This window comes from Alligator mississippiensis, chromosome 16 (assembly GCF_030867095.1).
Source record: "Alligator mississippiensis isolate rAllMis1 chromosome 16, rAllMis1, whole genome shotgun sequence".
Taxonomy (NCBI): domain Eukaryota; kingdom Metazoa; phylum Chordata; order Crocodylia; family Alligatoridae; genus Alligator; species Alligator mississippiensis.
Window position 1 is genome coordinate 5,912,098 of NC_081839.1, and position 287,758 is coordinate 6,199,855.

The following is a 287,758-nucleotide window of genomic DNA, read 5'->3' on the forward strand; positions in this document are numbered from 1 at the left end:
CACCAGTGCTGAACAGAGGAGAAAAATCACTTCCCTTGATTTTCACGCAACACTGCCGTTAACGCCACCCAGGATGCCGTTAGCTTTTTTTGCAACAAGAACCCACTGCTGACTCTTATTCAGCCGAGGGTCCATGGTTTAGCAGCCCTGAAACAGAAGAGCACCTGATCATTTCCAAGCAGACAGTATGTCTGAAGTGTCCAGGGGTATCCTGCATTTTGTTCTGCACTTTAAGGTCGTGTCACCATTTGACCTCCATGGAGAGTGGCTTCTTTTTTGTGTGGCTGCTTCAGATAAAACCTGCTGCCCTCCAGGAGAGCGTAAGATGTGTCCGCTGAAGGATCAGAGACCCAGGGCAGGTCCTTGATGTGCAAAGTCACGGTCACCTTTGGTCTCAGGACTCATCCAGCCGAGGACCTAGTGAAAACAAGTGAGGTGCCCTCAGCTGATGGTCCAGAGAGAGACCCAACTACGTTCAGCCGCCGAGAGAGAGAATTCCCTACAGAATCAGCACGACGGGGCCCCGAGCGTTTGTGTTTTGACCTCCGGGCTTTGCTTTAGCATTGATAAATGATGCTAGAGCATTGTTTTAAATTCCTCCCAGCATAGCAGCGTGTGAAAGACTCACCTGACACTCATTTCAAGGGGCCTTGCCAGGATCCTCTCAAACCACGAGCAACACTCACTCACCCAGTTTACATTCCACGCTGTGGCTAATCCTTTAAAAGACGTGTAAACAGTTTCAGTGCGCTGCCTTCCTCTTCTATTGACCAGCGTGTGATAATCCAGCTCTGGCTGAGTGCTTGCAGCTGTCCCTGGCCAGAGGCTGCCTCTGCAATCTGGTTTCAGGACGCTCTTTCCAGGCATTGGGAACAGTCGAGGAAGAGGGCCGCTGTCCTCACCGCCTTTGCGCCCCTTGTAAAACTCTCCGCCGCACAAGTCAAGATGGAGGGAATTCAACGACGCCCAAAGGGATCGCAAGAAAAGCAGAGCAACCCTACAATTCACCCACTTTTGGGACTTTTCCCACCCCCTAAACAGGTTTGTCCTTAACAAGGTGCTGGCACCGCGGATGAGAATCCCATCACGCTAGGTGCTGCACCTACACATGGCCGCAGGCACGTCTGTCCCGGAGCATTTACAAACTAAACGGAGATGAGAAACCAATACAGACCAGTGACAGGTCAGTTTGAAGAGCCAGGAATGGGAGCCAGATCTTCTCAGCCAGTGGCCTACTCTGTAAGCCAAGCTGTAATGCTTTAAGAGATGGCATCATTTAGAAACCAACCCATGATGGGAAGAGGCACAGAAAGAGAAGGGACTTGCCTAAGCCATACCAGGTCAGCGGCAGAGTGGGAAAGACTAGCTGTAATACCCCTCGGGCATAAATGGGCAGAGTCCAGTTCTGAGGACTGTATGGACGGACTGTCTAGATCCGGGATAACCGTCTCAGTGTAGCTGATGCCACTGCTGTAGCCCAAAGGGCATATATCACATGAGTATAAAGCACACTAGTATAGACAGGCCTTGAATTGAAACACTCACTGGAGCTCATGCAGAGCATGCCTAATCGGTGCCAGTCTGAATGGTGGCACATGCCCCCCCCCCCACTCCCCCGTGCACTGCATGTAGAGGAGGGGTCAAGTGAGTGAATTGTTTAGCCCCCCCAGAGCACAGCTTCAGGTCAATCCAAATTTGTGCCAAAATTTGTAAGGGGCGGGGGGAAGCTTTGAAAACAAAATAGATGAGCAGGCAAAATATTTCATGCCAACTGGGATGCCATTGGGATGTCCTGACGGTTTTGCTCTGGAGGGGCATCCTGAAGGGCGGTTTGCTTTCATGTCAACCCAAAGCCAAACTATGATTTGATCTGACATGGCAAAAAGCAGACAGATTTCCAGATTGATTAAGTAATGCTTGCCCGCTTTGCATACTGTGGCTTCATTCCCCGATCCCTTCCCTTAGGCAGCAGGATTCCCAGGGGCTTCCAGAGGATCTGGCCAAAGGAGCCCCATTCATATGGGGGGGGGGGGGGGTCTATGGTGCTACCACAACAGGAACATGAATTAGGCCACATATTGGTCTGGAATACACCTTAAGCACATCTGTGCAGAGAAAGTATTTCCTTGGGGCCTTATAACATCCATCAAAGCTGCTCCGTCTAGTGCCTCTGGGACTCCGTCGCTGCTCCACAGCCTCGGGGCGCCAGCTGAACAGCTTGTGCCTGTGCTAATGTAACACCGGGGTTGCACCAGGTCAACGTACGTTGGTGTTAATCCTGTTCGCAGTCCCTCTGGCCCCAGTAGCTATGCTACACTGCTGTCACTGCTCCGGGGGCGGTGTGGTGTAGACACAACAGAGCTAGAGTGGGTATCAGTGCCAGCAGCGAACGATCCACCCAGTGTCTAGCTTTAAATGAACTAGTTCGAGGAAAGAGCACCAAAGCATGGCTGTGCTAGCAAATCCCTTGTTCCCCCAGGCAAGATTCAAGCCAGCAACAATATTGGGAAGTGGCTTTGAGTCCTCCCCTCAACTCCCTCTGCACCAGCTGGTGGCATGGTCTGCATAGCACCTTGAGTCGCCTCCCCTCTGCCATGGGAAGAGGACCCCAATGCCAATTCCCATGGCATCTGAAGTCATGGGGAGACGGCCTTCTCTGCTGCACAACCCTCCCATTGATAAACCCTTCCCTGTATCAAGCAGAGCAAGGCTTGTTAATTAAGCAGCACAAACAACGGCAGTCCCCTCGGCAATTCTAGAAGCAGATGGGTAATTAGATGGAGTGTTAATTTAATTTCCAGAAGGGGAAAGAAAAAAGCATAAGCAAATAAGATTATGTTGGATGGAGGCAGGGGGAGGGGGCAGGAATGGGATAAAACTCACTTAATCACAGAGCAATTAAAGAAAGTTTCTTAAACTGAAGCTCATCACACCTGGGACCTGGGCAGACAGGCCCTCCAGACCCAATGCACCTGACATACCACAGTCTAAACTGCCCTCTCCTTCACCGCACAGACTTCAAGAGAAAATGGAAAATCTCAGACCCCAAATCTCTTTCTAAAGCCCCCCATTGTTACAGTGCCGGATGGCAGCTTAGCCCCATGCTTTGCCCTTACCAGGGCATCAGGAGAAGGTAACTGGCTCTCTGGCTGCATCTGATCTGGCAAGATCAGCTCCCAAAGACACTCTCCCAGACCCGGAGGAACAAGCTTCCTCCTTCAGCTTCCTCTGTGCAAAAATGAAGTTTATTTTCTACCTATGGGGACTTTTTACCATCTATAATTTCCCCCGAGCCTGAGGAAGGGTGTGTGCACCTGAAAGCTTGTAGGAAAAGATCTTTTTTTTTTTTGCAATTTCGCGGTTGGTCTAATAACAGGTATCATTTCCGAACCGAGAGAGCGAGGATTTTTCATTGCTTCTGACCTGGCAATCTATCAGCTTTCCTAGCCAAGTGCAACCAGACCGAATTTACAGCAGGAGGAGAGGCAGAGGCGCAAGCAAGGCAGCAGTGATGGTGGCTCCTTCCAACCCGTGCATTGGCCTAGCAGACAGCAAGCCCCCCAGCATGGCAGGATGGGGTGGGAACCAAGGCAAAGAGAGGGAATAAAGTAGAAAAAAACAAGGCGGGGGTTCACTGTTGGCTGTTTGCATGGTCTCATCCAAACATGGGGCTATCGATGGCATCGCCTATCCAGTAGCCTGTTGCTTTTTGAGGCCAGTAGGAGCAATAGGGATGGATGTGACCCAAGGTGAGGAATCCGCCTTCCCTGCTTGCCAGCTCCTACATAGCCAGGCAGCAGCTGCTTGTGGTTTCTTGATTGCTTTTGAACTGTCCTGAACAATAGTGTTGAACACATTTCACCCACGTCCTCCTGACAAGCAGCAGCTCGATCGCTAACACAAAGCGATGGTGACGGGCGGCTGGCAGGCCAGCCTGGAGGCTCCATCAGAGAGCTCATTATGAAGGCTAGAAGCTGAGCCAGCTCCTTAAGACAAAACCCAAGCCAAGCTGGAGCTATCGCTAATGTAACCTGAAAACAATTCCCAGCTGGACCCAACTTAAGATGTTTAGGGTCAAATTCCACTCCGTGCCGCTGCCCCGCACAGAGGTGGTCGTGTCAAGTCTCTGCCAGGAGCCAGCGCATGATGTGCTCCTGCTCTGCCCAATCCAATGAGCCTCCGGCTGACTCGGGCGGCGGAGATGTGGTTTCGCTCTGTGTCCCAAGTTTAATTTCTGGTATCAGTAAACACAGCAGCCATCATCACACAGCGGATTTGAAGTGCTGCGGGCCTCCAACGTTCAAGACAAAACTCTTCTCCCCAGAGGAAGCATGTAGCCCACTGGGTCCCGCCGAGGACAGGAGGCTTTCCAGCTCTCAGCTAGAGAGCCTGCGTCTTTAGCTCCAAGTTACAGATTCATGTGTTTAGTTTTGGCTCAAGTGCTAATGGTTGCCAAGCTGACCGCCATCACCCCATGACGCGGTAAGAGATCGCCCCATGCCATCACCCCATGACGCGGTAAGAGATCACCCCATGCCATCACCCCATGACGCGGTAAGAGATCACCCCATGCCATCACCCCATGACGCGGTAAGAGATCACCCCATGCCATCACCCCATGACGCGGTAAGAGATCACCCCATGCCATCACCCCATGACGCGGTAAGAAATCACCCCATGCAACTGGTAAGAGATCCCCGATGGCTTGATCCAAACCCTGCTCCAGAACGGCTCAGAGGGAGACAAGAGTTTAGCCCCTGAACAAATAATAGCAGTTAACAATCCCCCATAACCTCTTCCATCCAAGAGCTACTTTACAAATGGGCGCTAACTCTTTCAGCACCCTCTGGGAAAAAAGCAAGTAGGGCCTCAGCTTTACAGACGGAGAACTTGAGACCCAAGGAGATTAACTGAATTTCCTGAGGCCGACCCGCTGGCTCTGAGTGCAATTGCTGTGTTGCACAAAGGTGAAACAGGTGAATAAGGAGAAGGCTGTTAGATCTGCCGGGCCAGAAGAAACTTCCTGTAGTATCTTTGCAGCAAAAGAACCAGCTTCCCCAGCAATGAGGGAGTACAAAGGTTTAAAGCCACAATGATTTAAGGTCCCCTACTAGCCCTGGGTGTTTGCGAGTCCTAGGCATAAATGGGACCCCGTCTCTGAGTTACTTCCTTAGAGGACAGAGTAAACTGCTTCATGTGGCACAGCAGAAGACTAGCCCCCCAGTTCCTTGAAGTAGCCTCAAGATAGCTGATCGCACACTGCTGTAACAACTATAGGGATGTGGAGCAGGGATGCTCCATCAGCCCTGACAGCAGCCCAGGCCTGGCTGAGACGACATCCCATGAATCGGTGTATAATTAACAGCCTGGATGCAAGCGGCTACCCGCTTCCCTGCCTCTCCTTTAGCTAAGCACAGGGCAAGGGTGGGGGCTGGCACTGGCCAGCAAGGATGTTGCCTGGGTTTGCCGACATGCTAGGCTGGACAAGGCCTCCTTGGAGATAAAGGCAGGTTTTGTTTGATTTAATCAAATCTGGCTCTGCAGAGCTTCCAGCTGCCAGGGCATGATGGAGAGATGAATGAGTTGGCCTATCCACCACCGTCACCCTGCGTGACAGGGCCTGGATGGCCAGAGATCGGGGTCAGCAGGACGAGAGCCAGGGGGACACTGACGGGAGCAGGGGGCCAGGTGATCTCAGCAGCACCAAAGCAGGGGCGGCAGGAGCCGGGTGTAGAGCAGTGCGGGGGAAGCTTGCAGCTTTCAAGAGTGGCAGGGGTGGACATAGGCAACTCCTTTTCCAGGTAACTTTTCTTTTCCCCGGTGAGTCAGCAGAGAAAACAAAGGAAGTCAGTAGCCCGAGGCTGGGAAGGGGCTGGGCGACAAATGGGTCTGTTCACAATTAGGATTCCTGTAAAACATAATTATTGCCCTAAGCCCCTCGGGCTGGATGTGTTGTTAGAACGGCAAATTCTTGCAGCCCACGGTGGAGGAGGGCTGCTGTTTGCTGTAATAGTGGCTATCAAGGGATTGGAGCAAAGGGCCAAGTTCCTGGCGCACAAACATTAATCAAAAGCATTTTCACAGAAAGACTGGCAAGAGCTGCAGCATTTACTTCATTTGACAGACTCTCATCGTCTCTCCTTCCACCTCGGTTCTGGTTTCCTTACAAACGAGCTGCGGCAGGCCCGTTTGCTCAGGGCACACCTGCATGGCCTTACGCGATACCCGCCAGGGGACCAGGTGTGGTCTACGCATCGCATCTGCAGTGGCTCTTCCACTAGTCAAGGCCCATCTCTGCTTTTCAGTCCGTGAAGCGGTGTGATCTTTCTGAGCCTTTCCCCTTCTTGCAAGCTCAACGAGTATCATCAGCTCAAAGAACCTGCAAAAAAATCAAGGCAAGCTGCAGTTGTTTCATCAGATTCAACAGTGCTTGCTATAGACCCATTGCCCCTTCTTTTGCCATGTAAGTCTCTCCTTAACGCCCACCTCCATCATGATACCATATACTCTGGCACTGCAATATAGTGAAGCAATCGCCCTGTTGTAACTTCTTAATGTGGAGAAATGTGTCAGTACGCCCTCCTGCAGCTTCTCTATGGACATTTGTTGCCTCATTTCTTAAAGATCAACTCTTCGCAGTTTGGAGCAGGGACTGTGTTATTGGTATGGATGTAGGCGTGAATTTGGATGGGGAGGGCAGATGGAGAGGTGCATCGTCACGTATAATACAACGCATACTTTTCTCCAGCTAAAAATAAACGAGACACTTTGCTAACATGCTAGGGGCCTTATTCACTATACGATTGAACCAAAAACAAATAGGACCCCACTGGAATGAGTTCAGAACAATCTGCAGGGCTGTAAAATAGGCGCTTCGTTAGCAGGAGCAGCCAACAGACAGCAGACTTGCAGAACAAAGGATAGCTTGATGGGTGCAACATCAAGACCATAAAAAAGAGAGGGCCGTAAACACCTGTGGAATGAAGAGTTTAGGAGGGATCAGGTAGATTATAATGAACCGTGAAGTTAGTCGACTCCCTCAGCCCTGCCTGATTAGAAATGCTGCTGCCACTGCCAGGTAGTTGGTTTTAAACTTTGCCTGGAGCAGGACTCAAAGGGGTGCAACTGCACCAGTGCACCGTACCCCTGGATGTACAGCACCAGGCCCCTGAAAGAACCTCGAGGAGCTACAAATATGAGCGTTAGTAAAAATGAATAGGGCTTTCCTGAAAAAAAGATCCATTGGAAACGACCCAAGTTCTTGTCTAAGCAACTGCTGGTTGTATCGGTTGGCTGACAGTTTACCAGGCCGAGAACACCAGTGCCAATTCCAGCATCTAAAGCTCACTTTTAATTACCCTGCGGTGAGGTCTACAAAGATCCAGTAGGAAAAACTATTCCCTGACAGGCGACCAGCTGGGGAGGAATTCTCACTTCGGGATGGGAGCGTTCGCAAGACGGGGCGTGAATGAAATTATAACAGCAGCTTAGCTCATGGGGCTGGAATCCAGGGCCGTTAAATATTCCCAGCATTACAGAAATGGCATGAGCAGAGTCTAACAGATTAGCCCTGGAGTGGCTCACTGCTCTTACATAATGCTGTTTCGATGCATGTTTCTCATTACCCAGTGCTAGCCACTGGACAGACTTCCCCCCCAGCAAAGAGGAAGCCCTGCAGACGCTCCAGAAACTTTTAAAAGTGTCGCAACTTTACAAATGTATTTGAACTCTGACAATGGACTGAGAAGATGCCCTTAAATAGCAGTGCTCAAAGATAGTCTATAGTCTATACAACCTACCAGGGCAAAGAGCTGGGGTTCAAAAGACCTGCATGAAAACAAACCAGAAGGAAGCAGAAGGGCTCAAGATAAGCCACTTCTCCAGAAACACTCGAGGGCTAAGAGTCATAAAGCCCTAGGAGTCAGAACAAAAGGACTTCAGCCATTTCCAATGTGATGGGGAGGCACTATCTGAGGGATGGAGACTAAGATAGGCATCCAATGTGATGCTTGAAGCTGGATCCAGCTTAGCTTACCATTGTGGGATGCTTTCCTTGGGTAAAATGGACATAAGGGTGATTTGCTTATTGTTTTTAGATTCTTTTCCTTGAAACGTTAATCCGAAAATTAAGACTACTTCAGCTTTACGCCTGCTTGGTTACTATTCACCACCGGCCACAGGGTCCCAAAGAGAAGAATCACGGGTGTCCAAGCTCAGTCAAACCTGTTGGGTTTGACTGAGTACTGTAGCCCAACACCCGGTCTAGTAGTGTCTTTACCAGGAGAGCAAACACTGCACAGGCACACTACAGAAACAACCACAAGGAACATACAGTGTAACTTGAACAGAGAAACAACAAATGGAGGGAATAAACAGTATTTGCTACTTTAAAACTAAATGGATGTGTAATGATCCATCACAGCTTTGCCCCTTCCTCTTGCGCTGGTCACTCTGACAGAGGCACGACCGTCGGATATGGGCCACTGCATTGATCCAGCCCGGCTGCTGTTATGCTCCCATACCAGATCCCCGAATCTGGCTATATTAAACAGTTGTGCTTTCCTTTGTGGCTCGATCAATGCTGTGATAAGCACCTAGGGAAAGAAGAGGGTGATGGTCCTGAACCCATGGTTTGCTGGCAACACCCTCCAACCTTGCTCATGGCTACAGGGGATTGAAACTAGAGACGAACAGGACAGACAAAATAGGATGCTGTCTGCAGCATGTTTCTTGCCTGGAACTGTCCAGTGGTCTGGGGAGTTTGGGAAGTGCTGGAATAGTGGATTATAATAGGGATGATTGGCAACCCAGAAGGCCAATGATCTTTAACTGGCAAATATTTGAAGAGCCAGGATAATGCTTCCTCTACTTAAGGGGTATCAAACTAGCTTGGGCCCACAGACTAAATCCAGACCACAGAGCTTCCTGCCGTGGCGGCATTAACTCCCTGGGGTCCAGAGCTGTGCTGAAACAGTAGCTCTGGCAACTGTATGGGTTAAAACTGCCTCTGCAGGGGGTCATCACTGTAGCTGCTGGAGCCCCGCAAGTCAAATCTGGCCCATGGAAGCAAGTGGTCCAGCCCACAAGAAGTCCTACAGGCTGGATGACCCATCTCCATGGGCCAGGTCTGGTCCCCAGTCTGTATTTTTGACACCCCTTCTCTACTTCATGCCACCCATGTGACACCGCTTCTAACAGAGCTGCTCTTCCATGGCAGGAATCGCCTGTGGGCCAGTCTAGTCATGGCAAGGATGCATCAGATGGACAGAACAGCCCTGCTGACTATTGGCCTTTAACAGAAAGAGGTGCTTCTTTCTCTGGGATCATACATTCCTTGGCATGACTACTAAAGTCTATCAAGCAGGAAGCCTGGAGGCTTTTAAGATGGGGTTAGATAAAGTCTTGGCTGGGATGATGTAGTTGGGGCTGGTCCCGCTCTGAGCAGGGAGTTGGACTAGATGTGACCTCCTGAGGTCCCTTCCAATCCTCATTTTCTGTGGTTCTCTGAAGCAAATTAGAAGAAAGTATGGTGGTAGAAAGACATACAAAAGACTAGAACTCTTGGTTCCAAAATGATACCTTTTATTAGACCAACTGCAAAATGGCAAGAAAAGTGTCCTTTGGTAGAAAATAACCCGAGATCTACATTTCGTTTCAGACAGGTTATCCAACAGCTACCAGGCAATGATGACACATGGTCACAACCAGCCTCACAGGGTTTGAACACCCAATTAGAAACTAAGCCTTCATACCTCATTGCCAGCCCACTCATGCAGATAATTCCCCTGCTCTGAAGCAATGGGCAACTGAAGAATTTGATCACCTACAAGCTTAGAAGCAGTTTTTTTCCTTGCACGTCTAAAATAAATCCAAAGAGAAGAGTGTCTGCACCACATAAGTCGATGGCCGATATATGGGACTTCAAAAGACTAAGGAGGGCTGGAAAGGATTCAAGGAAAAAAGAATACAATAGCTGTCACACACCCTTCGGGACCTCATGCTAAGCAGAAGAACTCATTGCATAGAACATGATGAGATTCAGCTGTTACCTTTGATGTCAAACAGATGTGGAGGACGTGTTGTTCTCATGATGTCACCTCCCCGACACCTAAGAGTCTGTAAGGACAGTTGCAAAGCAATACTTTTGGGAAGTTTTGTGTTGCCCCCAATTGATGCTCTTCCAGGAAGGCAAGAAGAGGACCTGGTTAGACTGAGAAAGCATCCGGTAGAACGGTGGAGCAGGGGGTATAGTTCAGACGCTGCTACGCTCACTCCTCCAGGTGAGCCCAAACTGAAAACCCAACCCTGGATAAATACCAGGTCAGCAGCGAGGGAGTTAAATCTCACATGCCGTAGCTCAGCATGGGGGGCATAGACTCCCATGAAGCACCGGGAGTTACAGTCCTCTTTAAGAGGGAGGCAACTGCAAGCACCAGGGGCTCAACCTTCATCTGGAAAGGGGGAATGCTAAGAGACTTACCTTTGGTCTGCGCGGAGGCATGGACAGGCTGCTGATGGGGGGAACGGAGGATTCCTGCCACTGGAGAAGATGGGAGATATAGCCTGGGACCACCACCGCACAGGTTCACCCCTGACTGGTAGGGAAGTCACCCATCGTTAGAGAAGAACAAGGAAGACCAGCATCCTACACCAGTGAGTGTAGGCTGGTCCTAGAGGAAGAGAACGGGGGGAAAATAGAGCGAGCAAATCACTGAAGGGCTGATTCCCAGCCCGATTCTAGGGAAGCTAGTCATGGAAGCTAATTTAGGTCTGAAAGAAAGTCACGGGTTGGAACAGAGCCTGAATTGTGTTGAGAGGCCCTGATCTCAATTAAATAAGGGGCAAAGTGAGCAATTATTTGATCAGAGCAGAGACTGTGTTGAGAGAAGCTCTAATATTTATTGAGTGCGAGACAAAAATGAAGAAATAAATTAAAGGATCAAAGTACAGACTGCGTGTTCTGTGAACCACTGAGCACGCGTTAAAACAAAAGGGAGGAATTGCTGGAGCAGAGAGCAGACTGTGTTGCATGAGACTCAGTAACTGACTGTTCATACTAGTAACATCAGAGCATGGCAGGTGATAAATCAATGAGCAGTGGAGTGGAGAGAGCCGAAAACCACCAGTTAGTGGCTTACAAACGTCCGCTGGTACAAACAGGTCCTCAAGAGTTGTGATCACCTGGGACTATACCCAGTCAATGTCCCCCCCTCCCCTCTCTGCCCCCAAGTAAATTTGAAGCCTTTTGGGCATTTGTACACATCATGGCATTCGATCCTCGTTAATTTGCCATGCCTTCAAAATTTTAACCCAGGTTATTTTGGTACGTTGCATTTGTGTTTGCACGCCACGGGCTAGTGCCAGTGGTACTAGAGATTCACTATTGACAGTGTCCCTTCCAAAGCTGTATTGAGCCAATATCTCAGCTTCTGCTAAGGGCTGCTGCACTGGTGAGGATGCCTAGGAGAATACCAAGTGAAGGGGAGTCTCTAAGCATTACAAGAGAGTGGCCCACTTTCTAATTAACCTTCACAGCAGCCCTGTTAGGTAGGTCAGTCTCATTACCCCTTAAACACAGGGAATGACCGAAAAGGAGTAAAAGGACCTAGCTATGACTATAAAGAACAAATGTTAGAACACTGATTCTGGCTCCAAAAGGAAGAAAGGATGAGGAAATTCTGCCAATCCCATTTTTCAAAGGGGAAACTGAGGCAAGGAGGGGTTATGGGGCTTGTTCAAAATTACAGAGAAATATAGTCAGAGAGGAAGGAACTGAAACCCCAGTTCTCTAGAAGTTCAGACTAGTACCTGGACCCTAAGGTCAGCCCTCCTCCCAAAGTCTCACAGAAGCAGAGGCTTGCATTCCTGTGTCCCGGGTTTCCAACGATGACCAGTAAAATAAGCTCCCAAGTCTTGTAGGCAAGGGGGTTCCTTATTTACTTTACTTGGGTAAAGCACCTAGCAATAAATAAAAGTGGAAGTCCATTTCATGCTGTGGGAAACCAGAACGGACTCTTTTCTCAGCTATCAGACTGGCTGAACCTTGCCCAGGGGAGGGGAAAAGGTGTGCACACTTTGGGAAAGCAGTTCATGTGGCTTATCCTTCTTGTCAGATACTAGACTTTGACGTTAACAGGAGTTTTGCTACTCAACAGAGCTGGAGCAAGCCCCAGTTGTGCTCCTTTGCTCAACAAGCTACCCATTTTCATAGAAACCATCCCACTGAAACCAGAGGAGCTACTCATGTGAGCAATGGCCAGTAGTGTAACTGTGTGGGGGCAAGTGGGGCACCAGCTGTGGGCAACCATTTAGGGCATTTCACAGCAGTCCACTCTCCAGCACTTGGCACCATGCCCCCCACACTCTCCAGTGCTCAACAGTATCTCTCCCCGGGATGCCAAAATTGCTGTTTACACCTCTGTTAGAAGCCACTTAGGCTGCCTATACATGTGGTCGGGGGTGAGGGAGGTCATTTTAATTACAGCAGTTCCCAGAGAGCCACTCTAATTAAAACACCGCAACGTCATGTGTATAAGGCTCCACAGGTTTAAAAATGACCGCAGGATGCTTTAACTAAAGCATTTTTAAACCCATGGAGGCTTGTATACATGACGCTAGAGCATGCTAATTAGAACATGGAGCAGGCTTAATTAATCAATTAATCATGTTCCAATTAGAACACGTTGGAGCATGTGTATAAGCACCCTTGAGTGGTCAAGAATGAAATACTCCACTGGAGTTGGGGGGCTTGACTCCTTGCCCTGTCCCCCGAGATGCCCTTCAGACCAGTGCAGAGTGGGTGAAAACTTCTACCTGACTAGCATGGTAGAGCCTGATTGTTGTATCCACTAGGATCCCTTCTGCCACTCTGGCTGCATCAAGTGGACTTGCAACAGCTGGAAACACCAGAGCTGGGTAAACTGCATTTCACATAAATGAAGATTAGGCGCATAACATTTAACACGCGCACTGCAGCAGTGTTACTTACTCAGCTGCAGAGCACTAGGGAACATGGCCTGCAGCTTTTAGGACCATCCTCCATGTATCGTCCCGTTGGGAGTAGAACTGAACCTCAATTAGCTGCAATTGCCATTGATCGTTTCCTCATTGTGTATCAAACACATCAATGTGTCTCCACTTTCCCAGTTCTCCATTTACTTAAGCTGCTTGTGTGCCTTTCATTTTTGCCAATCAGAGGACTTGATGTAATTAAGTGTTTACTCCTACTACATTCCAAGCTCAAAGGGCTCAGAGCATAATGTATACAATCTGCCTCTCTAACAATTTTGCAAAGATTTCATAAACCCACATGCCTTTGGGATGATGTTGCCCTTCATTGTTTATTTGCATAGCGATAATTGCGGCATCTGCTCGGCTTCTGTGTCCCCTGTACTCGAGTTACTTACCAAGAACAACCTAAAGATTCTCACATAACTGTTTTGATGTTGGTTTAGGAGCAAAAATGAAACGGAACAATAGATGGGGAAATAGAAGAGATAAAAGAGAGAGGATCCTGTATGCACTGCAGCCCTGCCCCTCTGCTGACTGGTACTTCTGGCCTTAACTAAAGCACCAGCTACGAAATTTTTATGACACAAAGATGACATCTGTTTTTATCCTAAGTCTATACCAGACTTTTTTTTTTGTATTTCAAGTTAACCCAGGGAACATAACATTTTTATAATGACTACTGTGGACCTCTCACATGATCGCTGCTGATTACCAGTACAACCCATGTGTTTTTAACCTGGATCACATACGTGGGAAATGCCCAAGCTCATATTTTCAAATGTGTCCCTGAGTCAATTAGCTTCACAAATAGTCAAGAGAAGACAAGCCTATCCTCTCCATGGACCACGTTGGCTTTATTTCTTTATGCAACCTGAGAAACCAAGGTCTATACATACAAGGCTAGATTGACCAGATCTCCAAAATGGGTGTTTAAGGAAAGCCTGGACAAGTTGGGTCAGGAAATGGTCCTGCAAAAAGGCAAAGACTTTCATTTTCTCTCCAAGTTTTTCTTTCAAAGAGCTTGGAATTTTGTCGGGAAAAAAAAAAAATCAGTTTGGGAGCCTCCGGACTCTTTTTGATAAAAAGCCATAAAACTGGCTCCTGAGAACCGGTGAATAACAACAGAAGGCGGTTGATCAGTAGTATTGAATGGTTTTTATTCAGACACTTTGAGATCTACTGGTGAAAAACACCATGTGAAAAATAGATTTAATCAACACCCTTCCCAACTCCTCATTCAATTCCCGTCCTGTTTTCCTGGCACTGCTGACAAAGGATAAAGGATTTAGCTGGAAATTTCAAGCAAACCTAAAAGAGCTCGGGGTGGCCTACACAGGGAAATAGATGGGAACAGCTGTTCATAGTGGGAAATAGTCTTATTCTGGCATGAGAATGACTTTTCCTGATTTCCCTTTATCTGCTCTGATCCAGATGAAGCTAAATGGAGAAAAGGTGCTATATCGGGCATCCAACTCCCTTTAAAATTCAGTAGGATTTGGATACTGAAATCCCTACTACTCTTGTGCGGATCTCAGTCTTACACCCTAGCTACAAGGGGGCTTGGATGTGGACACCAGTCCAATGGTAACTAGAAGGACCCGCCCAAACTCATACCAGAAGGCACCTATTGCCACAGCCCTGTTCAGGGACTTAAATGGTTTCCTGACAAGTATTGGCTTAGCTCTAGTTAAAATCTCTAAGCCAAAGCATTCTAATGATGATCTCTGTACACTTTAGGTGCCTAAATATGGTTTTGGACGGCTATGGTTATTATAACCTGCAAAGCCCCGTCTGCTTCACCCAGCTTCTACATAACGTGCTGTGCAGGGCTACACCAAATCAAACTACCTCATTGCTAAATACATAGGGAAGTACTGATAGGACAAATGCAATAGAGGAACACGTGGAATCCAGCGCCCTGCTATGTAAACACATCCGCACACAATTATATCCCCGGAGCAGAGCATGCACTCACTCTGGAGGGGTCATGACTTCCAGCAGGCTCAGATGTCTCTATCTCCATCTAACAAGAAGGTCTTGACAGCTCACGTAGGCCCAGATGTCATGCCTGATGGTGATGAAACCCAGACGGGGGTGGCTGTAGGTTTTATGTTGGCCAAGGCAAACGGGGAATGATTCACCCTTCCCAGTCCATGAGCACTTGCATTGCAGAAGACTGCTGAAGATTTTGCTACTCAGAGTAGGGTTGGCAAGCCGGACAAATTGACTATATATTTTTTGACAGGTCAAAGATTATAGCAATTTTACAAAAAACCTCAAACCTACATTTTTTGTAGTTTTCTTGACAGAAATATGATTTTTTATTATTTTTTGACACACTTCTTAATGGAAAATGTATGCTTTTTCTGTGTATTATTTGGACCGATTGGCAATTTTATTACAATTTTTGACTGATATTTGACTGGTCAATTGACTGAACTTTATTTGACCAACCCTAACTCAGATTAACTGCCTTGTAAGCCTGGAGGATTGTAGCTGTCCCTGTCCCCAAAGGCTGCTAGAAAGGCAACTGAGACATATTTTGCACATCTGGTGGTGGCTTTTCTTTCTCCACGCTGGAATCCCTAGGCTCACCGAGATACACCTGGTGCCACCTGGTAAACTCTTTATGGATGTTTCTAAATGATGAACACACCAGGCCAGACAATAGGACCCACCACCCACCCACCACTGTTGTACGTGGCGGGTGGTCTCCTGGAAGCTGGGTGTAGCCACATCCACAGCACCATGTGGGCACGGTGCCATCACTTCTAGTTAAGGGCACAGCCCACATGAAGCAATAGAGGACGTGTGAGGAGACATAGTAAACTTTGCCGTGCACTGCCACTGCCCCATGCCAGAGGCATAACAAGGTGCAATTGTCTGGTTGCTGGGGCAGCTACTGTTTTTGCTTCCCCTGCTACCAAGTTGACACCCAGTTGCCTCCATTGTGTCACTGGCTCATGGCTTCTGCTTGGATTTGCATGGTCAGACCCTGCCACACCTCCTCAGTTGGGTCAAATCCCTGCCGTGCCAGATTCAAGAGTAAGGCTGACCTTTCCCGTGGCATACAGCCCAGAATCGATACCATCCGCATCCAAGGAGAAAGATACTCCACTCCTGACTCCCATCTCCAGCACCTCCTCTCCCAGAAATGGACTCTTCTTCCTCCCTTGTTGTGCAGACAGCTCTTGTTAAAGTGGATTCATCTTCATTTGTGGAGCCCCAAAACCTTCTCTTTGTAAGGACTTCCTGGCTAGAGGGTCTTGCCCCACCACTCAGGGTCAGACCAATCTCCACATTTGGGATCAGAAAGAAATTTTACCCCGTGGCCAGGTTGGTACAACTGGGGGACAAATTAGCCCCACAGCTTCCCACCTGTTTTCAGGGTAGTTCTGTGGCCAAATACCCTGGTTGGCTCTGGCATCTCCAGCCAGACTCCTTTGCCATCCACAAGGCTAAGAAGCTTGCTTATATTTGATGATGCAGTTTTGTTGCTTTTTCCAGAGATACTCCCTTGGATGCATGTTCTGAAGAAGCTTCCGAGCCCAGAGTTTCCAGTTTAGAGAAAGGGGAAAAAAAAAGGGCAGGGTTGGGGGGACCGAGTATTTCTAGAGGTAACAGAATGATCCATGTTCTGATAATCACAATCATAAATCATGATCATGATGATAACAACAGGTTTGGCACGGGTATTAGCCATTGTGCTTCATGGTTTCCATTGATCCCCAACTATTTAGAGAGACAGGAATAGGAGATCCACGTGGGGAGCAGATTATCCCCTATCTGCTTTTCCAGGACACTTAATCTTTTCCCTGAGGCGTCTCATGCTGACCATTGCCAGAGACCAGATGGAGCTTGGCTCTGACCCAATCTGGAGATAGGAAGGTTTGTACGTAGCTCCCAATAACTCCCATGTCACCATATACAGTCAGATCAGGGAGAGAGGGAGACAGACCAGCACTCTCCTTAATTCAACAGCTTGTACCTACAGGATTGTTGCACAAGACCTCAGAAGAGGTACCGAGATAACTGGCTTTGTGGCCAAGCAGATTATTGATCAGTCAGTAGATTAGCTGGGAGGGGAACTGTCATTAAATAAATTGCCTTTTCCACAAGCTGGTCGCATTTCTATAATCTTATAAATCATTCAATGGCAGTTGACGGGAGGCTACAGTTTAAACAGCCTCAAAGTGCACTTGGACTGGCTACACACAATGGCACAGAGAAGACACTGAATAGCAAAGTAGCGTGAGCAACTTGCATTTAAGTTGCATTGATTATATGTCACCATCAGGGCACCTCGGTGTTGGAAATAAAAAGAAAAATTACCTTGACTGCATTCCCGGATGCAGAGCTTGGTCCAGACATTATCAGAGCAGGGAATGCATCTTGCCTATGAAGGGATTAGACTGCAGCAGTTCCCTATCTGTGGTACGTATACCACCGGTGGTACGTATTAACAGATTTCTTATAATTCCTTTACACGACAAAAATTTGCTGGCGGTCCTTAAGGTTGAACTGAAAAATTTGCTGGTGGTTCTTAAGGTTGTATCATTTTAACTTGGTGGTGCGCAATCTGCCGGAGTTTGGGAACCGCTGGATTAGAGCATTGTAATGTTTGGAAGGAAGAGAAGTTTTGGGGAATGTGGTCCCCAAATTCCCAGACCAAGTCCCCAGTGCAGCCATCCCCTGCATTTCTCTTCTGAAAAGTGGCCATGTCCAGCTCCCCGCTACCCGAGTCTCAGGGACTCCAAGCCAAATGTGCATAGGTGACCAGGAAAATGCTCTTCCTTTCCTCAGTGCCAGTCCAACGGCTTCATTGTGAGCTACAAACAGATGCCCTGATGGGGAGAGAAGACTTAGTCACCTTGAAACCCCACTGTGTCCCTGAAGTCCAGTCCCTGCTTTGGAGAGGCCAGGGATGTGTGGGACAGCGGAGGAGTCGCTGCTTCGGGTTTGGGAGCGTGCTAGCAGTCCAGTGCTCAGCAGCATCTTGCTCTCTGCTACCACCTCCAGGCCTCTCTCTCTTTCATCTTCATTGAAATCAGTTTTTCCTCCAGGCCTGGAGCCAGCGTGAAATGCCCAAACATATCAGGTTCCTTTGTTTCCCCAGTACCTGGGGTCCCTGAGCAGCTCTGCTGTGACCTTGGGGCATCCTCCAGCTGAAAGGCATGCCCTCGACATGCCTGGGGAGATAGTCAGAGCCACACACACTGCTCCCAAGCATGCCGTTAACATGATGGGTGATGGTCCCGGTCCCAGCCAGCCCATTCACGGCAGAGCAAGTCTCCTGCTTGCTGCATCATACACAGCCCAGGGTCTGGGTCCTGATTGCTTCTGCAGCCATCACACATGAGACGTATGGGTGAGCTCCTCAGTCACAAGTTCATACCAGGCATGAGTAACAGGTGTCACAACTATGCCTGCAGGTGCAAAATACTCTCTTATTTTGCAATGACTTCTCAATCTCCCAAACCTTACTTACTTTTCTGGGCTTCCCTGCAAGCCCAGAGCCCTGCAAGGGAGAAACCAGACCATATCCATTCATAGCTCCTGCTTACCAGGCCCATCCTAATGGGGTGGCCAGTGCAATGCAATCCCTGCTGTAGACTGTCTGTTCCCTGGAAATTTTTCATGCCTTGCTTCTTGCCTGGCACAAAGGTAATGCACAAAGCACGTTCTGTCTGGCACATCCACTTGGCACTGGGGCATGCGCTGGCACACGAGTTTGATCTCAGAAGCTGTTGGCTATGGGGCTCGACAATGCAGAGGCAGAAGCCAAAGGGCTCCTTCTACGTCTGGGCTTCCCTTCTTTGGAGGGCCTGGCTCTTACAGGTTTTCAGAGGTGACACTGCCCCCAGGACTTCTAATTTTATTCAGAACTGTAACCTATATCCACCCCTGCCTCCCCTCTGCCCCCTACCCAATAACTTTAATCAAAGTGTTTCCCACAACAGGAAAAATGCATCCTCCATCCAGAAATACGAATTTTTATTTCTGCCTATGAGAACTTTTACAATCTCTGCTCTCTCCTATGCGGGATGAAGGGTGAGCATGCCCAAAAGCTTGCCAATAAATAAAACAATTTGTTTGCAAATATCTAGGTGGGCTAAGAAAAGATATCGCCTCTTCCATGAGTTTTAATTCCTCCATCCAAAGGAAGCCTGCTGGAGTGCATGCGTTTCCCTGTCCGTGACAGCTGGTTGTCAGCAGCCAGGCATCCATCTGCTCTGCAACACTCTTAAGAAACTCAAAGCAAACCAAAGACCGTCCCTTCCTGAGGTGCTGCAGCTAGCAGGGAGCTGGCATTAGTGAGTACAGCATCAGCTTGGCAGCCCGCAGCCCTGGCCAGCCTGACTCGATGAGACTAGCTGAGATACCTGACCTCTCGTGAGAGCAGCAACTGATGTGGATTTTTTGTTAAAAACTAAAATTTAATTCCAGATCAGCTCCAAATTTTGACCGAGCGCAGCTCAATCATTCAAGTCTATGTGGTGCTACCACCTGCAAGCATCCTACCTCTCAGACTCTTCAGCCTGAGGCTTCAGATCCTCCCAAATCTACGACAGGCATCCTACATGCAAGCCCCAAGCCCAGAGGGCTTGGAGTTCAGACGCCCCCTTGTCTCACTTGCCCCTAGGGTTGGACTCGATGATCTATTGAGGTCCCTTCCGACCCTAACATCTATGAATCTATGAAAAGGCTGAAGGTGTAAGCGAGGGGGGAAGCCCAAAAGCAATCCCCCATCACCAAAAACTGCGTAGTCCAGATCCTTGCAGTTAGAGGCATTTGTAGATGCTCGCAGGGGTCAGCCCGCCCGCAGCACAAGGGACAGGCCTTCACCCTCGAACTACACCGAGCCATTCAAGACTGAGAAGAAGGGGATCTCCCTCGCCAGGTAAGTAAAACCACATGGGTCAAAGCCATCATCACGGTATCTCACTGGTACCTCCCAGCTGCAATTGCTGTGTCGGTGGGGGATGCAGGGCCTGTGTTGGCTGTCCCACTCCACGCGCTGTGTTTCTGAGGCTTTCCAAAGGTTAATAAAAACCGTCTTGAGCTGTTTCGAATGCCTCAGCAGAAAACAGCACTGCTGCCAAAAGGCTTATCTGAAGCTCTCAGCGAACAAAGTGAACCCTGGAAGGTGACACGGCTCAATGACAGGACCTGGAGGATGCAGACTAAGTCTGGCTGCTGCTGGCAGGAAGAGAAATTTCCATCTTAGAGATGGGGCCGGTCCATTTAGCCAACAGCCCACTATCCCTAATGGATCGCTGCCCACCCCTCCTGCTACTGCAAGGGGCTGAGTGGTGCAGGGTAGCGTACCCAGCTCAGACAGCCTTTTCCGCTGTCAATTTGAATCCAGTCCCGGTTGTGGCCATTTGTTGGGCTGTAGAAAATGACAGTGCAAGTCACCGCAGGGGATCAAGGATAAATTGAGACATGGAAACCAAATCATCTTCATTTAAACAGTGCTCTTCTAGTAAGGGCATTAAACTTGAGGTTGAGGAGGTATGATGCAGACTGTGTGATTTTGGACAGCTCACTTGTTTCATGCGCCAAGCCCCTAGCTGTAAAGAGAGCTGTTTGCTGGGTGCTTCCACGTGAGCCCTTTTGCCTGTATGCACAGTACCCCAAGTCCAGGCCCCTGTTAAAGCCAGAAGTCATGGCGGTTTGTGAAGGTGAAATGAAGTGCACAGCTAATGAACAGAGATGAAAAGCACCACGCGGCCAGCATTTCATGGGGCCAAGCGTTCATTTTTTTTCTTCCCAATTTCTCCATACGAACAGGGCTTGGGAACGGAAAGACAACAACCCCTGCCTCGTGCTCTTTCCCTTTGCAAAGGACGTGTGGTGCAGATAAAAATCAGCTGCAACTTGAGCACAGACCAGGCTCTGATTGTATGTTTATTTTAATCGGGTGAATTTGTGGTTCAGAAAGAAGCAGGCCCGCCAATTCCTGGAAATATCATCTGCAGATCACTTCTCTCAAGCTACCGTGCAGCGGCTGTGTGAAGGGTTATGGAATCACAGCCCCTGCACAGCAGCTGGGGGTGGGGGGGGCACTGCTTTTGGACCACGATTTTACTGTGCTTTGTAACTTGGAAACTTAGCCTCAATCAAGCTCAGTGGGCAAAAAATAAGGGAAGCCCTCTGTGATTTTGTCTGGCAAAACGCAGAGAAAATCACCATGGGAATGCACGGAGCGCAGCCTGGCTCTTGCAAGGGGTGTTTGCAGAAGGAGCATGGCTGGGAGTGACACTGTTTGAGGCTGGGGTGTCCTTTTGGGGAAGTCAGGCGAGTTTGGGATCCAGGATCCAGAGCTTGGACAGGCTTGGCGTCATGGGGTTTCCAGAGATCAGACCCCAGCAGTGCTAGGAAATAGCTGGAAACTGGAGTGTGCAGCAGCAGGGGGGGGATTCTGCTCTGGTGATGGGAATCCAGAGCAACTCCCCTGTGAGATGGAGTCTAATCCTGACCTCACCTACACGGTGGCAGAAGACATGCTGCGCTGGGAAATTAGGAGCGCATCCACATTCCCAGCTCCTCCGAGGCAGCGGAGCTTTGCTTTCTGCCAGCAGACTTACCCCGCGTTTGTGGACCAGGCTAAAGCTTCTGCCGCCACCCAGCAGCCAGGAGAAGGTACCTGTAGACACGCTTATAGTTTCATAATTAGGGGCTGGAAGGGACCTTACAGATCACCGGGTCCTGCACTTGGGCAGCAAAGACCGTTGGGATCAGATGACCCCAGTAAGATGGGCGTCAAGATGTTTTTTGAAGATCACCAGGGTGGGTGACTGGACCACTTTTGGGGGAGCCTGTTCCAAACCCTTGGCATTCAACTTGTAAAGAAGTTTTTCCTTGTGTTGAGCCTGAAGCGATCTTCTTCAATCAGTTTGCGCCCATTATTTCTTGTCCTCCCCTGGGTGGCCTAGGTAAGTAGATAGCCCTGATGCGTGCCCCTGATATACTTACAGGCTGCCACCAAGTTCCCGCTGAGTCTTTTCTTTTCCAGGATGAACGGTCCCAAATCTTTCAGCTTCTCCTCATATGACCTGTTCTCTAGGCCTCTAATCATGCGCGTAGCCCTGCTTTGGGCTCTCTCGAGCTTCTCCACATCCTTCCTAAAGTGCGGTGCCCAGAACTGGACGCAGTGCTCCAGCTGCGGCCTCACCAAGGCCGAGCAGAGCGGGAGGATGACATCCTTAGCCTTGTTCGAGATGTCACGGTAGATGCATGCCAGTGTTTGATTTGCACTGCCAGCTATGGCACTGCATTGGTGGCTCATGTTCATTTTGTGGTCTATCATGACACCTGGGTCTTGTTCAGCTGCAGTGCTAGCACTGACAAGCCTGTAAGTGTATTGCGGATTATTTTTCCCCAGATGGAGCGCTTTACATTTCTCTGTATTAAATGACATCAGGTTGAGGCCCGCTCTTCTGCCAGGTGCCATCGTCTGTGCAGCTGGGGCTTTCCCAGGGTGCTCGGCCAACATAGTGGATGACATGGAGCCAATGGTGTACCATGGGGAGGTCCAGGAGTGCCTGGGTGAGCACACACGCTAGTAACTGGGTGCAAGTGGCTACTGCCTTCCACCCAAACTCCAGCTGGCAAAGATGAGGCTTGTGATCTTATATCACAAAAAGCGAACCAAGGCTGTCAAAAAGAATTAAGAGTTTTCCCATTCGTTTCATGGTGGGCACAGTCTGGCCTCAAACACTGTGACGTGCTGCTCTCTTAATGATGCTAAAAAAAATAAATAAGCCATTCATGCAAGACAACTTCCACCCAAGTCACTAGAACTACCCCAAGGGTCTTCTCTTTCCAGCTGATTAGATGGAGAAATCCACCATCCTGGGCCCTCTTCTGCCTCTGGAAGCACTCTAAGAAATTCAAACATGTATTCCTCACTGAAATGCCAGAGGCAGAACAGGCCTGCCCACTAACCCCTCCTCAAAAGAGAAGCCAATAGATAGGAGCTTGGGCAGAGAGATCCTGGTGATACTTGTCAAGCAGCACACATCAAACTTGCTTCAAACGTGTTCTCATGCACCCTCCTAAGTGCAGTCAAAGTTAGGTGGTCTGGGATCAGGTGGTATCAGGGTCTTAGTCACCATGTGTGACGGGCACAGGATGCTTTGTCTTCTGCTAGTGATGGCTGGGCCACAGACAGAGGCAGAGAAGCCTGCTCCAGGCTTGGCTACACACCAGCTCCGGGAGCAGAGGACTCACGGCTTTACATGAAGTCCCAGATTTAGTCCTCTTACTGACAGCACACCCAGGGACTGGGGTTAGTTGGATGGGAGCATACTGGTGATGCCACAGAGCCACTGCATGCCCCTGGATGCGATGAGACCGGGAGCTCTTAGAGGGGGTACAATGTGTGGAGGTTCAAGGGGCATCATCGGATACAGTGCATTTTACTTCTCTTGAGAAAATAAAAGGCCAAATCCTCTGTACATGCGGATGCCGAACTGACGTCAGTGGAACCTAGTCTGTTTGTTCCCAGCAATGATACGGCCCCAGATCATTCTCCTGAGTGGTTTGATTTTGTCCTTTCCCACTAGACAGAGCCTGAGACATCCCCCCGCATTTTGAAGCCAGAGGCAGGCAGTGCTGCTGACAGTCCAGCTGCTTAGTTGATGTGTAGCATGTGCGTGTTCATGTTCGGCCCAGCCACGGCAGCATTACACAGGTGATTAGACGTTATGTCAGGCCCCCCGGCTCAGTCAGCAAAAGCAGCACCGCACTGGCCAGGTGGGACAGCTTGAGGCCTTGTTACATGTTCATTTGGGGTGGTTCCTGAAGCTCTTGACCCCTAAATTGTCAGTTAACACCTTTAAGTGGCTTAAAACGCTCACTATGAGGCTCAAAGGTATGCCACTTCAGGGCAGGATTATCCTTTGATCCACATAACTCATATCCTGTTCCATTAAGGTGTGTCCGCCCTGCACAGAAGTGCCACCCAAATTGAAGGTGCGACTGCAAGTTTGTGCTAAACCCACACATTTGTGCTAATGTTTGCTCATTACAGTGTAACCTGTAACGAGGCCCTGGATCTTTTCCTTCAGCTGCAATTGTTTCTTCACAGTAGCTGAATGTCTCTGTGGACTCAGAGCCGATTAGGGCAGGAATGCTGGCTCCAAACTGGGAAGAGCTATGACTGCAAAAGATATCAGGCTGCTCTTGGGCCAGTATCCAAAGCTTATGCCTCCAAGCGAGTGGTGATAGGTGCCAGCTGATGCAAAAGGAAGCTGGAAGCCTTTCTGCCAACAAGGATTTCCCCTCTTTTGTCCCTGTGGTGTCAGCTGCATTTATAGGAGAGGCCCGGGAGACATCTAAGGGGAAAGGGGGAAAAATAAAGACAGACTAAGAGGAAGGGTGAGGAGCAGGGCAAGGTAAAGGGCTTGGAAGGGCTGGAGGGGGTAGGTCCTCAGAGAAGCATTTAGGCACGTGAGACCACCCCCCTCAAGCAGATCTCCCAGAGTCAGTGGGGCTGCGAATGTGCTTAGGGGTAAGAATGAGACTAAGTGTTTTGGTGAATCGAGTCTACGGGGGAATGAACTAGGAGCACCAGTTGGCCAAACAGGGCCAGGAGATGACAAAGGACAAGGGTGGGGTAGATGAAGTGGAGTCCTGTGGTGGGGGGCAGGTGCCAGAGGGCCCCTGGCAGTACAGTACATGCAGCCGGCCCAAGGCCACATGGATGGGGACAGGTCAAGGGCAGGGGGAGAGCTGTGTTAATCGCATAGTCAAAGCCCTGTGCGCAGGTTGTGCCACCCAGGGGCAAGGTGTAAAAGGAGAAGAGGAAGGGTCCCAAGGACACTGCCATTGGGGCACACTGACACAGAGGGGGAGTGGAGTCAGGAGAGCACTGGGGTGGCGTGAAGGGCATCATGAAAGGACAGACCAAGGGAGGGCACAGCCAGGTTGAAGAGGCTGATCACTGGTGTCACGGGTAGATGAAGGATCAAGTGCAATCAGGGTGAAGCAGAGGCCCAATGCCCTGTGAGGTCTTTGTAAATGCATACGTAACTCCCAGCCAGGCTCTTCTGTGCCCTCCCTGCAGATGCTAGGGGTCTGGCAAGCCCCATCTTTCACTCACGCTGCAGGGACCCTCACTCCCTCCAGACCTCAGTTCGTTGGCCCAGGCTGCAGCCATGGCTTGTCTTGAGAGAAGCAAAGAGGCTAAGGAGCACAGCTGCTTTGAGGAACCGCAACTCTGCGTTTCACAGCTTCTGGGCCAGCTTTATAAATACATCCCAATAACACTGCTTTAAACTAGCTACAGCTTAACTCTGCCTGAACTAAACTTGTATCTGGCAATCTTAACTGCTTTACTAAGAAGTGTTCTTCCTTCCTTCCTCTGCCAGCACCTCCTGCCTCCATTCCAGAAAGCTCTGCTCTCCCTCTCCTGCCCCAGGCATATACCCTGCCAGTGCCCTTCCTGAAAGCACTTCAGAGCATCAGTAGATGCCAAGCTGGGCTCACCCTGCCTGGCACCAAGCCTCCTCTGCCACTGTCTCAGACAGCAGGAGAGGCACTTGCTCCCTTCACCTACACACCATGCATTGCCTGCTTGCCTGACAACTCACCCACAAAGTCGATGAGCCATCTCTGCTGCCCGAGCTGCTTCCTCCCCGCTTTCTTCTCTCCCTGCGGTTCTGTTCCTAGTTTCCCAGTGCCTCTAACACACAGGGAGCGACGTGTGCACCTGAGTGATGGGCTCCTACCTGGCTGCTCCTGTGCTCGAAGGCCTTTGAGTCAGTCGTGTGGTGCCTATGTGCTGATTAACCCTTTTCTTGCTGGGATAGTAGCCGTGTGGAGCAGGGATCCATGGCTAAAGCAGACAGGACACAACAGGTCATTCCTTTACAGACAGTGCAGGCCATAAAATAACTCATTTACCACTCACTTGTTTTTGTCCTTGGACCTATTGACATTTGGGAGAAATCCTTCTGCTTTCTGGTAATGGACAGCTCCTTTAACAAGTCTCAGATGCTTTGCGGGTCTCCTTTGCAGCTCACAGCAGGTCCCCAAAGACAGAGGTTGCCTGGGAAGGCTCCTAGCCACATCTAGAGTTTTCTGGAGGCTGCTTATGTAATGAACAGGGCTCCAACATGAAGTACACGTGGGTTTCAGGACCACCTGGCCCATTCTCAGCTACCATTTTCATCAGGCTTTCCATCACAGCCTGCCCCTTTCACTCCTGCAGAAGTGGAAGTGAGGTGGGAAGGCAGGCAAGGAGACCACCCAGTTTTACCCCTCCATATGCCAAATAATGGTACAGATGGGGTAAATAAGCCGTGTCCCCAAATGGGTGGGCATACTTTGTTACTTCCTCACAGTGAGGGGAAGCAGGGACCAGGAGGTGACCCACAGTCACCCTTCAGTCCCTGCCTCTGTCGAGGGGCAATGCTGCCTGTCACTCAAGGCTGGCCTACAAGGTGCCAATCCAACCTTTAATTACCAGCACCTCACACTTGAAAAGCAGCCTCCGCTATGACTAACCTGCTCCCAGCTAAGCTTTGGCTGGCTGAACTCTGTGCGCAGGAAGCGCTGACAGGATAATGATGTGTTTCTGAACTTATTAACTAAATTACTCACTGCTCTTTCTGTTTTCCTGGAGCCCCAGCCAGACCCCAAGACTATTTATCTTGGCTTTGACCCCTTCCCCTCCCTGCCATTCAGCACGAACAAATGACGGGAAAGAGTCACCAGTAGAAACCCAAGCAGCGTGTCAGGCTAGAAACCACTTCCCCATGACAACTCTCCGCAAGGTCTTGAGCTCCCACGTGGACTTGGAGCTCCGCTAGCCAAGGCGGCTGTGGTTGCGATTGCGTCCATAGCAAACACTGCTGCAAAGAACCTGACTTTACTTCGAGCTGCCGCTTGGATAGATGAGGTGTCAGCCCGAAGGTCTGGTGTTCCCGCTCGGCCCTTCCGGCGCCACACCCCGCGCTGGTGTGACGCCCCGCTGGCCATCAGGGACAGGACTCCAGCAGACACCATGCGCTAACCCTGCCAGCAACGACCCAGGCAGCTGCTTAGCTGAGTCCAGGCTAAGCCTCCTGTCCAGAGGACTCCTGGGGCGGGGAGGAGACATCCAAGAGGTGTCTGGGTGTTTCCACATCGGCTGTGACTCCATCTGCATACAATGTTCCAGTGATTTCAGTGCGGGGCTGGGAACAAGAGCCTGGGCCCCTGTGAATCCCTCCTGTGGGCTGAGATCATCTGAGCTGCCTAAGGGATTTGGACGCCTGCTTCCCCTTTGAATGAATAGGAGTTGGGGAGTGAACTCCTGTTAGTGTCTTTGAAAGCTCAGGGTGGGTAGGGCTGATTCTCCGTGGGATTCAGATCAGCAGGGCTCTCTGCTCTACCAGCAGCACCCAGCTCCGAAGCCTGGTAGGGACAGGATTTTCCCACCTGAACTGGGTTGCTCCAAAAGGGGCAGGGGCATGGACCCCGCAACCCCTTTCCTAAAGGGACGTGAGCCTAAGGAAGGAGAGGAGGGATAGAAGAGAAAGAGAGGTAAATGTGGGGAGAGGAAGAAGCAGGGGCTGATGGGGAAACCCAGTTTAAGGGAACAGACGGGGCTGTTTAGCAGGCAGTTGCTTACTCAGACACCATGTGCTCTAAAGGCAAAAGGGGCCCCAGTGCATCACATCCTTGAGCAGTCTGGGAGGATTTCCCTTCCTCCCCCCAGGAAACATCTTGCTTTTCACTGCATGCAAGCTGCACCCCACATCACTGCGTCGAAGCACCCACAGGCCCTGCTGATCTGCCCTGGGTATCGCTGTTCCATGAAGGGTGTCCTGGGACCAGCCCATACTCCTGTTTAGTGCTGGGTTGACATCTCTGAATTTCCAAGACCCATACGACCAAACCCTCCCCTTGTGCCCATGCCACGCAACCCATGTTGCTCTCAGGGGTTATGTGTTATTGATATTTATGGTAGCAACCAAGATCAAAGTCCCACGGTGGGGCAAAGCCCTCCCCCAAAGAGCTTTGGATCTAATTAGACAAAGCAGACAAAGGGTCCACAAGTGGGGAAACACAGGAAAGTCACTCACCTAGACCCTGGCAGAGCTGGGAGGAGAACCCAGATCTCCTGGGTCCCAGACTATAGTGTTGGCAGCATAGCACAGTAAGGGAGATGTACCATGGCCAAGTTCATCTGCTTTCAAGGGACCTGCTCCAACTTACAGTCATGAGAAGCTTTGAGGAAACCCAGGTTAGCCACTGAGCAGCAGCCCTCCATCCTGGATCGCACTGAAGATGCGGCCGCCTCCCAGTTGTTACTGGATGACTAACCCCACCTTGCATTAGGTCATCCTTGGTCCTGGCCAGTCCAAAGCACTCCCAAACCAATTCCCCCAGTGGCTGGCGTTCTCCTAGGTTGCTGTGCTGCACCTGTGCAAACAATGCGAGACGCCCATCGGCTGGGCTCTGACCTGCGACGCACACACCTTGACCAGAAGGGAGATCCATCTAGAAAACTTCCTCCCAGGGCCAATCTGGAGAATAAATCTTGCCTCTCACACTCCATGGTTTGGGACCTGGACGGAAATGAATGAGGTCTGTTACGTACTGGATAGCTGGTGACGAGAATATTGTACAGCAATGGGCCCAAGGGGTTCTTCTTGCATATAACATCAGAAAGTTGACTCTTCCAATCATTTAAGAGCAGATCCATCAATATTACTGCAACCTTTCAGACTGTTCACTCCCTCTGGTGAACCATATAGGGCAGGCAGTCAGTATACGCCGGGCTGTCTGATCTCCTTTGCCACAGGGGCCCGATGGTGAGTTTGTAAGGCCCATTATATATTTGATTTTATTGAAGGCTACACAGCCTGATTGCAGCCAATTCAGGTTTACCCATGCCTTAAACATGGGAGTTTACACGTAGGGTAGCGGTGGGAGTGAGACACATTGTCTTCCTACTTGAAGGTCTATGCCCTACCCACTGGTATGGAAAGGAGGTCTCATAGCTTGGGCCCTGCTGTTCTCCTTGTTGAGCAGGCAGGACTTTACTTCCTCTTATGAAATACCGAGTTCTTCTGCTGATCCTTCAGCATCCGAGCGGGATGGAAACTGGTTTCTTTCATGCTGTAATTCTCACGAATGATGTCATTTTATTTCCTCAGCAAGATGGTAGCCAACACCTAGCAGCTCACAAACACCGATTTAATTAAAAATTGTATTCCAAATATCATTCACAGCTAATACCTGGCAAGAAATATTCACCAAGTGAATTTGCAGATCTCTGTCCCAAGTAAGTGAATTGGGGGCTAATTTCTTTGTCAGTATTTCTTTTCTTTGCATTTGTGAGGCTTTTTGGACTCCCCAGATGTACAAAAATTACAAACCAGCAGGCACTCACTGGGAAATTTCACTCGAATAGTTTTCAGAACCATGAAATCCTTAAAAAAAAAAGAAAAAAAGAAAAGAAAATTAAAAAAACAACAACACCCTAATCTTCTGTTGGCATAGCTGGAAGTGATGGGAGAATATATAAATCTTCCAACCCATTAGCCCTGGAAAGAATGTCTAACACAAAGTTTATGATGGAGCTCACGGTATTACAAGTTACGGATTGTTTCCTTGATAATAAATCCAACATCACGAACTGCTGTATAATAGATATTTTACTTTGCTTGGGTCATGACCAGTATGTATCTTGGTATGGCCAGGCTCTCAACAATCCAAATAGGTATCTCTGTACTGATTTGTACCCGTTGAAAATATGGTTCACAGTGGGTGCATCTACACATGTTACTGCACAGTCATTTAGTACTTGCTTAAGCAAGTAACCACTGTTCCTGTGTAGTCCTGGCACCACATGGGTCATTCCCAATGCTATCGCACAGTGGCATCAGCATCCTCGTTCATGCCTGCCAGTGCTATGGCCCCATAGCTTGTCACTACAGTGACGTAGCGTCTTGTGTAGATGTGCCCAGTCTGTATTATATTCATAATTAAGACAGTCTATATTTTGGGCCGGGCTTTCCTTATTATCCTGGAGTAAATTAGGATGGTGTAAAACCTTGAGCACAGCAGAAAAGAATCCGGCCTGTGAAGTGCATACGGTATCTAGATGGTGCAATGGAGACATACGTCTGGGATTCGGAGTTTCTCTCAAGTTTTACAGCACAGATTTCCATTGGGTTCGGTACACAGAGATGCCACTGGCCCCCAGATGGGACGGGACCGAACCCCAGGGTCAGCACACACAGCGTGAGCAGAAGATGATGTCCCACCCTCCCTTCTTCCAGGCGTGCACAACCCAACTTTTATCATGGTTCACGTGCAAGGTGCACTTTTCACTTGAAACCCTCAGCACAACTGCAAGCAGGGTATGGATCCTACAGGCACAAATTGGAAGACTGGACCAAAAGGACTCTCATGAGGTTCAATCAGGACAAGTGCAAAGTCCTGCGCTTAGGACGAAGCAATCCCATGCACCAGTACAGGCTTTTCACAGCCTTTAGCATTTAATGAAGTGGTTTAATAAAGAATAAGGGCAGGCCACTGGGATCCCCCTGTCTGGCCACATCTGGCTTGGAAGTTGCATGTTGTGCACCCCCGGGTCTCTACCTTAGGCGTTAAAAGAGACTGTCCATTAACCATCAGCTACTCAGAGGGGAGATGGTGATTTAGGCTTTCCCACTCTGTCCCCTGGAGGGCAGGTCTGAGCCTTCTCCAGCAGCCTGTTCATTAAGCATGTGGAATTTCTAATTGAAAAAAAAAAAAAGAAGAAAATGAAGCCCTTTGCTTTTAACCTCAATTAGCTTTGCTTTCTGCTTTTGCCATTCTTCCTGTAACCACCCTCAGAGATGAGATGCCAAGAAAAGGACTGTTATTCAAAACAGCTTGTTCATGGATGTTGGGCTGAATTTTTCATTGGAATCAGCAGCGAAGATTTCTATTTTTCCAAGGCCATGAGCAGCAAGTTCATGCTGATACATATCTGTCAGCGCAAACCATTAGCCGATTTAATGGACTCAAAAGAAAGAGTTGCCGTTCCCTATAGAATTAACCGCTCCCCCCGCACAATGCATTTCAATGTTTTTTCTTTTTAAATGTTTTCAGAGAATTTGCACACGTGCTGGCCTGTTAATTAAAAGAACAAAGTGCAAAGCTCAATTTTGTATAACGAGAGCTAAGCAAGTTGAGATGCCAGCGTTTTCTTTTGGCACCTTCTGCTTCTCCGAGTCCATAGGATAGCCGCTGTGCCACAGAGCGAACCAGTGACCTTCTGAATTAAAAGGCAGAAGTGGCTGCAGGCTGGAAAGCTGTGAGCTACCGATGGGGCACTGGACTAGACTCTTCCCTTCCCTCTCTGTGCTTCTTTCTGTTAGCTGGGGATGATGCTCCTGAACTTCCCCATAACGCACTTATGCTGGTGAAAAGCACTGGATGTTATGACTGAGATACTGAGCCGATCCAAGCAGCTGGGCCCATAAAAGTTCATGTGGATCAAGCATAGGGGGAGATGCAAAACCCATACTTAACTCACCAGTAGGTACTGGGTGCATTAGCATTAAGGGTGTCTGCAGGGGAATAGATGCAACCTATGGGACTAGCCCTTAACCCGGACAAAAGGCAAAACCGATATCTGTGCGTCTTAATCTGATCATTTGCCAAAGTCAACTACACTGATGTCAACTTCTTGGACCCATGAGATGTCACTAGGGGTGTTATACTGGGATGTGAGCAGGCAAAACCTGAACCAGAAGTGCTCATGGCATCTGTCTATAAACCAGGATCTATCATGGGAACATAAGAAAGCAGGGCTGAAAGGGAGCTCATGCGGTCATCTAGTCCAGCCGCCTGCTCAAGGCAGGATCATCCCCGACTAAACCAGCCCAGCCAACGGTGCATCTAACCTGCTCTTGAAAACTTCCAAGGATGGAGATTTTACAATCGCACTAAGTAGCCTCCGCTTCTTATTTTAACATCTGTTGATGCTTTGTGCTCCTCCTGAACACCTCAGCTCCTGGTGTCCTAGGACTATGTAAAAATCCAAGCCTTCATCTGAAAATAATGTTTATAGTAGTGGCAAAAACCTCAAAGACACGACTCCTAATGGTTCCAAAACCAGAAAGCAAATAAAAATAAACCCAACTTTATTACCTCTTTTAAAAATCCCTTGCTTTTTAAGATGCCTCATCAGTTTTGAGGGGAGGGGGCAGACCCGAGTCAAGGAATCATAGAAAATGAGGGTTGGAAGCAACCTCCGGAGGTCATGTCTAGTCCAAGCCCTTCCTTGCTCCTTGTCCTGTCATCTGCCATCACTAAGGACAGTCCAGCTCCATCCTCTTTGCAACCACTCTTCAGGTCGTTGAAGGCTTCTAATTCATGCTTTTAAATCATGTTTTGAAATGCAATATTGTGACAGTCCTTAGAAAGTGCCCAGTGTCATTTTGGTTGGTATCTTCTCACTGCTAAATAGTAAAGCAAAGGCTAATAGGTGTCAGTATAAGGCTATTTATATCATCCTCCTTGAACCTTTTGTCCAGGGAACTTCAGGAAACCTCTAGTGCAGATCACGCTCAAAGCCAGATCCTCCTATATGTGCGATCGGCAGCCTTCAGCAGACTTGGACTTTGTTGTTTGACTCTCATTGCCCTCCATCAAAGGCAGTTAATACGGTGCTAAGTGGAGGTATAACACTACCATTCAGATGTGTTCATATCCTGCCCTTACTTTGCACTAGCGTGCCTGCACCAAGGGCAGAGCGGCAGTGAATTAAGTCCTACAGAAGCTCACAAAGGTGGAAAAGCTGCAAAGGGAAGGACACAAGCCATGCTCTGCTGAGAACCCCCTCGTTGCCAGATCCGCTGCCTGCCAGCGTCCAAAACCACGGCTGGTGAATCAGTCCAGCTCCAGAGCACAGCGCTGAACAAGGCGAGCCAAGCAATTAAAGGAACATAATAAAACACAAAATAAACAGCTGAAATGGCCTGACTTAGGCTATAAGCAAGTCCTTGAGGATCAGGAAAGCAACGTTTCCTTGCATTTACATTGGCCTTCCAACCTGTTTCAACTCCATCGGATTTAGTGCAGATACAACAGGGATGAATACGGCCCTGTTGTGAAGAGGTATTGGGTGCTTCCATAGCTAACGCTGAATTTGGCTTTCCTCATCTTGAATCCTCACACCAGTCCAGCTCACCCAAACCATTAACTGCCACGTGCTACTTTTCACCCAAGAGAGCATTTGGAGCAAAAGTTTGAGGCAAATCACATGAGGAATTTGAGAGTTTCTTTTACCAATCTCCCTCTTCTAGCCCGTTGCATCTCGGAGACAGCTTCGAACTTTTCTCCTGCAGGAATACCTAGAAAGGATCAGGGGCTTCCATGGATTTTGTAGGACACGAGAAAGATTTAAATCTGTCAGTGTGAGCAGACAGAAACAAAGAGATCCCAGCATCTTCCATAAAGCAAAACTCCCTTTCTGAACACAGCCAGCTTGGGGTGAAGCATGACATTTCCCCCGTGATAAACCTAATGGGAATGCCTCACGGTTCCCGTCTTGTGGAAGCAATTCAGAGTGAACTCGCCAAGGTTGTATTGTCAGGCAGCTTCTGCTTCTTGTGGGTGGGATGGCAGAGAAGGTCAAAGCCGTTTTGTTTCAGTTCCAGAAGTGAGGGCTCGGTGTTTGCTCCAGAATTGTACCAACGATGCCCCTGTTGATCAACCGGTGGGTAGACAGTACCCGGTCATTTGAGCTGGGGAGTCAGAGGTACCAAGAGGTACAAAGGATACCCACGTTGCTCCCTTGAATGCTGTCAGCTCTGGAAGCTGGAGTGGTTGAACCGCACAAGCCTGATGGGTCTTCAGGCCATAAAGTGAATTCATGGTTTATTGTCACAAAACCATTCATCCATACCAGCGTCATCTATTCACTTACTTATCTGAAGGGTCTCCTGTCCAAAGGATCCCATCAGAAATTATAGCTTGTGGAGTCATGGGCCAAGGGTTTTGTTTTTTTTTTGTTTTTTTTTTTAATCAAGATCACTTGTTTTGGATGCTCACCTTGATACGATGCAAAGGGAGCCTGATTGTCACAAAGCGCCAAGTTCCTGCATGCTGGAGACTTGGCCTTTAATGCAGCTCGGCCGAGCGACCGAAATGCTAGTCGCTGCTGAAAATCTTGGCCTGGGAGACACTGGCAAATCTTCTGCAGTCTCTTTCTCTATGCAGGGTTTCGTATGTGTAGATGCATATATAAAGTCAGGGACAAGTGACTGAAAAATAGACTTTCTACCTTGGACCAGGAAATTAATGGATACAATCTGAAGCTCTAGAGCTAAGTCAACCTTGCCCGTGTCCTTCTCCCCGCAAAATCTTCTGGACTGATCTGGAACGATTCTCTCTCATTACAGGTCAGTCTCATTATTCTGAGTCCTGTGTCTCTGGTCACTAAGGAGAGCATTAGATTCCTCTCGCAGGCATGCGTCCTCACTGTATTAATGGGGGCATTGAAACTAAGCTGCAAAAAGGGAGATTTGCAGCCTAATTTAGCATGCTCCATTGACACCCGAACCAATGGAGAAAGTCATACATTGGGCTCAATCCTGCAGGGGGGGGAACTGGGTGAGAAAATTTCAGAATTAGGTTGAGCCCAAATCCTGACCCCTTTCTTCCAAGATACTGAGGGCAAGGGAAGCCAGGGGCATTGATTTTAGAGCTTCAGGGGTTTCTAAAGCCTTTGGGAGGACTCCTCCTTCTGCAGAGCTACTCTCAGTGTAATACCAGGGTGTTGGATCTGTGCAGTGGGACAACAGCTCTAAGGAGCTGGAGTGCACTCCGTCATACAGCTTTCCAATGGAAAAAGGGAGGACAGCGGTAGCTTGCTGAAGGGTGCAAAGTGTCGATGCATATCCAGGCCTCAGTGTGTTGCAGGGAGGAAGGCTGTCACTGTCCGTCGACCCCTATTTCATCACCTTCACAGAAAGTTTGCAGATGCACAGCAGGAAATCACAGTCTGCTGAGCGCCACTGGATGGATGGATGGATGAATGGATGGATGGCAACCACCGAGGATTCCCAAAGCGCAGTGCTCTGCCTGCAAAGATTCAACCACAAGATAAATGAGCAAGGAGCTCTCCACATGAGCGTGAGCCGGAGGGAAAGTTTTACAGGCACCTCTTCAACTAGGTGATCTCAACCTTTTTGAACTCGAGGCACCCCTCACAGAGAGGTACTTTGAGTCCAGTAACTTTTGCAAATTGAGTGGCACCCAATTTCAAAAACGAATTAATCCATGACAGCGCTTACCTCCTTGCAGAGGAGGTAAGGCCTGGCCAGGCAGGGACAAGCCTGAGTCTTATCTGCTCATCTTCTCACGCTTCTTGGCACCTTTAAAGACTTCATGGAGCACACTTGCTCTAGCACACACCAACTGCAGAGACTTCCTCAGCCTGACGAAGGGTTTTTAAACCCAAAAAGTTTTTTCCAGCTATTTAAGTTGGTCTAATAAAAGATATCAGATTCACCCAAAGAACCTTGTCTGCCTATGTCCGTAGGCCAACACGGTTACAACCCACACCCCTGTCTTAGACTAAGCATTTTGGGGCATCTGTCCATGCAGCATCCAGCACAAGGCGTTCTGACATGGGCTTGGCCCCTTATCCTGCTACAAGCCCCTGAGGATGACGCAGGTGATGACACATTGCAGTAGTGCCTAGGAAGGGACCAGAACCCCTCTGTGCTAGGAGCTCTACGAGCAGGACAGAAAGCTGTTCCTTGCCCCAAAAAGCTTATGACCTCAGCGGCAGGCAAGACGCAAGAGTCCACAAGGAGACAATATTTAGTGGCCAGCATGTGCAGTGTCCTCAGCACACTGATTGCAACATACCCCTGCAAATGCTTCTAACGTACAGCACTTTTCCAGGTACTATGAGGCCTCTGCTGCAGCATAGCCAGCAACGGTCTGAAGCCTGAAGCCACACTTCAAATTTTTTTTTTTTGGCAAAAATCTGGTTGGTCTAATGAAAAATATCATGTCTACTACGAGTCCTGGTTGCCTTCTCCTCTAGACCAACGCGGCTACAACCTGCATACCTGGAGCCATCCTTGGAACCTGCTCTGAGCCATAAATTCTGTGCTGCGACTGGCACAACAGCTGCATTGATGGGCTCTGGACTTCCACCTCCCCGGGAGGATTTGCAAGTTCTTGCAATTATGACACATGAGGATGGCTCCAGCCTAAGTGAAATAGGGAAAGGTCGGGGCTTTCCCAGCCACAGATTTTTATAGAGGGGATTTTCCTCGGAGGGAGTGAATTGGATCGCAGTAAGGGAATACAGCGCTAAGCCCTGCCTTCCATTTCAGAATGCAATAGAAATAGAAGTAAAAAGGCCTAGAGATTAGGGAAGGGGAATGCTTGGATGCTTATCTTGCTGGGGTGCTCTGACCCCAGCTAACTTCCTGCCCCTGGGGCACGGAGCTGGACCTGATGATTTTGCAAGGTGCCTTCCAGCCCTAATGTCTATGAAATCTATGAACAGCAAAGAGAATTCAGCTCACTCTCCATTAAGCTCTGCTGCTGTTGCTGCTGCTCTGAAGCCCATTACAGGGATCTACCCAGCACAGCCCCCGCCAGGATAAGCACGATGCCTGATAGTTGCCTGTGACCCCCACTGGGTTCGTGACTTTTAGGGTGAAACCCAAGAAGCTGATCACAGGTCTGGTGTTTGCATCAGCAATTAAACAAGAGGGACTAAATCATTCTGTCCGATTCATTGGTGAAATGTCCTTGTTTCCCCCAGGAAGAGGATGAGAGGAAGGACAAGCCTCATGTGATAGATGTTAGACATGTCACTTAGTACATCACTAGATGCTCAGACACTGAGGCGATGAGAGAGGTGCCAGAACTGCAAAGAAGGGAACGGCACAGACTAAATAAACTCCAACCTCCCTAAACCTGTTCCCTGCATAGGATGTGCACCATGAAAAGCCTTGGGGTTTCCTTGCCCTCTTTGAAACAGGAGGCTAATGCCAAAGACAAACCATCCTACGAGATAATTGTCCTTTAATGCCAGCTGCCAAAATGCTCCATTAGCAGTTTAAGCAGCCCACATGCCACGTAATATCTGCCAAAGCTCTCATACTCTGAGCTAGCCTTCTTCCTCTTGACGTCGTCCACCTGCTGAACAGGTACCATTTCCTTCCACGCTGACTCGCTCCGGTCGGTGCTTCTGTCAGCCACGAGCTTGTCCGTCATGCAGGGGCTGTTCGCTGCTCCTCCATTTGACCTCTCATCTAGTCGAGTGACGCTCCGAAGTTGCAGAAAACATTTCACTTGGCTCCATCTGCAATTAGTGCAGCCTAAGAGAGGAGACGGGTCTGCAGACCAGGACAGGATAGATAAGGAGCCTCTAGTGCCTGTTGGAAAATTCTGACAAGCGTGCTATTTAGGGACGAGTTGGCTCCTCTCTCCTGCTCCTTTCTATCCTCCCCTTCCTCCTGGATGTAACCTCATGATAAATAGGATCCTGCTTCTCAAGACTTCCATCTGCTCCTCCTGCTCATTCCTACCCCGAGGTCAGAAGCTTGTGTTCCTGGAATAAGAGGGAAGGGAGCTGCTTTGCTCAATGGGTAAGAGCCTTTCCCAGCTAGGACGCCAGCCCAGGGACCAAAGGTTAATGCAGCGGGATCTTCCACATCTTTAATAGTCCTTTTTTATCTTAAAAAACCCACAGTCTTTCAGAAGGTCTGGACTACGGATCTTGCAACCCTTGTCTGTGCGAATTGTCCTTATTTGCAGGGACGTCAATGAAGTGGGTTCTGCTCTGACTCCGGTTTCACACTGGAATAACCCCACTCCCGCCAACAGAGGTCATTCAGATTGACATGATGGGAGGAGAATGAGGCCCAGGAATCTGGTTTTGGGTCCAGTGTGGTAAATGGAGTTACACAAGACTAAATATTGCAGAGGTCTGAAATCAGTGGAGCTGCTCTAGATTTTACAGTACCCCTGGCAGCCAGGGTAGCAGGGAGAAGTGGCACACCGACATGGGAAGTAGCTTAGTCCAATGTCGGGCAGACAGATGGTGGTGAAGCCAGGAGCTTAATTCAGACTGCCAGAGTCCCACTCCAGTGCCTTAGCTATACAGACTTGACTCGCACTGGCCACATCCCAAGCAAATCCTTTAAATCTGCCCACTTTGCCATTCAGCCTGCTGTACCCTGACCTGTTGGTTGGCTTGGGCCCTCCTGGGAAGTTAATGCTAGAGCCTTTGGTTTGGAAGGAGAGTCCAGGCTTGCAGGAGAAGGGTCATTTCCAAGCCCATTCACTGCAAGCACGCTCGGCACAAGGAGCCGGGGCTTGTTCCTTATCGCATTCCTATGCAGATGGAAATAAGGGCATCTCGGGCATCTGTGCTGTTGAGCAGCACGGCCTATTTTGGGGACGGAGGGAAGGATCATAAAAGCTGATAGGGAGCACAGGATGCCAGACGAGGGAGCCGATGACACTTGCAAGGTGTCGGGATGATGGGCCCAGAAACTGGTGCAGTGGGTTGCTGGAGACTGATGCCAAACATCCCACCCCTCCGTCTGGTGTCACAGCTGTACAGTAAAGGCAGTTATCTCCCCAGGCAGGCGGAGAGACGACAGCAGCTTTAGCTCAGGGGCAAGGGTGAAGGAATATGTCCCATGCTGTAAAGCTCTCCCCTTGAGTGCTGTTATGCTGATAGGGAGCTCCCTGCTCCCGTGACCAATGCAGAGAGTTGCTCTGTTTAAATCATCTTTTAGGAAACCCAAGAAGGCAAAGTGCAGTGGATGGGAGGATGGAGAGCTCCAGCTAGTTCCAGCTGCTTGCGGCACATCATCGCCCTCCCTCTGGTGACTCGTTCAGGAACAGCTCGATTCTGATTCAATTGAGCACTGGTGAGAGACCAGTACATACATCCCAGGGATGGGCACTGGTGAGAGACCAGTACATACATCCCAGGGAAGGGCACTGGTGAGAGACCAGTACATACATCCCAGGGAAAACACCGATGTTCTGAAATGTGGTTTTGTCCCAAATTGGGGTGGAAGAGGGGAATCGGTTATATTTTTCAGAGCATTCCTAAGAAAAGGAAAGTCCATTCAAAACATTGTTTCGCCGTTCCCGGCCCAAAATAATTCCTTACACCACACCCTGAGTTGCCACAGTGCCATACAGGACCTGATGCCCCCATTCTCCTCTATGACTCGGCCCATCAGCTGGACCAAACTTCCCACCAAGTCACGCGACACCTATGACGTGCGGTGTTTTTATATCCACGCGGGAGAGCGCGCGTGCCAATGTGATGGAGCTCTCCTGACCAGCTCAACTCACTGTGGAAGATGTTACTCCATTAAGGGCTTGCGGGGATTCAAGTCTGGAATTTATTCCTCGCTGATGAAAAGAGCTGATGAATCTGAACTGCTATGCAGAAGGAAGATCCGAGTCTCATTTCTAATGCTCTTCTCTTGCTCGCTAGTTGGCCGGTTCCAAGAAGAGCTTGTGATACTGTACACACCGCTGGCACTAGTATGTGAAGTGGCGCTGCCAACACAGCAAATGCCTCTGAAGCAATGCAAGAGTTCCCCACGCCTCCTATGAGAGCACAAAGGAAAGAACAGATGAAAGACAAGCCTCTCCTTCTCTAGAAGAGACGGATGAATTTTCCAGAGACAGGTTCACGCAAACCTTGTTCTGCAAAACGATGCAATTCCCCATCCAGGGGAGGCTACAGAGCGAATTCCCACAAGGACCTCCTTTGTCCCGCCCAGGGATCCCAGCACTTCCCTGGTGTGAGCATGGTCAAGAGCAAGAGTTGGAAACATCTATTAGAGAGAGGAAGTGGGAACCTTTGTTTCTGCCCTGGGGATAGTGGCCTTTAAGGGACAAGAAACACCCCTGAGAACCCGTTTTGCCTGGATTTCTTCAATGTCTGGGAAAAGAGGTCCAGAGATGTGAGAACAATTTAGCCAACAGCTGGGGACAGGGACTGTGATTCATCCCAGATAATTCGGAAGAGGGGAAAGGACAGCAGAGGCCAAGGCAGCTAATTAGGGATATAAGGAGCCGCATAAGCAACTGGCTGAAGACTTTTCAGACTATAAACACTGGGCTGCAGGGGAGGTCTATAGTCAAAATAAGAAGTGAATTAAAAGGGAATGGAGATAGGGAGGGAAAGAGATGAGGAAGAGGAGGACTGAACAGAGGTCTGCAAACCATTTCAGGTACAAAAAAGGGAACTTCTGATGTCTTTGCAGGGGGGAGAAGGAAAATGATAGGCCTTGTGACTGCCAGCGGGGTCTGCAAGAGTGAGCAAACAAGGGTACGAGTGAGGGGCTAAAGGGCTCCACTCCTCAGCATGGCAGAAGAGCAGGATACTCCTAAGCGCTTCCTGCTAAGTGGGTACCAAGGAGCCCAGACCCAGAGGCAGTCCCTGGGGCCCTGACCTGCTGCTGGGTTCATATCCTGAGGGTTTTGCTCAACTGAAACATGGAGCCATCACCTGAAATCAATCCGCACTGAGACCAAATCAAAGCTTTCCCTGTGCTGAACCCAGCATGCTGGGGGGCAAAATTCCTCCATGTCTCCCAATGGAGAGACCTTGTCATGAGACCTAATCCAAGTGACCTCAAAAATAGGGCTACAGGCAAAGGAAACAACCACCCTGTGCTGCACTTGGCCTACAGCAAACAGGCTACTCTTTCCTTATTAGAACAGCTACATCATCATGACACGCACAGGCAGTCCTCGACCTACAACGTTTCGAGTTAACAACGGACGGCGCTTACAACGTTTATCAACTGGCATCCTGTTTCAACTTTCTGACGTCAGCTTCGACTTTATGACGCTTGATCTGATGCGACACCACGCCAGAGAACAAGTTCACTGCGTCGCCCATCTCCCTGGAGAACATCTGTGCAAACTTCCTTGGGCGCTTTCTTTAAGAAAGCGGACACGACTCCAGAAAAACCTGCCGCCAGGAGTCCTGAGAAGACTCCAGCCATAAGCAGACCATTTATTCTCGTGGCACTGTGTTGCAGGCAGGGAATCTGCTCTGACCCGATTGCTTTTTTAATAGATTTCATAGGCATTAGGGCTGGAAGGGACCTCGGAAGATCATCGAGTCCAGCCCCCAAACCTGGGCAAGCACAACTGCGCTCGACGGCTTCGAGGAGCTTCTACCCTTGGGAACCCTCCACCCAACGTCAAACCTTTCTGCCCCTTTTCTTCTGCTCCTAAACGTTCATCTCAGCAGAAATCTGTTCCCTGTTAGCAATCAGTGGGTGTGGAAAATAAACTCAAAAGGGGGAAAATTACCAATAAAATAGCCCATTTTAAATGCAGGAGGCATCGGGAGCTCTTAGCCATGCTGGGAAGCATGGGAAAGCAGAGCCTAGCCAAGACACTAATCAGACTGACGGTGAATTGTTGAGTCAGGAAAAACCAGACTGCAGAACTGATTTGTGAGAAGCCAAATGCTGAGAGGCCTTCGCCTTTGCTCCCCCAGCCATTTCTGCAGAGCACAACAGGTTCGATGACTGCGCTGGCCGCGGTCCTCTGGGAAGCTGAGCTCAACCCATGTCATTCCACTGCAGCCTTGCTCCCACGGGACTCGGTCCATTCAATTAGCCAGCCTTGTAAGCTGCCTGCAGGTCTTGATGATGGACCTGTATCGATCTGCCCTCGGCTTTTGGTTTTCTATCTCCATTTATCAGGCCTCCTTTTTTCCTTGAATCCCATGCTGGCCCTCCCCAAAGTAACGAGATAAGAGGCAGGCTGGAGAGGCCGATAAAAAGGAAACGAGCAAATCCATTAATGCTACTTCTGCGCTAGGAATTACAAACCTGCCCCTTGTTAATTATGCTTGGCTGGCAAGAGCTCCAAGGCGGGGGAGCCGGAGAGGAAAGTTTCTGCTTCTTTATATCTTGCCATGTGAATAGGAAGCAGAGTCTAGAGGTTAAACTATGACTAAGGAAGTCAGTATTCCTGGTTTCTGTTCCCAACTCTGACATTGACTTGCCATATGACCTTGGGAACATTAGATTACATTTTCCAAAGCTGGGTCCTTAAATTTAGACAGATAAAAAGCGTGGCTTCCAAGGGTGTTGTTCCACCTGCTGTTCCCAACCGCAGTCAGGCAGAGCTGTGGGGGCTCAGCCCTTCCCCAAATCAGGCCACTTTTATTTCGATGCCTGTGACTGTCATGGAGATGCTCGAGTGATTCTTAGTGCTGGATCTGGAGCCGTCACCAGCATGGTCAGTCGGTCAGCGTGTGCGAAATGGCTGAGCCACGTGATAGCATCCTTGGTGGCCACGTGCAGTTCTGCAATTCATCGCTGAGCGTAGTCCGAGGGCAGTCAGCAACACTACGCGGCATGGTGTGTTTTGCCGTAGCTACAGTCTGGGTTGTCGCAAAGACCCCGATGGTGGAGACTGGCTGCACCCAGGCCTTGCCCTGTCTGGATCCTATTCCAAAGTTCTTGCAGTTTTGGATTCATTGAAGTCAACCCTGTCCTTCAAACCATTTCTATTCCAATTAATTGATATTTGCCAACCAAAAAACCCCCTTCGACTGAAAATTCACAACCAGATCCAACAGGCCCTGATCACCTAACAGATCAGTGGAAAAACCAGGAATATAATCCAGGTCAACCAGCTCCCAGGCCAATGCACCACCCTAGTCCTATTGCCTCTGCTGGATGAACAGCATGGAAATAGTAGCAAGGAACCATGTATTTATGTGCGTGGTGTTCACTGTGATCCACAGATGAAAGGTGCTAGGGAAGTGCATGTTTTTTCCGACTTCTGCAGAGATATTTCTGCTATAATGCTTGGGGACAGAGCCAGACGTAGGGCCAACAGCAGGCGTCATGAATAAAAGGGGCTTGTAATTCTGTTCCTGGAAGATCCTCTGATAAGGAATTCTGCCTCCCTTTGCGAGCCGTTCTGAGGCATCGTTAGGAAACAGGCCTGATAATGTCTGCAGGACCTGGGGAATATGAAGCATCACTGTGCTAGGGACAGACTATTAACTATATTTCTGCCAAGAGTTAAGTTGCTATTGCTGGGATTGCACAATGGAGTGGGCCCAATTCTGCAAAATTAGAACAACTAAGAAAAGCCTCTTCTTTACTATTCCCAAAGTTTCAGATTCTGACACGTGACCTTCCCATGGGAAGAAAGTCCTCTCTCTAAATAAGCGGCCAGAGGGTGGAAAAGGGAAATTCACATGGTTTTAAATAACTACACAGAAATGATATTATTTTGTATTCTATTAGCATCTAGAGGACAACAATGAATTGATACCCTGTGCTGTACGGACACGTCTTAGCGCTCTCAAACACTAACATTTTAAATACGCCAGGCTAACAATGCATGGGAGGGGAAACTGAGGCACTGAGAGAGGAACTGGCTCAGCCAAGGTCATGTGGCAGAGCAAGGTCTCCTGACTCTCATTGCATATCCAATATCCGCTCAAATACCCCAAACAAATGAAAACAACCAGTTCTTTTAGGATCTTAACTCTGGAGATCAGCATTTTTGTTTTCACAGCTCCCGGTCTTTAATGCCCACTAAGCTGTCAGACGGACAGGAGATGGGAAGGCTGCTCTAATTACCTTTCTTCTTCATTAAATTGCTTTCAGATTCCCATCATAGCCCTTGCTGCAATATCCTCTTCTTTGGGACGGTTTGCTGTGTGAACAGTTTCACTTGCAGTGGGAAAAGAGACTTAGATCAAAGCAAATAGTAGAATAGGGTCTGAAGTTTAAGTACACCGTGCATTTTTTTCCCTGGACGAGAAAAACGCCGCCTAACAAACATGGTTTGTTTGGTTTTGCATTGTCAAATCCTTTGTTCCCAGGAGGCGGTCAGATGGCACAGAACTGAACCCCTTCGTTACTGCTGAGCAGAAATTGTGGATCTTTGAACACAGATTTGGAGGTAAAGAAGGGAGTATCTGATACCATGCATCTCTACCCTGTTCAGCCTCCAGTAGGAAGGGAGAGAAGGGCTTTCTTTACCACATCAGAGCCATAGAGAGAAGCATTTTTAAGTAGTCATCCTTTTTATTCTTATTCAATAGTCCCATTGCGCCCGTGGCAATAACCAGATCATGGTGTCGCCGCCCGTGGATGAAGCGGACTGAAACGGAAAGGGGAGCTGCTTACCCAAGATGCAAAGAAGTGGGGGGCATGGGGGCGATTGCTTACACTGGCAGTGACACAACCATCTGGCAGTTCAGCACAATCTGAACCCCCTCTCTCTGCCATGTTTGCCTCCATCTCAGCAAATTCCCTGAGGCAGGCAACTCCAGACCTGCCAAACCCACCGTCACCCATGCAGCTTAACCGTGCATCCGCACTTATCAGGCCCGAACACGCTTTAATCCGCTGTCATCCCCCTTCTCAGGGAAAAATGGGATGAAGCTTCAGCAGAGCCTGCAGAGCCAGATAAAGGTAAGACCCTTCCTCAACCATCCCTCAGCCCCGCACGGGGCGACGGCAGACTAGCCAAGAAGTGATGAAGCACAGCCCTGGAGAAGAAGCTGAGATGGGCACGAAGCCACCCACTGCCACCTTCGGCACGCAGTGGATTTGTGTTGGGAAAGCGGATGTTGGCATCAGTGCCATGTGTCAGGCCTAGCACAGTCAGGCTCCAGGAAAGACTCCCTTGCAATGCCCTGTCCACGCCGCAGACTTATGACACCCTCCGCTGCCACACTCCTTAGGACTCCACCGTGTTCGTGGCTCCTTGTCATGGCAACAATCATTCTGCCGCTCTCTCCCAGTACTTCAGTCCCCCCACAGCTCAGCTCTTTCCAAAACCAGGCTTCGGAGCCATAGATGCATCTAGATAATCTGCTGAGGAAATGCATACAGTATATGACTATATTGATGATTTGCAGAGAGGCAGGGAGTCGTGGGGAAGACAGTCGCACTGGAGCCAGACTCAGACAGCACTGCCCAGAACGTGTCCCTAAGAGAGCTCTTCTTTTAGGGAGCGATAGGTGCTTTTGAAAATTTCAGCTCAAGGAAACCAGGTGGTATGGCAACAGGGAACTGGGTACCCAAATCCCTTGGGTTGCGTTGAAACTCTCTTCCCATTTTAAAACAAAAAGGCAAATGAACAAATCTAAAACACAGCATTTTGAAAACCTGCTGATCTTTACATCTGACTCATGCCACTTGACTGCTCAGCGCTGGTGATTCTGAATGGCTTGTTGAACACAGCACGAATGGGCTCATAGAATCAGAATAGAAAATTAGGGTTGGAAGGGACCTCAGGAGGTCACATCAAGTCCAACCCCCTGCGCTCAAAGCAGGACCAGCTCCAACTACATCATCCCAGCCCAGGCTTTGTCTACTCAGCTCTTAAAAACCCCCCCAAGGGCAGAGATTCTCCCACCTCTGGGTAACCTGTCCCAGTGCTTCACCACCCTCCTAGTGAAAAAGTTTCCCTGATATCAAACCTCAACTTCCCTTGCTGCAACTTGAGCCCATTGCTCCTTGTTCTGTATCTGCCACCACTGAGAACAGCCCAGCTCCATCCTCTTTGTAACCACTCCTCAGGGAGTTGAAGGCTGCTGTTAAATTCCCCTCCCGAGTCTCAGGATCTGCTGGATTATGCCCGTGCCCCTTCCTATCCATCAGTCACTTTAGTGTAGTGCCTGAAGAGCATGACTACACTCACGGTCTCAGGGCTGCCTACACACTTCAAGTTAAGCATGTGCATAACTAGTTTGCTCAATGGAGACCTCGAGTTGGCTGAATATGAAAAAAATGATAGTGAACAGGCCCTTGCCCTGGGGCAAAGGAGGGAAATAAGTACTCACTGGCCTCCCCTTGGGAAAGGGAATTTAAGGGATAATCTGAAGATTTAATGCTTTTCCATTCCCTCGTGAGTCCAGTTAGCGTGATAGCCCTGCTCATGTTTAGACTCAGAGACCCCAGCCAAAGCCCTTTTGCTTTACATCTTGGGGTTTGCCAAGGTCTAATTGAAAAAAAGCTAATGACTGTTTCTAGCACTGCCAGATTCTCACCCTCTAACAGCAAAAGCCAAACTGGCAGCAGTTTTTGGAACAAGGAGCTAGACAGGATCGTTTGTCCCATGTAAGCACACTAGGAGCCTAAAGTTACCATATGATAATTATTAGGTCTGTTCAGCCAAAGCAGTTTCACTGATCTCCTAAGGGCTGAGTGGGAGGTCAGGTGACATCCTGCCACCTCCATACAAATAAAATTCACTGCAAAATACTAGCTTCTCATTATTCCTTTTGCCTATGCTTGTAGTTGTGTTTGCATTATATGGATTATGACCCCATTAAGCAAATGACTTAGCTTAATATGGGCCTACCTTTGAGCACTTTAGTGGAACAAAGTCAATTAAATGTGTGCTGAGGGGACAACACAAGCCATCTTTTCACTCCAGGTCCTACAAACACCTGGGATGTTGCAGATGGCACCATGCTGCATACTGGGATCATGCATAATGCCATGGCCATGCAGGGCACAGAAATGAGACTCTCCTACAACACAACCATACCAGATAAAGGGGAATCACCTTCAGCAGAGTAGGGCCCATGATACACAGCAATGGAGTTCTTATTTCAGCCAGCAGAGCTGGCTATGGTTATGGCTCCATTGGTTATGAAATAACCAGCTCATCCGACTACAAACTGTGCTCGATTTGTTTGTATAGGCATGGGACTAGGTTGCCTCCTGTGCTATTTTATCTCGTGGAACAAGACCAGGATGGAAGGATACCGTACGTCACTAACTTTGGGAACCGAGGAGACAAAAGAGAAAATCTGGGGGTACCAAACCTGACTGGTTGCCACAGGAACGACGCCGACTGTGCCGTCAGTTCAGCTGACGGCATCTGTGCCACTTCCAGGCTAATATGGAGACAGAAATAGTCAGGGTACCAATCGCTGCCTCTCGCACAATGTTGGCGAGGGTCTACACTACCTTGAGGATTTTTATTTCTTACAATCTTCCTTAAGCTTCAGATTTCTCTTGTAGATGTCTATCCCCAGGGAATGAATTTGGCCATCAGTCCAGATGTAATGTTTCAAGAGGTTACAGAAAATAAAGAAGGGGTGAGAGGCGATGCAGGAGCTGGGTCATGGCATGTAACAGAGTCCAGATAGCTTTCAAGATACTTGCACATCCTTACAGCTCCCGCAGTGGCCATGAAGACAACGTAAAACACAGCCTCCACAGCAGCTGTCCCGAGGAAGAAGGGCATGCACATGGGACTCCCCTAAAGAGATCATTAGTCCGGAGCGAATCATGGCACTGAAGGGACTGCAATTTTCGTCAGAGCTAGAAAACAGCTAGAAAATATTGATAGACTGAAAAAGAACATGCCTTGGCACTGGAAATACCATGTATCTGTTGGGGGGAGAGGCTGTTCCATGGTGTCATATTTAAGAAACTAAAGAAAACCATGTGCGACCCTAAAAATCAACAGATGTTGTTCCTGTCCGAGTCACGCAGCGAGAGTGGGACTGAGGACAAACAGAGGCTGCAGCTACAATCCAGGCGTGTTTTTCCTATTGCACGGATCCTATTGCCAGCTGATTCCCGAGTCTCCTTTCTAGTAGCAAAGGCTTACACAAACTGCTTGCAACAAATATATGGACAAGATACTTAGGTTGTAAAACAACTCGCCCTACATCCTGTAGTCACCCAGTTACTTATTAGAGGGACCCTAACACAGGACACCCACCACTGGCTGTGTTCACCACAGGAGGGACTTAGGATGCAAGGACTGGGGAAGGACCAGGTCTTAAGGTAGCTTTTAACCTCTCGAGAAAAGGACTGTAGCATCATCATTGTGAAGTATTGGGCAGTAGGTGATCTGTAGCACAGGTCAAGGAAGTGCCTAAGAGGCGTGCATGTGTGTGAGAGGCAGAGACGTGAAGATGTGTGAAGGTGGGAGTGTAGACAGGGGTACACAGAGCAAGTACATGTGCAGCAGGATGGGCCGTATGAAAATATGTCGCTGTAGACGGCAGGTGCAAGCTGTGTGTCCGTGTGAACATCGCTGTGTGTCCACGGGGATGTGGGCAAGAGAAGAGGCAAGATGTACTGTGGAGAGCTGGCCAATTTTTTTTTTCAGCGAATAGTAAATTTACTGAAAACCTGAGTTTCAAAAGGCTGAAATCAGTCATGAATTTGGGTTAGATTTGGTTCTAAGCTATAATGTCAAGAAAAAAAATCCTTGACTGGGATCAATCTCCTGGGCAGGAGGACTCAATGGATCTTGTAGTCGAGGGGACAAAAGGTAGAAAAAATACAACAGGGTCTCACATTGAAGGTCAGGTGAACAGGACACGGTCAGTCTTTTCCATGCTAACTTCTCTGCTTGCATCTAAAATCTGCGACACGCTGCCCCGCACAGCCCTCAGCGAGGGAGACTGTCAAAACTTTACACTAAGGAGTGCAATTACACTAATGTCCAAGCAAAAGTAGTGTGGCTGGGTTTCTATTATGCTATATCAAAAGCTGTACGAGTGCCCTCTCCTGGCTGATACGCATCCTGGCTTTCTTTCCATATCTGATGAGCCTGAAGTACCTGACTTGTGCAGGAATCTGTGGAACATATATTTTCATTAACGAATCCTGTTTAACTTGGTTAATTAATTGACCGCATGGTTTCTAACTCGGTTCTCCTTGTGTTTATCACACCTTCCTGTGGCTGACCTTTCACTTTTTGCCTTTCACTGCAAGTTAATTGAGTGTTGCTTTTATTTCAAGGTTATTTTAGTGCCGGTGAGTGATGCTGGGTTGGCAGCCCTGGGGCTTCCAGCTCCACATTTATTCACAGACCAGGCAGCAGGAATGCAGGCTTCATGTGCATTTGTTCTCCTTATTTCACAAAGCAAATGAGACCCAGGTAGAGCTAGAGGTGAAAAAGGAGTGAGCGCTAGACATCCCTACTGAGACCGTCCAGGAGAGGACTGAGACCCCTAGACTTCATTCATATATGTCATGAAGCCGCCACGGACAATTTTCAAGCGCTACCAACCAGCCTGGGCTTGATTTCAGTGGGTGAACCTGGACACGTCTTATTCCATTTTCTAGGACCCTAATGCAGAGACCCTCAGGACAGTCTTGAAGATCTGCTCCATAAACCATCTCAACGCTGCACTGGAAGGGATTAGACATGGAAAGCTCTGACCTTGGCCAACCGCAGACAGAGTCAAAAGCAGATTGCTTTCAGTGCGTTGCTCCACAAAAACATCAGTGAACTCATTTCATTAGTCCCCAGGGCCCCATTTCCTTCCTTCCTCCCTTTCCTCAGCCAAACTAAGCTTAAAATAGTATTCTACATTCCTCACATTTCTCTCCAGAACTAATTAATATCCAATCAGCCAAAATCGCTTCTCCCAGAGACATGCCCTAGGCACGTGATGCTGCCCACCCTCCAAGAAGGAAAGAACGTTTCTGCTACATCGAACAGTCCAGCCAAAAATGCAATCCCGATGAAACTTGGACTACCATTCAGTCCCAGAAGTCAGGAAATATGAAAGTAAAAGTTCCATGAATAACCTTAACTCTGCCCCCTTGTACGTCTACTCTGCGTGTGCAGAGGCATAACCATTTGCTCACCCTCAGTTGCAGTAGGGGGAGCCGACTTATCCTGTGCTGGAGTCAGATCAGCCCCTGCAAAATCCTTAGACAAGGGAAGCCTTCTCTCTGCTTTCCAATATAGGGATGAATCTACACTTTTGGAAGTGATTTTCTGTATTTACCGAAGTCCGAAGCTGCAATAGGGGACCCAACCTCTTTTTCTCAGCTGTATGCTGGCTGAAGAACAGGGAAGCACTGCAGCTGGAGTATTGCTCACTGTCTTCATTTGGCACCCCGTGGGCTAAAAATGTCACAAGGAAAGACTCTTTAACTGGTCCGAGCAAAGCACTGGTGATTTCCTGCCTTGCTGATCGCCGAGCTGCGTAATGTATTGGCCCCAACCCCCCAAGAATTTCTGGCAGGGTCCCATTGCTGCAGCCAACATATGTAATGGCTCGAATCACCCTGAGAAGTTAATCTAGATTCCCAGGGCCCCGGGGTTATTGTTTGGTGACATCTCCATCTATCATGTTACCCAAACAGTTTGGGAGCTGTCCCTGGGAAGAAGGCACTAAGCCTTGCAGCTCATTGAGAGACGCATGCAGAAAGCACATAACCTCTTCCCACCGGCCAGGAGGGAGGGGAATACGAAACCTTCCCATTCCTGGCTTGGGTTGTAACATGGAAAATTCGGTCAGCAGAGCAACCGGCAGCACAGCCCTGCTCATGGGAAACTCTTGGGAGTTGGATTTACTTTGCTCTTCAACATGAAATAGTTCATACCCTCAGTTTAGATCAAATGACTGGCAATTTGGAGTATGTCCTGCATATGCCACCTTAACGAGGAGGAGTTACATGCTGCAAACAAAATGTAGCTGCTTGGAAATATGGAAAATAACCTTAAAAGACAAAGTATTGTGTTATTAGGACAAGGAGGGCTAAAGGGCAGCTTCCTCACAAAATGCGTGTTTTTATTAATGGAGGAAGAGTCCAGCTTGGCCACTGACTGACTGGGAACTGAGGCAAGGTCCTCCAGCTTTAAATAGGGATAATATTTGCCTACTGTATGTGGATTGTGTGCAGCTCAATATTCATAGCTTTATAGATCATAAGGCCAGAAGGGACCTTGGAAGATCATCAGGTCCAGCCCCCAGCACCAAGCAGGAAAAGTGCTGGTGGATATATGGCTAGAAAGTGCTAGTCTTCATATTCATGAAGTGCCAGGCATATGGCTGGATAGATGGATATATGCAGCACTTCATATTCATGAAGCACTGGTGGATATATGGCTACAAGGTGCTAGTTAATTAAAAAAAAGTCATTCTTTGCTGTGGAAGTGACAACACTGGAGCCAGGGGGGCTCTCCTCTCCACTCTCCCTCTTGCATTAAAACTAGGGATGACTAATTTACTCTCCCTATTTTGCGCTCCCTAGTCTCATCATCATAAGAAAAATGAGGTCCTCGCAGGTAGCGTATGTCAAACCACCGGGCACTTGTTTAATAAGAAATCTCTTGCTCTGTATGTATCTCGCCTCCAAAGAGCAGTTCCACGCATATCTTAAAGCGGAAAGGGAATCCAGGACTCAGGAAATCAATCGCGTTGATGGGGAGCAAGAGTCTACCAGCAATGACCAACTCTAACTCCTTTCAACTCTAACTCCTTTAAAGCTCCATCTTCTCCCTTCTCCTAGGACCCAGAGTGGATGCCCAGTAGGTCTACTTAAGAAAAATTTTGCTGGAGAACAAGCACTTTCAGAAGCAAGGGAAAGATGGACAATGAAAGGGCTGCCACCCAACCAGGCCATCTCAACACTCAAAGGGTTGCACAAGTTGGCAAGCAAGCTACTTCTTTAAAGGAAACCCATAGCCACAGCTGCCTGGGCATACCCATGGGGGTGCCCCTGCCCTGGGGCCTACAAGGTGGGTGAAGCTGCAGGCAGGCAGGGCCAGGGGGGTGCTCCAAGCTTCATAGTAGTTAGGGGGTCAGAAGAGACCTGAATAGATCAAGTCTAACCCCCTGCCACTGGTTGGAGCGCACACTGGGATCACACAACCCCAGATAGGTGTTCATCCAAACTCTTTTTTAAATTTACCCAAGGTAGGAGTGGAATTACCAATTTCCCTAGGAAGTTGGTTCCAGATCCTAGCTACCCTGACAGTAAAATAATGCCTCCTAATCTCTAACCTGAACCTATTCTCCAGCACCTTCTGGTCATTGTTCCTCATCGCCCCAGGTGCTGCTGGGGGGGAATAGGGCCCTTCCTATTTGCTGCTGGTCTCCCCTAACGAGTTTGTAGGCAGCCACCAAATCCCACCTCAGCCTCTGCTTGCTGAGGCTGAACAGGTTCAGGTCCCTCAGCCTCTCCTCGTAGGGCCTGCCCTGCTGCCCTCTCACTGAGTGGGCGGCCCAAGAAATGACGCTGGCCTCGGAGCTGGTGCTGACCCTGTATTTGCTGGACTTGGACCTTAAGGGAAAAGCTGCATGAGCAGCTGAGAGACTTGGGCTCTGGCACCATGTTATTGGGGTCACTGGCTTTGGCTTCCCCAGGCTCGGGGCCATGATAGGCCAGTGGGGCCGCACCCCGTGTTTTCTGGAGGGCGATAGCCAGCCTGCCCTACGGGAGCCCTGACTCGCAGAGGCTGTGGCAGGCTCCCCTGCAGAGCCCTTTTTTTTTTTAAATGCATTCCCTGCAGAGCCTCTCTTCTTCCCTTCCCCTTGCTTCCTTTCTTCTTTAACACATCCCCTGGAGAGACCTTTTTTTCTTTTTCCTTTTTTTTTCTTTAAATGCATCCCCTGCAGAGCCCTTATTTTCCAATACATTCCCTGCAGAGCCTTTCTTCTTCCTCATTTCTTCCTTCTTCCTTTAACACATCCCCTGCAGAGCCCCTTTATTTCTTTTTTTTTATATATACATTCCCTGCAGAACTGTTCTTCTTTCTCCTTTTCTTTCTTCCTTTTTCAACACATCCACAGCAGAGCCCTTTCCCCCCTTTTTAATGCACCCCCTGTAGAGCCCTCTTTTTCCAACATTTCCCCTTCAGAGCCCTTTTCTTTTTTTTTTCCGTTTTTTTTTAAATGCACCCCCGGCAGAGCCCTATGCTTTATTTTTGTAAATACATTTCCTATAGAGCCTTTCTTCTTTTTCTTTTCTTCCTTCCTTTTTTCTTTAACACAAATCCCCGTAGAGCCCTTTTTTTCTTTTGTTATCCTTTTTTTAAATGCATCCCCTGTAGATCCCTTTTTTGGTTTGTAAATGCATGCCCCGCAGGGCTCACCACGACACACCCGCCTCCGCGGGCCCCTACAGGCAAACAGCCGGTTGCTGCCTGCGCCCGGCTATTTATACTCTCGCCCCCCAACATGGTATGGCCCAGCCGGCTCCGTCCACCTCCCCATGGTACAGCCCATGCCCCTTCCGCCCTGTCCCCGCATCCGGGCGGAAGGGCTGTGCGCATGCGCGCTGCGCTCCCCGGGGCAGCATGGAGGCGGCAGCCGGCGTGGCGCGCATCCGCGCGGGGTGAGTGCGGCGCGGGGCGGGAGGCGCTGCACGTCTGTCTGCACACGCTCGTCACGCCCCTGTTTGTCCCGCGTTAAAAATCATCCACTCTCGAAGGGATTGAGCCTTGCCAAGCTGGGGTCGTGGGCGGGCGCTGTGTCTCTCCCGGGATAAACAGCTGTTTTTTATCCCGGGAGAACAGGCAGCCAGCTCCGAGACCGCCCGGCTGCCCCTGTGCCCGGCCACCAGGAGCAGGTTGGAGGTTTGCTGGGGCAGCAAGGGGAGCCGGGCTTTGCTGTGCCCAGTCACCTGCCGCTGTAAAGCATCGTGTATCAGACGTGCAAGACACTTCCTAGTAGAGATAATATCTTTTATTACACCAAAAAAAAATTTTGGTTTTTTGCAAAAATCTTGTTGGTCTAATGAAAGATATCATCTCAATTACCAGTCCTGATTGCCTTTCCCTCTAGACTAATAGGGCTAGGTACTTCCTACTCCCTTTAGGCAGAGCCTCAATGTAGTGCAGAAGCAGGTCTCGCGCTGTAAGCCCGGCGTCTGGGAAGAAGAGGGGAAGAGCAGGCTACGAGTGACCCGACTGGGCGCGTCCGGATGAGCGCGGCCATGCAGGCCGCTGTTCTCTGCGCCGCAAGGGCACGCTGCTTGCACGTGCGCTGCTCCAGGTTTTTTCTGCGGGTCTCTTTGACCCCTGAAGGGCAGAGCTGGGCCACCCAGAGCCGTGCTGCAGCTGCCAGCCAGGCCCTGCCCCAGGATCACCGCAGCTGCATCCCCAGGACTCCAGGTAAGGCTGCTGGAGCCAGCACAGCCTCCCCTACTCCCCTGGGTAACTTGTCGCACACCAAAGTGCACATGGCACAGGTGTTCCCTAGGGACAAGCGGCTGCAGCTACTTGTCCCTGGGGAACCAAAATCTGCGCTCATCTGGATGCAGCTGTTGCATGCTTTGCACTGGTGAGACATCTGCAGCTAAAAGAGCAATAATATATTTCAGCTGCTTTGTTGGGAATTTGCTTCTTTTTGGCTCCCTGTTCAGAAGAACAATGAGGTCCTTGCAGGTAGCGTATGTCAAACCACCGGGCGCATGTTTAATGAGAACTCGTTTGCTCCGTAGGTATCTCTCCTCCAAAGAGCAGTTCCACGCATATCTTAAAGCAGAATCCAGGAGTCAGGAAATCAATCGCGCTGATGGGGAGCAAGAGTCTACCAGCAATGACCAAAATGAGCCTCCAGCCAAACGACTGAAGCTGGACAGCGGTGATCAAGTTGGGAAGGAAGAAAGCCAAGGGGAAGTTGAGGAAGGTGCAAGAGAGAAGGAGGAACCCCGGGAAAGGAAGAGAGCCCGAGGACAGAACAAGAATCGGCCATGTATGAAGCCAACTCATTATGAAAAGGACAGGCTGTGCCCATCGGTAACCCAGGTGAGTGCATGGGATAGAGGCTGTAACCCACTGACTTTTGCATCCAGAGGTTTCACAGAATTTGCTTTGACTCTGCTGAACCTTCCCTTAGGGCTTGTCTAGTTGAGGAGAAATTGCACCAGTATAGATAGCATCACAGGTGTAGCCTCCCAGTGCTAATCCTTATACAGATGAGTGCCAAATGGGGCTGGCACTGGTATGAATTACTGGGATGAGATGCACCAGTGCAAACTGTGTATTATATTCTCGGGGGAGAATGTTGCACCACTGCAAAAACCACAAAGATAAACAAGGCTTAAATACTACACAGCTTCCCCGAGGCTTTGCAGCTGAAGTATCCCCTCCAGCAGAGCATATCCACATCACAGCAAAATATATCCCTTGCTCCTGATGTATTAGGAACCCAAATTCTTGGAAGGTGGCTTACAATTAAAGAATCTGTAGCTACTGTCGGGAGCAAGCCAACTCTGGCTTCATTCTTGCTTTGAAGGGGTCCAAGTAGTTTGTCTAGAAGTGACATGTATTGTTGTTCTTGTGAACAAGTGCAACAGTTGCTTTCTGTTGCGTAGCATAAAAATTTGCTGGGGAGGGCTGGTGGAGGTCTCACATCAGTGACATGTGCTTGTCATTAAAGGAACATGCAGAGAATTGCCGCTTCGGCTCGCAGTGCCGCTTCCTACACGATGTGGGGGAGTACATGGCTGTGAAGCCTGCCGATCTCGGGGACAGCTGCGTGCTCTTCCAGACCTTTGGGAAGTGTATTTATGGAGTCACTTGCCGCTTTGCCAAGACCCACCTCGGGGAGGATTACAGGAACCTGGTTAATGAGGACCTCGTGAAGCAATGGGAAGGGAAGTCACAGGTGAGGAACAACCTCAGCAAGGAGCTCCAGCAGCAGCTGCGCAAGAAGAAGGTTTGCTTTGAAAAAGCCAACAAGTACCTTTGTCATCTGGCCAAGGCTGGCAGCAAAGGGGGAAATAAGGCCACAAGTGGCTCAGCAGGGGAGAAGGGGGTGACAAACTGCACAGCATCCAGGAGCAGCCCCGAGAGTGTGGGCTTGAAACACCATGGAGAGGAAGCACAAGATCTTCAGGTACCAACAGAGGGTGGAGATGCTCCCAAACCAGTGGCTCCACAAAGCCCTCGCCCCACGAGTGAATCAGAGAATTCTGCTGTCAAAACAATAGGTTCTGTGACTGATGAGGATATCGTAAAACTACGGCCATGTGAGAAGAAAAAGGTAAGTGCTACAGCTGGTGCAGGGGTCCCAGCCATGGGGGCAGCTCTGGTGCAGGTGGACGTGGGTTCCTGCTGGGGGCTGCTGGACAGCAGTCAAAGTGGTTTAAAACACCTCAGCTTGGGGGTGTAGGAATCTTGGCTGAGTGAGTGCATTGAGGAGCCAGAGGTGCCTTTCCCAGGAAGATGGAGGAGTCAGGCAGAAAAAAGAGCCACCTAGTCAGCATGGCTGTGTCTCTAGGAGGGGCACTAAGTGGATAGAGCCACAAATATTATCGCTGGAGGACAGGAGGAACAGCAGTTGGGGGTCTCCTGTGTGCCTGGGAAGGGGAGAAGTGTGCAAAGAGAAGTGATGGGGCAGGACTGATTTTTTTTTTCTCCCAGTGGAGGTGTGTAAAAACAGGCTGCCGTATACCTGCTGTGCATGGCCTTGGGGTGGCGCATCCTGTGTATTTTCTGCATGGACAAGCACTAGGCTTTGTTCCTTTGGCCAGTGGGTGGAGAAGTCTGTCCAAATCCATGTTGAAATGAGAGCTCAAAGGCATTTTTTTTCATCTGTGGGGTCATCTTATAATCAAGGTGGGTATCACACACCCTTAGCAAGGGGATAGGGCTGCTGCACACAACTGGATCCAATTGTTTGATGCTGTCCACCGTGATTAGACAGCTCTTGGATCTCAGGTTTGAGTCTTACCTTCAGTGTGTGCATGATTCTCCATACACAGAATAACCCCTAGGTCTCCAGGCTGTGGGTAAGAGTAGGATGTTACCAATGCACGTGCATTCCTCTCCTGCCTATCCCTATCTCTCTTCCCTCCTATCCTGTTTTGCATCTCTCACAGGCTCAGGGAGTTGACTAGTTGGATTTTTAAGAGTTGTGATGTTTCTCAGTTGGTAATAAATACTTTACAGGTCCCCTCATGCTGGTGGGACAGTGGGAGGGTTCCTTATGGGTATTTACTGGTGTAGAATTGCCCTTCTGCAAGTGCCATAAATTCTGCCTTTCTGAACATGACTGCAGATGACTATTAGGAGAGAAAATGTGTGCAGAGACACTGTTATGCTAAAGACAATAACCCTTCCTCTGGAAAGCTCTAAAAATGCTCTTCCCCTTTCTTTCTTTTCCAGCTGGATATCCAAGGCAAACTCTACCTGGCTCCCTTAACCACGGTATGTAGGCTGGCTCTGACGTAACGGGTGTGTTTGACACTGGTAAGGAATTGGGGCACGGGTGTCATACAGATGGTTCTGCCTGAAAACTGCACAGATCATTTTTCTCACTCTCTCCTCTTGGGCTGGCCCTCAGTGCGGTAACCTCCCTTTCCGGAGAATATGCAAGCGCTTTGGAGCAGACGTCACTTGTGGAGAAATGGCTGTGTGCACAAACTTGCTTCAAGGCCAATCATCTGAATGGGCTCTCTTGAAGCGGCATTGCACGGAAGACCTCTTTGGAGTGCAGGTCAGGATGGTTGCTTCACTAATGAGCGAAACTGGGTACAAATCTCATGTTTAATTTGGAGAGACATTGCCCAAGTGCCCTTGTCTTTGAGCTGAGACTCAAGCATTTCTCCTAGGGAAGTCATCTGCCTCGGCTCATTTCTGTCCTGTCTTGCCTTTGCAGCTGGAGGGTGCATTTCCCGACACCATGACGAGATGTGCAGAGCTCCTAAATCAGAATATTGAGGTGGATTTTGTAGACATCAACGTTGGCTGCCCAATTGATCTGGTGTATAAGAAGGTAATGAGTTAAGCAGAATCCACCATCTCCCTGAATGGGTGTTTGTCCACTTTACCTCCCAATATCTGATCTGTTTTCAGCATAGCATAAAGGCTGCTCCTTCCTGTTGAATCTGAGGATCATCATTCCTATACCTAGAGTTTAACCCTCCCTATTCCAGGGTCTGTCTAGTAACAAAGGAGTAAAGGGGACCTGTTGGGTGATTGAGTCCAAGGCCTCTTATCACAGGCAACTAACTAGGTCATATGATCCCTTCCATAAATGGATCTCTGTCTTAAAATAAGACTTAGTTTTTTGCTTCCTCTATTCCTATAGGAAGATACAGTGATTTCAAATCAAATCTGCTTGTTTTAACAAGTAATTAGTTTGCTTTTTGGTTAACCTGGGATCGAAAAGTCAAGCTTGGTCTCCTTCTGAAACAAGCTTCAATGATTTTGTAGCTGGATCCCATTTGAGAGGTCTTTAAGTAATGCACCTACAAGGGGGCACTGAGATCACCCAGTCTGACCTCAGTCTAACAGAGCATAGACTGTCATCCCATTAACCTTGTAAAAAGCCTAACAACTAGTTAGGCACAGCAGCCAGTCCTGTAGTGACATCCACAGACTGTGTGTCCCTGACTTTCACAGTTAGGGCAGATCTTCTGAAGGAGAAGGTGCAGTGTTTGGATCATAATGACTCTTTAAGATGGAAGCACCTCCAGTTTTCTGTTTGTTGTAAGGAAAAAGCATCTGTGTGGCAGGTTCCACCAACGCTCTTTGATTAGGTGAAAATACAAAGATTTACGATAGTGCCTATCTTATCCTGCAGGGAGGTGGTTGTGCCTTAATGACCCGTTCCAACAAGTTTGAACAGATTGTCAGAGGGATGAACTCGGTGAGTAAATGTCACGTCTAGTGGAAAGGAGCAAGTTTCTGAACAAGGCTCTTCTGTCTGGTTTTGCTTCACTACACTGTTTCCACAGGTACTGGATGTTCCTCTGACTGTGAAGATAAGGACTGGTGTGCAAGAAAAAGTCAACCTGGCTCATAAAGTAATCCCCAACCTCCGGGAGTGGGGAGCTTCCATGGTTACGGTACAGGAACCTTGCTGTGGGTGATGTCAGGGGATTGAAATTGTATCTGTGGTTCTTTGCTTATCTGTGGCCCTTGAGATACATAAAACCCAGTAACAGTCCTTTTGGTAATGCTTGAACTAGGGGCATGAACCCAGCCCTTTGAGCAAAGCTTTGTTGTTGGGGGAAGAGAACAGAGCTGGGCACATCATAGTTACCAACATCCTGATATCTGTCCACGCCAATAATCCCTGTAGTGTCCATACAGCTGAAATACTGCACTTGTCTGTAAAGTATTCATCTTCCTTCAGTTCTGATAACCAGTTCTTTGCAATTCACTGCAGCTTGGAGGTCTGGAGATTAATTATGCTCTCTGTTATTGCAGCATATCATAGAAAATGAGGGCTGGAAGGGACCTCAGGAGGTCACATCTAGTCCAACCCCCTGCTCGAGCAGGACTGTCCCCAACTACATCCCACCCAAGGCTTTGTCTAGCCGGGTCTTTCACTCCTGCGTGCCCTGAATTTGTTGCCTTTTGTACAGTCTGTTGCTTGTAGCTGCTTCTGTTTCATCTTAGATGCTTGGAGAGGTGCTAACACTGTCGTTTTTTCTTCTTTCAGCTTCATGGACGATCTAGAGAACAGCGTTACACAAAGGTTGCAGACTGGGAGTACATAGCAGAATGTGCTAAAATAGCCAGCCCAATGCCTCTATTTGGTGGGTTTCTTTGCTGATTTATTATACTTTTTTTTCTGTGAAATGTGATTTGTGGAGAGTTAAAATGTTAAGAGACCTGAACACACACAGTCAATGGGAAAGCCTAAAGTAACAAGACAAGTAATGACAAACCCATGAAGTGGTGTCCAAAGGTGGAGGACTGTCAGCTGATATGAGTAGGTTTTGAATATAATTCTGGTCTACAGAATGAGTCCCTCTTACCCAACAGGTTCATTCCCCCCACTTTTATTGCCATTCTCCGGTCAGTGAATGGACAGAGATAAATATGCTGCCCAGCCCCCTGTGTTCATGCTAGGTCCATGCTATGGACTTTGACAAAAACACTGTTGGCTTCAGAGAGGCAGGAAAGCCCATAACTTTTTTTTAAGGCATTAGCAATGTAGTTATTGTCAAACTCCAGGGTAACATGAGGTTGAACAGGTGTTAACAGAATAGAGTTTGAAGGTTGATAGTGGCAGAATATGACCAATAACATGCTTGTTTGGAGCACGCAAGTCAGAAAGAAGCTATCGGCCACATTGTGGTCAAACTTTTAGGGCTGGCGGTTAGAAAAACAACATCTCTTTACTTGAAAAGGCAAAACAAGAGCGACTATAAACAGGGAACCCTTGAGACTATTTTATGGGATCACTTGTCAGAGCATATGGCAGTTTTAAATTTTATCCTTCGCCTGGATTAACTCATTTTGACTGGTTTTTACTCTGACCTGGTTTCTCTCTCTGTCTGACACAGGAAATGGCGATATTTTATCTTACGAAGATGCTAATCAAGCCATGCAGACTGGAGTTTCGGGGATTATGATTGCAAGGCAAGTGGCTATATTTCTGATTTATTCTCATGTCTCTAAGCTGCATTGAAGCAGAAATAAGTCGAAAAAAGCACTGATAATGTGGGTTTGCTCTTGGCAGGGCTGTTTTATTTTTAAACTTGTTTCGAGTCCGATATGTTTGAAAGGACCTAAAATGGTTTCCAACTGGAGTTGCTAGCCCTTGAGAAGCTTTTAAAAGAGGTGCAGTCATGATTGAGCAATAGCTTTGCTCTGTTCAGTGTCAGCAGTATCTGAAAATGATCTAAGAGTTGGGGATAAAACTTGGATCTTCCAGTTAAACCATGTGTTTCCTTTGTGATAAAAGGCTAGTCCCTACCTCCCCTTGTAGAAAGAGATTCTACCTGGGTAGAAGTATGTTTTCACTGCCTCTGCTGCATGCAGGAGCTTGGCTACAAAGCATTTATTTGCTCGCTACCACTCGGTACGTGTTAAGCTCCCATTGCCTTTGATCTCAAGTGTACAATGTGTGCAGGTCCATTTTTTTGAAGAGATGCTGGGACCTCATAGCTGCCTCTTCTGCCTTGGTTCTAGGTAGATCCCTGAATGCAAAGAAAGGGCCAAGAAAAGCTGGCCGGAGGTAGAAGAAGGACAATAATCAGGACTAAATTATTCCCGGATGTGTAACTTCCAGTGGAATCAAGGGGAATTGTTCCTACAAGGATATAATCAAGCCCTAAAAATACAGCCAGGTGAAAACGAGACTAGCAGAATTGTTCTTGTCCTCTTTCGAAGTCTGCACTTTGTAGGAAAGCTGCTTTTACTAGAGTTTTTCTCTGTGATTCTTGTGACTCACTGTTTTGTGGTGACAGTCCTCTTTGTCACAAACATAAAAGCCTGTTTCTGAAGTTACATTTTATAGCAAGATTTGAGTGGGGTTATACCCAGGATGCTCCCAGGTCTACATTAGAACCAAGGTTTTCTTGTGTGTCTTTTATTGGACCAACTTCCATATAACAACAGCGTAGAGAATATTGAAATTTGCCACCTCGAGACAGTTGGTCCAATAAAAGATAACCAACAAAAAAACCACCCTGGTTTCTCTTCATAGCAAACCAACACGTTGTCTTTGGTTACAACCGTTTTCCTGTTTGATCTGAGCGTCTTGTCTTATCACAGAGGGGCTTTGATCAAACCCTGGATTTTCACTGAAATCAAGGAACAAAGACACTGGGACATCTCTTCCAGTGAAAGGTTCGATATTCTCAAAAACTTCACCAATTATGGCCTCGAACACTGGGGCTCAGACACCCAGGGAGTGGAGAAAACCAGGAAGTTCATGCTGGAATGGCTGTCATTCTTGTGCAGGTAATTTGCTTTCTGAGACCTTGGGTAGCAAAGAGCTTTTTTTTTGCTCGGCCTTTGCATCGTCTGTATTTTGAAGACTAATCAAATGTGGCGACATTCATTGCATCTGTTTGCATTGTAAGGTACATTCCAACTGGCTTATTGGAATATCTACCTCAGAAAATCAACGAGCGACCGCCTTACTATATGGGGAGAGACTATCTGGAGACATTAATGGCAAGCCAAAATGTGGATGACTGGGTTAAAATAAGGTAAATGTCTGACATCACTTGCCACAAAGCATGCGTGTGGTCACAGCTGTTGTCTCCCTACAGCTTAATGTTCAAATCCTGGACTCAGCTAAATCTCAGTATCTGCTCGTGCGCGCCTTCAGAACTAGAACCATCTTATTTCAGTGTGGAGGGTTCGGAGAACGTCACATTTTATAGGGTTGATCCTGTTTTTCCAACTCGGTGGCGGAAACATCTGCTTTTCCAGTTTGTAAGCTATGAAGATTATGCAGTCCCTTGCTTCTTGGTTAAACCTGGTAGTGCCATATGATCCTCCCATTGTTGGTATCTGTCCACGGATGCCTTTGTAGATCACATCTGGGTATGTCTATTGAAACCTAAGAGGAACTGGTCTTTCTGATAACACTTGGTAACCAGTTACTGTTTGAGAGGTGGACAAGAGTGGGAAAATATAATGTGATGCCTTGACATCTGAGATTCCACAGTGCTCACGATACATTTGTACAGCAGCAGCCTCCAAAAGCTCCAAGCACGGACTGGGCTCCCACGGTGCCCGGCCCTGTGCAGACCGACCAAAAAAATGGGTCCTGTCCCAAAGAGCTTCCAATCTAATGGACTTGAGGGGCTGCTTGACTTTTCCTCCCTCAACACTACATATTTCCTGAGTTAATGTTATGAAATGCAGGAAACATTTTTCATGGCATCCAAAAAGTCGTCGTTGTTCAGACAATTACTCTGCAGGTATTTAGCCGGCCTCAGCTTAGGTGGAAATTCCAGCTACTACTTCCCATCTCATGGATATAGAGGACGTTAGGAGAAATAAAGCATGACTGCAGCCTTCTCTGATTTTGCTAATCTGTGTCTGCTTTATTGGTAATGAAAACACCTGTCTTGCACCTAAATTTCAGCAATGTTTTCAAAATGGCATTTTCCAAGCAGAGATTATTTGGCTTTAGGATTCAGAAACCTCAGTTCTATGCTTTTCACTGTAGATATAGAACTTTTTAAAGTTTTTTTTTTCACGTTAAAAGAATAAAATATTTAGAGAAGCACCCATCTTTTCCCAGAAGGGCAGTTGTAGAAGTGTGCATTATTTGTTCTCTGCTCCGGTAGCTGCATATTTGTGCAACACATGTAAAATTGCTGGTGTGCCGTTGCTTGTTCTAGTGGGACTCCCTACTTATGTGTCTTGGAATGGAAAAGAGTAATGAAATCACATTGAAAAGACAGTAGCGTCCAGGAATTGTGCATAAAGAAGGCACAAAAATACAATAAGAGCAAATATTCTATCCAACCTTAAATATAATTTGAGTTCTGAAATATGAAATATATTAGGATTGATAGGCCAGATCCTTAGCTTATGGAAGCCACCATTGCCCCACTGACTTCAGTAGAGCTGTATTATTTGACAGCAGTTAGGCATGTGGCCCTTGATAGCTGAGCACGAGCAGCCTGTGGCTCTGCATAAGCAGCAGGATAGGCAGGGGAGGATATTTTTAAGAGCACAAATTGAATTTAGGCTCCTCATTCCCACTGCAGGTCTGTGGGAGTTGAATTACTAGACACCGAGTTAGAAAACTTTGACTGAAGTTCATACTCTGAAGAGGGCACAGCTTGGACTGGAGCGGGTGTTGGCAGGAGGTAGCGTGAGGATCAGGGTATGAATGAATACCAATCTCTTGCTTTGTTGCAGTGAGATGCTCTTGGGACCTGTTCCTACAAACTTCACCTTCCTACCCAAGCACAAGGCGAATTCTTACAGATAGTACTGACCAGGAAATCCTTAAACCAGCAGATCAAGAGAAGACTATAAATGCTCTGGTGAGATGCAGATGACCCTGCCGTGTTTGGGAACCAAATAAAATGTTATGGGTCTTTTTATTTATTTATTTGCAGTTTTGATGTGTTGTCTGTATGTAGCCTTGCAATTGGGGACAGATGCCAGAATACTGGTAGCTTTGGTCCTTGAGCAGCCTATTACCAACATCTCAGTTCTAGCTTATCTAAGATACTTATGCATCTTCTATCACAATAATGTTCCCTATAGCAGCGGTTCTCAACCTTTTTTATATCAGGACCCAATTATAAGCATTGATGGCCAGTCCAGTGCCCCTCACTCCTGACCCAATGCCCCTTGCCCCACAGTGTGTGGGGCAAGGGGTGCCCCAGGCAGCCCCTTGCAGGGTGGAATTCAGCCAGCCTGCAAGGGAAAAGCCACAGTTTCCCACATTTTTCTCCTTGAAAGGAGAATGCATTTTTAATGTTGGTTCATGACCCTTTCATATATTCTTGTGACCCACGGGTTGAGAAACTCTGCCCTATAGTCTTTAATGTATTGATCTCAAAATCCACCTATGAACTTGAGCAATACTATCCCCATTTCATGGGTGAGGATCTGAGGCACAGAGAAACTAAGTGACTTGAACAAGGACACACTGGGGGGTGCATAGCTTAGGAGGGAATAGAACCTGTCACTTTAGTCTTAAGATAATGCCCTAAACTTTAAGTCAGTGATTCTCAACCAGAGATGATGTCATAAGATCCTTTTTAAGGGTGCCATGGGTTGCCATGCAATATTAGGCCTATACTTTATATATAAAGGATGTGCATCAGGAATTGGGAGAACATTTGTTCACCAGGGTGTCCCACAGGAAGACAAAGTCTAACAGTCACAAACTGCTGGAAGACTGTTTTAGACTGGATGTAAGGAAACATTTCTTTACCATCCTAGTCTCCAGAGTCTGGAATAGCCTCCCCCTAGAAGTGGTCCAAGCACCTACTCTGGATACCTTTAAGAAATGGTTGGATGCTTATCTTGCTGGGGTGATCCGACCCCAGCTGACTTCCTGCCCCTTGGGCAGGACTGGACCCGATGATCTTGTGAGGGCCCTTCCTGCCCTAATGTCTATGAGTCTCTCTGACTGCTCCTGTGGAAACATCGGCACATGATTCAGATGATAAACCCAGAGATTACCAATAGGGATCCATAGTATCGACAGCGTTCTGGGCTTTGAGATCTTTGCAACAAAAGAACTGGTCTGTTATTTTTCCATAGTCAAGAAATAAGTAAGAGCTAGAGTTTTCCAAGGGCGTACTTGAGTCTAACTAGGGGTGCCTTGAATCATCTTCAAAAAAAAAAAATTGAGAACCACTGTTGTAGACTCTTTTTTCCTTCCTGCATAGCTCTTTACACTGTCTTTGAAGGCTTCTCCTGACCTTTGCTGAATAATAAAGTACCTTTTGGTTAGGAGCTTTGCTCAGTTCACAACTTGAATTTTCTGGAGCATTTCCATGTGCATCTTGTGTTAGTGCTTGTGTAGCAAGGGCTGACCATTTGCCATAGTCTTTGCCAATAGCACCAATGTATCCCTATTCCAAAAAGCCACCTTCTGCAAGAGGACAAAGATGCAGCAATCCATGGGGCCAATTTTGCAAAGTGTAGACCCCCTGAATCCAAATGAAGCCTGGCAAGCTGCACATTCATAGAATTAGACCCAGTGTTTAAGAGAGTAAGTGTATCTGAAAGCCTGTGGGGTGGCGGGGGGAGAATTAGGTCTCCCAAAATGATTTTGCATTGAAATTAGGTTCTTAAAGGAGTGATGAGGGAATTTAAAATTTTACTGCAAGAGAAAGTAGTTCCAAAAGGGCTGAAGTACTCTGAGATTGGCACGTGGAGTAACAAACCCCCTGTGACCTTCCCAGGCTAATCTCATCAGAGGTTTTCTTCCAGTTTGTCAGACTGTAATATCAGACTCGAGCGAATACACTGCACACATGACACATGTCCAGGCACAACACAACTATCACAAATGCCTCTGGCTGCAACAGGAAAGATGCTGCAGCTGAAATTTTAAACATCTATCAATGTCCGAACAGCAACCAGAAACTAGTTCATTTTCCCCCAGCTGTGTCATCAACCCTGTCTAACACTAATAACAACGAGACAGTAAGAGAAACTCATTCTGGTTCATCAGTTCCCCACACAGAGAAGATCTGCTGTTTAAGGATGTGCTATTTTTACATCCTAACAGAAACTTTACTTTTAAAAAAAGACCATTCTCCTCAGCCCAGAGCTAGGGATGAATAGAAATGGGCCTATTATAATGGCTGTCACATGCAGGATTTAATAACCTTCTCATGCCATGTTGAAGCAAAAGGCAGTTTCTTTCCCAACGCTTGCAAGTAATTTAGGTGCCTAAGTCCTGTTGGCCGTCAAGACTTGTGCATCTACGTGCTTCAGAAAATCCCACTCAAAGGATCAAACGCCACGCAGCAGTTGCACAACAGCAATCGCTCTCCACAGATCACTGCTTACCAGGCGCAAGTCAGAATTCAATGTCTACCTATCTTTTTACCATTGCCTTTCCCCCTTGGTGTGACTTGTATTGGCAAAGCCAGTGTAAAAATGCTCCAAGCATAAGCAAGTGCATGTCATTCACTTCACGCAAGTGTAAATGAGCGCACACGAAAGAACTGGAAGCCAGAGTAGTTACTGTATGTCAGTATTAAATGGTGTTGGGTGTGTATTTGAAGGATGCTGAGCCTCTGCAGTTTCCAGTGGCTTATGCCTGAACTGGGGGACTTAGCGCTTTGTGAAATGAGGTCCTAGATTCATACACAGCAGCGGGCCAAATTAACAGATTGGTCTAAGACAAGCCGCTGCCTATTTGCTTTGCAGCTCATTTCTCCCACCACTGCATGGTACCCATGTCCTGGATTCCCCCACTACTGAATGCCTCGGCTGTCCTCTGCGGGCCAGATACAATCCATCTGCAGGCCTGATCTGACCCATGGGCTGTAGATGGCCGACCCCTGTTGTACAGATTTGTCTAAATAAATTGGTTTACTGTTCTCGGGTTGCCCATAATGGCAAGTGTCCATGTTACTTTTCAGGCAAGGAAATGAAAAGTAAATCCTTGTCTGTGCCGATCGAATTGTAACTGCATTCCCCCTCTCACGAGCACGCTTTGCTTCCAGCATTTCACAGCCACGTTGTAAATCTTGCAGGAGAGTGAATTAAGCAAGAAAAGGTGACGATGCACCATGAAAACTTAATGGAATTGGTCTCAGCTGCTGATCAAGGTGTGAGACTTCATAGAGGGGTTCCCTTTCTCTTTCTTAAATGAGTTCCTTGTGTTCAATAGTAAAGTCAATTCCTTATTTGCCTCCAAGGCAACAATTTCAGTAAAAAAATTGCTAAAACTGCAAATATGTGGGGCTGGTCAGCTACCACAGAACTGCTAAGCAGTGCAGGTGCTTATGTGAAGGAGGAGAGGCCATGAGAGCTTTACACACTCTTGTAATTAAATTTGCAGGTAGATCGGGTATGTCGTACCTCTCATCCGTGCACTTGTAGGGATGCATGTACACCTATGATTAGATGTCTGTTTTACACGAGGAGCTCCTGCTTGGTGTTTAGCCACCTAAGGACATGGAAGGGTACAAAACTATACAAGCCGCTGCTGCTGTAAATCCCACTAAGTCTCTTTCTCCTTCCTTAGGTGCCTAAACACTTGTAAGGAAGGGGCAGGAGAAAGGTGGTGTCTGCTGTGATGACCAGACGTACTCACAGAAACAATCCAGCTCTCCACCCTGCGGCCACATGGGATTAGTCATGACCACATCGCTTACACTGTCCTCTCCAGGATGTCACTTATAGCTGAGGAAGAAAGACCCACAGAAAGGCATTTCCTTTCAGTTAAGAGTCAGCTGGAACCATTACGAAGACCTTGGCCCATTTCCCCCTTCTACCATGGCAGGGGGACAGATCCAGCTCCCTTCTCCCATCCCAGCTCCTGAGCGGCTGCTGCTGCTGCTCTACAAGGCACATCAGAATGACGCGCTGTGTTTTACACCTACTTCATTGCAGTTTAAATGATTGCAATGAGCAGGGAATCGGGCCCAGAGCCTTAGAGCATGTTAAGGCACTTGGTGAATGAGGCCTGGAGGCCTCTCCCGTTCCTATTTCACAGCAGATGGAAATGGGGGGGGCTTGACAGAATTCAAGGGGTTCACAGCTCTTCCTATGCTGGAGTGCACCCAGAACAACCTGGGGAAGGCCCTCAAATCTGTTCCTTCCATTTTGAAAATGCAACCACCGATTTCCCTGCAAACTCAGCTCCGTAACCCCTTTCCTCCAAGCATGCCCTCATCCATTCCCAGCAGTTTGCTTTTGCATTGCACGTGCTTCCGTTTGACACAGGGCTCAGCTGTGTGTCCGTAAGACACTCAGCGGATGAGAAGAGATAAGCCATGTCGGCGCTACCTGCAGGGATGATGCTGAGGAGTAACTTTCCTGCTCTCTGGATGGCATCAGGCCTGCTCCTTCTTCCGTAGCTGTATATTGGTCCCATCTGAAGAGGAGCTGGAGCACTCAGCCGTGCGGTGCTTTGAGATCTCTTTGAGGGTGAGCACAGTGTCTGCACCCCTAAGGGTGCTAACATGATTCACAAGGAAACCCAGAGATTTCAAACAGGAATCCAGAGTGTTAAAAACACTCGGACCCTCTGTGTCTATTATGGATCTGTTATTTTTATGTAGCCGAAGAAACACGTGAAAACTGCCAGCTGGCATTTTCCACGGGGTGTCCCAAGTCTAAATAGGTTGAGAGCTGCTGGACTAGAGGGATGCCCAGGTTTCCTGGAACATCGATACCAGTGTTGTGCAACGTGGCAGGAGTGTAAGGGATGTGCTACGCACTACCAAGAGCGTCCCTGCCTTTTGGGGAGCATCTCACAGAATAGAAGACATTAATGCAGCTACTCACAGGAGAAAAGTGGTTGCCAGACTGTCTTCAGCCACAGCCTCTTTGTCAAGAAAAAGTGGATGTGTTAGCAGCTGAACTCCAGACACTTCTACCAGGGGATCACATGGCTCAGCGGGCTTTTTATCTCAGGCAAATTGATTCAGATGTTTAGCAGATTAGCGGATTAGCAGAGACCGAAGGGCGTTATCACTCGATGGGTTCTGTGGATTGGGTTGATGAATCTCAGGCTGGCTCCCGGCGGGCTGCTGCTTTCACAGCTGTCACTAATTGGCTTCCTTCTGGGGGGGAAAGATGCTTCAAGAGCTCGCTACGTAGTCTTATAAAAAAAAACAAAACCCACCAGAAGCTAAAACATGACTCAGGAGAGTGGAAGAGGAATCAGGATCAATAATATCCAAGCTACGAGGGGCTGAAGGTGGGGGCAGTAAAGCCTAGAAAGAAAGGATGACAAAGAAAATGTAATAGTTAATTGGCAAGAGGCAAGGATTTTTTTTTGGGGGGGGTGGTATCTTTTGCTGGCCCAGTGGCATGGCTGGGATCGATTTAGAGCAGCTTAAACTACCTGCAGATGTCTCCATACTCTGGAGATGCAAGGAGCTGCGCCAGCCGGGGAAGTTATGCAGTGAGACCTCACTTTGCTATATCGAGCGCCACGCCAGCAGCAAGGCTATTTTCCCCGCCGGGGGTATGCACTAACAGACTCAAAAAGAAGAGACTTCTTTTTAGTCTAAAAATAGAGACTTAAAAATAATGCTCAGACCGAAAGAAAAATGCCGTGCATTTGAAAGCTTGTCTAGCTTTATCCCAACCATGCAGTTGGTCCAATGAAAGATCTCACCTCAAACAATCCTTACCTCTCAAAAAATAACAGGCTAATTACAATTGCAATTAAAGAAATGTTTTTGCAAACATCTTGTTGGCCTAATAAAAGATACCTCGACTGCGAGTCCTGATTGAGCTAATTACAGGCTTTTAGACTGCCGTGGCCTAGTTCAGAGGCTCTTCAAGGCATGTTTATGGGTACTTTGCACCAAGAATATGTATGGGGAAGTGGCAGGGTTTAGTGTATAGACCTAGAGAGTACGAGTTATAGTGTTTGGATCCCGCTTCAAACCTGATCCCTAGTTCAGTGAATCTCAGTGCCTAGTATTTCTGTGTCTAATCAGGAATCGCATTTACTCATCAGGAGATCCAAGGGGGGCAGCAGCTCTCGATGCAGCATGTAGCTGGCAAATGGAGTCCATAAAGGTGCATGCAGCAGGTGGCCTGCAGCCCCTCTCCTCCTCGACGTAACACTGCAGCTGGTGCGGAGCGGGTCTTGCAATGGTTTATCCCCGATTTAGCCACAGCATAGACAGATGGAGAAGCAGGCCTACCCGTCGGTCCCAGCATTCAGTGCTGCCAGCATATTTCCAGGTGGAAAGAAGCCCTGTAGTGCAGAAGAGGACCATTTATATTGGGAGCAGCCCCCAGGCTTTGGGCTGGTTCCAGTGCATCTCTTGGCCAGGTACCGTTTACATGCTCTGTCGCGGCGTGACGCAAACCTGTAGCACCGGGGGTCATACATAGATTTATAGATGTTTCATAGATTCATAGATACAGCTGCAGGTTAAAATTATAATTGTCTGACCCAGCTTCCAGGGAAAGTCTAATGTGCTCCATGGGTCAGGGAGGAAGTTTTCTTCCCTTCCTGCATTATCTCCATGTTGTTGAGTGATGGGATCCAGGAACACTACCTGCAGATGTCTCCATCCTCTAGAGATGCAAGGAGCTGAGCAAAGGGGGAAAGTTATGTAGTGAGAACTCACTTTGCAATGGCAAGAGTGCTGCGTCAGCAGCAACGAGACGCCGAAGCAGGAGGCCAGACAAGTGCCATAAGAACAGGAGCGAGAAGGAATGGTTTCCACGTGTTCAGGTGAACAATACAATCCCAAACGTAGGCCTAGAGAAACAGGAACGATGAAGAGAGACTTGGTAGCTGATGCTCGCTAAAATTACGATCACATTGGAGACCATGCTACAGAGGCATGCTGTAGCACAGCAAGCCTGGGTTGGATGCAGGAGAATGGAGCAGAGGGACCAAAACCAGCCTGAATTCTACCATGTATCAAAATCAAACGTCCAGGTGGGCAAGTGGACAGGGTGTATCCAACAAGACTTGCCCCGAGAGCCACTAGCTGCACTGCCTTGCCAACCCTGAGAGGCACCTGTCCATGCCCTCAAGCAATGATCTGATTCCCTGCTGCCCAGCAGTCGCTTGTCCAAATACAGTGCAAGTGTCTGGCAGGACGCAAAATGCAACCGGATCAGAGTGGTTGTGTATCACAGGCATTTCACGTGGATTGGGTGCACATAATCGCACAAGATGCAAGCCAGTGAAGCGGCAGGCTCTGGGCATCCTGTCCTTGATGGATCAAGAATATTGTACAAAGTTTAAAAAGAAAATAATATAGATTGGGGTGACCAACCTCTGCATGGCATGTGGCAGATTGTGGAGAGGACAGACATCTCAGGGCAGGAAGCAGAGCAGTCAATCAGGCGGGGGAACGGGAAGAAATGATATTCTGGGAGACTTCCCTTACAATGGACGGTAGAGGGCACTGGTGCCGTAGTTCAGCTGAACGCAGCAACGAGCAGGATCATTTTATCAGGTATGCAGGTTGTAGCCGTATTGGTCTAGAGGAAAAGGCAGTCAGGACTCGTAGTAGAGATGATATCTTTTATTAGACCAACACGATTTTTGCAAAATTAAAGACTTTTTTTGCAAAAATCGTGTTGGTCTAATAAAAGATATTATTTCTACTACAAGTCCTGATTGCCAGGATCATTTTAGGCTTTCCAGGTTGCTACCAAGCTGCGAAGTGTGGTCATTGGGAACTGTACGGCGAGAGCAGAGTCTAACTGATATCTCCCTCGCTCCCACCCCAGTACTAATATTGCTCTGGGAAAGGGCAGCCCTGGCAGAGAGATGTTATAATTTCAGAGTCATGTTAAGCAGCAGATAGTTTTTATGAGATTATTTTCCACAATTTTCCACAACCTTATTTCATCTGTTCCCACCCACCTGATATTTCATAGGGCATGGGATGTGGATTCTGCAGAAAACATGAATCGGCGTCCAAGCACATGTTAAATCACCATTTTTGCTTTTTTTTAAATTAAAGTGAATCTGATGCCGTTTGCCGAATATTTCAATGCCGTTTAAAACTCGAGTAATAATTTCACAAAAGCGACGCATTAGGAACATCTCATGAAACAGAAAGAAAATCCATCTTTCGGGATTTCAGACTTCATTGCGAGTGTTCGGATCCTATTGCTAATCCCAGCTGTGCCTACGCCTGACTGCCAGGATCCAGCTGTGGACTGGTTTTAGTTTTCATCCTCTTACCTATTTCCAACTTTGGTAAAGGCGGCAAATGGGGATTATAATTCCATCTTTCACTTGCCCTTGATTTGCAAAAAAAGGCATTGATAATATGTCTCATATCCAGCAGATGTATTTGCTGTGTGAGGACACACCACCACCTATCGGACTGAAGTTGGGTTTACATTTGGACACGACGGCAGTGTGGAAGTTCCCATCAGCATTTAGCATCCCTGCACCGAATCTCTGTTCAGACGTATTTGTCGGCGCAGAGAGGAAGTATCCTAGCACGCCAGGTTTGGGCGCTGCTGGGGGGTCCCTTTGCTTGGTGTGCCACCCTCGGGGGGGAAAATGTAACTCATGAAACATGTTGGCCTTGCATCTCTGGATTTGCTGCTAACCTGCTTTCTACTTGGCACGGAAAGAACGGCAGATCATCACTGACGCTCGCCTCCCCCGCTTCATGGCTTTGTCTGATTTCAGTCGCCGGATAGAAGCTTTTTAATTTTGCAAACCTTTTCCTCGCAAGTCAGAGATTTCCTTGCACTTGCCCAAGAGAAACAGCACGCCAGTCATTATTCTTAAACGTAGACTGATGTCACGTGCTGCCCCTTTCTGCACGTGCACAGAGCGATATCCATCATTCCCACTCAGTTTTCTCACTCTTTTTTTTTTTTTTTCCTAACCCATCGTTTCTCTGATCTATTCAAGATGGTTGATTTTACATTTAAGCAGTACTAGCCTCTCTCATTTTGGGTCTTCGACACCCATTACGCTTTGCATCTTGAGTAGCTGAGAGGGGAGGAGAGGGGATCAAAGTGCTATGCTCCCTTCCCATCGCCCTGCCTCAAAAAAGGATACAGCAGAAATAGAGACCGCAGAGATGCCATTAGCTCTTCACCTTGTCTGCTAGCTTGCACTCATGCAGTCTCGAAGTGACAAGTGAATCCCAGGTGACGTGTCCTCCGCCCGGAGGAGCAAATGAGCACCCCCCTACCCCGACCACCCCGACCATCCGGAAGTGGAGTGAAATATTTCTGATTACCTGCTGGTCCTTGGGCCTCCAGAAACGAGACCCCTGCTCCGTGCATCAGAAAGAATACGATGGAGGGCACTTTCCCTCTCCGAAATCCTTCTGCTCCTGGGTATGACCAGAACCCATCAGTCCCTTTGCTACCAGGGGCTCCCAGGGATTTGGATGAGCTTGGATATATAATATGGCTGAGAGAGAGGCTAGACAGATGCTCATGGGGGGCAAACCTGGCAGAGACGCTAGAGGTAGGATATGCCTGATGAACGAGTTGAGGCATTGAAAGATTAAATAAAGAAAAACTCCTTCACAGTCAGGGCGTCCACACTGTGAAATAAGCTCCCTCCAGAGGTGGTCCAGTCACCTACCCTGGAGATCTTCCAAGAGGAGACCGGACGGTCACCTCGCTGGGGTCGCTGGACCCCCAGTTACCTTTCCTGCCTGGTGCAGGGGGCTGGACCCGATGATCTTCCGAGGAGCCTTACAATCTATGAAACAACATATCTGGTTTATGCCATGCAGAATATATGACTCCGTAGTGAAGACGAAGACGACACCAGCCTTGAGCCACCCTATAAGAATCCCATAGATCCCCCCATCGCCCCTTGTTGAAACAGCTCGTGACAAACACTCGTCCCTCTACAACACCATAACCCTCAGACACAGCGATGTCAGGACCAAGCCTTTTTAAGGTCCCTACCATGAAAACTAGCCCTCGCTTTGGAGGTGACCTGTCCCAGCACCTTAAGGAACTTAGAACCTCGGTTGTTACCTGGATTTCTTCCCCCGAGTAACCATCAAAACAGAACGTCCCAGCCGCGGCAACCACGTCTGGAGCCAGTTGCCCTAGACGCAGCCAAAGAGCGGTTGTGCTAGACTGTCATTCGACCTGCCGCAGCGAGGATGCAGCAGCCCAAGCTGTTCTACCAGCACCAGGAGACCTACGGTGCCAGATCTCTCGACCAAGCAGACTGCCAAGCGAACAGGCCACTTCCAGCATTTGTCCTCCCAGAAACCCTGACCTCAGTAGGTAAGAGCATTTAATTCTCCGCTCCGCTGCCTAGCCTGTCCCCCTTTAAAACTTCTCCCCTGGGCACATGTTGTCCCTGGATGTAACCTACTGCTACTTGCTCTCTGGGGCCTTCCTCTTTTTCCCATTTTCTCTAATCCTTTGACGTTTGCATTAATTCACGCTTTCAAATGGTTCCCCGGATAAAGCCTCGGTTGCTCGTGGTGGTGACGTGAACTCCCGTGTTACTGTTTCAGGAACGTCCAACCTGTATCAGACCTCCAGTCAAGACAAAGAAGTTCTCATGTCGCCGCCTGCAGGTATGGGACACGCGGCAGAGGAATTAAGGCCGAACTTGGCGTACGAGTGAAGTTCATAACTCCCTTTGAAGGTCCTGGCTGTGCCAGCGGTGGGTAGTAAAGAGTCAGGCCCAGCAAGTTGGGCTGAACATTATAATGTGCCCTCGGAGGACACCTACTTTCCCTTACGCCCTCTTATTTTATCTCAAACACCGTACCTGGTGTCGAACCTACTCTGATTTTCCAGTCCTATGCCCAACCGAATGCCAAAGTTGGTAATGCAGACCAGAAACACCAGACTTGGACCAGGTTATACCATGGGCTTCTCTACATTATGGGGTCACAGCTGCCATAGCCATGCCAGGAAAACTATGTAGTGTAGACCAGACCTCGGTGTCTAATTTGACTCCGATATGCACCATTGCAGAACTAGATCCTTAGCTGGCATAAATTGATATAACCTCATTGAAGTCAATAGACCAGCACCAATTTACATTAGCATTTGCCCCATGCTTGGGAGGGCTGGGTTCAGTCAAGCTGAATGCTTATGTGGTCTGGATACTTAAAAAGCTGCTTTTATTTCTATTGCCCAGGTTTCCAGATGGCTCCCTGCGGATGTTTCTTCGATCCCCGGATATACCGTATAGAATGGGCAACGACCAATTTTGTGCAGCCATCTGTTTATAAGCTCCCCAGCGGCTCGAATTCGCAGACCCCGTACCTCCTGGATGCTCAGAGATACCTCAAGAGCCCTGTACAGACCGTCCCGTACCCGCATTATCAGCAAATCCCCAGCAACCCCCAATACATCATGCCTTATTTCAATCAAGAGGGCCTCACCAGCGTCACAGAACAAGTTAATTTTGTCCCCAACCCACTTCACGACTCTCAGCTCGTTGAGGTGCCTCATCTCCAGGAAGAAGGCCAAATTCAGAAGAGCGACCACAAACTACCCCAGCTCCTTATCACATTGCCTGGCCTGAACCAGAATGAGACCCCCATCCAAGTCGGCACCCTCAACCACCTGGAGGAAAGGCTAAATCAGACGACCGACCCTGACCCAAGCCACCACCTGGATTTCCAAGTGTTTGATGGTTACCAAGCTGAGGGGAGAGACCTTCAAGAAAATCATGTGATCCAGAACCTCCTAGCAAACCCTCAGACCCCGGACGTGTGCATGGAAGAGCAAAATCCCCTTCCGAGCACCGGTGCTGAAAAGGCACAGGTGGTGCCAGAGGGGACACCCTGTCCTCCGCCGGACAGCATTGCAGCTGAAGAAAGAGAAACGGCGGACGCACAAAAATCCTTCGACCTGCCCGAGAAGGTTTTGCTGGAAGATGCAATGAAACTTTTTGGTTGCTCTCCAGCTAACTCGGACTCTGAGGTCCCCAAGGACAACTTGAGCCGCCCCCCTGAGCCCAGCAAGAGGAAGAGGAAAGACTGCGACTTCCCAAGCGAAGACATGAGCTCACTGAAGCTGCCAGAGGAGCTGCTGTCCTGTGCCTACAGCGTGCCAGAGATTTTAACCACAGTGGCAAGCCTGGATTATTTCTACGACATCAAAACCAACGATGAGGAACCAAAGTGGGAGTTCGGACGGGCGCTACCAGCTCCCCAAAACCGTGCATCGCTCCAGGATGGCCTGCAGGAGCCCCAGAGGAAAAAGAAGCGAAGTAACCCGTCTGCTAAGAAAGGCAAACACAGAGCCAGCAAATGCAAAGCTTCTTCTGCACAGGATTGCTGCATGTCCCAGGGGCAGGACTGCCCCATGCCAGCTGTCTGACTGGCACCTTCCCTCTGACTGTACAGAAGCAATTCTGGGCCGGGGCAGGCCCGCTGATTGCAATGAATGACTTGATCAGAACGGACATTCCTTTTATTCCCCCATTAAAAGCGATCTGTTTGGAAATACTCTGCGTCTGCATTTGAGAGAGAATTGCAAGGGCAAAACTCAGGGTGCAGCACAGGGGAGTGTGGTGTAGAAAGGACCAAGTGGATGCAACAGCCAAGCATGTAGGGGAGTTAAATGCCGAATCCCAAACCAGCTGTTCGCAGGGATTTATAGACGGTGCAGTGGGCCAATGTGTCCCGAGTTATTCATGCTCTCCTACAACAGGCCTGTCTGTCTTCTGGGGGCCACAATTCCTCACCCCAGCTGCATGCCATGTGGCCTCCATCCCACATTGCCCTCTCCGCCTCCCCCTGCCCAATATACAGCATGGGGACCCCTGCCTATGGGCTGCTTGGCCTTGCAGGCTGCACTGTGCCACCCTTTCCCCCTGCCAAGGGTGGGGCAGGCAGCAAAGGTTAAAGGAGGGAGTCTGGAGACTGGCAGGAGCAGCAGGAGAGCATTGGAGGGAGCCTGGAAGGGCCTCAGATTAATCCCTGGGGGCTCAATATGCCCATGGACCGCTAGCTGGACAGCCCTGTCCTAGAATATAGACACACAGCTCATTCAGACCAGTCGCACAAAAGTTGTTCCCGGGCCACGTTACGGGCAGCGAGGTGCAGAAGGTCCCCGGGGAAGTGAACTGGTGCCGTGACAGTAGCCAGGGTACCGGCTTACTGCTGTAGCACTGTACATCCGCCTTACACCGGGGTCAAGGTGCAGGGCCCAGGAGAATCGGCAAGGGGGGACTCCCTCCAGCAAGCCAGGGAGCTGGGCCCGTAACAGGAGTGACAGCGGGGTCCTGGTGGTAGAGCAGCCATCAAGGTTGTGCGGTCCCAGAGCACGCGAGGATCGAGGCTCTCTGCCCAATAGTTTGAACTCTGCCCGCTAGAGGAGACGGCAGGAAAGGTCTAAACCCCACTGCCCCAAGCTGCAGGAGCCAAATTACCATCTGGAGCCTGCGACTTCCCCCCCCCAACAGCTCCTCTGTGCTTCTGCCCACGTCCCCCTCACCCACAGACCCCAGCTTGGGACAAAGCCAGGCTGAAGTTTGACGAGATCGGTCCTGGGCAGGCAACGAGGCCCCAGAGCCGTGATGCTGAGCCAGGCGCCTGCGTGCAGAGCGGGCGGCTGGGAGGAAATAGCCCTACTTCCTCTTGCTGTGCAGCATAGGGGGGGAACCGGGTGGGCAGAGGAAGCAGCTGCCCCCACCCAAAAAAAGGCTACAGGAGGCAGCAGGGGCTTTGGCAAGGCAGACCGGTCCTGCTTGCAGCCGCCTCTGCAGGTGTAAGAGGACGCAGCCTGGGGCTGGCACGAGCTGCACCGGCTAACGGCCCGGGAGGGCCGACTGATCTGCTCCTACCCACAGCCATTGGAGCCCCCGAGATTATAATTCAGCCAGGGACCCTCACGAGTTAGCTCAGTATCATGCAGCTACCATGACAACCATGGGAGTAGCTATAGTCTTCTCTGGATCCGAGCTACTTTTGGGCATAGAAAGGATGGAGGTGACATCTCACTGCAGATCCCTCCAGCTGCCGTGCGAGTTGGGGGAGCAGGGGGGCGGTTCCAGCTGGGGAGAAAGCCCCCCCTACCCACCCCACACACAATTTTTCTCTTAACGCAGCCTCAGAAGTTAAAGAAACTCGTCCCCTCCACGTTGTTCCCATTGCACTTTCCTCTGAAGCATCAAGAATTGGGTGCTGCTGGAGACGAGCCTCTGGCTCGGAGGGAGCACACAGCTGGCCCTTCCTCTGCTCTTGGAGATTGCCTTGTGCAGAGAAATCGTCACAAGACAGGTTTCCAGGCAAAATCTAAGGTCTGAGAAGCCCTGTACAACCTGGGCCCTTGCTATGCGATGAACGCAGAGTCCGCCCATCCGATGCCACCACAGTTGCAAAGTGCAAAGGGTGTGAAAGCCAACCGCAGCCAGTTTAAAGGGGCGACAAGGGGCATCTTCCATGGAGCAAGCAGCTGAGTTTGGGCCCCCCTCTTCTGCCCAGAGCAGCCAGGATTCAGAGCTCCACCCGTAGCTGAGCTGGTCATGAGTCCACAATTAAATTTTAGAGTGCTAAAATCATTTTAAGCTGGATACCAATGTTTCAAAGACTCTTATTTCTTTCTGAGAGTGGGAAGCAGCAGTTGTGAGCCCCAGCGCTGTGCCCAACCTAGTCCTCTCTTCTTCTCAGCAGAGAATTAGCATAGCCACATGCATCTGGCACACAGAGGCGAGGCTGAGTAGCCGGCCTGGACACCAGCTAAGCTAAACAGAAGTAAACAGTGGCTGCTTCCCAATGCAAAGGCAGCACAGCCACATCCCCCTGGTGTCAGGCAGATAGGTAGGAGTCTACATCTACATAGAAGCAGAAGGGTGTACATACAAGCAGAAGCATGTACATACAGCAGAAGGGTACCCAGCAGTGGTCCCAGATCAGCTTTTCAAATTTGGGATGAAAATCTTGCTTTGGGGACACTAGAAATCCAGGACTGTCCTGGAAAACCTACACTGCATTGCTATAATACAACCATGGCCTTAAGTGTTGGAGCAGAGCTGATCAAAGCAAGTATTGATTGTTCTCATTAAAAGTTTCAACTAAGCCAGGGACTGGAACGGCTGCAAAAACAGTGGTGGTGCAATAAAGTCCTGTTGATTTTTAAATAGCTGGGCATCTGACTCTCATTGGATCTTTAACGTCTTCTGTATCACACCCAGCATCTAGGCCAGTGGTGCCCAGCCTCATTTGACCCAAGGGATCCCCTCCATAATGGTAGAAACGGTGCGCCCCTCTGTTCACAAAGACGTATGCATTAGAGCGCTTGCCTCCTTGCAGAGAAGTTAGGCAACAGGGATAAGCTTGAGCTTTCATTGATCTCCTCGCCCCCCCAGGGCACCCATTAAAGGGTCTAGCAGCACCGCTGGTTGCCGCAGCACCATGGCTGAGAATCACCGGTCTAGGTATCCCCATTGCTTCGTGTCCCACGCCACCGTTTCCATCCCCTCTAGCAGTTAGGCCCAGTCTAGAGACAAGTCTGCCACCACTTCTGACTCGACAGGAGTTTGGGGCACTTAAGCAGTAGAGACCAATGGTTGGAAGGTCCTGGTCCGATTCTTGTGGATAACCTGGAGCAATGATCTGCCTGGTGGGTCCAAGGAGAAGCTAAACTTAAACCTGAAAATACTGCTTTGCACTCTGAGCCCTCCTTCTACCCGGGGCTCTGCACCGCTTTGCAAGCTCAGAGCTTCCAAGGGAGAGAAAGAGACTTATTCATCCTCAGAAAAGCAGCATCCACCCCCAACCACCATCACCCAACCCCCTTTAATTTTAAAGCTTCTCAGGTCTCCTTAGAGCAAGATGCTACCAAGACTGGTTTAGCAAACTTGGCACAAAAGCAGGATGTAAAGGGATATGGGATTCTAGGGAAGAAACTAGCACTTCCCATCAATCCAATCAAACCAATTTGAGTTGAATGCATGAGGTGTTTGGAGATGGGGAGAGGGGCTGGAGGAGAAGAAAAAAAAAAAATAAAAAAAAAAATCCCCTTCTCATCCCAAACTTGTCAGGCATTAGCTGGATGGAGTAAGAGTGATACACTAGGTGTGTCAGAGGCCTCAGGTCACTAAGGAAGAAGTTTCTCCTATATCCAAATGTGCAGGTATCGAATCACAACCAGTTTTATTGGTGCCATGAGCCAGACATGCATACCCCCCCCCCAAGGAGAATAAAACGGTCGCAGCCCCGGAGAGGGCTCTTGTGAAAGAAGTGTTCAACGAGGAAGCAACAGCTGGAGTGCTACCACACGTGCCTGGAACATTTCCACTCTCTTTATTGATCATTTTAACATTTGATCTCCATAACCTCTTTTGCCAAATTACAGACAAGTCCCACCGCCCCCCCCGCAAGAAACAACCTACTACTACAGCTCTGCAGCACCGTTACCTCCTCCTCCAGCCTGGTCGCACAAGCCGAAGATCAAGAACCAGCGGGGCAGAAACCCCCAACATGACGCATTGCTCAGAGCACCGAAGGCAACATTATTGGATCGGAAAGAGGAACGAGCCATTGAGTCTTGCTTGCAATAGGTGCAGGTTGAGATACGTCTGCAGTTACTAGCGACTACTAGTCGAGGGTTATAGTTCACTCTGGGCCCCAAGCTGTCACCAGTCTCGGCTAGAGAGCTGGGATATTTTGGAAGGTGTCTAGATACTAGACAGCACCGAGATGGAAGCAGCCATGCTGGCTCGATGCATCAGCCTCAGCATCTCACCTTGCCAGCCGACTAACTGCACGCTCCTCTTAATCCCTAAGTTGCCAAGACTTCACACTCCAGCTTCTTAAGTGGCTGCACTTACATCATTAGCAGATAATCAAAATGCTCCATGAGGGTGGGGAGGGGGGAAAAAAAAAAAAAAAAAAAAAAAAATTAGAAAGGTTACATTACTTGAGAGAAGCAGCAGCGGTAGCATTAGTGCCTCAGGACCAGCCTCCCTCTCCCGATGCTGTTGTAGAAGCCTTTGGTCCCATCCGGCCCGTGGGGCAGACGGATCACACCCGGTCGAAGGCCGAAGGAGTCGGGCACCTTCCTTGGTGCCAGAGGGCTGCAGAGCAGAGGTTTGGTTTCCAGAGGCGGGCTCTGGGCTGCCGCGCGTCGCCGCTGCACCCACGAGCTGCCGGACCCGATCCCGCTGTCCCAGCAGGAGTCAGAAAATCGTTGGTACTCGGGGCTGGTGCTCGTGCTCAGGCTGGACGAGCCTCCGCTCCCCAGCTCGGCAGCCAGGGATGAAGGGCACTGGAGGGCTTTACTGGAGAGAAGAGGGCTGGAGTACGGGGTGCTGAAGAAGCAGGGTTTGAAGCTGCAGAGGCTGCTGGCGGGCCACGCCGGAGAAGAGAGATACTGCTGCATTAGGACGGGAGGCGAAGTCGGCGTGCTGTCGGACTCCGAGGAGCTGCAGAAGAAGGAGTCTCCCGCGCTACACGGCATCTTCTCTGACGCCGGCAATGCCTGCGGCTTCCAGCCTGGCTTGCCAGCCAGCTCCACCTCCTCCGCCTCCTCTTGCTCAGCCCCGCTCTTCTTCTTGGAGCCTTTCCCCGAGAGACGGACCACCTTGATGCCCAGCGAGCCCTGGCTGTGGTTCAGCTCCTCGTAGGCCTTCCTGGCGTTCTCCAGGCTCTCGTACTCCACCAAGGCACAGCACTTGGTCAGCAGCTCGGGGTAGCGGAAGGAATACTTCTTCACATCCGACGGCAGCTTCTTGCCGGGCCGCAGGATGCGGATGGAGGTGATGGCACCGAACGGGCTGAACATCTTGGTGATGGTCTCGATGAAGCTCTTTTGGAGCGGCAGGGACAGGGCTTGCTCCTGGGGCAGGCGGTTCCAGGCCAGGAGCAGCTTGCTCGGTGGGATGCTCAAGAGAGACTCTGGGATGGCGTTTCTCCGCCTCACCTTGGTCCCTTCCTCATTCACTTCTAGGCGCTCCGAGAACTGCAGGGCATACAGAGTGAGCCGCCAGTCTCGGGTGAGGTATTTCACCTGTTGCACAAGAAGGTAAGCATCATTTTCCTTTGAGTATTACCAAGAACAAGATGGTGCCTGGATAGACACCTGCGCAGGTCAGAGGCCCTGATCAGCTCAGCCCATGGAGAGCGTGGCTTTCTCCCCTCCTCTTCTTCACACTAGCAACTCTAGTGCACATGAGCTGGCAAGTGGAGCATGCTTTGCCAAGGGGCTCATATGCCTTTAGTGACCGTGGGAGGGAAGCGGTCACCGACACCACCCAGTACAGCACCGGGCCCTAGATAAATCAGAGCCCCAAGAACAGAATGGCCAAGAATAAGCCAAGATCTCAGAGTGTTTATAGTTTTGTTTTAAGTTACAGAGACTTGGGGGTGTGGGTAGAATAGCTAGACTCCCATAAAGGGCAGGTTAAGTCTGGCCATTTAGCCTAGGGTAATGCTGTTCAAAATGCAAGAGTTAAAGCTAAGCTCCCAAGGAGGTGCCTAGTACCATCCATCCATACTTCTTTCCTAGGCTTCAAAAGAAGAGAAACAGTCTATGAAGGGGCCTTTTTTGATAACAATGTTCAAAAAGAAATTGCAATATCTGCATAGGCACCTTCATCTGGAAGTCCTGGAGTACTCAGCATTCATTCCTGCCTGTGGCAGTGGGGCAGGCTAGATAATCTGTTCAGGTCCCTCCTGACCCCAGCTACTATGAAAACTATGAATGAAACTATACTCTGCAAACCACTCACTTCCACCTACCCCCACTCCATGGTAGCAATCAGCTAATAGCAACCAGCAATTTAGGATGGTTAGTTCAATATGGGAGAGGAGCCCCATATCAGTCTGGAGGGGCAGGGTAGAGGTGATGCGACCCAGTTTAACCCCAGCCCTCTTGCAAGCTTTACTAGAGCTGGGCAGCATGCACGGTGGTGACTGCACAAGGCATCAATACATTGACTCGGTTGCTCATAACTGGCTTCGACATTTAGGCCCAGGACTACCTTCCCTTTACCTTTGGGCCTCTTCCTGTCCGTGCCAGGCTCTACCCACCTTCTTGAAAGAGGTCAGTAGTTTGATGCTCACAAAACCCATCTTGTTCTTCTGGACATGCTTCAGGAGGAAGGCATCCTTGGCGAGGTTTTCATCAGACAAGTAGAACTCCACTTGAGAAACAATCCTCTTGATCAGCTGCGGATCGGGCACGGAGCAGTCGCACTCAAACGAGTCACCCCCAAAAATATCGTTCACATCATAGAAGCTCCTAGGAACAAGGGAGCAGGGATGCCGTGCAAGGTTAGCGGCCCTCCTAGCCGGGACACACATGCAGAGCATGAACTAGCTGCACTTGCACGAGGCTTGGCAAGCCATGCCAGAACTGGAACAGTTACAGTAGGAACTACAGGGACGAGCCGGCTTACCGGCATCACTTGGGTACCAACCCAAATTCCTCCCCAGCAGCCAGAGACTTAAACAGGGATCCATCGGCATATTGTGTCAGAGTGTCTTTCACAACCCCAAAAGGAGCTTCCCCCCCGCACTGCCAAAAAGCTTGTGCTGCACACTTCCCCACTCCCTTGTGTCCTGGAAATCAGGTTGCCTCCTGCTTCTTTGGATGCAAAAGCCTTGATCTCTCTCATATTGCAGTGCTGCAGGCTGAGCAGCATGGAGGCTGCCCATTAACACTGCCCCAGATCTACCCTAGCATGCCCAGGTCCCTGCCATGTGAGCACCCTCGGGAGATGGGACACAAGGGCACCTTAGAGAGTTGGCAATACTGCACCAGTCACACCAGCTCCCTTGCAAGGACACACATACCCATCGAAGCTCTCAAAGAAGTCCTCCTGGCTGAGCGGGGGCAGAAGCGAGGTCCTGCGCGGAAGCAAGTGCAGGGCAGAGAAGGGGTTTGCTTGCACCTGGACTGGGGTGCTGCAGCTGGGCTGGGAGCCAAGCCTCAAGGCCACCATGGAGCTACGGGACAACATGGCACTTCATCTGGGAGGTTACAAGAGAGAAACAACAATCGGAGGCTGTTCAAACACTTTCCACCAAAGAGACCTGCAGTCGGGGCACCTGGGCATGTATCCCACCTTGGCAGAAGCCACTACTGTACCCAAGCAGGTGAAGGGCACCAACAAGGGATGTGTCCCAACAGAAAGAAAACCCAGCCCAAATCATCCCCATCTGCTCACCTGCTTCACAGGGCTGCCAGTGCAACAAGAGCCCACCGGCTTCTGGCACTACATCCTAGAGGCCTTGAAGAGATGGTCTCCTTCCCTCCTCGCCCAAACTGAAGCCCCTTGGAACAGAGAAAACCCCTTGTGCTTCCCGAGCCCTGGTTTATAAGAAAAGCCAGAGCCACACAGGAAAAGCTGCTACAGGGATTTGGGACTGCAGTGGGCCCTGGGAGAGGAGAGCAGGCATCCAGGTGAAATGTGTCCTCGGGCTAACCAGCTGCACCTGGCCTGTATTACTGAGCTCTCAGGCCAGAAACAGGGCAAAGCCACTTCTTGGAAGGGGGGGGATTTAGTGGTTGTTTTAGCAGGTGTGACTTGGAGGGCTGTTACAAGGCACTGAGCTGGAGGGGGATTAGCAGGAATAAGGGCTGCATGCAATAGGATGCAGTAGGTTTCCTTGGTTGGGCTGTTACGTGCCCAGAGCTACAGAGAAAGCCCAAGCTGGTGAGAGAGCTGGGAGCCCTTCCTGAGTGCTTTTGAAGGGGTCCTCGTCTGCATCCCTGATGCCACTTTAAGTGATGAATGTAGCTCAGCTGCTAGCCTCCTCCTCCCCCCGCTGTGATCATGAGGAAGGGCCTGGGGGAAGCAGAAATAGGGTAAAAGGTGGCTTTGTTTCTCCAGGCCCATTTTGAATGTGACTAGCAGCCAGGCCTTGCCACCCAGCAAGAGGGTCTGCAAACCCGGCTGCCCCAAGGAGCAAATGGCCAGGCAGCCCTTGATGCCCTTCCTTTGGGTGAAGTGCAGTGGTTCGAGTTAGGGACTGGAGTTGAAACCTGCCTGATGCTTGGGTCTAACCAGACCCATGAAGGCTGGGGTAGGGTTGCACAGGTTTGTGCTGGGGGGTCCTGGATCTGAAGCGGGCTGGGGAGGGTGTTAGCTCACGAGCAGGGAGCAAAGATGCTGGAACCAGGGTGTGCGCCGGGGGGTGTGTAGCTCCTGTAACCTCCGGTACCGAGTTTGGGAGGGAGGGAGAGAGGTGACTGGAGGGGTAGAATAACTAGGGGAGTATGGAGAAAAAAAGACATTGGGACGGATGAGTAGGCGGGGGTCACCGAGTCCTGTCCCAGTCTCTCGTGCTGCTGGTGACCAGGGAAGAGCTGGGACAAGAGGGCTGTGTTGTCCTCTAGCCAGCCCTCCTGGCTCGCAGCAATCTGTGTGAAGGGCCGTCACCTATTGCAAAGTTGGAGTCTGGCAGGAGGAGAGAGGAAGCCGTGCCGTGTGCTGCCGGTGCTGCCATCCGCTCCGTCTGGTGCAGCCGTTTGCAAAGTGCACAACGAAGCAGCAATGCCTCTTCCCCGCCCCATCACCCCTTCTTACCGGGGGCATTTCACACCGGTTGTCCATGGGTGGAAGCGAGCCAGCAGGGTGCGGGGGGACGGGCAGTCAAGACGTGGGCGCTGGGGAGCTAGCGTGGAAACTGGGTCCTGACGGGCAGTCTGATCGAGGGCGGTTGCTGCCCTGCCGCAGGCCCTGCTTCTCGGTGCCAGCGAGGGTAGCACGGCAGCTATTGAGCATCCTAAAGGGAACTGCCTTGTCCCACCTTCTCTCTTCTTGATCAGCGATGCCGAGCAGAGGCCCTGCCCTGTGGCAGCTACGACCCTTGCTTCCTCTAGCCCCACTGGTCTTGTCCTTTCCTGGTGTTGGGATGTAGGGGTGGACCAAGCAGGCCAGCCAAGCTCACTGCAGCCCTTCAGTGACTAGATGGATGGTGTGGCAGGGAGGACGTGGCTGTGCCTGGGAGCCGGTTGTCTGTCTGTGCTGCTCCTTTGCAGTGGCAGTCGTCTGCGCCCAGCCATTGCTTGCCCCCTTGCAGGCGGGGCATGGGGTTTGCCCTGAATCTCCCCTTCCCAGCTCGTGATGGTGATGCTGAAGGATGCCAGACCTGCCACTAAGGCTCCCTTTCGCTTGTGCTGTGCTCCCAAGCCCCTGGGCTCTTGAGCCCCGCAGCGGGGAGGGGCAGGTGGCTGGCACCGCTGCCTCCGGGGATCCACCCCAAGCCTGATCCGCCCTCAGGAGATGGTTGTGGCATGAGGAAGATGAAGCTGAAGAGGGTCCCATGGAGGAGACTGAGCAGCTGCTGGCAGACTTAGTGAGGAGTGAATGGAGAAAGTACCTGGCTGGGGCAGGGGGAAGAGGTGATGGGGAAAGGAAATTAGAAGCTCTGGTCCCGTGTACCCCGAGGATTACAGGAAGACCCGTTGGGGCTTATAGATGTGAGAAGTCCTTGTGGTGGGCAGAGATTAATGTGTAAGTAGCAGGAAATGACCAAACCGCATTTCCAAATGGAACCGAATGGGTGTCCCTGCGCCCGCGGGAGCTGCTGTGAACATGGACAGAGCCTGCTGGAGCATTTATGGGGTACGTTTGATTTAATTGCACTAAATAGCTCTTGGCTATACAGAATGAGTATTGGGTGCGACTCCAGGCAGCCCTGGGCAGAGGGTGGAAGAGCCTCCCCCCGGGCCCAGGAGGGAGGCAGCGACTGTCCTTCGAGTGCCCCTGGTTGTAGTTTCCAATAACGAGGGCCTGACGCCGGCCTGGAAAGCCCAGCAGCCAGAACGGGTGGGCTCTGCCAGCTCAGGGATGGCTCGTGGCTGTCTGCCCATGTGCTCCAGGACTCTTCAGCAGTGTCTGTTGGTGCAGATGAGAAATCTCCCCCCACCGACTCAAAGCAACGCTGGCGACTGTTGTGCTCAAGGTGACTGGATACCCACACGAGGGAGCTGGTGTCCTACCAAGCTTGGCCTCACTTGCCCTGGAAGTTGCTGTCACTGTCTGCATTTTACCAATGGGGAAACCAAAGCACTGAGTGGGGGAAGCAACATGGCCAAGGTGATGTAGTGGATCAGTGGCAGAGTCAGGAGCCCCCTGTCCACCAGATCCCATGGCATCCCATCACTTGGAGGGAGACAGAGTGGTTTAGAGAACACCTTGCTGGACTGGGACTGGGAGACCTGGGCTCTGTCCCCTGGATCCACCACACTCCTGCACGCTGACCTTTGGCAAACCTCTCTCTCTGGGCCTGTTTCCCCATCTATGCAATGGGGATGATGCCTGATTTCAGTGAAGCGCTTTGAGATCTACTGGTGAAAGTACAAAACCCATAGACCCATTGCCCCTATCTGTAATTAAACCACGCTTTTTGTGTTGTCCCAAAGCACTGGCACGTGCAAGGGGCTGGTTGCGGAGCCTTGCTGACACGACTAATCAGGGGATTGTAAGCAAACCTCTCTGCTTCTCCTCTTTCTCCTGTGACATCTCAGGAGGGGGGCTGCCACCTCCATCCACCTTCCCCTTCCCCCATTGCTTCTGGCCACACGCAGACCTGGAGCTCACAATGATCTGGCTGATCTTGTTTCGGTCGCAAGCAGCTCTTACCTTGGTTGCAGGTTGCCCTTGCTTTAGATGGCTGCGGGGGGGCTCAGACTCCCTCGGCTGCAGCCCAGCAGCAGTGGGTTCAGTGCTGCCTTTTCTCCCCCATCCCATTTGGGTGCTGCCTCTGGCAGCTGCTTCTCAAGTCCAGGCAGGACTGGCAATAGCACATGATGATAACCTCTTCTGCACTAAATGCTGCGCATCACATTTTGGATGGAGGTCCTGGGAGCAACTGTGGTTGGGGAACCTCCCCCCCATGCTGGACAGTAGGAGATGAAGTCCCTGTCCCAAAGAGGCTGCAGTCTAAATGGGCAGAGGCAAGGAAGGGAGGGAACTGGACCAAGGAGCCAGGCTGAGCCAGAAGAACCACGTTTCTTCCCTCCTGACCTTCCCAGCACGTGCGCTCAGAGGAGCTGGTGGTCCGTGCCTTGAAGATCTGCATTCGAGCATTTTTTTTTTGCTTTGAACTCTCACCTGCTCTTCTGGGGAGAGAAATTACACGCTCCCATATTTGTCACTTTGATATTTTAATGACTAGTGATTTACATATGTATTTCAGCAGAGGAGATGTTAAAAAAAGAATGACGACCCAGCCAGCACGACTGTGCCTTGTAGAAACAACAGCTCTGGTGTTCAGAAATGGAGGATGCGATGCAGACAATGCTAGCCACTGTCTTGCAAGCTTGTGGAGGAGGAAAGTTTCCCTGGGCAGGCCCAAACCCTCGGGGATGCACTGGCCTTCTCGGAGACTTGCGGTACAGATGCACCTCCCGCTCCCTTCCCTCTGCCAGCTTGACGGGGTATTTGGAGGAGGACACATGATGATCGTGAGCTGTCCTCAGTCTGAGCTGACTTGCATTCCTACCAAAACCAGCAGGCACAATTTCAGTGGGGACAGTCGGATCAAGTGCTTTCAAAAATCCCATCCCACGAGGAGAGTGAAAGGCAGGGTGATGGAAATGACTTAACACTATGGACAAGACCGAGGGTTAAGGTGAAGTCTTCCTCGCACTCCACTGCAGAGCGTGCCCAACAATTGGATTCTCCCCCTCGTCCCACTACCATGATCAGATTTGGAGTGTGGCACTAAGACCCAAGGCATCGGTCTGGGTTGCCAGTCCATCGGTGGGTCCTATCCTTTTTCACAGCAGAAACCCACATGCCAGGCAGGCAGATGCTGGCTGTGATGCAGCTGCTACTTCATGCTGAACTCGCACACAGGAGGCTAAGTGTGCCTTGTGAAACGGTCTGAAACATGAGGCCCAAACTGTAGGATCTGACAGCCTGCGGTGACAGCCCATGCATGTCAGCAGCAAAATACAGCTGCATCTGACTGTGCTACGGCTTGCGTAGCTCACGAAAGAGGTGGACACACACATTCACTATTCTGCAGGATGGCGTTTGATACATGCTTATTGCTGCTCACGTTTACCTGGGAATTTTGTGCCTATTGGTTTTGGGTATCTATCGAAGCAGCTTGTGCAGCGTTGTGCAACACCACTGCATTCTCACTTCCACTTTTGTGGTAAGAGATCTGACATGCTTAGTTTTTATTAGCCGCAAACAGGACCCAGCCCACCAGCTGCGATTAGCATCAAATTCTGCAGGAGCAAGGAAATGTCAGACTTGGCTGGCTCGATTGACTGCCTTAACCTATCACTGAAGGTTCAACTTCTGCACTGGGCAATGTGCGTTGTCCCTATTTACAAGTCAGCCCCAGCTTTCCCATTTCTCTCTCCTTGCCTTGATTTACAAGGCGTCCATTGACCTGTGACACCCCAGTGCCAACAAGTCTACTGTACAGTGCTGTAGGAATATGTGCGGCTGATGCATGGTTTTCCTTTCGGGTCCCATTAGCAATTATCGTAAAGTGTTGCTGCAACTGCGGTACCTTTTTTTGAATTAATATGCATTATTTTTGATAGAACATACTTTGATGTGCAAACATACAAGAAGATCGGGGCAGGGGGGAATCTCACATCAAGTTCTGGGGGGGAAAAAACCCATCAGAAGTCATAATAAAAGCTACTTATAACACCACATTTATTTACAGAGAGATTTGCACTTTTCTTGCGCAGTTTGGTTTGATGATCGAACGGTCCCTCCCTCCCTCCCCACCCCCGCCTCCCAGCCCCCCACCCCCCCATGCCCCGCACAGTAGTTCATGACATAACGTGAACCCTACAGGACACATTGGTGTCAATATACATGTTGAGACCAAACATACCCAAAGTCACGCATGTCCATTGGGTTTGGTCATAGCCATGAGACTGATCTGCAGTTGCAAGTGGCATAGCGCGTGGAGCTACCACCGTTGTGGTGACCGTGGACGCGGCCAATGCTCCCTGCTAGGCGTCCGTGACCGCGGTGCGGAAATGGGTTGCTTTGCTCATGTTCAGACCTCGTATTCCAAGTGACAGGCACTGCTGTGTGAGTTCAAACCAGAACGGCAGAGGAAAGCAGGAATGCTGATCCTCCCTAAGGCACTGCAATATCACCCTGGCATCTGTGCTCATGCCACAGGCTCGTGCGCTGTATCAGTTGCGCCCAAGGCCATACATTCAGCAAACCGACCAGACGTCTGCCCTGACCTTTAAAGCACAGTAGGTGCAGAGATTCTTGGACACGCTCCCTCTTAAGCTGGACTATCCCATGAAGATCTGCAACCTTCATCCTTTTGTCTTTCAAGGGTTAGCGTGAGGGCACAGGGGGCGACGAGCTGGCTTGGTGACCAGCTGGCCCTTCCTCGGAGTCCTTTGGTATTTCGAGTTGGATGGATAGGTTGGCCCAGGGGCCCCTGGGAGAGCGGCAGGATTCAGAACCATTTACCTGGCAGTCACAGGGTCATCTACAGACCAAAAGCAATGGTGCACGGCAGGTAACACGAGGCAGGGAGGCAAGCTGCTTCATGCTGAACCATGCACCACATTGCCACCCTGCCAGTTGGGATGTGCACGCAGCACGGAGCCCTTCTCTCTAGGTAGGTACAAGAGGATGCTGTATCGTAGTCCCACAGTGTGAATAATTTGGCAAAGGCAGGGCCAGAAAGAGCGTGTCCTGAAGGACTGTGGTAGGCACGGCAGGTGGGCTGGGTGTCTTTTGTGGGCACTGGTTAGTCCAAGTTCCATATCACAGTGATAGTCTTAAAGAATAGGGAAGAAACCCAACCCCACCCCCCTGAAACAGAAGCCCCCTTGGCCACTCACCTGACTCCCCTGTACTCCAAAGCAATCCAACCAGTTAAACATGGCTCAGCCACTCATTCCACAATGTCCTGCAGCCAGAGGCGTTCAATCTATTCCCAATGAGAGAGGTGTTGTCCTCTCCTTGGTGGCCCTTTGGACCACCCTTCACCCGTCAACTGTGCTGCTTCTACGCAAAGAAAGATAGCCAGCAGACTTCTACTCCAGCCTGCCCACAAGGATAAACAGCCACCCACTTCCCCACAGCTGCATCCTTTGCATACACTTGCACTGCCCTCCACCCTGCCTTGAATAGAAGTAAACATGAAGATAAACTAAGAGGCACTAATAGCGCAGAATACTAGGATCCTCAGGCTTGCAGCTTTCAAGCCTGGCTCCAAAAGTCTTCATCCAGCTGCAGGAAGCCCAGGTCTCTGCTCTAGATCTCCTGCAGCGAGTGGCCGGGGTCGCTGCGCTCTCGCTTCACTAGCGGCTCGCCCATGCTCCGGGCGTCTGCATCCACCTCACTTCCCAAGTCGCTGATGTCATCTGCAGAGGGCGATTCACAGATCAGCATGTTGAATCACCAGAAGATGGGGAAAAAGGTGCCTCAAGGCATGGTTCCCAGTATTTATCCTGCTGGGGCATTCTGGAAACGGATCGTGCCCTGCGAGTGCCTGAGCGTAGCATCCCCCTCCCCAACCAGTGAGCCCAAACCCTAGGCTAAGGGACCTACATTTAGGAGAGAAGATGCCAATAGCTGGAAGATACCTTTATCTAGCAGCGTTGATGACATGGAGGCCAGGTCACTGAACTGAAAAAGAAGAGATTCTGGATGAGTGAGGTTTGAAGAGCAGAGGGCAGGAGGTACCGGCATGCACCTGCCAGCTCTTTCCAAACTGCTCTGACAGGTCGTTTAAAACACTTAACAGAAACCACAAATCACAATGGCTCATTTCCAAGCACTGCATGTGTTGGGGTCACTTCAGAGACTGTTCAGAGCTGTCAGGGCTTTGATCAGTACAGGCCACATCTTGCTGTAGGTGGGTGGAGAGGGTTCCTGTCTAAAATCCAGGAGCAAGCCTTCAGCCAGCATGCACAAAATCCCCAAATCAAGGAGCAGAGCTGGCTTGCAAAGGTAAAAGGAGAAGCTTGGTGGTCCATTTTGGAAACCAGAGCAGACCACCACTGACAGAGGCTTGGTCCTGTGTTTTGTTTGAAAACTGAAGAGTCAACAGCCAACAGGGACATTACTGTGGCCGTCCTCACCAGCCGGTGAAATGCTCTGCTGAGTGAGATATACCAGTCTCTTGCAATTTTACTGTCATGCCACTTGTGCAGACTCTGAGGACAAGGACTGCATGTGACACAGGTGCGCCACGGGGCACGGCAAGATGCTAATGAAGCGGGGTCAGATGGTAAAAGGCACTACCTGGTTCTGTAGGCAGAGCAGGCAGCAGCAGCAAGAGGTCCCCTCATGCTGCCCTCACCTCTGATTGAGAGGGCCCATCTTCAGGACAGAGGGGAGGGTGTTCTCTCCATGGCCCAGTCAACCTTTGGCCACCGTTTTGAGACTCCCGTCAAGGGACTCAATTTGTGCCAGCGGAGGGGCTAGTGATGGAGACACCACTCTGGTAGGAATGGCACCATTATCCCAGCCGATCTGCTCACATAAATAAGGTATCCAGGATTTGATAGCAATGCAGTTCACAGCAAGGATGTGCTCTGTAAGGAGGGGGCTAGCTGAGCTGTGAAGCCTGGATGTCTGCTTACAGGGCTTTAAGCCCACCATGGCAAATGTCAGATCCTTTTGTAGGTGCTAAATGACCGGTGCTGAGTGACCTGCCAGCATCCAAACTCAGGTACTGGTTTCTTCTATGCTCATGGGCATGAACACTGAGAACATAGAGCTGGAAGGGCCTTTCAGAGATCACCGAGTCCATGGCTCCAAGGTACTTTGCATATATTAGGGCCCCTATCCTTTCCACTCTGCTCCTAGCAGCAGTCAATGGATGATAACAAACACTGCTCACGATGCGTCTGCCATCTTTAAATAGCAACTTTACGTCAGCTGAATTAGTCAGATCCCTTTTTTTGTATCAGCTTCCACAGCCAGGTCCCATGCAATGATAAATATTCCTCTCTTACTCTTTGACGTGCCTTATTTTATAGTAATGAGTGCACCACTATGTATCCATGAAAAGCAGAGCCAGACAATATGCAATAATAATACTGTGGGGAATTTAAATGGGAGGATGGGATTAGTTCTCTTTTGCTTTCCAGAATCATCCTTCTTTGACAGTTTATGGAATATAAAAATATTTACAAGAGTCTAATGAAGAGAAAGCAAACTGTGAAGCAGTAACAGCCCCAGTTTAGTTTTCGTTAAAAGTGGAAACAGAAGTAACCCGAGGCCATTTCGTTTCCTTAAATTTCAATGAAAACAACATTTTTGGAGTGCAGATAATGCCCTGCGGGGTTGAAAACCTGCCAAAAACAGCTGTGGGCTCCCTGGTGAGAAGCAAATTAGGAGCGACTCTAGGCAGAAGAGGGCACTGCCTGGCTGATTTTCCTTGAGTGAATGGCATGAAGAGGAAAGCATATTCTGACAGCCTGGAGTGCATAGAGAAATTGTCGTTTTCAATTAACCCATTTTAAGCTAATAGGTTATTGATACCAGCAAGAACTTGTCCTATGGAACATTTCATATTGGGACCATTACCCTTTAAATGGACACAGTCATACTGCATTTAGTCAGCTTATGGAGCAATCCGGAAACTGCTGCAGGTACGGACCCCTGTGTCCAAGGATCAGTGCCAAATCTGATGGTTTTATTTGCATGTTTTCTGATCTGTAAAAATGTATGGGTGTTTTTCTTCTCTCTTGAACCCAATGGGGAGAGAAAAAAAGAAAGCTTGAAGAGCGGCCTTGGGTAGTTGGGTGCTCACTGCCACTGAAAGCCAGTTGAAGATGGGCACTTAACTCCCCAAAGTGCCATCGGATGCACTAAACAAATCACATGAAAAGAAAACCTGACTTCCTTCCAGCCATGGGGAGCAAAAGCACCCGTTTTGAGCCAACTTTTGCCCAGCTGGCAGAGGGGTTGAGCATTGTAGCTCCCATTGAGTCAATCAAGAAGGAGATGCCATGAGTCAGGGCCACAGGTACCTCCGGTTAGGCACCAAAATATTATCAGGCCCTTCAGAAACCATGTTCTGAATTCGGTGTCGTGTTCAAGTTGGCAGTGTCCCTTTAAGCCGTGCTGGGTTTGGGTTCTGTTACTAGGGCACAGACAGTTCTCACCTCTCCCATTACAGCAATCGGCGTTTCCCCTGTTGCCTGGGCAACACGATGCTCTACCAGATAAAACATGTATTCGTCATAGAGCAGGCGAATCAGGTGAAAGGAACCAAAGCTGGCAGCGCTGCGCAAGGTGAGGTCACGGATCACCATGGAGCTGGAGAGCAATTGGGAAACAAAATATTTTGGACATGTTTTAGAACTAGATTGTGACTGGTGTGAACTCTATACCAAGGAATTGCATAAGGAATACCATGTTCTAGCAGGGCCAGTACTATACTTTCATCCTGCACATGAAGATCTCCATAATAACCCCCTGGATTAGTATCCCACTTCAGAGACTGAGGCCCTCCTTGTCTTGGTTCCTCCAATCTCCATTGTCCTGAATCTTCCACACCAGGGCAGAGTGATTTAGCAGAAGACACTTTTTATACCCCAGCCAGGGTCAGATGTGCTTCCAGGACAAGAAGGTAACGTACCTATAGAAGGACCACTTCAGCAGGAACTGCCTCGCGGCCTTGGGGAAGCTGGGGCTGCCCTCGTGGTGCTTGAGAACTTGGGTGACAACGTTATCAAGCCAGCTGGCCCACTGGTCCAAAGAGCTCTGCTGCTGTAGTGTGAGTTTGAAGTCCTGCTCCAGCTTCTGCACCGTGCCTTCTTCACACTGGCACACCCACGAGGCTTGCTCCTGGGAGGGCAGAAGGGGAGATTCTAGGAATCAAGGGTTATAAGCCCAAGCAAGGACTGCTGTTCACTTTTGGTGGGCCTGAACTCGGGAGTGTGACTGTGCTTCTAGCAAAGGAAAAGTTTCCAAGTCAGAGCCAAACCAGGTCTTTTTAAACATATCTAGAGCACAGACCTCAGCTTATGAAGTAATTGCCTCTACAATTCAGGTTTTCATGACGTGCCTTTAGCAGCTACAGCAACTACTTCCCTGGAAAAGTAATACTGTGTTTCATGTGCCTTTAACTTCTTTTAGTACTGCTTAGGCAGCTGGGAATGAGGAGAGACCAGTACAATGTGAAACACCAGCTCTCCACAGGCCAACATAGTTGGAGAATCCCTGAAGTAAGGCTTGGGACAGACATTCAAAAAGCCTGAGCCTGAATTGATTCAATTTTCGCAAGTTAGTCTAACCTGGCTAGGCTAAACTGGTTTGTAACTGCACAAACATCCCCTTTGAACTGAAGAAATACAGGCACATGCCTGCAGTGGCTCAGGTTAGAAGCTGGGGAGAACAAGAGTAGCCCTCCCTCCCTTCCCTTCTATAGTGCTGAGCCGAGGGGGGCATGGCCAGGCCCTGGCAGGATGCTCTGATTTAGGTAGGGGTTCCCCCTCCCCACCCTCACTTTTGATAACAGAGCATTGAATTACACAGCAGAGAGTTACACAGAGATTTGTTAGCATTTATCAGCCCATCAAACAAAACAACAGTCTCTCTCATTCATTCAAGCTCTTCTTAAACAACTTTTTCCAAGGAAGGAACAGAGGGGCATGACCAACTACTGGCTGATTAGCTCCAAAAAGCTGTAAGCCGGCACTGTCTTGTCTGCCTTTGTCCCATCTCCCACAGCATGGACTGTAGTCAGCATGTGGTATGCTAGCTAATGCTGAGAGGTGTCTGTGTAAGGCAGAGGGGAGGGGGGAATCCCTGTTTGAGCAGGGAGGGGTGGGGAGTGGAGCAGGGGGAAGCCAGGCAGATGCCTGCAGTCTCTGCCAGAGCTCCAGCCAGGGAGCAGGGGGGCGGAGCTAGCTCTGCTGTGGAGCAGAAAGCCCCGCCCAGAGAGCATGCCAGGATGCTGGGGGACTCTGGTTTAACTTAAACCAGGAAGGGGTCTGGGACAGACATTGCATAAACTGGTTTGACCCAAATCAGTTAAGTCTGATACTATATTCAACCAGGTTTATCTCAAACCAGTTTCAGCCATTTTCAAACTGGTTTATGTGCACTGAACATCTGTTACAGGTTTAAACCAGTTTCTGACCACTTAAACCAGTTTGTGTGTAATGTCTGTCCCTAGCCCAAGTGACTGGGCCCAAATAAAGCCTCATGAAATTGCTTACCTGCACATTGGCAAAGTCCACCCGGTTGAGGTCACTGAGCATCTGGTTGATCTGGGAAGTGTTCTGGAGCACGGCGCGAGCTGCCTGAGCCAGATGGTTCAGGGATGTGTATCTCCGTAATGTCTGAGCAAAGGCACTCACTACTGCAACCTGTAACAGAGCAAGCCCGGGCACGGGCCATAACAGTTACACATGGACCTTTCAAAATATTTGGACTGCAAGTGCTCAGACACCCCTGGATCTCAAATACATGCACAGTATTCTTCCTTTGCTGCTGCTTCCTCCAGTGTCTGCAAGCCATTGTGAGTGCAACATGCCCATTGCAAGAACCAGCTGCATCTCCCTGTAGCTGTCCATTTATTTTGTCTGGAGCAGCAGGCAGAAGACAAACCCTGCAAGCCAGGTCAGCAGGATGGGGGCATGTTGCAATCATGTGTGAGAACAAAAGGAAAACTTAAAAAGCTTGGATAAATGCATCAGATTAGACAATGTAATGCTTATGTAACAAAGACAGAACTGAGCAACAGGGAAGACGGTGAATTTGGACCGGGCCTGCCAATACTGGCTGTACTCCTGCTCTTCCTTCGAGTGGGGCAGAAGTCTATTGCAGACAGTCTGCTGCAAGATGCTTTATCTATTAATTCAGGACGTGGCAGTTGCTCATGGACATGGTGCCTAAATAATCGTTATGTGCGGGTCCTACATCTGGAGCCTGGAATTAGAAATGGCAAATCGTGGCCCCACACATCTCTCAAGAGGCAGCAGCTGTGATCATATGTCCCCTGAAGGAATCTGACAATGTTTAAGTGCCTGCAGTGATGTGAAAGGGGTTTCTCCCCATGTCTTGCTATTTCAGTCCTGGGTCGCTGTTTATTATGCTGGGTTCAGATTGATGCACACCCAGCTGGACAAGAGGTGAACAGTGCAGATGCGATGGGGTATAGCAGAGCTGCACTGTTAGAAGGGAGGCCAGTGGACCCGTTGCCATGAGCCTGAAATGCCAGTCCAGGGAACCAGTCAAGTAGATTGGGACCATAGTGCAAAACCACAACCAAAAACTCGCCCTGTTTATAACTCACTCCTTTGTCCATTTACCTTTGTCTGGACTATCTGTGGTGGGAAGTCACTCATTGCATTCATCAGCCAACCTTCCAAACTCTTTGCAAAATTGCGGATGGCCTGTGTCAAAGTGCCTACGAGAGAGAAATCAGTTAGAGGGGCTTTTCCAAAGGGCTTGAGCGATCGCTGTCAAACTAAGGCTGCTCTGGCAGTCAACGGTTATGGGATCCACAACCATATCTTGATTTAGTGCCACAGGAGACCAGCAAAGTTAAAGAGAAATCAAAAGAATGCAGCCAGCTATGGGACTGAAAGGCATATCAGGCTGTGATTTTCATACAACAAATCCAAGAGCTCCTTTTTAGTGTTCAAGGAACAGGCAAACATTTTCTGTTACTAGTGGGGTCTGTTCTCTTTGATGTACACATGCAAAGAACAGTAATTAAGTAGTGAGGACCATTTCCAGTCTACTCAGCACAATAAGGATAGTTAGGCTTCCATGCAAGAAGTACTTGCTGGGCTAATAAAAGGGTTTTAATAAAGACCGTGGCTAATATTTTCAAACCTGAACCCCTAAAGATAGGCTCCTAAGTGTGCTTTAAAGTCGACAACTAAATAAAGAGCTCCAATCTGTAGAGATGTACTGATGTGAATGGAAACTGAAGAACACTTCTAAAAAAATCAGGCCACTTATTCTGTTGTCCAGTACAGAATTAGGAGAGCCAATCCACTTACCACACTTCCTCAGATCTGGGTCTCTCTTCTCTTATAAAGCTACACTGCAAAAGCAGTCGTGGGTGTGTTATTTTGTTTTTGATTTTTAAATCAAAAGAAAATTCATCGGGTATTTTTCAAATGTCAGGTCAGAACAACAAAAGCTTTTGCAATCTTTGTGCTGGGGTTGTAGCAAACAATCGAACCCCTAGGGATAGGAATAGCAGTGAAATGAAAATAAAAGCCTTCTTTTAAAAAATTGCCGTTTGCCCACAATTTCAAATTGGTAAAAGAGGCAGAGGTACCAGGAATTCAGCAGCCGCTCTTCTCACGCATTTCCTGGACAGACCAGGCAACCTGGCAAGGGTGTCTTCCTTGTTGCTCTGCTCCCTGCAGCAGTGAGAACTTGGGGGAAATGGCTGGATGGCCAACAGAGAAGTTGAGCTTTACAATCCCAGCTTTTTTCTATTAAAATGATCCATTTAAAATACTTCTATAGCCCTGATTGCTATAGCTCTCGAGCAGCTCTCATCACTCAGGTATGGCTGGTCCTTTTTACAGGGAACTGAGACACAAAGACTAAGTGGCTTACCAGGGTCACATAGGTAGCTTATGGCAAGGCAGGAAATTGAGGCCACATCTTTTCTGACTAGCATCCTATGCTGGTGCTTAGCAGACCAACCTTTTTACCTGGCAAAAGTCAGGCAAGGCAGGCTGCTTTGGTTTTCTGCCTACTCATGGGTGTACTGACAACGGCAACTTGCCAGCGGCACCCGCTGACTAGCAGGTTTTTTTTTCCAGTATTGACTCGGGCTGAGTTTGAACTAATGAATTATGGACTCATCTGGCAAAACACCCAATGCTCAATTCTCACTGCCTTCAGTGAGGCTTAGTATATAGTCTCAGGTGGCTGGTTGAATCAGCACCTTAGACAAATGATAGTCCCCAAGGACTATGAACCAATAAAGAGAGAAGCTGCCCCAAAAAGTCCAGGATGCATCATACAGTCAGAACAATCAGACATAAAAGAAAGACACATCTCTAAGAAAATATCTAATGAGGATTAACTGTGCTTAAATGCAGTCCATGCATATTAAGCCTATGTCTTTCACCTTGGCTCCGAGCCAAAACTTGAGCCTGGGCTAATGTGATGAACTGAATTTTGCAAGGAGAGGAAAATATATCTATGTCTCCAAGAGCCATGATATGCTGCACAACTAAGAATAATTACAGATAGAGATTGCTGTTGCTCTAAGATACAAGCCCCAATTCAAAACAAAAGCCTTCTAAATTAGCCTTCGCAATGGAAATCTGGGGCAAGTGACAGCCAGCCAAGGTGACTCATTGATCTCTGTTGAGACTCAGGAGCAAGACAGCAAGAAACGTGAAGGAACAAAAATGAACAAGGGTCCGGGCTGTCAATACTGCTCTGATCATTGCACAAGATACTCACTGGGCACAGGCCGCAGCACGTCAGGGATGAGAATCTCCACCAGGGTCTGATACAGGATGTGATCGCAGCTCCTCATCCACTTCGAGATGGGTTCGTATTTACACAAAGTGATCAGCTTGTCTTTTGAGAGGATGCCGTCATGCTCCTCCTCGCTGCATGGCAGAGAGTAACACACTGTTAACAGCAGTCTCATTTGGTGTGTGAACAGTTGTTCTGTATTTCTAACGCAAGGAGTTTGTAGGGCAAGACAATTTCTCACGTTTCCCTTTGGAGGTGATGTTCCATCACCAGGAAGGCCTTTGCAGCCTCAGGGAATTCATCCCTCTGAACCTGGACTTGGACAGTTCTGGCTGAAATCTCATCTCACATCTATATCTTCTCCTCCTCAGTCAGAGTCTCCAAGTCTTGGAGATTGGTCGCAGGTCACTACCAACCCACATTTCCACAACAGTTGCCTTCTCCCTTCTGTCTCAGTGGTTCCTGTGTTCCCTTTCTAAAAAATGCAGCTCAAAACACAACCTTCCTTCAGGAATCAAAACTCGTAGAAGTGATATCTTTTATTAGACCAATTAGATATTTGCAAACAAATTATTTTATTTATTTGCAAGCTTTTGGGCGCGCACACCCTTCATCACGCATAGGAGAGAGCAGAGATTATAAAAGTTCTCCTAGGTTGAAATGCAAATTCATATTTCATAGGACAGCCCTAAGGTGTGGTAAAATCTCTTGTTTGGAATAGTTCATTTTGTCCAAGTTAGGCACAGAGAAAGGTTGAAAAAGTCTTTTTACCTCGAAGTTGTCTGGTGGTAAGCAAGACGTAGAAGCATATTACCATCAGGTTATGACATTTCATATTTCACAGAAGAGTGAAGAGATGGAAAGCTCTTCCGGGTAGGGATTTCTTTTGTGGGGAGGTATCTGTGCGTCTCTGTGAGATGCAAATTCACTCCAACAATGGCAGGAGCCTGCTGTTAGTGTTTCAGGTGGTAAAATGCTTCCTTCTTGTAAAATTATGAACTTGTCATTTTAAAAGGTGGCTAAAATAGGATAACTTCCATATAAATTTCAAATAACTTGCTTGCAAATATCTAGTGGTCTAATAAAAGGTATCACCTCTTCCACGAGTTTTGATTCCTTTCGCCTCTACACCACTATGGCTACAACCTGGATACCTAACCTTCCTTCAGTGCTTTCCTCTAGCATGATACAGCAATGCTCGACAATCCCAACCCCTTCCATGGCCCACCTATTCCATTTATACTGATGCAGTCATGTGGACTGAAAGTTTTGCATGCAAGACACACAATCAGATTAACATGCACTCTCAGGGGTGTATTGTCAATCAGTATCAAACATGCCTGAAGACCAAACACTGACATTATTTCCAGAGAGGAAAAGCCAACTCCATATTGTGCTAAGAACACGAGGCACTGCCTTCAAGCAAATAAGGTCAACTTTGCCTGCATTAATTTCACTTTATAGATGAACCAAAAGGTCTTTTGCATGACTGAGCCACTAAACATTTGGTTAAGCAGTACAAAAACAGAAGCTGACATCTTATTAATGAACATGCACAAAATCAAATTAGAACCTTTTGAATACTGCGCTGGGAATGGAGGTGCCTGCCTTATAGGATACACCAAACCCATTGGAGCCAAGGCATCACATTTGAATTGCTACTTCACTGTCTAAGACATCCCTCATTGTTGACATAATGAAAGTGCACTGGCATCCTCTTTTAGCAAAAGGATAAAAGCTGAATAACCATGCTTTGCTTTTCATAGAACTGTATTTTGCATATTGTGTCATATCTGAATTAAAGGTTTTTGCTCCACTTCCTTTTAAAGGTTTATTTATATCCAAGTTCATTATCTGTAGAACGAACTGTAAAACCAGGGTGATTTTCTTTGCTAAAAAGCTTTGCTAAGAGATACTGAATAGGGAGAGCCCCAACTTTTATGACACTGGGCAGCGTTTTGGGATGACAAGTATCTTTTAGCCAGCTACCTGTCCTCAGCCACGTGCTGAGGTTGTCAACAGCCAATGCCATCTGCCTTTGCAATTTACTCACTCGGGCCCCAACCCTGCAGATATGTACATACACAGGCTTAATTTTAGAGACTCTGGGTGTTTGTACACGCAGCAATTTTTGCCCTTTTCTGTGCTTTATGAAGAGTTTCACTAAAGACAACAGACCTACTCTCAGTGCATAAAGTTAAGCACATGTAGGGTCAATCTTATATTAAACAGAGGCTTGGGTCTTCCCAGATTGTGCATCATCCCTGCAATAAGATATATAGATATAGATAGATAGATATCTACATCTATCTATATCTCTATAAAGATATCCATCTATCTATCTCTATTTCATTAAAAACTATCTATCTATCGATCGATCGATCGATCGATCGATAGTTTTTAATGACACCTTGATGTTCTACAATTGTATCCCTATTACAATGCATGCTTATTTCTGTTTCCTACCCATGATCCACCCAAGCTAATTTATTTTACTTCTCAGAGCTAACACAACTACAATGCTTCTGGTGCCCAAGTGAGCTCCTTTCATAGCGCGGGTATCTCCACATGGCACTGCATTGTGCAGTGTGGACATGTCATTAACCAAAAATTATTCAGAATAAGAAATGGGGTTGCACTGCTTCTTTGTAGGGATGCATTCATAGAGCTCTATTTGAGGACAAGACAATAATTTTATGATAATTAGGAGAACAAAGGGATTTTTCTCCTTATTTCCCAAACTTTCACAACCCTTATTCTGAGTATACAACAGCAGCACTGACTATGCTCAGTGAAAGAGGTTACTCCACGGACTTCAACGCAATTCTAACAAGAGACCTTTTCAGTTTCATCTATTTTCGCTCACTGTTCATTTCCCTGTCTCCAGGCAGCAGGTTACCAATGCATAAAGGGGAGAATAGGGAATAAAGATGAGGCAGGCCTGAGTACAAAGAGAAAGATCAAAGTAGCATAGTTTGTCATTATCTTCCCCAGGACACAAGGCATTTTTTTAATTTTGATAGCAACATGAATGAGTATCCCAGTTGGTCTAAATGTCACAGTGATCTTTGCCTTTGAGATGTCATTCTATAACAACACTCAGTAGAGTTATAACTGTCTACTCATATTGGCTTTCTACAAAAACAGCAACCCATGCCTGTTAGTCAAACCCATGGTGTTACATCCATTGTGGATTCATTTCTGGTCATCGAGAGTGTCAGATAAATGCATTGTAAAATCTTTTCATTAACCATTAATTCTACTGCATTTCACAGAGCTCTGCTTTTGAAATTTCATTACTACAGGGGTGGGCAAATATGGCCCGCGGGCCAGATGCGACCCGCCAGGCCATTCTATCCAGCCTGCGGGGCCCCGAAAAAATTTAGAAAATTCATATTTATCTGTCCCTGGCTGCCTGTCATGTGGCCCTCGATGGCTTGCCAAAACTCAGTAAGTGGCCCTCCGCCCGAAATAATTGCCCGGCCCTGCATTACTATAATCTATTTCTTACTCTTTTCCTAGGATAGCACCTGATCCTGCCTGGTATTAAATACCTGCAACCCTTGCAGATCGGTAAGGCAAATCAAAAGGCTTACTGAAGTTATAAAGCTAAACACAGTGGTCTCCAAAAGGGAAAACAGTACTAAGAACTGGGTCACTCAGTTAGCAAAATTAGGTGTGTACGGTCTACCTGGACGGCATGGGAGTGGAGCCATCGCTAGGTGGTGTTTTAGGACTCCAGAAGGACTGCCACAGCTTCTCAATGTAGTGAAACTGAAGATTCATCACAACATCTAAAGTGGCCTAAAAAGACAGATAACCAATAAAATGCTTTGACAGCATGCTTATGACAAGGCTTTATGGGAGGACAATAGATTACACAAAGGAGAACAATCTATCCCGTGGTGTTTTAAAGAACATCAGACTATAAGCAGATCACATGACAAGGAGGTAACTTGGCCAACGATAGTTGGCCAACTGGGAACAATCTTGTCCCGAACTCAGCTTCTTACGAGAGCAGGACTGGAGTAGGAAGGGCACGGAAAGTGAGGCCCTGTATCAAAAACAGATCCTGAATGATCACCTCACAGTGTCGTCTGTAAAGAAGCTGAAGAGTCTTTATATCGTTCATGGTGACCCCTTCTTGCAAGAGGGCATTTCCAAGATCAGGTGCTGGGAACTCAGGAAAGCCATGGGTTACATCTAGGGAAAAAGTTTGGGAAAGATGGTGAATTTTAACCAGAACTCAGTGTTTTCTAGGACTGCAATTTAGGATGAGTTTTTGCAACAGCTGGTGGCTATATTTCACATTTCAAATAACTAATGGCTGATAAGTGAAGCAAGACTGTTAATGTAATACCTCCATGATTCACTCAATTGTACTTTAAAGGAAAAAAAAAACACCTCAGGCCATTTAGTCACTGGAGAAACGAGAATGTTTTTATCACAGCTACAAGGAAAGAAACATGAATGTATTGTACTTTTATAATGTGCTTCCCATTATATTTTCTCTAAAGTCTGAAGAAACATCCCTTTGGTATTTTAAGACTACAATGGGAAATTTAATTGGATGGCAGACCTCTCCACTGCATTTTAACGAACTCTTAGAGATGGCTGTCTTTGTGTTGTTGTTAAGACAGTCTGAAAAGAAGAAAAACTGAGACAACCAACCCACAAATTGGTTAAAAGGAAAGTAACTTGGTTCCCACTCTTCTTGTGCCCGATTTTATTTCTCATGGATCCCTTTAAAGAGGAAGACCAACCCCAACTACATCATCCCAGCCAAGGCTTTGTCAAGCCAGGCCTTAAAACCTCCAAGAATGGAGATTGCACCACTTCTCTAAGTAACCCATTCCAGTGCTTCACCACCCTCCTAGCAAGAAAGTTTTTCCTAATATCCAACCTTCCTTGCTGCCACTTGAGCCCATTGCTCCTTGTCATCTGCCACCACTGGGAACAGCCCAGCTCCATCCTCTTTGCAACCCCCTGCAGGGAGTTGAAGGCTGCTATCAAATCCCCTCTGTCTTCTCTTCTCCAGACTAAATGAGCCCAGTTCCCTCAGCCTCTCCTCACAAATCATGTCCCCCAGCCTCCTAACCATTTGTGTTGCCCTCCGCTGGACTCTCTCCAACTTGTCCACATCCTTTCTGTGGTGGGGGGCCCAGAACTAGACACAAAACTGTCTCAATCCTCCAATTTGTCTAGGTCACTCTGAATCCCAGCCCTGCCCTCCAGTGCATCTACTGTTCTCCCCAGCTTGCCATCTGCAGACTTGCTGAGGGTGCACTCTGTGCCATCTTCCAGGTTGCTGATGAAGACATTGAACAAAACCAGCCCCAGGACCAACCCCTGGGGCACTCCACTTGATACCAGCTGCCAACTAGACATCGAGCCATTGATTAGTACTCTCTGAGCCTGTTGCTCCAGCTAGTTTTCTGTCCACCCTACAGTCCATTCATCCAATCCATACTTCTTTAGTGTGCTTGCAAGAATGCTTGGGAGATGCTATTAGGAGCCTTGCTAAAGTCAAGGTATATAATGTCCACTGGTCTCCCCACATGCACAGAGCCAGTCATCTCATAGAAGGTAATCACATTGGTCAGGCATGACTTGCTCTTGCTGAATCCATGCTGACTGTTCTTGATCACTACCTTCTCCTCCAGGTGCTTAGAAATGGATTCCTGGAGGACCTGCACCTGGATTTTTCTGGGGACTGAGGTGAGGCCGACCAGTCTGTAGTTCCCTGGATCATCCTTCTTCCCTTTCTTAAAGATGGGCGCTATATTTGCCCTTTTCCAATTATCCAGGGCCTCCCCCAATCACCATAAGTTTTCAAAGGTAATGGCCAGCAGCTCTGCAGTCACATCAGCCAACTCCCTCAGCACCCTCGGGTGCATCCCATCCAGCCTCATGGACTTGTACACATCTAGCTTTTCTAAATAGAAAAGCTTAACCTGTTTTTTCACCACTGCTGGCTACTTGCCTTTTCCCCAAACTGCTGCCTGGTGCAGTAGTCTGGGAGCTGACCTTGCCTGTGAAGACCAAGGTAAAAAAAGACATCGAGTATTTCAGACTTTTTCTCATTGTGTCACTAGGCTGCCTCCCCCATTCAGTAATGGACCCAACACTTTCCCTGACCTTCCTCTTGTTGCTAACATACCTGTAGAAACCCGTCTTGTTACCCTTCACATCCCTTGCTAGCTGCAACTCCAGTTGTGCTTTGGCCCTCCTGACTTCATCCCTGCATGCCTGAGCAATAATCTTATACTCCTCCCTAGTCACTTGTCCAAGCTTCCACCTCTTGGAAGCTTCCTTTTTGCATTTCAGCTCACCAAAGAGCTCTCTGCCAAGCCAACTGGTCGCTTGGCACATTTGCTATTCTTCCTGCACGCTGTGATGGTTTGTATCTGTGCCCTCAGTAAGGTTTCTTTAAAATACAACCAGCTCTCCCGGTCTCCTCTCCCCCTCAGCCTGGCCTCCCAGGGGATCCTGCTCATCGGTTCCCTGAAGGAGTCAAAGTCTGCTTTTCTGAAGTCCAGGGTTCATACTCTGCTGCTCTCCTTTCTTCCTTTTGGAAGGATCCTAACTTCAATCATCTCATGGTCACTGCTGCCTAAGCTGCCATCCACTTCTACATCTCCCACCAATTCCTCCTTGTTTGTGAGCAGCAGGTCAAGAAGAGCATGGCCCCTAGTTGGCCTCTTCATCACTTGCACCAGGATCTTGTCCCTAATGTTTTCCAAAAATTTGCCTGTACACTGCTGTGTTGCCCCCCCAGCAGATGTCAGGATGGTTGATGCCCCCACGAGAACCAAGGCCTGGGATCGGGAAACTTCTGCTAGTTGTCTGAAGAAAGCCTCACCTACATAACTTGGTCTATGTAATGAGTAGTTCTCAACCTTTTTAGACATAAGCCACTTGCCTATAACTTTTGTGAATTGAGCAGCATCCCATTTCAAAGACTAAACGTATTTATTACAGTGCTTCCTTCCTTGCAGAGAAGCCAGGCAGTGAGGGTATGGGAATGGCCAGGGAGGGAAAGCCTGAGCCTGCCCCTATCTCTGCATCTCCTCACACATCACTTATCCCTTCATACTTGCTGCAACACCCTTCAAAGGGTCTCATGTCACTGTGGTTGAAAATCACTGGTCTAATATAAGTCACCGTCTTATCTCACAAACTTTGCTTCCCTAAATATTAAGAACAGGAGAAAGATTTCCAATAAACTGAAAACTAAGACGAACCTTTGCTGCAATCTCTAATCAAGTCTGGAACTTTTGGAGGCTCAGCAATTTTCAGCAAATGGGTGTTATATTTCTGTTATTTGCCCCAACTAATTTTTCATTACATCTGTGCTAAAATGAACTTGTGGTACAAATGCCTGTGCTGCCCAGCTACAACGGTAGGTGCAAATGGAAGGTAAATCATGATTCCATTTTTCAAATACTTCAGGCTGTTATTTTTTTCCCTATGTTTGAAAGCTCAACCAAGCTGCATGGAGGATTTCAAAGAAAAGATGGCTGTTTCACAATAAGAGATGTGTAAATACATGCTATTTTTAAGAACTGAAACAAGTTACCCATGAGATCTCTGCAACATGACGAGGAAAATCTGTGCAGATTGTGAGTTTAAGAGAGAGGCCCCTGTTGCCCATGACATATATTACACGATTCATTTGTTAAATCATGCAGTAAATTTAGACAGGTCACACATGCAAAGTAAAACCAGCCATAAGTGCAAAGTAACTTTCACACAGTTAACTGGTTAATTGTACAATAAATTTAGATCAGCCACAGGTGCAAAGTAATTATTACACAATAAAAATGACTATCTAGCTATAAAAAGAACCAAACAGCTTGTAAAGTTAGTACTTGAATATGTGTAACAACTCGATAGCTGGTTTCTATCCAGCTTTAATTTGAACGTGTAGCAGGGTGTTTAGGAAGAGAAACAGCAAATGAAACAAAGATTGTAGCACCAGAAGTACTTATTAGAGTAAAACAGGAAAATGATAAAAAAAAAGAAGACACCCAGAAGAGTAATAGATTGGGCCAGCTGAGAGAGAGGAGGAGACTTTTCAAGTTAGAAGTTAGCGATGCCTCCTAGAAATTCGGGCATGTCAGGGGAATGGTCTCACCTATAAACTGTTGATGATGCTGACTTTGAGCTGCAACCGACTGCTCTGGAGTACTGTGCAAACCGCTGTTGGAGCTGCTCTCTGCCACGCCGTCCATTTTCTGCGTCGGTCTATACCTAGGAATTCAAAGCCTGGCTTTGCATTATGTAGCACTTAAATGTACAAATACATGGGATGCGTGTGTGTGCACACACTCTAACACACCAAAAAAAAAAAAAAATCAATCACATACCAGTGGAACAGTTTTGCACTGGGAAAAAAAAAAGCATTGGTCATTTGATATGCGAGGATACATTAATCCTTTTATAAATTATAAATTATAAACAGATTTAATAAATGGCTGATCAATCATCAGAACGCACAGCAGGTCCACAGATTGTTTGCAAGCATGGTTTGTAATCTGTTTATGGAAGCCTATAAAGCCTTTTGTGAATGTGGTTGCAGCCATATCACATTATCCCTATATTGGCTTTATGCTACACATTCATCGTTTATACAAAAGACAAGGATTTCTTAATGTCATGGCTATTATTGGATCAACTGTGTAGTGGGGCTAGAGTTAGACAAGCTTTCAAATGCCAGACATTCAGATGAAGAATGTCTTGCATTCAAAAGCTTGTCTAACTCTAGCCCAACTACACAGTTGGTCCAAAAAAGCTATCACTCTAAAACAGCCTCGTCTCTCATAATTTCCCGACCATCACAGCTACAACATCACTCTTACGCTGCCATTCAGCATTCTGTAAGTTTAAAATGGACACGTAAATACATGTTCAAATGCTGTTTTACATCTCAAGAAGAGATTGCTGGGGGTGTTTTCCAGAGACGAGACAGGAACTCCTAACACGGGAAATGAAGGGCCAAGCGCACACCACTATTTCATGAATTTTTGCCACGGAGAACAGCCAAGTGTGGCCAGTATTTTTAATGCTAATATATTGGCTGGACCTACACAATCTGCAGCACTGAATGAGTGGGTCAGCAGGAAACTAGACCTAAAGGTAATTTTAACCCATTCTTCACACACGACTTTCATAAGAGCCTATGTGAAGGGGATTATTATAATCTATCATCCATGTTGTGCATCTCCTAGGGATAACCCTGCTTCTTTCAAGAAACAAGAAGGCAACTTCTTTTGCAACATAAGCCTAACAGCCTTGTGGCACACTATAGTGGGGTTCACAAGAGGATGGAGCTGGGCTGTTCTCAGTGGTGGCAGGTGACAAAACAAGGAGCAATGGGCTCAAGTTGCAGCAAGGGAAGTTTAGGTTGGATATTAGGATGAATTTTCTCACTAGGAGGGTAGTAAAACACTGGAATAGGTTACCCAGAGAGGTTGTGGACTCTCCATCCTTTTCAAAACCCAGCTAGACAAAGCCCTGGTTGGGATGATGTAGTTGGGGCTGGTCCTGCTTTGAGCAGGGGGTTGGACTAGATGTGACCTCCTGAGGTGCCCTCATTTTCTATGATTTACCCACTTGACTAGAAACTTAATTGTACCAAGATCAAATCCGCTTATGTTGTCTCATGGGAGGAGGCAAAAAGCAGAATAAATGACCTAACTATTATCGATGTCCAAAATAGACCATTTTAAAAAACTCTGAAGCTGGCTTAGTCATCCCTTTGCTTTTGGGGAGCTACGGGAGTAGTAGCAAGAAGTCAGAGTGCCCAAGCTGCCAAAAGGAAATGCCAAAGTTGCTGTGTCACATGCCTTTTAAATAAAAAAAATTCCCTGGAGTGACCAGATGGGAGACTAACAGCAACCCATTTGAATTTCTCGCACTAGATGTTCTATAAAAAAAATAATCAGGACTCCTTCTAATGGTTAAGCACAGATAATAATATGTAGCTGAGATCCTAAAAACACTGAGGATATAGTGTAGCGTTCACCATAGCAACAGGCAAGCTGAGTTCAAACCCCTGGCACAGAGCAGGCAAAAGGCAAGAAGAGCCAGTGGAGTCAGAACTTCTGCTGAAGCGTCTTTATTCTGGCTCCATCTCATGTGTAGGATGGGTACTTTTACCAAACAGCCGTAATTTATCACTTAAATTATACAGATGTTTTAATTTACTGACCTGCCCCATCCTAGCTCGTGGCTTCCCTGCCTGTGCTGTGAAAGATGGAGCCCAAGCATTTGCTTTTTTGGGGGGAGACCATTCTTCATGCCTGCAGCTAGATGGGGTGAGCAGCGCCGGGCACATACCTTTGTTTCTGGTGTACGGGCTGTTGCCTCATTGCCATGTACTGGGTGTCTTCCTGCAAGCGATTGAGCGGAGAGTCTGGCTTTAGACGGATCCCATAATAATGATATTTTGAGTTTCCTCTGAAAGTATAACATTAAAACCTTGATGTCAGATACTCAATGGAGATGACATGTTACCCCCGCAATTTACTTTTAGGCCTTGGTGAATGATTTGACAGTACAAATGATTTGTTGCAACACGCATCTGTTTTCTGCTACATGTTGGAACCACTTCTGTCTGAACCTAGACGCCAACTGTGAACAGATTTACTTTGTTCTAGAAGCATGTCAGGACCCTAATTTAGTGGTACACACATTTTCAAATGTTGCCATATATAAGATCCAGGAGTTGATGCTGTAAGACCCTGTGTTTTGATTGTGATCAGGGATCCCTTTATAAGATTTCTTTGAACAGAGCACCCAGCTCTGCTTAAATGTGGTATCATGTTGCAAAACAGGATGCAGTGATGTCTACCTAGCAGTGGGAGCATCTACACGTGCATTAATGCGCCTTTTCCAAGGCGCATTCAATTTAGTACCTCCAATGCAAGGTGTTGAACTAATGTGCATTAGGCTGCAGTAGCACATTTACACTTTTTTAGTGATGCTTAACGTGCAGGAGACCATTTTACTGTGCATTAGTGTAATGTCACGGTTTATGTGACACTTTAATGGGCAGTAAAATAATTTATTGCTTCTTAAAATGCACCGGAACATGCGCCCAGTGTGTCTACTATTTTGTAGCCTAGACCCAGTCTAACCTTTTTTTCAATCTACTTCATAAGGACTTTATTCAAGGACAGATAGCAGATTACTCAGTCAAAATACTTTGGGCCAGATCAATTTAATACTCGAAATCAATGGAGGCTTAATCGCTGACTGCAATGAGAAGCCAGACCGGTCCTTAAAATGGAGCAAGGGTCTTTAGGTTGGGGTGGGCAAAACGCAGCCTGCGGGCTGGATGCGACCCACCAGGCCATTCTATCCCTAAAAAATTTAGAAAATGTATATTTATCTGCCCTTGACTGCCTGTCATGCGGCACTCGATAGCTTGCCAAAACTCAGTAAGCGGCCCTCCACCAGAAATAATTGCCCGCCCCTGTTTTAGGTATTTTGGCCATATTTGTGGCTGTGGCATCATCCGGACACACACACAAACACATAAATACTGTGTTTTGAAAGCACCAAAAGCTGATCCTGGCTGCGCTGCATTCAACGCCCATTGGCACCAACAGAGCTGACTCATTCCAGCGACTGAAGAGTGTAGTTGGAAATGCTCTTGGCCGGTCCCCGCCCGCCCACTTCTCAGTCCTTCCAGCATCTTTTTTCCTTCTGCTGCAGTCAGAGGGGGAGACATCTGCCCCTTCATTGAGCTCCCAGCACCAGCCTCAGACTTGGGAAGAGTTGCTTTTGACATCAGTGTAACTGGGTTTGTTTGGGTTTTTTTAATAGTGCAGCTGAGATTTTAGTTCCCAGATGATTTCACTGTAATTTCTGAAGGGTTTTATGCAAGACATTCTCAAGAGACCCAAACCATTTAGACTATAAGAAACAAGTGTTAGAATTATTATTCAAAAGAATGCTGCAAAGATCTGGGATGCGTTTTCCCCTGTGAGCTAAACTGAACAGGATTGGGTTTACACTGCTAAATAATATTCCTTTAAAGGGTCAGATTTCTGTATCTGAAATTAGATAAGCCCTTCACCCAGGAAAAGAAAAATCCGTGGAAGTTTCCAGCCCCAGGTTTCCTGCTGTCTATGCATTTTGTGCTTGGGGTGGTTCGGGTTTATGGATGAAATAAACCCATATGAGATTTTGAAAGGCTGAGACTTATTGTGGTCTGTTTGGTCAGTGAAGCAAGCTCTCAAGGGTGATGAAAAGACACTCCGCTAAGATTTCAGCATTGCACATGGCTATGTCAATTCGAGTATTCCCGTGAACCGGAGTTCCTTGTAGAGGTACAGTAACCGACAAAGAAAAAACGTTAAACGAACGAGATGGATAAACAACACGGCCACGGGCGAGAGAGGACTCATTCTCATTTAGATTCCAGCAAATGGTGCCAATTTGTAACTAAGGAGCCTCCCAGAGAGGTGCTCCCTCACTGCCGATGATTAGAAAAAGTTACAATTTGCTATCTCTGTCTCTTTGGCACTACTACTGGTTGAAAAGCCTGAACATTTCTTAAATCTAATGATGCTTTCACCCGCCAGCCTCAGTCATTCAGAGAAAGGACCGTTTGCGCCTGGAACCCCTTCTGTCCCTGGGGCAGGAATGATTTCTTTCCAGGTTACTGAAGGGGAGATTTTTTTTTTTTATTATTATTATTTTTATTTTTAGCTTTGTGTTGCTGCAATGAGTCATTTCGCCAACCGTATATTAAACGCTCAGTTCTCATAATGTAAGTCAAATAGCTAATGCTTAAACCAATTAAAATACGCTCAAGTCATGTCCGTGAACCTAAACAAACGACTTTAAGTTAAATAACTATTACATGTATTTATCTAGCTAGCTATCTCTGTAGGTGGTCATGAGAGTTTAATATTTCTGTTTCTGCTTGGCTCTACTCTACTCTTTACAGTCCACCCACCCTCCACTTCAATTGTTTTTAAAGATCAAATTTTCAAAAGCACCCAGAGCCTGCAAACATGGGCCAAATTATTAATAGCATCCCACTCCTATTTAGACACCTATATCAAGGCTAGATCTGCAGAACAGCTCAGTATCTAGCTTGCACCTGACTTTCATATTTTAGGGGACCTATTGTACTTTCATTATTAATGAAAGGCTCTGTTATTGAAGGCACATGGCTGATATTAATAAGGGAACGTAGGAGCCATTAATCATTCCTTACTCCTTCAAAGAATGCCAAAGCGTGGGATCAAAATGAAACCTTTTTTTTTTTTGAATTTCCATTCCATGGAAAGTTCTGCAGTTTCATTTTTCTGTTCCAATTTGGAAGGACAGCAAATTCTGAAATGCTGGAATTTCCTTGCAGAAATCAAATCCTATTTTCTGGCTGGCTCTGACCATTTTTAAACTTAGACAAGGATTGCAGGGAATCACAGGATGTTTTGTTTTACTGTAAATAGAATATCTTTGCCTTCTCATGGTTAAATAACCATCCTCCTCTAAAGAACTTTTCCGGAAGCATTTAAATTCTAACTAAATTACTGGAAGGAGTCAAAATCTCCCCCTTTGTATGCCTGGTGCTTTCACAGCTGGCCTGGTGCTTTCACATCTGTTTTGGTCCTTGTCTATATACCTGAATATCCATCTTATTTTTGCAATAAAGATGTTATTCCATTAAAAAAGAAAAAATCAAGGTTCCTTTCTCCGTTCTGGCTACTAGTTTTATGGATGCCACATATTCCCTCAGATCAGATGCATCTGTAACACTGGTCAGACACTTTGGATATATATTGGAAACATCCAGTTGGCATTTTAACAGATTTGTTTGCTTTAAATGCCATTTTACCCGTTACCATCACACGCCGAATGCTCTTACTCTATTCAGCTTTAGATAGGGTCCTCGCACTTCTTAAAAGGACCAGCCTGCTAATGAAATGCAGCCTGGTGTGCTCCAAGTCTGAAAGGCTAGAGCCCTGCCTCCACCTTAGGGAACTCTGAATCACTTGCCTGAGTCTAAAGATTTGGGGCCAGATGTTGTTCTCATCTGGAACAGAGTAACCGGACTGAAGAAGTCAGAGCTACTCTGTTTTAACTGAGATCAAAATCAAGCTGTTTTAACTGCAACTGAGTTGCTAGAGTCTGGAGCATTAGTGACGGACCTCGCCGAAAAATGCCTTCGCTCCACTGCAGCGCTGTTGGGACAGGTAGGGGCAAGAGTTCCAGATTGGAAAGCAGCCTCTCCATCTGCTACAACTCTGGCTTTGTGAATCAAAGTGAAACTTGGGTGTTTAATTTCTAAGACAATGGTGTTTATTACTATGAAGCCAACTTTCAAATAGAATAAAGATGCCTTTGGAAACCGTCTGTCCACCCACATGCTCCAGCACTCCAAGTGAAGTCTCTTCAGCAAGAATCTGGCCCTAGCACCACACCTGCAATTCATTTTGTTACCAAAAAAACATGACCCAGCTGATTCATGCCGACAGGGGAGCCTTGCCTCATGACACGTTAAAACTGTCATGACATTTAACGTAGCGCAGAATGGCAGTTTTCCCTTTGATATACAACTTGGCCGTTTCCCTGGGTCTAACAGAGCTTTGACTGCTGAGTAACAGTCACTAAAACTTTCTGCCCCAGGAACAGAAGGTGAGAAATATTTGCTAGCATTGGCTGTGAAAGAAGAAGGCAATGGTTTTCCTTCCTGAAAAATGCAAAGGTCAGGAGCCGCTGTGCTTGAGAACATTTTGCAGCCACTGAAAACAGTTCAATTATATATGATACTTGTTTTTTTATAAACTGCCTTTTAGAGCAGGCTCTCCACGCCTTTACCAACAGCACTTACACCTTGTGCAATTCTCTGAAAGGGTCATCCTACTGAGGTTTTCCAGAGGGACAAAGTGACAGCAATGGCCCACTGGAGTTTTTACCACCATAGCAGGTGTTGGATTCATGCCACCTAACATCAAGGGCACTGAACGGAGCCTCTCAAACAATCTGCACCAAGTTAAAACGGTGATGCCATAAAAAAAAAAAGAAGAAAAAAAGACGGTGCATCACCACCAGTCCATCCAGTGCACTGAATGAGCTTGCAGTGAGGGAGACGTGTCTTGTGCCATGGGATCCTGTCTTTAATTTGATGAAGTGGCAGTTCAGAAACTTGCTCCTGCCATGATCTTCCAGGAATAGCAGAAAAATGGACAGGGAAAGACCAAAAGAAAACCAAAATGTACCACTTTTCCAGCCCAGCCCTTACTACGAGCCCCCTGCATACCAACCTTGTTCCCAGGCGTCGAGTTCTCAGCCCCATGAACACGGAGCGGATCAGTTTTCCAAAGGAAGCGGCGTTCACTGGATCTAGTTTGTGCTCCTGACAGTGCCGCAGGTAATGGTTATACAGAGAGCTCCTGGGGAGGCTCACTCCTTCAGCCGTCTCATAATTGTCCAACAGCCACTGGAGCTTCATGCATAAAAATATAACATTTAAAATCCACAATGCAAAAGACAAAGGATGTTTTGAATATCCCTCCTAAAACCATGACAGCTGCTAATTGCAGCTAATTATCGCTTTATGAAATAAGTGAGCAAAAAGCTATGCAATACCACACCAAAGTAATGTGCACGCTGCTGCTCATGCTTGTCCTTCATTCAGTGACATCGCTGTAGGGGGGATTTGAATCGTGGAAAACATCGTCTCAGAGGAGCTCATGGGTTCCAGTGAAAAAGTCAATGATACCTAACGCTACTTACAAAGCTGGAAAAACCTCTGAGGAACCAAAATACATGGCTACTCTGTCCGCTAGCACCAAACCCAAGTTTAAACGGGGCCAAAGAAACGTGCTTCAGTCAATGAATCATTGCTCATTTGAAAAACAGAGATGTTTGCAGTTGCTCCCTTTACAACAAAATAAACGGTTACCAAACCGACCTTAAAACTGCGATGAGGTACCAGCTATTTTTCAAAATGTATTGCCTGAACTGTACTCCTCTTGACATTTATGTTGAGTAAAGTTTGCAATTAGATATAAATTATTTATATCCAGCCAGTCTGAAAGGGCAGGTCAGTCGCACAACTACAGCTCATGAATTAGAATATAAAGGGACCAAAACACACGCCCCTCTAATGGGCTAAATGCAGTTTTCAAGGAAATAAAACAAAAGCCGCATTTAAGTGACTATGAAAACATATATTAATAAAACGGCAAAAGAAAAGCTAACTGCAGAAGCAGAAGAGAATGCGGATAAGCTATTTCCTTTATCGAGGGCAAGGAAAATCTTAGGGTGTAAACTCACAACAAGGTGGTATCAAGGGGCAAGGAGGAAGTAGCAGACAGACGATACAGGCCCCATCAAAATCAAAACTTCAGCTTGCAATGGCAAACCTGGCCTGCTCATTTCAATTGAGTTATTTCTGCATATGTTTGCGTGAGCGCAGAATCCGAGCTGAGGCCGCACAGCCCTTTTTTGCCCAGAATGAGATAATTGCGTTTATGGACATATGTTTTGCAGCTGTAGGTATCAGAGTCGCAAACTTCATCTGCTTCAGGCTAGCTGCGTACCAATAAACCCAAGCTGCATTTTCCGCTTTATTTCTTTATAATAATATGGATTTGGGGGGCTTGCTCAAAGCCCCATTGAAGTTCACTTAACTGTTTCTATTGACTTCACTTGGCTTTGGATCAGGCCAATTGTCACAGCCACAAGACAAGACTCCTTGGGCCGTATGTTCTGAATCCCGCGGTGCACGGGCCTGCCTTCCTACCTCTTTGCATTCACTTGTTCTCCAAGCCATTTCTGTGCATTTCCCAGATAACGAATTTCTAAGCCCACAAGTCCCATAGCCTATTTTAAAAGCACACTGACATGCTAGCAATCTACATCCATTCAAACCCTTATTTGCAGAGGAGAATGGCCAGCCTGCAGCCCTGAAGTTATTGATTAAGCCATCTATAACAAAAGACAGACCCCATGTATTTCTGGCACAATAGACCAGCAGGGGTTCTGTTTCAAATTAGTCCACATCCATGTTAATTTTAGCCCGTCCAATACATGTAGAAGATTCACTGGCCAAGAATTACCCTTGTTCTCTGCTAATTCTGTTTGTCCTGTGGACTGTATTCAGTCACAACAAATCCTTCCCATCTGAACACGTTCTTGTTGCAAGCCAAAAAAACACAGCCATACACTAGAGTACAAAGGGCTTAGGATAAAGGAAAAATAAGCCTCACGTTCCATTTGATCTTGCATATTTCCTGACCCAGATTTTTCTGTGACATTTGCCTTCTAAATTCATTTTCTAAGAGCACCATATTTTTTCACTTCTCGTTAATCCATACATATAACTCCATATAGTTCCAAGCTTTACAATACGGTCTCCCGCCATTGAATTAGCATCACGATGAAGAGAAACATCTGAGCTTAAATAGGAAATTTGTCGGGATATAAACATTTTTTAATTAACTTTTCCTTTCCTACATTATTAGCATTGCTTTAGATCAGTGATTCTCAACCAGGGTGCCAGGGCACCCTAGGGTGCTTCCAAATCCTTTGAAGGATGCCAGAAGGCATTAGGAGATAAGCAAAGTGCGAGAAAATAAGCAGAAAAGTGTGGATCATGCTTATCCCTGCCTGGACAATCAATCCCCTACCCCCATGGCCTACCCCCTCTGCAAGGAGGTAAGTACTGTCATATGTAAATTAGTTCTTGAAATTGGGTGCCACTCAATTCCCAAAAGTTATGGAGGGGTGCCTTGAGTCCACCGCTTTAGAAACTTCAAATGCTAATACTCTTCAAAAGAAATTAAATTTATTTTCACTTGCTATTGCGTTTACAAGGGCTGAACAACAAGGAGAAATTCTTCAGCGTCATGTTCCCATATACAGTGATCAAATCCTAGTCATTTTTGCTTTGGGGCTTTATGCCGCCAGGACCACATTATGAAATCCTGCAGGGGAATTTTTCCATCGCATCTTTATTTTATTCAGTGGCAACCGTTTCTTTGGTTTTTTGCAAAAATAGTTATTTATTTTACCAAATTCTGAGCCAAATTTGACTCACAAGAATGGCGAGAAAAGATCTTATAGGACTAGCTCCAAAGCAAGAAGTTCATTTTTTAAAAATGGTTTCAAGAATCTGAAATTTGTTTTCATTCGGCATTTGAATAAAATCTAGATTAAAAAAATGACAAACAAAGTAAACACTTGCCCTGAATAGCCAAGAGCCTGGTGGCCAGGGCACTCTGCTGGGGTGGGGGGGATTTCAGGCTAAGATCCTGCTCTGTGTTATTCTGAGCAAGGCTTGAACCCAGGTCTTCACATCCCAGACTCTTGACTATACTGGGATTAGGCCTGTTTCCCAGTCTCACCAAAAATTTCACCCGGAAGCTGAGAAATCTTTCCAATGAAGATTTTTTTTTCAAATCAAAACCATAGAAAGTATCATTTCTGATGTGCGGGCATTTTCAACCAAATGCGTTTCATTAAAAGTTTCTCAACCACCTCTAGTAATCCATTCTTAGATCCTGATTTAACTTAAACACATGGGCCTAGCTTTAAGCACGTGCTTTAATTCCATAGACTTCAGTACATGGGCAGGTGCTTTAATCACATTTAAAAATTGTTTCTTTAAGTAAGATCTACAAGCACCCATAGCTAGATCAGGGGGTGCTTATTCATTTTTTTAAAAATCCACTGAATTCTGCAAAGAAAGGAAGGAATGGGGTAGGGGATTAAACAAAACTGAATCCAAAATAATTCATTTTACATCAAACACTAAAGATCCTCAATCTCAGACTCCAGTTGAGCAAGGGAAAAGTCTGGCCATTAGTCAGAGATTTAAATAGTCTTTCAGGCAGCCACTGCTTCAACAAACAGGGGTAGTTAGGCTACAAACAGATGTGGCATTTGACCCAGCACAAAGTGCAATCATTCAGACATCTATAATTGTTGTCCTAAGATAAACCCTGAAAAGGTACATGGGATAAGAAGTGTTAGGCTTGTCTTTGAACATTGCAACGTGCATTTGAATGGCTGTCCAGGGACTGCATCATTGAATCAATGGCAGGAAAGCAGCAGTGCATTAAGCCGCTCGCTACACCCTGGCTGGAAAGGGGATGTACAATACATGTCAAGCCCAGGATTTTTCTGTTCTGGGACCAATACAGGTGCACAACTTGTCCCAAGACAAATGCAACATCTGTTCCTAGCCTTAGGTCATCCCAGGAAATGTAGGCTCAGGTTACTCTGGGCTTTAGGGAACAAGAGCTTAAATTATATCTGGAAAGGAAAAAGACAGAACTGCATAGACTTGGCATTGATGCCAGATGCCTGCGGTACCTCAGCTCTCTCAGGGGTGGGTAGCCAAGAATTTCCTATGGAAAATCCTTAGACTGGGCATTGTGAATTTTTTGTGCATTTCTCTCCATCCTCTGTAAAGGCATAGTATACTAGAATTAAATCAAATGAAAGGGTGTCAGCCTTTGACTACATAACTGCTCTAGGAACCATTGTCTAAAGTTCTTGGTCAACTGACTTTTTTCATAGAAATAACATCTCACTCTTTAGCTCACTGCGTTTCCTCCCACTCTGTCAATGGAAAATTATTCTCTGCAGTAGTTTCACTAGTGATTGCTCCGGTCGAATGTTAAACATCCCCAAAGGACGAATTTGGGGTGAAGTCCTGACCCCACTAAAGTCAATGGCAAAATTCTATACGTTTCCACCACTTCCCATATGAAAGTCATCCACTGCCAGGGGAAAAAAAAAGTTTCCTGATGTTCAGCGTGTGTTTTCCATTGCTCACCATTATCCCCATCTTTTTATGCCCACTTACAACAACATCTAAAGCCATTGCTCTGCCTCCTCAATGTCATTTAAAGTTTCAAGGGAAATTTTCAAATGTGGTTGGACAAAGGTGGGCAGACAAATTCGCATCTAGGCACTTAGGGAAAAGGTCTGATTTTTCGGAGAACTAGCAGCTCCTGCTGGCTTTCAGGACTTCCATACATGTCTGGAAGCGCTGCAAACCCTTGAAAATCAAGACACTGCCTTAGGTGTCTCAGGTTGGATTGAAGTCCCCAACATCAGGTACTCACCTTTGAAAACTGTGACGCACTTTGCAAAGCCTCTTCACGTGATCTTAAAATACACATATTAACATCCATAGAGTCCAACCTCTTCCCTGCTTGCCTTGGCTTTACATGTCCGAGTGCTCTCCCAGGCATACTTACAGCAAGTCGGTATCATTCCTAACAATGTCACATGGCACTGGCGGTTTAACCTTGGCCTCAGTTTCTAACTCTTCGGACATATCAAGTGCACTTAAGCATCCGCACCAAGAACTTTTTAAAATAACGTGATCTAATTCATCAAAACCATACTACCAAAAATAGCTCTTAGTCACGTGAGCAAAGTCCTTCACTTCAGCAACACTACTTGTGTGACTCGGTTTTTTTTACAGATATGGCCCAAAGAGGTAGCCTAAACGATCTCCTTATAACGAAACCCTTCTAGGTTTTGAAATCCTGATGTGCAAACAGCTGCTGTTGGCAGTACGGGAATCTCCACTCCAGGAATTTAAAGAGCTGTTATAACCTGAGAACACAAAACACCAGGAGACTTTCCCTGTGCTTGATGAAGGGTGTCTGTGCCCAAAAACTGGCAAAGAACAATTTTTCCAAGTATTGAGTTGGTCTCATCAAAGATATTACATTTACCCAATGAACCTTGCATAACATGAAGGATGACATGAAATAAAAAGAATGCAGCTTAGCACATAAAACTTTGAGCAGAAACAAAAAAAGAACAACGAAGCCCTAACTAATACTATAATTAAACACTGGCAAACAACTTTCCTGGGGAAATAACCTCTTCACTAGAGGGACCAAGCCAGGGGAGGAAAAAGATCAAATTTTACTATCCTTCCTTGTGATCCTAACACCATACAACATTGAAACTTGAAAGGTTTAAATATCTATTAGCTTTCTCTTTTCCATTCCACATCAGTGCGGACAGGCCCGTTTGGCCTTTAACTGTATGATTCTCAAGCAGTAACACAAAAGTCATGATGGATTCATATTTTCATGAAACCGGTTATTCGTTGCAGGTTTTGCAAAGTCCTCGTTGGAAGAGAACTTAAATTTGAAGCATCGGAATTCTGCACGACGCTTGGGAGAGATCGTGATCCGTGTTCTTTAAACTGTAAAGCAATTTAATTTAACGTAGCAATTCTGTCTTGTACTCATGGAAGAAATGGCGACGGTGCTCATGAGAAGCAAAATGAAATGAACCAGCCAGTTGTTTCATTCAGTCAACAAGGCACTGCAGAAAGGCATGCACAGAGCAGGGCACAAGCTTGCAAGGCAGCAATCAGTGGATTCGTGATTCAGATTTTTTTTTTTTTTTTTAATAACGTTTAATGTCAGGAGCCTTTTTGCCTTTACGTAAAAAGAAAAACATGACTGTTGACATTTAAATGGTCACCAGTCACAGCCAAGTAAGCCGAAGGTCCCGTCCTATCAACCTTTTGCACAACTGTAGACAGCCAGTCAAATTATGATACAGAATATTCTAGGAGAATTTCAATGTTTCCAGCTCTCCCCATCCCATACAGTGTTTCATAATATTTCGTGTTTATCTCAGTGTTCCAGATCCTGGAGTCCCATGATTAAATTAAAAGCTTGATTAAAAATAATAATAATAACTTTATGCATTTAAATGAAAACAACATTTGTTTTCAGCCTCTGTTGATGCAGAGAATACGTTTGAAATGAGATTCCTACAGGCTCCAACTTAGGAAGTGCCACAAAGTTTTAAAACCAGACTGCATGATTTTTGAGTCAAGATCTTGTGATGTTTTTTTGAATGCTTAAGGAAGGTCATACCAGAGAAATCAAATTAAATCAAGTTATTTGTGACTTTATATAATTAAAACGTACTCAGAAAAAAAAAATCTGGTAAACTTCCTTCCTTAGTCAGTTTTGGGGAAGTTCACCGCGGTGCAGGAAACCCCTTTCTGATCTCATGGGCTATTTTGAGTGCTGTTCTACTCCAAGAGACTGCTTTAAAATGGGTCAGTGTGGGATCCCATGTGTATTGCCATAATTTTCTACATGAAATACGTTCAGTTTATGAACATTTTTTTCCTCTCCGACAGCTCAAGAAACCTACCCTGGGCTCTGAGAGCCATGCTGGCTTATTTCCAGCTTGTGCACTGGCCACAAGTAAAAACGCTTTGCAGCGGCTGTAGCTGTGCTGCCTTGCAGGTCTGAACGAGAGCGCAATCATCTTAAGGCAGCGGGAATGCAGAAGTGGTTTGGGAACTGGAATTTCAGGACTACTTCTGCAGCTTGCTGACTATTTTACGCGCGTGGTAGAAACAAAGCTTTGCTTGGTGAGGTCCGTAAGCCATCACGCAGAAGACTTCACGCAAAGAAAAGAAATGGTCGGTCTTATCAAGAACAGAAGATGTCCAGCAAATAGGTCTCGAGTAACACTACAACAGGGATGGCTTTTCCTAGCTACCAGGAGAGAAAATAAATATGTACCAAGATATGCACATAGCATTTGCCTTTGCTTTACAATGTTTGGAAATCTCTAGTGAAATCACTCTAGATAAGGGGTGTAGGGACCAACAGTTTTCTGGCAAAGCATACTTAAAACTCCAGCAGCTGGAAACAAATTTTTCTAACAGTTTATATTGCAGGCAGATTAAATCAACAAGTATGGGGCAGAGGCAGTTAACAGAGTCCAGAGCATCTTGGCAAGCAAATGTTTTGCCTGCTCTTGGTTTTACAGTCCGGGCTGCCACGGGGAGAGCCGCCAACCAAGTCTTAGGCTGTTTGGCTTTGCCCAGATTGCTGGTATACAAAACTTCTATAAATAACACTCTTCCCAAAGCAGGAAAAAGATTGTAAAGTCCAGTAATAACTTACATGGCTGTTGAGCAAACTGCTTTTGTGTGATGTAATCCCTTCATTTTTTTGTAGGTTTTCAATCGCCATTTCAAGCTAAAGAAAACGTGCACATAAAAAAAAAAGAAAAAGAAAAGAAAGGAAATCAGATAGTTAGCAATAAGCCAAAGATCTGTCTTTTATATCTGAGTAATGATTAATGCTTTCTATCCACAGGCTTGTGACAAAGAGGCGAGTAGATGAGATACAGACCTCAATGGATGAAGCCACAGCAAAGAAATGTTATTGTACCACATGCAAACTAATTGTACAGCAAGAACATATGAGGGGTGAAAGAGTGAAACTAGGATAATTTCAGAGCTTCCATGGAATACGCCCTGTTCTTAAAGTAGATATCTTTTGCCTTTCCTTTGCCCCCTATATAGCAAGTCATTCATACAAAACTGCTCCTTGTAGAAACATGGCTAAGTGGAGATTCACTACATAAAATTAGTGTGTCACCATCATCTGACCGGGAAACCCACATTAATAACTTTAGTTATTAGCACTTCCTAAGAAGTGAGAGCTGCTGAATGAGATGCCAAATTCTGCAAATATACTGATTGGCATGAGTTTTCCGGTCTAAAATCCTACAGACATGGGGACAGGAGGTATCAGATCTTTGTGGCTTAAGCAGAACTGGGCCTTGTCTGTGGCTGGATAGATCTCCAACCAAAACCTACATCTTTCCTTAGGAGACACTGTTCCCTCCCAGCCAGGACTGTGTTGGTCTTGTGTACCGATCTATGCTGTTCAGCGGAGTCTGTCATGTAAGACCTCCTCTCAAACCTGGGGGAGGTTTACTCTGAGAGAAGAGAAGGGAAATAATCCATTCTCCCAATACTAACATGCAGACAAGGGGCTCTTGGAGCTACTGATCTGACTCCTACGGGAATACAGATCCCTGGACAGTGAGTGTCAGAGAACACCGGCTGTTTGCAAGTGAAGAAAACTAACCAAAAAGTCCAAGCTTAGGGCTTGGGCACGTACCGAGCCCTGCTATTCATCTCCAGTAAATACACACATCAGAGAAAAGGCCAAGGCAAATCATGGCCCAAACCAAGCGACAGGACAAAAAGGCACATAGCATCTTGGTAACTAATGACTCATAATGCAAGTAAGCAGAGACATTAATTATTCTTCTTCCTGAATGTGACTTGGTCCAGATGGCTCACAAGCTGCAGCCGTATGGAAGAGAAACAGTTCAGCAGAAGCACACACATGGAGCATCAACAGCATAGATCGGCAGGTGTGAACGTTACCACATTAGCCAACAGCCAGCAGCCAGGGGGCAAGGTGCTGTTTGGGGTTTGCACTTTGCTAGCCAAAAAGAGGGCAGCCTTCCTCTGGTCTCCTTCGTATGTTAGCCAACTCTTTGCAGTCCAGTTTGCAATGTGACTCTCAGGAAGGTAGTCATAAGATAAAGGGAGAATCAAAGCAACTAGTTTCAAAGTCAGCATCTGCCACACACCAAAGGGAGTGGATGGATTGAGAGCTTTTGAAGTTGCATTCAGTAATCAAGGATGTGGCTTGCACAGTATCTGAATAAAGATAAGTACCCAGCCTCCTACACAAATCTCTCCAGCATTAATTCCTTGGTTTCTGCTCATTAAATCATAAGACATGACATACAGAACAGATCATGCAGGTTGTAGCACCCGTTGGTTTAGCATTACACTATCCAGCTCAAAATAAGGACTAGTCTCAGGGACTAAGTCTGCTTCACTGGTTTCTAAGGAACCTCCTGTGAAATAACCATGAGGAACCAAAACTCATCAACCGTTTGTTGACGCAGCCTTGAAGAAATGAGTAAAAGTATCAGAGAGTAACACCACTTTCTTCTCCTGATCAGGACAGAGAGAAATAATGAAAGTATCTTCATGGTGTGCACACTCCCATAACACAGTGACAAGGAAAATGAAAGCTGAAAACACCAACAACACACATACACACATTTCTACAGTCTGGGTTTTTATGTTGTACATCTGCCAACATCCTAAAGTTGCAAAAATAGTCATCAGAGAATTACACTTCTGATGATCCCAGCAATAGCACACCCTGCAGGAAGATGCACCAAGTCTCTGGTACTTGGGGATTTCAGTGCTTTTGGCCGGCATAAAACTCATGAGGCTGGATGTGGTGTAGTTCAGCAGAGCTTGTTAAAGTTGCTATATCTTTCACACCATCTCTATTCCAGGTTTAGTCTGAGTAAAGAGAAGTACTGGATCTCTTGAATATGCTCCAGGGCACATGGCAAGCCAGAGACATGCATCACTTAAGGGTTTGCCAGGTCATTTCATGGTCACGGATGTACAAGGTGATGACAAGTCTCTATTAACTGCTAGTCACTAGCTGCTAAAGAGGGTGACAGTGTGGGGATTATACCAAAAGAGCTACCATCACATTGATTAACTGGGTTTGGAGTGGATGGCAAGATGACAGAGGTTCTGAATAGCTATTCAGATGAAGTCATAAGCCGGACTTTGCATTTCTGAGCTTGAAGTTGAGATTTATTGATACAGATACATACACGCCTCTAGCTACAAGCATGATGGCTGGGTACAGCCATTGCACCTATTGCACTTTAAGTGCACAGAAAGCACCCTAAAACCATAACTGAACAGACATTCGCAGCTCTTATAGCACTTCAAAAATGGCAGATCGTGCTCTAAATTAATCCTCGGTGACTGAGGTACGAGACTAAAGTGCATTCTGTTAGAGCGCTTTATCGAATGTCTGTGCCAGATCTTATTGAGGGTTAACAGAGCATTATTGCCACCATCCCAGGGGATGTAGCGCAGGGCTGCACTGTAGCCTCAGGCAGAGCTTGTTTGCTCTGCTCAAGTGCCGGACCAGCCCCGTCCCCTCTGCTCCCAGCTCCACCTTCTCCCTCTAGCCAGCTGTGAGCTGCAGCTGGGGGGAGGAGGGGGAAAGAGGTTCTTTCTCCCCACAGATGCCCTGGCCCTGTGGCATGCAGCTGCCTGGCCAGGAAGGCTGCAGGGGAAGGCCTGGGGTGGGGAAAAGAGTGGCACATCAGTGCCACCCGTGGCCAATGTAGGCAGGCTCCAAGATCCCACCCCGCCAACCCTGCTCCAACAAACAGCCAACAACTGTTCGGTTTGCTCACGCTCTAACTTATAGTGCTTTAAGTAAAGCGCAATAGAGCGCTTCTCCCAGAGGCTTTGTGAGTGTCTGTATTTAGCCGATACGACTTACGGTTTAAGCAGTCTGGTAGAGGTGCTACCTATAAACCAAGAGCAGCCCCTATTCCAGCCATAACTGCAGCCCTGCAGAGATGTTGGGAGCAAGTTTAAACACGTGCTTGTTCCTCAGTTCAAACAAATCGCTACCAAGTCTTTACATCCTGCGCCAGACTTTTTCTTTACAGGCCAAACTTCCCGTGATAAAACTCTGCAGCATTTCTTATGCTGCTGCTAGTTTTTGAATACCAGCTTTTGACCGCAGATCTCTTGTCTGAGGATAGTCCTACCTCTCCCCACGCATGTCTTAGTGTCAGCTTCCCTCCCCAGCCCTCTCCACTGCCACGTTCCCTGTCGCTGCCAGTAATATGACCACCTTTCCTGCTGGTTGAGGCTGCAATATGGGAAACATTTGAGGCGCAGGCAGAAGTGACAATTTTCACCTGATCTGGCCCCTGCAAGCTCTCTACCGCCATAACTAAACACAAGTGCATAGCTGCAGAGTGCTTTAAAAGAGCCCAATCCTGTGAAAATCTGAAGGGTTCAGATGAAGGTGCTCCAAAGTGACCCTCAGTAACTTCTGTCTGCATGCTTGGACTCTTGCCATCTTTGCACCGCACACCCAAGCTGTATCCAAATCCCCCCTTGCCTGGATATTTGTATGAGCTACGCTTTGCTTTCCAGCTCCCTAGCCAAACCTCTGAAGTCCCCATTATATCCAGCTTCCATTATAGCAACTTCACCTACTCTGGCCTTTTCACCACCCTGCTGTCTTCCCTTCAGTCTGTACAAAATGTTGCAAACCATCATTATTTTTTCACCCGTCAATGTGACCAGGGCACTCCCTTTTTGAATCCCTCTCCTATTTCAACTTGTCACAGCCTTCAAACCTCTGCAGAGCTCTCCGCTCCCAGCTGCAGCCTACTCTTACGCTTCCAAAAATACATTCTCCCCCACAAACTAACCTTCCTCAAAGAAACTTTTTCTTCCGTCTCTGAAAGCAAGACACATTTTTCCCACACGCGTGCAAAAAGTTACCCCTGCCAAAATCCTCAATCAAGCAAAATTCAATCCTGGATTAGTGACAGCTCTTTTCAGTATGAAAATGCAAGGTCTTCGAAGTCTCATTTCATACATTTGCAGGGCTAGAAATGAGAATTGTGTTGGGCAGATTTTCAGAAATAGTCAGGAATCAGCAGCTCCCACTCTTTTCCCCCCAGCTGCTGTCCACATTGGGAAGTCTGGCCATGTATGGCTGTGATTATGCCTCCATATTTCAACACACATCCACTTGGACAGAGAAGGTGACCCCCGTCCCAGCAGAACACCAGCTCCAATGAACTTCTGATAGCATGTATTTCTAGGCCTGGAAGGTCCTTACATAACAGCCCTGACACACATAGCCACAGGTAAGCTATTTTAGCTCATTTATAAATATTTATCCCTGTAGAGTTGTGTTCCTGGTAACCAAGTATTTGAATTTACAGGCAGAAGAACAAAAAAAATAATGCCAAAAATATTTTAAAGTTCTAAAATAAATGTTATGCAACATGTGGCATATAAAAAAAAATACACAGTGCCACAGGGAACCACGAATGCTTTTCAGTGAGCATTCAGAACAAGCTAATTAACACACTCCTAAGTAGAGGGGTGTGAATAGTCTTTTTTTGAGGCTACCTGGGTGAATTGAAAAAAGAAAATTCATTTAGGATGAACTGAAACATTTCAGTTTCTGGTATAATCCCTTTTTATTACATTAAGTCAAATTTAAAAAAAAAGAAGATATTTTGAAATAAAAGATTCCATTTTAAAACGGCAAGACAAAATTGACTTTTTGTATTTTTTAGGCAAGACTGTTTTTTGCCAAACCCCCACACTTCGCCCAGCTGTGCTCATAAGTGATGAGACATCCCAAACTCCTACTGATAACATGCTTATCCAGTACCGCACCACCGTGTCTTCCATCACTCTCCTTTACATTACATTTCTCAATAGACACAAACACAGAGCTAGTGATCTGACGTCTTATTTTTCTGAAGTCTTTTCTGTTCCCTTAGAATAATTCCTGGCTCTGTAGCGGCAACACCTGCAGGGCTACATACCGTTGCTGGAGAGGAACGTGAAGTATGTGACAGAGAATGTCTAGTGTTTTCCATCCCCCCATGAATGAGATAGGCTCCTGAGCTGGAGAGGATCTGACTTCCCCCAATGTCCATGGTGATGCCCACCATGCTGTGAGAGGGAATGGCTGTAGGAGAGGATGCCGCTGTAGTCACCTGAGCTCCACCTCCCTGTGGCTCGAAATAGGAAGCTGCACTGCTGGGGGCGTAAATCTGAGCTTCGGTGTTGTAGGAGTAGGCAGCTCGTCTGTCAAAGAAACAATAGGGTTAGGATGTGAAGCACACGCAGGCGAGGGGGGCTTAGTTGCCTAATCTCACTTACAATAGGTTCTGCAATCTGTACTAAATTTTAAAAGAGCCTTGGCTGTACTGTGGCTGGGATTTGCTGCATTGAAATGTAGCTTCAATGTAAAAGTCAACTTTGACAACACTAATCTCACCCGTGGCAACCCTGAAGTAGGCCCCAAGCCACAGACCAGAGCATTTGGCCTTAGACGTGCAATGTTGGGACATGCACTGTAATAATGCACGGGGTCTGGGAAGGGCCATCTCAGCCTGGCCTGTACCATAAACCTAAAGGCACCTATGTCCCATTTATACTTTTAATTGCGCTGAAATTTTGTTTGTACTAGATAAAGTCTATTTAACTACAGGGAAATACCCTCCTTCTGTAAATCCTGCTCGTTTGCCCATTTTAGTTTATAGCAGCACCTTGAATGAAATAAGCTATACCAGTTAAAGCACTTCCTTACTGGTACAACTGTCTCCACAAAATGTTTTGCTGCTAGAGAAGTCTCATTACAAAAGCCACAGCCTGGCTGGCAAAAGTTTCTAATTGTAGACCAGGCTTGAGGCTTGGAAGTGCCCATTGAAAACACAGCTTAAAAGCATAAGTCATTTGAACTTTTGCCAAAACTTAGGAAGTACAAGCCTTAAGTACAAGAAGGACTTAAGAAGTACACGGTAAACAGAGCTGGTTAATTTTTTTTACATCGAAACATTTCCCTGCTCTCCCCTCTCCACCTCCCACTAAATAAAATGGACTTTAAATCAACAGAACTCTTTACATTTTTTGACATTTAGTTAAAGAACCAGAAATTAAGTCTCATAGGAAAGAGAAGTGTTTTATAAATTTCTTGTGATATATTGGGAATTTTTAGACCACTCATAATGAAGAGTGTCAGCCATTGGTCAAGTATTTAGTGGCCAGACCAGAGGATCCAGCCTTCGGAGAGTCAACTAGAGAAGGAACCTCCTTCTTGCAGCAACTTAAGGAAATTCTGAAGTTTGGTTCAATTCTGCACTGGGCAAATTTTCATCCCAGAACATTTCAAACCAAGCAAGTCATGGACTTGAACCTGAGTATTTCACATCCCAGACAATGCCCTTGTCCTGCTATCCCCCCCTCTCCTCCACCTGGCTTTTATGGGCCCCCATTTCCAAGAGCAGCATTGGACAAAATAGTATATTTACAATGGAAAATACAACGACTGACAGCATACACAGCCCCACATGAGTACGTGAAATGGTGAGTAAGACTTTGTGTGCATCTCCCCAACTGTGCGGGCTTTGATTCTCTCTCAAAGAAAGCAAAATGGACTTTCACTTCTACCAGAGGGGCTTTCTGTAGTGAATGAGAGGAGGTTCTTACATGGTCCCATTGGTGTAGACAGCCTCTCCTCCCTCCACATACTGGACTTGAGCTGGGTACACGTGCTGCACAGCTTGCACCTGAAACAAATAGCAAAATGCCGGGTTTATAGAGGAATTATTTTTAAAAAGCAATGGCAAAGCTACACACACACACTCTCTCTCTCTATATATATATATATAAATATAGTGTGTGTGTGTGTATACACACACACACACACACACACACACACACACACACACACACACACACACAGAGCGATAGCACTTAACGTGGTGGCCAAAACGGTTCAAGAATCAACAACTTTACCTTGACATTTGGATTATTTTTGGAAACCCCAAAATTCTGGGGCATGTGTTTATGTTCAAATCAAAAGGAGGCATGAAAATACACAAAGTAGGCAATGGCCATCATCGTGCCTGGTTCTCCACTTGCAGCCCCATGTACCCACTGCATTCACACAATTTAGCACCTTTTCCATAAAATAAGTTTAGCCCTGAAAATAAATCTTGACAGAAGAGCAATTTTTTTTTAGAAATAGTCCAGCAATTTTAAAAAATAAACATGCCTCCCAAATCTTTAATGTTAGACAGGCATGGGAGAGGGGTGCTAAAGAGAGGTTTCATTTTAATCCTTAACTGTGGGAGTCTCTTCTGTTACCAGTCCAAAGCAAGGAACAATCAGATGCAGGGATCAAGGAAATTGCTCTCCTTGCCATCTCAAGTGTCCCAATCATACACAACTAATTAAATATATAGATTTTAGCAAATAGATGCTGTATATGGTTTCAAGAGACACCCAGGGGACATGGAGGTTAGGAAGGGGCGGTAGATCCTATTTACTCACTGATTATTCCATGGCAATAGCCATTACTTCTCCACTGCATTGACCTTACCTGCTGTGGCACCTGCTGAACTCTGGGAACGGAGATTTGCTGCATCTGAGCTCCTTTGGGAGCAGAGCCCGTCGCTTGAACCAAAACCCTCTGAAAGAATAAAATATAGAAACGTCCAGTTAGGTTCAGTCTTACCCTTAAACCCAGAGCACGTTATTCCAGCTAGCCCACCTCCGGCCACACTTCCTAGGGAACTGGCTCCAAATCCTAAAGAGGCAACAGTCCCACACTAGGTTTTATATTGACCCATGTCCATTCCCTGTCCTAATGCTTCCCTCACTAGCCCATCTAATCTAAAATTACGGTAAAGTTGGGACATAGCCCCAAACCCCACACTAAACAAAGCAAAACCTGCAATCTGGATCCAAGCTTTATGACATGGGCCCCTCTTCAATCAGTCATCCAAGGAATAATAGAAATGAGCTGGTTTTCAGAGACAGGTGTTAAAAAAAAAAAAAAAGGTCAAATCACAAGTCAACTGGAATAGTCTGTCCTCCCACCTCTACATGTTCTCCTGCCAGGGAAATGTTTTCCAGTGCTGCTATAACAGGTCACTAACCTTTCTGCAAAAGCCACTTCTGTCATGATCACTACCAGTAATACAGCCAAGACATTCTTGTGCCTCCATTCAGCTGTGTAATCTCACTCCTGGAAGCCCTGCCTGTCCCTATCGTTTTGCTACTCATCCACCTCTTTGCGCTATGTCTGACATTGTTTTAAGCTTGAGGCAGAGGCCCATGTCTTATTTGACCCATGAGGTGTCTTGTACACTTTTGCATGCTCCAAAGTATGTGAATGGGGAGAACACCAAGGATAGAATGGAATTATTTAGAGTGGCACGTGGGAGCGTAACGATGTATAGTGAAACGAATGTGCAAAATGCAGTTAGGCCAAGTATCAGGAAAAAATTAATTACAGCTTTTAGGCAGTGCAAAAGTCTCTAAAAGGGAGTTGCTGATGCTTTGAAGACTACCAGTGTACTGGATATGTTAGAAAAACTGCTGTGAGAAAGAATCCTGGAACAGAAACAAGACAAGTCTACTAGAAAGTAACCATTTCTACTAGCCATAACCAATTGTATGGCTTTATAGTATTACCTATCACCTTGGTATCTGTGCACCCCTGTGTAATATCCATAGTAAAAGCCCATGGGTTGTAAATGCTATTAAATGCACTAGAGTCTTTAACTAAAGCTTGAACGAGCTTTGGTTAAAGTAACCCCACTGCCATTTTTCAGTGTGGGGATGCTGATACACATGATGTTGGAGTCTGATGGCCCGTGGCAATTCCCACTCTCCAGCAGACTCAATTAATTGATCACTCGAGTTGGCTCTGTAATTACAGCGTGTCAAAGCAGCCTCAATGTATGTGTATAGATGCCCTTATGATAACAAAACCCTGATGCACTTATATTTAAGTAGGTCCATTGAAATCAATGAGAGTAGGACCGTGTTGAAGAACTTTGCTGAATCAGGATCTAACCTATGCTTATTCACACAAATTACTGGACTTCAAAAGCATTGCTCACTTGAGGCCCCAGCTTGCAAAAGTTTAACATAATAAAGTATGTTCTCCATGTTCAAGGAAAAAGGTTAGCATGGTTAATGGTCAGCAAGGCTAATTTAGAAAGCAGATAAACTCACACTGGATTATACCTTGGGAACTTTTATAGTTTTTCCTGAACCTTTATGGTGTGCATTCTTTTTTAAGGTCATACACAGGATATTGTATTTATTTTTATAGTCGGCAAACCAGCCAACCGCCCGCAAATTCCCAAGTTTGAGTGCAGCTCAGGGAGACTCCCAGGAGTGCTAAAGGTACCTGAACAATTCAAGTCTGCCAAATTGGCATGCAGAAATCTCCTACAGGATTTTCTCATCAAGATTCAGGTTCCCATTTCTGCTTCCACTGGAAGTGGGAGGTGCAGAGATGAGTAAGAGTGAAAAGAAACTCCTGGGATTAATCCAGCTTTTCCAAACATCAAACAAGTAGTCCAGCCCTTTCAAATCAAACTGAGTGAAGGAAGACCCCATAACACTTCTAGGATTTTTTCATCTTTTTTAATAAGACCACTGTGTATAACCACGTCTTTGTCATTAGTTAAATCAAGCCAAGCTGCCACAGAGACTCCAATCACGTTCATCTGTGCTACACAGATTCCAATTTCGGTATCATCAACCTGCAATGTATGCAGGCCCTCTGAAGCCTTCCTCAATGGTTTAGCACTAAAGTTACTTTGCAGAATTCATCATTTGTCCAATGTATGAGTTTATTGGATTTAAAGGCCAGGAAAGACTGTTATGAGCATCTGCACTGCTCACTTCCATAACACAAACCAGCATTGATTTGTAGAAGCTTGGAAACAATTTGGATTAAGGCAGATACCAGGGCAAATTCACCTTCAACGATAGTCCCCTGACACCAAGCCAATGTGCCTAAGCATTAGGGGATACAAATTCTCATTCAGCCTCTTCTGGGTGGCCTTAGTCATGTCACTTCATTCTGCCTCAGTTTACTAACCCATCTCTAAACTGGGGGTAATGGTCTTTATCTAACTTTAGAAAACACTTTGAGAGCTTTCAATAGGAAAGACATCTGAGATTCATCCATCTGCACTGCCTGGGACTTACCCACCATCTCCCAACAGGACTGCGTTATAACTTCTCTTCGAGTACAAGTTGTGAGAACATACAGTAATTTGCCTGGGAGGCTTCCTATTACTGTGAGTGAGTCAATGGGAGTTTTTCTGTTGACTTCAAAGGTGGGATTTTTCCTTCCGTCTGAAGCAAGCATCACAGAAAAGGCAGAAGAAGCTATCATTTTTCAAACGACTGATAAGGTTTATGGGATTGTTGCTAAACTCCCACGGTGCCCTTTAGGATCTCATTAGGTCTGACTTCTTCGTAAATAAGATTCACTCATCTGCCAGAAGTTAAGGATGACTGACTGCACCTTTCCATTATGTTTTCATCATCTGAGCAAATAAAACAAATCTTTTTGTCACACTTTTCTTTCCTTTCTGCACCCTCGGTGCAATATTTTGAGGTTCTTTTTCAGCAAGGGAGCCAATAAAATCAAGCTGAACTGCATTTTTGATGTGGGTGCAGGAACATCATTAACAACAACTTCCTATGTTGGAACAATATCAAAGTGGATTATTCTACTCCTCCTTTAATTATTTTTCTTTAATTCTTCACATGCAGAATCTTATAGTGGGACTGTAGTGTGCTTGCAGGATTGAAGTCAGACTAGAGGAAAAGGCCAAGGGCAACTTGCTTCAATAATTTCTTGAAATTGGTTTATGTACTACATTAAAAGTGATGTTAGCACAAAAGAACTTGATAAGAAAGTTAAGAACAACTGAAAGGCATAAGACTCCTAAGTTTCAAAGGCATACATTACAGGCTGGCCTTCAACGTACTTTGTGGGTTGACAGTGAATACAGATCGTTTCTAAATTAGTCTGATCTGAAGAGTCCTGAACGGGAATTAAAATCCCCAGAGGTATCTTGTCATGATTTGGAGACATCACGAGATGGGGAATCTGCCACTTCCCTTCATGGTTCATCCTGGTTTTCCACCTTCACTCTTAAAATTTAGTGGCTTATTTCTAATTTGATTTGACTTTAAGTCACGGTTTCTTGGTACATCTTTCCCTGTTATTTTAAAGTGCCCTATAGGATCTAGTATTTTCTCCTTCTCTAGGTACTTATATACTAGAATATTATCACCGTCATAATTGTTATTATTGCTACTACTGTTATAGTTATTGTTATTATATGATTTGCATAATATAGTATAATAATTAATAACGGTTATCACCTCTCAAATCTTTTGATAAGCTAAGCAAAAGGAACTTCTTTGTCTTTCTCTACAAAATAGTGTTTGGGGCCCTCAATTTAATTTTGTGGATCTTTCCAAATCCTCTACAATTTTTTTCAAATACCATTTTTTAAAACACAGGGGCATAAACATTGTATGCAGCTCTCTGGTCTCCACTGACATTTACCTTCCTGCTCCAACATATGTGCATATATTAAAGGATTGGATTAGTTCTTCATTTCAATTTGAAGGTTGTGTTAAACCATCTCTCCGTATCAAACCTCAAATTCTGTTCAGAGGCAGTGCTTTCCAGGATACTCCCCATCACCTTACCACTCACTCTGTACTCTGACTTTGCAAATCTAGGGATTAGGAATATAGCTTTGCATTTGGCTGCATTTAAAGCATATTTCACTTGAGAGGTCCCAGCTTGTCAAATGATCCAGATCACTCTGTCTGACTCATTTCTCTGCTTAATTTTGTGCAAAGTTTATTGGCAGCAATTTTACATTTACTCTCAGATCATTGATGAAAAAGTTGTTTAGCACTGGGTCTTGCATCAAATACCTATTAATAATACCCTCACTTAATGAATCCACACTGACAGTATTGAAATCTCTCCGACCTACAGCTGAAATTCATTTAACCTGAATTTTACAGATACTATATATTGCCAATTTTTAATCTGAATGCTATGTGGGCCTGTGTCAAATGCTGTACGCAGATAAAGCAGACTCTTCTAATTATGTCCATCAACCATATATACCCATTTCAGTTCTCTGGGACTGATGTCCAATTAATTGACTTATAGTTACTAGAGTCATCCACTTTTTCATTTCAAGTATTAGCGCAACATTGGCACTCTTTCCAGTTTCTGAACGGGTCTTGGACTGCCAGGAAACTTTAACAACAGGCCAGAGATCTCCACAGCCATTTCTTTTAGGATTCTTGGGGACAAATTATCCAAGTCAGGAGATTTAAAAGTGTTTTTCCTCAGCAGATGTAATTTAAAATCTTCCTTATATGTACTGAATGGGAAGTATCCTACTGCTCTTCCTCATCCCTTATCAATTTTCTATGCTCCATAAATTCTACATTGTACTCATTGTTCTCCGTTTCCCCTTTTTGTATTTGTTTTACATCGTGGAGTCTGTCTGTTTTTTAATTGCGGCCATTGCTCTGCCATTGAATCAGGATGGACTTTCATTCAAAGTCATCCTGTTTTTTGATTGTGGCATTATGGCTGTTTGGCCACCGAATAAGTACTCTTTGAAAAGAGCTCCTACTTCTCAGTTGCACTTTGCTGTCTGGATTTTATCTCCCTATCCATCTTGCTGATCATTCTTCTCTGCCTTGGAAAATTAGACCTTTTGAAGCATTAAATTGTATATATTATTGGTTGGGCTGTCCTTTGTCTGCCTTTACTGAATATAATCAGGTCACGATTACTGGTCCCTAGGCAACCACCAACTGTTAACCCTGCGATTAATTCATCTTTATCAGTCAGAATGAGGTTCCAAATAAAATTACCAGGTGTCGGGTACAATACTGTTTCTGTTAGAAAATCATGAGCAGCAACTTATAATATTCAGAAATTCTAATGATATTTTACGGCTGACTACACAAGACCTGTGCTGTGAGTCTCCCAAATTGGAGTTCCCAACTATATACATATATTTTTTTTCTTTCCACATATTACAGATAAGTGTTTACAGAGTAACTCATCCTCGTTTTGTTCTGTGATCTATAGTGGCCTCTACCACATCCCCATGCTGGCCTTTGTTAGTTGGTCTACCGATGCATGGGTAGTCAAGAACCTGTGGTTCTAGAGTTACTAATAACAGATAATGATATATTACACACATAGAGTACCTCACACTCATTTTTCCCCTTCTTTTCTTCCTAAACAGATTGCAGTTACCAATCTGAACATCCCAACTATGCAAATTGGCCAGCCAGGTCTCAGCAATGGCTGGTATATTGATTATCTAACTAATGAGAATTTCCATTTCCCCCTACTCATTATGCAGACTCTCAACACTGGTATACAACTAATTGAAACATTTCTTGCCTTCACATTTTTTGCCACAATGGAGCTTGGGTTCAGGGCCGGACACAGGCATGGCCAAACCAGACGGCCACCCAGGGCCCGGACAGAAAGGGGGACCAAAAATGGTAATTTTTTTTCCCATTGTCTGATTATTATTATCATCTCTGGTGAAGGGGGGCCTGATACTAAAAGTTTACCCAGGGCTGCCAGGAGTCTAGGTATGGTGCTGCTTGGCTTCATAATTCATTGTTTTCTGGGATGTTCAAACTAGCCTCCAAAGATGAAAATACATCTCCCCCAAGCCTGGAAGATGTTGGCCATCCTGATTGTACTGTCCCATCTCCCACCAATCTACAAAATGAGAATGTTCAACTTCAAAATGAATCATGCAACCAGCTGTCGACTTGTAGCATTTTCTGTTTGCAGATTTGTAGCACCAAAGAAACTCTGGATGTCCCTTTTCTGCATCTCCATTCCGAGACCCACAATCTGCTATCATCTACACAGTTTTAGTTGGCTATTTGTTCCAATGTGCATCGCTTCCCCAGCCAATCTTTGATTGTTACGGTCAAAAATATTAATCTTAACAACGAAATCGTGGAAACATTTTGCAGTATTGATCAGCAAGTTGCACACACAGAATGAAAAACCATGCAATGAAACTAAGAGCATGGAAACTGGAAAAATATGACAAAGTTGACAGCTATACAAAGAATCTCATTACCTGGGCTGCCTACCTTCCAGAAATGATACTATTCTAGGAAAGAAATTGCCCATAGCAATTCCCTTCTCCAACCTCAAATGGCATCTGACTCCCACTAACTACGTTGTCCTCTCTAGTCAAAGATGCTACCCAACCCCCAGCTTCTTCAGAGGTTACAAAACTTTTCTGATGTTCCTGTAAATGGCATAAAATGAACCTCAATTCTCATTTCACTTTAATTGTTTGAATTAAAACTATCTATTCTAAAAAATAAAATGACAGCCTCACTTCTCTACCGTCGAAAAGGTTTTAAATATGTTTTATTTATCTCAGTGTGTTAGCATGGAAAGATTTAAAAAAAAGAAAAGGAAAAAGAAAACCACCAGAAACTTCTCCCTTAAAAAACCCCAAAACTGCTAAGCATTTTGTCCCTCTTCTCCCCTGAATGTTTCCCAGTTTCACTGATTTTGCCATCATTCACCTTTAAGAGATGCACTGTTAAGGATGTGGTGCCATTTGATTTGTCATTGCTTTTATTGACACATCCACTAATGACATCATGATACTACAATAAATCAAACACCAAACTCTTGTAAAAAGGTTTTGTTGGCAACAAGGATAAGTTAAAATCCATATCGCATGTTCAAGTTGTTGGGGGGGGGGGTTTAACTGCAAACATTTCTATGGTAATTATCCGTGCAACATCCATAGAGACTTTATCACGGCTATCTCAATGCGAATAAATGCCTCAAACCGATTTTAAAAGAAAACCCTTCCGAGCTATAGATTAAAGCAAATCTAGCATTAAAAATAGGTTGCTTGTCCATGGAGACAGCCCCAACAGCTGTGCAAGCTGTGGTTACATTACCTGCTGAGATGCTGGCACTGGTTGCACTACTGGAGCTTGGGCCGAGGCAGAAGTACGCAGAGCCACAGAAGTCGCTGAATCTGATCCACCCTCTGAGCTCTGCATGCTCACTGCTAGAGAGAGCACAGGACAGATGAGACGGAGAAAACAGCTTCACTCATTTATAGTTCAAAAAGCACGGGAGTCTGTGGCATCAAGGCCCAAGGAATAAAATCCCTGCGGAGGGTCTATGGGCAGTTATAGGAAGGAAGGTAGCTACCTTCCTACTTGGAGGCTTCTTTTTAATCTTGGCTCCAATTTTATTGCAGTATTATATTAAGAGAAAAAAAGTTGCACAATTGTTCCACAGAAAGAGGGAAGGAACAGAAAATATGCTTCTAAATATAACAAAATGGCATAGGAAATTATTGTGTCACAGCCAATCTGTAGTTGCTCCTCGCAAAAGGGCTAAGAGAACATATGACCAAGAACCACGGTTTCTTGCCTATGAGCTTCAGCACGTATAACCATCTCAGGGTGTTTGCACAAAAAGCCAAGAGCCGGACTTGACCGTGTGCCCAGCTAAAATGCATCTGAAACAGCTTTGCTACGCTGCAAAATGCAGGCACAGAATGATGAAGCCGTGTACCCTCCGATAGAAGCTGAGGTTCACAGTGGAGACACCTTGAAGACAGTCAAATCTGCAGAGTTTTTGTTTCTAAACTGAAACTATGGACAAAAAGCTATTTTCCTTGGAAACCGAAAATTTAGAAATTTTGAAACATCAAGGTTCCCTCTCGTTAAATGTAATAAAATGTACAATTTCTGGGGACACCACCAGTATTTCCATTTTTCTTTCTCCCCCTCCTCCCCCCGTTTCTTTTTTGCAACTAACTTTTTGAACTTCCACAAATTTGCAAGAACAGAAATAAAAGGGGGGGGAAAAGAAAATGTGAGAAAAATCTGGATGTTGTTTTTCCATACGCTGTCATAAAAGGAAAAGGAGTGGTGCAAAAGATTAAGTGAACAAAAAAAGAGCGCTGCAAAACGGAAACGACATCTATGTTCTTATGTTTTCCCCCTACTTCTCAACTAGCTCTGACCTGGGACAATTATAGCAAATAAAACGACATGGGTTTCTCTACCCTCTCAGCTCTAACCGCTCGTGAACATGTTCCTCTTTTATGATTCTCCTCGACGTCGAAGGAAGAGTGGGAATCACAATTCAGCTGAAGGATCGAGAGTAAACAATCCCGAAATAAGTCACATTGCTTGTCGTAGCATTGTTCGTTGCTCCAGCCCTCAAGGCATAAAAAAAAAGCTTTCATTTTTCTTGAGACGCTGCATAGAATAGGATTGCATACAATCCACTATATAAAGAGAGCATCTGTTTCTTTAAATCACTGTCTGACCGTATTTTTGACGGGGTATCTAAAAATTCCTCTTTATCCAAGATTCCAGCTGCTTCGACCCAACGTGACTAATAATAATAACAATAATTCTCTCTGCAAAGTTAGGAAATAGCCTCACACCTGTTCCAGTTTGGCCCACCCCAGTTATTTGCCAGTAAACAGCTGGGCCAGCACAAGGTCTTTGGTGAAGGAGATAAGCTGAAAAGTCTCATATAAACATAACTCCCAGCAAAAAAAGGACACTTTTTGGATGCATAGTCTCATAACTTTCTGCAAGCATGGGCGATTGTTTGTTACTTATGCCTGCCGCACTCTAGATCCCAATTTAGTGTGATTTTATACCTCTCCACTCAAATGATTGGGTTTAGGTTATATAACAAGAAAGCTGGGTAAGTTCCCATTAGAGATTTAAACATGCTTTGGAAATGTCGTATGAATGCAAGCAAGATCAGCCACCTGTGGAAACAGGTTCACTGAAAAAATTTGATTTAGATTAGAGCTCAGTTTAGGATATTTAAAGCTCATCGAAGAGCACCTTGAACTTTTGGTGCCCTAAATATGCCCGGGCCCAGAGTGTTAGGTTCTTTGCTGCACTGGGGCTCAAGTCCCACTGCGGTCAATGTGATTTCTGCATGTGCTTTTCTCAATAGGAATTTTCTCAATAGGAATTGCCAACAAAAGGGGTCTTTGTAAAAGATCACAGAATATGGATTACTTGACTTCACCATCCCACCATGGGTTACTTGACATCACCATACCAACAAATTGCCAAGCAGGGTTGGCACACTGGTGTGCCTTCCAACTTTGTGTCCTTCAGAAGTAAAACTGATGGTGCTAATCAAAATCCCGCATCGGTTTGAAATTTAAGATTTAGATCCAAATACCCTTGAAGTGGAATATTAAAATAAGCCATACAGAAAATGACAACGTTTATTTTAAATGCACTAGGATCATACGGGACGATGATCCTTCCATACCCACTCATCATTTCTCAGACAGATGATACTCAAAAGACATGTTCAGACCTTTGGCGGGGCCATAAACTGAAGCAGCAAGTCTAATAGGAAAAAATATTGTTTTGCAAATGTGGTTTTAACACAGTGCCACTCTAGTTAGAAGAGGAACTCTCTCAAGTCGCATCTGCTCGCTTTTGTCAACCAATGTGTACTTCCCATTGGACCTCAGTGCCCAAGAAGAGCTAAAAAAAAGATGCATGCACCATGAGCATTATATACAGATCTCTTACAAATACAGACTCTGTTACTGATGATGATACCGTAGATGGAAAAAGCAACCCTGCATTCTCAAATCCCAAGACAAGTTCACAACAATGAGGAAAACCTTGACTTGCAAACCAAGCAGATGCAATCTGGCACTGCAGAGAGAGAAAGGCAACGCGTGAGCATGGAGCCCCAGAACAGTCTTTGAAAGAATCTGTATTAATGTCTGTTTTCCAAGGATGCTTTGGTCTTAGAAATATCTTGAATCGTCTATTAAAGCTGTTTTGTGCCTCTTGCAAATATAAGAGGCAAATCTGTTAAGGCTTTCTGCTCAAAGTGACTTGTGCTGCTGACAAGTTCAGCACACAAACAGGACTCCCACTTGGTAGAAGTACGGCTCCTGCTATCTGTCTAAATATTGCAAGGGACAAATGAGGTGTGCAGCTAACAAGGAGATTTTTCAGGAGTTAGGCAGCCAATTTCCACTGGGAGAAAATAGAAGCCAGATGCGAAACTCACACCTGTGCCATTGAAAACCTCCTGCACTCTGCTGCTTACGTCTAAACCAGGGGTGTGCAATTATTTTGGGTGGAGGGCCGCTTACTGAGTTTTGGCAAACCATCGAGGGCCACATGCCAGGCAGCCAGGGGCAGATAAATGTTAATTTTCTAAATTTTTTAGGGGCCCTGCTGGCTGGATAGAATGGCTTGGCGGGCTGGATCCGGCCCCCGGGCTGCATTTTGCCCACCCCTGGCTAAACGCCGAAGCGTGTTGATTGTGATGCACCATCTATTGTAATATAATATCAGTAGGAGCCTGCAGCGAACTTCTCATACAGCCATTTAGGGAATCTGCTGTCATTCCCTGACCTGGTTTTTGACATCCCTCAGGAGCCCCAGTTCCACAGCACGCTGACCCTGAGGGTGCTGACAGAAGTGACATTTGTTGGGCGATCGGCCCCCTGAAAGCGCTCTGCTGCCGTGCTGCGAGACACATGCATGGCTGCAGAGCACATTAAAAGTGGCCGATCGCATGACAAATGAACCCTCATCTGATGAAGGGTCACATGAAGGTGTTCCAAAGCAGAGCATCTTCATTAACTTCCGTCAGTCCCTGCATGCGATCAGGGCTGGGCTGATACAGCCCAACCCTGCCCCTGGCTCAGTCTGCAGGAAGGGAGGAAGGATAAAGGAGGGAGAGGGAGATGCAGGTTGGGGTTTGCCCAGTCTGAGCTGGACCTGGGGGTGGGTGATTGGAGCCCTCCCCCGCGCCACACACATCTCATAGCCCACCCAGCCCTCTCCCCCTTCAGCTCAGGCTGGGCAAATCCCAGCCCACAGTTCCCACCCCATTCCCCCTCCCTTCCTGCAGACAGCACCAGAGCTGGGGGGCAGAGGGCTAGGGGAGAGAAGCTGAAGGCAGGCAGCTCCTCTGCTGGATTGGCCCCAAAGTGGAGCTTGATTCCTCCCCGCCACACCCGAGCAACAGGCTTTCTGTGAAGCGCCACGAGTTAGAGCTGGGAACTGCACGTCAGTGACTCTCAAAACTGACTGGCTCAGAAGCCATAGAGCAACTGGTGTTCAAAGAGCTGCAAAGTGTATACTCCTAGGAGAACTAAGGCAAACACTCTCCAGTTCACAAAGAAAAAAAGAAACTACGATTCATTAATTCCTACTCCTGACTTCCTGCCCCTTGGGCAGGGGGCTGGACCCAATGATCTCGCGAGGGCCCTTCCAGCCCTAATGTCTATGAAGTTCACATTTGCACAGTCCACCAGATAAATGTACTTTAAAGGTGCTAAGCCTCTTTGGTGCTTGCTAATTCTAAAGTACTGGGTTATTTTAAGCAATGCCAAAAGTAATTCTGCGGTGAGCTAGCTGCAGGTAGCAAGAGGAAGAGCCACTTGTGTGCCTCAGTCTGGGTATCACCAATCTAAATCAACTGCTCCGAATGTCGACTCAGTTGGTCAAATGCAAGCTCTACTGTTTTTAACTGGGATGAGTTTTGGTGTTTGAGTTGGCAGAAAGAACAGAAAAAAAATCACACAGTGCAGCCACATTTCCAAGTGTTGCTGATTTACAGATACCAAAGTGAGCTATTTGCAAAAAAGGAACAGAACTATTAAAAGGCGTTGCCTGGAGCCCTGCAGCCAATTAACAAAATGACACCTCTGCAATTCTGTCCAAATCAATGGCTTTGTATAAGCAAAAGTGTATGGAATTGGTAGGCTAGGTCTCTAGGTAGATGTGATATCTTTTATTAGACCAACTGACTAGCTGGAAAAAAGTTCTTTGCAAGCTTTCGGGCACCATCACCCATCTGCAGGCATAGGGAGTGTCTGCCTATATAGGGTGATGGAGCTCAAAAGCTTGCAAAAAACTTTTCCCCAGTTACTCAGTTGGTCTAATACAGGGGCAGGCGATTATTTTGGGCGGAGGGCAACTTACTGAGTTTTGGCAAACCATCGAGGGCTGCATGGCAGGCAGCCAGGGCAGATAATATTAATTTTCTAAATTTTTTAGGGGCCCTGTGGGCCGGGTAGTATAGCCTGGTGGGCCACATCTGGCCTGTGGACCGCATTTTGCCCACCCTGGTCTAATAAAAGATCTACCCAAAGAACCTCGCCTGCCTATGTCCTTAAACCAACACGGCTACAACCAAAAACCCAGCAACACGGAGTTGGTAGGAAACAATTAGGCAGATGACGCACAACCAGGAACAGAATCCAGAGCCGATTTGCCCAGCATTGTGGGCTCTTGCTTCAGTGAGGTTTGACAGACACTGGGCTAGGTACAGACATTCAAAAAGTCCAAGGCACGATCGATCTAAGTTATGTGGTTTTCTAGAAGCAGCAGAGTTTTGATGGGTAGCAAGCAGAATACACACTTGCCCTTTGATGGGAGGGGGAAGGACAATAGGGAGCAAATCTTTAAACCATTTTTAGACCAGTCTGTGTGGGCCAAACTTCTCTTGTGTTATGAGCATAGGTCGGTTTCTGATCACTTATACCGGTGAAAGTGTAATGTCTGTACCTGGCCTAGGGGGCAGAGCTGCATGCGGAGACAGGCTCTATTTAAACCCCGACGCTCTTCTTGCCAACGCAGCTGCTGACCTCACATGCTAGCACTTGTAGCATCACAGTTCGGGGTGGAAGGAATTGCAGAAGTCTAACTTCTAGGTTGCATCACCACCGAATGAATCAGCCTGATGAGTAAGGCTGCTGCCCTCTGGAAACCTCCTGTTTACAGACAGCTTTCTTGGTATCCAAGCAAACAGCCATGACAGGAACGGAAATACAGAAAAAGCTAATAACTTCTGGCTTCTATTTCTAGTTCTGCCACCAGCTTGCTTTGCGACCTTGAGCAGAACACTTCCCTTTCCCCATGGCTCAATTTTCCCATTTCCCAAAAAAACCAAGCAATAATACTTCTCTATTTGAGGCACCAACCTCAGAGCACCGTTCACATTGAACGGCACTGGAGGAGGCAAGTGTAGATATTACAGATGCCGACAGCTTTGATCGTTCCCAATTTTCATCCTTTCGTTCGTAAGCCGCGCAGCCTTGGTAAGATTGGCTTTGCCCATTTTAATCCAGCCGATCTGGACTAGTCCTCAAAAGGCTGGGAAAACAAAGATCAGAGAAAAATAGTTCACAATATTTTTCCACCTTCAGCTTTGCAGTGAGGCTAAAAACCTCAGGCTGTTTTAGGGTAAAAAAAAAAAAAAAAAAATCACGCAGCTTTCCCTATCTTTTACTTTGAATCAAGAGAAACCTCACCTTCTCGCCACTACCAGTTTCCACGCTTTAAAAAAGAAAAAGCCTAGATCCTGCAGCAGATGCAGCAGGGACACCTTAGCACCCACACAGAGCCCCTAGGAAGCCATAAGGGCTCTTTGTAAATGAATTGCAACATTGGAGACTTAAAAAAAAGAGGAACTGCAAGTATTTTTCCATAGAATGGATTAATATAAACCATCGGCTCCTGAATGCCCAAACACAATCTTCAAAGCGGCACATTGAGCCCTCAAAATGTCTATTGCCACAGCTGATCGGAGCCAGGGCAGGGAGCCTGCCCAAAAGAAAATATTTAGTTAAAGTTCCTCTGGCATCCCGATCCTCATTCAGCCAAGCTCATCAGCACACGGGTAAATTCATGGACGGGAGCAGTCCCATCAGGCTGCTTGCTTGAGAGGTGTGGCATGAGATTAGGGCATAAAGGGATCATTGTGGCACTTTTATTTAGTCTGCTCAAATTATTTCCATACCAAGAAAGTGCATGCAAAGAGCTGTCACGTTGCCACTTGCGGTAAACACAGCGAGATGAGAAGGGAGCATGGGTTTTTATAAAAATCAGGAAGCCTGCCTCTGGGTGGTACTAGCACCGATTCCTATGGTAACCAGAACATCAACAAGAGATTTGATACACACCATAGCTATCGTATTTCTTTATTCTCTCATTTTAACTGCAAGTAAAAATGAGGCAAGGAGGGGAAAAAAATCCTCTAAACCAAACAACAATGATCTCCTTTTTTCCAGACTAAACCAATCAGTGTAGATGTCACATTATCCAACGGTACAATTGTTATTATTTTCCAGTAAATCAGGGGTTCCCAAACTGTGGTATGCCTACCCCTGGGGGTAAGCAAGACATCTCTGGTGGGGTACGTGGGAGAACTTGTGTAACGGTGGATTTAATTTTCATTTTAATTATCATGGGCGACTGGTGCCTCCCGAGTCTGGGGGTGCACCAGATCCCTGACCGGGGGGGATCCCCCAGCAAATCACTGACCAGGGGAATCCCCCAGTGGCCAAGCCAGCAGCAAAACCGGAAGTGCACTTCTGGTTTTGTGGCTGGCACCTCCAAGGGGTGCACGGCCGATCTCAGGGGGTGCACGTGCACCCGCATGCACCCCCTATGCGTCGCCAATGATAATCATAATTGGCATTTAGGGGGCTAAAATATAAAACCTATGCTGGTAGGGGTATACAGGCCACTGGTAAATCGGAAAGGGGGTACGCAATAAGAAAAAGTTTGGGAACCTCTGCAGTAAATTGTGTGTGCCTTTGGAAACAAAATGTATGTTAAATTCCTTTTGTAAAAAAAAGAAAAAGTGCTTTCTGTTCCCCTTTATGAGATGAATGGACTAGGAATTTTTTTAAAGGGGTTAAAAATAAGCAACAGATTTGAACGTTTGGTAAATATTTTACAACGTTGAAAAGAGGAACATAAGGACAATTTAGCAGCGAGGAAATATGTTTTGGAGGAGATTTTTAAAGAACGGTAGAGCATGCATCTGCGTTCCATGACTTTCCTCTAAAATTCTAATATAATAAAGGGCTTAGTCTGTCTGTCCGTAACACTTTGGTAAAATGTGCATGCGCTGCTGAGAGGGCGGGTGGCGATTGGCTGCATGGGCCCAGAAACAGGGGAGATGGAGGCAGACACGTGCACACCCAACAGCTGGCAGGGGGGCAGGAAGGGGGAAGCCCTGCTGCTTAGTGGAGGTGGGGGGCAGAGGCGGGCACACACGCACCCAACAGCCAGCAGGGGAGGGGGAGGTGGCAGGGATGGAGGGGAGTGGGGAGGGGGAGGCAGGGAGGCCACGCTGCTCAGGGGAGAAGGTGGAGGGAGCCCCCAAGGGGAGAGGAGGAGGTGGCGGTGGCGCAGGGAGTGTTCACATGGCTGGCCCCAAAAGGTGAGTGGGGGGTGGCCATGTAAGCACTCCTTCATTATTTTAAATCTGTCGTTCACGATGGACAATTGGTTAGTGCTTCATAACTGTCTAATTACACAAGCTTCATAATATCCCTTTGAGGGATATTGAACCTATTATTAAACCCACTAGATAAGCATTTAACCAAGTGCTTGTATGCCTCAGTTTGCCATCTATCTGCAAACAGGTATAATAAATGAAGTAGGTGTACTGGCCCGGATTTTCAGCTGTGCAGTTTATGTTGTAAGGTGTCTTTCTGCTTTGCTGATCCTGGATCTGTCTAGGACTGAAATTAAACTTCCAGTCCATTATCTATTTTGTATGCCAGCTTGCAATAAAACTGGAAAACTCTTCATATGGATGTCATGATATGTGGCGTTTTACTTGAAATCTCTCGATAATAGGTTTTTAATACAGTTGTAGCTAAATTAATTGCAAATGAAACCCAACTGTATCCTATAAACTAAACAAATGAGAAGGCAACTAGAAGACCCCAAAATTATGAAAATAAGCTCATGATTTTATGGCCCATTCCATGATTCTGAATGCTTGTGGTTCACAATACTTAGTCCATATTATCTGACAAATATCATAAAAGAAATTAAAAGGCCGTTTTAAACCCATGTGCACGCTGGGATAAAATTATGGTTCAGACTTAACTTTTAGAGTCACTGAACTGGAATAATTTCTCATTCTTAACACTGGCTGCTAGCATCAAAAGTAGATGCCAGCTTTAATTTTTTTTAATTCCTCCTGCTTCCAAACTATTTTAAAAGGGAAGGTTAGAAAGGGATTTAAAAACAATCTGAGTTAATCAGCTTCTGGACTTTCCATCTTGTTTTGGTTTACTTATAAATAAGGGGGGAAAAGGAATTATAGTAGCTGAAATCAGAAGAAATATCATCAAGGATTTCCAGTCATCCTGTTCTCTGCAGGCTCTAAAAAGGTGTTTTCTCTTCAACATGTCTTCTGTACTCAGACACATATTAAGGCAGTTTTAATATATGCTACTGCAACTTTTGCATTCCTATACTCATTTGCATCAGCTCTATCCAACACAGTCTATGCCACATTTATTTAAGATGCCAAGATATTTCCCACTTGATTTACCGCTTGTGCCCCATCCTTTAACAAACTTGCTTGAAAAAGAATTACATGTTTTAGCATACAACTCGACATGTAAGAGAGAAACATTTAAAAATTATTTCTGCAACGAATGAGACCATAATCATGTTCATTGATGAAGCAAGCTTAAGGCAAAACTATGTAAGTTAACATCTGCTTCAAAAAACAGAACGTTCCCTGAATTCACCCATTTTTTCTCCGTCATATCCCCAGGTCAGATGGTCTCTAGGAATTGCTAGAAATTTCCTTGCAATTCCAACTGAGGAAAATGGAGTGTTACTTTCTTTATGCATAACCCATAACATTTAAAAGCAGGAGGAAACCACCAGCAAATTCTGAACCAAACAGAAGGGCCAGATGCCCTCCAGGACTGTGGGAAAACTTGGTTGCAGATCACCCATCTCTAATGTACCTAAAGAAACTTATGACTTCCTTATAGCTGAACTAAGCTAGACCTGTTCTAGGCTGGACCCAAGAAGAGGAGCCATCAATGTGGTTTCTCTCCAGTCCAAGACAGCATGAAGGAAGTCCGTAAGAGGCCAGGCTCCAAAAATGGATGTTAGTAACAGGCACACCTCAAAATGTTTGCAAGTCTGGCAACAAAGTATCTAAGCTGAACCCTCACCCAAAATGCAATATCTGGAAATCTCCGTATCAGGTTGACTCATGAAATCTGCTGTTTCCGGATTTATTAACAGCCCTGAAACATCCTGAAAAAAAATAAAAGAAATCAAAGCATCTCTTCTACTATTTTTGCTTTTACATGACACCAGGAAATGCACAAGCAGGTTAAGACGGTAATGGGTCTTGGCCCGTCAAAATCCTGGCATCCATTCCAAAACCTGCTACCGCACCCCAGAGCCATAGCAGCAGAGTTCCCCACCCGGCACAGTCACGCAGCACCCGGGGCAGCATCAGTTTCTGCCGTACGGATTACGGTGATTGATCCATTGTTGCGGCAACGGCTGCGTTTGTGCCTCCCCTCTCTGCCAGCCCACAAGGGTGGCACCTGGGGCTCCTGCCCTAATCACTCCCACCCTCAGTGACACTACTGCCACATCCTCAGGACAGTCTGCTACATCTGCAGTACGCGTTGCCCAAGTCAGACTCATGTGACACTACTTCCCCACAGGACTTGGAGGTAGTGCAAGAGGGCACCCAGGTTCTTCCACTAGCAGCAATAGGGGTGTAGGTTGTAGCCGTGTTGGTCTAAGGCAGGGGTGGGCAAAATGCGGCCCGGGGGCCGGATGCGGCCCGCCAGGCCGTTCTATCTGGTCCTTGGGGCCCCTAAAAAAATATTAATCTGCCTTGGGATGCCTGTCATGCAGCTCTCGATGGCTTGCCAAAACTCAGTAAGCGGCCCTCTGCCCAAAATAATTGCCCACCCCTGGTTTAAGGACATAGGCACTATGTCCTTAGACCACAGTCCTTCCACTAGCAGCAATAAGCACTTCTCCCACCAGTTATTTACGGACTGACGGCTATATCTGACCTGGTCGTTGAGCCAAGATCCCAAGGACCTTTCTATATCCCTCACCCTGATCCACTGCAAGACCTGGGTGAAGGTTCAAAGAAGTCCTATGGATCTTGAGGGCTTTAATGTGCCCTTCACCCAGCTATCTGCATGCATGGCTATTTGGCTCGAACTCGTTTGCTTGTTGTTAATTGTGGCGAGTCTTTCTCTCTCAAACTCAGGTATGAGAAGGAATTAGCCTAGCATCCTAAACAGGCTCCTTCAATTGCTCTTGTGAATTGTATGTTATAACCTTTACCCTTTTAATAGGTTGGGGTAAATGAAGGAGGAAAATGGCAAGGAACCTGATAATAAGCTGATTCTGGAGTGGCTGCTTATTAAAATTGATTAAATTGCTTTAGAATGTTATAAACAGAAAAGGCATCAGAGCCTTCCACTGATTAAGTTAAATTAATTTAAAACAGAGACAAACACCACTTGTCTGAGAGCTCTAGTTACCTGGAAACACAGATAAATCCAAAACATGGGTTTCAAGAACAGCAAGCTGAATATCTTTTTCAGTGACCTGGTCCTCATGGAAAAATACAGAATTGGAAGGGGCTTTTAATAGCAATAGTTAATAATATACCTAGTGTATAAATACACACAGGGTCTTAAATTGGATTTCAGGGAACCAAATCATGTAATATAGACACTATATTATCATGGGGCCAAGAAAGTTTAATAATCTTCATTGTTTAAGTTTCCTCTTTCACAGATGCAGGAGAAGTCTCAGAACTTATCTGTGCAGATCATTTAACCAGAGTTTCCTTAACAGCCACTTGAGTGGGTGGCAGAAGCAGCGATAGCTAAATGCCGCCCCGCAGTAGGATGCCGATGAGTCTCACGTGGGTATCTCAAACCTGAATGCCAGGGAAAGTGACTGCACAGGTCACAGTCAAACCACAAGGGAGTTCCCATGGACAAAGGGAACCATTCTGCAAGATTTTAAATGTTTCAGCATTGTGACGGCTATACGAACGTCAGAAACAGAACTGAATTATTTCAGACAAATTCTACTAACCAGACCCAAAATGCACTTTTCCAGTGGCTCCCAGAAGCACGGGGGCTGGTGTGTACACGGTACTACAATGCCACATTCTGACTTCAGAGATATAGCTGATGGCAACTCATGCAGCCCAAGAAACAGAGTTCCTTGAGCTTCTTGGGGGGTCGGAGGGATGTAAGGCTGGTCAGTAGGGGAAACCAGTACCTTCTGCTCAGGTTCACTGCATATCTTAGCCTTTCAGTTCACCTTTGCAATGTAGTCAGAAAGAGCTGTGAGCTCAATCCATTTTTTTTTTGTAATTTCCCATAAATCTGTGTTTGGGATGCAGCTTCTTTTAAGTTTGAGTTCTTTATCCTGTAGCTTATGGCAATTGTAGAATTAATCAAGGGTTGCATCTAGGCCAGTATATCATGCCCTTTACGTACACTTCCATTCACTTTCGAAAGACAAAATGATCAGGTAAAAGCACATCTGTAGCTCTAAAAAATGACTTACCCAAGGACCTTTAAGATTTGTATCTGCATACCGATATAAGTCGATTGGTGGTGGTGGTGTGTAAGAGAGAGAGAGAGAGAGAGAGAGAGAGAGAGAGTGTGTGTGTGTATGTGTGTGTGTGTGTGTGTAGGGGAGGGTTATCTGTCTTGCACTATTACAGGACTCAGCATTCAAGTTTTCTCAATTTTCTATACAACCATGGGGTGAAAATTTCTTTTTTAAAAATCAAAAGCCAAGTCTCACCTAAAATCACATGGTTCCAGAGCCTGGTGCTTTCAGAGAGGCACCAAAAATCATGAGACTTGTAATAAAAAGAGTTGGCAACAAAGACTGCTCTATAAGGTGAGAGAGAAGTTCCTTCCTGAGCCATGATACAGTCATCTTATCTTCTTTAAATATCAGATTTGTTTCCGCACCCCAGACTCTCAAATGCATAGTTAAAAGTAAAACTGTCAAGAGAACTGAGGCCGAGACTCGAGCCTAGCTTTTGCAGGTTCTTCTATAACAGGAAATACCATGGGATGATGTCACTCAGCATGAAGCAGTATTTCATTTTATTTATTTTAAATTTACTCCAATAAGACAGCTTAATCTAAACTGATACGGTCATCAACTCTTGGTTTTTACCTGATTAGGCCAGGCAATCCTTTTATAAAGAAGTGGAAAGGTGGCCGGCCCCCTGTACAAGCGTGGAAGTGGGAGGCTCACTGCTGTATTTCAATTTAGGTATGGGGTAGTGGCAAGAGTTGTTTTCATCCTGCCTATCAGATGAACAGCAAACGCAGAAGTATCTCCTGCCAACACAGGCCTGTACATTGTTGTTATTTATTTAGACAGCACCCTTCATAAGTATTATGGGACTTAAAGTTAAGGAGAAAAAACCACTAACGTAAACTGCAGCCATTCGGAAAAAAGAAGTCTCTTCAGTTACATTTGCAGAGAGCAATTGAGCCAACAATCTGGAGCTCTCTGGGCACAGACGGTGCTACAGGGGCAGCAAATGGATTGAAAAATAGGGCACTTTCCATGAGCAAATGGTAGCTGTGTTATTGCTGTTCTATAAATTGCCAGACCTGTGCTGGACAGCTTCAGAAGTCAGCCAGGACAGACGACATAACAATAAATTCAGTAAAAGAACTGGTCATTTATAAGAAAAGTTCCTTTTTCCATAAAAGTTGGAGCCAAAAGAAGAGGGAGGCTTGTTTACTTTCTCCTGACACTAGGAGAAGGCTTCTTCCCTTCCATGCCACTTCAGTGCCCTCCCTCCTCTCTGTTTCGACTTCCCCGCTTGCACAGAAGATGGTGTTCAAGATTGTACCAAGCTTGCAATGCTCTTGCTAGGCATGGCCCAGAGGCAGCTGCATTATGGTTCTGGGCCTGGGTGGAATCAATGCGCTGCGAAGAAGCACATCCAAAGATGAAAGGAGTTTGAATGCACAGTAAAGCCCACCCAGGGAATAGGGACTGCCCCAAGCCAAGCTCTACAGGATGCTAAGGAGATGAAACTTTTTCTCTGCGAGGATTTTATATAAATCTGTTACAGATTAAGCTGAGGAAACTACCAATTCTTTTTTTTAAATCACTTGAAAGCGCACTCATCGCAGAAACACAGGTTGCGCATAGGCTCTTAAAGTGCGAACAAACACACAGTTGCAGCACATAAAAGGGCAAAAATTGTGGCGTGTACATCAGCCCTGTGGCCCCAACAGCACTGGACACACCTGGTTGCTAATTATTGCATGCGTTTCATTGCTGAGAGGGGATCTGGTGGCCGTCTATAAACTCACCAGGGTGGACCAGCGGAGAACAGGAAAGTCCCTGTTCTCCCGAGCACTACCTGGAGTAACTAGGAATAACGGTCACAAGCTGGCAGAGGGTAGGTTCAGGCTAGACATCAGGAAACACTACTTCACAGTCAGGGCAGGTAGGATCTGGAACCAACTTCCAAGGGAAGTGGTGCTGGCTCCTACCCTGGGGGTCTTCAAAAGGAGACTAGATAATCACCTAGCCAAGGTCATTTGACCCCAGCATCCTTTCCTGCCCGTGGCAGGGGGTCGGACTTGATGATCTGTTCAGGTCCCTTCTGACGCTAGAAACTACGAGCCATGTTGGAAGCGTGTTTCTGCAAGTACTGCAACAAGGGAAATGACTTGTGAGACTGCTGCTCCGCTATCAGTAAAATAAATAAATAAGTTAGTTTCTTCCCATCCTCAGAGCCTGAATGTTCCCTCTGCTATCAGTAACCATGCATGTGCTGCAACACCCAAGGCTAAGCAAAACCCACCCAACTAAAAGGAAAAACACAAGGCTCTTTTATTGTATCAGCCATCCAGAAAGATAGCAATTCTTCCTGAAAAGGCTGCAGAACTGAAGGACTGCTTTACATACCCTAGAGATGCGGTTCTGTGGGGTATGTTCTAATACTCTTCACTTAAAAACAGGCATTTTAGCTTTTTTCAGTTAGGACAGCAGTAAGAAAAACTGCATTCTACATGAATAGGAAAAGATAAAAAGCCCATGACAAATGTGCATTAGTCTAATAGTTCTCACTTTACAGCTATGTGGGCCACATAAAAGGATGAGCTTTGTCACTGAATTTGAATTAAATCAGGTGTTGTGTCATTTACCCTGGCAACAAATTCTTGTAGATATTTCTGGGTGGATCACAACCGGCATCTCAAACCACTCAGCTCTCTGCCCCAAATCTGTGGCAGGGTGAGGCGAATCTCTTCCCAACTTTCTCCATTAACTAAAAGGCAACATAAACCTGGGCTTCAGAAAGAAATGCTGTGCATTTTGCAAAGCAGATTTATAAAGATCCTGTTATCTATCCTCTGGTTGGGAGGATTTATTTCTGAACTATGCAATACAATAGCAGCCAGAGGAAGACCGATAGTTCTTGTCAGAGATACTGCTTGCTAGAGGCAGATAATGGTTATTTTGAGAACTTTTTTTTATATAAGAAAGAAGGGGGGAACCCTCCCTAAACTTCACCTAAGTACAAAAAGTAGTAATTTAGACAAACTAATCCTGCCCCTTGGTGTAAATAACCACACAAAACTGACCCAGGCCTATCTGTCAGAAACAAATCAAACTCAAACACCATTTAATCAGAGAAAAACACATGCAGATGTTCAATTAAGAACTGGAGCCCACAGTCTTGGCTCTGTTTGCACTGGCCCACATTGTTTGTCAAGTAACAACGGTTGCTACGGGCAACGCAGTCCACTCCCGTTTCCAGGGGCTGGTTGCTCAGCAACAGAGAGAATACTTCCCAAACTAAACAATGCCATCCCCCAGCCAATCCCCCCTATCGCACATTAACCAGATCGAAAACACACTAAATATGTCAGCGATTATTTTCAGAAGCCCTGGGAGGACTGACAAATAATTTCTTCTCTATAGTAACTGAGGAAGGCGGGCGGGGGGGAGAAGGAGGGCAGTTTATTCTATTTATTCTGAAATAATTTAAAAAAAATAAAGAGCAGACAGACTTAGAAGCAAACATCCAGGAATGGAGCCCTTTTAAATCCCTCTTATTTTAAATACATCAACAAATTAACCTCTCTTTGGGAAGACGGCAACTTGCTTTCATACAAACTGGTGTCGTCTCGGCATCTAGCTTCTACAGGAAGTATGCAGTGAAGCGACATGGAGCAACAGCACTGCGAGAACAAAATTACCGTGCAGACAGGCATTACTGGCACAAGTTTTAAGTTATTTTAAGAAAACCCCTTGTCTTCTAAACATAATGCTTAGACACACACAGAAATATTTTTACATTCTGTGAACAAATTAATTTCCTTTGGATGGAAAGCTTTGCAAGATTTCAGGCTACTAATTGTAAGCAATGAATTCCAAAGTCTTACGGAGCGTTTTAGGCAACAGCTAAGATGCCTGGTATAAAAATACAAAGCTTTACGTGCATTTATTTTTGTTAGGGTGGTAGAAGGTGAATACAGTCCTGGGTACAAGTGGCATGAAGTGAAACATAAAAGTACTGCTGTGCTTGCTAATCAGAAGGTCACATGCTGCCCTCAGATGCTCCTAAAGTTAATGGGAATTGTGTCTGTACAAAATCTGTCCCTTAGACTTTGAAATCAAAAGCAAGAACAAACTCATTTGCAAGGTCACCATCACAGCTCATTTCCCAAGGAAGACGTGAAGTTTATTCGAAGACTTGCTAATGCTAAATACTTGAGGTTTCGAGGCTTTTAGCTAATTTGCTGTGAACACGCACTTATTTTTAACATTTTTTTCCAATGATAGCAGAGCTTTCCAAGATTTCATGCCAGAGTTATGTGACTTTGCCTCAATGGATTTCTGCTGCTTATGACCATCACAGAAGAGACAGGACCAACTCCCCCCCAAACAAAACAAAAACAGTATTAGACTCTCTATGAAAAAAAATGATTAAATGTTTTGAACAAAGATTTTATGCTTGATCTGACTGTGCTTTTTGGTTGTTTGGGGGTTTTTAAAATGATCATTGCAGCAAACAAATACGCTCAGGGATTTTTCTGCCCTCTAGTTGTGTTCAGTTCTGTGCGAGGGGGAAGGTCAGTTCATTCTCCTGCTCTCATGGGGATGGCCGGGTCCAGCCGTGGTGCAGAAGAACCACGTCACAGCCCCCTAGCAGGTGCTCTGAGTGGCGTTAACAGAAACTGGAGTGAGCTGCATCCCATTTCTACCAGCCAGACAGGAATGCAGCACAGCTTGGGACCACAGAGATGGCAGATGAGAAGTAAAAGTTGTGCCCCCTGCAAACACGATACCCAGCAGTGGGGCAAGATACATGTAGGGGGAGAGGGGCAATTACCTATCTGATTAGGGAACATGGACACTCCTTGTGCAAAGGTGTAAATGGAAGCACAAACCTGATCTATTTATCATCCTAGTGAATTGCTCATTTTCACCTTACTGCTAAATTCTGGTACTGAAATACCCATAGTCTATACAGAGTTGAAGATCTCAGCATCACTGGTGACCGCGAGAGCTGTGAGCATCACAATACTCAGCCATGCAAAGGAAGCTGTAAGCTCCCTCAGCCAATTCACTTGGGCATTTAAACTTTAAAAAAAGATCCGCCTGAGCACTGCAACTTCCCCACTGAACTCTTCAGCCTTCAAAGCTGATAGTGCTGGAGGGGAAGAAGCCACTGCGATTGCTGGGCAAAGCTCACCAACGATAAAGGTGATTGCAGAGCTCAAGACTATAGTATTAATAGTATTTGTTCCTATAGCCCAAGACTTGGGCTATAGGAACAAAAAAGAACAGGAACAAGGATGCAGGTCGGCTGAGCACAGACCCTGCCACTTGCACGCAGGGAGCCAGAGCTACATGACGGAAGACCTCTGTTTAAGGCTGAAGGAGGATGCTAAATGGCAGATGCAACCTTATTTTCTCCCCTGCCGGCCTTTATGAACATGACACATGTCATGCTGCCTGGCGTTTCTTAGAGCCCCAGCATCTGGAATCATGTTATCACCCACAGCATCGGAGCTTCCAGATGCTGTGGTAGCCCTTATGGCCGTGGAGGAAAAGCTTAAATATGTGACCAGTAAGTGCGCCAGATGTCAGAAACCCAAAAAACAGAACCAAAAAAGTATCAAGTTTTAAAGCCCAATACAATTTTTTATCCAGTCTCATCCTTTTGGGGATCCAAATCATGATTATTAAAACACCTGGAAGTCAGCACCGCTGAAATACATAAATACCGTGTCCGTCCAACATCTGTACTCGTGTTAGATAAAAAGAGAAAATCCTATTATTTTTTAAAGCAAAAAAAAAAAAAAAAGTCTGATTTTTCTATTTACAACTGAGGATGGTTTAGGGAGACTACAGCCATCACTTCCCAGCACACACCACACTTGCCACAACGGCTGACTTGAATATTGAAAAAAAACATGAAATGCTCCTGAAGGATGCAGGAGAAAGAGAGTGCCCTGGGTGTCTGCTTACAGAGCCTGGGAGATTTTACCTATTCCATTTCTAGAAACAGCACAAAACTTGAAAGCCTGAGCCAAAGGGAGGTGTTCAAGTTGCAAGCAAAAAACTGAAATGGAAAAAAAAAACAACCAAGAGGGGAGGGGAACCCTCATGATCCCACTAGGACTAAAATATCCATTAGTGGTAAATTCCACCCACCTCCTCCTCCTCCAAATCTGATCTCCATGGGTCAGGTTCCACCAGCAAAGCTAAAAGCCAGCTCCAACCACACCGCTCCGTTAGACAGACCAGTTTTACTCTCCAGCTTGTCTAGCTGGCTGCTAGGCAACCAGAACAGCATTGTTACTCATATGTATTAAGTATTAACTATTATTTCATTCCACTTATTTAAATAAGGATGATAACCATGATTTGCAGCAGCATATGGTCCCTGCTGAAAGTGAGTAGAATCTAGACTAGTTTAGTAAGGCCGGAGTGAAAGGACACTCAGAGTTGGCTGTAGGGCATGCCTGTGACTGTTGTCCTACCCGTTCAGGCTCGAGTAATGCCCTTGGTGTGGGCATAATGCTCCTACTGATGGATCTCGCAGGCAAGCTAAGGAAGTACAGGCTGGATGAATGGACTGTAAGGTGGATAGAAAACTGGCTGGAGCAACAGGCTCAAGGGTAGTAATCAATGGCTTGACATCTAGTTGGCAGCCGGTATCTAGTGGAGTGCCTCAGGAGTTGGTTTTGTTTAAAGTCTTCATCAACAACCTGGAAGATGGGATGGAGCGCACCCTCAGCAAGTTTGCAGATGACGCCAAGCTGGGGGGAGTAGTAGATATGCTGGAGGGCAGGGCTAGGATTCAGAGTGGCCTAGATGAATTGGACGATTGGGCCAAAAGAAATCTCATGAGGTTCAACAAGGACAAGTGCCAATTCCTGCACTTAGGACGGAGCGATCCCATGCACCGGGACAGGCTGGGGGCTGACTGGCTGGGCAGCAGCTCCGCAGACAAGGACCTGAGGTGACAGTGGATAATAAGCTGAATATGAGCCAACAGTGTGCCCTTGTTGCCCAGAAAATTAATGGCATACTGGGCTGCATCGGTAAAAGTGCTGCCAGCAGGTCAAGAGAAGTGATTATTCCCTGCTATTCAGCCCTGGTGAGGCCACATCTGGAGTACTGTGTCCAGTTTTGAGGCCCCCCTTCCAAAAAGGATGTGGACAAATTGGAGAGAGTCCAGTGGAAGGCAACAAAAATGATGAGGGGGCTGGGGGACATGGCTTATGAGGAAAGACTGAAGGAGCTGGGCTTATTAAAAGTCTAGAGAAGAGGAGACTGAGAAGGGATATAATAGCAGCCTTCAACTACCTGAAGAGGGGTTCGAAAGAGGATGGAGCTGGACTGTTCTTACTGGTGACAGATGACAGAACAAGGAGCACCAGTTTCAAGTTGCAGCAAAAGAAGTTTAGGTTAGATATTAAGAAGAATTTTCTCACTAGGAGGATAGTAAAACACTGGAACAGGTTACCTAGTGAGGTGGTAGAAGCTCCATCCTTGGAGGTTTTCAAAACCCGGCTAGACAAAGCCTGGGCTGGGATGATGTAGCTGGGGCTGGTCCTGCTTTGAGCAGGGGTTGGACTAGATGTGACCTCCTGAGGTCCCTTCCAACTCTAATTTTCTATGATTCTACAATTCTTGAGTCTTACACACAAGGGCCTCCTTGCCAAGGACCACAATACAACTGCCCTTGCATGGAGATATTCTTTAAGGATTTGCTTGTTCTATGTTTACATGCTTTTATTGCCCCATTCTTGGAATTAGGTGTCAAGCCATGACCAAGCAGAAGAGCCCCAACCACCAATTCCAAGTGGGTGGTTCTCAATCTCAGCCTTTTTGGACTCAAGGCTCCCCTCCATAACTTGTGAATTGAATGGCACTCAATTTCAAGTGCTAATTTATATATTACAATGCTTATCTCTTTGTAGAGGTGCTAGGTAGTGGGGGTAGAGGATTGTCCAGGCAGGGACAAGCCTGAGCCTGGCTTATCCACTTAGTTTATCTGCTTATCTCCTCACACCTTGCAGCACCCTCCAAAGGATCTGGTGGCACCCCAAGGTGCTCTGGCACCCCGGTTGAGAATCACAGTGCAAGACCATTCATTATGGCAATAAGCTCACATGGAGATGAATTGGCAACAACTTTTCCTGCACAGAAGCACTGCAAAGTGACCAGAAAGAGTTGAATAAATACTACCGCTTTGGAAAGAAAGGATGTTGACAAGCCAGAGCCTACCACTGCACGGGCCCCATGTCATTTTTGAGTAATGACAAAACCGTAAGGGCCATTGTAATGTTAATTTGCTGGCTAGTTGTTGTGAAGAAATGTAATTAGATGTTGTGTAGCTATGATACAAACTGGAAGGAATGCTAGGAATGCCCTTGCTTACAAGCAGAGGAACAACAGTAAGACCACAAGTTGGAGCATGTGTTCCAGGAGGTGTAAGGAATGTACAAACACACACCTCTACAGAGATTTAAAAGGGATCAGATTTGCAATCAGTTATTTCTAAACTCTTGCCCTCTCCTTCACCACACCAGCACAGATGCCTGAAACCTCACTATATTCAAATCACAAGCCAAGATAACCAAAGGCTAGCTTAAAGGTCTATCTTAACAGATTCCATCATGCTGCAGAAGTCAGACACCTGTGGGTGCCATTACCTACTATCAGATTATATACTATATTTCCTTGGTACAAAAAGGAACAATTGCTTTCATTTAAAAGGCCTATGTTCAGTTGGCTTGTTTCACAATCTGAGTGCAAGTTTGCAGGTAACATATTTCCTTTAAAAAGGCAACCCAAAAAAGTTTCTTTCACAGATTAAGATTCATAGATTGTAAGGCCAGAAGGGACCTTGGAAGATGATCAGGTCCAGCTCCCTGCACCAAGCAGGGAAGATAACTGGGGGTCAGGTGACCACAGTGAGGTGACCATCCAGTCTCCTCTTGAAGATTTCCAGGGTAGGTGATTGCACCAGCTCTGGAGGGAGCTTATTCCACAGTCTCGACACCCTGACCATGAAGAAGTTTTTCCTAATGTTGAGCCTGAATTGATCTTCCGGGAGTCTGTGGCTGTTACTCCTGGTTTTCCCCTCGGGTGCCCTGGTGAAGTTGCTCACCGATCCCTTGATGTACTCCCCTGGTGTAGTGGTAAGCTGCTACCAGGTCCCCTCTCAGCCTTCTCTTCTTCAGGCTGAAGAGTCCCAGATCCCTCAGCTTTTCCTCGTGTGGCTTGCCTTTTAAGACTCTGATCATATGGGTGGCTCTTCTTTGGACTCAAGTTTGTCCACGTCCTTGTTGAAGTGTGGTGCCCAGAACTGGATGCAGTACTCCAGCTCTGGTCTCACCAGAGTACAGTAGAAGAATCACCTCCCTGGTTTTGCTGGAGATGCATCAATTGATGCATGCCAGAATATTATTTGCCCTACTGGCTACAGCATCGCACTCCCAGCCCATGTTCATACTGTGGTCTATAATTACCCCCAGGTCCCTTTCATTCTTGGTGCTAGTCAGTTTGGTGCCACCAAGTCTGTAGGTGTTCATCCCCAGATGGAGCACTTTACATTTCTCAACATTGAACTTCATCAGATTCCGACTTGCCAGCCTGTCTAGGTCCGCCTGTATCGGTAGCCTATCTTCAAGCACGACCATGCTCTCCCATAACTTGGTGTTGTCTGCGAACTTGGCCAGTTTGCTGTCTGCCCGCACATCCAAATTGTTCGTACAAACGTTGAAAAGTACTGGACCAAGCACCGACCCCTGCAGGACACCGCTGCCCACTTCTCACCAGGATGACACAGATCCGTTCACTACGATTCTCTGGGTCCTATCCTGCAGCCAGTTTCTCACCCACCTGTCTTGGAGTTAAGCCCACAATCCTCCAATTTTAATATTAGATTAAAGGCCTTTTGGAAGTCAAGGTATACAATGCCAACCCTGCTCTCTCATGTCCAGGTGGCGAGTTACCTGGTCATAGAAGGAGATGAGGCTGGTAAGGCAAGAGCTGCCCACGATGAAGCCATGCTGGCTGTCATTCAGAATCTTACCTTCTGCAAGCTTATCGCAGATAGACTCCTTGATTAACTTTTCTAGGATTTTTCCTGGGATGGAAGTTAGGCTAATTGGTCTAGTTACCCAGGTCCTCCCTCTTGCCCTTTTCGTGGATGGGCACAACATTGGCTCTCTTCCAGTCCTCAGGGACTTCTCCAGAGTACCACAAGTTGTAGAAGAGTTTCTCCAGGGATTCCACAATGACTTCGTCCAGCTCTTTCAGCTCACTTAGATGAAGATCAGCTGGTGCCACTGACTTGTATATGTCTAATTTTTTTAACTGGTCATACACCAATTCTACAGCAACAGATATTTCCTGAGTTGTGTCAGAGTTCATGGTGAGTACCATTAGAAAGTAAATTTGAAACGGCAGTCTTAGGCATCCCCCGGGACCGTATGGAGTGCCATCCACTTGGTTCCTTTTGTTGCACAAGCACAGGCTAGGAATACCTGGATTATCTTCAACCGTGAAGAAGGTCTTTGCAGGCAAGACAATAAGAACCAAGGTCCTGTCTCTTTGGTGCACTTTTGATTTTTAAAAAGTTTGCCCTGGTGATCTGGGTAAATCTCTTCTGCCGTGCACTAGCTACTGCTCCTCCTCCTACCAGGCACTACACAATTTGAAAAACCCTTTAAGCGGAAAAGGCCTCCCAACCTTCAAGCCTGTCATTGTGAAGACTGTTACCATCAAAATGTGTTTTACAAGCTAAATGTGGACTACCTGTGCCATGCTTCAAGTCGCAATAGGGTTGTTCAGTTTCATAGCTGGAACAAATTATTACAACGAATTATTACAACAGGTTATTATTATTTGCGTGTGAATTAAAGAAGACAGTGCTTAAAAAGAAAGCTGGAAAAAGGAATTCCATTATGTGGTTCTATTAAATGCCAGATATGTTGCCAACAAGATTCAAACAGCAGATCTTGCCCAGGAAGGCAAAGAAGAAAAGAGTAAAGGGATTAGGGGAAGGGAAAGGAGTGTTTAATTAAGAGTGTCTTTTTGCCACTGCAAATGATACATTAATTCAGTCCATTACTCAAAATATTAGACTTTTTTTTTTCTTATCAGTGCCTCTTATGGTCCCAGTGACACACAGCTCTAATGGATAGGAATTCGATTCAATGGAATTGGCAAATGCTTGAGGTACTGTTGGAGGCCATCCTCTGGAGACCCTCACCCCATTAGTTTAGCTCAGTTATTAGCAGGCTGTGTCTGTGTCACAATCACTTTTAAAACAAAGTTGGTAGCTACCTGTTGTACATTAACCTCTTTCCTCACTGCACACTACCCTGGAGGAAGAACTTTGCCGCAGCCAGTAGGACTCTCAACCCTGAGACAGCTTAAACAAGTGAGCAGGAGGGAAAATGTCAAAATACAATTCCCACCAATGTAAAAGGAAAGACAACCAGTTTATCATATTGTACGTTGTCATTGTCTCACAATGGCCATCAAACCCCATGCCAATAAGAACGAGTTTATAACCGTAGCTCGTGCAAGCTAGTGATAGCAACAAAACTCAACGTCAACGTTTTCTGTTCGTTTCACCTGCTACTTGATTTCAGACGTTAGTAAGAGATGTGTCAAATAATGCCACCTGCCTCTCGTTCCTGCTAGACAAAATCGTATTTTCCAGCTCAGTCTTCCAAACCTGAAGGGCCAGATTCAGTTTATTCTTCCTGGTGTCAATTCAGGAGGAACTTCACTGAAGTCTGCTACTGAAGGCTGGAAAGCAATGTCTTTTTGGCTGCGGTAATAATACTTTGTCCTTACTCAGAACTTTGCATCAAGATAGCTGAAATTGGCTTAAAGGTCCTCCAACTGAACAGGGATGTGCTGTGCAGAAGCTGAGCCGCTAGATCATCACAAGTGAGCAACCATGACAAAATAAATGTTTGCATGCCTGGGATAGAAACAGCTTGAGTTCCATGAATGAGATCAAGAAGTGAGGCCATGCTATAGTATCAAATCCAATCACAGCATGTTCTTTTTATTTTCTTGTTGGTGAAGGGAGGAGGGGAAAAGAGAAAAAGACCTTCTTCACCTTGCACCTTCACTGAAATTGCTCATGAGACAGACACTCCGGGGAATATAAACAAATGGTTGGGGGAAATATTAAAAATGCCTATTTTCCTATGTTCATTGTGCGTCTCAAAGCCAGCCAGCCTCAACCCATGACATGTCTCTCCCTTGCTTCTTGAAGACATTTCAAAAAGTACCAAGTAAGAAAGAGGGATGCGAAGAAACATTGTAAATGTCTTATGATAAGTTTCTAAAAAAAGATAGTTTTGGCTCCCAAAGAATATTATTGCAATGATGCTTGAAGCAGTTTGTGAAGGACAAAAAAAATCTGGCCTGCAGCCTTGATCGCTAGCTCTAAGTCTCTGTGTGTGTGCGCACATATTGTTTCCACAGACGGAAGGAAAAAAAAAAATCAATAAAGTGGTCTTATAAACTCATAAAATAGGATTAATACAGGGAATTCTTTACCTTCCAAAATGTGTTTTCAACTTGCTGTGGCTTAAAATAATAATACATTGAACCTGTTATAACCAACTGGAGTAAGATTCCTGGAAAAAGAACATCTAATGAAGATATGCTGTTTATTGAGTTAGTTGATCCTATTATTCTCTTAGATGTCTCTTAGCGGGTCACAGGCTTTCCAATATCAGCTTGTCTCAGTGTCGACCGGGGAGGCGGGGGACTATCTTTCCAGGCAAAAGATTAGTTCAAGCTCTGCATCCACTCGGTTTCTCTGCAGGTACTAAAAGATGCTACATCTATCCTGGGTTTGTGATGCGAGTCCTCGGCTCTTGGAAATACCAAAGAAAAATCAACTCATTTCACACGGGGCGCACAATATTAGAAAGTGATACTTTTCATTCACTACTTCATTTACTATACTTTTCATTCAAGAGTCTATGGTGAATGTAAAGCAGAGAGTTAAGACGGAAATGGGTCCGCATGCCATGACCTTTGAGATATATAGTTCCTTTGGGTTTCTAGCCACATTTTGGCTACTTATTAAAACATTCAATTTTGGGGGGGGTTGTTGTTTTGTTTTAGGGTTTTTTTTTCTGTTTTGTTTTTAATATAAGAGAGGAAAGAAGAGAATTTGGAGCTGAAGAGAGATTCACAGGAAGCATAGCAAAAATGTTTTGCGTGTCTGAGATCAAACTTTAAATTCAACTAACCAGATGCCACAATGAAAGTCATTATAAAAAATTCCATAACAATAGCCTAATAGGAGACTCATCAAAAGCAAGGCATTAGGTAATTCCTCAGGGAATAGGAATGAGGATTATTACAATGTGTGGAGTATCTGAATGCTGTTATTTGGGGCATTTAGAAAAGAAAGAATATTTTAGGGCAGGAATGTAAAGCTCTTTCTAAATTGAAAATACTCTCTAAATTGCTTTCCAAACCTCTTTTTTAACCTTTTAGAAAACTTGGTAGTTCAATATGATGCACTTCTATAAATGTTGCTCGGGCATATATTTTATTCACACTTACTAAAGGTTGCATGTATTTTATATCTAGAAAATTTTAGCCCAAAACATAGCGTGTCACAGTATTCACAGATGTGCAAAAACGGACTGGCCACTGAAATCCTTTGAGGCTTTGCTGTCAGGTGCTAAAAGGCTCTACAGCCCTGTACATGATATAGCAAAGCATTATCGCTGCTATAGTTAAAGATGCAAACCACGTTCTATTCAACGATGGATTTCTGTAGGTGTTCTTGGAGTCCACGTGTCTATTTGGATTGCTTGGTCCGGAGTCGGAGTAAAGGTACAAATCTGGGGCTATCTGAGCAAGGGCCTCCTAAAACGCAGCCACCCCAAACACATTCATACTGGGAACGTCTACACAAGATGTTTACTGCAGAGCTGACTAACTAGCTCCGCAGTAAAACATCAGCATCTACATGTGTGTCCCTATTAGGTCACAGTAAACTAATAAACACCTCTGTAGGATAGTACTGGTCAACACAAGTACTGTCCCACAGCGGAGTGATTTAGTGCGCTGCAACACACATGAGGGTGCTTCAGTGTGGGAGCCGCCTGCCAGCTTGCCCCACACTGGAGCACACTTGTGCCCCAGCCAGCCCCTTTGCAGCATATTGAGATGGGCTGGAGTAGCTCCAGGTTGGGAGGTTGACCTCTGGGGCCCCCTGCCAGTCGAGTCGGCTTCACCCCGGCTCAACGTGCTGCCGTCCTGGGCGCATGTGTAAATGCAGTGCCCGGGAGCCATAAAGTCTGGATCAAACTGCGCCAGAGTTTATTCAGCCACATTCATTTCACATGTAGACGCACCCACTGTGGTCAAAGTTGTCACCATATATCCAACCTCTTTACTCTCTGGTTTTCAGAGGCGCAAGTTCTTCAAAGGTATAAGACACCATGGGGCAACCTTAACTCTGCCTTCACGTTTGGTCTGGTCAGCAAGTAAGCTAATCACCCAAGGATCTCAAGGTGCTTTACAAATAGCAATCCTAATAAACCTACCCCCTCTTCTTTCCATCACCCACTTTCTGGAGGTAGATATCTCTTACTATGCATGAAGGAAACGAAGGCAAAGAATGGTTAAAGACCAGTTGGTGCCTTTAAGGCACAGTCCTTAGCAGAGCTCAGTGAGGAGTCCCACTACCCCAGGGGGTATTCTAGGAAAGGAATCTAGTCTTTCCTAGACCGTGACTCACAGTCTAGACCAACTTCTTTGGTACACGGACTAGGAATGTTACACATACCGCATCTCCTTTAAGGAAGGCGAGTCCACTCTCCTCCGCGCAGCACATGTGAATCCATATAAATCTCTGTATTGGGTTACCTAAAACATTGATATGAGTATCTGACAGTTTGCACTTATTAAAAAAGATCTTTACAATGCACCTGGGAGGCAGGGACCTATGATTAACCACACTGTACGGGCAGCATATCAAGGCACGTAGAACCAGAGGCATAACTGGCCAATTCTGCAACCCCCACCTGCACACCTGCCAACACCCTCCCCTCCCCCCCCGAATAGCTACTTAGCACAGCTCACAAAGACACTCTCATGGGTCGAGAGGGAGAGCTTTCCATCTCCAGCTCCCTCTGTGCAAAAATGAAGTTTATTTCCTACCTATGGGGACTTTCTACCATCTTTTAGCATCTATACTTTTCCCAAACCCTAATGCACGACCTATCAGCCTGAAAGCTTGCAGAAAAGGACAATTTTCTTGCCATTTCCCAGCTGGTCTAATAAAAGGTATCATTTTGGAACCAAGAATTCTAGTTTTTTTGTATGTACACATGCACATACACACAGCCCCCAAAAGTTTGCTGCTGCTAGAGAGGTCACCTTGATTTTTTTTGCTCCTAATATCCAAATTGAACATCCAAAAGAAATCACTGGTTTCTGCGGCAAAGAAAAGGTGACATCTACTCCAGCAGCAGCATCTACTCCTGCACCATGTGCCACCACCACTTCTCTGCCCTCCCTACTTCCAGGCTGGAGCTGCTACAGGTAAGGCACATGATATGGGGAGTGGAGAAGAGGGAAGGAGGAACAGGGGATGTCCTCTGCTTCCCCCCACCACCCATTTCCCCCCACTTAGGCAGCACCCAGGGCTTGTACCCTGCTCACTCACATATTTTTTATGCTACTGTATCGAATGCAGCAGCAGCATCCCCAGAACCGAGGGTCAAAATCCCGTTCCTCATAAGGCTTCGGTAACAATCTAATAAAAACGAGCATTACAATAAGGCAGGCCATGGTTTTAGGAGAAAGTTATTGCCTAGAATACAGGCAGGGAAGTATTGAGTTTCTTCCTCCATCCATATTTAAAGAGACTGTTAACCAGCAATCTATTGCTCAGCCCAGCTGCAATCCACAGTGACAATAAATATAGATGAATAAGCAGACAGGCATGTGCCTGGCTATCACTCCAGCATGTTGCAGACTAACAAAAGATTACGACTCTTGGATATCAAAATAAACTAGCAAATTATAATGTCCAATTTGCAGATTGCCAAGGGAAAAAGTAGCTCACTTTCCATATACTTCCCACAGGGACATGGGGGGAGCGGGGGTGTTATTTGTTTTCACTGAAGACGTTTATTGGCATTACCCACTCTAAGAAAGATTTTATCTTCGCTAGCTTTAAAAGACTTTTTTTTCCCCTTTCTATAGGACAGCACTTTGTCACACAACACACTTTTCCCTTTAGTAACCAAAATAGGCTATGTCTATAGCTGTTACCCTAACAATAAGCAAGATTAGGCAGCAGTAAATTTAGAGTCTGAACCCTGGGATTCTTGGATGGGGAAATGACATAAGGATGTGCCTGCGATTGCCAAAAACGCTACTGCTGGCACAAGGGGATTAACCCTTGCTTAATAAAAAGGAACTTCTTTAGTCCGTCTTGTCCTTTTAAATTGTAACAACAGTACCTTGGGGCAGGGACTTATTTCCGCGTAGCACTCAGCCCAATGTGGCTTCACTTTAGATTTGAGGTTGCTAGTGTTAACGGAACTCAAATGATTAACTTTAATATTTTAAAATAATTCATACCAGGGGATTAGCTCCTGAGAAATGATTCCTGCTTGTTTCAGTCCTTTAATACTGAGGCACCAAACGTGCTTTCAGGGTCGAAGCAAACCCCATACACTATAACAGCTAAATAATATCCAGCAATGGCCAGAAGAAAATTCTCCCTCTCTGCACCCCCACCGGTCCCTCTTCACTAGAGAATATTTGAACAGACAAATTTTTGCTTTCATTGTTTTACGAAAATTGTTCCAAGGGCAGCTGTTCTGATTGTGTAACAACTTGCTCCGCTTTATTAAAACTGTCTTAGAAATAAGTCAATATTCCCCCCAAAAGTACCCTGGGCGTCTGATGAGTCAAGGAATTTCCACGGGAATTTTGAAGACTACTTGTTTATCCAGGAAAAACAGTTTCTCTTTCCGCCACAGACATGAGCAGCACCTAGAAAAGGCTAAAAGTAACGGAAGTGGGGGAAAATATTAAGGTCCAAGAAGCATATGATAATTCTATGCAATGATGCACTTTTAACACTTGTCAGTTGGCCGGAAATTTGGTAACTTATATAAACATCTCTCGGGTCTATGATGCACAAGACAAAATCCTGGACTGCAGATAAAGGGAACTTAATAGAATAATGAGCAAAACCTCAAGCCATTTCCTTTCTCTGGGTTTGCCAGCAGCTCCTGTCCTGTAAACACTGTCTGAGTTTAGTGCCGGGAGTAATCTTGCTGAAAATAATGCAGATGCGGTACGCTAAACATTATGCCTAGTAGCAAGCGTTTGCAGGATCGCTTACCTAAATTAAGTTCTGATAAGGGGGCTCTCTTTCCTTTCACAGTGCCCAGCGCGTTGTCAGTGCTTAATGACTGCGCATCGATTCCAGAGAGAAAGTATGGCAGAGACTGTGCTTGAAATAGGAAAAGGGATTAATTTGTATTCGATGAGGAAAGAATAACATTTAGGAAAATCTGCTTTTTAAGTGCAAATGCTTTTGGAAATTAGGCAGTCAGCTGGCAAGCTACTCATCCGATAAATGTTTTAGACCTGGGCGAAAGCAAAAAGGCTTAATATCCCTGGTCAGTGCCAATATTCACAACAATGCAGCCTGTCCATCATCTTACAAAGAATAAATATTTGTTAGGTAGAAAGCAGCGTTGCAGATTAACCTTGTGACCAGGAGCTGTTATTTCTCTTATCTCTGCTTGTAAAGAAATACCTCCCTCCATGGTTGCTCATCTAATGCCATGAATATTTGATAAGATCTGCATTTCACATGTTAGGCGGGATTTGGAACAAATTATTGTATTAAATACAGTGAAAGACAGACCCCAGGGGGAAAAAAAAAAAAATCAGTCTGTACACCAACGTGCCCACACCCCTTTTCGGTCACAGGGAGGATGCCAAGTTCTGCTAATCGATTGTCTCTGCATCCAAAGCAGAGCCGGACACAGACATGGGAGAACCGGGCAGCTGCCTGCAGCCAGAAAATGGTTATTTTTTTATCCATCGTCCAATTATTATCATCATTATCTCTGGTGAAGTGGGGCCTGATACTAAAAGTTGGTTGGGGGCCACCAGGAATCTAGGTACGGTGCTGATCCAAAGACAGGCCAGGGTGGAGGAGCTGGAAAGAGAAGGGCATCCTTGCAGAGAACCACCAGCGTTGCATTGCCCAAGCACAGTGTGGCTCAGATAAGGACGTAGGTCTGTCTCATCTCATCACTTGCTTTGAATTTTTCTTACCAGCCGCTTGTGCAAGGTCCATTTTCTAGCCATACACAAGTATAAACCAAATAAATCAAATTCATCATTGTTTTTCTACCTGACTGCCAGACAAGCAGTACTAAGCCTGGGTGAATTCCTTGATGGATAGGTTGAGTGAAATTAGATCTGATCGGCTGACTCCGTTTCCTGGCATATACCGCTGCATAGCAGAAAAAAGGGCTGATCTGCCCACCTGACAGTTGCTTTTGCAACATATTTCCTCTGGTTTCTCCAGGTGTAGCCCAGATTGCATGTGGCGAAGACCTTCAGCTGCACAGCGGAGAAGCAAACTCAGAAATTCAGGTATACCTGACCTTCTTACCAAAGGGACTCGTGTAACTTCTCCCATTGCTCTTGGTGCTTTCTTCATCTTAGCAGTGTCACCCGGTTTTATCTGGGTTGAAACTTGGCAGCTAGCTCTCGGTCGTCATTAGACTGAGCAAATCTATTCACAGTCGCGATGGATTAGACAATAGAGATGAGTGTCATCTGCAGGCTGAAGAAGATACCACAGACCTTTACTAACTGGACATTTTCAGGCTGGACATAAGGAATAACTTCTTTACCGTCCAAGCCCCCAAGGCTTGGAATAGTCTCCCTTCAGAGGTGGTGCAAGCACCTACTCTGGACTCTTAAGAAAAGTTTTGGACACTTATCTTGCTGGGATCCTATGACCCTAGCTGACTTCCTACCCCTGGGGCAGGGTGCTGGACTCGATGATCTTCTGAGGTCCCTTCCAGCCCTAACGTCGATGAAATCTATGAACTGTCCCAGCAGCCTCGCATGCATGCTAAACAGAAGACACTTCAGGCAGAAAAGAAACCCCCCACGGACACTCGGAGGTCTTTGGAGTGAATAGCAACTTCTCTTGCTGGGGACCTTGCAGATACACTGCCTGTGCTTCTTGATCAATGGTATCAAAGGCAGCTGGCACAGCTAAGAGAATCAGCACAAACACGTGAAGTTTGCTTATCAGCAGGAGGACATCAGCCATTGAGAAAACAAGTACCATGGCCTGTTGCACAGGTGTATCTGAAGTCAAAAAATGATTAAAAAATGACACCAGAGTCAATTAGAGAAGACAGACTGAAAACAGGGCAATATTTGGAAAGTTTGTTGGCCTCATAAGTTAACTAGCAAGCCTCCCAAGTAACGTCCTTAAAAGAAACTGCATTTTACACACCCTTGATGAAGAATGCCCAGATCAAATCCCATTCACATGGCTCTTCAGGCATTTTTTTTTTTTGAGTTACTAAATTCTTGGCCTCACCGATACCCTAATATTAACTAGCCTCTCACCTCTGATGCCATCCCCAAAAGCAAGTCCCAGGGTTAGACCAGCTACATATATGTTGAGCCACAAGATTGATAGGAGCATTTCCTGGTTGTCGTGATGGCCATGGGCAGCACCGTACCTAGACTCCCGGTGGCCCCGGGCAAATTTTTAGTATCAGGGTCCCGTTCGCCAGGGATAATGCTAATAATAATCAACACGTTACCATTTTCGGGGCCACTTTCTGTCTGGGCCTCAGGTTGCCACCCGGTTCACCCATGCCTCTGTCTGGCCCTGGCCATGGGATGTTAAGTTAACTGAAGAGCTGTGCCTCAGTGACTAGACTGGTGGCAGGCGGAGGCAATGGTCTTTTAGGGCCAACACATCCCTTTATAATCCTAGCTCTTAAGGGCAGAAACTTTCTCAGTTTTGTCTTTGTACAGTACCTTGCGCAGTGAAACCCTGATCTTTTAACTGAAGTCTCTAATTCCTACCAGAATACATGCACACAGGGTGCATCTACCCTTCAAGGTACTAAAGCACGGTGCAGTACAGGTGGCGCGTGCTCCGATTTCCTTGCTACATCGCCGTAACGGTGCGCTATAAGCATGGAGCATGCTGCTACAGCGATGTAGCGGGCGACCACATGTAGACCCGTGTGATCGCTATGTCGCCGTAGCTTGCTGTATGGCAATGTAGCCTGTCCCTACGTCGCTGTACGGTGACATGTAGATGCGCCCACAGACAATTAAATCCTCCAGGACACACTGTCTTACCAGCTTCAGTACCACTATGGATATAAACTGTGCATTACAATGCAAGTCCCAATTTTATTCTGTCCGGGGACTCATAAGTGAAATGGGCACACTTTATAACCTAGTTTTGGAATGGAAAGCCATCAGTGTTTAAAGCCAAATGGAACTACTTTGCATGACCTTTACTATGATTCACACCAAAATGTCTGCAAAAGTAAAGCACAGACAAGGAATCAAATTATGGAAAATGTTTCCATGAGGGCAGGAGCATTAAAAAAAATGCTTATTCATGTTTGCAGTAGATGCCGCTATGCATGATCGTACTGGAGGCAGTTTCCAGAATACAAAATCATAAACTCGTTATGACCATGCCTCTTTCCATAACTAATCCTCACTTCGGGGTCCAAGGTCCAGTATTTACTGAGTCATGCAGTTGCTGCAACCTACATTCACTAGTACCTAATCATTATCTTTAAAAACCCTTTTCAGCACATTAAGCCATTTTCCAGACTAAAACAAATGTGTTCCTTTAAAAGAAACCAGCTCTGAAAATAGAAGAGCTTCCCAGATTCAGAGAGGCTTTAAAACTCAATTATGCTGTTCACAAAGTATTTAGTGGTAACAGGTAAACTCATCTGATGACAATAAAAAGTAGCCTCATGTTCTACTTCCAGTATATGCAGTGAAAGAGGCAGCATTATATCCTGTCATGATTTCTATACGGGTGATAAAAAATGATTGTCATTTGCCTGGTGCATATCTTCACATTTAATTTATATTTAGGAAGTTTTCTTTTCAATCATAAGGACTATTTGGAAGGAAAGTTTTGATTCTGGAGCGCAGTGTTACAGCAAAAATTTCAAAGTTACAGACATAGGAAATAACCAGTGAGGCCTCCATGTTCCTCTAGATGCCTTGGATTAGTTCGTGTGACAGCTCTCGATGCACGGGTGCCAGGCCCATAGGCCAAGCCTGTCTGCAGAGTCCTGCTGGCAGAGCTACCACCCAAAAATGTGAAAAAAAAAAGTCAGCTGTGCCAGCAAAACTCATGATGTGGATGCAGCTAAGCTTACAGAAGAGTGCTTTGTTGGCCATACTCAAGTGTGGTTTTTTTGGGGTGGGGACAGAAGCGGTTAAATATGGTAACCCGTGTCAGCAAAAAAAAAACCCAGAAAAAACTTCCTCCTTCCAGCCCATGCTTCGAACTCTCCCTAGGAGGAGCTCTGCTGACAAAGCTATGCCAACTTAGCTATACTGGCAGAGAGGCTACAAATGTGCTTATGCCAAAAGACAGATCTTATTTGTTTCGCAGTTCTGTCCCAGTTTTACTCTCCAAGATTGTGACCGCGTTCCCGTTTAGCATTCACAGTCTCCACTTGTGAGAATCCTCCTTCCAAGAGAGCAATGTTTCAGATGTTAAACACACATGTGGATCAGTAAGCAGAGGGGCCAACTTCATTCTAGGGGTAACTCCAAAGAAGTTGCAGAGTTACACCAGAGATAAGCCTGCCTCTTTTCACTGTGTCTCTTTTCATGCCGTGTCCCCCATCCTAACAGCTCCCTGCCACATCTGGTCAGACTACATAACCACAGGGATCGCTTATGCCCCGAGAACTGGTGAAGGCTTCCTCCTCTGTTACAAAAGCTAGCCTGCGGAACAAGTGAAAATACCATCTGCGAATGTTGGACGAGCTTTTTACACGTCAACGGATGCTAAGTGGAAGGCGACTTATGCCTCACCTACGCGGCAAACGTATCAAGCCAGACAGCAGTACCCCAGTTCTGCCAACCCCGCCGTGTCAAAAAGCATGAGACAAACTCTTAAAAATCAAGAGATTTGGAATGTAAGTCATGAGATGCTATTTTTCAAGCGAGTGGTTGGGGGGCGTTATTTGTGAAGGGGTGGGGAGCTGTGGGTCAGGAGTGAGGGGCAGCAGCAGGGCTGGGGGGCTGTGGCTTGGGCGTGAGAGGCAGACACACACACACTCGCACACAAAACCACCCACGGCTCTGTTGCATGACTTACCCTAGCCCCTGCCCCACTCCTTCCATCGCCGTGGGGGCCTTGATCTGCCACCCCCCACCCCTTCCTTCTCCCCCTGCCCCTTCCCCTCCACAGATTTACCAGCTTGGTGCTCTCTACACGCGCCAGAAGAAAAAAAATCCCAAGATTTGATCTCCATCAGGAAATCATGAGTCAGAATTAATTTGACTTGGAAAGCTGGAATCTCCTGATTTTTTCATGAGAGTTGGCATTACTGGTACCCTCAAAAGCACCCTGTTACTTCATGCAGGCTGCCTCCTGAACCAGGAGAAATGTAGCCGTGCCCATACAGCACTGCAGAGCAGATTAATTAGTGCTGCAGAGTGACCATGCCAATCAGTAGGACCCTTTCCCTCTCTCTTTATGAAGGCCCACCTGTAGGGCCATGTAGATGGGACTTTGCTGCTTCAGGTTTAGACGACTGCCTGGACAGAGCCATGTAGTGCTCGAGTGGGACAGTGCCCAGTGCTGTCAGTTTACCAGCTAGACGTGATCTTAGATACTATTATATTGTGCCAGCTGTGACAGGTATTTCCACTGTTTCTAAGGCCTGGAAGATGATCTATACATAAAGCAATTCTCATAACAAAAGTCTCAAGCAGAAAACGATGAATGTGCAAAGAAAAGGACTATCCGTTTGCTTTTCCCGCTGTTACTTTGTGAATAGCCACGAGATTCATTTCCATTAATGTTTGCATTATGCCTCTGTGGGCAACTGCTTACGTTTCCTGCATATGTTCTGGACGCAGTCATTGCTCGCCATTGCGTTTGGCAACACTGATCCCTTTGAAAATCTAACTGGAGCGCTCACTTGTTAGAAACTCTGGCTCCTGGCAGAGATTTACAAAAGCATGCTATCCTGGGACACGTTCCTGCATATACATTTGGCAGTGCTGTGCTCAGGAGACTAAGCCCTTCCGCTTTTAAATAACAGAAAAATATATACTGTATAAAAATATTCAGACTATATTGGCACATAAGTTACTCCACAAATGATCTTATTTGGCATCAGTACAGATCATAAAACCCTGTGTAGGGCCTGGTCAACGCAGAAAACCAAGTTCTGCTGCTCTCTCACTGCAGTAAAATCTCGGGTCTACCCATCATCCACCCCAAAGTGTCCCTTGCTCGACACTTTAAATCACATAAAAAGGCCTTCCTTCCTTCCATAAGTTATGAACATTCTTTAAACAGTCAGAAAAAAATTGATTTTGATGATGCCTTCAGTGACTGAAGACCCCCAAATCACATATCTAATATACTAAAAAATAAAAGTTTTGTAGATACCATCCAGCCAAGTATTTTCTATTTGTTCATTTTTACACTGGCTGAAACTCGAGCACGGCAATTTTTCATGGACAAATTTCACATACAGCTACTTTCTTTAAAGCTGGAAATACAATTTGGATCCCACAGCACAAGTGCACTGGCATAATTAGTTGTGAACAAATGTCAGTTGAAGTCGGTCCCCTATATGTTGGGATTCTTGTTCACGTAACAGATTTAGATGCATATGGTTCACGCTGAAAAGACAAAGTATATCACCCATTAACTGAGTCACAGCATAATTAGTTCACTTGCTAAACGCTGAGACAGTCTAACTTGAGAAAGCCAGTACATCCGCAGGCAATAATGTGGATTTGTGAGTGTTTGGATGCAGAAATACAGAGCTGTCAATACAAGTATAACAAAATACCTAGCCTCAAAACAAAGAGTAATGAAAAACACCACCAACAAAAAATCCATATGTTGCCAGTATCAGAAATATAAGAGTTGCCGTGGATTAGTACCCAAGTAGGTTGGAAACTGCTCCTCCGCACCCCACGTCGAGTCCTAGCACCCTGGTTAGGATAACACTTTGCTCTAGCTGGCATACATCCAGACTTGAACTCTACTGGCATTTGTTTCGAGAGAGGGGAAAACTGGTTTAAATATATCTCAGCTGCCTTCAGCAGAAACTTTGGCTGAAGAGTTTAGCAGTTAGATAAGCGTGTTGAAGCAGTACTGTCTTCACTATTATGACTTTGCAAATAGTGCACCTTTGGGATTTAGAAACTCTTTACCGTAGTACATCAAGGTAACAGGGCAAAACATATCCAATCAAATCTGGTGCTTTTTTAACCCTGTATTAGAAAAATGGAACCATACCACACTTAAAATTCAGATGTGTTAGTTCCCCAAGACGCTACAAATATCATATTGTTTTAGAAAAATGACCCATCTGTTTTTCCAGACACATTATTTCTTTTGACCCAACTAGAAAAGCAACAGTTCTTAAGTTTTTGTCAAGGTTAGGAAGTCCCACGCCAGCCACAAACAAGTTTGATTAGCAAATGTATGACTGTGACACAGAAAAACTAGGGGGTTAAATAAAGGCAGTTGTGATTTATTTCCTTTTTAGTAATGAAGACATGCAAATTTAGGGTCTAATCTTGACAGACACCAAACACCCACGCGTGTTAATTTTGGCAGGAGCAGGTATCCCACCATTACTGCACTGAGAAGGCAGAATGTCAAAGTTACGTTTCTATAAATTGACGGCAAATTACCTTCACATTTGCACATACAAGCAGCTGTGCCAGAAAGGCTCATGCACGCTTCCAGAAATACTACCACGTGACTTCACTTATGTACTTCTACTCCCTTCCCAGACTCCTCTGAAGTCTGGGAACTCCTACAAACATTCATGAATAGAGTCACTCATCATTAAAGTTATACCCATTTAACAGACCAGAAAACACACAGAGAGATATTACAAACCAAAATTGCGGTGCTGTTCGTAGGAATTTTTTTTTCTTTTTCTCCCCTCCACTCTTTTCTTTTTTTGGAAGAAGAACCAGATCCAACAGTCAAGTAATTATATTAGAATCTCAGTTTTAATTTTAAAAAGAATACCTTTCCAATACTCACTGTTGCAAATAACAAACTTGAAAATGGGAACTCTAGAGCAGTGGTTCCCAATCTTTTTTGTGCCAGGACCCATTTGTAAACATCAATGGCTAGTCCCGACCCAGCACCCCTCACTCCCGACCCTCTGCCCACTGCTCCAGCCCCCAATTGAGGGACAACGGGTGGGGGTATGGGGTGTCCCCAAGCAGCCCCTTGCAGGCTGAAACTCTGCCAGCCTGCAAGGGAAAACCCATAGTTTCCCACGTTTTTTATTCATTTTTAAAGTTTGCTTCCAACCCTTTCATATCTTCTTGCGACCCACTTTTGGGTCACGACCCACAGGTTGAGAAACGCTGCTCTAGAGGCTCAGCAAACCAAAAGGCAAATTAATAAAAGCAATAAAACAGATCATTTAATTCTCATCATTCTCAAAGTTAATTCTCATTAAACTTTTAAGTCAATCTAATAATTTATTAACTTTGTGATGCTAATGTTGAGTTGTTTTTTTGGGGGGGGCGAGGGGGTTGGGTGTTTTGGGGTTTTTTTTGACAGAGAGACCCATCAGCTCCAGATTTTCCAGACTCAACAGTTATCAGAACGGGAGCTGCTGGGTGATGATCACTTTTATCAATCTGCCCCCTGTTATGAGTGGCCAGATTTCGGGCTCTTGGCATCACTAACTTCAAGGTGACACAAAAAGCAGCCACCAGAGCCAGAACTGGAACCCGATCTTCACCAAGTCTAGTGCCTTATACCCAAGAGCATCTTTCCTTTAGATAAGTAGCTATTTTGAGTGGCGATTATTACGCATTCATGGCAAAGGATTCTCAACCAATTAACGAGTTGAAAAGTTAGCAATTAAAAATTAAAAAAAATGGTCAAATCAGAATGAATGCAAGGACATCAAGGATCTGATTGAGGATCTTCCAAGAGCAAAAAGAGACTCTAGCTAGTTTGTTCCAGATTATTAATTCAGTTCAGTCCTTGATATTATACACAAAGAGCTCGCTCCCTTCGCGAAAAAGCAGAGCCCAAATCACCGATTACAAAAAGGGAATCCTCAAATAGACACGTGTATAAAGTCCCAAATTTAACAGAAGATGTTTTTTGTACCGCACCAGGCTTCGTTCATCACAACACACGGGAGAAGCCAAGGCAAGGACAGCGAGCGCGTGCTTCCCGAAGTCCTATTTCGACTTCCAGCAGCGACTAGTCTGGGACTGGCAGCGAACGGAGCGGGACGCGATGGCTCCGGAGAAGTCAGTGAAATCAATGACAGCTGGAAACCAACCTGCTTTTCCTAGCTGAGGATGTGCTGAAAAGGGGGGGGACAGGGGATGGGGGAAGCAAAACAGAGGCAGGTTTCTTTAAGAAGGAGCTAAGAGCCAGCTCCCATCTTCCTCTCCCCGTTTCCATTTGCATTCACACCATGCGTCCAGAAACTGGCAACATAAAAAGAAACTGCAGGACGGGGTCGCTTGGCCCGTGCTACGTACCCACGACGCGTCCGTGCCGGGGACACCGCCGTTCGGAGCCAAACCCGACGCCCCGGCTACAAAAAAAACAGCAAACCCCCCCAATTCTCATCAGAGATGCCGAACCCTGCAACGTCAAACCATTTCTGTATAACCAGGGGGTGAAGAAACGTCAGCGCGGAGTCCAGAAGTGGATTTTTTTTTTTAAAAAAGAAGTTAAATTTATCGCTTTTAAAGTCAGATCAAGTTTTAGAGAGCCCTGCGGGAGCGGAGGGGGAAAGTTAGCGAAGTGTCCGGGGGGTGAAAAGAAGGGGGAAGGTGGCAATTCAATGAACTGAGATTTTTTTTAACCCCCCTCCCATGCTTTTATCCCAAACCAGGGGAGAAAACATAACTCGAGACAGAGACAACTTCTGTTTTCAAGGGGGGGGATAGACGTGCGGCATCGGGAATAATCCGGGATGGTTTCTCCCGGGGGGGGGGGGTTCTCCCTGGGCGCGAGTTCGGGCCCCCGAGCAGGAAGTTTGGGATCGGTGCTGGCACGGGGGGGGCGCGGTGGCAGCGGGGCCCAGCCCGCGTCGCGGCACCCCGGTCCCGTCCCGTCCCGGCGCTCACCTGCCCTCCCGGCCGGGCTCCCCGCGAGGCGCCGCGCTGCGCTGCGCTCCGGCCGCCGGCGCTGCCTGTTGCTCCCGTTGGCAAGTAACAGTCTCCAGGACTACGGTCACTATGGCGCCTCGCGCCGGGTCTCGAGGCAACTGTTGCTAGCCTCGGCTCTGACGTCACGCCCAAGGACCCCGCCTCCCCTCCCCGAGGTGTGTGTGGGGGGCGGGGGAGGAGAGAGTGCGGGGGGCGTAGCCGCCGGGTGGTTGGCTGTCGGGCACGGAGGGGGAGGGGCCGGGCGGGCTCTGGCCAATGGCGGCGGGGCGGGGAGTTGGCGCGCGCTTTGGCGCTTCGCGGCGGGGGAAGGGCCGGGAGCCGTTGGGGTTGTGACCCCCCCCCCCTCCCAGCGCCGCCCCCGGGCCCTCAGCCGGGGAGGCAATGACAGGGGCAGTGAGGGGGATGGGGGCAATAAGAGGGGTACGAGGGCAATAAGGGGGGCAGTGAGAGGGGATGGGGCAGTAAGGGAGCTATGGGGGCAATGAGGGGAGTACGGGGGGGTAATGAGAGGGGCAGTAAGGGAGGTATGGGGGCAATGAGAGGGGCAGTAAGGGAGGTATGGGGGCAATGAGAGGGGCAGTGAGGGGGGTACGGGGGCAATGAGGGGGGATGGGGGCAGTGAGGAGGTATGGGGCAACGGGGGTACGGGGGCAATGAGAGGGACAGTGAGGCGGTACAGGGGCAATGAGGGGAGCAGTGAGGGGGTACGGGGGCAGTGAGGAGGTATGGGGGCAATGAGGGGGGCAGTGAGGAGGTATGGAGGCAATGAGCAGTGAGGGGGTATGGGGGCAATGAGGGGGTATGGGGCAGAGCATGGGCTGGGGCTGGGCTTGGGACCAGGTGCCAGCGGGTAGGGGACGCTGCAGGGACGGCAGCGACGGGTGCTGAAGCGGGGGTGGCTGAAGGGGAGTGGGAGCCGTGAGCTTCGCTCTGACAGTGCCAACGGGGGCATCAGGAGGTGAAAACCTCACCCTGCAGGCGTCCATCGCCCACCCCGGGGCGCCGGGCCAGTTCGGGTGCTGAGTGGGGGCAGAGCATCACTTTCTCCATCACCAGCTCCGCTGCCGCGTGTCTTCCCGCTCCACGAGACCTGGCCTGGCGCAGCTGATCCGATAGGATATGCGCCCCGTGCATCATGGCAGAGTCAGCTTTTCCCTTTCGTGCTGGTGCTGCCTTTTTGCGCCTCTCTCCCCGTAACCTCGCCTGTGCCATCACGATTTGTGTGACCGCAGGATTTGCATTTCCAGAAGCTCCAAAGATCACCTCCCCGCTGCGCTAGGTGCTGCACGAGAGCGTAGCGAGAGACTGTCCCCGCGCTGATGAGTGTAGTCTAGCGAGACCAGGCAGGCCAGGGGTAGGAGGGGAAGCAGATGTCCAGAAAGGGGCAGGGGCTCCCGACAGGTCTGTGGCAGAACTAGGACTTTCGAATTGGATAGGTGAGCCGATGGAGGGGATAGATGCGTTTGACTAAATATTTGAATCTTCATCTCTGTGAAATTCTTGCCGGTTAAATATTAAAGAGCTTGTTTTGCACCGTGGATAAGTGACAAACATCTCTCTAGAAACTGGCTGTTTGGAGATTAGCTGCATTTCTTTTCCCTCGCCCTCTTCCACACAAGGGCATTAGCATATAAACGGTCTTTGTTACTTTAAGAGTTCATTCGCTCTCTGCTTATTCCTCCCTACCTGAACTAATAATTCTCCATGACATCAAAATCATTTCCATAGCAACCAATTGTGAAGTCACAAACAACAAACAGAGGATTATAAGTGTGAGTGGAAACCAAGCAGCCAAAGTGGACAAGGAGCAGAGATCCTGTTGTCATGCAAATGCCCTAAGAAAACAGCGTATGAGCAAATACTGCGCTGTAGCGTAGTGTCATTATATGCTGTTAAACAGCTGCTGTTTCTCACTGTCGAGGGGACTGCACTTCAGTCGTGGATGAAGTCATTCCCACGCACGCAATTTGATTTGGGATGCCTCTGGAAAGAGTGAAATCTAATGTAAAATGATGTCAGCAGAATTGTTTCTATGTGTTGCAGGTTTCCAAGAGTCAGCCAGGAAATACTCCATCTAACGCATGCCTGTAACGTCGTACGTCTTTACCCTGGTAAGCTGCATGTACATGCATTGAACCAGAGTGCGTATTAAGGAGACATCTACTGGCTGAGATTGCTCACTTATTTCAGAGGAACATCGAAGAAGAATGATTAGTTCAGGTAGGGAGGAATAAACCAGGGAAATTGCAGTGACCTGTTGGGTGCTACCCCAGACCCTCCCGAAGGAGTCATTTACAGGAGGGGGTGTGGAGAAGCTGAAAACTCAGCAGTGTGCACCACATTTCAATGAAACCCCATCCCCAGGTTGGGGCACAGAGGTGCTTGGTCACTGGGTCCCAGGAATTCCTCTTCCTGCTGTTCCGGTCCCTTCTGTCCCTAAGCTGGCTGCCCGCACCTGCGCAGGTGTGCGTACAGGTGTGCAGCCTGAATCACGACTGCATCTAGTAATAACAGCATAAGTACAGCCTATGGAAAGGAGAAAGGAACAGTCTCCCTAACCCTCACGCAATCTCTGTAGACCAGTGGTCTCCAACCTTTTTAAGTAGAAGATCACCTTTGGCATTTCTAGCACTCCCAGGAATGACTAGAAATACCGGTCATAAGCTGGCAGAGGGTAGATTCAGACTTGACATCAGGAGGCGCTACTTCACTGTCAGGGCGGTTAGGAACTGGAACCAACTTCCAAGAAAAGTGGTGCTGGCTCCTGCCCTGGGGGTCTTTAAGAGGAGGCTAGATGAACACCTTGCTGGGATCACTTGACCCCAGTACTCTTTCCTGCAATGGCAGGGGGTCAGACTTGATGATCTGTCAAGGTCCCTTCTGCCCCTACAAACTATGAAACTATTTAAAAGCAAGCCAAGATCTACCGTGTGCCACCGTCACCACCCCTCCTTCCCCTGCTCAGCAGGTAAATCTGTGGGGTGGGAAGGGGGGAGCAGATCGAGAAAAAATTATTTGAGGGTGTGCCTCCCCAGCAGGTAAGTCCCAGCCGGCTGAGGTGCCACTCAGCTTACCCTGCTCTTGCCTCTGCGGCACTGTCCCTCACCTTGTAGGCCTCGATCTAGCCCCCGCCCTTCTTTCCCCCATGGACTGACCTGCTGGGCTGGGGCACGCACGTGCATGCAAACGGGCACTCAGCCCCCCACCCCAGCCTTGGATCGACTCCAAGAGGCTCCGAGATCTACCAGCGGATTGAGATTCACTGGTTGGTGACTGCTGCTGTAGACACTTTGTTTTTATGTGATTTTCCTCAGTACTGGCCACTGAGAAAAGGGGACCTATGGATGAGACTGCTCAGGTTTTACTGAGCTCTTTTAGCCTCTGTGAAAGTGCTAAGTCCACGGGTGAAAAAGGGCATTTGAAGCTATAGCTTAACAGCTGAGTTCAGACCTGCAGTTTGGCACTTTCAGGGACTTCCACTGTGCAGTTTGATCACCTGCAGACTACAAGATTTGTTTTCCTTGTGACAGCTTTCTTTCCCTCTTCCCAGAGAAAAAAATGTTCCAATGGGGTAGATGCAGTTCCCTGCTGGGAACACAGCTGCCCTCACACTTTTGTCTAAACCAGGGCAGAGGCCATGCTCCCCTTCTGAATGCAGTTGCCTATAAAAGCAAATCACCGGGCGTAGATGTCTCCAGGTAGTGGCTGGGGTTAATGTTGTCCAGCTGCAGCTGTCCCAACTCATACTGTCCGTAAAGAGGGATGGGCTGGGGCTCAGATGTACCCCTACCTGTTCATATGTTGTGATGCCTCTAGGACAGGGGTGGGCAATGTTTTTGGCCAGAGCGCTGAAAAAAATGGTGCCGGGGTGCCGGCATGCCAGAAAAACAAAACCAGGGTTGGGGGGGTACATGGCAGGGCACACTATATATTAATAAATGCATTTTTTTTTTCTTACAGTAAATACCAAGTTTTCAAAAAATTCTAAACCTGGTGACAATAAATACAACTTAATATGCTACATTTGTTCTTGTGTATTCTTTTTTATTCGTTAAGCATGTGTTGAGAAAGAGAAAAAAAAGAAAAAGAAAGGAGAAAAAGGGAAAGAGAGAAAAAAGAGGGGAGAGAAAAAAGTAAGAGGTAAAGAAAGAAAAAAAAATAAAAGGACAAAAAGGGGGAAAAAAAAAAGAGCGGAGAAAGAGAAGAGAAAAAGGAAGAGAGAAAAAGAGAAAGAAGGTGTGTCCCTTGCCGTCGATGTCTCCCACCGCTACCAGCTCCACCTTGGGCCTGCTGGTCCAGGACAGTGTCCGTCGGAGGGGGCAACACCCCAGCAGCAGCTGCCAGGGCTGGGGCGTTCACGCTTCCCTAATGGTCCCGGAGCAGGGAGGGCCCTGGGCCAGGGCTAAGAGGAAGGACTCGGTCAGGTCTCAGGCACGCAGACACCTGTCCCACCCTGGAAGGGCAGCACTGGGGCACCGAGTACTGGTGCAGGCCATGGGGAAGGCGCTGCAGGCAGACCGGCCCAGTTGGGGCCTTGGGAAGATGGCAGCTGGAGGAGAGTCGGGGCCAGGCAGGAAACGGGTTGCCCCGGGGCTCTGCAGGCAGGGACGCCCAGGGGCACCCAAGGTGCGGCCTGGCCCAGCTTGCACAGCTCCATGGGGATGGGCCGTAGCTGGCCTGCCCATGAGGGGAAGCCACCGGGTTGAGGCAGTGCCTGGCTCTGGGCTCAGCCTCCCTGCACACCAGGCAGAGCTGGCCCTGGTCCCAGCCACAGGAGCCCCTGGGCCCCAGGAACAGCCGCTGTGGGCAGCGCTCCAGGCCAAGCTGACTGGGAGCCGGACAGTGGCCCTCCACAGTGCCTGCCCCGGCCTTACTTACCTGCATCTCCCCTCCTGGGGCTGGGACAGGCTGGGGGGCACAACCTGGGGACAGCAGAACACAGACATCATCCCTGCCTGCACTCTCCTGAGTCAGCCTCCGTGCCAGTCTGGGAGCTGACTCGGTCTGTTAAGGCTGAGGTTAAAAAAGGCATTGAGCACTTCAGCCTTTTCTGCATCCTCTGTCACAAGGTTGCCTCCCCCATTCAGGAAGGGACCCACACTTTCCCTGATCCTCCTTTTGTTGCTGACATACTTGTAGAAATCCTCATTACCCTTCATGTCCCTTGCTACCTGCAGCTCCAATTGCACTTTGTGCCAAGAATGGTCCCTGTGACTTCCCACACTGAATGGCCATGATCCCCTATTTTCTGTCATTTCACACGGCCTGCCGTTTTGTTTCTGTCTGCTGAGAAACAAGGTCTTTGGAGGAGGCACAGACGTGATTATCCGTGTGCAGTTTTTCATCATTTTCTTTTTTGCATTGTGCAATGGGTGGCAGGTGTACAGCCCTTGGAAAGTTAAAACGGTTCCATTGTGCAGACTCCATAAGAAAAAGGTCTTGACAGTCCCAGTATTACGAAGACTTCTGGTTGTGGCTTTCTGGTTAAGGCTTATTTGAGATTGGTACTTACAGCGCAGCTTATTAATGGAGGTGGCTTAAAAATAGGGGAGAGCATGTACTGCCTTTTATTGAAGGTAAACGTGTGTTCAGTGAGGTCAAATCAATATGACTGCTTCAGAATTGGTCAAATCCACAACAGTCCAGCATTAAGTTCCCTGCGGACAATACTGTCCTAGTTTGTCACTTTAAATCAGCCCCTGTAAAGACACTGATAAGTAGTTTCCAGTGAAGGCTGTTAGTTCAGTCTTCATTCTTGCCATTTTATAACAGATGCACACTATGATCTGCAATACAGTCGGTGGCTTAATAACTAATCATCAGGTCTTAACTCCCTAGACACCTAGGAATCGCCGGCCCTAAATGCAGCAGAGCTCATTTAGACCTATGTCTTTTCAAGTTGGGAAGAACTGGATTTGATCTCCAACAAGGGGAAGGGGTGGGCAGGGCTGTGAGAGCCGATTCCTCAACCTCCCCACACCTTTTGCAGTCCTTTACAAAATACAAAGCAAGTGCAAAATGGGAACAAAATGCTCCCATCTTTATTCCATGGCATTTTTATGTTCTTCTTTATGAGGACAGTGGGGATCAGTGGAGACAGTGTTCTTCTTTATGAGGACGGAGGCGCTGGGGTCTTTGGTCCCAGCTGTGCATTAAACAGTGTAAAATTCAATGAGCTTCAACTGTGCTCCGCTCCCGTGTTTAGAGAAAGGAAGTTGTAAGCCACCTCTGCAATCTCCACATTTCGGGGGTAAGTTAGAACAACGTCAGGGCTGCTCAGATTTATATTGGGCTCCCAAAGGCTCACTAGGGATTCTGGGAAGAAGAGAATAATTTAATGTGGTATACACTGGATATAGTGCTGGGAGCAAGGCTGAGATGAAGTCCTTACACCAGGGGTGGGCAAAATGCGGCCCAGGGGCCAGATGTGGCCCACCAGGCCATTCTATCTGTCCTGCAGGGCCCCTAAAAATGTAGAAAATTAATATTTATCTGCCCCTGCCTGCCTATCATGTGGCCCTTGATGGCTTGCCAAAACTCAGTAAGTGGCCCTCTGCCCAAAATAATTGCCCGCCCCTGCCTTACACCTTCTCTGCACCAACCAGAAGACCCTCATGCAGTGGCATATTCAGGAGATGGTTTCTGCACTAATATAGAGTATATGTATAATGTATAGTGCTAACAGTTGTCACCCACACAAAATGTACCAGCACATTTTTACTGCAAAGCGTGCTCTAGTTTTCATGTCGCAAAGTATTTTGTTTTAATTTAAATATAATTATGGGGGTATTTTGTTGTTCGCGTGGGTCTGATTTGTACAGCGTGTATGGTAATCCTGCTTTCTGTATCTGAGATCTGGTCTCCTCTCCTCCGGCTTAGTGATTTTAAGGAGAAACTGCACTAAACAGATACCTGAGGCATAAAAGGGCCTTTTGTTTTACAAAACCGGGGGTCTTTCCCCACCCTGCACGGGAGAAGCAGGCTGGAGCTATGCGAAGGGAAAACCTGAAGTAAAGGGAAAGAGAGTCTTGTCTCAAAGTTTGAGACTCAGCTCCTTTCCCTCATCTTCCCCTTTTGCTTTTGGCTGAGTTTCGGCGTAGGATTATACCGTGGGGGTGTCAACCCCTGGAGCATACTGGGTTGGAGCCTGGCATTTTGGGGCCAGGATTAAAAGCCTGACACGGTTTGGGCCAGAGCCGAGGGCTGGGCACATTTGTTGCTCTTGCAACTTCTTTTTGTTTCAGCCTACCCGTGTGGCTGATCCCCAGCTGTATGTTTTCCCGGCAGTTTTGGCCGGATTAAAAGCCTGGCACGGTTTGTTTGATACAGCTTTGCAGGGAGCGGTGAGGGGCCCCTTGCAATGCAGAAGGACCTACGCGCTCTAGCGGCTCCCCGCGATGCACCAAACTCAATGAGCAGCTCACAGGACTCTCCGGTGTGGGCCCCCCTCTCCAACCCATTGCTGAAGGGCAGATATAGGGGTGCTGAGCCCTGGAGCTGCCCCTTGGGGGAGCCCCAAAGTCCCAGACTGTCTGAGCATGGGTGAAGCCTCCCCAAGAGGGTGCAACCTGTAGACCATGCCTTGTAGTTGGCAGCGTTTCAAATTGCATTTTGTGTTTTCCTTCGTTTTCCATACGAAATCTGTCCTTTGTGTTTGCACGGCTTGTGGGGATGGGGGTTGTTTATGCAGGACACCCCAGCCAAATTCAGTGATCCCAGATTCCTCGGTGGAGGCTTGAGTTATAGTGAAAACTAATTGAGTAACCCCAAATTTGACTCTGGCCCTCGTTGCTGCTGCCCAGTGCCCAGCAGAAGGGTTGCACAATATTGAAATGCCGTGGCTGTTGAAATGGGAATTACTGCCTTCTATTCATGGGCAACAGTATTACTCAACTACACTCATGCAGTCCTTCCAAGTGGCAGCATCAGGAGGATCTGCGCTGTACCCCAGAGGTCTCTGAATTTTAATTGAGCAAATGACATCCTGTACAGTTATGAGCGCCAGGGATTTATGCAATACATAACTCCATCCACAGACATGTTATAAATAGCCTAGAGCTGAGCTTGTGTCTGGACATTGCACCTCTGTTACTTTAACCCCTGGCTGGTAAAGCCTGTGCAATGAAAGGTTGTACCTTCCAGCAGGTCTGTGTTCTAGCTTAAGTCTTCATCCACTGTACGGCTGTACAGGCTTTGCTTAGCAGCAATTTACCTTCAAGTCAAAGTTATCTACTGAGCTTCCAAGACTCCCTTTACCTTTTCTCTGCGGAGAAGTTGGCCGGACAGGATCACTTCTGGCAGTTTTCGGTTGCCATCTGGCTTTTCAGCTGGCCAGGGGAGATGACAGAGGTTGCCCTACTGACTGGCAGTGCAGCGCTTTAAAACGACCTTTCTGGTTAGATAAATGCATGGCAGCCTAAGTTGTGCAAGGGCTAATGGAGCATCCCAACAGTACAGTTGCTTTCACGCTCCAGAGGAGTATTGGGCCACTTGGAGAACACGTCAGCAAAGGTTTTAATTTAAAAAAAAAGTTCATCCAAGTTTCTCATTATTGGACTTTTAGCTTCAGAGGAACAAGACTGGTTTGTTTCCAAGATTTGGTTTACACACACGCATTTTGTGCCGGTATAATATATCTTGGTTCAGGTGTGATTTCTTCTTTTGCCAAAACATTTACACTGGTACCATCCCCTGCACAGATATGGTTAGATGGGGATAAAGGTGACTTACCTAAAAAAATTGTGTCGTTTCCTTTATGGGAATAAGCTTTACCTGTAGAAGCACTTCTCTACCAGTATATCTACATCAAACCTGAAAGGGGAAGGGAGCTATCCTGACCTCTAAATGACATTATTATATGTAGAGTAATCCAGCTTGTGTGTATGGACCAGTGATTCTCAGCCAGGGTGCTGTGGCACCCTGGGATGCTTTGAGATCCTTTCAAGGGTGGTGTAGGGTGCTACACAATTTTAGTGCAGTTAAGTGTGAAAACATGATTCACAAGATAAACCCAGAGGCTTTGTCCAAACCTTTTGTGGTGGTATTGCTCGGGCTCCCAGAATGATCACACAAAACATAAAATATGCTTTTTTTACTGGTGTCATTACTGCCAGCTTCTGACTCAATAGCATTATAGGCATATTTCTCAAAGGAGGATTTTACCCAGAAAATTCATATTTGGAGTGAAAGAATGAGCAAAGGTAATTTCTGCTTAATCTGGGGGAAAAAAGAACCGCTCGAAGAGCTCAATTTCCTCTTTGCCGTATAATGCTGTTCATCGTGCTCAATACTTCTGCAGCTGGACTGTTTGTTCCAGGGTGAAAAATATATCCTACTAGTTTAAAGCCTCATTCCTGGAGCAAGTTCCACATTTTCTCATATATAATGTGCACAGTCACCCATGACCAGAAAAATCTCCACCCTCACCTCCCATATTCTGCCTTCCAAAAACAAGGCTTGTGTTTTATTTAGGGGTATGTTGTATGCAAGAAAGTATGGTACTTCTGGTTGTGAAAAACCTGACATGTTTTGTCCCACGAACAAATGGGTTCATTCAGGTATCGCAAAAAGATTCCTGTGCCATTGGGTTTTATGGTTTTAGCTTTTAAAAGGATCTAAGTCAATTAAGAGCCTAAATCACTTCCAATGGGACTCTCTCAGGTGCTTTTGAAAATGTCCCTGGAAAACTCGGGCTGTCCTAATAAAACAGGGCATCTGATCACTTCAGTTCCAAGGCATGGTTCTCTGCCGCTTTGCATTTTGTGTGAATATTTATACCGCTGCAAAGCAGATGAAAAGTCCTTGTGTTCAGATCTGATGGCATCTGATACCCCCCTGTGCACAAGTGCGAGCAGATGTTTGTGATGCAAAGCGAAGGGAAATCAGGTCCTCTGACACGTCCTGTAGCACCCTGCCTGCCTGTAATCCTCCCTAACACCCAGTGCACTGCCCTTAGCAAATTGCTCTAAACTCTGGAGACCAAGCAATTCCTTTCTTGGAACTGACTTGTAATCATAGGGTTGGTGTTTTTAATTGGGAGCTTTCTATGGCGTGCTATGTCAAGACGGTCACTGGAATTAATTCTTCCCTGTTTACTGCATGTGTTGCATAAACCAGATTATACGACTCATTCAGGACAAAGATCAGCTTCTGGTTTTAAAAAGAATTGTAAATAGCAGTACAAAACAGAGGACAAAAGACAGGTTTGCAGTGCATCGCGCAAATTAATTTGCAATTATACCAATCAACCTCAAGAGGGCACGCCTCTCTCTCTCTGAGCGATGTGGCAAGTGACTGAGTGGTCCCTCTGGTCCTGTGTTTTCAGCTGGATGGATTAAAATGTTTCGATTGAAAACAAAACGTTGACAGTAAACGGGGTTTTGGCAGAAACTAAATGTTTTATGGAAACACGCTGGGCCCTTTGAAATCCCATTTTTTCTACTAACAGTTTCATGATCTTTAGGTGAAAAAACTGGTTTCAAATGAATGAAAAAATGTTTATCGACTTACATTTTGTTCAAAACGTGGGTCCCTTTTTGCAACCAGCTCCACTGCAGGATGCCGGTCGCTACCCCTCCAGGAACATGTTCAGCACATTTTTATTTCAAAACCCTACCATACCCCCCTGCACCTTTTGCTTTCCAAACTGAAGCCTTTTTAGGGGTGTAGGTTGTAGCCGTGTTGGTCTAAGGACTCAGGCAGACAAGGTTCTTTGGGCAAACTTGATATCTTTGATTAGACCAACTCAAGTAGAATTTTTCCAATGATTTAGTTGGTCTAATCAAAGATATCAGATTTACCCAAAGAACCCTGTCCGTCTTAGTCTTTTTAGTCATCGCTGGTACTACATCTGCTCCAGACCCCTGACCATCTTTATTGCTCTTCTCTGTACTTTTTCTACTTCCGCTACATCCTTTTGGAAACGTGGGGACCACAGACGTACACAGTATTCAAGATGTGGGCACACCATGGATTTACACAGTGGCATAACAATTTCCTTGGATACAAGCAAGTGCTCCACAGTCCATAGCAAAAATTGCAGAGAGTAGGGGTCTCTGGAAGCACAAATGACTCCTTTCAAACTGCACAGTGTTTACTTGGATGCAGTTTATGACTTTGGCCTGATTTAACTAAACCAGGGTAACTGATATCAGCACAGCTTGTGTGTCTAGGTGCAGATAACATCGCCGGGTGTGAGCAGGGGTAGACTGATGACTAGCGTTTAAGGTTTTAATGGAGCATTTACATACCATTCGGTACAAAACACAAATTCCTTTCTAACATCGTAGGTTGAAATGACTCCCTCTTTGCTTGAAAGATAGCCACAGACATATTGGCACAGCTCAGCAGCCAGGCCAGCCCCACCCAGAAAAATGGGCATGATCAACACTGCAAATTTTGGCTAGGCCTGGGGAAAAAAATCAGCTGACATATGCAAAGCTGCAACCCCGTACTTTCCTGTAATAGATGACTGTGCTACTAGAAGAGTTTTTGTTTAGCTTGGGTTGTCATTTGGAGAGGTGCTTAGGAAGAGTGACTCATGCCAGGGACCATGCTAGTTTTAGTCCAGAGGGCTCTGCTGGCACTGCTAAGCTGGCACAGCTGTCTGGATAGAGGCTCTGTGGCATAGATGAGCCTTAAATGTATGGCTGTGCTGTGCTCCTGAGTGTGCTGCTATGAAACGGGCTAAACCCAGAAATGAGGCAGCAAATTAGGAAGCACTGTCCCATTTCTAGGTTTGGTGTTTATGAGCTGTCTTTCTTGGCAGTTCGCTGTGGAAGCAGTACAGCCATTCCCTGATGGGTAACTGTCTGGGGGCAGAGGGTGGCAAACTACCATCCAGGGGGGTTGCTGGTCTTGTAATAGAGGTGGCTTTGTGACCAGGCTGGCTTGGGACTGAATTCTTTTGGAAGTCTGACCCTAGGAGGCAGGTGGGAAACCATTTTCCTGACTATGAGAATTTTCAAGATTTGGGGAATGCTTCATGTCCTGAACCGGGGCAGAAAGTTGAAACTCCAAAAATGTTTGCGAATAAAAATAAATAAATCGAAATATTTAGGCTTGATCGTCTCAAATTGTTTCGTTTCCATTTTGACTGTTTTAAATTGCTTTGAATGATCTTAAATATTGAAGAATCTCTCCAATTTGGGAAGCCATGATTTATTTATTTTTTTATTTAAAATATCTCCAAATGACACACTTCAGAAACTGAAACAATTTACTATTATTTTTTTTAATCGAAAAATTCCCAACTGGCCGTGCTGCTCATAAATGTGCTTGGGCCCACGTCACCCTCGAAATAGCTTGGGTGTTGTTTAACTTACCAAGCTATACTTGTGGTCATCACCCTTTCCTCTTGACATCGTCCCTAGGCATAAATGATGACATCCATGCTTCAGTTGAAACTCACTTATGACACTGCTGTCCCATGCCTGGTTACAACAGACTTGTTCTCTAACTCAGTTACAACATAATGTGGCGCACAGGAAGGGCTTTGTCCTTGTAACTGGTTAAAGTCTCGACCATTTTAACCCTGTTGAAACTGGGTCAAGGACCAACCGTGTAGCAACTGGCTCTTCCAGTTCAGACATAGTTTGGGGTCAATAAACTGTGTCTGTCCCTATGAGAGTTGGGAAAGAGAAGCAGATAGTGCTGCTTGCTGTAATTCTGAAAGCAGAGCAACCTTCAACTTTGACCCCAGCTCATTTTGCCTGAAATCATCCAAATCCTTGTTTGAAAGGATGAATGCTTGTGAATAACAGAGGATAGAAACTCTAGGGCCGAAGACATTTCTACATGTGCCCGTGTAGCATATTTTAAAGGACAATGCACACTGTCTAGTTAGGAAAGTAGATTGTGCCCCTAAATGGCAGTTCTTTAAACAGAACTGTGCGCCTGCTATGGCCAGGGCAAGTGGTGTTTGAAGGAAAATGCTCGTGATCAACATAAGGGTTTTTATTGTTTTTAATAAGCTTTTGAGAACGAGACTGAGAAATGGCCACGTTATTGTAGACCAGGGGTGGGCAAAATGCGGCCACCAGGCCATCCTACCCAGGCTGCGGGGCCCCTAAAAAATTTAGAAAATGAATATTTATCTGCCCCTGGCTGCCTGTCACGTGGCCCTCGATGGCTTGCCAAACCTCAGTCAACAGCCCCCTGCCTGGAATAATTGCCCGCCCCTGTTATAGACCGACCTTCCTTTGACTTTCAGCTGGTGTGTACTGGTGTAGCTCTTCCAGCTTCACTGAAGTCAGGCTGACTTATACTTACAGAGCTGACCCCAACATCACTCCAAGACCTACTCGGAAATTTCCACCATCTTTGAGGTTCCTTTACACTACCCAACTCTTGTAAACAGACCCTGATGTGAACGAGAATCAGACCTGCTTATATCTGGAAATGATCGTGGACCCCGTCATGCCTTGGTGACCTTTACACTGTGTACTATCCCATTTCCTCAGTTTGTTTGCTCTCCTTACACTGCAATGCCTTTCCCAGTTTGCATTTTTTCTCGTTATCTTTCGTGTCACTGTGGGAAGGGATAGGGGACGGGATGGGGCAGGGTGACTAGATTCTCCCTGGGTCACTTGCTGGCAGCGATAATAACTGTATAGTTGGAACTGTAGTGCAGTTTGATGGTACGCTCACCAGAATAGTTTGCAGGGCACACTCTGTGTTGATCGTGCAAGGCCAACCAAAGTAGAAAGCAGTGGAACGGTGATTCTCAACCAAGATGCCACTGCACTCTGGGATGCCATGAGAACCTTTCAAGGGTGGTGTAGTGTGTCACAACATGTTAGCACTATTAGGTGTGCAAACATGATTCAGGAAATAAATCCAGAGACTTCAAATAGGAATTCAGAGTGTAAAAATATTCTGATCTGTTGTGATCTTTCTGAATGATTTGTGGCAGAAGAATTGCTCTGTTATTTTTCTCTAGTTAAAAAAAAAAAGTCATAACTAAGAGCTAGCATTTTGGAGGGGCAACTTGAGTCTAAGGAGGCTGCCTTGAGTCTAAAAAAGGTTGAGAACCACTGCAGTAGAGACTGAGCTGGATCACTTAAATCCGTGCAAGTGCCACACTCCTCATGGAGGGCACTTTGCTGGATCAAGTTTCCCTGCAAATTTCCAGTATTTAGCAAAGGTTTTTGATGGTAGAGGACTGGAGAGAAAGTGCCAATGGAATTTCCTCTATTTCAGAAAAGTTATTTGTCTTTTTCTAGACTGGAAATTGTTGGCCAATTTGGGAAGAGATGCTATCATCTGATGCAACAGATTTATTTTGCATCCACCAGACCATAACACCTCTCAGAAAAACACTTTCTCCTGTCCATTTTTATATTGTCTGTCAACTGGGGTTCCTAGCACAGGGCTTCATTGCTCTGAGTCACAGATTTGGGGCCTGGTCTCTGCGAGTATGCACCTTGTCTGGACAATAACTGGGTGTGAGGTGCTCTCATGATGATTTGGGTCTATTTTGCATGTGTGTAGGTACAAGGCAACAGAGACCTGGCTATGATGCACTGTGTCTTTACCAGGAGGAAAAGGTTTTCTTTTGCTCTTTTAACAGGAAAATATCTAACACGCTAGAAAATCTGAGTGTTGACAAGCAAGTTGCGTTTTTATCTTGCTGTTATTGGGCAGAGTGAATGTAAGCAGGAGGTTTTACTCCAACCAGCTATATTTGTCTGTCTTAAGCAGGATCTATCCTATGAAGTTTAGCTGGTGTAGCTGTCTCACCTGCAGGTATGAAAAAGTTTCACACCTTTGCTGCTGTGGCTATGCTGGTACAACCTGGTGTGGATGCATCCTTTCCGTCAGATAGCGTTTTTGTCATTCAGGGAGACAGTTGGCAGAAAAATTCCTTCTCTTGGCATATCCTGTATCACTTGGAAGGTGCGGCGGGTCATAGTTATAGCAGCAGGGGCAGTATGGTTTTCTCTTACTGCTCCTCAATATATAATACCTGAACATCTTCCATGTAAAACCAAAAACAATACAAAGTTCCTAGTGGACTTCATTAACTCTTTGGTTCTTCTACCCTTCAGTCCTTGCTAACCTGAACAATGGAAGGAAATAAATGAATAAAATCGAACCCCGAAGCCCTAACTAAAAACCAGTGTTGATGCTGAGAGGCAGAAGAGGAACATCAATATTATCGGTGTCATTACTGAGTTGGAGAGGCTTTTTCTAAGAGAAAAGTTTGGCAGCATTTCCTAAAGACAGTTGAACTCTGAATTCAATTGATCTCCTCTAAGTTTTTTTCCGTAGACAGATCCCCATGGCCGAGACTGTTTTGTACCCAGGATTTATGCTTCATCCTGGGCTTTGTAATCTGTGCTGCTTCAAAAACAGCCGTCTCAATTGCTCACATCTACACCAAGGTAAACCTACGACTTGCCTTGTCGATAGAAGGGTTAACAATGCGTCAGTCCCTTTGTTTTAAAAATAATTTGAAGGCTCTTGCGTAGGTAGCATGTGCACAATAGCCTAATTAGACCTGCTTCACAGAAATTACCATAAAGGCAAGGAGATCAGTCGGTAGTCCTTTGCTAGAATGGGTTGAGCCTTGATTGGAACATTGTTCTGAGCAGGAAGAGTTGCCCAGGGGCAGCTTTGACTTCAGTGTCGCTGCATAATTTACACCAGCTAGGGATCTGGCCTGCATTTCTGCTCTAGCCCTGGACACTGAAGTCTTCTGTGTGTGGAATAAACAAAACCATGCAAACATCCATGTGTACTTTGGAGAGACCGGGTCTAAAGGTAAGAGGAACACCTCCTTTGTGCCGAGTCAGTCAGCTCTTGTTCTGTTTACCAAATAATGATAGTTACAGTGGTGGATCCTGCCAGCTACATTCACAAAGGCAGGTGAATGTCCGGCATCTGTGACAGTTTCCAGTCTCCACTGACCTAGGCCACATGTGAAACAATAGAAAGAAATGATGCCTTATTCCTAAGGTCACTATTTTATGTGTAAGGAAATTCAGGACACTCCCCCCAGCCCCCTCGCAGTGCTGCTGGAGGCAAAGACAGGCAGGCAGGGGCTTGGGACGCAGTCTGGTGAGAAGGCGGAGCAGTGTGGTGCGCTAGGCAAGTGGGCGGGCGGGCACTGCTGGAGCAGGCACTACCCCGTCCGTACATGCCCAACCTGGCTCCTCCTGAGCAGCGTCTGGAGGTGGGGGTGAGCTGGGCTGGCACCGCTCCAGTCCACCTGCCTTGGTCCCGTGCAGCAGCAGTGGTGCCTGTCTGCCTGGCACGTCATGCCGCTCTGCCAGACTGCGCCCCACACCCCTGCGATGCTGGGACTCTTGATTCAATTTTAACCGATCAGCCAGGATAGCCTACAAAATCCAGGACTGTCCTTGCCAAACTAGGACAAACGGTCACCCTACTTATTCCATTAATAGTCCTTGAATCAACCTGTCCAACCTGCTTCTAGTGCTTTGATAGGAGAACCCTCAGACGCTTGGTGAAATTAGTTGCCAGTAAATATATATTTAGTAAAGATAAATATTTAACAAAGGGTCTGGTCACCTGCTGCTCAGAGAGGTCAGATTTAAAGAGGGTGGTTTCATTTAAAAGGGGGCTGGGCCTTTTTATGGCCAATTGCTAGTAACAACTTTAATAGACATGCCTATTATAGCCAGCCTCATCTCTGGTTGCAGAAGGTAAACTGATTCCCTGGAAGCATTGGGAACAAATGGTCCCCTCTCCCCGGGCAGAGCTGCATCAGGCACCAGCTGCGTTGCAAAGGAGCACGCATGACTCTCAGTTGATGCATTGCCAATATAACACAGGGCACCTGCCATCCTAGGGTCATGGAAAATTTTACACACGTCGGGATTGCCACTCTTCCCCAGCGTGAAAGAGGCCAGTGTGGCAATGACCACTTAGCAAATAAAGGGAGCTAAGGTACAAAGGAGCAACTTGCACAAAGGCGTCCAACTGTGTCAAAGTTACTGCCAGAAACAATGAACGACACTCACACACGTGGCTGTGCCACCAGATCACCTTTCATTCCTTAAGACTTCTGTGCTTCTTGCTTGAATGGTGTAAGTACCGGCAGGGCCAGATGAACGCACAGGCAAACTAGGGCCTCGCCTGCGGGCGGGTGGCCCCGGAGCTTCCCTCCGCAGCTGAGGTGCGAATGGCTCCGTCCTCCTCTCTTCCCTTCCCCTCGGCCAGCCTCACCGCTGCTCCGCTCGCTGCTCCCCGCTCCCCACACGCAGCAGCACCGGGATGGGGTCTTGATTGAGGGAACGCATCAAATTAAAGGGTTAATCTGACCCTGAGTACAAACTGAGAACAGAGGCAGCCTCTAAAATGACAGTAATTAGAGCCTGGACGTAAACCAAACACGCCAGAGCTGAAATCTGGGAGCGTGCCAAGCGTGGCCCGATCTACGATCGACTGATTTTTAAAAGTGCCCTGCGGTAGGATATTCACAGCTCGCTACAACGCCGACTGCGATACTTCTAGTAACAACCACCGCAGCTTCACTGAAGTCCGTGTATTGCCTATAACGACCCATGAAAAGTTCTAGCAGCAGACGCGGGCTGGCTGGCAGTCCGGCGAGAAACCCTGCCGTTTCGAATCATCATCGATGGTGTTAAACGCCGTCTCGGTCTCCGCGAGCTCTGCCCCTGGATTTCCTTTTTCTCTGCAGTAAAAAACCCCCGGAGCTGGCGTTTTCCAAGGGCCGCCTCGAGCCTCAGGCCGGTGGAAACGCCGCTGTCCTGGGAGAACACCGGCGCTCTCCTGGGAGAACACCGGCGCTCTCCTGGGAGAACACCTCCCGGGCTATATCCTCACATGGACCCTGGAAAGCATTTGGCACGATTAGACAAGGTTTCGGGGCGAGGGGATATCTTTTAGACCGACTAAACAGGTGGAAAAATCGCTGGTCGCCAGCTTTGGGTCACAAAGGCGGTTCCTGAGGCAGGGGCGCGCGCGGGTGCCCCGGGACTCGGGAGGGACTGTCCCCTCGGCCCCGCGCTCCCGAGCTCGCCTCAGGGCGGCCCCGCCGCTGCTGCCATCGCCCCGCCCCGGCGCTGGCACCGCCCCGCTCCAAGATGGCGGCCTGGGCCTCATCACGTCAGCGCCACCCTCCTCGCCCGACGCCGCTCGGCCAATGGGGCGCGGGGCGGGGCGCGCGGGGTTTTTCAAGCGCCCGGGGTGCAGGCCCCGCCCCCGCCCCGCCCCGCCCCGCTCCTCCGCGTTGTAAAGGCGCCGGCCGCTCCCGCCGAGTGACACGAGTCCGTTCGGCTGCACTGCATCGCGCTGCACAGCACTGCACTGAGGTACCGGCGTGCATGTGGGGGCTCTCTGCTCCCCAGGAGGGAGGCCCGGCAGTGGGGTCTGAGCACCGTCCTCACCCGCCACAGCCGCGGGCCCTATCCTGGAGGGTGCGGGGTGACGGGCGGGGGCCGAGCGACCGAGGGGGTGAAGTTGGTTATTGACTCCTTATTCCTCCCCCCCCCCGTGCCTTTATTGCTTATCTTCATCCCCCCCCTTGTTCCTTAGATAGTCATAGGGGTGGGGGTGTGTGTGTGTGTGTGTGTGTGTATGTGTATATATATATATATATATATATATATATATATATATATTCCCCCTGTGCCTTTATTGCTTATCTTCATCCCCTCTTCTTCCTTAGATATTCATATATCTATATATTGATATCTATCTATCTATCTATCTATATAAATATATATATCTCCCCCCCCCCCCGCCCTCAGTGCCTTTATTGCTGGCTTATATGCATCCCCTCCCCACTACCTTGTTCCTTACATATTCACCCCCCCTTTATTACTCTCATTCCCAATTCTTTTTTCCAAGCTAATCTAGACCCGTTACAAGCCCCTTTTATGAATGAACTGCACATCCTAAAGAGAGGGGCTTTCACCAGCTATGTGCGTGTACTAATGAACAGGTACTGTAACGTCCCCCAGGAAGCACAGAGCCCCAAACGAAGCTCTGACGTGGACGGGATGTTGTTTTCCATATGAATTCATAGGTGGGCGCAGCTCGTGACAGCCTCTCTCTTTGGGATGTGTAATTCATTGATTTACAAGCTCGCGTTGGGTCTAGGTTAGCTGTGAAAAAGGAACTGACTCCAGCCTCGCGCTGTCGTGGGGGTTGGGGACAGTTTTGGGCAGTGGCCGAAAAACACCTGCCTGGCGCGACGGCGTCGGTGCGCCAGAGCCGCGAGGGGCGGATCCGGGCGGTGGCAGCTCAGCAGCCCTGTCCCTGCAGAGCTGGACACGGGCATGGGCGAACCGAGCGACTGCCGGGGGCCCGGACAGAAAGGAAATGAAAATGAAAAAAGAAATGACTATTGCATTATAATTGCATTTGCAAAAAAAAAAAGGAAAATTGCAATTGCATCGTTATCTCTGGTGAAGGGAGGCCTGATACTAAAGGTCTGCCAGGAGTCCAGGTACGGTGCTGCTTCCCTGCCGTGCACCCCAGGCACGTGTGCCATGCAAAATGCCTTCATGTGTCCCCTGTTGGCACCTGTGCTGGGGGTTGCCTACCTATAACATCAGAATAGAAGTGATGCTGGTTAATGCTCCGCGGTTGTGAGGTCTGCGTGTAGCTTTCTCCAAGAGGACTGAGGATCAAAACGGCCAGTAAGAAAGAAAAAAAAAGAAGCTTTTTCCTGTGGAAAAAGGCTGGGAACCCCGAGCTAGATCAAGCCGTACGCGTCTCTGGAGCGTTCCTACGTGACATTTGTATTTAGCTGCCAGCGGCACAGGGTATAAATGCTTTTTTTTTATAAATGCTTTTTTTCCTGTGGAAAAAGCTGGTCGTAGTACTTGACGCTTGCATCACTGTTGCTAAACAAACCGGCTTATCTTTGTTTCCACATTAGAATAACCAGTGCTGCCTCTGCTGTCTGCACTTTCAACAGGTTAATGTGCTATAGTAACCCCGAGCTTGCTTATTCATTCAGTGTCTGGAGACTCGCCACGTGACGAAATGAGCTGTAACCTGTCTATTGGCTGAAATGATATGGTTACACTTGCCTGACTGCGGAGGGAGCCTGGGGTGGTAGGAATGTAATGGGTGGCACTTGCACAAGGTCTCAAAGCACGAGGAGGGCTTCTAAAACATCCCTTGTGCGCTGAATGTGTCATGTGAGGCATTTATACCCTGTGCCGCTGGCAGCTAAATACAAATGTCACGTAGGAACGCTCCAGAGATGCGTACGGCTTGATCTAGCTCAGGGTTCCCAGCCTTTTTTCAACGTGGATCTAATTTTAATGGCTAACTGTAAATTGTCAGGCAGCTTGCTTGCATTTCTGTGGCCCCCCTGCTTGCTGGAAGCTATCTCGGCTTCCATCTAGCAAGTACAGAAACGAAGTACGGTGACTTAGCAAACGGATGCAAAGAGGGTTGGAAATTGCAGCTTCAGCGGGCTAGAGCAGTCTGTGGACCACAAAGCTGATTAGCTTAATTGCAGCAGAACAGACCTGTAGGCTGAAGCCACACCTAGAGCTAAAGCAGAACAAGGGGTCTGTGTTCAGTACGAGGTCATGCTGCAGTGGAAGGTCAAAGCATGAGAGTTCAAGCGTTGCTGGTAACTGCAGCAGGAAGCGAAGTCTCTGACTAATGCTTGTCATAAACTCTGCCCTATTTCACTTTATAGGGTGCAGCAAACTTTGTACTGAAGTGCTTAAATGTATTTTGTACAACCTGCTTTTGGAGGAGACTGGGACAGAACAGAAAAAAACCCCCAACTGCTAAAATTGCAGGTTCAGATGATAAATTAGAAATTGTGGTATCAAGAAAGGTGTGACATTGGACTAACTTTTCTGGAGTGGAGTTGAGGGTACACTTCTAACTTTCCTTTGGAGCATTTTTGGGAAGGGGCAGGGGAGACGGGGAATGACAGCTAGCTGTTTCCTATATCTTAAACTTTTTGTTTTAAACTGTTATGGGGAATGTCCTGTTTCTTTTAAGGTATTTTGTTGTTTTTTTAACATTAAAAGGGAGCCAGAAGCCTCATGAGGTTGTTTCTTTTTAAATGTTTTTTTTAAAAAAAGCAAGTGTTGGGCATCTTGCCACATGGTGTTCCCTTTCTTTTTAAGCTTTTCCCTATTTCTAAAAATACTTTCATACTTCAAACGAACTCTTCTGGTTAACTATTAGGGGGAATTCCCCTCCACAAACAATTTGGCTACTACATGGACAAATTCATTTCAAGTTTCCTTGTGCTGTCAGATCTTCAAATTGAAAGCAAACGTTTAAGTGAAACTGCATTTCTAAGGGATTTTGTTTAAAATACCCCAATACAGACAGGGTCGTCATACTTCTCCAGAAGTGAAGACGCAGTCTACTCTGCAGTCGTTTGCACAGCTAATAATATCAGCCCGCTAATGAGGGCCATTTCCTGTTCTGAATGCACAAAAATAAGTATTTTTGGTTTAAAGCAAAACGGACTCCAGTTGCCCATTTTTTAACTGTTATAACAAAACTGGAAATGACCAAATGCAGCTTATTTAATACATGAGTTGGAAATGCACACTCTGGATAGTAGTTGTGATGAAGTGCAAAAGCTCTACTTGTAGGCAGGCAACTCCAACGAGTTTGTGTTATGATCGCTAACAGTCCCACACAACTTCACATTTGAAGTGTGTGTGTGTGTGTGTGTGTGTGTGTGTGTGTGTGTGTGTGGTTTCTCTTCCTGATGTATGTACCTGATGAATGGCCATGTTGGAACGTGACCTTCACTAGTCTGTCACTGTTAGAAGTGACTTATCCCAGGCTAAGTACTACCAAGGCAAACTTTTAGAGAAAGCAAACAATTTATCACTTAAAAAAAAAAATATCACGTCTACCATGAGTCCTGACTGCTTTTTTTGCTAAAAATGAAGCATTTATTGGGCTGCTGCCCTAGACTATGAAAAGTTGAGCAACAAGGACTGGGCAACACTTTTCGTCTTGCACTTCCTCGGAGAAATGGTTGCCAAATTGCCAGTTCTGGAAACTCTGGCAGAGTGGATCAATGTAACGGTCCCTTACAAAGGGGGTTTGCACAATGAAAAGAGCAGACCCTACAGGATGTGGCAGCACAACTTCCTGCATAGAAAGATGCACCGTTAAGCAGTGAATTAGGTTAACAGAGGAAGGACCCCTGCTATCAAATATTGGGATAGGAAATGGCCTTGTTTCACTAGTTTGCCTGGTCCCCAGACTGAGGTAACAGGTTCATTAAAAGCCAGTTCTACCCTTGTCTTTTTATGCCACTGAAAGAGGCATCAGATGCTTTCTGTACTTAAACATGAGTCAGCTCTGCTTTTCAGATGGAGAATCTCCTATTGGAGCAGAGTTTACAGATGTATTGACTAGCTCAAACCTCTGACCCATTTCTTGGCTGGATGTTCAAAAACACTGAAACCTGGGAGTAGTATTTCTAGGAGAAACTTGATGTAGCATGTCCATTTAAAAAAAGGATCTGCCAATAATTGCACTCATCGGAGAAAGCACGTGAGTTTAGGTGTACATACCTTGCAGCTTACATGAACTTTGTGCTCAACCTAATCTTTGGTAAACTTTTTCAACCGTGTTTTATTATGCTTTAAGCTACTTATCAACCAACCTGCTGAGTGCATCCCATAGGATGGGAAAGGGGTTGGGGATGCAGCCTGTTTTGAAGAAAGCGTGTTTCCTTTTCTGATAAACTGCTGGAGGGGAGGGAAAAACAAATGCAAGGTGAGGAACAACAAGTTCCCATGAATACCATAGGAGATCATTTAAGGTACTAAAGGAATAATGGGAGCTTTTAGTTGCTACAGTACATAAAAGCAATATAATGTAAAGATATTTTCAGAGTAGATCTTGAGTTGGCTTTCGCTCCTCTGCTGAACAGGAGAGTCTAGGCCTAACATTATATAATAAAACCAAATTTTCTCCATCCTGTAAAGATTGCTGCATCATGACAAAGGGTGAACAAAAAAACCCTCTCAGAAGGCATATCAAGGCAAGTGCAGTAATGGTTACGCTTCCTATTTGTACACCGCTCTACGGTAAGTGGTGGTAGATAAAGAGGGGAAATTCCCCCCGAGATACGCAGGCTTTCCTTCCTCTCGGGTCATGTTCAAGAGCTGCTTCACTTCCTCCAATTCACAAGCTCTTTGTACGAGGAGACCTAGAAGCGGATATGTGAGAGGATTTATTCTACTCTTGCCAAACTTGTGGCTTATAAAGGTACAGTTTGCCTCTGACACATCAGAGTTAATTACCAAATTCATCAACTTTGAATTGTTCAACTCCCTCTTTTGTTCCAGTAGTACACTCTGAAATGTTCTTAGTGAAATATTAACAGTAATAACGTTCCAGTGCCTAAAAATAATGACCCTTAGCTTAGCCTTGGCCAAGAAAAGTTAGTCGCTCACTGAAAATGTCTGTTGTAGCTGCTAATCAAAGTCTTAAACTACCCAGGAATGAGGAAAATTTCTGCTTCAGCACTGACAACTGACCGGGTCATTGTACAGGATTTTTGATGTTCTGTTAAACAAATGTACTGGCTAAAAACTGGCAGTTTTAGTTAGTTAAAATATTTTAACAGCCACCTCTTAAATGGAATAAAGCCAGAGATCTTAATTGTTCATGCATATCCCTAACCGGGGAGTAGCCAAGTTCCCTTATAGAAATGATTTATTTACCAATGGTTGCACTGTTTGCCAATGCCTGCCCTTGATACACTAGCTATGGTGTCTTTCTATGAGCAACATATTGTTGATGAACAAACAAATGAGGTCTAGTTTATTTTCAAGACTCTTGTAGGTAGAAAGAAATGTATTTTAAGCTTTTGAAACCAGGACCATTGGGGGGTTTTTGTTTTTGTTTTTGTGGGTTTTTTTTTTTGGTTTTTTTGTACTGCACACTTGTCCTTGTCCAAGAACAGTAGCGGTATAGGAGTACAAATGTCTAGTCCTGGATACCGGATCCTTGGCATTTTGCTACGTCTAATCTAAATGTTGCATGTGCACACTTGCTGGTTGTCTTGTAATCACTAGATCTCTAACTTTAATAAATGGGTGGATTCATTAACATTTTATGAACAAGTGAGTAGGCTCTTTTCCCTCACTACATAATATCTTCAGAAATGTGTAACTTGGTGAAACTAATCATGGCTGAGACCTTTGCATGATGTCTTTTTGGGATATTTCTGTTCCATTTCAACGTTGTGCCTATAGACTGGGATTTCCAGTTGGGCTTGAGGATGGTCAGACTTCGGGGGGGGGGATTTTGCCCCTCCTTTTGTGAAGAAAGGAACTTGTATTCAAGCAGGAGACGTGGTCTAGAAACGTAGCTGATGTCTAGGATTGCTGGCAAAGTAGGTTCCCTTACAGGGGAAAGCTATGCTACAGCAAGGCTCATTCATTGACTATCCTTCTCCCCTTACCTCCGTCAATGACGTAATGATTGCTGAGACAGGAGGACAGAAATAACTTGGAGGAAGGAGAATTGGCTGCTGGTGCACAAAGCCAGCAGATTTTAACATTTTGGGGGGAAAAATTGTGTGCCGGGTCAAATTAGCCAGATCAGTTCCAAATCCTTTGAGTCATTCAAAAACCATGTGGACCCTCCACCCTTCAGCTTGGGGCTTTGCTTCCAAATCCATTGGCAAACATCCGATGTGCCTGGAGGCTTGGGGTTCAGCTGCCCCCGAGTTTTGCTTGCCCTTGGCCAATGGCTACAGGAGCAAGCAGGGAGGAGTCCCACGTTTCCATAAGTTGGTGTGTAGCTGAGATGCTCCCACTGGGAAGTGAACTAAGGCTCTCGTAGCAGATCGTACAATGATTTCTAAAGGAGCTCTGAGAGCCAGACTGCTGTGGAGCTCCTCCTACCCTCTTCTCAGGCTTTTCTCAATGGCACATGCTTCATTAATATCTAGTCCTTTCTTGTAAGGACCAGATAAATGTGCTTTTTGCTAGCGGTGGCACATTGCATTGCAATTGGAAAATGATTCATTGTCTCGCATAGGTACAAAATAAAACACTGATCTTTCCAAAGGTGATGCATGTCCATTTTCCTAAGTATTCGGGAGGATGCATCTTATCAAGGCAAACTAGCCCAACACCCTACTCCTTTGTACTTACTCTCAAGCTGGGCTCCTGGTCAGCACCCAGCTTGAGTAAAAATGGCACTTTGAGTATTAGGAAAGGTCTGTTTAAATGCTGAGACCAAATATTCAAATAGCTACTGATCACTGACCTTCTGAAACCCTGTCAACATAATGTAACCCAGGGTTTTTAAAGAAGTAAAGTGGACTTAGTGTGAGAACAAAAACATCCATGTGTACAGCTCTCCCTGGGTTACAACGCCTCGTCTCGCAGCTGTCGTGGACGTGTTCCAGGCAGGAAAAAGGAAACCAGCAACCATCCAGCATCCTCTAAGGAACTAATTGAGCATGCTGGTATTGCAGGGGCAGGAGGAACAAACACATGACCAGAGTCTCCATATAAGGAGAGAAGTGTGGGGTGACGGGCTACTTCCAATTGCAAGGCAGAGAACACATGACATAAGATGCTGCACATCCTCCTGGTGAGCGCTAGTTTAAAAATAAAGGATGCTGAACATATGTGGTCGCACAGAAACATTACAAAGGAAAAGGACTGAACAAAGGCAGAGACGATGCACTGCAAGATTTTGCTCTGAAATCATAACCAGGTGTTTTTTTGGCTCGAGCTAAATTTTCATATTTCCAGTTAAATGGGCACTTCCTATGACCGCTTCTGAACTGTAGAGTACAACTGAAAATGAATCCATATAATGTAGAAAGTCTGAAATCTTAGACTCAACTGCATCCTAGGACTGAACTGGATAATTGTATATAGCATGTGTGGTGTTGATAAACTTCAGTGGTGGCTTTTTGTGAATTGGTTGGCTCAGATAACTACATCAAGAACTGACTTTTGAAGGTGTTTTTTTTTCATTTTAATGTCTATTATAGGGACAATGCTGCCGGATCTGGAGACGAGAGGAGCGTTTGGAGATTCAGCCACGCAGGCTTGCTTAAAGCCGGACATTCATGTGCCTTGTGAGGTGTCTGTGGATGATGTGCTAGTGAACTCTTCAGCTGGGTTTGTCTGATTTTTAAGACTTTTTCTATTTTCAACTGTGTGGCTATTCACATAGGGTATTTTGGGGTGGGGGGAGGCAGGGGTGAGCTGCTATAGAAATTAATCTGTCAGGCTTGTATTGAATTTTTTACAAGAATTCAAATTTCTGCTACTGCTTCCAAAATACTAATATTAGCTTAAAAAAAAAAAATTCCCCCATGAGAGAGTGGAATAATAATTGCACACATGAGTGCTTTACAGAATGCTGTTCCTGATATAGGACATAACCATGTGTTTGGTGTATAATTGAAGTACAAACTTGAGTGTTCTGCTAAGCGAGAATAATCTTGTCTATAAAACTGTCGCCAACTACATGCCTATTTTGAATTTACATAGCTTTCCGGTATGAACTACTGGCTTAATCTGCCAAAGGGCAGATTTTCAGCTCAAACCATAATGAAGTAAAATTGATGTATAATAAGTGAGGTAGGGTTGAGCCATGTTACTCTTAAGCCTGTAGGAAAACTGAAAAACCAAAGTGTTTTTTGTTGTTAGACATCCAAATCCATCGTAAATTCAATGGGATTTGAGTTCTAAACCATCCAGAGACCCTTGGGATAAAACAAAAGGAAAGTATCAGGGTTTACTCTTGGGTTCTCCAATGTTTACCTGCTTGCAGAAGCAGTAAAGAGTGCAAATAAGCTGCTAACCCCCTTGCAATAAAAATAAAACCATATATGAGATCAGTTAATCTGACTGATGACACTATCATGACAGTCCCCTGGCCTGTTAATAGACTAGATTATACTCCTTAGAAATACTGCAACACCACGCCTCCTCTCATCGTCCTTTTTTGGTACTGTTTTTCAAGCTTCAGTAGAAGTGGCCAGGTCTGGCTATTCAGCGTGGCTGCACGTCCAGTTTTCATATGACAGGCATATCCTCCCTTTCAATCTATTGCTACCCATTGCCAGGTCAAATAGTGAAAAACATGGATTTCAGCAACATCTCGCTGACCCTTGGGTTATGTGTTTGGGAGTAAAACAGTCTTCAATCTTTCTGCCTAAAACACAGGTTCCAGTGCAAAAGGAATTCTTAATTATTCAGTTTTCTTGCCAGTCAGTCAAAAGCTTGAAGCAATACTAATGAAGAGCTTTTCTGACTGGCTGGTAGTAGCAGGCAGTTAAGATTCGGCAGGAGCGTCTACATGAGACATTTACTGTGCAGTTGTCTAACTAGCTCTGCAGTAAACATCTTGGCATCTATACATGCAGTGCTAGTACAGCAGATTAAAATGATAAACTCTGGTGTAGATTATTGCGTGAAAACACAAATAATATCCTGCAGCAGAGTATTTTTACTCTGCAGCAACACGCGTGTAGACGCTATTGGGGCATGAGGGTGCTTCAGTGTGAGGGGTGCCTGCCAATTCGCCCTGCACTGAAGCACCCTTGTGGCCCAGCCAGCCCCTCCACAGCAGGTTGAACTGGATAGGAGTAGCCCTGGGCTGGCAGGCTGACCGCCCCCCCCTCCCCCCGGGTCCCCTGCCAGCTGAGGCTGCTCTGCCCTAGCTCAGGATGCCATGGTCTTGGGCTCGTGTTCAAATGCAGCACCCAGGACCAATAAACCCTGGTGTGATATGCACTGGAGTTTCCTGTTGTGCATTAATAGCATGTGTAGATGATGCAGAGTAAGTGAGCAAAATCTTTGATAATCTGCTTCTGGACTGCAGATCAAGTGAGTAAAATCAACCTTTGTTTTACTAAATGCTGTTCAAAATAGCATCTCAACACAACTGTAGTGGCCTGAAAGACTTAATAGTCCCTCTGCTCTGAATCATGTCATACTGGTCTCAGTAAAAAAAAAAAAAATAATAATTGCAGTATGCTGTGCCCCCCTCCATTCCTATGGGTTTAATAGGGATGAAAGTGCATCTGGCCTGTTGGTGCAATTCAGCACGTAGTTATTCCTACATATGAGCAAACTTGCAAATTATGAAAGAGTACGAACACAGCATCCCGTAACAGCGCTCTGCATTTCTCCAGGAAACGGATCATTTTACTTCCCTTACAAAAAGAAGGAAGCTGTAGCTTTGGAGCAGAATTAAGACTGAATTAGGAAGAGAAATTTGCATGGGGCCAACTCTGCTGCTAAAAATGTTTGCTAGAATCAAGTTAGGAGTCTGTTGCAATGTTGCTAATGATTGCTATAGAAATAGCAGAACCTATTAGCATCAAGTGCAGTCTTGTATATGTGCAACACAATCATCTGGTATTGGGGATAAAGTAGAATTTGGATGCTAGTGAGGTCATAAATGTCTAGTGAGTTCTAGAAGACTGACGTTGGTTCATTTCTCTGCATTAGACACTCGGGGAAAACCCTCCAAAATTGTGGACAGGTGCTTAGTAGAGCACAAAGAATCTCCTCTTGCCCCCTTCTCCCCTCCCACGCGCACACCTACACTGTCATGAAGAAAAGCGAAGGTTCAGCACAGACATGAAGAAATGTTTGTCTGCATAACAACCTAAGGTGACATTCTAGGGACAGCTTGTGTGGGAGGCAAGATAGAAAAGTTTAATTCCCAGGGGGTGGACAGCAATCCTAGTTTCCCTACCTCGTATGTCACCGTAACTTTTAAAGGGTATTTGATTCTGCATACTAGTATAGAGAAACCCCATCCATGTAAATAATACGAAAGCAGGACATTAAACACGCGGTTGTAATTCACTGTTGGAGAAGCCCTCATTTTGGTGAGGCCATTCAAGTAAAGGCAGGACATTATGAGAACAGGGTAATGAGGGGGGAGGGAATGAATATCTGACAAACCTGTTTTGGAGAGGAAAAACAACAAGCCTTTCCATTCCTGTTTATAGCCAGAAGGATCGCATGGAGTTCTTGTGTTGCCCACTTACAAAAGCTTTAAGAGAGAGTGTTGACTAAAGGTCTTTAGATCCACAGTAGACAAGTAATCTTCCTTTGGGAAGATGACCCACCTAAGTGTCTTGCATTAAGCTTTTAAATCAGAACTACGTACTACTCCAAAGAGTTTACAATCCAAGTCTAGATTGGTCAAACATTACTTAAATGATTAACATGATTCAACTGCATAATGTAAGGAACCCAAACATTCTGCCTCTTAAAAGCTACTTGCGACAAAAAAAAATCCAAGATATTAAGATGGGGATTGGAGTTATATGGAGTTATATGTCATAGTAGATGATTAAAGATCCGTGGTGGTAGGCTGCTGGGGAAGCTTAAGATATTACTGAGATCAGTAGCTCAGCCATGTGGAGTTTAGAATCCTATGTATATCCACGACCACGCACAAGGGAATGCAACATGCTTGGAAAACTTCATGCTTCGAGGCAAAAGCCAGCCACTAACTGCTTAGGGTCATAAATTGGCCCTCTGGTCTAGTTCATCTGTCAAGGGAGTCCTCTTAACTTCCTCTGAAGCATCTGGTACTACAGTTGCATCACGTTATTAACTAGGGGTGGCAAAAGTGCATTAAAGGTTGTACTAAAATAGTATTGGAGGCTGTGAATTCTGTGCTCAAGCTGCAATTCCCTCTGTGGGAAGCTGGATTCTCCTAAGGATGTTACTGGTTTGGCCACTACTCTGGGTAGTAAGGAGGAAAGGTAGCAGCTGGTGTTTAGTGTCTTTAAATTGGCTTCCCTAGCAGGAGAGGAGCAGCAGACCTGCATCTCCCTTGCTCTTGATGGAGGCTATCGACTTCTGGCATCTGCTCTATCAAGTTGTGAAATTAGAAAGATTTTTAGATTAGTTTTCTTAGTCCTCCAAGCCTAGCACTGCTGGTTCGTGTATACTGAAGTGCAGGTAATCTTGTTCTCACCTGAATGCAGGCAGTCCTGTAGTCAAACTCTTATTACCGCAGACATTTCAGACTGTAAACTCTTGGGGACAGGGACCCTCCTCAGGTTGGCCTCCACTAAAGACCCAACTGGTAAAATGAATAACAAAGGAGACTTAAATCTAGAAAGCTGGGAATGTAAGTATATTGGGGCTTTTTGGCAGCCAGAGCTTAGTTTAATTGAATTTTTTTCTAAAATGAATGTCTGAGGGTTGAGGGGACATGGTAAGAATATGCATGCTGCTAGGTCAATATAGATAACTCATGTTTAAAGAGTTTACTGTTGCCTTGCAGAATTGTTGAAGACCATAGTGTCGTAAACGCTACAGAGACTGAGACCGAAGAATTTCAGAAAGAGATGTTCATGTTCAAAGGTGAGCAAAAAAAAAAACCCAATTACAACTAGCTATATAGGATTGTTATTAAATAAGTTGATCTCTACGTGAACTTGGAAGTCGGCAATTTCAGATAGTCTATAAATGGAAGCAGAAACTTATAAATTGCAGGGCACTCTGCTCAGAAACTGTGTTGGATTTCAGCTTTGGATGTAGTGGTATTCATTTTGGTGTGGGGAGTAAAATGCATACTGTATTGCCAATCAAGCACAAAGTTCTGTGGACGAGCATTTACAGTCACTCCTGCAGAAGCCAAGTTCGGGGGTAGGGGGCAGTTCAATATGCTGCCCTCCTTGGAGGCCAAGTGAAATAGTTTTCATTTGCCGCTCACTCCAGCATAAACCTGTAGTAGTCTGAACGCATTCAGGTTTCATCCATTCCAAATTCAGTCTTAAAACAGAATAGTATCAAAGTAAAGAACAACATAGAATTTGGACTGATATTCTTGACACTTGTTCTCAGATCTGACACTGGCTTTTATAAAATGCCCATTGCCACAGTAGCAGGTTAAAAGAGTTTTGGTTTGCATTAATACCTTCTTTCTTTCTTTTTTTTTTTTTCTCCTTAAGCGCCAGCCTCTCCGCCTCCTACCTCTGGCCTATGGACAACGCAGAGGGATGGAGAGGTCAAACTGAGGATGGGTGAACATGGCATTGACAGTGAAACACCAAAGACTGTTCACGAGCTATTCCTGGAATCTGTTAAAAACTATGGCGATTATTTTGCTCTTGCATCAAAGAAGAATGACAAGTGGATCAAGTTCACTTATAAGCAATACTATGCTGAATGTCGGAAGGCAGCAAAAAGCTTTATAAAGGTATCTCTCCCTTTGCAGAGCTGTATTTGCCAGCCTGCGCACCTCTCAGTTATTGAATACTAGGAAGTCTGTACTCCAGTTATATATTGAATTTGCACATTTCTTTAACCTTAATCTTTCAGAGTAGGAGTAGGGTTATTGTTGATCACAGGATGAACATGAGCAGTCAGTGTCACACTGTAGTCCACGGAGCTAATAGCGTACTGGGATGCATTAGCCGATGCATTATGAGCAGGGCTATGTGACAGTTCTTCTCTACTCGGAGCTGGTGAGACCCCAGCTGCAGTACTGTGTCCAGTTCTGGGTGCTACACTTCTGAAAAGAAGTGGACAATCTTGAAAGGGTCCAGAGAAGGACCACAAGAATGATCAAGGACCTGGAGGACAAACCTTATGAGGAAAGACTAAGGGATCTGGGACTGTTCAGCCTGGGGAAGAGAAGACTGAGGGTGGACTTTGTGGCTGTCTAAGTATGTAAGGGGTAAATATTGGGGACTGGGAGAAACTGTTCACTAGGGTGCCCCAGGGGAAGACAAGGAGCAATGGCCATAAACTGTTAGAAGATGGCTTCAGGTTGGATGTAAGGAAGAACGTTATGGTAAGTGTGACCAGAATCTGGACTAGACTTCCCAAGGAGGTGGTGCACTCCCCAGCCTTGGAAGTCTTCAAGAGGAGACTGGACAGACACCTTGCTGGGATCATTTGATCTCAACAGTACTCCTGCCCAGAGCAGGAGGGTTGGACTTTGGTCTTCAAAGGTTCCTTCCAGCCCTTCATTTCTAAGATTCTTCTGTGACTCGATGCCCTTGGTACATCAACAGGTATTACGACTTGGCCAAGCTGAGTGGGAAGGGGACTCATTTCTTTAGGGCTAAAGAATTCAAGTGACTTGGTCTGGCATGAGCTTAAGAGACTCTGTGGACTCGCACTTTGGAAGTCTGACAACCACTGAAAAGGCCTGCATAAGACCCTCAAATTATAGGCTTTTGTATAAGGAAACACTACAAAAAAAAATCCCTTGGAGGATTCAGCTTAAACTACAAACTTGGCTTAACTATTTGTTCTAAAATGTATTACATCTTGCATAACTTCTTTCCTCATCTATCCACACTAATATTTATGGCAATTTTGCAGAACTGCCAAAAACCTACCAACCACGCCTCAGTGTAGTCATCTGGTGATTCTCAGCAAGAGCTAGGAATGGTTCTTCTACTTCCTTCTTACCCTTCTCCAAGTTAGGTGGGGGGAAGATTTAAGTAATAGTTCTCGGAGGTTGGAGCTACTTCAAATTTAAACACAAGCTGAAGGGCTGCTGCCTCAATAATGCTTACACTCTAAAATTCATCATGGTCTTGCCACTCCTTGGAAGCAGTTTCAGAATTAGAGAACTCAAAAGGTGAGCTGTAAAGAAAAGGCTGCTTGTATGAGAGCCTGGCAAAACTACTTAAATCTCTGCTCCAATTTCTCACTAAACTACACGTTCTTGCCTGACACCCTTGCATGAGCTGTACGGCCAAGCTTTCTTTTTCACTTTATCTGATGGATCAAATCCTCTCTATTTTCATGAGACTGAAACCTGGAAAAATAAATTTAAATAAAAGACACTTAGACCATGCATTTCTGCCTCTTATTTGAGGACATAGCAACATGCACTTACATGGTGCCTGCCTGTTGCAAAAGTAGGAGGATGCTTGGGGTGTGCAATATTACTTAGTGCTGAGGTCCTGAAGAACAAAACTAAGGTGCTGGCTTGTTGATAAATCATGTTTGGTAGTAAGTCTCAGGATGTTTTTTAATATCTAAATCCTCTTGTACAGTGGTTTGATCTTTTTTTCTTGGTATTGATTAGGCAGACATTAGGTACCCAGAGCCAGTTGCCTCTGCTGATGACTTGTTGAGATTCTTAACTGGTTCGTGACATTTTTCTTTTAAAGAGAAGTAAAATCTTAGTTTCTTTTGTTTACAGTTGGGCTTGGAGCGTTTCCATGGTGTGGGCATTCTGGGATTTAATTCTGCAGAGTGGTTCATTGCAGACATCGGCGCTATCCTCGCAGGGTAAGAAACCAATTTAGCCTTCAAAGTGTTACTGCAAATTTAAATTGCTACATGTCAGAGTAGGTTTTGATGGTCACTGCTTTTTGTAACCAAGACAGTTAAATCTAAATCTAGTTTACCTAAAGCTGGAGGTGGTTTAACTTGGTTATTGAAGATGCTTTCTCTAGCATTGTTCATTTGTAGAGGTCTCTCATCATAATGTGCTCGTCTGAAAACATTTTTGCTGCGCAGTGCACCAAGATGAGGTGGTGGGGAGGAACGGGGAATGGGTTCCTTTTATGGAACCTCAGCTTGGCCCATCTAATATTTTGTCGCTTCACACCATCTCTGTGTTGGTAAACAGAATTTCAGCTCTAAATTTCAAGAACATATCACTAGCGCTGGAGTTACAAGGCAACAAAGGCAGAAATCTTGTTGACGTAGCTTATGGAGCATTCTCTTTTGGGCCAGCTCTCGAATGCCTAAACTTCAACTCATTTACCCTTTAACTCTACCTTTATTATAGTGGTTTTGCTGTTGGCATCTATACTACAAACTCCCCTGATGCCTGCCAGTACGTAGCAGAGAACTGTGGGGCTAATATCCTGGTTGTGGAGAACCAGAAGCAGCTGCAGAAAATCCTAGAAGTAAGTACTTTTTTACAGTTATGTTTAGAGGCTACTGTGATGCATTGGTCTTTGTTTGGCTGTTTTACCCAAAATCCAAAGTAGAGCCAGCACGCAGTCATTATCGTCCTGTGATTGGATGGGGAGACGGGACTGGGATTAGAATGACATGGGGGTTACAAACTTTAAATATGACAACTAGCACCTAAATAAAAATGACCTTGACTAACCTTACTTGCGCATTTCCTTGTTGGATGGGCGTTGGTTAGAATGAAATCTGAACACTTGGTTTTAAAGCATAGCCACAGCTCAAGTTTGTGCAATGCCACAAGCCAAGATTAATCTAGTTATCTGGCAGTGGGCTTCAGTCTGGAGAACTGCTTTAAGCTGTTGGGAGGAATTTCTAGTAGGTAGTTAATATATCAGGAGCATTTTGTTAGTCCAAAATTGTTAATAAACAATGTGTAGAGAGCTGCCTTTTCAACTGTACGCGAAAATGTCTTTTAACGCTGGGAATTTTGTATTTTTGCTTGTCTGGCTGAAGAGAAGTTGGGGGGAAACACCAGCTTATTTTAATATCTGACTTGTTTCAGGTTCAGCACAAACTCCCTCTTCTGAAAGCCATCGTTGTGTATAATGAAGAGCTAAAGGAGAAGAGACCAAACCTCTACACTGTAAGTAATGAGATTCAACTTAAGTGAACTAGTCTAACACTGAATAGCTGGTTGTAATTAATTCTCTCCTGTAAGTCGGCACTTCTTGGTGTACACCGCTTACACAATGGAACTACAGTGTGCCAGAACTGGCTGCTATCTCTGCTCTCAACTGCAGCTGGATTCAGATTTTTATTACTCGTGCTGTAAGAGGTCACTTCAGTAATATCTGCTGTGCAATTCTGGAACCCAGTAACAGTAAGAAGTATTCATAATTGGCACTTCGCTCCCTCTATCAGAGAGTACTGTTTGACAACATAGCAAACCGAAGGTTGTAACACTTTGAGAACACGCAGCTCCCCACACTTTGAAGTGGAGAAGTTAGTGGAAGCATTCCAGATGGCAGGACATCGGACCACCTCCCCGGCATAAGCCTCTTTTGGAAACTTAAAGCGGTACCATGACAATCTCTTGCGGCTTATCGCCATGGAAGATTGGTTCTTGAGAGGCCTTCATCTTTAGAGAACCTGAAGGGCTTTTTGCCTACGTTATGGTATCTCAAAGGATGAACTGCAACAATTGCTTATACAGATGCAAAATGGATGGAAACATCTCAGAATGAGAACTTGAATAATGTGAAGTGCGAGACTTCACTTATTCTACACTTGCATAAATGCTTGCAAAAGAGAGACTGCTATTTCTAAACCTTCCTGGAGGGCCATCTTTTCCCAGTCAAGTATAACAATGCTGTTTCTGAAGAAATCTCCAAGTTCTGTTATAAATCAGGACCTCCATTATATGCTTAGATATCACTATACCCATAGTAATTCTTTGTCTTGCTCATGTCCTACAAGACAACATTTCCTTAGCACTGACATCTGCTCCCCAAAGCATCTTCTCTTTTTTTCCTTTTCCTGACCCCACTACTCTGGCAACAGAGCAAAAGTTACAGGGCTGGTGCCACATCTCAAGTCCTAACTTTTGTAAACTATATTGTAACAGAAGGAAATTCTTAATGGGAAAATCTGCATATATTAAGGACACTTGGATTTTTATATGAAATATCTAAAAAAGCAATATCTTTAATTAATGCCCCTTTCCCCTTCTGACATTAGTTTAGTTTTATATGTAGAAATAGTATAAAACCTGACTAAGCTCTTTCTTTTTTTTTTTTAAATATAGTGGAGCGAGTTTATGAACATTGGCAATGATGTTCCAGATGCCCAGCTCGATAATATTATTGCCTCGCAGAAACCAAACCAATGTTGTACGCTAATATATACCTCGGGAACAACTGGGCAGCCAAAGGGAGTTATGCTCAGTCATGATAATGTAAGTATTCCTTCTGACAAGTAAAAATCTCAATTCAAGGTAGCAGGAGAGATCCGTTATGAGATCCCAAAATCCACTGCTAAGTGCCAGAGAAGCATGAACTGTGGACACTAAATTATTCTGACTAGAGCTCTATTTTAATAGCTTGTCCAGGCCATACAGGAATGGCCTGTTATGAAATAAACCCCTTGCCTTATGTACAAGATTGGGGGGGTGGGTTTGTTTGTTTAAAGCTTTCCCAACCTACATTCAGTCCCCTGTGAGAATGGGGAATGAGGGAAGGCCACTATTAATTTTCAGTAGCAGGTGTTGAACTATCTGAAATCAGCCTAATCTTAGTGGCTCAGACCCTACCTTTAAACAAATAAGCTAGAGGGACTAAAAATTGAAACTTTCTTTTAAAAATCACTTCCAAAAGGATAAATACGAAGCATATGCATTTGGATAGCGACAACTGCTGTTCTCTCCTGTGCCTTGCAAACGCATTCGGAACAATCGTCACTAACTCTAAACGGCTGCTTCTGTTGTAGATAACATGGACTGCGTTAGCAGCTGGGAAGTACGTGCAGTTGACAGAAGCTGCAGTAAAGCAGGAACTGGTGATCAGCTACCTTCCCCTCAGCCACGTTGCCGCTCAGATGATTGATATTTGGCTGCCAATAAAATTTGGTGCACAGACTTTCTTTGCTCAACCAGATGCACTGAAGGTAAAAACTCTAGTCTAACACATTTTTAAGCTGGTGTCAAAGCTGTTGCTTAAAGGTCTCTAATAAATCATGTTAAGAGTCGAAAAAATTAGGCTAGTTTGTATCCAGCAGCCAAAATCTGGAGACCTTTTTGTATTGTATCCAAGTACTTTGGTTTGGTAACATTACAGATTCTTAATATAGACTTTACGAGGAACTCTGGCCTCCTGTTTTACTTCTGGACCTGAATAAGGTGACTAAGCACACTCTAAACTAAAGACTACCTTAAAAGACCCCAGTAAGGTTGTCTTGGAGGATGGATAATGCACCTTTTTTCTAATAACTGGCTGCAGCACTGGATTTGAATATCCTGTAGGCATTGTCCAGATGTTGTGATTAAACTTTGGTGCTGACAAACAAGATCCAATTCTTGTCTTTGTGCTGTTGGTACAGGTGAACCTGAAACTTAGGTGAGGAGTACAAACAGACTTCTAGCTGTGGAAAACCAAAACCCGTGTAATGCCCAAAACCCCATCTCGATCTGCCTGCTTGACGAAACAAGTGTTTCCAGTTCTGATGATTCAGGGCTAGATCAGTCACCCGGGTCCCAGAAAAGAGCTGCCTTTACCCTCCTTTTTTAGGGGAGGGGAACAGCATAGTGGAATTGCAACATGGAGATGTTTAAAACATGCCACAACATGGAGATACTTAGAAATGTGATAGTAGGCAGGAACTATAAACAGTCCATTGATTTGTGGCGCAAGATGTTTAGGGGGAGGACACAATCACCTCGCCTAAAAATCTCATTCTACCTAGGGGACCTTAGTAGACACACTACGGGAAGTGAGACCAACTGCTTTCATGGGAGTTCCACGCGTCTGGGAGAAAATGGAAGAGAAAATGAAATCTGTGGGCTCAAAATCCTCTATGCTCAGAAGAAAAGTGGCAGCATGGGCTAAAGAAGTAGGATTACACACCAACCTGAAAAGGATGAAGGGGTAAAAATAAATGCAGCTTTTTCAAACCAATATATTATGATCTCTGAAATGCCTGGGTCTTTTAACCAAGTCTGTAATAAAAGTTGACACATCCTATTTTTAAGCAGAAGTCTGATTAGCAAAGAGAAGTTCTAGCCAGGGGTCTTGACTAACTTGTGCATCTTTTTAAATCCTTCTCTTAAAGGTCTTCTGAACTCCCCATGAACTTCCGTTTAGCCAAACAGCTGGTGTATAAAAAAGTTCGCAAGGCTCTTGGACTGGATCGCTGCACAAAATGCTACACTGGGGCTGCTCCAATTACTAAAGAGACTCTGGAGTTTTTCTTGAGTCTCAACATTCCTGTGTATGAGTTGTATGGCATGAGCGAGAGCTCTGGGCCTCATACGATCTCTCTCCCACATGCATTCAGGATCTCTAGGTAAGTTTCTTAACTTGAGCTGGGCGTTGGAAAGAAACTAATGCTGCACAAAAAACGTAATTTCATTTGCTGATATACAGATGCATCTTAATGCAGCTACCGTCGTCTTCAGTCTGCCAGCATCTACAAACTAGTAATAAAGCAGGGCTAGCAAGAGAGTCTGTGTATCAGCCATGCAGTTAAACTTGCCACTTGTCTGTGCAAAATGAGCTCTGTTTAAGCTTAGTGAGTTTGTTTTGGAGACGCTTGTGAAGAATGACTGTGGGAGTAGCAGGAACCATGGGGAAACAAATGGCAATTCTGGCCCTCCTTCAGTGGTACTGCCTTACAGAAAATGTTGTTACAGGTTAGGTTCCTTATTACTTTGGCACTGATAATGCAAGGTGGTGTCTACTGTACAGAACAAGTGCACCATGTTCAGACTTTTCAACATCAGGTATTCACAAACAGTAGCCTGAAAACACCAGGTGTCCAAACACTGACGACAAATCCTCTGTAGATCTCATTACACAAGGAGGGACTTGGGGACATAAACTCCTTGCTGGAGGAGGTGTAACAAGACTTCAGAAAGCTTGCATTTAGATATGAATCTCCAAATAACAACTTTTGCTACTGAACATTAAAGACACTCTGTCTGTTTTAGCTGTGGAAAGGAGATCACAGGCTGTAGGACACTGATTTACAAGCCGGATAGTGATGGCAATGGAGAGATCTGTTTCTCAGGAAGGCATGTCTTTATGGGCTACTTGAACATGGAAGAAAAAACCAAAGAGGCAATTGATGAAGCAGGTTGGCTACACTCGGGTGATCTTGGCAAACATGATAAGGATGAATTCCTCTTCATCACTGGAAGGATTAAAGGTATCACTTGGAACAGTTAACAGGGATTTCATCATGGGTTTCATCGCACAATATCTATCAAATCTTGAAAGCTAACTGCAAGTCTCTCTGTGCAAGCCATGACGGGTTTGAAGGGGAGGTGACTAAGTCTTGAGATACGTACTTACAACTGGTATCGCTTTCTTTAAGGTGTTCTGCTATCGTTGATGTGACATACAGTATGACAGGAGAAAGCTTTGCAAAAGGGGTAGAGAGGGAGGAAAAGTGAAGACATTCAAAATTGGGATGAGACCCAGTTTTACCTTGGCAATCAAAATCTGATTTCAGGCTGGCAGATCTAGCCAGACAACTGTTCCCATTTTAAATCTACTGTTCTAGTTAGGCAGCTTATGATGATCACACTTTCTAGCAAAGGTGACTTCTAGTATAGCCGTTCCTGGAAGTGGCTTGTAAATGCAACTTCACAGCATGACGCAAGGTAAACAAGCTGGGGTTACTATAGGAAACTAAATTAAACAAAACCCCCAAACTATGTACATCTGTGGGCCAGTGTGTCCTATAGAGGTCCTATGCAGCTTTGCAGTCTGGCACAAGCTCTGGCAAGTGGGGAAAAATCCTCTTCTGCTTCTGTTCTGTGTTGGGATCAAAGCAGGCAGCCAGGTCACTAAGATCTACATTCCTCTTTGCTCTGGTCTGGCTCCTAGTACTTGGGAGGCACTCTGGCAATGTCCCCTTGTTGCACAGTGCCATGCCTGAGATGTCCAAAAGAGCAAAGACGGGAACTGTCTACCTTGCTCAGAGGAACAAAGCGGGGCTCGTTTCTTCAACATCCAAAACAGGCAGCCCTGTACTGGTACAGTTGGGAACAAATCTGCCTCCATGGCCTCAGTCCAGGTCTGGAGCCAATCACAACCACAAATTCTGCTAAGAGCAGGTTAAACAGGTTTGGGGAGTGGCAGCTTCATGGTCCAAAAACAGGCCTTTTAAAGGAAAGGCTCTGCAATGCACACAGATCCTGATCCCAAGCAACAGCTCAAACTCAAACCTACCATTCCTCCTGGCACCTCCCTAGGACCAGGGTAAGCCAGAGGATCATCCGATCTCTGTACAAGAATACTTGACGTACGTGCTTTCTACCATAGCCCGTGTACTTCCCATGTAAACTGCAGATAAATTGTGCAGCTGAGTCGTAAACCCTGCAATACCTTAATAAAGAACTCTACTCGGAGAAGGTCCCTCTGTTCATTTGTGTTTAATTAGTGCAGTGGTCGGTAGATATTTTAAACTGAGTTCACCTTGCTGCCTGTATAGTCTCGCTGAATCATGGTGGGTGTTTTTAAAATGCTAGCTAGCTCAAGCTGTCTATTGGAGATGGGTGCTGCAACACTTGAGGGGCCTTTTTTGGCTGTCTGAAGTCTACACTTAAAGTTCAGGCTAAATAAAAACCACTTGAAAAAAGAAAAATGTAGTGAATGATCACAGCTTTATTCTTTTCTCTTTCAGAGCTCATCATTACTGCTGGAGGTGAGAATATTCCTCCTGTTCCAGTTGAGGATGCTGTGAAGGAGGCTGTTCCCATAATTAGTAATGCTATGTTGATTGGAGACAAAGCAAAGTTCCTTTCTATGCTGCTAACACTGAAGGTACGGAGAGGTTTTTCTTTTTTAATTAAGTAGCCAAAGAACAGGGCGTGTTTGTTGTCTTCACCCCAGAGGAAGAGCTGTTCTGGTTGAATTAAAAAAAAAAAAAAAAAAAGGTGGGCAAAATACAGCCCAGAGGCTGGATCCAGCCTGCCCATTAATTTCTGTCTGGCCCACAGGCAGGAGCTGGCACTGTGGCAGGCCCCAGGTGAGTCATGCTGGGGCCCCAGCCTCTGCTTGCAGGCAGTGGCTCTGCCTTCAGCCTTTGCTAGCACCACACGGGCTACTGGTTAGTTGTCCCACCCAACAGTGCACGGGGGCCTGGGAGATGGGGTCTGGCCCCACAGGCCCTGGTTGAGTCGCAGTTGGGCCCCAGCCTCTGCTTGCAGGCAGTGCCCAGAGCCTGCAGGGCTGGATTCCACCCCTCAGGTGCTGTGGGGGATGCTGGGTAGAAATGGCCCAGCCTGCCTGGCTCCAGCAGAGGCCAGGACCCGAGCCTGGCTCACCCGGGGCCTGCCACAGTGCCAGGTGGGTGGAGCTGTTTACACCGAGCATCCCCTGCAGTACCAGCATGTGTGCACATGTGGCCCTCCAGCCCAAAAAATTTACCCCTGAATTAAAGGGTTTGTCCCTGTCAGTTTTTAAAGTTTCGATTCCCACAGTATGATTCTACAACACCCTTGAGCCATTGCACAACATGTAAAGACTCTTGGCAGCATCCCACTATTAGACATGCTGTACCTAAACTTATGACTAACTTGTTTACAGGTAACACTGCTGATTTGCCAACCCTGATCTTGCCTTCCTATCTGACAGAGTGGAGACAAACCTCTGTGGCATGTCTGCCAAAATAGCCAAGCCCTATGCCCTTCTTAAGTGCCACTCCAATGCCTGATCTGCTGCTCCTTGCCTTCTGTTCCCTGCCCAGTCTGCCTTCTCCCCAGTCCATCGCATGCCATGCACAGAGGCTGCCTGTGGCATGCATGATACAAGCTGGGCACCCCTGGTCTATGACCTAATGACTTCTGATGTGCAGTCGGCTCTATAGAAGCCCATGCATGTGCAGCAAATAGGGGGAAGCTGGAGAAGTAAAGGACATGCAAGCAATTGCATTTAAAAAACAATCTCCTGCTTTCCCCTCCTCCCTGCCCCATTCTGTTCTTCCAAATTCATTATCTGCAGTGGTAATGAGGTGCAGCTTGGTTTAACTGCTGGCTTTTAAAACTGTCTTTACTAGTATTCTTTTGAAGTTTTTTCTGTTACCTTGGTAGAGCTAGAGAGTTTAAGTGGTGGTTCTGGCTGTCTGCTTAGCTGGCCACCTAAGGGCATGGATGGGAGGGGAAGCATGGAGAGGAGAGGTAAACTGTAGTAACTTCATGCATGGTCCTAAGACTTGCTCCAGTGCAAAACTGCGTTGGGAATATTCCCATCAGTCATTCTAATTTCTTCTTCTGTAGTGCAAAGCAAATGAAGAAACTGGTGAACCGGAGGATGACCTCACTCCAGAAGCTATAGAATACTGTCTCAAACTAGGCAGCAAAGCGACAAAAGTCTCGGAGATTGTGGGTGGCAAAGACAAAGCCATTTATGCAGCTATCCAGAAGGGAATTTCGTCAGTCAATGAAAGAGCAGTCTCAAATGCACAGAAGGTGCAGAAGTGGGTCATTCTGGAAAAGGACTTCTCCATCTCTGGTGGAGAGCTAGGTGAGTGCTTTGGACTCTTTCAAACCATCTGCCAGTGCAGAACTTCTCACGACATGTACTGTGACCACACTGGTAGATATCAAACAGATTGGGCAACCAGGTTCTCGGAATTGGACAGTACTATCAAACCCACTCCCTTGCTGCCCCATAGTCACGTGTGATAAAGTAGTCTTGCACAGACCAACAGTTGCTCTCCTGTGCTGGACGCAGGTGGTGACTCCTGTGAGGAAGCTGGGCAGCAGCGACTCTCTTTAATGGAATCTGCATCGCTGTGTAGCAGGGTTGGTTTTTTGTGAGCTTTTTTTTGGGGGGGGTTGCTTTTTTTTTAAATGAGGTTTTACTCCTTAGAAGTGGCTTTCTTCTATCTGATTAACCAGAACTCAACTTGTTTCAAACCATGTTCAGGCATAAATAGTCTCTAAAAACCTGCTGAATCCATTAATCTTTATCAAGCTTGCTGTTAGTTATAGGTTGCTTGCTTCTCTAGATAAAATAAAATAATGGGATAGGAGACGCTTGAACTTTTTGAGGTCTAAGCTTAATGTGACACAAGAGGTCATGTACTACATAACAGGCTTGATCGTGTGAGACCCAAGCAGTTTGCCTCTCCTGCGCCCGGTTGCAAAGTCATCACAGGCATTGGGCTTTTGACAGATGCCATTTAGTATGTTCACAGGATTAAATTCCAGTTAATACTTTCATGTGTCTAGCTTAACACACAAACAGAGTTTAATGCTATAGTAAATGATGATGAAATGATACCCTTCATTCTAGCATGGAAAAAAAAAAAGTAAAACTAATTAAATGTAATGCATAGTATATCCCCTAGGAAAAGGAAGTAAGAGCTCTAGCATTAAGACTATCTAGCTACAAATCTGTTTTAATTAACTAATGAGAATGTGACTTAAGAGTAAAATAAATCTTATTTGAAAACCTCTACTTGGCACAGTTAACCCCACAGCATTGTTACGTGGTAGGAAGCTGAAGCTTCTCGTATTGTACCGTCTCTCTAGGCTGGATTCCCGTAACAGGCTCTGGCAGCCCAAGAGACTGAAATGGGTTATGTGAGGATTGCAGGAAGATGCTCTATGCAGTGTCTCTTCTGCCCAAAGACCCCAAGTGGTAGTCTGGGGCTTCAGTGCAGAGGGCTGTGGTGCTTGGATGGGTGGAGGGAGGCACCAGTCCACCAGGAGCCAGGAATAACTGTAGCCTGTTGACACCCTGGAAGAATTTAAGTAAATCTCTGTTGTGACCACGGGCTACTTTAAGCCTTGGTTTTCTCCTCCCTAGCTCTGCGCAAGAGTTGGCAGCATTGCTGCTGTTTGCTTCATCAGCAGTGTTCTTTGTGCCTTCCAGGTTGTGCCTGGAACTTGCTAACTCTTTTTGATCACAATCACCTGAGCTTCAGGACCTTGTTGCACATAATTTTGGGTGGCTCCTGGAGCTCTTAACACCTCAATTGTCTGCAAATTAACAGCTTAATCTGGTTTTAAGCACTCAGTACTTGGCTCAGTTACACCACTGTAAATTAAACCACTCTGGGGCAGGATCATCGCTGAGCTGCACTACCAGCTCCTGGTCCATTAAGGTGTGGCCACTCCCCACAGATGTGCTACCCAAGTTGAAGTCCTCCAGTATCCCAGAACCTCTCACCCCTGCCTGTAGAGCAGGGATAGAAGCCTGTCCTGGCTCACCAGCCCTCCGGTGGCAACTCCAGTTACAGCTCCCAGTCCCACCCTGCTCACCAGGCCTCTAGTGGCAAGTCACGGCTCTGCAGGTAGGGGACAGCCAGAGGTTTCTAGACTAAGGGTGCGGTGCAACTGCTCCAAACTCCATGTTAATTTTAACACTGATCAGCAGCTGTGCAGCTCACAGTGTGCATGGTATAACAAGGTCCTAGGGTTGATGGACTCGAGCTTAATCCAAACTTCCACAAGTGAGAATGAAGGTGGCGCTGCGTGTAGAACAACAAGCAGTGACAATTCTGTGCACTCTCTTTTTTTTCCTTACAGGGCCAACGCTGAAATTAAAAAGACCTGTTGTAGCAAAGATGTACAAAGACCAAATTGACCGGTTCTACACCGACGCGGAAACTCCAGCCTCTACGGAGAATTCTCTTCGACAGTAAATGTGGAACTCTTTGGGTCTCATCGGGACATCCCATTCTCAACCTGCATGCATGGGACTCTCTCAAATGAAGGGTGAAATAAAACCAGACTCGGTTATAACGCAATCCCTCGCAGTCATTTTATCTGTACCCTTTCCTCATTACAGTACCTTAGAGCAGCATTGCCCATCTTTGTTCTAATGCCAATGTTGGTGAGCAGCTTAACTTGAGAGAGGGGAAGCAGGAGGTTGCAAGCAAACTTGGCAAAAAGTTTATAACTTGAACTGTCAAAATAGTTCCTAGAATGCCTTGGTATGTGTATTGTAAAAGCCATGGCATAGCTTTATTTTTCCACCAAAGGTTTGTGTTGTGTTGTGTTGTGTGTGTTTTCTGAACTGAATGTAAAAGAAAGAGGAAACCAGGTTTCTCTACCTAGTTAGAGGCTACAGGAGCATTTTTTTTTTTTATATATATATATATATATATATGTGTATATTTAACTGCATGTTTAATTGCATCTATATTTTTGACAAGATATACTTTCTGTTAAACAGAGGAGAGGCACAAATGCTGTATGAATATACATACTGGACATATTTAAGGCTTCATATACTATATGTATGTGGTAATAGGTTTATTAGATAACTGTGCAATACTTTTATTAAGCCTGTCTTTCCTTTTGGGATGTCCCAAAGCCATAAGTTATAATTGAAATTGTACCGTGCATGTGTTTGGTATAAGAAGCAGTCCAGAAAAAGATGCTTTAATAGGGCTGTCCAAATCAGGTTCTCTGACAAATTCCTCAGATGTTGTCTAGCAATCTCAAAGTGTCTAGAACTTGGTTTTAGTGGCACAGCATCAATTAAGATGTGGGTGAGGTAAGGTATCTTAAACCTTCACCTTGCAGGTACAGGTGTAGGAGAGAATAACAGCTCTGAACAGTTTAAAGGCCAACGATCTTTTCTTAAAATGAATGCATTCAAATTTAATTTTTTAAATAACCACCCCAGCAACTGAAGGCTTTTGCAAATCCCTAGTTCTTCCCCTTACCAGTCTCAAGAAGCTGATACTCTCTCAGGGTGGAGGACTCTCGTGCATCGCAGCAAACAACCCTCTTCACTAACTTGTTTGCTCTGGAGTATCTGTTGCTATCAGATGTAAACTGATTCTGCAAGGAACCCCTGGCTTATCTGTTTGTCTTCAAATACAGATGGGTAATTTGGACTGCTAACGTTTCCACCATGACTGAACAGCCCGCAGTTGATGTGAAGCTTTCTATCCATCATTGGAAGCTGGGTTGTTGTGGTTTTTTTGTTTTTAAATATAACTAAGTTTCAAAAAACATCAATGTTTCTCTACTTGCTGTAAGAAACTAAGATGAAGGTAACTAAAAGTATATAATCCTTGTTGGGGACTAGGAGGGAACAAATGCCCAAGTTGGTTTCAAAATTAACTGGGTTCATATAAGGCATCTGACAAGAGCCCGGAGATCCTGTGTAATGAATAACCTGTTAGGCATCTTACTCAGTAGGTCAAGTAATAGTTCAGGACACCAGGGTGAAGTGGCACCTGAGAAATTGGTAATCTATTTAACTATACCACCACTTTGGCACCAAAGACCTGGCTTGTTTAAACTAAAGTGGAGAGCAAGCAGAGGTATTAAAGGACCTGAATTTCTTCTACTACTATTTGAGGATGTCTTTACAGGTTAGGGCTTTAAATGTGTGTGTATGTAATGTATATAGTTCTTGTTGCAAATCCGAAGGCTTGTGCACTATTACAGCCATTTACTGGTCTCATAAACCTGTTCTGTTGGACAAGGCCAGAAGCTGTTTCTAAGTTTTGTTAAATTAATGTTAAATAAATTCTTGAAAACCCTTCTTGAGCGCTTAGTGTGCCTGTTCAAAGTAATGCTTCCGTGGCCAGGGCCAAACTACTAGCTCTGTTAAGTATCACTTTTAACTGTCACCAAATTAACCTCTTGTTCCAAGTACGCAGGGCTGACCAAACTGGTGATGGGGAAGATGAATGTTACTCACCTACATTTCCAAAGGATATAGAAACTCTCCCTTCTTAGATTGAGAGCTGTTTTGCTCATTCAAATAAGAACCCTTCTCCACTTAAGCTCTAGGCAGACTAACGCAAACCCTGACTTAAATTGCATCAATCCTACAGCAGCTTGCACTAGAGAGCAGGTAATATGCCTCGAAACAAAGAGGACTTGGGCTAAGTTTTATCCAGGACAGTGAGTGGATAAAACACGCGTCTTGAAACACGAGTGACAGCAGTTCAGCCCAAACATGTCCATTACTAATAGGTAGTGTAAGAGTGATGCTGTGGTTGTGATGGCTGATCAGACCGGATGAAGAGCATCTGGCACTTGAAAGTTTGCCTAATTCTACCCCAACTAAAAGCTGCCACTCTACTGGGCAAGGATTTCTTGGATATAAGCAGGTCAGTTGTTCATGACCTTACATTCAGCTGGGTTTATCACAGATGCTCCCAAGAGCATGAAGCAGCTTCCAACTGTCTTGCAAGGCAACTTCCCTACTCTTCACCAACTCAAGTGGACAGAAAGCCATTTTGTGTTGGATTCAAATGGAAGAGATGAGGTGGCACTGCCTCTACTGCACAGCCAACACCAGCTCTAGGGAAGAGGAGAGCAGCAGCCCCTCGCAGGGTGAGCTGCCTTCTACCAGAATATGAAGGGTCAGGACCTGAAATTAAAATGGGGCAAGAGTAGAGGGTGTTGCTGCCTGGATGACCATTTCCCCTTCCAATTCTTGTAACTTTTACAGTGGGAAAGGGAAATCAACCTTACTAACCTCAGTGGTCTCAGAGCTTTCCAAAGATCAAACACCTTGCTAGAGATCTCCAGGCCTGGATCCAGTTGATAGCACTAGGTTAATGGCTCTCAACCTTTTTTATCCCAGACTTGAGACACTGCTCAGAAAATGCCAACTCTTAAGTTCTTGCACTTTTTCTGACTACAGAAAAATAGAGCAGTTTTCCTGTCGCAAAGAACTCAGAAAGTCCATAAGCCCAGAGATTTCAAATAGAAATCCACAGTTATCTTGGGAATCGTGTTTGTAAAGCTAACCAGACTAACACTCCCTGCATCACCCTTGAAAGGATCCCTGGTTGAGAATCACTGCACTAGATAGTCAAGTGCTGCAGGAAAGTATGCCTACTGACAAACCCTACTGGGCTGCTGGCCTTTTACATCAGTGTAAAACTACCAACTAAAATGGCTATCCCTTCCTCTTGTACCATGGTTTAAAATGTTTAATCTAGATTTTTTTTAGCCCTTGGAGGCTGTTACTTTGATCAGTATAAGGCCCTTCCACTAATTCTGGGTTACTTCTGGAGCTCTTAACCCCTGGACTGTCTGAATGTTAAAACCTGAAGACCTCCAGCACCCCAGGATCTCTCTCTCCTCTGCCAGTAGAGGAAGGATAGAAGCCTGTCCTGGCTCACCAGGCCTCCAGTGGCAACTCACAGCTGTGCAGGTGGAGGGAAAACTCCTCGATTAAGCATGCAACTGCTCCAAACTCTAAGCTAGCACTAACACCGATCAACAGTCGTGCAGCTCACAGCGTAAGGTGCAACAAGGCCCTCGGTCTTCTCGCAAGCAACTCTCCCTATGCCTCTGAGACCCCTTCCCTACCAGTTTGATCTCCAGCTTGCCCACTTCCTAGAAGGGGAAACTGGTTCTGCAAGGGTTTCTGGTTTTCATGACAACCTTATCAACTGCTTTATCTTGTCAGACAACATGAACACCGCAGAGTGCGGTTCCAAGATGCAACCAAGTGTTTTGTGATGTTGCAAATTAGTGACATCTCGGTAGTTCTGCTTCACTCGGGTAGTAGAAAACCGAAGTTACACACAGTAACTTGATACAATACAAAGAGTTTAAGATTAAGGTTGCCAAGGCAAGCAACCTTCAGCTCAGCTCTTTGCCACACGTGCGAGTGAGTTTCTGGATCATGCACTTATTTCAGCAGGATTCTTGCCTCGCCCAGTCCCTGGGATGGAGAGTACTTCCAGCAGCTAATTGCTGGCTTACCTTTCTCTTCGTTCTCTACAGCCCTGTGCCTTGTTTACCGCATGGCTGTCAAATTCAATCTGAAAGCAATAGAGCAATTTTCCCTGTGGGCTTTGCTATCGGGCCTATCACCGGCCAGCCTGCTTCATAAACAAAGCGCTTATTTTTACCGCACCCCCATGAGAGGAGGCCACGTTATCCCTATGCTACAGCTTCTGCACATCATTTTCATGAGGGTTTGTTTGGGGTTTGTTTTTTTTTAAGTCTCCTAGACAATCAAATACCACCATGTTCCTCCTCAACAGTTTTGACACCTCCACAGGCATTACATGGATTCCCACCGGCAGAAGAGACGATTCACCGGTGGATTTCAGATACGTGACAGCTTCCCGGGGTCACAGACTTCCATCCATCCTCTCCCCTCCCCCAAAATCTGGCCCCTTCCCCTCTAACCTGCCCCAGTCTCCACTCCACTGCCTGTGGAGACGTTATCTCCTTGCCCAGTAAGTGCTGTTCTTCTTGGCCCATCGCTCATACCTGCATCCGCTTGTCCATTCTGTCTACACTTGCTTCTCCGTTCAACTTCAGTGCCACCCCAGCTTCCCTGTCCCCCACTATACCCCACCTAACTAATAGCTGTCCTCCCAGACTTTTAATCCACTGTCAATACCTTGTCCTGGGCTCTTTTTCCTTGTCACTTTTCCCTACCGGTACACGTCTCCTTATACGCCAGCTCCATCACCATCAAATCCCAGGCCCCTTGCCCTGTTCCACCTTGTCTGGCCTACCAATGTGTCCAGACTCTAGTTGCACTCAATTCCTCTACCCTCCTAATGCCTGGGGCCAGTTCTGGTCCTTTCTGCATTATTCAGGTGGCTTCTCCCTCCGCACTGTGAGAAGGAGAGAGGCCACTAGCAGCACGGAGAGAAAGGCTGTCGTTCCAGTGACCAGGAAAGTACAGCTTTGCACGGCTGGCCACCAGGAGTTAAAAGCTTACAGGGCAGAGGTTTCAGCACCAAACCGTTAGAATTTGTTCCAAGAATATCCCATAAGGGATGGAACCAATACGCTCTAATGAATCACGGAAAGCTGTAGGACAGTACAACAAAACCTGGCGCACGAGATTGGGAAGGTATGTTGTAATTATGAAGATAATTTGTCAGCAAACTGTAAGGTAAGCAACGATGCATGCTCACTGGAAACACTTCTGACGCATACTGAAGGGTAGGATAGAAATGGTGTTATTTTGTGTTTAACCCTGCACACTCCCTGCTGCTGGCCAGGCTGATCACCTGGCTGATGGCATGGATAACAGCTACACAGCTTGTACTCACTGGACAGTTGCTGCATGCTCAGTCAAACTGCACTGGCAGGACCCAACAGGCCACACACTTGTTGCTGCAGCACACTGCAGGGATGGGGCAGGCGCCAGCCCATCCCACAGGACACGAGGAAACTGAGTAGAGAATGAAAAGCTCTAGAGATATTTTTAGCTGTTAAATCCTAGCAAGTCTCTACAGATCTTGTGCAAACTGCACTGCATACCCCCCCAACCCTACTAACTTGGGCCGATTTCCAAGACGGGAGCACAGAAGGTACGTCCGACACCCAGGCCCCCAGCCCTGTGTCAAGTACTCGCTCCAAAGGAGAGAAACTACTAAACCTTTCCAGGGATTATGTGAACTGCCAGCCTCCTTCTCAGGATTAGCTGAAGTGTTTCAGCTGGAAGTTTCCAACTATTTCAACCTGACAGAACCTCTGCAGTTAAAAGACCAAGGTAAAGCAAGCAGGGGCTTCTCAAGTGGGCAGTGCTGGCACTAAGGCCACCTTCCAGCCCCAGCTCTGGGCCTAGGTTACTCCGTCATGCACTCTACCTTGAACCTGCAGGAAGGGAATTTCTGCCTTCTGCTGCCAGGACAGGCTAGTCCAGCCACAGGAAGGCTGACAATACTTGTGTCATTACCCAAGTCGAATGGTTTCTAAATCTGCATAAGAATCAGACTCCTAATTAAGCACGGTTTCTCCCTCAGTGCCATTCATATACCCTGATTAGCCAGATCACCAAGGCTACACGGTGGAATTTAGCAGACAGCTTTTGCTCTGGTATTGTACAGCCCAGTATAATGGGATCCTCCACCTCTGTCATTCGCCACTGCAACCTGATTTAGAGCAGGGGAGGCCAACCCACAGCACGACTGGCTCAGGCAGCTTGTGTGCGTGGCACACAAAAGAGCGCGGCAGAGACAGGCAGCACAGTGGCAGATAGGGCAGGGAGCAGAAAGCAGAGCAGGCCGGGAACACGGGGCAGGAAGCAGAAGCTAGACCTGCAGATCAGACAGGGAAAGGGGATTTGAGCAGCATTTCAGGAGCTAATTTGTGGCACGCCTGCCACTGATCTAGAGGGTAGTGCATTTTCACTGACAGCTCAAGTCAAGCAGGATGCTTTGTGCACTTGATGCAGTCAGGCTTGGCAAGTACCAGTGGTGATGGTCATGGATACATCCAGCAGCCCATGGCACAATGAGGCACAGAACCATTTACTGCTCAATCTTGCCTTGCGCTCTCAGGTTAAAATGAAACCATCTAAACAGTGCTCTGAGGAATACCTGGTTAAAGGAAGATCAGTGCATTCAGTTCAGTCTTAATTCTGGCCAGAAAGGTTGTACCTGTATATCAGGAAACCGTCTCTCCTTGCAGATAAAGAAGATGCAGCAGGAACATCCCCTGTAAGAACAGTCTGCCAGAAAAATAAACAGCATTGGAGAGTTATCTTGAAGTGCCACAAGACTGAATGGATTTTAAATCTATGGGATCTATAACTTCCAAGGGAAAACTTTAGTGAGGCATCTTCAAAGGTGATTTGCAAAAGAAATGGGCTTTTTCCCCTTCTCTTGAAGAAGCAGCCAAAGGTGGTTGAGTTTCCCTGTGTGTTGCTCTCCATTACATATCATTGCTTTGACATGCTACGCTATGGTGGCAGGAGACAGGATCCCTCATGCTGCAGCTTTACAACTCGGTAGGCCTGGCTGGACTTTTAGCCTTGACAGACTCCTGCGACCTCAGGCAAATCTGTTTCCCATATGTAAAATGCAGATACTTCACCCCCATAAGGGTGACAAAGATAATTTCTTAAGGTCTAGAGCCATCACTCTTTACTGCAGTGATGATGAGCTCTAGAAGTACTTGGAGATTCATTCTCTGTGCTCCCACCCCGGCGTAATATTAATGCCTTTATATGAAAATCAACCTAACTAAAGAGCTTTCACGCTCAGAGACCCCTTCCCCTTGCAAATCATTTGACATCAGATATAATGATAAATTCTCAACTGTCAGCAGTCTCCTCCATGGCCAAGCACACCTGTAGTTCTGCTAAAACCAAGCAGGGATTACTGCTTTTAAGAAAAGCAGGAGTCTCTCTGCCAATATGAAGCCCTTGCTGTTAAGCAGAGCTACAAAATGACACCGCATTGGAGAAGGCTGGTTTCATACAAGCAGTGGAAGGAAGTGGTTTAACTTTGAACCTGTTAAACAGTTAAGCCCTGTGTAACACTGTGCCAGGACTAACAGCAGCAGCGGAGGGAACGAGGAGGCCAGCGTTCCTAGTAACGAGGCCGTGTCATTATGCTGCAGTCCTGACTTGCCTAGTCCAGGTCTGTACTGAAGCCCCCAGGCAATGTCTCCAGTTGAATTATCAACCCCCTGTGCTGTAATTCAGTAGCAAGCCATGACTTATTCTCTAGCAGGTGTGGGGGGGGTAACTTCACTGCAGATGTAAATTTGGACTGCAACAGTTGCCATTTCTTTACCTCTTTTTTGAATCCTAAATTCGAAGTTTGATCATCTTTACACCCGTGTCCTTTTCCATCAGTCAAATCAATACTGCTCTGCATTTGAAGAATACAGATGCCAAGCTCCAGAGTACTCTTCAGTCTAAGCATCACAAACCCTGCTGAAGGAGCATGAGTTGCAGCAGATGGGTTCAGCTGACCTCAGGGGTAAACGCATTATTTTTCTAGTGAAAAATATTTTTAGAAGTAAAGATCGATAAATGCAGACCATATTCTCTAACACAACATCATCCTTTCCAAGTAGAAGGAATGAGGTTAAGAGAAACAGAAAACCCTTGAAGTGTTACTTTTCCATCTTACTTTATTTCATGTTTTTCTAGAAAAACTCCTCCATGATTCCACAAATTTAACAAAAAGTTTAAAATTCAGGACAGAAACAATCCTGTAACTTATTACAAACATGATTTTTTTTTTCCTTTTTTTTAAATCTTGGATTAGTCTTGGGCCAGATGAATTTCTTACAGCTGAACGAAGAACTCATTTCCCAACACAACTTTTAATATCCTCAAAAAGCAAGGTATTTAATACCTTGGTTTTAGGCAGAATACAATTTTAAAAAATCTAGACGTTGAAGTACTTATACTTTCCTTAGGAGTGCAAACTCATCTCTTTAGTTCTTGATGACTATTCCGTGCCCCACAACAGCAATACCCATCCATTTCAATCTCTTTAAAAGGAATAAAAAAGGTGCACGACGGTTGTCTAGTGTTGACACTACCATGTCCGCTACACTAGCGAGTGCCAGGCACCTGAAATGATAAAGGAAGCTTCTTTTGAGTACCTCAACTGTGCTATAGTGCATGCGAAGCCATTGGTGGCCGTTGGACAGGGCATGTGAAGTCAACTGAACCGATAGCAAATGTTGGCCTCCGCTTACAGGGGTTATGATGGGGCTCCATAAAGGAAGATTTAATGTTTTACCATCAAAATAAGCTCGAGATCTCTGACAAGAACCGCTCCTTGGTTGTCGCATCATAGTTTCGTACTAGTTCTGATGCTATTACCATGGAGAGCAGGATAATCACTGGTAGCTAAATCATTGCACTTCCATATATTCAGGCCAACTACAGCAAAGCCAGTCTTACTACCATTGTGTCCAATGTTCTTCCTAACTGGCATTTTGTGGTCTAGACACAACCTTTCTATCCATTTCTACACTAAATGACAGTAATCAAAGCCTCAAGGCTTTATACACATCAGACCAAGACAACAGGAAAGCGTTTTTAACCCCTTTTGCCCTCTTATGCAAAGGTCAAGGACAAAGGAAAAGCTGTGTCCTAATCTCACATCCACATTACTCAAAACAATGAGACTGAAAGCCTTCAGATTAATCATTTGTACATGACCTAAATAACAAGCTGAAGGACATTTAAAGTAAACTAGAGTTTTGTCCATCTTCCTCAGAAAAATCATTATGGCTAAGAAGTCAATTTTGGAAAGACAACTGTGGTATTTTTTTTGTTTGCTTTCTGTTTTTTGGGATTTTTGGGGGGGTTTTTTCTCTTTTTTTTGTTTTTTTTTTTAAACAATGCAAGTTACGATGCATCCTCATACAGATTTGAAGTGGTGCTAACATTAGCACTATCGACATTTCCTTCCTATTTTACAATTATCCATCCATGCTCCCAAGAGAGACACAAGAACAAACACTTTATCCACAAATACCTGTACAGGGCATGTTCAAACACCACTCAGTCAGCCTACTAGAGAATCTACAAGTGGGACTTTTCGTATAGGTAACTAGAAGAGGACACAAAGGTTGGGAGGCCCAAGATTTGACCAATTTTGTCCTCGTTGGCAGAGTCATTCCTCCTGTGGTCCCCAATCCCGCCGTACCTCCCCCCTCCCCGCCCCCCTCAACAAACAATAAATCTGTAAAACACCTAAGTACTTAGGAGAACCTTTTAGTAACAAACCAGCATGTGCATACAATGTAAGGAATATTTCTATTTCAGGTTTCCAAGGAGAGTATTATAAAGTCTAAAAAATCCGTGTGTAAAATACCTTTTATAAAAACAAACAAAATTCCCAAATTAATATTTGTAAAATCTCACAAGTCAAATCCAGGACCGGGCATAGCAGTGGCCATTGGGGGTCACCCAAGGCACTTCCACAGGGCACTGCTACATTCAAGAACATCCTCAAGTCTCTTGCTCCTTGGAACCATTTTAGGAGCATTATGAAGACAGGGAAAGAGGAGAGATGCGTCTCTGGTCCCTTGTGCTGTAGCTTTAGAAGCCACTTATACTTCCAGGACAAAATACTGAACGTGTGGGTGCTATGGATGAAGCGGATTTAGGTGATATGGAAGAAACAGAGGCAAGTAATCTAGGGAGAAGAGAGGTGGTGAAAGATCCAGGGACCTTCCACACATGCCAATCAGTCGACACTGATGCTATTACTGCTCTGGGGAGGTAAAGGCTTCACCCGTCACATTCCCTTCCCTGGAGGATCTGGATCGAGGCAATACCGGGGTTTCGAATACTTCTTCACATACCTAAGAAATTTGTCTTGGGGGGGTTTCTTTTTGTTTTGTTTTTATATTATGCAACATGACAAAACTCACTCCCTCCATCAAAGTCTGAACAAACACTACTTCTAGAGCTTAAACATACTCACTAAGCTCTAAACAGCACAAAGGATTTGCAGAGTTAAGAAGCTAAATCTGTTGCATATTGTGGCGTGACTTCCTCCAGCTAAGCCATATGCAGTTGCAGAGCTTGAGATGGTACTGCAGCTCCCTCCTTTTCCAGCAATCCTCAACCTTGCTGAAGTGCGTTCTTGAGCAGGGTTTCGATCCAGGCTTGGAATTGTCCATCAGGAAAGAAAAAAAAAAACAGCTAAAAAAATCACTGTCAACATGACAGGGCACGGGCCTGGCATGAGTTTGGTGTTTATAGAAAGACATGTGAAAGATGGTACAAACAGACAAAAAAATCAACGGGAATCAGGTCAACATGACCCAACTCAAACAACCTTATCATCGTATTGCCACTTCAATCGATTAGTTGCAACATTTCCATGATAAAGAAAGGGGTAATCCAAAACAAGGGACTGGAATCCAACGCTGACCGGTGGGACAGCACATCGAGGGAGCTCTCAAACTGTATTTCATACCTCAATGAGGTCCCACAAGAGGCTTCAAAAAGAGCTGGAAAGTCCATTTGTTTGTGTAGGGTTATTCTGACCGGTAGCTTCCTTCGCAGTGCTATGCCAGCAGCCTATTTACATTTGGCAAAAGCTTAAATATTCATTGGAAAAGCAAAATCATTCTCTCTTAAAATACTGAATTTAGCAGATAAGAGTTTAACACAGTTTTGATTATAGTTGTGGGACCTCCTCTGCTCCCTGTTAACACACAGACAGCATTTGGAAGTTAATACTAGTTTCACTAGGAACATAAAATATTCTGGATTAGTGTTTTCTATTTCCTGCCCTTTTTTTGCGCAGGCAAAATCTTTACATTTTTTTTGTACAAGCATGTCCCAAGATAAAACACTCCCTTGTTTTGGTTTCCCCCAGAATACAGCCACTATTATAGGGGCCACTGTAGGAAAATTCATCCTTGAGAACATAGAACAAAAACCAATGACTTATTTTGGCAAAGTTATTCAAACACTGAAAAAATGAAAGACAGATAAAGTCCCATCAGAGCACAAAATGCTTTGAAGATTGCTGTTCAGCTTTCATCTGCTAAAAATTGTCCACAAGAGGCATTTTAACAAACAAACAAGTCAAATCTTAGTAAGTCCCCTCCCCTGCCATGGCCGTTAAAAAAAAAACATAACAGAAAAACACACCCTTAAAATCTTAAGACCCAACTAGGCCCTTCTTATACATACAGTACATACATATATATATAATATATATATATATATAATATATATATATATAAAATATACAGCTTACAGTTTTGTAGTCCCATTACAGTTAAAGCAGACTGAAAGGAGTGAGACTTTGTTTAGGAGCTTGGATCAATAAACAAGAGGTCTCAAAACCCCAGTGGGAGACAGCAGATTCGGGAGCCTCTTCAAAGAGCACAAACTGTCTCTCCAGGAAGCTGAAACACAGAATAAGGCCCTGTACTCTCTGCATATGGAACGATGCCTTGTAGGGATCAGGAACCAAGTTAGAGACAATACTTTGTACCAAACCACTACAGAGCTTGCAAGTGATCCAAAGCGGCATCTCTCCACTTCCTCTGCAATAGACCAACAGGACCCCTTGGGAAGCCTTCTGTCGTAAGTCATATGGCTAGCTTTGTAAAAGCCAATCTTGTCTACACAGCATGAACAATTCTCCACAGAGCTGGGGGAAACCTGACTCGCTTGAGCCTCTCTGCCAGCAGGCTGGTCCCTAGATTTAGTGAAGAAACCACCGTCCAAATTTCTTCGGATCTCAGAGACACCTGGAAATGTGTTCTTAAACACACAGTTTCTTGAAGTGAAACCAAAAAAGTCACTTTGTGCAGCTGGGAGCAGCACGTCTCTTGCGCTACTTGGTACCTGTGCCCAAGCGTACTTATGAAGCTAGGGAGGACAGACAGCGATATGGGTACTTGTTTGAAGACTACAAGAAAGTGCAGCTGGCTGTGCATTCATAGAGCATGGCTGTTCTCTAAGGCAGTGCTTCGGGTGAATCAAGAGAGTAAGAAGGCCTAGTTCCATGGGTTTATTTCCTGGTACCAAGAGATGGGATTTCTGGTTTCAAAAGCAGCCCATTTCCGAGACTAAGCGTCATGTTGCCACTGCTTCCAAGTAACTCTGCAGCTTACGGACGGTCGTTTCATCCAAGGAGAAAAGGTCAAAGTCAAAAGTTGTGTTGGTAACATTAAAATGCCCGGTTTCCTCAATGAGATTTACAATCTGGAGGAGAGAGAAGATGTTAGACTAGTTCAGTTCAGGCAGACCAAAGCACTGGAAAGGATGGTTGAGAGCCACTGAACCCCCTTCTCTTGCCCTTATGAACCAAACGAATTTTAAAGGTTCCTTTTTGACAAGGAAAGGGCCCAGCTACAAATACACATATTGATTTGTTCAGTCTGAAAGAGGCATGGACACACCACTTCCCTTCTAAAACATCCCGAAGTAGTTACCTCGTTTCTGGGGACTCGGAGGAACTCAAGTAAAGTATGGCTCTAAATCAGACAAGGTAAAAAGGGTCCTGGAACCTGCATTTTAACCCTTTTTAAAAAAATAAATAAATAAATGTGCTCACTTGCTGCATTCCTGGATTCTTCCTATTTAAAATCAGCAGAAGTCACTGCCTTACTGTATACTGCAACTGAAATTGCAGGTTCCCCTCAAAGGTTAGGGGTCTGATTTAGATTCTAGATGCCAGCTAAGCCACAAGGAAACAAACAGCAACCCATCACAAAACTGACAGGGATATCTACCTGTTGCAGCACATTGCGCTCACGTAGCGCCATCAGCCGTCTGTGAAGCTCCACCAATTCATCAGTATAAGCCTAAGGAAGATGGATAAAGAGAAATAAAAAACGACAAACTTGATGCATTTCCATCATTGCTGGCAAAATGTCATTTCCTCAGTGAGGACAGAAAGTTTCAGATGCCCAAGATCATCTCCCAAATTTCATTTTTTAATATTTATATATTTGTAAAGAATTACACCCAACTGCTAGGACGCACTAGGGCTCCCAGAAGGCAGATTCTTTGCCAATAAGGCTGCCTCCACATTTCTCATGCGCATATCTGCAAACCTGAGCTCCTCCTCTGGGAGATAATGACAACGCAAAGGAAGGATTCAAGAGAAACTACAGTGCAACAACCTGAAACTTCACCTGGGGAGAAGTGTCACTCCCAGAACACACACTTCTCTGGACTGAGAACGTTTTTGTACTAATATCTGAGCCCCTACTAGCCTGCTGCCAAACTCACAACTTCAGATTCATCCAAACTGGCTGGCACAAAGCAGAAAAGAAAATGGTTTGCAGTCTGATCTGACAGCCCCCTCTTGTGATTCTTAGCAATCCTAGCTACTGGGCTCTGTAACAAAGGTATTAATTAATAATTTCAATTTAAAAAAAAAAATTCTCCATGGAAGGATCAGGGCAGAGAACAACTTGGCAGATGAACATCAGCCAGCCGAAATGAGCTTTTTGTTTAAAAACACACACTTTTAAAGTTGCCCTCGAGGAGAGAAAAAAGGGACTTCCACCGAGATAAACAGAGCTTTCAGCGGAGAGTGCAAAGCTCAGCAAAGCAGAGTAAAGTAAATGAACTGCAATTCTGAAGCATTCTGGTAAAGATCAAAACAGATCTTGTTAATAAAGTCACCCTCCGAGCACCTCTGACAACAAGTGCCTTCAAAAGAACAGACAAACCCACATGATTTTCTCCGAAAGGCTGAAGGTAGAAAGGATATGGGATTCATTTCTTTACCAGAAAGAACTTCATTTTCCCAAGTCAACATTTTTCCGACATTAGCATCTCTGTGTTTGAGCAAACTGTTCCAATCTGAATGGAAACGAACTCAATCCAAGCACTTGTTTTCATGAAAAATGTTCCCGCAATTCCTCGCTGCATGAACAAATTACCTTGTCATATGTTCCCTTCTTCAGGATCTTTTCTGGCTTGTTGCAAGATTCTGGACTCTTTCTTCCAGATGCCTGAAGAACAACAAACACACACATAGTGGTTTGTGACCAAAAATAGTTCAGGCAAGATGAAAAACTTTAATGGTTTGGGTGCATGGCAGCCCATGGAAGGAAATCCTCTGGCTGACCTGGACAGTGGAGAAGAGGAGCTCTGCAGTGAGCTGCATCCAGTAGTCCATGGCACCATGGACAGAACAATGCTGCAGGAATTGAGGGCAGTGGAGGCAAGAGGGGAAAAGGAAACATTTCTCCATCATTATGCACTGGAAAAATACAAAACACTTTCTGCCTTGCTCGATTTGAACAAAAGGGTGATCTGTAACCTCAGCAGCTCTACAGTTTACTGCAGCATCTTTCAGTTTTGGATAAAGAAGTGAACCATGTAATAAGAAAAAGTTTAAAGCCCTTGATGAATAATGCCCCTGGTACCTGCAAACCGGCACAAACCAATTTAATTCCTGATCATCAAGATGCCTGTCAAAAAAAGTTACATTAAGAGAGATGACTGAAAGATTATGATAATCTGTTCCTAGAAGCAGTGCCAAATTGTTCTTCAGAGTAGGTTTTCTAGCACTTTGTTTTCACTAGTTTGGGTTGGGTCTTCTCACTAACAAGCTACCATAGTTAGGATCACTTACAAGTTGTTTCTGGTTTTTAGACTACGCTTTCCATGCATCATGTTCCTAATGGAACGCCGAAAGTTTCCTTCTCATCTTGATATGAAACCCTACAGCTAACTATAAACAGTCTTCTCTAGTTATCATATAAAATCTGTAGTACAGTGCCAGAGATTCATTGATAAGGGCATGAAAATTACGGCTCTTTTACAAATTCTATTAGATTTCTTGCCATTCTGCTGGCAAGATGCTTCAAATACAAGGTGCTCTTCTAAAATGCCGAAGAGGAAGCAAGGCAATTTTCAGTCCAAATGTGTGACTGACATTTCTGGGTACCTGACAATATTGTTTACTCTCCACTGTCACCGTAATTCTCAGAGCATGAATGACTTCCAAGAAGCCATATTATATTCTGTTAAAGAGATCCTGGCCAATGCATCACTCACCTTGAAATACTTTTTCAGGTCCTGCTACAAGTAACCTCAGATTGCTGCAGTTAAAAGGCTGCACTAACAAGTTATTTACAGATTCTAGTTTGCTTACATTGTATATTGTAAGATCTCTCTGTGAACAGCACGTTATCTGGACTGCCGAGCCACTGACATTTGCAGGGCGTCCACAGGGTCACAGCAACAGAAACTCAAAGTGACTAGATTAAGTGGATGGTGTTCCTCGAAGTAAAAATCAGCTCTGTGGGCATAACCCTCCAGTTCTTCCACAAGCAAAGCTCCCAGGGCATTCAGTGAGAACCTCGACCATTTAGCTTCTGCAGATCCAGGCCAAAACCAACAGTGGACCATTGTGTTGATACCCACATTACAAATACCTTATTATTAGCTGGGGGCAGCTTCTGACTGGGAGGGGGTTCTCGACTTGGCAGGCAGGAATCTGCACTGTTATCACTGTCGCTGTCGCTAAGGCTCAGTCTGAAAAAAAGAACAGCACAGAATCAACATCACCAGTTAATGCAAAACAAATCTACAATTTGCTTTTGGTTAATTAAGAAAGTGAAATATATGAATTAAAAAAAAAACCCTCTTAATTGGAAGGAAGAGAATCTTAAGAAAACATGGTGTCAATACACTCCAAATTACAAGCCAAATGTTCCAAATTGCATCTTATTATTGCATGTACTTCCACAGAGAAGTTCAATGGTTGTATACAAGCAACATAACCCGCTTTGTAATGAATGAAGAGGAAGATTTTGAAATTCCCATTTAAGGTGATGACCCTGCAGATGCACCACCACAAACTTCAATTGTATTTAAAATACAGACTGTTGAAGAAATTAAATTTAGAAAAGCACATCTCAATGGGAACAGTGTGGAAGTAATAACAGCAGAAACTAAAGCAAAGAAGTGAATTCTGTAGCAGATATAGGACCCCATTCAAAACCTACAGCTACTGTCTGGGGGCAAGTGCTTGACTTCAAGTGACCAACATGAGATGCCAGATGTTGGCCACGGCAGCATCTGAAGAAATAAGCACGAAACCCAACCATTTCCACTCCCAAGTAGGAAACAGCTGTTGGCTTAATCCCATGGGAGAAATAGTCAATCAACTCTCAACGAGCACTAGCATTTGGCTGTATATTGGTAGCCTGAAATAGAAGTGTGAACAGATATCCTTACACTCTTGCTACTTCTCTAACCTCTGAATCAGAGGTGTCAAACTCCTTCAACAGACAGGGATGAACTTCATATTCCATTAAAATTTGAGGCAGGGTACAGATATGGTCTTTAGTAAAGTTGGTGATTTTTGGTTTGTTTTTTTGGGGTTTATTTTAGTGGTGGTGGGGGGGAGACTTTTCAAAAGCACTTACAGAATATCACTGGACCTGTCATGCCCCCTTAATTATTGACCATTTGTTTCTGCTATGTTTAAATTGTAATTCCACCACAAAGAAAGGACCCTTCTCTTTTCTGTGCATGAGAGTATCCAAACCCATGAGACTACAAATCTCAAGCAATTCCCATACAGGTGCTCCTACAGTAAATATTTACCACTGCTCCTATATAATCTATTAATTATCTTCACATTCAGCAATGCTGCGTGGAAAAAATGCTTCTGTTCCAAACCATATTTCTACTTTTTGTATCTCTCCTCCATCCACCTGTCTCTTTTCCTCTCACCCTTTGTTTCCACAAGTCTCTTTTTTCCCCTTCTTTATTTGTCTGATCCATTTCCGAACACCTAGTCTGCTACAGACTTAGCTCCTACCCCCTACTGCATCCCATCTGCTAAATTAATCATCAGTGAAACAGTCAATGCCGACTTCTGAAGTGTTGTCAAGCTTTGATGTCAACACTCCAGTGACGGGAGGCTGAGGAAGGGTTTCTTTTGTGATGCTTGTTCAGTGCCTAGCATTGTGGGACCACAGGTCAGGAATGACATTCTTATGTACCACTGCCATATAGATAATGATGTGACAGGCTTTACACAAACCCAGGAAGACAAGAACATACTGGTTATACTCAGTACATCTTTCAAAGACTTGCTTCTCAACTGTGAAAACCCATACCTTTCCTTTTTAATGGAAACCACAATTCTGTCGTGACGTCCGGAATTAGTTATGCAACCCTATACTTTGTCTCCTCTCCCATTTCATTTTCAAAGCATCTTAACCCCTTATCCTATCTCTTCCCTTTAAACCAATCTCTGCCATCTGTATTTCAATGAAACTGCTCGCCAAATATCCTTTAATAACTACACTTGAATGTGTGCAGGGTAGAGACGGAGAGGGGAGATAGCTAATTTGCTGAAAAATGGGGTCTCAGGGTCACTAACACTGTTCCCAAATGCAGATCGTCCTTGGAGAACAGTTTCAACACAAAAAACCTGAAAAAAATTCAGAAGTCAAAACAAGAGGTTTTTAACTGGGTTCTGTTTGCTTTTTTAAGGCATTTCAATGTTCTGCTTGGGAATTCCATTTCCTTTTTAACATTTGCCAAAATTCAGAGATTGTTTTTAATAAAGGGATCAAAGCCCCCAAACGGAAAAACCCTCAACTGACCAAAATGGAATTTTCCATTTTTTTCATTTAACCAATGAAAAAGCTTCTTGGTTCACGTCAAACAGAAATGAAATTCTGATTTTTCATTTGACTAACGAACAAAAAATTAATTAGGGCCATACAGCCCCACAGGGCATCTCTTTTATATTCATTCCACTCAAATAACTTTGGCAATTTTGAGCCTATCAACTATTAATACTCCTCAAAACCCACTTTTCTTAGGTTTCCATGACACAATCCTTATCTAATTCTTCTCTCACTTCACTAAATGCTCCTTAATTGTATGTTCCTCCAGAACAACGCAGGTCTTCAGGGACCGGTCCTTGATCTGATCCTTTAACTCTTGTGCCTTCACACACACCCCATGATTGCAGTTCCTTCACCTTACAAAGTTACGATGCAGAAAAATTTATAAAACATGCAAACTAAGGATGTGCCTAGGCATCTACCATCTTGATTTATAATGACCTGGAATCCCGGCTGACTGGGTTTGGTTTGACTGGTGTGTCTTCCCCAGAAGAGCTGTCGTCATCATCTGATTCCTCCGATTGCAGATCCTCTACCATAGAGCGCAATGGGCCTAGTGTTAGAAGCAAGGGAGGAAAAGGAAGCAAATGTTTAGCACAAATGCTATGTTATTTAGCTCAATCCCAACAGGACAGCTATAATCTAAACTTTCTCTCTAATGCAACCCAAAGGTGACATGATTTCTTAAAATGTGTCACAGTTGTTTAACTCCTACTCAAGCATACAGCAAGAGAGACATGGCCTACATGTTTGCTTAAAACTAAAGAGAGGCCAAATATAGATTCACTTGAAAAAGGACATTCTTACTTTAAAACATTTCATATATTTTCAGGAGCGTATCTATTTTCCCCAACCCTTCCATTAAAACCAAAAGAAAGGACACATTTATTGCACATATGCAAGGCCCCATTTTTAAAATATGGTCCTAAACATGATATTTGTAACGGCACAGTGCCTACTATATAGCCATACACTGAACACAGTGGTAGATACTCCACCTTTTTGCATTCTTGCTGGACACAACAAAGCCTTTGAAATACAATAAAGGGAAGAGCACAAGGGATTAATTTAATTCAATCAGCAGGTCTTATTTCTATTAACTGGGATTGGAAGAGGAAAGCCAGCGCCTTGTGCAGCTGCAGTTTAATCAGAACTGAATGAATTTATAAATTGGAAGTTTGTAAGCACAATTGATTGAGTTTTAAAAAAATTAAGATCAGAACAGACAAGTCTCTACGGGTATATAAGGAGTTCACCAACTAAGTGCCAGAGGAAGAGAAAACTTTGTTTGCAACAAATGCAAAGGCATTACTTTTTTTTCTTTGCTGTAAAGTAACACAGATATCAGCTCCTGTCTGCAAAACCAAACTAGGACCCTGGCCTCAGAGAGAGTCCTGGAAAAGCCTGTTTTTCACAATGGCATGAAACAGTCGTAACATATATTTAAAACGAAACAAACAAAAAACAATACTAGATGCACCTGAAGAATATCCCACCTTGACTGTGGTTCTGAGATGGTTCAAAATCCGAGTCTGAACTGGAGTCTGAGCTGGAACTGGAGTTGGAGGGACTGGACAGGACAGACTTCACCCCCCATAGAAGGGGAAAAAAGGAAAAAAGAATCTTAACCTTTCAAATCCAGACAACATTGCCAGGGAGTGCTCAAGAGCGTCATAACACCACTATTCCATTCAACGTCACTATTTGCTGTACTCAACATGTTGTGGTTTTTTTTTTTAATAAAGCATACATGCTGAAATTCCAATGAATTTTAAGACTGTATAGGCACTGGAGGGATTAGGTACTCCCCAGAGCTGGTGAGGAAGTGGCAACACAAGCTTCTGATAATCAATCCCCCCCACCATTCCCCACCCACCCTCCTTCAAGTACTAAGACCTGGCTTGACAAGCCTTGTCTGGGATGATGTAGTTGGGGCTGGTCCTGCTTTGAGCAGAGGGTTGGACTGGATGTGACCTCCCGAGTCCCTTTCCAACCCCCATTTTCTAGGATTCTACTTCGACTCAGTCTCAGAGTTTACCATAGCACAGGAGAACCTGAAACTCAAACTGAATAAAACAAGTTCATTGTCAAATGTGGAAGATGAGTGAAATGCAAAATGTAAACAACCAGCACAAACCATGGAAAATAGATTTGTAAAACTCCTTGGGCCTCAAAGAGCTAGAAATTAAGGATACGTCTTATTTAGAACTTTCTGAATTTTAACCTGGTGGTAATTCCTTTAACTTCATAGCAGTGAGTGCTCTTTTAGCTCGGCAGTAGTGGCTTTGCAGAACATTTGCTTATTTGACACTAATTTAAGATATTTTACGAAGTTGCTATCAAGCCTTGACCTATATATATCAAGTGAGAGAGAGAGAGAGAGAGAGGAGAGTGTGTGTGTGTGTGTGTGTAATTTTAATGCCAATGTCAGCTATTATTTATTACACTGTATTACTTGCGGCTTAGACATTGAGAACTTGAAAATGAACAGACTAAGCCCAGGAGAAATCAGCTTCAGGCTTTCAGTGTCCAGGCAGAGAAGTTAACAATATAAATCATGCATAAGAAAAAAAGTGTAACTATTAGTACTATACAGAAATGTCAGTTTAAAACATGATTTTCTGCATTTAACACAGCATCAGATAGCTGTAAAATGCTTGTGCTCTTGAGTGCCAATGACCACAAGGGGGTAGTGAAGGATAAGTCAACCATTCGATTTAAATAAGAGAATGGACCATTAAAATTATTTCTTGTAAGAATTATCATAAAATATTTCTTACGGATGTCTAGATTCATACTTCTCCCCATATAACAATGCAGATGGGTGAGGACTGGATAAGACTGTTAACCATAAGGACCAAGTAAGATCATTAACCCTACCTGATAACTATGATAACAATGCTGTGTTGCCTCTAATTCCTCAGGAAATTCAACATTTAGCTTTTCCCTGTGGCTATTTCTAAAAACCCATTGGTTGTTTCATCCAGCTGAATAGTAAAGCAGTCTCCTACTGACCCATTTTGTTATAGTAGGAAATATCAGTACTAAGCAGCAAAGCACTGCAAACTTGGTAGTGTGTAGGTCAGTATTTAAACGTTAACAAATGGAGACAGTGACAGCACCATCTCTCAAAATACCTTACAGTTTCAGTTTATCACCAAGATTAACCACACCTGCATGCATCTAAAACCAAACCAGGAACCACAAGCATTAAATATGTCACTGTATTTTACCTCCTCCTGAACAGCAATGAAAATATTTTAACACTGGAAATATTTGCCATAGAGGCACACTGCAGCAAGGGTTGGAAAGTTTCTGATATGCACATTTGGTTCAGGAAGATTAACCCCATTAAGCTGACAGCCACCTGCAGGTGCGGCAGTTCTCATCAATATGCTGCTTCTGAATATTGCTTAGGGCAAGGGTGTCAAACTCATCCCGCCCTGCCAGTGGGATGTGGCACATTTTTCAGCCTGCAGGCTGGATCGGGTGCAGAGACCCTCCTTCCCCCCTCTCACTCTCCTCGCATACCTGATCCACTGCACACTTCAGGACTGCACTGTCCAAGTGCGGCGCATGCTCAAGCCAGTCCAGGACCTGTGCTGCACGCGCCACCTGCAAGCACCCCAGGTCCTGGACCGGATGGAGCAAGTACCACGTGCAGAGCAGTGTGGCTGCCGCTCTAGCCGGACTGTGCCATGCATGGTGGGTCCTGGCTTTGGGATCTGCACCTCATGCAGCATGGGTCCCAGACTGGTTGAACTAGCTGCCACATCAGGTGTGCAGAGGCAGGGAATCTGCAGGCCCAAGCTGGCCTGTGGACTGGCCCCACACCATGGGTTTGCACTGTGCCCTGTGTGGGTCTTATGTGGCCTGTGGGCCCAGCCATCTGGCCCATATCTGACGTTCCTGACTTAGGGAGTCAATACAACTAGTTCATCTCCAACTGACCAGCAGATGCTGTTCCCTAATTTTTCTTATCTCAGAGGACAACAAGGGCAAAAGATAAGGAAATACTATTCTCCTTTCCCCCCGCCTCCCACTTCAAGTCCTTACCCATTCCTTTCAATCATCAGTGCAGTACTCAGGCACTTTATGTGGCTTAGATTACAACATTTCCTAAGACAAGTGCATAAAACATGATGCTGCCTTGGGCCTCACACAGTTATGCTGAGGAATCAGTGCCCCAAGTCACAGGGGGAAGGCGTTTTTGAGGTACCAGCCATTTAAGATGTTCTATATACAGTAGCCAATGCCAAGGATTGACCTCATGACTGGCAATCAGAGCAGAGGAGTTTCAAGCTCTCACCAGTCCATCCAACTTTCAGTGAAGTGGTATTTTGCAGCCTACCCTGGTGCTGTTTGCCGTAAGTCTGCACAGAATGTAAAAATGCCTGGAAATATGCAAGTAGCTGAGATGTTCTCTCTGAAATGCAAGGTCTTTTCATCTTGCTCCTGTGCCCATAATTAGTCTATGTTGAAGGCTCTCTGCACTAAGATAGGTTCATATGATCATGTCTCATTCAGTGCCTACGTATCCAGTCACTAGGTTTAGACATACAAATATACCTTGTCTTCAATACAAAAATTGCATTCGGATGATATTTCTGATTACCAGGAGATGTTCTACAGCCTGCTACATGAGAGGTCAGGCCAAGTGATGGTCCTTTTCTCATCTTAAAATCTGTGAATGGAGATTCCTGGGTATTTCTCTTCTGCAAATGTATAGCAGCTTTATGGAAACTGTTCCATTAACCAATTCCTCCTGTCATTCCGTTATGAGCACTGACAATCTAAAGTTGGGCTGAGGTTAACAGCTGGGTGCATCTGACACTTCCTGCCTCCAAAATCTGCTTCCTTCTCACCAATCCAAGCAGCCTTCCTCATGCATCCTCTTCTAGAATAGTTTTTTCTCACCATGCATTTATTAGGAATGATATAGCACCACAGTACATTCGAAGAAAGGCTACTTGGTTTAGAGCAGTTTCCTAAACTATGGAAAGCTAACCTTCCCGTCAGGAAAATGAAACCAACATCTTATCTTTTCCTCATGCAGCCCTGGCATGTGCTAAAGGATTACACACTTGCTAAATATTGCATTTCTTCTGCTCCTGCAGTTAGCCCTTCCTGGCCTCATGACAATTTTAGAAAAAAATCTGATACAACTCTTATTCACGTGTTCTTTTCTTTCTTACGCATCTTCAATAGTAATACATTGTGTGATCTTCAACATCAACAACTGAAGTATCACAGAAAACTGATTTTGTACCCTCTAATTTGGATTACCTGTTATTTCAGGCTCTTTGCAAATCCAGGCAGACAGCACAGGTTAGCTGCACTCGGCAGGAACTGAGTGCTCTTTGTAGAGACTTTTTCTCTAAGTTTGAGACTATGGGGAACAAACAGGAGGTCTATCTACATTTGCTTCAAATCTCCCCTGGTCTGGGGGCTATGGGTCTACACAGAATCAAAGGATCTCTCCCATACAGAAAAGGATTCAACACTAGGAGAGAAATTCGGACTTTTCGAACGCTCTGATGAAAGTGCTGAATCAGTCAAGTGACAATTGCACTTCAAGTGCCTTCAGGTTCTACAAGTCACTAAAATCCCACTCACTTTTTTATACATATATTCTTAACCGCAGCCCCCCAAAAGAATAATAAAATTGGCTAAAGTGATTTCCATAGTAATTAACCCACTCCGAAGCTTAGACTCGTGGCTTATAGTACTGCCAAAAATCTTTCATGGAATAATCAGCCTTATAGGCACTGTATATGATAACGCATATAGACATCTGAACCTGTAAGGTACATCCGTTTCAACAGAGCTCATACATTTCCTGATCGTGAGTATTTTAGCTCACAGAACGTACCAGTTCCATTAACAGAGCTTAGAATTTTTTTATATCAAACCAATTTAGCTAATAGACAGGCCAACACCACTAGCTATTTAACTTTAAGAGCTTATAATTCTCTATGTGCACTGAGTTTACTGGCTCGCTGAAGAGCAATTAGCTTCAAGCATAACATTTTATCTTGCAAGGTCACCAGAATTTACAAACTGTACAAGAATTAGGAATTCAACTATGAGGAACTGACTGAGCTCTCAGGTTTGACTATATTCAATGCAAAAATGCCAAAATCTTGTCCTTCATCTTTGCAAAGATATTTGATGCACTTAAGTCTCATCCAAGTCTCTAAGACAGTTCAGATGCACAATGTTTTCCTAGTGCTATATTTGTTCTCAAAATATGTTTTAAAGACGGCTTATGAAAAAGCCACTACTTTAGCTCATCAGAAAAACGCTGAGAGAGCTAGGCAGTAATTGATATTACCAGTCTTAAACATTCTTAATTGGTAGATAATTCTTATGGTTCCATCATCATGGCAGTGCAGGGTATGAACCATCGCTTACTCTTTGACTATAGTACCGAGAGGATCCAAACAGGATCTGGGTACAATTGTGCTAGGCACAGCGCACAATCAGAAGAATCCCTGCCCTAAAAAGATTACAAAGTCTAAACAGCAAGGACCAGGAGAAAGGGACAGATTCCAAAAGCAGAATAAAATGAAATGTCACTGGTTCCATGACATTTTGGTCCTTTTATTTTTCAATTCTTTTGAAGTGGCTAGGTTTATTTTATTTTTGATTTCCTCACATAAGAGGTAGTAAAGAGAAGTGATAGAATGGGAAGTAAAGGAAGGAAATTAATAGCAAGCAAAGGATCTGGGAGGGTGGAGGGAATAAGGGAGACACCTAGATGAAGAACCTAAAAGTTGAAGAGACCGAGAGAAGGATGAAGAGGAACACAATGGAGGACAGATGGAAAGAGGCTTCAGCAAAATGATTAGGAGTGGGGAAAGCAGGAGGGGAATGGAGCAGCCAATTAATCAGCAAAGAAAGTATGCCCACAATGAAAGTTGGAGACGGCATGGTCTGATGGTGTCACCAGGGTCCATAGGTACCTGCTGCTGCTGCTGCTCCTGACGGTTTGACTCTCTGGCTGGCTCCACCCTGGTAGTTTCTCCTTTCCCTGAGCCCACATTGCTGGGGTAAGGAGTGGACCCAGACAGGACCCAGTCCCCCTGGAGGGAGAGATTGTCTCTACACAGATCTGGGTCTCGGGGCAACGGGGAAGGGGTAGACCCAGATGGGTCTCCCCCCTCTTCCACCACTCCAGACACGTCATGCACATATGCAATATTTCTACAATTTACATGAGCATCACAAATCACGAGAAAATTACACCCAGGAGTGGATCTGAGTTGTATGGAAAAACTCGCATAATTATACGTTTCAAGTGCTGTGCCTGGGATGCCAGACCCTGATTTACTGAATGAAAAAAGTTAAAGGCTAAATCTACTGGTACAACCAAGAAAGATCTCACATTGATCTTTAATTTCCACTTGAGAGCCCATAAAAAAAAGCAGCTCAATTTTTCATCTTATAGAAGAGACTGCCAAAAGCCTTTCTGTATCTTCAACAGAATTCATCCCAAGCAAGTTAAGAAGCCATCACTATCACTTGGACAATTAATATATCGGAGTATAAGCAGAATTACGAATTGCACTTTGACATATAAATATGCTAGGAATTAAGAGTTATTTTGGCTATCTGTTCAGTGCTAAATCAGTGATAAGAAGTACCATTAGGCCAAGTGGCTGGTGAGAATTTTAAGGCATCTACTTCCAAGCACGGCTAGAAGCAATATTCTATTCCATTAAAAAGTCAGTATTCTTGTTGTGCAACATGCCTTAGCGTGTGATTGCTGTCTTGCCTTTGTCCCAACTCTCACTTCAATTTTGAATGCACTTTGGTGGCCACAGCTTTGAGAACTGCTGGAGCTGAAAGCCAACACACTGTACCTTCTGTAAACTGCAGCCCTCAGAGATTAATATTTTACACCATTTTAGAAAAGTTAAATGGTAATGTTTTGACTGATAAATCATGTTGGAATTCAACACCCAATACCACATAACTTACCAGGACTGCTTTCAAGTCAAGTAAAGGTTTTCAGGCTTGTCCCCCAAATTATTTATCAGGAAAAAACAAAAGAGTCTGAATTTCCCGAGGACAAACCAGAGGTCTCTTCTGCCTTCCTCCAAGGCAATGAAAGAGATTAGGTGATACTGCTACACGTGATCTAAAAAAACACATCTTATCTCCTGTGTCTGTATACAAAGCATACAATCCAAGGGATGATGAGAACATAATGCTTTTATCTTAAAATGTAAGTGGGATTTCACTCCTACTTAAATAAAGAGTCCTTCCATAGCTCTGTCCTCCCTGAGGAGTACATTTTGACTGACATAAAATCAATTTTACAATGTTTTAACTAGTGGAACTGCAGCTGCAAATGACTAAAGTAAGAATATTGGCCGAGTCACCTCTGCTAAATCCCAATATCCAATGAATATTTTTTAAAAAGTGCCTTGAAATTCAAGTGTAACATTTGAAGAGAAGTGTAGTGTCCAGAGGGTGGAGGATAGATTGGGCCAGTCTGGGGTAATGTATGCCTCCAGCTTGATATTTAAAATGAAGATGCTCTGGGCGTTTATACACATGCCAGGGACACCTCCCCACCTTAATTAGAGCAGCTCTGGAGCCGCTCTAATTAAAGCGCCTGGAGCATCACATGTATCAACGTCCCTGCCCTGAAAAGTGGCAGCGGGGGTGTTTTAACTAAAGCTCACCGAGAGACCTTCAGTTAAAGCACCTCCACCACCATTTTTCAACATGGGATGCCAATACATGTGACGCTGGAGTCCAATTACCATGCTCCAGCAGACTCGATTACCCGAGTCTGCTCCAATGCACTGTGTGTTGGTGCAGCCTCGATGCATGTGTATGGGTGCCGTTAAGCGTAGCCCTTAGGCTCACAGCAAATGCACAATCCAAGTCCCAAAGTGGGTAAAATTTGGGATGAAATGGTTGTACATACAACATCAAGACCAGGGCCAGCTCAACAGTTGACGAGGCTTACTGTTGGTTTTATAGCATTGCTGTGAAGTCAGGACTGGCCTAAAAAAAAAAAAAAAAAAGTGTTAAAACTTAGAGCCAATTACTGTTTTGTGCACCCCTCTGGCCAAACATGTCCTGCAAGAGTGAGTGAGGCTAATCCATTTTACATTTCATTCTAAACCAGGAAGAAGAAAGTTTCTTTTGAGACTAGCTTCATCCAGATGGCGGTTTTCTAGTGTGGGTTGGATCAGGAAACTTAGGCCTTATCTTTACAACTTTCCTGCTGAACTCAGGACCACTGCAAAGTAAACCAAACACAATCCACTTGCTCCCACTCTAAACATACAAAAGCCCAGAAATGAGGTGCAGCTTCCAATAGCAGTGAGCCCTCATGCTGGCACCACTCTCAGGTTCTCCCGAGACAAAGGACTGCATTTTACTGTTTTTTACTGGTGGCCTTAGGAGTGAGTTGGCAGGGCTTATTTCCCAACTCTAGGCAAGATAGGGGAGTAGTATAAACATGGGCTTAATGCCTCAATAGGCTCCAAGTACATTTTTCTCAATGCTGCAATTACTTTCTGACTCTTAGCAGCACATGTAGGGACCCTTCCTCTCCCCCAGTGCCAATCTGAGTTTGATGCAGGAATAAAAAAAGGTAAAGTGGAGGGAATACTTCTTCCACAGCTACCTAAAATGGCAAGACAGTAAGCCAAGCCCTGCCCGTGGTTTAGTCTTCCAGTACTGTGCACCTGAAAGGCAGAGGCAGAAAAAGGAACATGAAGCAAGGCACAGAACACGTGGATTGACTATTCCACCAGGCACAAGAAGAATGCTGCTGTGATTTGATTCAGAACAGGGAATGGAGTGCATAAGCATTAAACAACACCACTTAAGAGAAGTGACAGCATTCCCCACCTCCAAGCCACCAAGGAAGGGGAGGGGTAGCAAAGCAACTCTGCCCTCCCTCTTACCAAGAGGGCTGGGACGAGGGAGTGGAAAGGAGTATAGCTTCCCTTAGCTCTAGACGTCTACACCGTATGACTAAACTTCCTAAAATAAGTCAATGCTGATATAGCTAAGTCCTACTAGGGGGCATGTGGTCCAGTCACTGCAGGTACCCAACTTTATTAGAAATCTTAGCACAGCAGGCCAAAGTCCTCGGGTTAGCAAGTGTCTGGCAGCACTGATTAATGCACTATATTCTCTGCTCTTGGCATCAGCCTCAGACAAGTCACTATATTCCTTTTTTTATTTTTATATAGCTTTTCCAAAAAACACCAAACAAACCAAAAAAAACCCAACAACCCTGAGATTAATTCTCTCATTTTTACACTGGGATCAGGCAGGGCTCAAAACCACAATTTCAAAGATGCTAAGTGGACATAAGGCTTGTACCCCTATTCTGTAAATGTCACTTCAAAGAACCCAAATATGGATGAGACTATAACTTAGACATGCATTTCAAGATGAACTGTGATTGCAGGCAAATCCTTGTGTAGCACTGCATATGTGAAGCAGTAGGAAAACTAGGTAGAGAGGACAGGAATCACAACAATTGTGAACTCTGAGCACTGCAGTTTTGCTTGAAGTATAGCTATGCAAAGGCCAATCTGACTGCCACCTTAGTCTCTGGATGCTGTACAGCATTTTCTAAGTGTCACACCACAAGGCTCAACAACCCGGATAAAAAGAAGAACCCATTCTCACCTCTGACTTAAAAGAAGTTTCATCCTCTGAATTCGACTCCTCCATCTCCACAGGTTTTTTGATCTCCTTGGCTTCACTTTCTGATTTTACCTTTTCCACTTTGGCATTCGTCTTCTCCTTGGTTTGCTTCTTCTCTGGGTATGAGGAAGACGAGGTTCGAGGAGAAGTCCCTGGGATGTTCTTCCCCCCTTTGGAGCTGCTCTTTTTTTGCTTTTTGGCACTAGGCTTTGGTGACTCCACATTGGAGGGCCTTTTGCTGGAAGACTTCGACTCCGGCTGTGGCCCACCCTTTGGAGAAGTGTTCTCCAGTTTGGTCTCTTTCACAGCCAGTTTTGGTTCCTTGAAAGCAGCTTTAGGAGGTGCTTTCTCCTCCTTAGGCAGTTTGTTCTCAGCTGGCTTTCTAGAGGAGTCTTTCAAAGGCTTGTTTTGTTCTCGTTCGAGGTCTTTGGAGGAGTTTTTGCTCTCAGAATCTTTCCTTGGCCTCTCTCTATGCTCCTTGGTTACTTTATGTGGTTTGGATACTTTGCTACTGTCCTTGCTTGCATCCTAAAATTCAGGAACAGAAGCTAGGTAAAAGTCTAAGACCCATTTGTAACTATTAGCCAAATGTGCATGAACCATGGAGGAGACAATATCAAGTGTAAAACAAAATGAACTTTTACACTAAGCTATTCTTTTAAAACAGGCATTCTAGAAACAAAACAAGAAGCTTACAAAGCGAAGTATTTTGCTCTGCCAGAGCAAGCTAAAGTTGCAGCCTGCTCCAACATGTGCAATGTATCAACTCATCCTATACTGAAACTTGGCAAAAACAATAAGGTCTCTGATAGCTATGACAGAACCAAGGCTTACTACCACTATTGATCTTTATCTACAAGCAGTACATACAGATCAGATGGAATCGGTGTCTCAGGGACAGGTGAGCGTTATGGGGAGGGAGTAAGTCTGCTTTCACTTGTGGGTGACCAGCCCACTCAAGGGCACACATGATCTTCAGCCATCATGGCAGAAGGAGAGGAGAGTCAATATGGAACAGAGAGTAACAACAGCCTCTCAAACGCAGGTGTTTCTACACATACCTTTTTGCCCTGCAATGCACTGGAGATCTGGCGGGTCAGAGCAACTTGATTAATCAAGTCTGCTCCACAGGTGAGCTGACGTGCACCACGTGTAGTTGTATAAGTGGCAAAATGTGTGTCAACATGCAAAAAATGGCAGTGGTGCGCTTTTGAACTAAAACACCTCCAATGTGTTTTAGTTCAAAAGCACACCGCCACCATTTTCTCAGCGCTGAAGTGCATTACGTCACTTAAACAACTGTGGTGCAAGCAGGGGTTTAGGTTGTAGCCGTGCTGGTCTAAGGACATAGGCAGACAAGGTTCCTTGGGTGAATTTGATATCTTTTATTAGACCAACCCAAATAGCAAGCATGCACACAAATGCCCTTAGTTTCTATTCCCTATTCATCATGTCCTAGTGTTTGATTTCTGTCAAAAAGAAACTGAATTGGTCACTATCAAACAAGTCACTGTTACCCTGCTGCATACCATAAGCATCAGGAGAAACTAAAAATTCAATTCAAGTTTAGGAACCATAAGGAACATAGATGATGAGGGCTGGATACAAAACAGAAGGGTTTCACCTAATGTTTCTTGTTATGCAGACTAGGACAAAATGCAATGCAATATCTTAAGAGAGTTACCTCCCACAGACTTAACTACCTATATACAAACCTGGTTGCGTTAGGCTAGTGGAAAGATAATTTCAGCTTCTTCTGAAGCATTAGGAATAAGCTAATGCTGCATGGAGGAAGTCTTGATGCTCTAATCCAGTAGCGCTCAACCTTTTTGGTCCACAGCCCGGGCTGACAGTGCCCAGGCTGCCCAAGAGCCAGATCAGGCTGATGGTCCCAATTCAGCATAAGGGAGGTGGAGAGGGGCATTCCAGCTCCAACCTGGCTCCATGGAGGCAGGAAGAAGGGAGGGGGCAGGCAGGGGGTATGGCCCAGCTCTATGGGAGAAAGGGGACATGACCTGGCCCTAACTTGCTGTGCAGGGCTCAGAGTTAGGAATTTGGCAGCAGGGTGGTGGGGGCATATTTATTACCAGTACTCCCTTGCACCAAATTTCCTGACCCGTGGGGAGCCCTACAGGCTGGATACCTATGGCTCTGATGGCAACCGGAGGTTGAGCACCCCTGCTCTAGCTTGCCTCTCTCCTGCTGGAATGAGACTGAAATCCTAAGGCACTCTGACCACAGCTTCCGAGATGCAGCAAAAAGATCCAATGGTCAGAAAGAACTTGATTTTGGTTTTAGACTGAGGCTAGGGAACCACCAGCTCTAGCAGCTCATTGTGCAATCCCAGTTCTCTAAAATTCCTCAAACTTCTCTTTCATTTTTCTAAAATTTCACTTCAAAGGGAGCAGCAAATCACAAGAACTCTAAAGGAATCAAGGTTTCAGGCACCCCGGGGAACCAGGAGATCATTTTAAGCGTGCCATGCACTATTACCTCATTTATAGGCATATGCACACTTATCAGAGTCACAAGATAAATTCGAGAGTTTTCAAAAAGAAATCCACAGCATCAAAAACATTCTGACGTTGCATTCTTAGTTCTTTGCAACCAAAGAATTGCTCCATTGTCAACAAGTGAAAGCTGGAAGCTAGCATTTTCCAAGGCTGCCTTGAGTCTAAAAATGTAGAGAACTACTGCTGTGGTGTACTGGGACTACCTACATCTGTGTGGGTGAATGGGTAAGTTATTAGACAGGAACCCCCACCCCCTCAGAGGCCCTTATGTGGTTCTTAACAGGCCAGAAACTGAGAATGGCAACAATGATCCCTGAAGACTGCGTCTCTTCCATGATGCCAAGGAAATCAACTTCGCTGCTTAGAAGAGAACAGCACAAAGAAAAAAGGGGAATTTCCAGAAGTAGAATTCCAAATAACCAAAATGACTGCATAACATGCCTCACTGACCTTTGACCCATGGGATGGTTTGGTCTTCTTGGGATCAGAGAAGGCCGAGAGTGGTATTGTGGGTAACATAGGATAGTCAGGACTTGGCCTGGACACAGTTTCTGCTCCTTCTGGCATTACCATCACCTAGTAATAAAACAAAAGACAAAATTATCTGCGAGTAAAGAAGTACTGCATTAACATGATTATTCTTGGGCTTAGTCACTTAATGAATGGCCATTTTTATTTAAGTCTTTTTCCTCTGTAAGGAGCATCTCCTGCTAGATTACCATTTAAGATTCCCAACACTACGATAACACCTGAAACAGAAAACATTCAAATTCAAGCCCATTCTCTTATGTTCACAGGACTTGGTGAATTTTTGCAACCAGAAATTGCCGTGGAAACCAATTTATCAGCAAGATCAGAAGTACAACATGAGGAGAGCCACAAGAGGCCAAAATGTCTCTTGATTCCACTGTCTTCAGTCAAAGTGATTCAACTGTGAAGCTGAGGCTCGGAGGAGGAAACAAAAAACCTCTTTCACATGTTTTGCTCATGAGCAGGGCCTGGTTTAACTTGTGATTTTGCTTTTTTTTGTTGTTGTGAAGACTACAAAACTAAGTGATTTTCATGAAAAATGCAATTTGCAACAAAATCCCATGATATGGCCACTTGCTGAAGAGTTCCCCAGCAAGGGGCCTTATCATTGCATTTCACTGTAACAAAATGAAAAATGGGGCCCACACGGCCTCTGTTCCCTTCCTGCCACAGCAGCGCCTAGCCAATGAGCCTGGCCCAGGAGGGGGAAGCCATCCCCCAGAGGCCAGCACTCCCCTGTGGCACCAATCTACAGGCGCAGGGCAGCTGTAGCAGGGGGATGAACCACATGGGTCCTCCCCCAGCACAGTGGGGGCTTATCTGCCCCCCAGCCCACCATCCCCCAGGACTGGCTGCCTGTAGCCAGGGGCCCGGGGAGCTCTTGCCTCACCTTGCAAGGCAGCCTGGCACGCTGGGATCTGTGGGGCAGGGCTGGGTACAGAGCCCCCGGGGCGCAGTGCCAGGCCCTGCTCAGAGGAGCTCCCAGTCTGCAAGCAGGGCAGTGCCCTGGGCCAAGGTGTTCCTGTTGCTTTCCATGGACCAGGAGTTGTCCTGGGAAGGGTTGGGGCAAGCTGTGGCATACCTCTTTCTGGCATGGCAGTGCAAAGCTGGGCACCTGGTGCTGGGATCCCACTCTCTCCTGGCTGATGCGGCTGCTGCCCCCGCTTAACACTGCCTCAGAGGCACTCCTCTCCAAGTGCTCCCCTCTCCTCTCTAGGGGCTATCCTCTCAGCCCCTAGGCCTGGAGCTGTAGCCTGGAACCCTCCCCACCCACCTGACCCTAAACCTGCCAAATCAAAACAGCAAAAACGAAACAAAGGCCATCGAAATAGCTTCAAAACAAAACGAGGCTAGTCGAAACGTTTCGACCATAGCACTGGGGATGGGAAGTCAGTCCAGCTAGTTTGACCTCCCATCCCCGGCACAAGATCCGACAGGGGATGGGAAGGCAGCCCAGTTGGGCTGCCTCTCCATCACCCCCGCTAGATTGCGTGGCGGCAGGGCAGCAGCCCAGTTGGGCTGCTTCCCTGCCCCCCACATGATCTAGCAGGGATGATGGAGAGCCCCACCCCTGGCATGATCTAGAGTCAGCCCAGCTGGGCCGACTCCCCACCCCGCTGGGCTGAGTTCCTTTCCCCAGCCCCATGGTCCAGCAAAATGGTTGAAACAGCGTCAAAACAGCCTTACTGTTTTGACGAAGCGAAACAGTGAGGCTGTTAAGGCTCAAAATTATATTCGATACAAAAAACACTGTTCTATCCAGACCTCGAAACTGAAGTCAGAATGGAACAGTGCCGTTTTGCACACCCCTATTAGTGAGTTGGGCCTGCGATCTAAACCAGGCCTTGCTCATGAGCTAAAGGGTCACGAAGGTTTTAGAAGTGTCATGTCATATAAGCAATTTGCAGGGAATCCATCCTATTTCTAAGCTTCTGCCTACATCTGAGGATGTACTCAACTTTAATATCCAAGCCTACATGAGAGCAATAATGCATGACAAAAGCTAAAACATACAAAATGTTAAAAAGAAAAAACTGCAGCTGAAATAAGCTGCTGCTTCTTGTTTCTCACTTCTGAAAAAGTCCTGGACAAACTGACCTTGTATTTGGTTGAGTAACTAATACTTCCTCTCCAGAGATCACCTGCTTGTAGACAAACTTCCTAACAAAGAAATATATTTTACTGTTCAAGAAAGGAAGATAGTACGCAACCCATCTGGCAATTAACTCAAGAATACCTCAAATAATATGATGCAAACTGGGATGAAATTATATATTCAGGGTGGCCTAAAACTATCTCAAAACAAACTCAGACAAGAGACTAGAAAAAGACTGGTTAAAGTGTCAGAACACTGGCTGCTAACTGATTAACCTCACACGGAGCTTGATGACAACCTGTACAAAACTACCTGACATTTCACCAATTAAGTCCTCTGTACCAATTTCCACAACAGTGGCACAGATGATCCATTGTGCCTGCTTTGCCCTTACTGCAGCTTAAAAGGCATTATCTATGTTTAATTTTGTTTTTTCAAACAACTTTACTTTGCTAATTTCTTCCCTCCAGCTCCTATTCTTTTTCTTGCCTTTTTTCATTTCTTTTTAGCAGGTGCCAAAACTAACACTTGTAATCCATTGACTACAATCTTGATCTTCCATGTTCCTCGTTTTCCTTTCATTCAGTTTTCCTTCTTTCTGTTTCCCAGGCAGTTATTCTAGCTCTATCATTTTTCCTTCACTCTAATTTACATATGGGGAGAATTAAGTGGCATAAGTAATATATCTCCTCGCCTTGCATGACACAATCAACTTCAAAATTATTCAATGCTCATTAACAACTGGTGGCCATCATCTCTATGTGCATGAAAAAGATGTACTTCCACAGGCAGGGACAGGCTTTCTTCTCGGACTGGTGTAAATAGCTTGACGTGAAAAACATATTTTAATATTTCTCTCTAGTTCTGCTTCCCATGAGGTAGACCATTGCCTCCACACTTAAGGAATAGCAAGTAGCTTGTTTGTGGGGAAAAATGAAGAGACACCTCAACAGCCTTCCCCCTTTTTTCAACCCGTGTTGACATGACTGGCTGCACTTAATGGCACCAAGCAGATCATAAAGGGAGCTCACACAATGGAAACAGCAACAACCAGCTGGACAAGAAAACGTCACCATCCAGAGGCATTCACAGAATACCTGCAACCATGGCGTTCTTACGACCTTGAAACGGCATGTGGTCTCTCAAACTGCATCTGGGAGCCGAAGAATAGCATTTTGCAGCTTCTAGCATTGCTGTTAAGTCACCAGAACCCAAATCTGGGATAACCCCAGGATAAATGCAATGAATGGCCATATGACCATTTACCAGAGCTAAGTTGATCAGAAAAAGAGATTGTCTAAAGTAGAGAGAAAACTCTCACAACAAAAATGAGCAAGCTACACCTTTTAACAAGCCTCTTCACATCTCTGGTTCTTCTGGCACTCACCCCTCCAGCCCTAATAAGTTTGCGGCGGAACTCCTTAGTGGGGTTGTTGAAAGTCAGTTTCTCGCAGCGAAGGTGGTTCACGGGTGGGTTTCCCTCCAGATTCAGGAACAGGTCGTATGTAAAGCAAACTTTCTTCGGTTCCTCCTAAAACCAAGAAAGCAGAAGACTCGTGAAGGATCTTGGCAAGTACGCTCAGTTAGAGGTTTCAAGCGGTCAGCCCCAGGAATACTGAATAAACCCTTAATGAATGTCACATTCATAAGAGTTTTCATCCCAAGATCACAGAAAGCTTTTCAAACCTAGGCACAAATACTTCACTTTCTAACATGCCTGTACTGAAAACCATATCTAATACGCACACCAGAAATTCAGACATGGATTTCCCCTGCAGTAAGGAGTCATATACAAGGACATTCACTGACACCTGCCAGAACCTACTGTTTACAGGGCTCCCAGGCAGGACATAAGGTTCAAGAAAGCAAATGTGCGAAGTGTGCATCTCGCTCTTTAACACCACTAGATAAACACAGAACATGTCTACTGATCCCCTTCAGGAAATAACGGAGCTATAGCAAAGAGCGTAAGAAATACATATTGCTTTAGTATTTAGGGAAAGGACAATTTCTCGATTCAAAGGGGCAAAGGTACTAGGGAGATTAGCTGAAGAAAGGGGAAGTTTATTAGATTTGCAAAATTCCTTTGGATCTGCTGACTGCATGAGCTGAGTGGATGTTGCCCTCCTCCTTTAAGCTTTCTAGGATCTATTAATGGGCAGTCTTTAGCAGCTGAAATATGGGGTTTGTATGCAAGTCCCAGGGAGCCTTTTTAGTATTTGCAGCCAAATAGTTCACTTTCACTTAAAGCATCAGTGTTTAAAACAGCCTCCCAGCAGACAGCAGAATGCTACTGCAATTCCTTCTGCACACGTACAGATTTCCTTAACAGTCTTTATCTTCTTCAGAAAAAGTAATATTTTCTACTAGTATCTGCATACTAGGTTAGTAAGACAACATGCACTTGAGATTTCTGCCCCAGGTTTACCAAAGCTGATATGAATGCTACTAGTCTTTTTTCACGCTATGGAAGATTAAACCGTCTCCTACAGTGTTATAAAATGAAGAAACCATATGCTAGGGCAGAAGAATCAAGAAGCGAAGGCACTCTCTGATAAATGAAAGGAACACAGTGTGTAGAGAGCAAATGCTAAGTTAAATAAAATCAACCAGATATATGGAACAGGGTTAATAGTTTGCAATGGGTCTAACAAAGGTAAATGGGTGCAAGGATACAATTTTAAGCCGATAGTGTCCTCCCTGTGTATCATCACCGGCCACCATTTCTGGCTGTACAACGAAAGTGCAGCCATTAAGACAAGGGAATTTTAGACACTGTGATGCTTTCAGTTTCTAAGCACACAGCAGTGCAGAGTGTAGCTCTATCGGTAGTGAAAGGATTCAATGGGCTGCACAGACAGCATCCCAAAGACAATTCTAAATTGCAAGGGGTGTCCTCCTAACAAAGGTAGTTCACCAACAGAGCACCTATACCGCTATTTGCTGTGGTCTTTACACTGCTCTATGGATAAAGAAGTAAGGAGGAATGTCCAACAAGCCATATATGTAGGCCTGGCAGTAATAATAGCAACAAGAAAGGATTCTGTCATCTTATTGCAAAGGCAGTGGTCTCTGGGAAGAGGGGAAACCTTCCTCTACTGCCTTAAGGCCATACCTTTGATACCGCAATTTCAAATGCTTTTCTACTCCCTAGTACTGCCACAGGCACTGAATTTGCTGACCAGGTCCCTACAGCAACATGTAGCAACCATCTGTATATGTCCTATTCACTATGGCAGTCCAAAGCCTTAAGGATCCAGGTGAACAAGTATATCATCTTTCTTTCAACAGGGGTCTGCTCCAGACCAGTATCTCACTCCCATTTTGCAGGGGTAGGGAGAGAAAGTTTCAGCAATCTCAGCATTCAAGTTTAGGTTCCCCACTCCATGCTCGTGGTTTGATTAGGTACTTACAGGGAAAAGCTACCATCACCATGCTGAATTCTTTTTCGTACTTCAACTTTCAGAGCTTTCCAAAACAGATGCTACAAAAACTGACCAAGCAAGTGTCACAGGCAAGCTCCAACCTCCTGATGTAAGGAATTCATTGATAAACTGTGTGTTCTTCCATGTGGCAATGAATTCTCACAAGCCTCAAGGGCAGAGCTGTCCCTTGGTGGGGCAAATTGGGGCAACCACCACAGGCCTCGCACTTTGGGGGGGCCCATGGACAGTGCTGTATGGGCCCTGAGGGCACCACCACTCTGTGTGGCTGCTGCGCACCACTGGCCTTGCACTCTGGCTGCTCGTCGCTCCCCCTCCTACACCCCCAATCCATGCTGGATGCTCACCACCAACCCCCTACCCCCCTGGCTGCTGGCTACCCACCACTTCCCTCCGCACAAGCCCCACACAGGCTGATATGCCTGGGCCCCGCACATCCCTAGGGGCAGCTCTGCTCAAGGTGCTCTCAGTATAGCTGAAAACTTCATTTCTATGGTACCAGATCTCATTAATGGCTGTGCCATATGCTTTGCCTTCCCTCTTGTGCTCATTAGCACAGCAGCAATCCTTATATCGCCTCCTAATGCCTCAAACTTTGCACATGCTTCTCACCCTGGACAGGCATAGTTCAGTTCCTGAGTGCTTTGTGAAATGCTAGTGAGCAAAGCAAAGAGAATCCTTCTGAGGTTATGTGCACTTTCAACAGTGCACAAGTACCCCCATGCACATCTTGTTCCGTGCATAACATTTAGCAGCTTCAGAGATGCCTCATTTTCCATAGTTCACAACAGCCTCACACAACAGCTTCATTTCCCACTGCACTCACAGCTGTTACAGGAGAATAGACTCTCTGGGCCTTTACACTCCAAGTTGATGTATTCTCAGGCAACCTAATGAAGTGTCAGCTCCCATCAAACCACGCTGATTCTTGCAGCTTGCTAGAGGGTTAGGAGTGTCTGAAGAAGCCATTTCCTTTAAAAATTAAACCACTGTCAACCTGAGAACCAACATCTGTAATCACAGCTGGCTTTTTTTTTTTTTTTTTTTAAATGGTATCCATAAGCCAACATGAGAGTCAAATTATTGGTCCCCAGCTCACATGGGCAGACATATAGGCAAACAAATATGGCACAAGGATCTCAGGTAAAAGAAAAATGTCAAAACCCTGCATAAGGCAGGGTTTTATTACAGAAGGCCCTGGAGTTAAGTTTGGAAGAGCAGTTTACAGTTAGTGTTTCAGAGCTATACAAAAAAGCAGTAACAGGAAAATGAAAAAATATGTTCAGTGAGGATGGTGCAGTGAAGGATGCAATTTTTTCTTGTTGGTGTCAAGAGACGTGTTCTGTATCAGAGCCTTTAAGAAACACTGCACACCCTGCTTCCTGCTTGCTGGGTAACCCTAGCTGCTGAGAGGGTACCCTGAGGTCTGATAAACTTCATATATAAAAATATATGGGTAGACTTGTTAATTCTGGAATAAAAGATCCCATGGGTATGCAACTGCCTCATGTCACTTAAGTAGACAATGAAGAGAAACTCAGACAACGCAACCTCTGTGGAATTGCTTCAGAAATGCTTTGCAACCTTTGCCACAAGGAATCAGCGGGCCCAGAATACAGCAGAAGCTGCTGGCAACTCAGGACCGTTATCCCGTGATGCACGGCAAATGAGGAACCAAAGTTATCCTGTCTGTTTTCAAAATTAGTATACGTAAACTTGCAGGAGTCAGTACTTATAACACCCTTCGGGCATCCAAAGGCCTCTACCAGGTATCTATCCTAACCCATGTTAGGATAAATAAGCTAAAAGCTATGGATAAAAGTTCCCACCTATTACAAAGAACTGAAGCAAAACCTGCACCATACAGGCACTGAATATAGCAGGGTAGCACTCAATTCCCACCTCTACCATTCTCTCTGACTTTGGGCAAATCACTTCTGTCTCTTCCACATGGACTGAGCTCTTTAATTTGGATACGCTATCAGAGGAACAGGCCAGCACATACACTACAAAACTGAAACTGTCCCAAACAATTTATAACTGCTTCTCTCCCCCACCCAACTGATCTCTCCACCTGTCAACTATTCAGTCAACTTAGGCTTCATTCCCTACTGTTCTAGCCTCCATGTGCATCCTGCCAATTATTACCACCCATTTCTCACTGCTGACATTTTAAGATGTCTGGAAGTAAAAGGGCTAAGGCTCTCTGTGGGCACTTTTCATACGGGCCAGGATTCAACACTGCCCTTGGTCAAAATCCCCTCTTCCGTTCCACATTGGTCCATGCGAGTGCTTAGTCCCACACACCAATCAAGAGAAGAAGAACTTTGCAGGATGTGTGTGCACAGAGTTCAAAAATGATTTGAGAAATCTACTGAAATGCAAGCGATAAGGAAGGAGCACTGGGATACTCAATAATGGTATCTAGTAGTACTTCACTTGGTCATTTATTGCAACTTTGCCACATAGATGGAACCTCTCCATCCACACCTGGGGAATTCGTTTGGCCTGCTCCCCACCCAGATGCGAGTAATAGGACATTTTACTGTTCACAGCCCAGCATGCTGATAGTGTCTGGGGACCTCAAAAAGCACTCTTACCCTCTCGAGGCACTACTGGATTATTCCCATTTCCCCAGAATATTGATAAACACAGAGCTAGTGACTTAATAATCACAAAACCATACAACACAAAGCAGTATAAATCACAGAACAGACATTGTATTGTTGTTTTAAAATATTCCAGGGATAGGATTTCTAGTGCAGGAAAACCAAGATCTCTATTAAGAGAAGAGCTGATCCAAGACAGAATTAGAAATGCAAAGCATCATTCAAAGAAGAGCAGGTATAGGATCATAGGGAGGTAGGGCTGGAAAGGACCTCATGAGTAGGGCTGGATTTAAATCACAGGCCTACCTTGCAGCACGTCAGGTTCTTTAATCTTGACCTTCCCCCTATACACCCCCTACTTCTGACTGGTGGAGGGGGGCCCCGCCACTCACTTCTTGCTCCCAATGGTTGGGAGGCAAAAAATAGCAGTTTTAAATATGCCGCAGTTTCTGCCTCCCACCCAGTCAGCAGCAAGTGGCAGGGGGCAAAAACGATGGCATATTTAAAACTGTGGTTTTTGCCCCTGAGCCATCAGGAGCAAGCAGCGAAGGCAACAGAGCCCCTCCGCCAACCAGTGACAGGGGGGACAGCAAGATTAAAGAAGCTGCCATGCCGCGAGCTGGGCCCACAATTTAAACCAGGCTCTACTCATGAGATCATCTCATCCAGACCCCTGTTCAAGGCAGGATAATCCCCAACTAAACCATCCCAGCCAAGTGCCTGTTGCTCTTGAAAAAACCCAGGGATGTATGGAAATAAAACTTTTCTAGGCAGCCTGTTCCAATGATTAACCACCCTTATAGTCAGAAAGTTCCTCTAATCTCCAACCTAAATTTCCTCTTCAGTTCGAGGCCATTGCTCCTAGCTACATTCCCTACAGTATATTACAGCAAAGGGATAATCTCTCACCAGCCAACAGACAAATACTTGATTTTTTCTTCGTCACTCAGACTATACTTACACAGCTCCACAGGTGGGAACCATACTTTGTCTGTAAAATGAGTTTCAAAGTATTGAAAGCCTATAACCCTTTTCTTCTAACTTTTCTTGTCTTTCTTTTAAAAAGCAATAAGGTGTTACTATTAGCTTCTCTCTTAAGTTTACTTTACAGCTTTAAGTAATTTTTAATTTTTTTTTTAATTTTTAAAATCATATTTTGCATATATGCAATTGTTTTCGGGACAGTTCTATAAAAATAAAAAAATTAAAGATGACAGTATTAGCAAGTCTAGTTTGGGGTCAATTACCTTCATGGAGGAGCAAGTACACTTTTGTAGTATAGTCTTCAAACCAAGGCAGGCATCTAATTAGCTGCTAATTTACAAAAGCCAAGGAAGATGCTGCCCCAGCTAGGGAAGCAACTGAATTTGATAGTGTGCCTCTGTCAGGCAGAATGAGGAGTGTGCAAGGAAGTACATTCACTGAGGCCATTTTTGTTTTTAAGAAAGGTATTGAACAAAACCCAGATCATTCAACAAGAAAAAGAGAGAAAATAACCAATAAGTATGGATTTAAGATGAGAACAAAAGGAAAAAATATACCGCTTGCCTGATCAGTAACACACTATAAATGCCGCAGGGCTGACAAAAAACAGCAACCGTGATAAAAAACAACATCACAACATGCATGAGTCTCGAGCACAGAGGAGATGATAAATTAAACTCCTTTCACATTTTTCCCCTGTGCTATGATGAAGCGACTGAGAAAAGAGGTCACATCTATCCCTTTGCACCCTGGCCTGTGTAAAAGTGCTCCCCATGACATATCAAAATGTTTTGTTCAGTACAATGCTGCAATAAAATAGGATGTCCAACAGCTTCCCCCAAGACACTGAACCACAAGCTAATACATTTTACTGACAAGAAGATTCCCAATACTTAGCTTGAGTTTTTCTTGGCTCAGCTTCATTCTTTTCTCCCCCTTAATGCCACCGTTTGATCACCCGATGCAATTTTAAAGGAGACTGGCTAATCCAAGATTTATTTTTTTTTTAGAACAAATGTTGGAGTCAAAATAAAAACTGATCATTTAAACAAACAACATTTGATAAAGAACTCAATTGGTACTGTATTGCTTTTCCCCCATCCGTGTCTCTTCTCTATTAACAGGGGAAAAACTAATTGTGTATATATGCATTATGTAAATATTGGAAGTCTTCTCTCTCAATTGCAGGGTTTAAAAATAAAAAGAGATGGTAAACTTTGCATACTTCTTTAATGGAATGGTTTATTACCCCTGTCATACTAAGATCCTCTATCTGATTTTGGCATAACATGAAACCATGCTTCACTCTTTAGCTTTTATTTTTGTAATCAGATTTGGTCAGGACCCACAGCGTAACAGAAGTTGAAAAACTAACTCAGACTCATAATTTATGCTCAAGATTTTAGTGTGTTCTGTTCTGAGAGATGCGTTTGGAGACAACAAAGAGGCTGTGAGATATTTTAATACTGCCAAATTTTTAGGGAAAGAGATTGGAAAGACTGCAAAGTATTCACTGAACCCAGCTCACACTGATCCAACCCCTAGAAACTACCAACGGCAGCCCTCATTACAGGAAGAAACACAAAGGGTTTAAAAATAGAAATGGGCAAGCTAACAATTTCAGTACAACAATCTCAAATGATTTAGCACTATACGTCAACTGTGCCTTCACAGGACGCTCTCATGTAACCTGCTCGGATCCCCCAGTTCTTTTTTTTGGACTGGGCTGTAACGGCAAGAGCTCTAACTGACCCCCAGTATGAGATTGTCAAATGAAAGGACCCTTTATGGAATGGAAGGCTTATTGCCCACAGAGGGGCTAATCTTACACTGAAGACAGCTCAAGATTACGTACCCCTTAGCTTCAAATGAGCAAGGGTTTTTATGGAAGACAAATGGATAACAGTAAAAAACCTGCACCTACTCACAAGAGATGAGCCGAATCAGAGTTTGGGGGGAAGGTGAGCATATTCACTGTCAAGGCAGTGCACAAGAGCAGATGAAAAAGCTCCCATATCACTTTAATACTCTGCAGGCTCGGCTGTCTCAGACAGAAAGGCACCAAAAGGGCACACGTTCTGGCGCTGGTGCTGGCTCTCCCATTTCACAGGGCCAATGAAAAAATAAAGCATTTCATGCACAAAGGAGGAGGACTGACAGGCACACTTCCATCAGCACAGCCAAAGTCCCTGAAGAAGCTCATTAAAGATATTTTCAAAGAAAAAGATGCTCCAGCAACATATGGCATGTTTCATTAGCCATGTCAAAGAACATGCTGGCTTCAACCACCACTACCTACCATCTTAGCGGCCAAATGAGGAAGGGTAAAGATAATGGGAAAATTAAAAGATTTGGAACTAAACCATTTTGGCAAACATGAAAAAGATGACCACCATATACAGATGAGGAATTCATCACCTCTTCACAGTTTTCCCCTCATTTTAAAAGTTTATTGTTAAGTAGGCCAAACCCTTTGTTCACCACAGGAACGCAGTACACAGGCCAAAGCTGAAGACCGTCTCTCAGTCACCAGAAGAAAACCTTTCAACCACGAGGACTTTCTAAAATTAACAGATGATTTTAAGTTGAGAAGCAACTATTGTGACCAGCTACTCTCACCTCCAGAAAAACATCAGCCACAACCACCAACTCTCAATTCAAACCCTTAACTTCTGATTCAGCTAAAACAGGGTTGCCAAAGAAGAGACAAGTGCCAAATTTCATGTATAATTATGAGCCATAGGCTACGGTATGAATTCAGGACTACACATGGTCCACAAGATGCAGCTGGCCAGCCATCAGCATTAATAGGTTAGCCTAGTGATCAAAGCAAGAAAAGAGCCCTTAAGTAGCAAATATTTTAGTTTGTACCTTAATATGTCAGCAAGAAAACATTCTCTTCTTTAAGCCACTACTATTTCTGCTTCCTGTTTCTCTTCTTTCCATATAACGATTAAAATTTCTTGTTCTGTTCCTCTCTCTCTCCATATAAGCAATCCTTTGGTATGAAACTTCATAGAAAGTTACTTGAAATGACATTTGACTTTTCAGTAGTTTTCTTACTTTCTTTTACTAATTTTTTTTTAAACAAAAAACATCTGAAATTGATGCGTTGTTAAAATTTGTGACAGGCTAGAGTTGTGATTGTCTTAAAACACATGTATGTGAACAAAAACTAAGAGAGGTAAATAGTAGATCTGATACAATGGGTAGCTTTAGTAAAGACACTCGTAGAATTAAAGGTGGGTTTCCCCCCTCCCCCTTGCCATTGTTATTAAATGAAAATGTACTTTCTTGGGATGAGAGAGAAAAATAATCTCAAAGAAATGCTGTCTCCTAAAATGATTTCCAGTTCCTACTGCTTTTGATAGGACAGCGCAACCTGCTTCCCTCAGTTAAGATGGCCACTGTGCCCCACATACCTAAACGAAGGAACTAAAATAGTCCGTGGCAAAGACGGCCACCATCTCTCACTGTTCTCAAAAAAGGAGAAACCAAGCTACCTTTAAGGAAAGTGGCAGTCCCATAGGCTATGCGGAGCAGGTGAATATGAAAGTGAATCAGATAGAGACAGGGAACATAAAGGAATATGGAGAAGAGCCATGGGGGGAGGGGGCACATAGGAGAATACAGATAATCATAGCACGAGAAAGTAGAGAATAGAAGCATGGAAGACCAGGGGCTACATGGAAAGTCAAGGAAGAATGCAAGTGGAGCAGAAGACTGAGTAGAACAAGGATCAACAGAAGCAAAGAAAACATAGGCCACAAAGGAGAAGAGAAAATGAATGACAGCTCATCCATGCCAAAAGTTGGAAGCCATCTTGCAGAGCACATTTTTGTCTAGACCTTTAAAAGGTGAACACTGATTCAGAAGGTAGGACATAAAACAGGGGGTGGGGGTATTCCCACTGTAAAACACCAAATGTCACATGGGTACTCTCAACATTTTAAAAGCCTGCTAAGTTTCATTGCTTTAATTTTTCAGTACTTATGTTTAGCAAAATTGCTTCTATCACCAACCCTCGTTCTTTACCCACTTCTACTGCCCACTTTTCTTTTCACCCCACAGACTGCTTCTTTTAGCCTTAGAACAGTCTGCCTCTGGCTGACACACACACACAAAATCCTCCACAGTCCAACAAAGGAGGTCCCCTGCGGTGCACAACGGGAAGTGTGTCAGAATCCTTAACCGGCTTATTACTGGCTCAGAAACAAAGGTTTGTGCTCCAAAGGCTACAGAGTTAAAGGGAAACTAATAGACAAGCATCAAACTACTTCAAAAGTGTTCACAACTAATAGCATTGTGATGAGATATTGTGGTGAAGTAGGAAGAAAGTAGAGGTAACCTGATAAGTCTGGGGAGGAGAGGCATTTTAGTTAACGAGATCCTGCAAGGTAGGTTAGGTAGACTTAAGGCAAGTCTTACGTAAGGTAAGACCTCTGCTTCTGGGCAACAAAATAGACAGTGTAACCTGTTCAGTAACTTAACTTTTCTTTTTTCTAGCTTTTCTGGGGTTGTACCAGTTATATCTATAATAAAGTAACTGTCACACTTTCTTTTTCATGGCAAGAAAAAGGAAGAAGAAAGCTTCCAATTCAAATCTCAACAAAGCAGTTAATTTAAAATTGTGCACATAATACAAAATAGTTTGACAAATTGCTAGTTTCTGGGATCTTCCATGACTTTTGAGGCAAACCTAACATTTATCTTTACCATGTGCTCTTAATACCATGTTTTAATTCTCATATTTTGTTAACAGTTTTAAGATTTAAGATCCTTAGAATTTTTTTTGGAATAAACATGAAATCAGATTGACAGCATCTATTACAGGCTGAATTTCTATACCACAGGTCCACAAATCTTAGATTTGGACCTAAATACTGACAGATATTTAGGTTAGGTTTAATTTTTAACCAACACAATTATGCTGGCATATCCCAAAGCATGGATGCATTCACACAAGTAAAACAGTGGTGCCCAACATTGGCATAGCTTACTCTTGTATAGCATGAAAATATTGATATAAGCAGTTTTATAGATTTTTGTAGCTATTCTTCTGACTAAAGGAACTGTATCACTTTAACTGTACTAAACCTGGGTGTAGACAAGCCCTCAACCTGCCAGGCTATCCTTATGTTACTTTTCCATATTGCACTATTATTGGACAGGATGGACAAAACTCAACAATTATTAAAAAAAAAAAATCAAAAAAAAAAAAATCAGATTTTATTTTATTTAATTGCATTTTTAAGATGCATTTTCTTTTTAAATAAGCCTATATAAAGATAGTTTTCACTTCAGATACGTTAAAGTTCAAACATATCATCATGGAATAGGGATTATAACTTCTAATCATATACTGCTTGAGACACTATATTCATGTAACCTTTTTAGAAAAGTTTTATAAATAGGTCACAACAGGCCATGAACTGTATCACGGGCCCAAGTGTATGGGGTTCCCAGAGGCTCCTCTACTGATTAGTAAAGATCAAAGAAAACCACTGTACCCAACAGGAATCGGTGATCAGTCTAGAAGATCCCATTAAGCATCTCTGTGATGCTTAGTTTCAGTTCTCAAACTCTGGATTTGTCTCCAGAGATAACATCCTTGTTGACAGCAGTATATGGAGATGAGAAATAACAGGCCTGAGCAGTAGGGCTGTGCAAAGCTTTGGATGGTGATTTGATTCAGAGGAGATTTGGCCCTATTCAGGGGCCAAATCTCCCAATCCGAATTGAATCAGGGGACCAATTAAAAGGTCCAAATCAATGCAAAGATCCCCAAATCTTTGGCAAAGATTCGGAGAGCTTTGATGATTCGGACAGTCCCTGGTGCAGCAGGGAGCTGCAGCCACTCAGAGCTGATAAGTACTAGGGGCAGGGGATGGGAGAAGAGACCATGGGGGGACCCCTGCCACCACCCTGACCCCCGCCCGCTCCCCCAGCCCCCCCCATGCCCCCAGTCCCCCCATGGCTACCCCCGCCCACCCCAGCTCCCAGTACTTAAAAAAAAAAAAAAGTCCCAGTGCTCACCAGGTGCTGCTGGGTGGGGGGCGATCCCCATTGCCCCACACTGCATGGGGGGCTTTGCACAAGCCTCCCAGACCCCCCCCACTCTCCCAGCCCCCCCACAGGTGCCCCACCTGCCAGGGCTCCAGCCCTTTAAGAGAAAAAAAAAAAGCCAAGAAAAATCTTAAGATTCACCGCTCCTGGTGCTGCCTTGGGGCTTCAGGGGGCTCAGAGCCCCCAGGTGGTGGGGGGCAGCAGGGATTGCCCCCAGCTGGCAGGAGTGGCGAGCCCTGGGATTTCTTCAGGTCTTTTTTTTTTTTCCCCCTTAAAGGGCCAGCGCTGGCTCATGAGGGGCACGTGGGCGGGGGAATTCAGGGGCTCACGCAGAGCCCCCCATGCAGCAGGGGGCAGTGGGGGTCAGCGGGGATCACCCCCTGCCCAACAGCACCTGCTGAGCCAGGGCTCCCCCCCCCCCCCCCCCAACTGCCACGAACTGGGGCAGACAGGGTGGCCATTGCCAGGCTGGGAGAGGGGTGGGGGATGGGCCTGATCTGGCCGATTCGGAGATTCGGCTGTTGCTGAATCTCCAAATCAGATTCAGCCGAATCGAATCAGGACAGCGATTCAAATCACCGAATCAAACTGCTGTCCCCCGAATCGGCTGAACCCGAAGCAAATACTAGCTGCTTCGCACAGGCCTACTGATCAGCCCTCTTGTCTCTCTGCAAGTTTGTGTGCATAGAGTCAAGGCCTTGCCTCTCTCTAAAAGTGCAAAGTTTCAAGAAGTTAAACGAATAGAGCAGGGGTTCCCAACCCCCCCGGGCCACAGGGTTGGCTGCTGCAGACTGTAAGTGACCGTGGACTGGCAAACCACAAACTGGAAGTGACCGGCATACTGCAGACCGACAGCCAACCTTTTTTTATACTGAGCGTAAAAAAGGGTTGGCTGCCTGCCCACAGTATGCCAGTCACTTCTGGTCCGCAGTTTGCCGGTCCATGGTTTGCAAGCCCTCAGCATAAAACGGTTGGGAACCCCTGGAACAGAGGATATCAAACAACACAAACGCACTTTTTGTAGAAACAATGATTAAATCAAGGCTTCCTAAACAGTGATTTCAATCTATTTGATTTAAATGAACTCCACCCTGTTATCGGACACTAAGTTTTCTTTCTCAAGTGGCAGAAAGTTTGCTGCCACTTCCAACTCTCACAGTCAAGTTCTATTTATTAGTGTAATAAACAAATACATGTAAAAGAGTCGGAGAATTCAGGTCCGTTTTTACCAGATAGTGGAGCTGTCTGGCAACAGCTCAAGACAATTAGACAAGACCTTGGACTCTACCTTATTTTTGAAATATACTTCAATGGGCATAATGAAGCCAGCGTAGCCAGACTCCTCCACTTTGTAAGGGGGCTCCTTGCACACTGAAAAAAAAGCAAAAACATTAGCTTCAAGTATAACATAACATTAATTAATTGAGACCAAAATAATTACAAGGATAAGAAGTGGGCCTCTTACAATGCAGAGATCATTCAAAACACTGACCTTTATGATAAACCGAACCAGACGGTCAGGTGTTTAACAAGAGAAAGGAAAACCTCTCCCTGACTCCTCTCACAAGAAAAAGAAAATTTAGCAGTTCCTCTAGTCAGTGCAATCAAATCTCACAGCAAGCCTGCAGGTAAATGCTGCATGCATTTTACACCTGAAGAAATAAGCGGTTAAACAACCTGCCCCCAAAGTACACAACATCAGAGCTCATGATACCAAATGTCAACTCTGACACGGAGTAAACTACACACCACCAACACGGAACCTGAGCAAACAGGATGAAGATTCCCTGGCTAAGTAAGGATCTGTTGCTCGTGGCCCCAGTCCCTTGTCCTATTTCCATCTCTGTATCTTTAGGACCTGGAATCTTTTGTGCTATTTGCCATTGCACTTTGTATACACTAGCATCTGACTCAGAGGATTCTAGAACCATTTGCCCATGATGGCAACGGTTTGGAGACAGTAGATCCTCTTTAGGGAATCTAGGCTGTTGTCTGCTTCGAAAAATGTAGATCTGTTAAATGTACTGAGAACTGCAGTCTGCAGAACTCGCATCACCAGAATGAAACATACCAAGTAGGAAATGCTTTATGTATGTGGCATGTACATGGAAGGAATTAAAACACAGCCTGTATGCAGCAAAAGAGCATGTATGTTATTTCAGTCCCAGACAACACGACACACACAGACACAAACTGCAAGGTGAAACCAATCTTACTGCATACTGGGATGCGTTTTATAAAATGTGTCCTATTCGACTTATAATACTCCTCAAATGTATTCTTAAGGCCACCTTTGTGGCCAATACTTTTAATTATTCTCATTCTCTCAAAAGTCTCATTTCACTGCAAGTCCCATTAACAGAGGCATGATGGGTGTAGCTCTCTTTGAAGGGAGTCAGTGCTATTTTGTACATAAGTGGTCCCACTGGAGACGTAACAGGAACAGACCACTCTCATCTCAGGAAAGGAGGATACTTTTATGCTTGAACGTAGTTAATGCATTACAGTAAATGTAAATAGTCGGTTAAATCACTAGAGAAAATTACTGAAATACTTTTATACTGTTTATTTCTAAAGTATTTCAAAGAATTGGTTTGATTAGGAAGTGATATTTCCCTTAAAACTTAGCATCTACCAAGTTAATTTCCCCTAATATAGGAAAAGTCATTCTCAGTCCTAAACATACCAACAGATACAAAAGCTCCGACAACAGGGAAGTGCATGCCTGAAATAAGAACTGCTTGACTATTTTAACTGTTTTCACTTTAAAATCGTACCATAAAAAAAACAAACAGTGCCCATATGATCTCAGAAGAAGGGTTTAGACTATTTAGCAGGCAGCTTTTGTTCTTCTGCTACACTGTTTTTACAATTTTTTCTCCGATAATTCTCATGTGTTCACTGCGCTGCACAACCTTGCCAGCAGTCCCTTGCTCCAAGTTATTGCAAGTGACTTTCCACAACCTTGCAGGCCAACTTAGGCATAGTATTGATGGGCTGCAGAATTAATCTATAACCCAGCCTCTCTCTGGTCAAAAGCAGGCTGGGAGATGAGGAACCTTAACCAGGCAAGTGAGAAGCAAGAAGGGAAATAAACTGCTGTTTTTAGAGCAGGGTAATACAGCAATCTGCTTAGCAAAGAGGATATACAATCCTAATATAGATGTTTGTTATAAAGTAATTACATTGGCTGACAAGGATTCCAGCACAACAGATCGTTAGTTTTACTCAAGGCTTCTGATAAATTAACTTCCAGTTCAGCAACCCAGTTGCTTACCATATATCAATTTTATTGCACTAACTTGCAGTAAATACAGTCAACATGTGTAGAAGATGTACAGGATTAGAAAAAAAAAAAACCTGTAACCTTTTAGGTTACTTTTCACAGCATTGACTCTTCAAATGACCATTGTAAGGCAGTATCCATAAGATACCTACATGACCAAGTCTTCCTGACCTGGTACTTCAAAATATATTGAATTTTAGGAAAATGAGGCCTGTCACCAATCCTGATGCTAAATACTATGTTACTACAATACTAAGTACTGAGCTGAAAATGGCATTTGTGAAAGGGCAGGACTTGCAGAAATTCTGAAAGCTACTCAGTGACAAAGACAGAGGAGTCCCTAGGCCCATTCTCACCCAATATTTTAAGGATTTTAGTCACCTGCAAAGGTCAAGGCTTGCGTGTATGCAATTTATGTTTTGCTCCTCCTTAAGAAAATATTTTACAGAAACCTAACAGTGCAAGGGAAAATCTAGACTGCACAGTGACCAGCCATACAAAGGAGACTGAATGCTGGTTAACCAGACACTCCCCAAAATATACTCACCACGTTTCGGCTTTGGGAAGCTCTCATGTAGCCGAAAGACCACCCTCTCCACAAAATGCTGGATGTCGCATTGTTCTGGGCCACGGACAAATACCATCCAGTCATGAGTAAACCCTTCAGTGGTGGGCTTTTTCCGCAGCTGGGCTCGATGCCCTAACTCCAGCTTCACTTGTACTGTGCACTGGAAGGGGAAGAGAGGTGCAGAATAACGATTAATGTAGTAGTGATGACACTTTTACACAGCTTTGAGATCCATAGCTGTAAGTTGTTAAAGAAAATTAGATGTCTATGACACCCAGACAAATTCTCTAAAACGACGCTGTAGTCGGTCAGAAAAGTGATTTTAAAAATGGCTCCTACCACCATAAATCTATTCTGTCTCCAAGTCATACCTACTTAGTTTGATGAAACTAACACTGCAGAGTCAATGCAGTTATAGGAGAGAGATGGGCTTTTCTGTCTCATGCATCACCAGCTAAGTTTTTATTACAAAATCTTTATCATAGGTATGTCAGACCACAGCAATCTGATTTTCAGATCCCAGGTAGAATTTTCAGCATTGGCAGAAAAAAAAAAAAAGATATTAGATTGTGAATCACTAGGTTAGATTATGTGCACATCAATTTTTAAAGTTGCCATTTTTTTTTACTACAACAGCACTTGATTTACCGTTTTTAAAGTTCTCGTAGGAACTAAAGACAGTTTAGCTGCATTGTAAGTTTCATACACCGATTGATTTTCATGGACTGTGCTCATGTGGAATTATATGAATGCAATATTGTGTCTATTTTCTAGCAAAAGAATCATGTAATTTCCAAGAAAGTAAAACTCTGATGTTCCACAGTATTTACTACATATTTCATAAATACTTTTGAGGAAAAAAAAAAAATCAAACTCCTTAAGGGCAGGAACTATGCTTTCATGTGTGTTTGTGCAGCCTCCCACACTTGAGGCAGCTGAACTGCACCTGCAACTGCTAAACCAATTAATATTAAACAGATAACAATAGACATAGGTGAGTCAAATGCTCTATTCAAGGAACAAAAATGCTACTACATATAGCATGGAAGAAACAGGTGAAATTTATTAAGATGATGCACATATTACTGCAGATCTGTTTCACCTAGGAGACTATAGGAGATAGATGTATGCTGCAGAGGACAGGTCAGTGTAATTAACCACACAGAAAACTGAAAGACTTTTAGTACGAGTTCAGAAGAAACAACTCGCCTGAGAGTCTTATCTATGTACTTACTAGACCAGAAGTGTGAACATTATACAAACTAAAGCAGCAGCCATGATCATCTCAGAGTGCACTTAAATGCCCAAAGCTAGAGACTGGAACTTCAAACTCACATGAAGGAAGGACAGCTTCTGATTTTTATTTCCACTTAACTAAGATTTACAGGGAAAATGTATTTGTTTTCAATTTCAAAATGGAGGTGTGACCCAGTCAACTGTCAGCTGGCATTCTGAACGGGAAAATTATTCCTCACTATTTGTTTTACACATGCATGCATGGCCCCAAAATTAGATCAGGGTCCCCACTATGCTAGGCACTGAATACATATGTAGCTAGAGATAGTCCCTGCCCTGAAATGCTGATATTCTAGCAAATAAAGGAAGCAGAAAAGAGATTATCCCCATTTTACCTATAAAGAACAACACCAGAGATTAAGGCACAGATAGTTAATAGTGATTTTGAGCATCCAATTTAGTATAGCTTACAGTAGTGTGATTTTCAAAGGGTGCATGCTCAGCACTTTTTGAAAAATCACAGGTCACCTTTCAAAATCTTGGCCTAAGCTTCTTGCTGAAGATTACACAGGAAGTCCATGGCAGAGCCAGGAACTGAACAATGATTTTCTAAGCTCTCATCCAGCTCCTTAACTGAAAAAAACCAACTCATTAAGGGTCAAATGATTTTAAGAGTATTGATTTAGGCTACCAGCTCCAACATAAAACATCTTCATATATCTGTTGATCCCTCAAGTCTAAGCCAGGGGCCCTCTCTCTCATTTAACCACCATTTTTCTGAGTTGTCTTTAAGTTCTCTCAGTAGATCATTTTGTTCTTTTGCACATTGGTCCTGTCACCTCCATGGGCTACAACTCAGCATGAAAGACTAAGGTCCCCTCTGTCTGTCTCCCAAAAAAGGTGCCCTTTGCCTAGGCTTACAAATCTTGAGATTCCAACAAAAAGACAAACCGTGTTTTACTCAAAACAAAGGAACCTTGCATGAGATAATGCAAGTAGCGAGAGTCTGCCTAAACCCTGACCTCGGTGGGCAAAACCTCTTGACATCATTCCCATGGTATTCAAGTAAGAATTCTTTCCAACAGATCCATTCTATTCTATAGCTTCATGCACTAAATAGCTGTAACCCTGCCTTAAATTTTGCTACTGCATCCAATTACCTCCCCACTCCAGAGAAGGGTAATTGCAATTTATAAAGGTTTCTCATAATAGCTGAAATGACTGAAAAATCCCATATATTTCTTAGTTAAAATCAGGTTAGGAAGAGCTAAGTGAAATGTAAAACAACAGTGGAGTTTAAAGTGGAAATCGTACTTGACCTTCTCTTTAGGTAAAAGTCTGATTAGCCATCATCAGGATTTAAATCAAGAGTGCCCAACCTTTTTGCTCCGAGGACCAGATGAGTGATACCAACTCAGTTTGTGGGCTGGATCTGACCCATGGGCTCGATCCAGCTGTGCAAGGCCCAGATCTGATCCAGATGCATGGAAGCAGTGACAGGGTTAACTGACGCTAGTACCCCAATGTCAAATTTCCAGACCCACACAGAGCGCCGGATGACGCAGCCCTGAAGGCCATATCCGGCTCTCAGGTCAGGGGTCGAGCAGCTCCGATTTAAACCAATAGCTGAAAAGATCCCTATAATGAAATGCCCCCCCCCAAAACATTTCAATTTGCTCCATTGGGAAATACAGGGAATCCGATTTTTGCCCAGCTGCCTACAATAAAATGAAATTTAAACCTATTCGTTGACACAAATGACTACGTCCTGCGACTTCTCACCGAAGGCCTTGAACTCTCACCTCCGGTTTCTCCGCTTGATAACACCAACCGCTTCCAAACCAACAATTAGATCCGTTCACTGTCACTTCTGGATTAATCACCAGAGCTTAGCTGAGCTTCCCCGTGTAAATTTATGGGCCTGTAGAGACTCAGGCTTCAACATTACATTGTGTGCAAATGGGAAAAAAATACGGCTCGGAAGAGAGAGGCGCAGCCCGCCTGCGATCCTGGCAAGACCAACTTGCAGCAGGGATGCGGGGGGAGCGGGGTAACACCCCGTTTTGCAGGACAGGACCCCGGCGCCAGCACTGAGGCTACACGCTGCTCCCCCCTTCCCCACCAGCACCGCTGCGGATGATGCCCGGCCCTTAAAACTGGGGCGGCAGACCATCACGATGCCATTTCTGACCAAGCCGGGAGATGCTGCAGAGCTGGATGCTGGGGGCAGAAAGTCGTGCTACCCCCTTGTGGACGGGGGCAAACCCCCACCCCTCCCCCGCCCGCCACCACGGTGGGTAGTTTTTTGGGGGGGACCCCCTCCCCCACCCCCAGGATGGGGCAAGGACAGTAAGCCCCTCTTACCCCAGCCCCCACACGAGGTGGGTGCGGGTGCTGCCCCGCCCCCGAAGGGAGGGGTGGGGGGGGGCCACGGCCCCATACCCTGCCCCTCCCCCCATGCCGGGGGGGCGGAGCCACGGCGCGTGCGGGGCCCCTCCCCCCGGCCATGAAGGGGATGGGGGCACCACGGCCGCCCCTCCCCCCGCGGCGGGCCCCGCGCTGCCACGTGCGCCCCCCCCGCCCCCCTCACCTGATTGTCCATGGCTGGGCTCAGCGCTTTCCCCCCTTCCCCACGGCTCGGCCCGGCCGCGGCCCCGGCCCCGGCCCCTCACGGCCCCGCGGCGGCCGCTCGCCTCATTGTGTGTCACTCACAGGCACAACCGCTGCCGCCCCCCGCGGAACCGGAAACGGGCTCCCCCCCTGAGGGGCAGCCTCCACCGCCAATGGGAGCCGCGGCTGCGGTGGGGAGGCGGAGCTTCCCGCGGGCCTCCGGAGACCCGCCGCGCGCTGAGTGGCGGGCGCGGCGGCCAATCGGAGACGGGGGGGCGGGGGGTGAGGCTGGAGGTGAAGTTCGGCGCCAGCCGCGGGGGGCGGGGCCGGGGCGGAAGGGGGCGGGGCCGCCTGGTCCCAGTCTGGTTGTGAGGGGGCGGGAAGCAGGCCCCTAGCTCCCCTGCGGGAGCCCCATAAAGTCCCCACGCTCCCCAATGCAATGGCCTCCAAGCTGCAGCTGCTTTTTATTGTAACACCTTTGTCAGGGCCAAACCCATTCTGAAGTCATTTGCGCAAGAGCCGAGGCCCGAACCGTGCCCGCGCAGAGCTGCGGGGTGGTCGCTGGCTGCTCTGCCTTCCATCGCCGCCTTTAGGTCCTCTGCTTTTCGCGTGAGGCGCCCGCCGTCATACTTTAATAGCTCGATTAATTCATCCCGTGTTGGTCTGGGTGCTGCGAATGCCAACCAACGCGAACGCCGCGTGCCCCCGGACTGGGGGGGCCACGGCGACTGCCCACGGGCGGCCGCAAAAGGGGAGCTCCCGCACGTGCACGTGGGTCACGTGCCCAGCACGTTGCAATGCCGACAGCGATCCTATTTGTCGTGCGTCCTAATGACGTCCTTACGTTACGGCGGTTGCTTGCCGCCGTTAAACGCTGGTCTTCAAAATCGGTTCGACATCGCCCTTCGTTCAAAACGCCCAAGCGAAAGATGTCCTCCAGCTCAGAGGGGTCGAAAGAACGTGATCGCTGCGCGCTCAATGCAACCGGCCTCCATGTTTGACGTCCCTCGATGGCCGCCCTATGGTCCAGCCTGTGCTGCTCTCTCTGTCCTCCCTCCCAGACCGTCCGTCTGGGGCTTTGGATACTCCCCACACCCAAGCGGGTATCCTACGTGCAAGCCCTGTCCCTGGTGCGCTCTTTTTGAACCAGTGACCTGCTCTCCTGGCCTGTCTTTGTATTTTTTGTCCCGTGAATTTAGTTGTTCCTGTGCTCCCTAGCTCCCCCAATTAGCAGGGGCTACTATGTTGCGTGGTGGACTATGCCCACATTCCTGATAGGTTTACATGCAAGGTTCGGATGCCCCCTTTCTCCCTTGATCTTAGCCTCAGCGATGCCGTTTGTGCCTCTTCCCGTGCAAACCGGCTTCAGGAGAAGTTAGGCCAAGTGCATACGGTTCCTTAGGCGGCGGGCGTTTGTCCTTCTGACCAGCTGGTTGAATGGTGTGAGGGAACTCCGAAAAACACCTAACAGCCTGCGTGATGGTGCGATGCTAACCCACAAGCAAGAGGCAGAGGTGGAAATGAGAGGGAGATTTGTGACGTCTACAGACAATTAACCAAGAGCCCAAATTATGCAGGAGGCAGAAACTTTATTTCATTGTGGCAGATGTTAGCAAAGCAAGAAAGACTCAACATGTTCAGTCTCAACTGAAAAAGTGCATGCCGTGTCCTGCCGTGCCCCTCCAGTTTGAATTCTGCTACTTGCTGTTGTGTGAATCATTGAAAATGCGGGTGGAAGACCCTTTAGGAGTCATGGTCCATGTAAACCAGTTTCTGACATATTTGTCGAACCTGCTCTTAAAAACTTCCAATAATGAAGATTCCAAAACCTCCCTAGGTAATCTCTTTCTGTGCTTAACTATCTTTATTCTTAGTTGGGTTTTTTTTCCCCAAATGTTTAATCTAAGTCTCCCTTGCCACAGTTTAATTGCATTACTTCTTGTCTTATCCCCAGTGGACATGGAGAAGAGTTCTCAACTTCTCTCTTGCGGGAAAGCTTCTTCCTTTTCTAGGTTTCCTGCTGGTACGGAGGGGCCTTAAGGCTCTGTTTCTTCTTCTCCAGAGATTCAGGCTCAACATTAGGAAAAACGTCTCAGGCAGGGTGTCCAGACTGTGGAATAAGCCCCCTCCCTCCAGAGGTGGTGCGATCTGGAAATCTTCAAGAGGAGACTAGACAGTCACCTCGCTGGGGTCCCCTGACGCCCAGTTATCTTTCCTGCTTGGCGCAGGGAGCTGGACCCGACGATCTTCCGAGGTCCCTTCCGGCCTTACAATATATGAATCTGTGAACCTCTCCCTCCGAGTTGTGACTGATCACTGTGATTGTGGGCATTACTTCTTACTCATATCCTATCCTGAGGGCTAGTCCTTCGCCTCACCCAGGTGTTTCTGTTCTGCAAGAAGTGAAATCCTCCTTGGAAAAAAAAGTGTTCTCCTTCTTTTGTCTCAGACTTTGTTGTTATTTTATTAAACATTGCTCCCAAGACAAGAAATTTGAGAGCTGCCCAGGACCCCAAGCTTCTCTGTGCCATAGCTCTATTCTCTGTAGCTTATTTGTCAGCTTCTCTGGAATATTATTAGGATTTTCCCTTTCTTTGAATCTACCTCAGCCTAAACCAGGGGCGTGGCACATACAGCCTGTGGGTCAGATGCAGCCCACTAACCCGGGTCATTTAGCCCATGGACTTTGGCCCCAGCTTGGCTGTGGTGGTGGGGCTTCCCGTGGCAGCAGCCGTTACCCATGGAAGTACAGCACCAAGAAGCCCCCCGGGCAGGAACCCTGCCACCGCAGCCAGAGCCAGGACAAATGGCCTGGCTCAGTGGACTCTGGCCACGATGGCAGAGCCCTCGTGACCATGCTGCTGCCGGAGCTCTTTGTGCTTGGGCTCTCACCGAAGCACCGGTTGCCCCACTGCCTTGACCAGAGCCCTGGCTCTGGCCGTGGTAGCAGGGCTTTTCCCTGTGGTGTTGCTGGTGCTGCCAGCACTCTGGCTCTCGCTGGGATGTGGGCTGTTCCCGTGGGAACCTACGGTGCTGCTCGGGTTGCTAGCATCCAGCTCTCACTGGGGCACCGACTGCTGCCATGGGAAGCCCCACCACTGCAGCTAGAGCTCTGGCCACTGTGGCTGCGGTGAAGGGGCTTCTCAGGCTGCTAGCACTCCAGCTGTCACCAGGGCTCTGTCTGTCACCACAGGAAACCCAGCAACCATGGCTGCGATCACAGGAAGCCACAGCACCAGAGTCAGAGCTTCTGCCCGTTGAACCGCTGGGGCTGCCGGCTCGAGTATCAGGATGTGGCCCGCAGGCACCTGAGAAGGAGGGAATGTAGTCCTCCATCCAATACGAGTTTGACATTGCTGGCCTAAAGCTTTTACCCGCTTTTGTTTTTTTCTTTTTTCTTGTTACAGCTCTTTTCTTTTTTTGTACACTTCAAATTACTACTCAAACTTCAGAGAGTCCTACACCCAGAAGCCAAGCTACTTTTCTTCTTTAGGATGTAGGTTTATATTCATCTCAGCCTTCATCGCCTGCATTGGTTTGAATCAGAGTTGCCTTTCTGGCTGTTAATTGTTCGATGGATCCAACACTCACTGCAAAGGAGAACCTTTCTTCTCTGGCCAAATCTACCCTGACATCAGACGAACACAGCTAACTGCCGCTTTCTATGTATGGTCTCTGGCATCAAGTTTTTGAAGTTGTTCCTATGCGATATCCCAGGTTCATCTATCCAGGGGTCAACACAGAACCAAGCGGGCTCAACTTGTGGGTTCTGACAGATTCTGACAGTGGGCTCTTACCTATGAATGCTCATGCTTCTCTGAACCAGGTAGTAAAGTGCTACCCTGCCTTTTCCTAGTAGTCTGAGCAGGGATGTAGTCTGTACAACATCGCTTTATCTGAAATGAGTCCTAAGACAACGTTAGATTAATGAGCAGTGGGATTTTTGAAACACTCAGAGGCTCTGCTCCTGTACATCTCAGGTGTATCTGCTTCAGAGTCAGGTCTGGAGTGACAAATTGCATCAGTGTAGTAATGTATTATGATGGTGTCTGAAACTAGATTCATACCAGAATGTGCAGGCTAACGTCAGGAACTTGCACAGCAGGGTCAGCTTTTGCAAAAGATACTTCCCTCTTAAAGTAGTCCAACAAGTAATTATGCAAAAATGCCACCTCTTTATTCCCCTGGCCCAGCCTGGCCCAGGTTACGTACATCTCAGATGCATATTTTTTGCTTGTAATAGTTAAATTGTTATTCCTGTTAGCCCTACAGAATTAATATAGCTATGACTTGGTTTATTTTAAAACATATTACTTAACACATGTTAATTAGCAGGTTACAATACCAATGCATACAAAGCAAGTTGTACTTTTAACGTGCCTAAACCGGTGGATGTGAAACCTAGATGCCTCCTAAATTTACCTTGATTAGCTAACACCTTAAAATTATAGCTGTTTTATCTATATTAGGTTTCAAGAGACATTAATTCACGTTAGCCAAAACATGTTCAAAGTACACCTTTTCCCCTAGTTTAGATCTGGATCGTTTCTTGTGAACCGAGCACATTTGAACTGAGTCAAGGAATCCTATGATCCCGCTTTTACAGTCATGTCTCAGAGTAGAATTACATGGTAGAGAAAGCCTTAATAAAAGGTGAGTCTTTTGGGGGGAATATTCATGGTGCAGTTTTGAATTCTGTGCAACTGTATTAATATAATGCTATCTAAAAATCTTGCCTGTTACTAAAAACGTTAAATCAGGAAAATATAGGAATATTTTGATAACTGTAGCTCTGAGCAAGATATGAGAAGCCCTTCTCTCCAGGGCCCTGATCCAAACTCCATTGAAATTAATTTAATCATCATTCCTTTTACTTGGGAGATTTTGATCGGGCCTCTTGTAAGCAGTGGGTAAAAGGAAAGGCAATGACATACCAAGCAATCCTTAAACGGGCTCAACCCAAAAAAAGTAAATGTGCCAGAAGAAAAAGAGGTGTCTCTTAAGAAGAGGCAGAGTGATCTGACATCAGGTGACAAGTGATATAATGTTCACATTATGGGAATGGCGAAATGGGCTGAGGAAGGCAAAAGATAAATAAAAGCCAGAGTTAGTTATATGAAAGATAAGTAACAAGCAACCCAAATTATTTGTGTAAAATGTCTAACATAATACCAGCTTTACAGTGGGAACACAGTGTTTTCCCTGCAGTTTTATCTAAAAGGACATTGTCTACAGGTCCACGATTTGCTTTTTATTCCGGTGTAATTACTGGGCAGAGTCTCCCCTTTCCCACAACAGAAGCTGCAGAGCCTGAGGTTCAGTCTCAAAGCAGTATCTTAGCTGTGCTTCTGCTGCACCACACGATTGCAGGAACAAAATGATTTATGACCAGGGACAAGGGGGGAATGCAAAATATAGAGAAAATGGTGGGGATTTTGCAGATATTTTCCACAGAGTCTGTGGACATTTCTTCTGACTAATGGAAATGGTGTCTACTAGGCTTTTGAGGTGCATTCACTCTCAGTACTATAGATTAGCAAAATATATAGCTAGGATGAATTGAAAATCCAGCAATTAAACCACTGGTCACCACTGCAGTATACAAGTACCAGTCCTGTAAGGTGGATGGGGAAGAGCAAATTCCACATTGTACTTTTTTGGATGTACTCTGGATTATAGGCATCTTTCTGTCTGGGGAAAGAGAATATGGAAATTTGAGGGGCGGGGGTGTGATTTGATGTTATGAACGTCATTCGGGTTATGACAGAAAAACGTGGTCAAACAGGAAGGTTTTCCAGCAAATCCTAAAGGTATTCGGACACTAGTTTCATTCTGTGCTCCTCTGTAATTTGAAGATTTCATCCCGTAGCTGGATTGCCTCAAGTGAATCTGTCTCCTCCCTAGGCATTGTCTAGCCTAGAGATTTAATTGATTGGATTGTCCTTAACTCACTGAGAAGTGCCCTTGCTACACTGGTACAAATTTGCTGCAATCAATTTTTCACTATTTACCAATCTGTATAAATTACCCTGATTTCTTGCAAGATTAACCTCAATTGGAATTAGCTCAGTCAATCAGTTGCCTCCATGGGTCTCTCTCAGTCCTGTTCTGACACAGTCAATGCAAATTGTCTTCCCACTGGTGTCCCACGATGCACCAGTTACTGCAGACATGTCTTTTCTGGATACCTTTCTGCATTCCACTGTCCAGAGATCAATTTGTCTGGAAGTCACCTACTCATACACATAGCACAGCATGCTGCTGTCCATTTGAGCCACAGTCCCTGTGAATGACTTCTAAATTCAGAGCAGCAAGAATTGCCTGAAATATCACAATTCCTCTGCACTTAGTTTTTGGGCAGCTTGGGTATATCGCACAATGCTGAACAACATTTTCCAGAATTCACCACGCAGTGCCAGGAATCTGGTGAACATGCCCAAAGGGCAACGTATCATAAACAAGACAGTACAGTCTTAGTGTGAACAAAGAGAGTAAAGCTGCATGTTAACTTCAATCAGTGAACCATTGACAAAGGAAACATTCATTTGAGCCTAAGCTGTCAGGTTAACTATTTTACTCCACTCATCACCATAGTATCTGAACGCCTTTCAGGAGTACGTTACACACCGTGACTAACATCTGGCACATGTTGTTTGTTCTCACGTGATTGAAATTAAGCGCATTTATTTTTCTAATAAAGATAAGGCTGATGCAATTAAAAACAGACTAGTTGCCCTGAAAGTCAGAACCAGCTTCACGCTGTACTGGAGCATTAGTTCTACACTGCAGCCTTCTATCTAGTGACACTTTAAACATGCTAGCTCAGGAACCAGAAACAATCTAGCCACAACAGCACAGAACCTTGTGAAGGCTAATTACTCTGTTTTTCCTCAGGGTAATTTAATGCATGGAGAGCTCCCTGTACCTTATTACAACTGCACCTAGTACCCAGGTTATATCATTTGAAGCTAGCCTAGGAATGTCTTCACTACACCACGGTTTTCAGCGTAGATGGCATCCTTCAAAAAAAAAAATCATACCAAAATCACTTCATCCAATACATACCTGTTTCGGGGGAGTCTCTTACCCAAATACCAACCTGGCTTTTTCCCTGTTTGCTTTATGAGATTTGAAAAGTGTACAACTACAAGTGTAATGGTTTCGTGTGTGTGTATGGGAATATACAAGCAATGTCATGTAGCTTTGGGGAGGGCATAGCCAGCAGATAAATCAGGCATCTCCAAAGCTCTAATTTTATGGGGACGTCACAAACTAACGAGCTGTCAGTTGAGTATCTCAGAGCCCAAGACAGCTGTGAGCTGAGCTCCTGTTTCTTTATATTCATTCCAGCAACTTCAAGGTTTAGCAATGGGTGCCTGCAAATCCAATTAGCTTCTTTCTTTATGATGCTGTGTTCTGGCAGAGATCTGCTGTTTTACTGCCATGTACAGTAGGTCCACTGCCAATGGATAAGAAACATTGGGTGATTTGCATATTTAATTATGCAGATTCAGTGTGGTAGATCTCTTTAATTTTTGTCTGGATTTTCTTTTCAGGCGCTTTCTTTCTGAAATCCTTGTCTTGAGTCTGAAATGTGTGCATCTTCCCAAGGCCTTACCCATAGGAAAGTACTTCACAAAAGAATTCCCACTAGTTCCACCTGCTGTATTAGAAGTGGTGGGAAATGGAGTGGAGCCAAACAATCTGCCCACGCTACGGCTCTCACCGGCTTCACTCAGATAAACTGATGTTGCAACTGATAGAAATATTTTTTGGAAAATCTACTCATGTACTGCTTCAATGTCCACAAGTAAGAGAGAGAAAGAGTCCTGGGAAATGGGAGGGATAAGACCTGTCAGATCTTTTTGGAGGAAAGACACTGTACCAATATCAAGCTAATCTCTAGCCCCTCCAGGGGAGGGTATAACAGGACCACCAAAAAAAAAAGAGCAAAAAACCCCTATCTTACCCTGCAGATGCACATGCCTAACCCCAAAATATCCTGAACTGAGTAATGCTATCCCAGGTAGCTTACAAGGGACAGCAGGTGTCCACGAGGGGAAAAAACTCTACTGTCAAGATAAGTCTAGCTGCTTTGCCAGGGAGTTTAGCAACATGCAAGTTGACAGAGTGCAAGCCAGGCTCCGCCACCCCACAAAATCCCCCGTCTAGGCAGCTGAGCAGCCAGCAGGAGCAGACCTTCCCGCACCTACTTCACCTGTGTGCACCTGAATCTACCCGAAAGAGCAAACAGGTAGGAGAAGCTACAGCTGAACCAAGTATCATCTTCCTGTCCCTCCCAACCCTAGGCCACCCTATTTCTTCTCAGCTATTTCTTCTCTCTCACTGGGAATGTTTGGTGCTAGCCCCCAACTGTTATCCCCATGAAACCCTCATGCCCAATATTATACCCAAAAGCTCCCTCCAAACACTCCCCTGAACTGGGCCTACACACCACTCCAAAGCCATCCCAACAGCTTATTTTTATAACCCCAAACTCTTTACTGTAGGTGCGGCTGGTAGCATTGCCTGTTGTTATATTGACCCAACACTTCCCCCATAAAGCCCCCTTTTAAACGATTTGTTTCTTTGCCAAGCTAGCCAGTTGGCCTGAATATTTTGGGCACACTTCAGCCAAAAGACAGTGGTTGGAAATGCTTTTCCCATTTCCAAGAATGATGCTGCAGGAAGAATGTAGCGTTTTGTGATGTTCATAAAATTCTGGTGATCTTTTCTAATGCTCTTCCTTGGAGCAGGAATTTGAGATGTGGTGGCAGCAGGGCTTTTACGTCAGGGATGTGCCTTTTGTGAAAAAACTTGTCCAAAGACCTCTTTGAAAACTCTCCATTGCTCTAGAGAGATTTAGAGCTTAGCAGCTAAAATCTCCAAACATGCCATCCTCACTGGGCATGCTGTGGCCCTTCAAGACTCCTAGCGCTGAGCAGATAGCATAGGGACCATCTTCGCAGAGTAACCAAATGCGCTGTCACCTGCATGGGCTGAGGTGTGGCCAAGCACCAGAACTGAGATCATGGAGCCTGGCTCTGCTCAGTCAGTCCCTGGCAGCATGGAGGAAAAAGGGACCTGATTCCAATGAAGATGTAGCAATACACAGAATAGGGGAGAAGAAAAGCAGTAGTGACAGCAGCTTGGCGAGTCCAGGACCAGAGGGAGAAGAGATAAACTGGACAGGAGTTATGAGAGAGGTCTGAACCCATTTGAGAGGAGGTGGAAATACCGGGACTGTACAGAGATGGGAAGAAGAGAGGGGACTGAGACTTGTTGGATAAGGAGACTGGAACATGGAACTAAAGGAATACAGAAAAAAAGAGGTGGAATAAGGAAAAATATAGCTAACAAAGAGCTGGGATATAGAGGGAGAACTCAGAGTGTTTAGGCAAAGACACTAAAACAAGGAGCCTTCTCCAAATACACAATGATGATCACTTCTCTCATGACTTAAAACTCACTTGGAAGTTATTGTGTTCCTTTGTCCCAACACATGCAGTGCAAGTCTACTGGATAGAGCACTGATCTGAGACTCAGAAGTCATAGTTTCTGTTCCTGCCTTTGCCCCTGGATAGTTCATTTCCTTGCTCTGTGCCTCAGTTTCCCCATCTATAAAACAAGACTAATGATACTGATTTCCCTTGTAAAGTTTGTTGATTAAAAGTCCTCTATAAATGGTGGGTAGTGTTATAAAAGTGTTTCCAAATTAACCGAATTGCAATTGAAAGGGGGAATCCATGTTTTTATATTGGCTTTCCCAAACATACTCATGACCAAAGACTCGACATTCTTCTCCTTGCAGATACCATGGTTGGGTGGTATTACCAGTAGTAGTGTTACAACCCCCATGTGCACACTTTGCAAATGCTTTCAACCTCATTTTATGGAATGATTTGGTTACTGAAGAGAGGCTGTGAACTGCTTTTGTTCATTCATCATCCTTTGCACCCCGACTCATCATTACTTCATGCCACAGTCTCAGCAGAAGACTTTGTTCTCAAGGGACAGTTCCAGGTTGATTGCCAGAGAGAAAGTAGAAGAATGGGTAATAAAAGAGAGAGAAAAAGCAGCTGATAGGAATGAGAAATTTGTTTGCAACCGTAGATCCTTCTGGTACAGGTACTCCAGGGCTTTTGGCTTGAATGTTGCAAACCTGACAATGCATGCTAGTCCAGATCAGCTGTTTATACCCAGCAGTATTGTCTTAGTTCTCTCAAATCATTGTTTCAAATCAAGTGCTATGTCTATCGGTCACCTCCCAGGATTCCCAGCACATAGTTAAATCTGGCACATACTACATTGAAGGTCCAGATTGTTATTAGCCAAGGACTTGGATGGCTAGCAAACTACTAGCTTCATCTTTGAAAAGTTACTGACAGCTTGACATTTTTTCTAGTCCCTGTATTAATGAAGGACTCAATAGAAAAAAAGACATTTTTATATAGTTTAGCTTAACTAAGTTATTTTGTGACAGAGAATATCCTAAATTATAGTGTAGCTTATTTACTGAAAAAATGCAAAATACTTTAAAATGCAGTGCCCCTTCTAGTTGGAAGGAAAAGAGATTTTTTTCTTAGAAAGCAGGAACACAATGAGAGTTTTATTTTGTTTTCAGTGAATTTAGTCCCAGTGAAAAGGATCAGATGCATCATGTCCCTAGCAGATACAGGATGGGCAATGTTAGCTTCCCTGACAGTCCTGCTGATGTGCTTCATTTCTGAATTAGAGGGACCAACGTTTTGGGTAAGAAAGGAATTCTCTCAGTTTGCATCTCCATCTAGTGCTTGCTCTTGACATCTATAAGGGGGGCTATTAATATAAATGGTGAGGTTGCATTTTCAATGTGTCCAATTGCCCATTTAAATTAAGACCTACCACCCCATTTTGTACAGACTAGTAAAGGCCCATGAGATGGTAATAATTTTTAGCCATGCTTTGTTTTTTAAGCTGGATTTGAAAGTGGTAGAAAGGGTTAGGCTACTGTCAAGCTTTTGAACCAGCAAACATTCTTGGTGTGGTCCACGTCCAATACTGAATGTGAGCTGTTGGCAGTATTGCAAGATGTCCAGCAGGTTCTGCGAGGAGGCAGGTTCATTATACAACTTGCCCTTTTGCAACCAATGCTATTCTAGTGCACTGGGAATGTGATAAGTTCATTGGAAAAACAGCCATCTGCTCTACATGTGTTTCCTTCTGGCTGATTAATGGGCAAGCCAAGCTGCCCAACTGCACTATCAGATGGATGCAATATTTAAGCTCTATCTTCACTACTGACAGCTCACCCAAGAATACATTATCCTGGTAACTTCTAAGCCAAAAGCAGAAATCCTAACACTAAAACTCAGTGAAAAGAAATTGGATATTATTTTCTTTTTTGAGCATATCATTCTAGTTCTGGGGAGAAGTGACCAGCAGGTGGGCAAGAAAGTCAGACCAGCTCCAAAAACTCTGTCCATTTTGAATTGTCACCTGGGGGGGGGGGGGAAAGGGAGGTTGTTCCACCACTTTTGAATCATCTGCTGAAAAAAAGCAAATGCAAAAATGCCTTGCTAGAGGGTGTTAGCATCCCTGTGGCCATTGCACTCATGATGGCTTCGGATTCCCAATGCCCTGCCTGCAATCTTGCAGTGATACACATTCTTTCTGTGTCTCCGAATGACCTGATCCCTGGTTCAGACAGTTTG

At 45.8% G+C, this 287,758-nt stretch overlaps 6 protein-coding genes across 14 annotated transcripts; 3 read left to right on the forward strand and 3 right to left on the reverse strand.

Annotated features, from left to right (window-relative positions):
• Nucleotides 1-53,010: 53,010 nt before the first annotated feature.
• DUS3L (dihydrouridine synthase 3 like) lies at nt 53,011-63,546 on the forward strand. The gene is made up of 13 exons (XM_006266809.4): nt 53,011-53,117; nt 54,225-54,531; nt 55,166-55,771; nt 56,896-56,937; nt 57,074-57,226; nt 57,389-57,505; nt 58,316-58,381; nt 58,470-58,580; nt 59,180-59,276; nt 60,030-60,105; nt 61,243-61,431; nt 61,554-61,682; nt 63,355-63,546. The coding sequence occupies exons 1-13, from the start codon at nt 53,080-53,082 to the stop codon at nt 63,425-63,427; spliced, it is 2,004 nt and encodes a 667-aa protein (XP_006266871.1). The 5' UTR covers nt 53,011-53,079; the 3' UTR covers nt 63,428-63,546.
• A 7,681-nt stretch (nt 63,547-71,227) lies between these two features.
• PRR22 (proline rich 22) lies at nt 71,228-76,021 on the forward strand. Its single transcript, XM_019485365.2, has 3 exons — nt 71,228-73,851; nt 74,088-74,150; nt 74,723-76,021. Exons 1-3 carry the CDS (start codon nt 73,725-73,727, stop codon nt 75,910-75,912), a joined length of 1,380 nt encoding a protein of 459 aa, XP_019340910.1. The 5' UTR covers nt 71,228-73,724; the 3' UTR covers nt 75,913-76,021.
• Nucleotides 76,022-80,414: 4,393 nt separating this feature from the next.
• LOC102562088 (la-related protein 6) lies at nt 80,415-84,161 on the reverse strand. Its single transcript, XM_014608826.3, has 4 exons — nt 83,708-84,161; nt 83,334-83,510; nt 82,569-82,779; nt 80,415-81,546 (listed from the first exon to the last, which is right to left on the reverse strand). The coding sequence occupies exons 2-4, from the start codon at nt 83,498-83,500 to the stop codon at nt 80,482-80,484; spliced, it is 1,443 nt and encodes a 480-aa protein (XP_014464312.1). The 5' UTR covers nt 83,501-83,510; nt 83,708-84,161; the 3' UTR covers nt 80,415-80,481.
• A 5,110-nt stretch (nt 84,162-89,271) lies between these two features.
• RFX2 (regulatory factor X2) lies at nt 89,272-177,221 on the reverse strand. 5 transcript variants are annotated; one of them, XM_019485384.2, is made up of 18 exons: nt 177,039-177,221; nt 137,184-137,293; nt 129,742-129,831; nt 128,847-128,926; nt 127,178-127,442; nt 121,858-121,932; nt 114,205-114,386; nt 109,259-109,378; nt 107,055-107,170; nt 103,002-103,120; nt 102,609-102,721; nt 98,900-99,051; nt 96,769-96,866; nt 95,674-95,823; nt 94,089-94,297; nt 93,613-93,766; nt 91,081-91,123; nt 89,272-90,858 (listed from the first exon to the last, which is right to left on the reverse strand). In XM_019485384.2, exons 2-18 carry the CDS (start codon nt 137,286-137,288, stop codon nt 90,749-90,751), a joined length of 2,181 nt encoding a protein of 726 aa, XP_019340929.1. In that variant the 5' UTR covers nt 137,289-137,293; nt 177,039-177,221; the 3' UTR covers nt 89,272-90,748. The 5 variants fall into 5 exon arrangements, with proteins under 5 accessions (XP_019340929.1, XP_019340928.1, XP_006266872.2 ...); XM_019485383.2 differs by having other exon boundaries at nt 137,184-137,296; XM_006266810.4 differs by having other exon boundaries at nt 127,352-127,442; nt 137,184-137,296; nt 177,039-177,217.
• An 18,060-nt stretch (nt 177,222-195,281) lies between these two features.
• ACSBG2 (acyl-CoA synthetase bubblegum family member 2) lies at nt 195,282-223,152 on the forward strand. Of its 2 annotated transcripts, none has more exons than XM_014608836.3 (15): nt 195,282-195,379; nt 203,044-203,173; nt 207,318-207,397; nt 207,988-208,235; nt 210,201-210,289; nt 210,795-210,915; nt 211,488-211,568; nt 212,730-212,879; nt 213,410-213,586; nt 214,382-214,563; nt 214,748-214,981; nt 215,625-215,842; nt 217,325-217,464; nt 218,919-219,165; nt 221,178-223,152. In XM_014608836.3, the coding sequence occupies exons 2-15, from the start codon at nt 203,049-203,051 to the stop codon at nt 221,291-221,293; spliced, it is 2,208 nt and encodes a 735-aa protein (XP_014464322.1). In that variant the 5' UTR covers nt 195,282-195,379; nt 203,044-203,048; the 3' UTR covers nt 221,294-223,152. The 2 variants fall into 2 exon arrangements, with proteins under 2 accessions (XP_014464322.1, XP_014464323.1); XM_014608837.3 differs by lacking the exon at nt 195,282-195,379 and adding an exon at nt 202,655-202,760.
• A 6,296-nt stretch (nt 223,153-229,448) lies between these two features.
• MLLT1 (MLLT1 super elongation complex subunit) lies at nt 229,449-276,169 on the reverse strand. Of its 4 annotated transcripts, XM_059719819.1 has the most exons (14): nt 276,046-276,169; nt 272,199-272,379; nt 269,654-269,736; nt 256,651-256,794; nt 255,266-255,328; nt 253,088-253,213; nt 250,107-250,652; nt 246,404-246,523; nt 240,935-241,022; nt 239,880-239,991; nt 237,225-237,324; nt 235,722-235,793; nt 234,561-234,632; nt 229,449-234,030 (listed from the first exon to the last, which is right to left on the reverse strand). In XM_059719819.1, exons 1-14 carry the CDS (start codon nt 276,055-276,057, stop codon nt 233,902-233,904), a joined length of 1,848 nt encoding a protein of 615 aa, XP_059575802.1. In that variant the 5' UTR covers nt 276,058-276,169; the 3' UTR covers nt 229,449-233,901. The 4 variants fall into 4 exon arrangements, with proteins under 4 accessions (XP_059575802.1, XP_059575803.1, XP_019340925.1 ...); XM_059719820.1 differs by lacking the exon at nt 255,266-255,328 and having other exon boundaries at nt 276,046-276,167; XM_019485380.2 differs by lacking the exon at nt 246,404-246,523 and having other exon boundaries at nt 276,046-276,167.
• Between the last annotated feature and the right edge of the window lie 11,589 nt (nt 276,170-287,758).

Coding starts and splice junctions, on each gene's coding strand:
- DUS3L (XM_006266809.4), top strand. CDS start 53,080: ATGGAGGCGGCAGCCGGCGTGGCGCGCATCCGCGCGGG. Junction 57,227..57,388: donor AAGACCTCTTTGGAGTGCAG/GTCAGGATGGTT, acceptor TTGCCTTTGCAG/CTGGAGGGTGCATTTCCCGA. Junction 60,106..61,242: donor TCGGGGATTATGATTGCAAG/GCAAGTGGCTAT, acceptor GTCTTATCACAG/AGGGGCTTTGATCAAACCCT.
- PRR22 (XM_019485365.2), top strand. CDS start 73,725: ATGCAGCAGCCCAAGCTGTTCTACCAGCACCAGGAGACCTACGGTGCC. Junction 73,852..74,087: donor AGAAACCCTGACCTCAGTAG/GTAAGAGCATTT, acceptor TTACTGTTTCAG/GAACGTCCAACCTGTATCAG. Junction 74,151..74,722: donor TCTCATGTCGCCGCCTGCAG/GTATGGGACACG, acceptor TCTATTGCCCAG/GTTTCCAGATGGCTCCCTGC.
- LOC102562088 (XM_014608826.3), bottom strand. CDS start 83,500: ATGTTGTCCCGTAGCTCCATGGTGGCCTTGAGGCTTGGCTCCCAGCCC. Junction 82,780..83,333: donor TTCTTTGAGAGCTTCGATGG/GTATGTGTGTCC, acceptor CCTTGTTCCTAG/GAGCTTCTATGATGTGAACG. Junction 81,547..82,568: donor TACTGACCTCTTTCAAGAAG/GTGGGTAGAGCC, acceptor CTTGTGCAACAG/GTGAAATACCTCACCCGAGA.
- RFX2 (XM_019485384.2), bottom strand. CDS start 137,288: ATGCAGAGCTCAGAGGGTGGATCAGATTCAGCGACTTCTGTGGCTCTG. Junction 103,121..107,054: donor GCATCATCAACAGTTTATAG/GTGAGACCATTC, acceptor CTTTTTCCCTAG/ATGTAACCCATGGCTTTCCT. Junction 90,859..91,080: donor ATCAACGCTGCTAGATAAAG/GTATCTTCCAGC, acceptor CGCCCTCTGCAG/ATGACATCAGCGACTTGGGA.
- ACSBG2 (XM_014608836.3), top strand. CDS start 203,049: ATGCTGCCGGATCTGGAGACGAGAGGAGCGTTTGGAGATTCAGCCACG. Junction 203,174..207,317: donor CTAGTGAACTCTTCAGCTGG/GTTTGTCTGATT, acceptor GTTGCCTTGCAG/AATTGTTGAAGACCATAGTG. Junction 210,290..210,794: donor ATCGGCGCTATCCTCGCAGG/GTAAGAAACCAA, acceptor CCTTTATTATAG/TGGTTTTGCTGTTGGCATCT.
- MLLT1 (XM_059719819.1), bottom strand. Junction 253,214..255,265: donor GTTACTCAACCAAATACAAG/GTCAGTTTGTCC, acceptor TTTTATTACTAG/GTGATGGTAATGCCAGAAGG. Junction 234,633..235,721: donor AGAAGGGAACATATGACAAG/GTAATTTGTTCA, acceptor CATCTTCCTTAG/GCTTATACTGATGAATTGGT.